This window comes from Urocampus carinirostris, chromosome 9, assembly GCF_059441175.1.
Source record: "Urocampus carinirostris isolate Australia breed hairy pipefish chromosome 9, RoL_Ucar_1.0, whole genome shotgun sequence".
NCBI lineage: Eukaryota > Metazoa > Chordata > Actinopteri > Syngnathiformes > Syngnathidae > Urocampus > Urocampus carinirostris.
The window spans coordinates 41,071,110-41,310,600 of record NC_142357.1 but is presented as its reverse complement, the minus strand read 5'-3'; the positions used below and the strand labels follow the sequence as shown (position 1 = coordinate 41,310,600).

At 41.2% G+C, this 239,491-nt stretch overlaps 6 protein-coding genes and 1 pseudogene across 8 annotated transcripts in view; 4 read left to right on the top strand and 3 right to left on the bottom strand.

Moving 5' to 3' along the window:
- Positions 1-11,529: 11,529 nt before the first annotated feature.
- On the bottom strand, positions 11,530-41,618 carry LOC148360316 (soluble guanylate cyclase 88E-like). Of its 2 annotated transcripts, none has more exons than XM_088344297.1 (19): positions 41,503-41,618; positions 41,286-41,438; positions 38,007-38,147; positions 36,601-36,740; positions 34,336-34,470; positions 33,236-33,359; positions 33,056-33,175; positions 32,813-32,930; positions 30,090-30,176; positions 29,316-29,433; positions 25,690-25,819; positions 25,472-25,618; positions 22,129-22,275; positions 21,901-22,057; positions 20,323-20,432; positions 18,711-18,800; positions 16,105-16,263; positions 13,109-13,246; positions 11,530-11,819 (listed from the first exon to the last, which is right to left on the bottom strand). In XM_088344297.1, the coding sequence occupies exons 2-19, from the start codon at positions 41,403-41,405 to the stop codon at positions 11,667-11,669; spliced, it is 2,334 nt and encodes a 777-aa protein (XP_088200423.1). In that variant the 5' UTR covers positions 41,406-41,438; positions 41,503-41,618; the 3' UTR covers positions 11,530-11,666. The 2 variants fall into 2 exon arrangements, with proteins under 2 accessions (XP_088200423.1, XP_088200424.1); XM_088344298.1 differs by having other exon boundaries at positions 32,846-32,930.
- Positions 41,619-48,047: 6,429 nt separating this feature from the next.
- Positions 48,048-65,139, top strand: LOC148360315 (myozenin-2-like). The gene is made up of 6 exons (XM_088343895.1): positions 48,048-48,131; positions 51,984-52,083; positions 54,120-54,286; positions 55,430-55,511; positions 58,324-58,504; positions 62,870-65,139. Exons 2-6 carry the CDS (start codon positions 52,002-52,004, stop codon positions 63,051-63,053), a joined length of 696 nt encoding a protein of 231 aa, XP_088200021.1. The 5' UTR covers positions 48,048-48,131; positions 51,984-52,001; the 3' UTR covers positions 63,054-65,139.
- On the bottom strand, positions 65,030-77,163 carry rbm22 (RNA binding motif protein 22). The gene is made up of 11 exons (XM_088343893.1): positions 77,038-77,163; positions 74,153-74,206; positions 74,055-74,084; positions 73,820-73,952; positions 73,634-73,734; positions 71,830-72,002; positions 70,835-71,035; positions 67,910-68,074; positions 67,755-67,837; positions 67,546-67,677; positions 65,030-65,491 (listed from the first exon to the last, which is right to left on the bottom strand). The coding sequence occupies exons 1-11, from the start codon at positions 77,089-77,091 to the stop codon at positions 65,334-65,336; spliced, it is 1,284 nt and encodes a 427-aa protein (XP_088200019.1). The 5' UTR covers positions 77,092-77,163; the 3' UTR covers positions 65,030-65,333.
- LOC148360314 (large ribosomal subunit protein eL42-like) lies at positions 75,660-76,608 on the bottom strand (annotated as a pseudogene).
- Positions 77,164-86,796: 9,633 nt separating the features above from the next.
- Positions 86,797-213,994, top strand: LOC148360312 (bifunctional heparan sulfate N-deacetylase/N-sulfotransferase 1-like). Of its 2 annotated transcripts, XR_015851308.1 has the most exons (17): positions 86,797-86,944; positions 132,349-132,403; positions 161,359-162,261; positions 170,965-171,447; positions 173,972-174,059; positions 178,855-179,009; positions 180,394-180,579; positions 185,038-185,166; positions 192,703-192,885; positions 194,874-194,970; positions 195,262-195,385; positions 204,236-204,410; positions 204,517-204,687; positions 207,253-207,362; positions 207,524-207,626; positions 208,456-212,074; positions 212,263-213,994. XR_015851308.1 is itself a non-coding variant. In XM_088343892.1 (16 exons), the coding sequence occupies exons 3-16, from the start codon at positions 161,716-161,718 to the stop codon at positions 208,573-208,575; spliced, it is 2,670 nt and encodes an 889-aa protein (XP_088200018.1). In that variant the 5' UTR covers positions 86,797-86,944; positions 132,349-132,403; positions 161,359-161,715; the 3' UTR covers positions 208,576-212,293. The 2 variants fall into 2 exon arrangements, 1 of the variants encoding a protein (XP_088200018.1); XM_088343892.1 differs by having other exon boundaries at positions 208,456-212,293.
- Positions 213,995-219,528: 5,534 nt separating this feature from the next.
- Positions 219,529-229,836, top strand: cd74a (CD74 molecule, major histocompatibility complex, class II invariant chain a). The gene is made up of 7 exons (XM_088344296.1): positions 219,529-219,748; positions 224,048-224,214; positions 226,475-226,569; positions 226,682-226,738; positions 226,802-226,888; positions 228,628-228,698; positions 229,369-229,836. The coding sequence occupies exons 1-6, from the start codon at positions 219,672-219,674 to the stop codon at positions 228,694-228,696; spliced, it is 552 nt and encodes a 183-aa protein (XP_088200422.1). The 5' UTR covers positions 219,529-219,671; the 3' UTR covers positions 228,697-228,698; positions 229,369-229,836.
- Positions 229,837-237,738: 7,902 nt separating this feature from the next.
- LOC148360310 (kinesin-like protein KIF13A) overlaps positions 237,739-239,491 on the top strand; it is a 25,819-nt gene continuing 24,066 nt past the window's right edge. The window contains exons 1-2 of the mRNA XM_088343868.1: positions 237,739-237,753; positions 237,846-237,903. Of these exons, the coding sequence (XP_088199994.1) occupies positions 237,739-237,753; positions 237,846-237,903 (73 nt within the window). The remainder of the gene's footprint in view (positions 237,754-237,845; positions 237,904-239,491) is intronic.

The following is a 239,491-nucleotide window of genomic DNA, read 5'->3' as shown; positions in this document are numbered from 1 at the left end:
TCCCTGTATCCTGTTTCAGACTGAACTCGATGTTTCTGTGATAAGCGGTGCAGATAATGGATGGAATATCTATTTTAAAATTCAACTCAATTCCAAGTGTTTATTGTCATATGCACAGTAAAGTTGCGAGCGAAAAAGAAAATAGAAACTAAGGAATGGTTGGCATTTCTTGAATCCCAAGACTTTAACCTTCCGAAAGATGGAACGATGCATTTGAGTGACATCGTACGGACACCGCATCCGCACGTGTTCTTGACACGTATTTGCAAGCTTTGGGAATGTTAAGGGGGTAATAAGTTGGACTGAACCATCTGACTGTTTTGTCCACGTTCCCATTGTAGCGCCTTATAATCCGGTGCGTCTCATGTGTGTCAAATATAGGACCAAAAACTATTTTTTCAGGGTGCGCCCTATAACCCGGTGCGCCTTATAGTGCGGAAAATACGGTACAAGTTATTTAAAGTGTTTTAGAGTGAATTTACAGTAAATGCAGCTATTGGCTGAATTACTTCCCACACTGCCTTTCTCTCGCTTCATTCAGTTCAGAATGCTGTGTGCCTCATAAAGACCTCGCGAGTTGACTATAGAATACTGATTTTTGCCCTCTATTAATTCACTATGGGTCCGAAACGATGCAAAAATGCTTTTAGGCGGATTTTTTTTTTTAAATGTGTCGGCATTATCATGTGCTTTGGAGTAAATATTTTACCCGTTTGGATTCTCTAGATTTTCGTAAATGTCACCACACCATACTTGCTGGGAATCGTATCATGAGTAGAACAGCTCAAAAAGGGAAAATAAAACGGATTAGAAATACACACCTTGAGAAAATACGTTTAAGCCTACTTTACACATTTGTTAATCTAAACAAACGATGCAGAAATGCTTTTAGACAGATTTTCTTTTAATCTGTCGGCATTACCGTGTGCTTTGGAGTTAATATTTTACCCGGTTGGATTCTCTGGATTTTCGTTAATGTAACGACGCCATACTTGCTGGGAATAGAAAACTGATTTTTGCCCTCTATTCATTCGCTATGGGTCCAGAAATGCTATAGTCAGAAGCTAAAACACAACAACCATGGAAGCGAAGCTTGCAATTATCAAGAAAGATGAAGGCGGTACACAAATAGCTTCTCTCGCAAGGTTCCATGGCCGTAACCAATTGACAATCGATAAAATTAAGGATGAGTAGATGATTTAAGAAGCAAATATTCAAAGGGCATGACTATCCTAACAATTGAAAGTTTGAAAATCCGTTTCATTTTTAAGCCGTCGTTGCTGTCCCAACACCCACTGTGCATCCACCTGCTGCTCTACTGCACCAGCTCACGTTACACCTTAAAACAGGGGTGTCAAACTCATTTAAGCTCGGGGGCCACACGAAAGAACAAACACATTCACTCGGGGCCGGTTTAGTAGACTAGAGAGAAGGAAAAAAATGAAAGAAATAAGAAAGATGGGGAGAGAAAGGTAGAGGGTGGGACAAAAAAGAGAAAGACAGAGAGAGAGAGAGAGACAGAGAGCGTGAAAAATAAGAGATAAAAACAGAAATAGTGAGGGAGGGGGAAGAGAAAGAATGAAATCCAAGGAGAAATAGAAAAAGAAAAAGAGGAGAGAAGAGAAAAGGGAAAGCAAGAGAGAGAGAGTAAAGGAAATTATGAAGAGAGAGCAAAAGAAGGTAAAAAGACAGAAATGGACAAAAAGGAACAAAGAAAGAAAAAGAGACAGAGACAATGAAAGAGAGATAGAGAGAGTGAGAGAAAAATGGAGGGAGAGAAAGATGAGAGAAATACAAGTGCAGCGTTTGTGAGAGGCAGCATCAAGTAGACATATTTCAACCTACAGCTTTTTTTTTCTCTTGCGCTTCTCTGAGAGTTGTCTCGCGGGCCGGATCCAATCCCCTAGCGGGCCTAAACCGGCCCGCGGGCCGCCTGTGGGTTCAAATGTTTGCAACATAGTTGAGAGTTTTCAAATTTGAAATTTTGTTTGAGTACCTCATGAAAAATTAAATGGATACGAGGTTCAAAAGACTTCCAAATGTTGTGGTTTTCTTTGGACCCAAACGCATAAAGCAGAAACCATTGCGAGGTGCTCAAAAACAATGGTGTTTAAAAAACGAAATACGCAACAAAGTAAGAAAAGATTGGTCAAAAACAACAATAACACAAACCTTAGAATATAGGATGGGCTGGAAAGAGAAGACAAGAAGGTGGAAATGAAAATCAGCCAACACTGAATGCGGTCCCAAAATGTCCTTTTAAAGGGTGAGGCGAATTAGGGACAGATTTGGGCTGATTGGACACACCTGTCCCAATTACAAAATCATTAGGCGCCCTCTGGTGGACGGAGGGGCGCCAGACCCTGACAGAGCTTCCCCCTCAAGTGCCATGTACCAAACGGCCCAAAATTTGAAAAAATTAAAAAATCGCCCCCCCCCCCCCTGGCAGCCGGGGCAGAGAGCTGAGGCGGTAGGGGACTCATCGCAGTCAGGGCAGAGAGCCGAAGCGGTCGGGGACTCTCCTCACAGCTGGGGACTCTCCCCGCAGCCAGGGCAGGGAGCCGAAGCGGTCGGGCACCTCCTTGCAACCTGGGAAGGGAACTGAAGCGGTTGGGAACTCTCCTCGCAGCTGGGGACTCTCCTTTCAGCCAGGACAAGGAGCTGAAGCAGACAAGGACTCCTCGCAGTTGGGGCATAGAGCCGAAGCGGTCTGGCACCCCCTTGCAGCCTAGGCAGGGAGCTGAAGCGGTTGGAGACTCTCCTCGCAGCCGGGGCAGGGAGCCGAAGCGGCCGGGCACCTCCTTGCAGCCTCGGCAGGGAGTTGAAGCGGTTGGGGACTCTCCTCGCAGCTGGGGACTCTCTTTGCAGCCAGGGCAGGGAGCCGAAGCAGACAAGGACTCAACACAGTCGGGGCACTGAGCCGAAGCGGTCAGGGACTCTCCTCGCAGCTGGGAACTCTCATTGCAGCCAGGGACTTTCCTTTTAGCCAGGACAGGGAGCCGAAGCAGACAAGGACTCATCACAATCGGGGCACAGAGTCGAAGCGGCCGGGCATCTCCTTGCTGCCTGGGCAGGGAGCTGAAGCGGTTGGGGACTCTCCTCGCAGCTGGGGACTCTCCTTGCAACCAGGGACTCTCCTTGCAGCCAGGACAAGGAGCCGAACAGACAAGGACTCCTCGCAGTCAGGGCAGAGACCTGAAGCGGCCGGGCACCTGCTCGCAGCCTGGGCAGGGAACTGAAGCGGTTGGGGACTCTCCTCGCAGCTGGGGACTCTCCTTGCAACCAGGGACTCTCCTTGCAGCCAGGACAAGGAGCCGAACAGACAAGGACTCCTCGCAGTCAGGGCAGAGACCTGAAGCGGCCGGGCACCTGCTCGCAGCCTGGGCAGGGAACTGAAGCGGTTGGGGACTCTCATTGCAGCCAGGGACTATCCTCGCACCCAGATTAGGGAGCGGTCAATGATTTTCCGCAAAGCAGGGGCAGGGAGCCCAAGAGGCCCAGGACTCTCATGGCTTCCCGCTGGATCCTTTTATGGTCAGCTGATTATGTTGTAGTTTTCGATGGACCCAAACGCAGGAAGCACAAAACTCACAGTTCTTAAAAAGGATTGAATTTATTCACAAAAACGAGCAAACAGTCAAAAACACGGATAAAACTGTCTGAATCCAAAAACAAAACCTTAGAAAACAGGATGGACTGGAAAGTGTGATGGTGGCAAAACAAATTAATTAGGGGCGTGTGTAGGGGAATTAGACAAAACACAAATTAATCATGCGCCCTCTGGTGGACGGAAGTGTGCCTGGCCCCGACACAAAGGACAGATAAAAGCATTCAATCTAAATTAGAATTAAAATTTTTAAAATATATAAACATATTGGCAAGATCCTTTTTACAGTTTTGTGTGCTTGTTTAGGGTGGTGATGGCCTAGGGGAGGAAACTACCTCTGATCCTATTGGTCTTTGTTTTAAGGGCATCTGCTAGAGCAGGGGTGTCAAACTCATTTGAACTCGGGGGCCACACCATAGAACAAACCTTCTGTCGGGGGCCGGACTAGTAAATGAAAGAGAAAGAAAAAGAGAGATAAAGAAATAAGAGAAAGAGGGAGGGAAAAGGAGAGAGGGCGGGACAAAGAAAGAAAAAAGGGAGACAGGGAGAGAAACAAAAAAGATAAAAAGTCATGAGAGAGGGGGAAAAAAGGGAGAGGAAGAAAGAAATCCAAAGAGAAATAGAAAGAGAAAGGAGAGAAAAGGAAAAAAGGAAGTTAGAGCAAAAGAGGTTAAAAGACAAAGAGAGAGAGAAAGAGACAAAGAGCAACAAAGGAAGAGAAAAAGAGACACAGAGAGTGAAAGAGACAGAGACAGAGTGGGAGAAAAGGGCTGGAAAAAAAAGAGAGAGAGAGAGTGAGAGAGAGAGAGAGAGAGAGAGAGAGAGAGAGAGAGAGAGAGAGAGAGAGAGAGAGAGAGAGAGAGAGAGAGAGAGAGAGAGAGAGAGAGAGAGAGAGAGAGAGAGAGAGAGAGAGAGAGAGAGAAATACAAGTACATTGTCTTTGTTGGAGGCACCTGGCTTTGGCAATATCAAGTTGACCTATTTCAACCTGCAGCTTGTTTTTCTCTTGCGCTTCTCTGAGTGTCGTCCCGCGGGCCGGATTCAATCCCTTAGCGGGCCTGATCCGGCCCGCGGGCCGCCCGGTCGACACCTGTGTGAGATTGGTCCTTCATAATGCTCGGCTTGTCGCTGTCATGACCGGGTGGAGAGCAACCGATGATTTTTGACCCGGCTGTACCGTTCTCACGTCTGCTGCTCGTCTCTCCGTTCCGACTCTGTGTGATGTCACGTTGGTTTCCATGGCAACCCTCCTTGTTATTCCTCAATTCCCCCCCCCTTCTTCTACAGGAACCTCTCTCCTCGCCTTCTCACGTCCGTCACTTAAATCGAAGCCTTGAAAAACGGACGTTTCGACAGACTGGATCAAAAACGGTAAGAATAAGAACACCTCCTCTGCCTTTTTTTATTGTGGTTGGGTCAAATTCTAAAACCCAGGTGATTTGATTTCAAGGTGTCAAATGATGCCAGAAATCCGGCCCCCGACCACCCCGACGGAAACCCAAATGAGATTTCCCCCCCCCGTGATGACGCAATCCCCGTGGGAGGAATCCACGGGCATGCAAGCGCATACCGTCGTTACCTTGGTGATTTTTTGCGCAGTTTGCTTCCTTCTTTTGCTGGCGTTCCTCTACGCTTTTTGTTTCCACTGCTCCATCGAGACCGTACCCACGGATTCCAGAGGCAGGATCAGGAGCGCCCAAGATCGGGAGGACGAGACCTTTACGTGTACATCCACGGAAGGCCTTTCCTTGGGGAATCGTGTCTGACTGACCTGGTGATGTTTTGTCCATCCAACCATTAGCTGCACCGCTTATCAACAGTAGGGTCGCGGGGGTGCTGGAGCCCATCCCGGTTATCCTCGGGCAGTGGGCAGGGGACACCCTCAACTGCTTGCCAGCCAATCAGAGGGCACACAGGGACGGACAACTGACTCGCTCGTTCCCACCTAAGGACAATTTGGACCGGCCAATTCACCTGAAAGCCACGCAAGCACGGGGAGAACATGCAAACTCCACACAGGAGGTTCGAACTCATGACCTCATATGCGCTTACCACTGCGCCGCCGTGCTGCTACTTTTGAAACTTCCATCCATCATTATCTGCAGCGCTTATCCTCAGTCGGGTCGCGGGGGTGCTGGAGCCCAGTTATCTTCGGGCAGTGGGCAGGGGACACCCTCAACTGCTTGCCAGCCAATCAGAGGGCACACAGGGACGGACAACTGACTCGCTCGTTCCCACCTAAGGACAATTTGGACCGGCCAATTCACCTGAAAGCCACGTAGGCACGGGGAGAACATGCAAACTCCACACAGGAGGTTCGAACTCATGACCTCATATGCGCTTACCACTGCGCCACCGTGCTGCTAGTCTTGAAACATCCATCTCATCTCATTATGTGCACCGCTTATCAACAGTAGGGTCGCGGGGGTGCTGGAGCCCAACCCAGCTATCTTCAGGCAGGGAACACCCTCAACTGGTTGCCAGCCAATCGCAGGGCACACAGGGACAGACAACTCACTCGCTCATTCCCACCTAGGGACAATTTGGACGGGCCAATCAACCTGAAACCTACGCAAGCACGGGGAGAACATGCAAATTCCACACAGGAGGTTCGAACTCATGACCTCAGAGCTGTGCCGCATACGCGCTAACCACTGCGCCGCCGTGCTGCTATATTATATCAAAGTGTTTTCAAAAGTGTCCAGTTTACAGCTCTAAAACATATGCGATGTATTTTACTTAGGCAAATGTTTAGACATTGTGTAAGAGTTGTAAATGTTTGACTTTCCAGAAGTCAACCCGTGATGATGCAAAAAAATGGATCATCTCTGATTTGAATACGCTCCTTAAAATTGCATAGTTACATTGGGATTTTCATTTGCTAATCAATGTGTCAATCAACATTTAACTCGCTCACTATTGGCTAAATATTTTGCAAGCCAAAATAGATCATGCCCACTTCCTTCTAGATGATCACAGGCTCAGGACTGTGAAAATGTAACATTTGTACAATAGTGTATTGTTGCCACTACGAGGCACTGAATATTACACACTGTCCTTTGAAATTTGTTTTAAAGGGACAGTGTGTGGTATTTGATCACTTGATCTAGCTGTAACAGAAAACGAGTGCTAAAACACCCAAGGAAGAATACAAACCACGGGGATTCAAAGTGACAAAAAACACACACGATTCTCTCTCATTTTTCGCAAGGTTTTTGGGTACCCGTAGCAGCAAGAAGTCTGACAATTGTTTCAACTCCCTCAACAGTTTTCTCCTATATATATTTTGTACCACTAGGGGACGCTAAATAACACACACCATCCCTTTAAGATTGCATTTGTTTGATATCAATTTACCATAGCCGTAACACCGATACCAGGTAATGGTTCTTGACCGTCTGTGGTATATTAGAAATGTTACATCATGCAATAGTAGACCTTTTATCACAGCCACTTTCAAGGAAAACTTTTCAATTTTTCAAGTACCTTCAAAGGAAGAAATCCAGCGGCGATCAAATGAACATTTTTTGTTGTTTTTGCCTTCGATGACTTAAATAAAGTCCCTATCTTGCTGCTAGCACCTGCTTTGTACTATTTTGTGCTGTTTCTATCTGTGATCTACAGTCTTTTTGTGTCAATGGGTTTCCATAAACTGACATGAATTCTGCCAGGATAATAAAGAACTGCTGATCCTTTACTTTTTTGTTTTGCTTATTTTATTTGAATTTTTGGTGTGATTTTTGTCTAAATTAGTTAAAATTGAATTGTAAATAGTTTATTTTTGTATGTTATCGATGATGTATGACACTGAAGAGTTAATATTTGTAGTTTATATTTGATTGTTTTGCATTTTCAGGGAAGCGCAAGAGAAAAACAAGCTGCAGGTTGAAATATGTCCACTTGATGTTGCCAAAGCCAGCTGCCTCCAACAAAGACACTGTACCTTGTTCTCTTTCTTTTTTCTTTCTTCTCTCTCACTCTCTCTCTCTCTCTCTCTCTCTCTCTCTCTCTCTCTCTCTCTCTCTCTCTCTCTCTCTCTTTCTTTCTTTCTTTTTCTCTTTCTTTTTCTCTTTCTTTTTCTCTTTCTTTCTTTTTTTCTTTTTCTCTTTCTTTCTTATTCTCTTTATTTTTTCTTTCTATTTTCTTTCTTTTTTCTTTCTTTTTTTCTTTCTTTCTTTTTTTCTTTCTTTTTCTTTCTTTTTCGCTTTCTTTTTCTTTTTTTCTTTCTTTTTTTCTTTCTTTCTTTCTTTTTTTCTTTCTTTCTTTCTTTTTTTCTTTCTTTTTCTTTCTTTTTCGCTTTCTTTTTCTCTTTCTCTTTCAATTTCTCTTTCTTTCTTTTTTTCTTTCTTTTTTCTTTCTTTTTTCTTTCTTTTTTTCTTTCTTCTCTTTTTTTCTCTTTCCTTTTTTCTTTCTTTTTTCCTTTCTTTCTTTTTTCTCTTTCTTTTTCTTTCTTTCTTTTTCTCTTTCTTTCTTTTTCTCTTTTTTTCTTTCTTTCTTTTTCTCTTTCTTTCTTTCCTTTTCTCTTTCTTTCTTTCTTTTTCTCTTTCTTTTTCTTTCTTTCTTTTTCTCTTTCGTTCTTTCTTTTTCTTTCTTGAATCTACTAGTCCGGCCCCCGACAGAATGTTGTATCGTGTGGCCCCCGAGTTCAAATGAGTTTGACACCCCTTGTCTATAGAGTCAGACCGCCAAGAAACATAGCAATGGCAAAATTCAAGCTTTTTCCGAATCTGGCAAACACAATATGAAGCATTTTTTTCTAACACGAATCTTGAATCAAGGAAATTGTCTGCGACGACAAGAAACAGTGCATGAGTGCGAATGGCAAAATTCGTCGAAGCAAGAAATAACAAGAAACAGGTCAACTTCATTTATTTCTATTCACACGACAAATTCCCGCTCGGAGAAAATTTTCCATTCAAGTGTTTACGGAGTGCAACACAGCAAGAAAGAAAATACAAAGTGAAAACAGTTTGGTCGCAAATAATAAATAAAAATCCCTTGTAAAATGGTAGTTTCTGAACAAACAGATTTACTTCTGGTCCATCTTCAGGGTTCGTACACCGTCTTATGGGCAAATTCAAGCACTTTTTAAGGACTTTCGACGCCAGTTTTCCAATTTTTCCATCACAATTCAAAGAAAAAAAATCCAGGGCTGATCAAAAAGAACAGGAGCCCAAACCTTAGTTTCGTACCCTAACTCTAGCCCCAACAGAACCCTAAAATCAGTTGAAAACCCTAACTTACAGCCCAAATGCTAGCTCCTAACCCTAGCCCTACACCTAACCCTAGCAGTAACCCTAGCTGTAACCCGAGCCCTAACCCTGTTTCAAACCGTAACCCAAGCCCTAACCCTGTTTCAAATCGTAACCCTAGCTGTAACCTTAGCCCTAACCCTGTTTCAAACCTTAACCAAAGCTGTAACCCTGTTTCAAACCATAACCCTAGCAGTAACCCTAGCTGTAACCCGAGCCCTAACCCTGTTTCAAACCGTAACCCAAACCCTAACCCTGTTTCAAACCGTAACCCTAGCTGTAACCCTTGCTGTAACCCGAGCCCTAACCCTGTTTCAAACTGTAACCCTTGCAGTAACCCTAGCCCTAACCCTGTTTCAAGCCGTAACCCTAGCAGTAGCCCTAGCTGTAACCCTAGCCTTTACCCTATTTCAAACCGTAACCCAAGTTCCAAATTTTGGAAGCCAACATTTAGTTGAGAACCCAAATAAGGAGCGCAAACTCTAGCACATAACCCTAGCCCTACACCTAACCCTAGCAGTAACCCTAGCTGTAACCCTAGCCCTAACCCTGTTTCAAACCTTAACCCTAGCTCCAATTTTTTGCACCTTACACTACTTGAGAACCCAAATATGGAGCTCAAACTTCAGTTCCTAAACCTACGCCTAACTTTAACTGAAACACTAACTCCTACCCTATTTCAGACCCTTAATTCAGTTTAATACCCTAATAAAGAGCCTAAACCTTATTTTATAACTCTAGTCCCAATCCTTTTTTGGAATCATTAAATAAGTTTAAAACCCTTGTTTGAACCCCTGGCCTAAGAAACATGGCATCCATTTCAAGCATTTACAAGTATTTCATCTAAACCGCAAGCGCTTTTAAACCTTGAAAACACAACATTAAAGTTGAAGCATTTTCAAGGATTTCGAGCACCCGTACGAACCCTGGATTTTTGTCCTATTATGAAAGTATTAGGACACAATGAGCTATCATTGTTTTGCCCTCACCGTTAATACGTTATCCCTGTATTAGGACAATGAAATCCATTACATGTTTTCTAATGCCACGCAAATAAACTGCTGTGTCTTAGGTCCAGTAGACCCCCGGTTTACGGCGTCCCTGGTTTTTCGGGTTACGGTAGGTGGAGAGAGTTTGGATTAAATGAGGATGAGGATTTTATGAGCTGAACTCCCTCCCATAATGCCTTGCTCACTATTCGTTCAGTTCAGGATCGCGAAACTTTAATTTGTCAAGCTACGGGTCCCAAGACCTGTTGTGATGCTCAAGGGAGGCGCTTAGGATGTGAAGAATTTTATACATTTGACTATAAAGGGTATTCTAAAATTAACTACAAGTAAGTACATGTACTCAGTTTGATGCAGTAGAGAGATTCACTGACTGTTTTTCTTCTAGGTACATTAGAAGGTTAGGCTGTCTGGAATGCATCAGACGTATTTTGATAACAGAATTCCTGCGAGTGCTGACGGGAGAAGGCCAGACGCACAAGGACAGACATCGCGACGCCCTTCGGCGAGGCGGTGGTGAAGCCCAGGGGAGGAGGAGTCGGGGAGAAGATGGTCAATGAGAAAAAAGCTAAAGCTAGTTGCAGACAAATAGCAAATTGGAAAAGGGTGGGAGGTTTTTTGATATGTTTCTTGAAATGTGTCATGCAAAAATCGGGGTGGGAGAGTCGTCTCCGCAAGGCACATTTACATCTCCTGTTGTAAATAAACCCGACCCCCTGCGGAATTGAAGGCTGTTTGATTATTTTCTTTTATTTTCTCTCAGAAAACGAGCACGCATGATTGTTGGGTAAATTTAGAAATCCAACAGATGATAACCATGGAAATGAAGCTTGATATAATGAAGAAATACAAGGAAGCCATATCGACTGATATTATTGACAAGGAATACGGCTGCAACCAGGACAGTTATTAAGAATAAGGAGGCGACAAAGTCTTCAAAGGGCATGACAATCCTCACACGTGAGAGATGGCAGAAATCCCTCCCATAATGCTCTCTTTCTCTACGTTTAGGTTCAGAATCCTTTATTTTGTTACGGGTCCCAAGGCTTGCAGTGATGCTAAAAGGAACAGCAAGACCATGATTACATCAACTAAAACATCATCTCTATCCCCCATCCTCTCCTACTCTTCATCCACCCGGTACTCCATTCAACCAGCTCAAGTCGCATCCGCCCAAGGAAAATAAAATTCTACTTTACATGTCTATTTATTTACAATGTTATCTCATCATTTATCCTACAGTGCTCATGGTTTGGTGCCTGCAATCCCTGTTTTCTCCAAAAGATGGCAGCTTGACCCTATTATCGAGTCCACTTCACTTTTCCTCCCTAGGTGTTTTCTATTAGCCAATCAGCCACCTTTTAAAGCAGGTTAGAATTATTTGAAGGCTTCTCTCCCTGTTCTAAATCCATTGGTGTCTTCTCTCCTTATTTTGAAAATCTACTAAAGTTAAAAGTAAAAATTTGTATTTCAAATAAAATAAGTTGTGTAAATATGTCTTCCTGTACTACCCCATGAGCATTTGATTAGTGTGTAAAAGGAATGAAAAAAAGAATAGCAATCTGCTGCCACCTACTGATATGGATAAGCGTTACAGTTACTCGGCTGATGACTGGAAGAAATCCTAGGTAATGAACCATGGCGTGCTCCTTGGCAAAGACAAAACTGGGCAATTTCTCGTACTGGTTGACAAACACTGGTCTACTGTACACAACAGGGATCGGTTAACCGGGCATTAAGGTTCAAAAAGTGTTCTGTTCCGGATTAGCGGCTAGTTTTTCTATTTTAGCGCAAGCTAGCTCAGGACACGGTGCACATGGCGCTCTTGGAGCAGCGCGAGTCACAAGAGCTGGCGTCGGACTCCATGGTGGAATCTCGTCCGTCGCATTCGGGCGATTCCAGCTCCAAGTGAGCGTCATCGAGACAATCCTGCAGGGCGTCTTTGTAATGAGACTGCGGAGACAACGGGAAAATGGTGATGTGGGATCAAACGACAAAGAGGGAAGAAGTTTCGTTTCGGAGGTAAGATCTTAAGCCCGACCCAAATTCAGGGTTCCTATACTTCAAGAACTTTTCAAGCACTTTCAAGACCAAAATTTCAATTTTTCCAGTACCTTGAACAAAGGAACTATCGTGCAGGTCTGGGTCAGGCTGGATCGATTATTGATTTATTTATATATTCCAACCGCAAGGATTTGAGTTTTAAAACTAGTTTCATATTTAGTCCACTGTCTCTTCCTCTCCTCAATATCCACCTCATCCACCGTCTCCTCCTTACCCTCTGCATCAACCCGCTACTCCACTTTGCCAGCTCAAGTCTCGTCACACCAAATGTCCTTTCATTTTTCCAATACATGTATATTTATTTATAGTTTTATTGATTTATTTATCTATTCTAACTGCAAGGATTTGAGTTTTAATCCACTGTCTCCTCCTCCCCCTCTGCATCCACCTGCTACTCTACTTTACCAGCTCAAGTCACGTCACACCAAATGTCCTTTAATTTTTCCTATACATGTATTTGTAGTGGTATTGATTTATTTATCTATTCTAATTGCATAGATTTGAATTTTAAAACCAGTTTCATTTTTAGTCTACTGCATCTACCTCATCCATTGTCTCCTCCTCCCCTCTGCATCCGCCTGCTACTCTACTTTACCAGCTCAAGTCACGTCACACCAAATGTCCTTTATTTTTTCCTATACATGTATTTGTAGTGGTATTGATTTATTTATCTATTCTAATTGCATAGATTTGAATTTTAAAACCAGTTTCATTTTTAGTCCACTGTCTCTTCCTCCCCAATGTATCTACCTCATCCATTGTCTCCTCCTCCCCTCTGCATCCACCTGCTACTCCACTTCACCAGCTCAAGTCACGTCACACCAAATGTCATTTAATTTTCTTTTAGATGTGAAAATATTTAGTTTTATTGATTATAAGTATTTGTTTTTTTTCTAACCTCAAAGCCTGATCTTACATTGTCGTGGATTGGGAGTCGGCTTGACATAAGGAAAGCAATAGGATATAAAAAGGGAAATTCCCGGCTTGTTTATCCCAAGTGTAAATGTCAGCGAATGAAGGGAACATGCGGTTGAGCCGACCCCAACAACAGTTCCTGGAAATTCGAAAGGGAACAAAACATTCTGTCCGGTAGCGTGCATTTTGAGATAAACACGTATTTTGGGGCATATTTGCTCGGGCTGCTCCACCATAACCTCTGAGACGGTTTTCAGTTCTACCTTGTGGACGGACATCTCCTCGACACGGCACTCTTCTACAGACTCTTCCAGGGAGTGTCCGGAATTCTCGATCTTGGTACGGTGGGAGTGGATGGATTTGACATCGTCTTCGTCCTCGCCCGGCACCAGCGGGAAAACCTGATGACGACAAAGAGCCAAACAGTTGCTGATGAAAATACTGTAAACTCCGTACCCCGGTTATTTTAATCGTTGAGCGTTAATATGAAGTCATATCAATAAAGTTATATGTGCGTTCGAAAAATTGGAACGTTGAATTAGAGTACCGTATTTATTGGACTATAAGGCGCGTCAAAAAACGCAAATTGGTCAGGAATTTGAAAATGGATTAAATTGGAAATGCGCAGTTACAATGAAATGATACGGTAACTGTTCGGCCTTTGACAAACAGAGTGGTCTTCAAGTGCCCTCCAGTGGTTAACATGTTGTTGCAAAGAATACATTTAGTGGTGAAACCCGATGATAATGATTGATGTTCCATGAAAAATGTATTAATTATTTTTTATGGAACCCTCGCTTTTACTGCAGTTTTGATTCCATGCGTGTCCCGGTTGCCATGGCGTCCAACTTGGCCCCGCCCTTTTGGCGCCAGCTGCAGCTCGTTGCCGGATTGGCCTCCCTCTTATTTAGAGTCAGTGCTCTCACTCACCCCTTGTCAGTCTGTCAGCGAACCTCTGCACCCGCAAGACCTGTGTTTTGACACTGTCTGGTATCCTGCTTGTGAATCCTCTTCGTTATCGATCCCAACTATCTCGCCCTGTGTTGATATCTGACTCCAGTCTCCAGTGTCTGGTATCGATCCCGTCTATCTTGTCTGCTTTGATGTCTGACTCCAGTCTCCAGTATCCGGTATCGATCCCGTCCATCTCGTCCTGTCTGATATCCGACTCCAGTCTCCAGTATCGGGGATTGATCCCGTCTATATTGTCTGGTTTGATATCTGACTCCAGTCTCCAGTGTCTGGTATCGATCCCGTCTGTCTCATCCTGTCCGATATCCTGCGCAAGTCTTCAGTATCCGGTATCGATCCTGTCTGTCTCGTCCTTTCTGATATCTGACTCCAGTCTCCAGTATCCGGTATCGATCCCGTCTGTCTCGTCCTTTCTGATATCTGATTCCAGTCTCCTGTGTCTGGTATCGATCCCGTCTATCTCGTCCTGTCTGATATCCGACTCCAGTCTCCAGTATCGGGGATTGATCCCGTCTATATTGTTTGGTTTGATATCTGACTCCAGTCTCCAGTGTCTGGTATCAATCCCGTCTGTCTCATCCTGTCCGATATCCTGCGCAAGTCTTCAGTATCCGGTATCGATCCTGTCTGTCTCGTCCTTTCTGATATCTGACTCCAGTCTCCAGTATCCGGTATCGATCCCGTCTGTCTCGTCCTTTCTGATATCTGACTCCAGTCTCCAGTATCGGGTATCGATCCCGTCTATATTGTCCGGTTTGATATCTGACTCCAGTCTCCAGTGTCTGGTATCGATCCCGTCTGTCTCATCCTGTCCGATATCCTGCGCCAGTCTTCAGTATCCGGTATCAATCCCGTCTGTCTCGTCCTGTCTGATATCTGACTCCAGTCTCCAGTATCGGGTATCTATCCCATCTATCTTGTCTTGTTTGATGTCTGACTCCAGTCTCCAGTATCCGGTATCGATCCCGTCCATCTCGCCCTGTCTGATATCCGACTCCAGTCTCCAGTCTCCAGTATCGGGTATCGATCCCGTCTATATTGTCCGTTTTGATATCTGACTCCAGTCTCCAGTGTCTGGCATCGATCCCGTCTGTCTCATCCTGTCCGATATCCTGCGCAAGTCTTCAGTATCCGGTATCGATCCTGTCTGTCTCGTCCAGTCTGATATCTGACTCGTCTCCAGTATCCGGTATTGATCCCGCCTGTCTCGTCCTTTCTGATATCTGACTCCAGTCTCCGGTATCGATCCCGTCTGTCCCGTCCTGTCTGATATCCGACTCCAGTCTCCAGTATCCGGTATCAATCCCGTCTATATTGTCCGTTTTGATATCTGACTCTAGTCTCCAGTGTCTGGTATCGATCCCGTCTGTCTCATCCTGTCCGATATCCTGCGCCAGTCTTCAGTATTCGGTATCGATCCCGTCTGTCTCGTCCAGTCTGGTATCTGACTCCAGTCTCCAGTATCCGGTATTGATCCCGCCTGTCTCGTCCTTTCTGAAATCTGACTCCAGTCTCCTGTATCTGGTATCGATCATGTCTGTCCCACCCTGTCCAGTAACGACCCCGTCTGTCCGGTAACCTGCTCCTGTATCTAGTATCGATCCTGTCTGTCCAGTCCTGTCCGGTAACGACCCAGTCCGTCTGGTATCTGCTCCTGTATCTAGTATCGATCATGTCTGTCCCGTCCTGTCCGGTATCGACCCCGTCTGTCCAGTATCTGCTCCTGTATCTAGTATTGATCATGTCTGTCCCGTCCTGTCCGGTATAGACTCCGTCTGTCTGGTATCTGCTCGTGCATCTGGTATCAATCCTGTCTGTCCCGTCCTGTCCGGTATCAACCCCGTCTGTCTGGTATCTGCTCGTGCATCTGGTATCAATCCTGTCTGTCCCTTCCTGTCCGGTATCGACCCCGTCTGTCCGGTATCTGCTCGTGTATCTAGTATCGATCTCGTCGACCTCTAGCTTCCTGTTTTTCCACGCCGGACTTCTGCCTTTCTTCTTCCGCCCAGCGATCGCCGAATCACTGCGCATGACCGCCCCATTCCCGTAAAATAAAACTTGTGTGAAAACGTTACGCATCTGGGTCCTCCTCCTCTTCTGGATCCGACAGTCAGACTTTCAAGAAACATGACAATTTCAAGAATTTTCAAGCGCATCACCCAAAATGTAATATATTTCCTGATCTCGAAAACACAACATTCAAATCCTAGCGTTTTCAAGGATTTCGAGCACCCGTACGAACCCTGCACATGTATTCTATTCAATTCCAGGTTTTTCGCGTTCTTACCAGTCCTTCTTCGTCCCCCTCTGTGATGACTTCGGTGATGGTGGTCTTGCTGATGGCCTTACTGATAGTTTGGGTCTCAAATTGAGGACACGCCGCCTGGGCGTTTCCGTCCTTGTCCCGTTTACCTTTCAGCCAGTAGGTTTCGATCTCCACGTTGCCCTAAAGCACAGGTGTGAAACAGGCGGCCCGCGGGCCAGATCAGGCCCGCCAGACAACACTCAGAGAAGCGCAAGAGGAAAACGAGCTGCAGGTTGCAATATGTCAACTTGATGTTGCCAAAGCCAGGTGCCTCTCACAGAGACACTGTACTTGTATTTCTTTCTCTCTCTCTCTCTGTCTCTCTCTCTCTTTCTCTCTCTCTCTCTCTCTCTCTCTCTCTCACCCCTTTTCTCCCACTCTTTCTCTGTCTCTTTCACTCTCTGTGTCTCTCTTTTTCTCTTCCTTTGTTGCTCTTTGTCTCTTTCTCTGTGTCTTTTAACCTCTTTTGCTCTAACTTGTATGTAACATGTATTTGTAGTTTTATTGATTTATTTATCTATTCTAACGAAACCAGTTTAATTTTTAATCCACTGTCTGCTCCTCCCCCTCTGCAACCACCTGCGACTCTACTGTACCAGCTCATGTCACGTCACACCAAATTTAATTTCATTTTTCCTTTGAATGTGAATTTATTTAGTTTTATTGATTTAAGTATTTATTTTTTCTAACTGCATTATCTTTTACATGTAGATGTATTTATAGTTTTATTTACTTACTCATCTATCATTACTGCATGAATTCGAGTTTTAAAACCAGTTTCATTTTTAATCCACAGTCTCCTCCTCACCTTCGCATCCACCTGCTACTCCATTTCACCAGCTCAAGTCCCGTCACACCAAATGTCGTTTCATTTTTCCTATACATTTATTTATAGTTTTATTGATTTGTGTATCTATTCTAACTGCGATGATTTGATATTTAAAACCAGTTTCATTTTTAATCCACTGCCTCCATTCTATATCCAGCTCATCCACTGTCTTTTCCTCCCCCTCTGCATCCACCTGTTACTCTACTTTACCAGCTCGTCACGTCACACCAAATGTCGTTTCATTTTTCCTATACATGTACATGTATTTGTAGTTTTATTGATTTATTTATTCATTATAACGGCATGGATTTGAGTTTTAAAAACAGTTTCATTTTTATTCCACTGTCTTCTCCTCCCCCTCTGCATCCACCCGCTACTCCACTTCACCAACTCAAGTCACGTCACACCAAATGTCATTTAATTTTCCTTTAAATGTGAAAATATTTAGTTTTATTGATTTAAGTATTTGTTTTTTTTCTAACCTCGTGTATTTGAGTTTTAAAACCAGTTTCATTTTTAATCCACTGTCTCCTCCTCCCCCTCTGCATCCACCTGCTACTCTACTTTACCGGCTCAAGTCCCGTCACACCAAATGTAATATAATTTTCCTTTACATCGTTTTATATATGTATTTATTTATTTATATACCAAGAAGTCTCTATATTCTTGACAACAGAACTTTGTGTCTTTTGTTTTATTTATTTTCTTGCATATATGTAGACGTATGTATAATTTATCAATTACTTCTCTCATAAAAGAATCCAAAAATCGAATAAAAAATGCTCCTCCTTTTTATAGATTCTTGCAGACGGCAGCTTCGGGAGAAAATCTGCTGGCATGGTCGCGTTTCTACTTCACATGAAGTCCGACTTGCGGATAAAAAGGAAAGCGAGCAGGGCCACGCTAGAAAATGCTCAATTTGTTCCCTGCCCACAGCCAGGGTTGGGTAGGGTTACTTTAACTGGATTACTTTCAATGACTTTTGGATTACTCCGATACCAAATATGCTAATTACCAGGGTGGGAAGGGTTATTTTAACTTGATTACTTTCAATGACTTTTGGATGACTCCAATTGCAAATATGCTACTAAAAGACAAAATAAACTCAATATGAATACAATGATTACTCACAACACGTGGTAAGCTTTCTCTCCTGGCTTTGATCTCTTTGATCTCCAGCAAAACGAACATCAAATGCCACAGAAACATAATGAAAATCAATCCAAACAGCTTTTTGCCGTTCCATGTAATCTGTTACTCCCCAAGCCTGCACAAAATTGAGTCATTTTATTCCTATTTAGTTTCTTTTGTCTTTTATTAGCATATTTGGTATTGGAGTAATCCAAAAGTCGTTGAAAGTAATCCAGTTAAAGTAACTTACTTTACTTTTATTTTATTTTCATTTTGTTTCTGTGGCTTTTGATGTTAGTTTTGCCGGAGATCCCAAAGAGATCAAAGCCAGGAGAGAAAGCTTACCACGTGTTGTGAGTCATCATTTGATTCCTATTGAGTTTCTTTTGTCTTTTATGAGCATATTTGGTATTGGACTAATCCAAAAGTAATTAAAAGTAATCCAGTTAAAGTAATCCTACCCAACCCTGCCCACAGCTAAAAACTGCATTGGTTTATTTTGGTTCCGCACATCTTCCATTTGTAGCAGTTATCCCCTCGGGGAAGATTTTTTTCTTTAGCGCCCACGCATTCTCCACCGTGTCCTCCAAAAACGGAGAAATCGATCCATTCCCATATCAATGCCGACCTTGATGGTGATGGTGCCCCTCCTTTCGAAAATAAAGTGGCTTCCTTTCAGGTGCTCGTAGGTGGCGCTGCTGAGCTGGATATGCATCTCCTGGTGGGAGGGAGAAAAAGTGGTCAGGATATGGCATATTTCTCTAGAGCACAGGTGTCAAAGAGGTGGCCCGCGGGCCAGATCAGGCCCGCTAAGGGATTGAATCCGGCCCGCCAGACAACACTCAGAGAAGCACAAGAGAAAAACAAGCTGCAGGTTGAAAGATGTTAACTTGATGTTGCCAAAGAAAGGTGCCTCCAACAAAGACACTGTACTTGTTTTTCTTTTTCTCACATTCTCTCTCTCTTTCTTTTCCACCCCTTTTCTCCCAGTCTGTCTCTGTCTCTTTCACTCTCTGTGTCTCTCTTTTTCTCTTCCTTTGTTGCTCTTTGTCTCTGTGTGTATTTTAACCTTTTTTGCTTTTTTGCTCTAACTTTTTTTCCTTTCCTCTCTCTTTCTCTCTCTCTCTCTTTCTTGCTTTCTCCATCTCTCTTTTTCTCCTATTTTCTCTCCTTCTTTCTTTCTCTCTATTTCATTTTGGATTTTGTTCATTCTCTCTCTTTCTTTCCCCGTCTCTCACTAATTCTCTTTTTATCGCTTTTGTTTCTCACGCTCTCTCTCTCTCGCTCCCTCTTTTCCACCCCTTTCCTCCCACTCTCTGTCTCTTTCACTCTCTCTGTCTCTCTTGTTCTCTTCTTTTGTTGCTCTTTTTTGCTCCCGTCTGTCCCCTGGCTTCGACCCGTTTTTGATCCTGACCACGTCTATTCTCCCGTCCCAGCTTTCCACCTCTTTTGTCCCTGACCACGTCTACTCTCCTTTCCTGGCTTACGACTCACTTCCGACCACGTTTTTGCTCTCCTGTCCCGGCTACTGACCTGTTTTCCGCTCCCGGCACCGCCAACGCTCGCCACGGAAGATTCACTTCAGAGCGACCTGCTTTCAACCCTTTCTCTTTCTTCCAATAAAACTTGTGAGAAACGCAACGCAAGTGGGTCCTGTCTCCGTTCTGGTCTTGACAATTTGATTGTTTTGCATTTTCAGACCTTTTGTGTTGTAGTCTGACTTTAAATTTGTGTGTGAAAAGCAATTTTTTAAATTTAAAGCTATTTAAATTTTAGCTTTTTTTTTTAATATGTTTTTTAAAATATTTTTAATATTTTCTAATATTTTTAATAATTTAATATTTTTATAATAATTTTATAATAAAATTTTAAAATTATAACATTTTATAATAATTTTGATAATTAATTATTTAAAAAAAAATAATAATAATAAAGCTATTTAAATTTTAGATATTTTTTTTGTCGATATGTGACTATTTTAATGTATGTTTCATGTGTTTAGCTGCAAAACAAAACAAAAAAAATCTGAGGGGCCGTTGGGAGCCAAAAGAGCCTGTTTTCTAAATAGAGCTGTTCTTCTGGGTGCGACCAGTAGGGGGCAGTAACGCTTCACTTGACAACGCCCTCACGACTAGCGTGTCGGCGTCATTTTCTTCATTTTTTGCATGGTCTATCGAGTCAGACTGCTCAGAAACTCGGCAATGGCAACAATTTCAAGCATCCTCAAGCGTCGTCCTCACCTTCCCGTTGCTTTCCATGGCAGACGCCGTGTGCACCGTATCGCCGTGGAGACCGTACCGGGGCATCTTGTGTCCCACCACCCCGGCGACCACCATGCCAGAGTGTATTCCTGCAGCCACAAAGACTTTTGTGTAAGATCCATTTTCATCACAAACCATAGGGTCGCCCCCTGGTGGCCTGGTTATTAACTGCAACCGCGACTAAAAAAAAAAAAAAAAATTCCATCAATTATTGTGTGAACACAAAGAAGCTTCAACGACTTTATAAAATGAAACACCGACTGTTCAATTTATTCTTATTTTTTAAAAAAAAAGAGCGTTCCCTTTTTGCCATGTATTCTCTCTGCATATTTTTTGGGGCGACGCCCAACGATGTTCTCTCCAGAAATTGCCACATGAATTCAATGCAAATAAGAATGGAGTCGAGGGGACGTGCTTGTAGTAGCACTTTAATCCAGCAGAGGGCGTTTCAAGTTTTGTTTTTTCTCTTTTGTCAATTATCTATTTGCAGGTGTAAATTATACATACTTTTGTTTATTGTTTAGCTATTTGGCAGACAATTGGATTTGTTATTGTTCAATGTTAAAAACCATTCTGTTGTTTTGTGCACTATTTCTCTAGCCGTCCAAAACTTTTCATTCATTATCATTCCTGTCTTTTTTTACAGACAGGAATGATAATGAAACAGGATATCGAAATAAAACAGAACCAACAAGACGGGAACGAAAACTGGAGAGAATGTTAAACAGGACAAAAATAGACGGGGACAAAACTGGAAACCGATATTAAACAGGACAAGAATAAACGGGAACAATACCAGACAGAGAATACCAACAGGAAAACAGGACTGAGACAAGACCCACGTCTTGCGGGCAGGGTTGGGTAGGGTTACTTTAACTAGATTACTTTCAATGACTTTTGGATTACTCCAATATCAAATATGCTAATAAAAGACAAAAGAAACTAAATCTGGATAAAATGATGACTCACAACACGTGATAAGCTTTCTCTCCTGGCTTTGATCTCTTTGATCTCCGGCAAAACGAACATCAAATGCCACAGAAACAAAATGAAAATCAATCCAAACAGCTTGCCAACATCATTTTTGCCGTTCCATGTATTTCAAGCCTGCACAAAGTTTAGTAATTTTATTTATATTTAGTTTCTTTTGACTTTTATTAGCATATTTGGTATTGGAGTCATCCAAAAGTAATCGAAAGTAATCCAGTTAAAATATCCCTACTCAACCCTGCTTGCGGGGCAGAGGTTCGTTGACGGGCTGACAAAGGGTGAGTGAGAACACTGAGCTTAAAGTAGACAAAAAGCCAATCTGTTAATGAGCCGCAGCTGGTGCCACACGGGTGGAGCCAACGACATCAAATGGACTGAACCATTTCGAGGCAGGGGAGTATTTTGGACATTTTTCACGCTTTTTAAATATTTCGAGCTAACGTTTTTCATGATATTTACGCCAAATTTGAGGAAAAGATGCTATCGTTTTTGGAGGTGCTTGGGTGGAATTTGGTGGTGTTCCAGCCCCCCTGAAAACAGACTTGTTACGCCCGTGGTCCAACCTACCCACACGAATCTGAATATTGTTGCCATTGGAGGGGTCCTTCAAGTGATCGATGGAGCGCACCATGTCCAAGGCCATGTCGCAGATGTTATGAGCGTGGTACTTGGTCTTCTCCGGAGCTCCCGCCACCACCATGTAGGCGTCCCCGATGGTCTCCACCTTGGAAGGCCACAGGATTCCGTGGAGCACGTCGGCAAGAAGTATAAAAAACGAGGAGCCGGGGGACGTACCTTGAAGACCCGGTGCTTTTCGCTGAGGGTGTCGAATAAGGTGTACATGGTGTTGAGCATGGAGACCACCTGCAATGGAGTGATGTGGCTGCAGATGCGAGTGAAGCCCACCACGTCGCTGAAGAGGATGGTCACGTCCGGGAACACCTGGAACCGGTCGGGGACAAGGCCTTGTGTGAGGTAGCATCGCGATGATCAGACTATGAGTTGCAGTTTTTTTTCATTATTTCATGACGACCTATACTCCGGTGCGATTTCTATATGCTTTTTCTTCTTAGTTACCGTATTTTCCGGACTATGAGTCACATTTTTGGTCAAAATTTGGCCAGGGGTGCGACTTATACTTGGGTGCAATTTATATGTGCTTTTTCTTCTTGGTTACCGTATTTTCCAGACTATAAGTCGCAGTTTTTGTCAACATTTTGCCGGGGGTGCGACTTATACCCCGGTGCGATTTATATATGCTTTTTCTTCTTACTCACCGTATTTTCCAGACTATAAGTCACATTTTTTGTCAAAGTTTGGCCGAGGGTGCGACTTATACTCCGGTGCGATTTGTATATGCTTTTTCTTCTTAGTTACTGTATTTTCCAGACTATAAGTCACATTTTTCGTCAAAATTTGGCCGGGGGTGCGACTTATACTTGGGTGCAATTTATAGATGCTTTTTTCCTTCCCAGTTACCGTATTTTCCAGACTATGAGTCACAGGTTTTTTTCATTATTCTACCAGGGGGTACAACCCATACTCCGGTGCAATTTATATATGCTTTTCCTTCTGAGTTACCGTATTTTCTGGACTATAAGTCACAGTTTTTGTCAAATTTGGCCAGGGGCTGCGACTTATGTATGATTTTTCCTTTTTGGTTACCGTATTTTCTGGAGTATAAGTCTCACTTTTTGTCAAATTTGGCCAGGGGCTGCGACTTATACTTTGGTGCAACTTATGTATGCTTTTTCCATTTTGGTTACCGTATTTTCTGGACTATAAGTCACAGTTTTTGTCAAATTTGGCCAGGGGCTGCGACTTATGTATGCTTTTTCCTTTTTGGTTACCGTATTTTCTGGACTATAAGTCACAGTTTTTGTCAAATTTGGCCAGGGGCTGCGACTTATGTATATTTTTTCCTTTTTGGTCACCGTATTTTCTGGACTATAAGTCACCGTTTTTGTCAAATTTGGCCAGGGGCTGCGACTTATACTTTGGTGCGACTTATGTATGCTTTTTCCTTCTGAGTTACCGTATTTTCTGGACTATAACTCACCGTTTTTGCCAAATTTGGCCAGGGGCTGCGACTTGTGTATGATTTTTCCTTTTTGGTTACCGTATTTTCTGGACTATAAGTCACAGTTTTTGTCAAATTTGGCCAGGGGCTGCGACTTATGTATGATTTTTCCTTTTTGGTTACCGTATTTTCTGGACTATAAGTCACAGTTTTTGTCAAATTTGTCCAGGGGCTGCGACTTATGAATGATTTTTCCTTTCTGGTTACCGTATTTTCTGGACTATAAGTCACAGTTTTTGTCAAACTTGGCCAGGGGCTGCGACTTATGTATGATTTTTCCTTTTTGGTTAATGTATTTTCTGGAGTATAAGTCCCGCTTTTTGTCAAATTTGGCCAGGGGCTACGACTTATACTTTGGTGCGACTTATATATGTTTTTTTCCCTTTTTAATTAGTGTATTTTACGCACTACTTTTAACAGTTTTGTTGGGGGGGAGGGGCGACTTATACTCTGGTGCGACTTATATATGTTTTTTCTTCTTAGTTAGCATATTTTCCGGAATACAGGACACATTTTAGTCATACAAAACCACTTGTGAAGAGAAAAAGAAATGTCTAGGGAAAGATTGTGCAATTTACTATTAAGTCGAGTAGTATTGGGTATTTAGAACAAGTAAATGTATATATTTTTTCAAGGCTTGTATTAATTATAGTTCGTATAAAAACCGGTAAAAACAGTTATGGCCTGTGATCTTCATAGAAAACGTGTAACCATAGCGACAGGATCTAGATTTGCATCTTTATCTGTATTTAGAATCGCGGCTAAAAATATAAAAACGCTTTTACGGATGAAAGTGAGTAAAAGAGGGCCAATGGATTCTCGTGATGAACCGTTTCTTCTTCTACTGTGATCCGCTCTTGTTACCGTTCGGATTAGCATTGTTTATTTCACCTCTAGGGGGCAGGGGCAGGCAACCTTTTGGACCCATCCATTATCTGCACTGTTTATCTTCAGTAGGGTCTCGGGGGTGCAGGAGCCTATCTCGGCCATTGTCAGGCATTGGGCAGGGAACATCCTGAACTGCTTGCAAGCCAGTCGCAGGGCACATAGAAACACACCTTATTCCCACCTAGGGACAATTTGGACCGGCCAATCAACATGACATGCATGTTTTTGGAATGTGGGAGGAGAACATGCAAACTCCACACAGGAGGTTCAAACTCATGACCTCAGAACTGTGACGCATGCGCTAACCACTGCGCCACCGTGCTGCTAGTCTTGAAACATCCATCCATCCATTATCTGCACTGTTTATCCTCAGTAGGGTCTCGGGTCTGGTGGAGCCCATCTCGGCCATTGTCAGGCATTGGGCAGGGAACATCCTGAACTCCTTGCCAGCCAGTTGCAGGGCACACAGGGACAGACAATTCACTCGCTCATTCACACCTAGGGACATTTTGGTTGAGCCAATCAAAATGACATGCATGTTTTTGGAATGTGGGAGGAAACCAGTGCGTTGGGGGAGAACATGCAAACTCCACACAGGAGGTTCAAACTCATGACATCAGAACTGTGACACATGCGCTAACCACTGCGTCACCGTGCTGCTAGTCTTGAAACATCCATCCATCCATGATCTGCACTGTTTATCCTCAGTAGGGTCTCGGGGGTGCTGGAGCCCATCTTGGCCGTTGTCAGGCATTGGGCAGGGAACATCCTGAACTGCTTGCAAGCTAGTTGCAGGGCACACAGGGACGGACAATGTCTGGATGAAAACAAACAACGTATCCCCTTTCATTTCAACTCTCTCTGCTCTCTTGAAAATGTTTTGGGTTGGGGACCGATAGACGTCCTGCTCTGAAATATTTGGCGCCCCACTCAACCAAATATTCGGTCGTGTTCCAAAGTTGTCCGGGCGACAGTGGCATTTATACTGTGTTCGGTCAGCGATGTTGTTTTTCTCTAGCCGGGCGCTCTATTGGAGTTGTCCTGACCCAGCCAAATTCTTATCAGTTCAGCAAATAGTTGGAGTCGCCCTGACCCGGCCAAAGTCCTGTCAGATGTTTCTACTTTTTTTCCACAATACCTTCTCCGAGAAAGTGTTTTTGCTTTTCTGACCTCGCAAGTGTTCACAGCCGGCTCTCCTTTGCGCAGCCTCTTGGCCACCGGCTTGGGAATCATCCTGTAAAGGAGGTCGTCCGTCTTTTTCATCTCGTAGTCCAACATCTTCATGCTCTCCTCCAGCTTGCTGGATTTCTTTTGCTCCTGTTTTCAGACGAGATTTTCAAAGAAATGGATAAGATGAAATGTAGTGTTTTTTAAAAAAAATGGAGAACCTGTATGAGAGCTCTTTTGAGCTCCTCCGACTGCTGCGTTCCTGCCAGCACCAAATCTCTGCTGGAATCGTGCATGCTCAGATCATTGATGTAAAGTCCGGTTTTGAACATAGCACTCAGGCTTTCCATTCTGTGGACAGACACAGAGAAAAGAAAAAAGTGAAAGACGGAAAAAGAAACGGGAAAAAAGGAAGCACTTCAGAAACTAAAATGATTGGAAATTGTTTTAGCCCAGGATTGGGGTCAATGCAGGGTCTGAACACCTTTTTCATGGACAAATTCAAGCACTTGGCAAGCTGTCCCGTTTTTGCTCCCGTCTGTCTTCGGCAACGACCCGTTATGATCCCGACCACGTCTGCTCTCCCGTCCCGACTTACGACCCGTTTTTTTGAGCATGCCTGCCTCGGGTTCTGCTTCCCTGCAATTGGGTCCAAGCCCCGATATAGTATAGAGTATCGGGTTAATACACAGGCTTATTTATGATTTTTAAATTTGAGGAATAAAAAATATACACAGAACTTTAATGTAACGGAAAAAAAATTGCATGAAAATCCTCTGAATGCACTTCAATCTTGGAAATGAATTCAGGAAGTATAAAGCGGATATCTGGTCATATATTAAAGTATTGGTACTCTCAATGGCGATTGGTTGTTAGCCACCCTCAGCTTTGCATCCACCTGCTACTCCACTTCACCAGCTCAAGTCCCGTCACACCAAATGTCATTTCATTTCCCACCTGTTTTTTTTGCTCCCATCTGTCCCCCGGATTCGACCCGTTTTTGATCCTGACCACGTCTACTCTCTTCTCCTGGCTTACGACCACGTTTTTGCTCTCCTGACCCGGCTACTGACCCGTTTTTCCGTTCCCGACACCGCCATCGCCCGCCACGGAAGTGCCACTTCCGCGTTAAGGGCAACCTGCTTCCCACGACCACTCTGATTGGCTCCCTGTCCCTATTTAAGACCCACTCCTATCAGTCCCCTTGTGGTCAGTCCGTCTGTGAACCTCAGTTAACACTAGCCTTTTTCGACCCTGACTCCCACCTGTTTTTTGCTCCCGTCCGTCCCCCGGCTTCGACCCGTTTTTGATCCTGACCACGTCTACTCTCCCGTCCCGGCTTTCCACCTCTTTTGTCCCCGACCACGTCTACTATCCTTTCCTGGCTTAGGACTCGCTTCCGACCAAGTTTTTGCTCTCCTGTCCCGGCTACTGACCTGTTTTCCGCTCGCCACGGAAGATTCACTTCAGAACGACCTGCTTTCAACCCTTTCTCTTTCTTCCAATAAAACTTGTGAGAATCGCAACGCAAGTGGGTCCTGTCTCCGTTCTGGTCCTGACACCATGGGGTTTCTTCACAATCTCCACTTCAATATGTCCTATCCCAGGGGTCCACTGCATACAGACTTATATTCCGTGTCGTTTTGCAGGTCGTTGGGAACATAAATACCGAACGGTTTTATGAACGGTTTCATGCTTGTCACAGTCAATCCGATCCCAACATTTAACACGTAACGTCCATTTTTATTCAACCCTAACGCCGCGTTTTCCCCCCGTAAAGATCGGAAAACGGCCGAAAACCCATTACAGCACAGAATCCCGCATTTTATGGAACGAGGCGGATGTTTGGGTAATGTTCACGGCAGAAAAACACTCTCGGCAGCGAATGGGTTCCCATTAGGCCCACGAGAGCCGCACAGTCTGATTACAAGCTAATTAGCAGTTCATTTCATGCATGGCGAGAGAGGCTGTCCTGTTTTTTCTCCCGTTTGTCTCCGGCTACGGCCTGTTTTGGATCCTGACCACGTCTTCTCTCCCGTCCCGACTTACGACCCCTTTTTGTTCCCTACTACGTCTACTTTCACGTTCTGGCTTACGACTCGTTTCCGGCCCTGACCACGCTTTGCTCTCCCAGTCCCGGCTACCGACCAGTTTTTCCGTCCCTGACAAATTTGGACTTGTTTTAATGATATTGAAACACTACTGGCTCCGAGGTAGAGTGGATTCAATCTTTTTTGACCCTGACTCTCGCCTTTCCCGTTTCGTCTCCCATCTGTCTCCAGCTACTATCTGTTTTGCTCCTGACCACGTCCGCCCTCCCGTCCCGGTTTACCACCCCTTTTTGTTCCCTACTGCGTCTACTCTCCCGTTCTGGCTTACGACTCGTTTCCGGCCCTGATCACGTCTTCTCTCCCGTCCCGGCTTACGACCCCTTTCGGTTCCCTACTATGTCTACTCTCCCGTTCTGGCTTACGACTCGTTTCCGGCCCTGATCACGTCTTCTCTCCCGTCCTGGCTTACCACCCCTTTTTGTTCCCTACTAAGTCTACTCCCGTTCTGGCTTACGACTCGTTTACGGCCCCGATCAAGTCTTCTCTCCCGTCCCGGCTTACCACCCCTTTTTGTTCGCTACTACGTCTACTCTCCCGTTCTGGCTTACGACTCGTTTCCTGCCCCGATCACGTCTTTTCTCCGGTCCCGGCTTACCACCCCTTTTTGTTCCCTACTACGTCTACTCTCGTTCTGGCTTACGACTCGTTTCCTGCCCCGATCACGTCTTTTCTCCGGTCCCGGCTTACCACCCCTTTTTGTTCCCTACTACGTCTACTCTCGTTCTGGCTTACGACTCGTTTCCGGCCCTGATCACGTCTTCTCTGCCGTCCCGGCTTACGACCCCTTTTTGTTCCCTACTACGTCTACTCTCCCGTTCTGGCTTACGACTCGTTTACGGCCCCGATCACGTCTCGCTCTCCCAGTCCCGGCAACCGACCCGTTTTTCCATCCCTGACACCGCCATCGCTTGTACGGAAGATCCACTTCCGTGTTCGGATCACAATCCGAGTACGAGAGCGATTTGCTTCCCGTGTCCAGCGAACACCAGATCGTGGGAGCAGCCCTTCCTCTCTCTTTCAATAAAACTTGTGGTAAAAGTCATGCAAGTGGGTCTTGTTTCCGTTCTGGTCCTGACCCTGACTCTCGCCTTTCCTGTTTTTTCTCCCCTTTGTCTCCGGCTGCGACCTGTTTGGATCCTGACCACGTCTTCTCTCCCGTCCCGGCTTACCACCCCTTTTTGTTCCCTACTACGTCTACTCTCGTTCTGGCTTACGACTCATTTCCGGCCCTGATCACGTCTTCTCTCCCGTCCCGGCTTACCACCCCTTTTTGTTCCCTACTACGTCTACTCTACTGTTCTGGCTTACGACTCGTTTCCGGCCCCGATCACGTCTTCTCTCCCGTCCCGACTTACGACCCCTTTTTGTTCCCTATTACGTCTACTCTCCCGTCCTGGCTTAAGACTCGTTTCCGACCCCGACCACGCTTTGCTCTCCCAGTCCCAGGTACCGACCAGTTTTTCCGTCCCTGACACCGCCATCGCTCGCTACAGAAGATCCACTTCCGAGTACGAGGTGGATGTTTCGGTAATGTTCACGGCAGAAAAACACTCTCGGCAGCAAATGGGTTCCCGAGAGCCGCACAGTCTGATTACAAGCTAATTATCAGTTCATTTCATGCATGGCGAGAGACGCTCCAAGAGGGGCCCCGAATTGGTTTTTATTTGCTTCACTCCATGTTTTGCTTCAGGAATAAAAACGTATGCGATGCGGGTTTGTGTCGGTGTCATTCTTACACGGGCGTCCCCAGAAAGATGATAGACTCCCACTCGGGCATGTATCGCATCTGTCCTTTCAGTTTCAGGCATCGGCTCCCGTCGCCCCAGCTTTCCATGGCGTTGGCGCTGTTACCGTCTAGAAGAAGGACAAAATCTAAGGAAACTGGAGATCCAAATTTGAGAACGATTTACAAACGAACTGTTCTGAAAAATCTTCGCTGCTCAATAGTTTAAGGACATTTTGTTGTGTCCATACCATGATAAGGCATTTTAACAGAAAACCAGTATTTTGCCAAACATGCACTGATCATTTTTAGGTAGCTCCCACTTGGTGGTGCTAATCTAGGTGCTAATTTCCCTGATTATCTGTTAACTAACGTCAAACTGATTAGAAATACACACCTTGAGCAAATATGTTTAAGCCTACTTTGCACACAGCAAAACGGGTAAAGAATTTCCTCTTCGGGCTTTCCCAGTGTCCTGATCTCAACTCAATAGAGTACTTATGGAAAATCCTTGGTGATAAAGTGATGGTCAATGAAGCCACTACGATCAACAAACTGTGGTAGAGGCTGGAAGAAGAATGGACCAAAGCAGTTTGAGAGAACAGTGCTATCCAGTTGCTGCTATTTTTTTTTCGCCAATGCCAAAGTTTTGGTTGTTCTCTCATTTTGAAAGATATATTTTTTGTAATATTTTGTAGTACCATGATATAGACACAATAAAATGTCATTTAAGTGTGTATTTTTGTGTGTTCACTCTAGTTTTTCTGGAAAACAGAAAGCTGAAAACCTTTGTAATCGTCTCCGATGATGGACTGGAAAGCCATGAGCTCCACGTCCACATCAGCGGAACGATTGGCATTCTCATAGTCGGAATCTGTCGAGTACAAAAAGGAGTTTCAAAGAAAAAACAAACCAAAAGCGTTGAAAAATCTCTGTAATTATGCTTGGTTAAATCACCACCAGTGAAACGCTTGGACACTCCTTGCAACGGAAGAAGAAACATTGTCCAAACCTTTGGCTGGTATTCTAGTAAGCAAAGATTTATTTTAGTGCATTTTTTTTCTCAATTTTAACCAAAAAGAAAATTAAGTTGAGATGCTTGAATGTGAAAAAAACGTGATTTGACCCAATGTACCTTGGTGTCATGATCAGTATTTGAACCCAGTCCTGTCAGTCCCCTGCTGTCAGTACGTCAGCAAACCTCAGTGTGTAGTAGGCAAGCCTTTCTTGACCCTGACTCCCACCTGTCCCGGCTACGACCTGTTTTGATCCTGACCACGTCTGCTCTCCCGTTCCGACTTATGACCCGTTTTTGGTCCCGACCACGTCTGCTCTCCCGTCCCAGCTTACAACCTGTTTCTGACCCCGACCACGTTTTGCTCTCCTGTCCTGGCTATCAACCTGTTTTTCCGTCTTTGACACCGCCATTGCTCTCTACGGAAGATCCACTTCCGTGTTCGGATCACAATCCGAGTACGAGAGCAACCGGATTGTCTATCTCCCGTGATCCTGACCACGTCTGCTCTCCCGTCCCGGCTTACGACCTCTAATTGAAAAATTTGTCAATTTAGAAAAATTCACAATACAAAAATAATATTCGATGTGCCGGCTAATTTGGCGCCAACTGCCAGGGTTACTGATTGGCTCCCGAACAGTTCTTGTACCCAGTCCTATCTGTCCCCTTTTGTCAGTCCATCTGCGAACCTCAGTGTATACTAGGCAAGCTTTTTTCGACCCTGACTCCCACCTGTCCCGTTTTTGCTCCCGTCTAACTCCGGCTACGACCTGTTTTGATCCTGACCACGTCTGCTCTCCCGTCCCGGCTTACGACCTCTAATTAAAAAATTAGTAAATTTAGAAAAATTCACAATACAAAAATAATATTAGATGTGCCAGCTAATTTGGCGCCAACTGCCAGGGTTTCTGATTGGCTCCCGATCAGTTCTTGTACACAGTCCTATCCGTCCCCTTTTGTCAGTCCGTCTGCAAACCTCAGTGTGTACTAGGCAAGCCTTTCTCGACCCTGACTCCCACCTGTCCCGTTTTTGCTCCCGTCTAACTCCGGCTACGACCTGTTTTGATCCTGACCACGTCTGCTCTCCCGTCCCGGCTTACGACCTCTAATTGAAAAATTTGTCCATTTTGAAAAATTTACAATACAAAAATAATATTAGATGTGCCGGCTAATTTGGCGCCAACTGCCAGGGTTTCTGATTGGCTTCCTGTCACTATTTGAACTCAGTCCTGTCAGTCCCCTCAGTGAATACTAGGCAAGCGTTTTTCAACCCTGATTTCCCCCTGTCCTGTTTTTGCTCCCGTCTGTACCCCGTGATCCTGACCACGTCTGCTCTACCGTCCCGGCTTACGAACTCTTTATGTCCCCGACTACGTCTACTCTCACGTCCTGGCTTACGACTCGTTTCCGACCCCGACCACGCTTTGCTCTCCCGGTCCCAGCAACCGACCAGTTTTTCCGTCCCTGATACCGCCATCGGTCGCTACGGAAGATCCACTTCCGTGTTTGGATCACAATCAGAGTACGAGAGCAGCCCTTTCTCTTTCCTTTAATAAAACTTGTTTTAGAAACTTTTTCTTTTTGCCTTTTGGAATATTTCTGAAGCTTTTTTACGATCATGAAATCTGTTTATCCACATTTGCTGATTAAACTTCGATTATCCGTAAAAAAATTGTTTTCATTATTTACAACAATTTGTGTCACGCAATAACACCCCAAATCTGTTAGACAGTTGGCAAACCTATGCTCCCAGCTAGGCAAGCTCCATACCTTCTGACATTCTCCTGCACTGTTTTCTCCTACCTGATACCTGTTGCCGACCTGTTTCCGGACCATCGACCTGTTTTGCTCCGTTTCCTGCCTGATACTTGTCGCCGACCTTTTTTCGGGACTCGTTACCGCCGTTGCTCTTCCGCCCCGGCTATCGACCAGTACCCCCGCTGCCTCCGATTATCCTCGCTCGACGAGGAAGTGCCACTTCCGCGTTCCCGCCATCAGCTACCCGTGTCCTTCAATCATCGGATCGTGGAAGCAAGCACTGCTGTCTCTCTCTTTATCAATAAAACTGAGTAACCGAACACTACTGGGTCCTGTCTCCGTATCTGGCTTGTGACAGATGGATTCAAGAAGAGTACCTCATTCCAAAGTTTATTCTACTGAGAGACGCCAAAAGGAACATCAAACTGATTAGAAACACACACCTTGAGCAAATATGTTTAAGCCCACTTTACACACAGCAAAACTGGTCAAGAATTTCCTCGAATTCGCAGCACGGCCTTCTCAGTGTCCCGATCTCAGCCCAACAGAAACCCTGTAAGTGAGGCCTGGGCCACTTTAAATTGATACTGTCGTGTGGTACCCTGGGTAATCTGGGACTCGTAAACCAAAAATGACAAAATCCCTCTTATTCGTTTACGCTACTTTATACGTTTCTGCGATGACATACGAGTAGGAAAAAAAGCACATGAATGAGCCCTTGCCCAGCAGACACACACCCCTGCGACTGTTTACATGGCTTCCACTCTTACTCTGGACTCGGTTGTGGAGGTTCCTCTCTCTTTTCACGGGTTCCTTGGACATGATCTCGAACAAGTTGTTGGGATGGGAGATGATCTAGGAGCAGAAATCACAAACACGGCCGACGGTCACGGCACCGGTTAGAGTTGACCCAGCGGGGGGCGGGCGACTCCGAATTTGGCACTTTGCCGACTACGTGGACGTGGGAAGAGCTACGTCACCATGTTCCACGTGAACTCCACCAGAGGGCGAGCCAGCAAGAAGGCGTCGTTGATCTTCTTTCCGTCTAAATCGGGGAAGACCGTAGAAAGCCCCGAACCGACGTTGTGCACCACCATGTCCTGGAGATTCAAAGGTTTTTTTAACGGCCTTTTTCCGACTTATTTCGGAGTCGGTTTTACCTGTCTGAAGACGATGTTGAAGGGAAAGACCTCGAAGAAGAAATCGGAGGTGATAGGTAGAATCTCCTGCTCTTCCTCATCCTCCTTCATGATGTAGCGATACGCCGAGTTGTCGAAGTTCAACCTGAAAATTGACCAAATACTTGAGTTTTCCCTTGCCCTCGTGTCGGTTTTAGATCAGGGGATGCTGTCATAATAGTCTGTGGTTTGCAATAGTCTGTGCAGCCCTTTAAGACTCCTTGGGATTAAGGGTGTCACAAATAAACAGGACTTGACTTGATTTGACATGTTTTTGAGTTTTCCCTTGCCCTCATGTAGGTTTTAGATCAGGGGATGCTGACATAATAGTCTGTGGTTTGCAATAGTACCGAAGACTTATAACGCCGCTAGCCGCTTAGCTAGCTCCGGCGCTGCATCCACAATAGGGCCCCCTCATTACGCCGGCATGAGAATTCTTCAGGGCAAGGAGTTCATTCCTCGAATAAACGCAGTTTTGTGCGTTAAAACCCATAACGATAGAAAGTAATCCAAAGTGTCGTTGTCAAACGGGACAAAAAACACCAAAGATAGAAGCAGACCCTTAAAACAATAAATCCCAAAAAGTGCGAAATAACGCGGAGCTGCTGGAAAGGCTGCCGCTCGCGGCGGCGCCGCTTTGATCCAGACGGGAACGAAAACTGGAGAGAACAATGATCAGGATGAAAATAGACGGGAACAAAACTGGAAACCAATATTAAACAGGACAAAAATAAACGGCAACAATACCCGACAGGAAATGCCAGCAGGAAACAGGACAGAGTCAAAACCCACGTCTTGCTGGGCAGAGGTTTGTTGACAAACGCCAAAGGAAGAGTGAGAGCACTGAGCTTAAATAGACAGAAAGCCAATCTGTCAATGAGCCGCAGCTGGCGCCACACGGGCGGGGCCGATTGGGCGCCATGGCAACCGTGACATGCTCTTCAATTTCATTGGTCAATCAATTATTTATTAAAATAATGTATCTAAAGTGAAAATGTCATAAGGTGGGGGCACTGTATGGCGGGGTCTACTCTAGGGTGTTGACCCACACAAGAATCAACTAAAGAACGAGTGGGACTCACCTCATGGTGACATGGGAGTAGTCCCCCACCATCTGCTCGGACAAGACCTCAACGTGGATGTCGGTGTCGTAGAACTGCTTCCCCATCTGCCTCAGCTGACCCATAGCGTAGTGCAAGTAGCCTTTACGCTTACTCCTGAAGAACCAAATTCCGTACGTTATTATGCGGGAGGACAAATTTGATGTGCCGTTATTGAAGCGAGAAAAAATATGAGGGTGCACGAAGGGCACCAATTTACCATCAATTTTAAAACTAGAAACTACGTCATGATAGCCTCGATTCAGAGCACCTACGACTGCTCGATTGGCGCTAAAAGCCCGAACAGCTGATTGGCTGTCACTCTCTTTTCAAACCCCCGGCTTCCAAGAGGAAGCCGTCAGATCGTTATGCGAACCGTTGCCTCCGGCTCAGTAAGCCCTTACGTCCGACTCTGTTCCCGCCCTGCTTTTCTCTGCCCGATCCTCGTTGCCAACCTGTTTCCGTACCCGACTCTGCCCCGTTCTGTCTGCCCGTTTTTTTTGACCTGTTTTGCCCCGCTACCTGCCTGCCTCTTGTTACCGACCTCGCTTCCGAACTTGACACTCTCCAGAAGTGCCACTTCCGCGTCTCCAACTCCATTTGTCCGTCAACCATCGGATCGTGGGAGCAAGCCCTGCTCTCCCTCTTTATTGATAAAAACTGAAAAAACGAGCGCTATTAGGTCCTGTGTCCGTTTCTGGTCTGTGACAAACTAAGCTAGAAGGGTCTGATCCACTTTGTGTCTACACTAGATACTCAATTCGTATACTAGCGTTGAGGTAAAATGTAAAGGGAACACTGCCAATGTGAGCAATACTGCTCCCCCTGGTGTAGTGGAGGTGCCATTGCACTTGAGTCTTTGAAAATTAGAAAGAAAAAAAAAACAGTTCAGGGTCCTCCCTTCCCCGAGCCTCCAGAGAGGCCCGCCCCCACTGTTGTGAACTATGTTGAAATCAATGACAATAAAGACGATCATCTTTTGGGATGCTCCAATTAAATCATGGCCATTCGTTTCTTTTGAACACCCCCTGATTTTGAACAGTAAAAAATTTCATACATTTGACCATAAAGGGTTTTATACGATTGAATATAAGTTACATTTATGGAGTTTAATGCAAGATATGAAATGACTTTTCTTCAAGGTACATTAGAAGGTTAGGCTGTCTGGAATCAGATGTCTTTTGAAAACAGAATTTCTGTGAGTGCTGACGGGAGAAGGCCAGACGCACAAGGACATCAGGCATTGTTTTGATAAGCGCTCTGCTGATATGAGTTTTTTTAGACATCGCGACGCCCTTCGGCGAGGAGGTGGTGAAGCTGGTATCTGGCCCGCCCGTGGGAGGAGTCAGCACGCCCATGGGAGGAGTCAGCACCCCCATGGGAGGAGCCGACACCCCAGCGTGTGGCAAGGCGTGGGCAGAAGAACTTCAGGAGATCGATCGCGAGGGACAATCGAGAGAGAGGCTCGACGAAGAGCGACACTAATTCGGTTAATTCGATGGGATTCACTTAGTTTATTATTTAAGAAATTAAATTTGCCCCCGTGTGGAAATGCCAGTCTATTTTCCCGAAAAGAAACGAGTATGCAGGTATCAGCCGAAAGAAAATTTATAAATTCCGGACAGCACCCTAAAACAATTTTTTTCGCCATTGCACTTTTCTCCGAAATACATACAATTTAGGCTTGTCTGTTAACTATCTATACAAATATTGTTATTTTCATGTTTTAAGTTTTCATGTTTCTTCTGGAGTGCCACATTTAATGTCATTGTAACCAGTACTAATGAATTATTTTCTGTCGCGCCCCCTCGGAAGAAAAAATCCTCTAGGAGCCGACACCCCAGCTTGTGAAAAGACGTGGGCAGAAGAACTTCAGGAGATCGATCGCGAGGGACAATCGAGAGAGAGGCGCGACGAAGAGCGACACTAATTCGGCTAATTTGATGGAATTCACTAAGTTAAATACTTTAAGAAAATAAATCTGCCCCCGTGTGAAAATGTCGACTATTCTTGTCCATCTTTTCCCAGAAGAAACGAGCATGCATTGTTAGGAGAATGAAGTTTGGAGTCAGATAACTAATTAGAACAATTTGGTAAACGCTACATTTTAATGTATTTATTTCCTAACAACAGTTTTAACAAAAAATTATTTTAAAAAAATCCTAAGTCGACCCACGTCACCGCCAACCGACTCCTCGCCGTTATCCTTTTTCATAATTGAAGACATGTTCGTGGACCCCGACAGACCTGTAGTGAAGGGTGACTCCGGTGGCAGATTCCTCCTGGCAGAAGAAGGTCGGGGGCTGCACCTTTGGGTAGCTGAAACGGAGATACTCGTGCAGGTTGTCAAGGCCGTTGACAAAGTCACGGACGTGGCGGCCCAACACCTATGAAAAGGAAGAGAAGAAGAAAAAGGGGAAACCCTTTAGTAAGCGTTTAAGTAGTGGATATATAGAATTTTTCTAAGGTTCCAGCTGGGTTTTGTATGTTTCTCTTTGGAGAGATAACAGTGGTTGCACACTTTTCAATGTTTGCAGTACTTTCTGAGGAACAATTCCAGATGACTAATTTGGGAGAGACCGTTGTTGGGCGTCGCCCCAAAATATATGCAGAGAGGAGATATGACAAAAAGGGAACGCTCTTTATTGTATTCGGGACACGTTATCACCTTCGCCTCTCTTGTTTTGGAGAGAACGTCGTTGGGCGTCGCCCCAAAATATACGCAGAGAGGAGATATGACAAAAAGGGATTATTTATTATCCATAATAAATAATAAAAAACAAGCTGCAGGTTGAAATATGTCAACTTGATGTTGCCAAATCCAGGTGCCTCTCACAAAGATACTGTACTTGTATTTATTTCTCTCTCTCTCTCTCTCCTTTCTCCCACTCTCTGTGTCTTTCACTCTCTCTGCCTCTCTTTTTCTCTTCCTTTGTTGCTTTTTGTCTCTTTCTCTCTGTGTTTTTTAACCTCTTTTGCCCTAACTTCCTTTTTTCCTTTTCTCTCTTTCTTTCTTCCTACCCTTCGCAGTTTCCTTTCTCTTTTCTCTCCTTCTGTCTTTCTTTTTCTCTTGGGATTTCTTTCTTCCTCTCCCTTTCTTTTCCCCCTCTCTCACGACTTTTTATCTTTTGTTTCTCACGCTCTCCCTCTCTCTCTTTCTTTCTTTCTTTCTTTCTTTCTTTCTTTCTTTCTTTCTTTTCCACCCCTTTTCTCCCACTCTGTCTTTGTCTCTTTCACTCTCTGTGTCTCTCTTTTTCTCTTCCTTTGTTGCTCTTTGTCTCTTTCTCTCTTTGTGTCTTTTAACCTCTTTTGCTCTAACTTCCTTTTTTCCTTTTCTCTCTCTCTCTTCCTACCCTCTGCACTTTCTTTTCTCTTTTCTCTCCTTCTGTCTTTTTTATTTCTCTTTGGATTTCTTTTTTCCTCTCCCTTTCTTTTCCCCCTCTCTCAGGACTTTTTATCTTTTGTTTCTCTCTCCTCTTTCTCTTATTTCTTTATCTCTTTTTCTCTTTCATCTACTCGTCCGGCCCCCCGACAGAACGTTTGTTCTACGGTGGCCCAAAATCGACCGTAAGTAGAAGATATTATGGATTTTTCTCCGGTTCCCGCCGTGTTTCGGACGTTCCCGAGACGAAACGGGAAGGAGCGAGGGTCACCTTGAGGATCCTGTCGTAACCGTATTTTCCCACGAATCCCAGGAAGTAAACGCCCCAGGAGTTCATCAACTCATTGTAGGGCGTTCCCGTCACCCCGCTGGCCGCCTTTGCGATGCGAGGGATGACGCTCTCGCTGTAAACCTGCCGAAACAGAAATACATCGATGAGTTTTCATTTCTTGTCTTCTTTTTATTGCGCGTTCTTTCCGTGCATGCGTAGATACTTCGGAAGGATAGGATGGTTAGCTGGTACGGATGTTTCGATGAAGTAAGAAAGGATAATAAATAAGAAAAATCATCCCAAAATCGTAAAAAAAGAACCAAGAATTAGTCATAAATATGAATGCATGAATCATATATAAGACAATTGTTCACAAAATAATAATAAAGAATGAAAAATGAATCATAAATATGAATACATGAATTATAAGAAAAATAATCACAAAATAATAATAAATAATCCAGAATGAATCATGAATGAGAATACAAAAATAATAAATAAGATAAATCATGAAAAAAAATGATTAAGAATGCAAAATTGATCATAGATATGAATACATAAATGATCAATAAGAAAAATAATAAAAAAATAATAAAAAAAGAACCAAGAATTATTCATCAATATGAATACATAAATTATGAGACAAATAATCACAAAATAATAATAAAGAATCCAGAAAGAGTCATGAATGAAAATACAAAAATAATAAATAAGAGAAATCATTACAATATAATAATAAAAAATTCACAATTAATTATAAATATGAATACATAAATGATCAATAACAAAAATAATCAAAAAAATAATAAAAAAGAACCAATAATTATTCATAAATATGAATGTATAAATTATAAGAAAAGAAAATCACAAAATAATAATAAAGAATCCAGAATGAATCACAAATGAGAATACAAAAATAATCAATGAGATAAATGATGACAAAATAATGATAAAGAATGTAAAATTGATCATAGATATGAATACATAAATAATAAATAAGAAAAATAATCACAAATCAATCAAAATAATAGATAAAATAAATAGTTACAACATAATAATAAAGAATCCAAAATGAATCATGAATGAGAATACAAAAATAATAAATAAAAATAAATAAAAAAGGAATAATCACGAAATAGTAATAAAGAATCCAGAATGAATCATAAATATGATACATAAATCATAAATAAGAAAATTAATTACAAAATAATAATAAAGAATCCAAAAAGAATAATGAATGAGAATAAAAAAATTATAAATAAGAGAAATAATTACAAAATGATGATTAAGAATGCAAAATCAATCACAAATATGAATAGATAAATAAAAAAATAAAAGAATAATCACAAAATAATAACAAAAAATCCAGAATGAATCATAAATATGATTACATAAATAATAGAAAAAATAAATCATTACAAAATAATAATAAAGAATCCAGAACGAATTATAAATATGAATACATAAATAAAAAAATAAAAGAATAATCACATAATAATAATAATAAAGAATCCAGAATGAATCAAAAATACGAATACATAAGTAATAAATACATAAATTAATTATAAAATAGCAATAAAGAATCCAAAAAGAAGAATAGAAAAATAATAAACAAGAAAAATAATTACAAAATTATGATTAAGAATGCAAAATTAATCAGAATTATGAATACATGAATAATAAATAAGAAAAATAATCACAAAATATTAATAAAGAATCCAGAATGAATCATGGATATGAATACATAAATAATAAATAAGAGAGATAATTACAAAATTATGATTAAGAATGCAAAAAGAACCATAAATATGAAAACATAAATAGAAAAATAAAAGAATAATCACAAAATAATAATAAAGGATCCAGAATCAATCATGAATAAGAATAAAAAAATAATAAATAAGAAAAATAATTACAAAAAAATGATAAAGAATCCAAAATTAATCATGGATATGAATACATAAATAATAAATAAGAGAGATAATTACAAAATTATGATTAAGAATGCAAAAAGAACCATAAATATGAAAACATAAATAGAAAAATAAAAGAATAATCACAAAATAATAATAAAGGATCCAGAATCAATCATGAATAAGAATATAAAAAATAAATAAGAGAAATAATATCAAAAAATGATAAAGAATCCAAAATTAATCATAAATATGAATACATAAATGATAAATAAGAGAAATAATTGCAATATTTTGATTAAGAAAGCAAAAAGAACCATAAATATGAAAACATAAATAGAAAAATAAAAGAATAATCACAAAATAATAATAAAGAATCCAGAATGAATCATAAATACGAATACATAAATAATAAATAAGAAAATTAATTACGAAATGATAATAAAGAATCCAAAAAGAAGAATGAAATAATAATAAATAAGAGAAATAATCACAAAATTATGATTAAGAATACAAAAAGAAGAATAAAAAATAATAAATAACAAAATTAATTAAAAAATAATCATAAAGAATCCAAAAAGAAGAATAAAAAAATAATAAATAAGGAAAATAATTACAAAATTATGATTAAGAATACAAAATGAATCACAAATACGAATACATAAATAATAAATAAGAAAATTAATTACGAAATGATAATAAAGAATCCAAAAAGAAGAATGAAATAATAATAAATAAGAGAAATAATCACAAAATTATGATTAAGAATCCAAAAAGAAGAATAAAAAAAAGAATAAATAAGGAAAATAATTACAAAATGATGATTAAGAATGCAAAATAGATCATAAATACGAATACATATATAATAAATAAGAAAATGAATTACCAAATAATAATAAAGAATCCAAAAAGAAGAATAAAATAATAATAAATAAGAGAAATAATCACAAATTATGATTAAGAATCCAAAAAGAAGAATAAAAAATAATAAATAAGAAAATTAATTACAAAATAATAATAAAGAATCCAAAAAGAAGAATAAAAAAATAATAAATAAGGAAAATAATTACAAAATGATGATTAAGAATGCAAAATAGATCATAAATACGAATACATAAATAATAAATAAAAAAATTAATTACGAAATAATAATAAAGAATCCAAAAAGAAGAATAAAATAATAATAAATAAGAGAAATAATCACAAAATTATGATTAAAAATCCAAAAAGAAGAATAAAAAAATAATAAATAAGAAAAATAATCACAAAATAATGATTAAGAATGCAAAACCAAGCAAGGGGAAAGGGGCAGGACGTCGAGCACCACCTAGTGTCTCCTCGCGCACGCCGCGGTCCCGGGCCCTACCTGATGCGTGACGAAGGAGTGCAGGCGAACGTCGGCCCTCTCCCTGACCAGCTTCCAGACGTCGTCCCCGTAGGACTCCTTGATGAAGTCGTGAAGACTCTCGCACAGCAGACCGTACATTCTGAAACCCGAGACTCAAAACCCCCAAGTCACCTGCAAACAAGTCCAGGTTTAGAGTCAGGACCGACCCGGGTTTTTGCACCATTAACGCCGCTACCTGCGGAGTCCTTGATCACGTTTCATCTGAGGGACATCGGCCCCGACGGTTTTAAAGGGGCCCCCCCGAGCACTTTGAGCACTTTGCTCATTGTTCCGGTGTCAGCTGTCGGTACCTGGTGGCTGGGACGGCTCTTCGTGTCACCGACACACCGCGGGACCCGTCGCTCAAAAGCAGATGACACTGGTAGGAGGAAGTCGACCATGACGGGGCCCTGCTGTTATTTATGTACTTTTTTGTCCTGTTTATTATTCTCTCCAGTTCTCGTTCCCATCCTGTTTCAATTTCTATCCTGTCTGTCTTGTCTTGTCCGTGAACATTCACGAATTTGAGCTCCATTCGCCTGTGGAGTGTCCTTTTGTTCCTTCCCTTAAAAAGGGGAGTTGTTGAAGTTTTGGGCAGATGAAAATCAGGCCCAGAACTGACTACATCTCCTCATGAGCTAAATTAACGTTTTTGTGGTTTATTGGAGTTGGGCTTGACAGAAGGGGCGGCAGTAGCTCAGGAGGTAGAGCGCTCGTCTTGGGATCAAGGGACCCCAGTTCGAATCCCGGCTCGTCCGTGTTACATGTCGAAGTGTCCTTGGGTAAGACACTGAACCCCTAATACCCCCAATAAGCAGGTTAGCGCCTTACATGGCTGCAAGGCCGCTATTGGGAAATGTGGAGCACATTGTAAAGCGCTTTGGGAAGTCATTTCACAGAAGGAGAACACATTCGTTTAAAACAAGAAATTCCAGGCTTGTTTCTAACGAGTTTAAATGTCAGAGTATTATGAATAAAAACACTCGTTTGGTCTGGATTCGCTCGCGAAATAACAACATTCCCCTGGCTTTTCTGTTTTTCAAGTACCGTCGAAGGAAGTAAATCCAGCGTCGATGGTTGACTTTGACGACTAAAATTAAGTGTCTGTCTTGCTGCTAGCACCTACTTTGTGCTATTTTTGCGCTCTTCCTATCTATGACCTTCAATCTTTTTGCTGCTATGAGGGCAGCACGGCGGCTCAGTGGTTAGCGCGTGTGCGGCACAGTTCTGAGGTCATGGGATCGAACCTTCCTTTGTGGAGTTTGCACGTTCTCCCCGTGCATGCATGGATTTACTCCAGTTTTCTCGCACATTCCAAAGGCAGGTTTATTGCCCGGTCGAAATTGTCCCTAGGTGTGAATTACCGCCAAAGGAAGAAAATCCAGCGTCGATGGTTGACTTTGACGACTAAAATTAAGTGGCTGTCTTGCTGCTAGCAACTACTTTGTGCTATTTTTTCACTGTTTCCTTTTTGCCATATCTCCTCTCTGCGTATATTTTGGGGCGACGCCCAATTACGTTCTCTCCAAAATTAGTCATCTGGACCATTGATGACCTTCAATCTTTTTGCGTACATGGGCTGCTATGAGGGCAGCACGGCGGGGCAGTGGTTAGCGCGTGTGCAGCACAGTTCTCAGGTGATGGGATCGAACCTTCCTTTGTGGAGTTTGCACGTTCTCCACAAAGGTGCTATTTTTTCACTGTTCCTATCAATGACTTTCAATCTTTTTGTGTCAGTGGGCTGCTATGAGGGCAGCAGTTCTTCACAGTTTTTTAAGATCGGCCCCTTGACCCAAAATTTCGGACCCGATGCATCCCCCATATAGTTTCCCATTCTTGGATTAGAACATGGAATGAGTTCTAGTAAGTATGCAAATGATCAAGTAATAAGGGGCCCAAAATCGAATTTTGCTCAGGGCCCTGTGAAAGCTCAAGTCGGTCCTCACTAAAAAAGGCGTGTTGGCGTCATTTTCTCACACTTTTTTTTCTTTTCTGCATTAAATGCCAGTTTATAGATTTTAAACATGATACTGGCAACAATTTCAAGCACCTCACCCAAAATTCACGCATTTCCCCGACCTTGAACACACATCATTCAAATTCACGGCTTTTCGAGGGTTTCAAGCGCCCGTCCGAACCCCGATTGATGTCCCTCGACAAACTGAAATAGACACCTCGGGAGTTAAAGGGCAGGAATCCTTCTTCTTTAACGGCCGGTCCGCTGATGGATTTCTTTTTTTTTTCTTTTTTTTGGTGGCTTGAGGAACCCGATCGATATCTAATCTCAACAGAGATAAAAAGAAAAATATGCTTTCCTCCCAGACGTCCGCTGTCCTCCGTGAATCGATAGGCGCAGTCCGTAAAATCCTCTTTAAAGAACTAGCCGAGTGCACAAAGTGGGAAGGATGTTTGGGGATCCCAATAATGCGGCTTACCATAAATACACATTTATAAAATCCCCAAAACACAGGGATCCTAGATCCATTATCCCTTGTTATGAATATGATTTAGATTTAAGTTTAATATGTAGTTGTCCCGGTTGCCGTGGCGCCCAATTGGCCCCGCCCGCGTGGCACCGGCTGCAGCTTGTTGACAGATCGGCTTCCCTACTATTTAAACCCTGTCCTGTCAATCTCCTTTTGTCGGTCTGTCTGCGAATCTCCGTGTGTTTAAGGCAAGCCTTTTTCGACCCTGACAGCCGCCTGTACTGCTTTGCTCCCGTTTGTCTTTGGCTACAACCCGTTTTGATCCCGATCACGGCTGCTCTCTCGTCTTGGCTTACAACTTGCTTCCGACCACATTTTTGCTCTCCTGTCCCGGCAATCAACCAGTTCTTCCGTCCCTGACACCGCCATTGCTCGCGACAGAAGATCCACTTAGGTGTTCGGATCACAATTCGAGTACGAGAGCGACTTGCTTCCTGCAGCTAGCGAACACCGGATCAGCTTTGCCGCGGGTTCTGATTGGCTCCCGATCAGTATTTGTACCCAGTCCTGTCCGTCCCCTTTTGTCAGTCCGTCTGCGAACGTCAGTAAACATTAGGCAAGCCTCTTTCGACCCTGACTCCCACCTCTCCCGTTTTTGCTCCCGTCTGTTCCCCGGCTTCAACCCGTTTTTTGATCCTGACCACATCTGCTCTCCTGTCACGGTTTTCGACCTGTTTTTGTCCCGGACTACGTCTTCTCTCCTATGCTGGCTTACGACTCGCTTCCGACCCCGACCACGATTTTGCTCTCCTGTCCCGGCTACCGACTCGAGCGATTTTCTTCCCGCCTCCGGTGAACACATTTCATTTTCTTGGAAATTGTGTAACTTTGGAGAATCGAAAGAGGACGAAAACATTCTGAAAAAACATTTTCAATTCCCGGAAAGCATACACATAGAGGAAAAAACAAGTGCGTCATCGCGAGGGGACGTAACACGAGATGTTGTCTGAGGGTATAAAAAAGCTGATTGTCTCTTAGACGAATGAGAACTCTGTTTCGGACTCTGACGAACGAAACAAACGGCTTCTCCCTCTCCCGCCAGAACTTTTGTGCATATTTTGGGGCATATTTCTCGGGCAGCTCCGAAGGTTCGTTGATGGACCGACAAAGGAAAAATGAGAGCACTGAGCTTTAAGTAGACGAAAAAGGCAATCTGTCAATGAGCCGCAGCTGGCGCCACATCGGCGGGGCCAATTGGGCGCCGTGACAACCCTGACACACATGGGCGGGGCCAATTGAGCACCACGGCAACCGCGACACGGAACGTCTACGTCCATAAGACCGCGAAGGAAACATATTTCCTCGGAAACACGATCCGAACTTTTCAACTCTTGAGAAACGCTTCCGTCCGTTTTCCGTCCCGCTTATCCTATTTGGCGAAACGAAGAACCGAGGCCTAGAACTGACCAGCTTCCCGCTCGGGCGCGTGCTCGTCATATTGAGAAGCCTTAAACAAATTCCTTTCGATTTCACACCCGCTCGAAAATAAACTCCTGGCCGACTTCATAAAAAGGGACGATGCGAAAAAAATATTCGAATGAAATATGACGAGCAAATGAAATTGTATGAATCGCGTTGTATAACAATACCAGGACTACTTTTTTTCTACTTATTAATGCAAAAGGACTCCCGCTCTTATCTTGTACTACTCGCTATGTCGTTACTATGTTATTAACAGGTTAATTATTACAAGAGGAAAGAAAAAAGGGAGAGAAAAAGGCGGTAAGAACGAAAGCCGGAGAAAGAATAAGAGATAGAAAGAGAGAGGGGGGAGAGAGAAAGAGAGAGAAAGAAAAAGACAGAGTAAAAGAAAGAGAGAAGGAGAAAGAGAGAGAGAGAGAGAGAGAGAGACAGACAGAAAAGGAAGAGAGAGAAACAAAAGGCAGAAAAAGAGAAAGACAAAGAAAGAGAGGATGAGAAAGAAAAGGAGAATGAAAGAAAGCAAGAAAGCAAAAAAGAAAGAAAGAAAGCAAAAAAGATAGAAAGAGAGAGGGGGGAAAAGAAAAAGAGAGAAAGAGAGAGAACAAAAAAGACAGAGTAAAAGAAAGAGAGAAGGAGAACGAAAGAGAGAGAGAGAGAGAAGGAAGAGAGAGAAAAAAAGGCAGAAAAAGAGAAAGACAAAGAAAGAGAGGATGAGAAAGAAAAGGAGAAAAAAAGAAAGCAAGAAAGCAAAAACGAAAGAAAGAAAGCAAAAGAGATAGAAAGAGAGATGGGGGAGAAAGAAAAGGAGAGAAAGAGAGAGAAAGAAAAAAACAGAGTAAAAGAAAGAGAGAAGGAGAAAGAGAAAGAGAGAGAGAGAGAGAAGGAAGAGAGAGAAACAAAAGGCAGAAAAAGAGAAAGACAAAGAAAGAGAGGATGAGAAAGAAAAGGAGAAAAAAAGAAAGCAAGAAAGCAAAAACGAAAGAAAGAAAGCAAAAGAGATAGAAAGAGAGATGGGGAGGAAAGAAAAGGAGAGAAAGAGAGAGAAAGAAAAAGACAGAGTAAAAGAAAGAGAGAAGGAGAAAGAGAGAGAGAGAGAAGGAAGAGAGAGAAAAAAAGGCAGAGAAAGAGAGAGACAAAGAAAGAGAGGATGAGAAAGAAAAGGAGAATAAAAGAAAGCAAGAAAGCAAAAACGAAAGAAAGAAAGCAAAAGAGGTAGAAAGAGAGATGGGGGGGGAAGAAAAGGAGAGAAAGAGAGAGAAAGAAAAAGACAGAGTAAAAGAAAGAGAGAAGGAGAAAGAGAAAGAGAGAGAGAGAGAAGGAAGAGAGAGAAACAAAAGGCAGAAAAAGAGAAAGACAAAGAAAGAGAGGATGAGAAAGAAAAGGAGAATGAAAGAAAGCAAGAATGCGAAAAAGAAAGAAAGAAAGAAAGCAAAGATAGAAAGCAAGAGAGCATGTCAGAACCAGAACAGGATCAGGACCCAATCGCGTGAAGTTGTCACAGAGGCCTTTTATTTCACGGAAAATGGGGAGTCATGCACTTTAGAAAGCCGGTCCGGCGCGGAAGGACAGGAAACCAAAGACCGACGAGAAAGATAACGAAAATAAACAGGAGAAACCGGATGGGAACAAAAACTGGAGAAACTAACAAACAGGACAAAAACAGACGGAAACAAAACTGGAACCCGAAATTAAACAGGACAAAAATAAACAGGAACAATAATGGACTGAAGATATCAACAGGAAAAACAGGATTGGGACAGAACCCACGTCTTGTGGGGGAGTAGTTCGTTTGACGGGCCGACCACCAAAGCAAGAGAGCGCTGAGCTTTATTGGGCACCAGGGCAACCGTGACACACACGGGCGGGGCCAATTGGGCGCCATGGCAACCATGACAGAGCAAGCAAGAGAGAAAGAGAGGAAGTGAGGTAGGGAGTTTTTGGTTGTTCACAGTTTGTTCTGTGGGTTTTCATTAAACTACAAATATAGACCCTTTTTTTTTATCACCCTTTGTGAGCTTGTGGAGCGTCCTATTGTTCCTTCCCCCAACAATTCTGTGAATTAAAAGGGGTTGTTGTTGAAGTTTTGGGCAAATGAAAATCAGGCCTAGAACTGACTACATCTCCTCATGAGCTAAATTAACGTTTTTGTGGTTTACTCAGATATGTAAAGTGATAGACCTAAAACTATTCATTTGATCCTATTTTCTGGGCTGTAAAGCGCACTGGATTGTAAGCGGCACCTGTAACTTTCTAGGAAATTTTGGGTTATCAGGGGCGCCTTATACATTGGAAAATAGGTCAGAATGAGAATCTTGATAGCCTCCCCACACTCCTCATCACTCCATTTATCCATCTTGGCTCATGTTAAAATAACCCGGTGAGCTAAGAGCCAGATTATAATTATAATTGTGTATTTCCAATTTCATAGGATTTAGGTAAATGTAGAAAGTATTACCGTAACTGCTTTTTTATCACCCTTTGTGAGCTTGTGGAGTGTCCTTTTGTTCCTTCCAACAATTCTGTGAATTAAAAGGGTTGACGTTTTGGGCAAATGAAAATCAGGCCTAGAACTGACTACATCTCCTCATGAGCTAAATCAACGTCTCTGTGTTTTACTCAGATATGTAGTGACAGACCTCCAAAAAATCTGAATCTGTTTTCATGCTGACTGTTTCCAGAATGAGAATCTTGATAGCCTCCCCGGACCCCTCATCACTCCATTCATCCATCTTGGCTGGTGTTAAAATAACCCGGTGAGCTAAGAGCCAGAAGCGTTCCTTCGTGCCTTCTTTACGGGATCTTCCTTCTCTGTTTGGGGAGCGTCACGTTGCTGCCGGGAGGCCTCCGACAAAAAGCCGGCAGCCTTTCATTTCGGTGGTGACACCCCGCGAGGAGAGGCGGACCACCAGGCGCTCCGGTAAGGCTTCCATTTCTCACGGTCTCATCCAGGGGGGCCCCGATCTTCTCCCGGCTGAGAACCACTTTTTTGCTACTTCTTGGCACAAAAAGCACCCTTTCTAGAAAAGGGACTAGAAAAGGATAGAATAGACCTTTATTGTCGTTGTTACAAAATGGGTTGAACGAAATTGGACGTGGCACTCCAGGTTCACATTTAACAGTTAGGTTAAAAGCATGTAGGATGTTACACTTACTATTTCCGTGTGTCTGTGTATTCCTTAAGCACTCAGGTGGTAAGGGGCAGCATTTGCTATGGTGTGTCTTGGGCAAGTACAGCCTGGTGGCGCCCATGCCTCCCCAGGCCAACATATGTTTCCACCCGGTCAGGTTAACTATTGTATGTAGAAGGTAGAGAGAAAGACTGACAGAGAAGGACAGAGAGAGAAAGAAAAAGAGAGAATGAAAGAAAAAGATAAAGGAAAAGAGAGAGACAGAGAAAGAAAGAAAGAAAGAAAGAAAGAAAGAAAGAAAGAAAGAAAAAAAGTAAGAAAGAAAGAAAGAAAGAGAGAAAGAAAGAATGAAAGAATAAAAGAAAGAAAGAAAGAAAGAAAGAGAGAAAGAAAGAAAGAAAGAGAGAAAGAAAGAAAGAAAGAAAGAAAGAAAGAAAGAAAGAAAGAAAGAAAGAAAGAAAGAAAGAGAGGATGGTGTCATAATAGTCTGTAGTTTGCAATAGTCTTTGATCCGTGCAGCCCTTTGAGACTCTTTGTGATTAAGAGCATTGCAAATAAACATCACTTGACTTGACTTAAAGAAAGAAAGAAAGAAATAAAAAAGAAAGAAATAAAAAAGAAAGAAAGAACGAAAGAAAGAATGAAAGAAAGAACGAAAGAAAGAATGAAAGAAAGAACGAAAGAAAGAAAGAAAGAAAGAAAGAAAGAAAGAAAGAAAGAAAGAAAGAAAGAAAGAAAGAAAGAAAGAAAGAAAGAATGAATGAATGAATGAAAGAAAGAAAGTAAGAGAGAGATAGGGAAAGAAACAAAGAGGGAGAGAGAGAGGGAGAGAGAGAACGAGCAATACAGAATAAGAGATGGGGTAAGAAAGAAGAGAAAAAGAAAGAGTGGCAAAAAAGAGAGAGACAGATAGGAAGAAAAGTTAGAATGAGAGATAAAAGAAGAACAAAGAGAAGCGCAAGAGAAAAAACAAGCTGCAGGTTGAAATATGTCAACTTGATGTTGCCAAAGCCAAGTACCTCGAACAAAGGCACTGTACTTGTATTTATTTCTCTCTCTCTCTCTCTCTCTCTCTCTCTCTCTCTTTCTTCTCCATCCCTTTTATCCCACTCTGTCTCTGTCTCTTTCTCTCTCTCTGTGTCTTATAACCTCTTTTGTTGTAACTTCCTTTTTTCCTTCTCTCTCTTTTCTCTTTCTCTCTTCATACCCTGCTAGCTTTCTTTTCTCTTTTCTGTCTTTCCATTTCTCCTTGGATTTCTTTCTTCCTCTCCCTTTCTTTCCCCCACTCTCACGACTTCTCTTTTTATCTCTTTTGTTTCTCACTCTCTCTCTCTCTCTCTCTCTCTCTCTTTCTCTCTCTCTCTTTCTCTCTCTCTCTCTCTCTCTCTCTCCCTCCCTCTTTTCCACCCCTTTTCTCCCACTCTCTGTGTCTCTCTTTTTCTCGTTCTTTTGTTGCTCTTTGTCTCTTTCTTTCTCTGTCTTTTTAACTTTTTTTGCTCTAACTTCCTTGTTTCCTTTTCTCTCTTTTCTCTTTTTCTCTTTCTACCCTTGGCGCTTTCTTTTCTCTTTTCTCTCCTTCTGTCTTTCTATTTCTCTTTGGATTTCTTTCTTCCTTTCCCTTTCTTTTCCCCCTCTCTCACGACTTCTCTTTTTATCTCTTTTGTTTCTCACTCTCTCTCTCTCTCTTTCTCTCTCTCTCTTTCTCTCTCTCTCTCTCTCCCTCTTTTCCACCCCTTTTCTCCCACTCTCTGTCTCTTTCACTCTCTGTGTCTCTCTTTTTCTCGTTCTTTTGTTGCTCTTTGTCTCTTTCTCTCTCTGTCTTTTTAACTTCTTTTGTTCTAACTTCCTTTTTTATTTTCTCTCTTTTTCTCTTCCTCTCTTCCTACCCTTTGCGCTTTCTTTTCTCTTTTCTCTCCTTCCGTCTTTCTATTTCTCTTTGGATTTCTTTCTTCCTCTCCCTTTCTTTTCCCCCTCTCTCACAACTTTTTATCTTTTTTGTTTCTCACGCTCTCTCTCTCTCTCTTTCCCTCCCTCTTTCTCTTATTTCTTGATCTCTCTTTTCTTTCTCTTGAATCTTCTCCTTTCCTGTTTAGAAACGCGGCATAACGCACCAAATTTCCCCTCCCGGCGATTCACCCAAAATAAATATTCAAACAAACTCGTCGCTAAAAATAAAACCTGTGCCGTTTTTAGCATTTCCTGTACTCTAAACGTTCCCTGAACGCCTCGAGGCATTCATTGAATAAAATTCAAAAAATGTCCATGCGGGTGCGTGCGGTGTTTTAAATGAAACTACATAGAATGAAATGCTGTTTTATTGGAGGAATAGAAAAACTCAAATTCCTCCACTTCACATTCTTTGAAGAGTATACGGGAATTGGACTGATACCAGGTAGAAGTATCGAGGACAATATCTGTGTTTTGAGGTAACAATATCAATTGAGGTTGGAATATTAGAGCGGGATTGATCAATAGTCCATGTGGTAGACGACCCCCAAACTCTATATTCAAAACCTCAGTACTTTGTGAAGACTGTGAAGCATGGTGGTGCGAGTATCACGATCTGGGCTTTTTTCTCTTACTCTGGTGTTGGACTCATGTGAGACAACTCCCAAATTCAAACCTCAGTAAACATTGAAGACCGTGAAGCATGGTGTTGCAAGTATCATGGTCTGGGCATGTTTCTCCTACTCTGGTGTTGGGCCCGTTCATCGCATACCAGGGATAATGGATCAGTTTGTGTATGTCAAGCTACTTGTAAAGGTTACGTTCCCCTATCCCCTTGAGGGAGGAACATTTTGGGGACTAAAGAAAATCAAATTTGGGTCCAAGGGCCAGAGACCGAGTGTGAGACAACCCCCAAATTCAAACCTCAGTAAACATTGAAGACCGTGAAGCATAATGTTGCAAGTGTCATGGTCTGGGCATGTTTCTCCTACTCTGGTGTTGGGCCCGTTTATCGCATACCAGGGATAATGGATTTTGGAAACAAAACCTTTGAAACAAATCCTGTTTTTTGGCGAACACATGAGCCGCTTTAAAACAATCCGAAGAGCCGTTTAGGACCGGAAAGAGCCGGTTCCTTTTAGTGAGCCGAGCCGAAGAAGCCGGTTCTCGAAAAACTCTACTGACTTTACTCAACTTTGTTCTACTTCGACCTTGACTTCAAAATACCGCATTTAGAACACAGCGTCAGAGGAACCTGTGTATTTTGACCTTCATGCACTGTAACTTTGACTTAATTGGCTTCTTAATTAGCAATTTGGAGCCCTGATTTTTGTGAGCCGACTTGATTTTCTTAGAGGGAACATTAATGGTCAGTCCTCGAAGTTTTTAAATACTATCGCAAAACATAAGGCGTTAATTTGAAATGTTAAAGTTTTATGGGATTTAAAAACGTGCTTTCTGTCTTGTCAAGTGGTTCTCCGAAACCTCCGCCTGTTTCCAAACTTTTGTTTCCGAAGACGTAAACGTGTCTTGAACCTCTCGACCGGCGTCCTCTACTGTACCAGCGACCAGTTGGGGATCGGTATCACGCTACGGTATAAAATTTGATGGGTGGAAATGTCTTTGGAACCGTCAGACCTATAAAAAAAGGGAACCGATACGCGTGACATTTGATTCCCTCCATCTTTGTCCAGCATCCGACAGACAAGACCATGTTCACGCAACCGGGCCTGGACGACGTCACCAAGCAGAGAATGCTGCAGGCTCGTATGCTGTCCAAAGAAGCCAAAGGAGGTGAGTCACCAACATGACGCGCTTGCCGACGACCCGCACTGACACGTACTGCGCTCGTCGGTACAATCGCCGGGGGACGCGGCGGACCCGAAAACCGTAGAAGAACCCCGTCCTGATCTCCCAGCAGGAAGCGTCTCAGTTACTGTATTTGTTCTCCGGTGTGGTCTCCTAGCTAAGCTTGAAAAGAACATTTCCCCCCACCTCAGCAAAACGCGACTCCCGCTAGTGGTTTTCATGCCGAAGCTTCTCCGAACACTTTCACTTGGGAGCGCCTTTCATCTCCGGATTCCTATTTATATTCCCGGTTACCCTTGCGACTACGGACGACAACAAACATGAGAGCGAGACCCTCTGACATCATCCTGGGGCTATTTGAGTGTCTCTGCACGGCAACGATAGCATAGGAGGGAGGTTCTGTTCATGATGCTCGGAATTATTTGAAGGAAAGCGCTTTGATGTTTCGCTTATAGTGGCTTATAGTCGAAAATTCGATTGTGTTTTATAAGCATATTCTCTTCATTTCGCACGAAACTATGAAAAAAAATACGTCTACACTCGTCGGATCGTCTGCGATCCTATGCTGCCCGCTAGGCAAGCTTTTGTGACTCTCCGACTCTATCCTGTCAACCTATTTTCTGGACCCTTTTATCCGACTCTATCCTGCACCGTGTTCTGTCTGATTCCCATTGCCGACCTCTTTTCTGGACCCATTTATCCGACTCTAACCTGCCCCGTGTTCTGTCTGATTCCTGTTGCCGATCTCTTTTCTAGACCTGTTTATCTGACTCTATCCTGCTCCGTGTTCTGTCCGATTCCCGTTGCCGACCTCTTTTCTGGACCCGTTTGTCCGACTCGATCCTGCCCCGTGTTCTGTCCGATTCCTGTTGCAGATCTCTTTTCTAGACCTGTTTATGCGACTCAAACCTGCCCTGTGTTCTGTCTGATTCCCGTTGCCGACCTCTTTTCTGGACCCGTTTATCTGACTCTATCCTGCTCCGTGTTCTGTCTGATTCCCGTTGCCGACCTCTTTTCTAGACCCGTTTATGTTTTGCTCCTCCACGGGGCCTTAAAGATTGCCCTCCATGACATAGTTATTTTTCCTGACCTCTGATTGGCTGGTCAGTGTACAGTTAGTTAAAGCTGACTTTGATTAGCATGAAGTGTTCTGTAGCAATCCATACGGGTAAATTATTTTGGTACCTTGTCTTAATTTTTATTTGTGTCATGGTTTGGTGCCTGCAGTCCCTCTATTCTCCAAAAGATGGCAGCATTACCCAATTTTTTACCCCCCCTCATTTTTCCTTTCCCCGCGTGTTTTATTTTCACATGAATTCTTGAAATCGAGTTTCAGACCCCTGACTTACACTATATATGGATGGAAACAACAGTGGCATTCCCGATATATAGACGAATGAAAATAAAATGGAAATATTTCGTAACAATCAATCAATTCGATTCGTATATGGTTTCTACTTGGCGGAAATTCACTTATACAGGTGATTATGGGATCGATTGACTGTGAAAATTGAGGGAATACTGCCAAAAACTGTCAGGACCAGAACGGAAACAGGACCCAATTTAGTTACGCTCAGTCCGGTGTTCGCTAGGCGCAGGAAGCAAGTCGCTCATGTACTCGGTTTGTGATCCGAACACAGAAGTGGATCTTCCGTAGCGAGCCATGGCGGTGTCAAGGACGGAAAAACAGGTCGATAGCCGGGACAGGAGAGCAGAAACGTGGTCGGGATCAAAAACGGGTCGTAAGTCGGGAAGAGCAGACGTAGTCAGGATTAAAACAGGCAGACGGGAGCAAAAACGGGACAGGCGGGAGTCAGGGTCGAAAAAGGCTTGCCTAGTATACGCTGAGGTTCGCAGACGGACTGACACCAGGGGATTGACAGGATTGGGTTCAAATAGTGACACAGAGCCGATCGGAACCCGCGACGGTTGCCGCCAAATGAGCGGGACAGCCGAGTCACATCGGTAATCGTGACGAGAACCACACGGACACTAACCCCTTTGTCTCTATTTGACGTCAGGGGGTCTTTATCTGGGAAAGAAGGTCAGCGCTCCAAAAGACGTCATGGTAGAAGAACTGGCCCTCCCGTCCAATCGAGGCTCCCGCATGTTTCAGGAGAGACAGAAGAGAGCCGAGAAGTTCACGGTGGAGAACGTGGTCAACGCTGCTCACAATGCCATCGTGAATGTAAGGCCCGAACGGGGTCGGGGTCTGTTGGGGGCTCCACACGCTAGGGTCCCCATATGAAATTTTTACTTGAAGGTCCAGGCAGTGTTCCCTCTAGGTCAAAATACGCGGGTTCCCCTGACGTTGTGTCCTAAATGCGGTATTTTGAAGTCAAGGTCAAAGTAGAACGAAGTTGAGTAAAGTCAGTAGAGTTTTTCGAGAACCGGCTCCTTCGGCTCGGCTCACTAAAAGGAACCGGCTCTTTCGGGTCCTAAACGGCTCTTCGGGTGGTTTTTGCTTCTTTCATCCCTACCCGACCAAATATTATGTAAAATGATGCACCCAATGACTTAAAGGAAGGGAGGGAAATACAACAAAAAAAGAAAAAAATACCTAAATGAAAAAGGACTAAAACGCTGAGAAAAAAAGAAACAAAAGGAAGAGAAAAAAGAAGGAAAATTTCAGAAAAAAGAAACGCAAGAAACAAAAGGAAACGAGTAAATAGAGAACAAAAAGAAAAAAGGTAACAGTTAGGAAAAAATAAACACAATGAGATTTTTTTTAAAGGAATTAAACAAGAAAATCTAGCCGGCTCACAAAAATCAGGGCTCCAAATTGCTCATTAAGAAGCCAATTAAGTCGAAGTTACAGTGCATGAAGGTCAAAATACTCGGGTTCCCCTGACGTTGTGTCCTAAATGCGGTATTTTGAAGTCGAGTCCAAGTAGAACGAAGTTGAGTAAAGTTAGTAGAGTTTTTGGAGAACCGGCTCCTTCGGCTCGGCTCACTAAAACGAACCGGAATTTCAAGCACTTCACCAAAAATCCTAGCATTTTGCTGAAAACATTCAATTCAACGCATTTTCAAGGATTTCAAGCACCTGTACCAACCCTGTGTCAGACATAGATACTAGAAGAATGCAGGCCACTGGTCTAAGGCACAAAATCAAGATGATACCGCCCTCGATTGGGGATAATGGATTTGTCTTTCAGGAGAATACGTTTTTAAGTGAAGTCACTTAATACTGCTTGAATTTTTCACTACGATTGACTTTAGCTTCTCAGGTTGTTCAAAAAGAGTCCCCGGAGAGGGCTTAGATAACCACTGGCCTTTTGTACTATGATGATTTGAGTTCTGAGAGTAATGGAAACGGTCCCTCTTTCAGGTCCATCCGGCGCCTGTCCCTCCCCCGCAAATCATCCAAGAGCCCCGGGGGGGAAAAGCCAACCCGGCTTCCTCCGTCCATGGTAAGCGTTGGCCCGGTCGTGAAGCTTCGCTAGTCTCTCTCTCCCTCTCTCTCTCTCTCTTTCTCTTGCTCTCTCTCTTCCTTTTTCTCTATTTCTCCCTCCATCTCTTTTCTTTTATCTCTATTTTTCCTCTTTCTCTTTCCTTTTTCTCTTTTTTACTCCCTCTCTTTTTCTCTCTGACTCGCTCTCTTTCTAGTGTCTCTTTTTTGCTCTCTCTCTCTCCTTCTCTCTCTCTAACTCTCTCTAATTTACATGTCTTTCTTTTTCCTTTTTTTCTCATTCTCTCTCTCTCTTACGCTCTCTTTTTTCTTTCTCCTTCACTCTTTCCTTCTTTTTTCTCCTTTTCTCTCTTACTCCTTTTCTTTTTCTCTCTATTTCTCATTTTCACTCTTTTTCTCTCGAGTTCACCCAGTGTTTTTTTCTCTTCTCTGATTCTCTTGATCTTTCTATTTTTCTCACTTTTTTCTCTCTTTATTTTGATATCTTTCTTTTTCTGTCTCTTTGTTTCTCTTTCTTTTTTTTCTTTCTCTTTCTCTATAATTTTTTTCCCTTTCTCTCTTTTGTGTTCTCTCTATTTCTCTCATTATTTATCCCTTTTCTGTCTCTCTCACCTCCTCTTTTTCTCTTTTTCATAAAAATAATCGGTATCAGCACTGAAAAAAATCAGTCGATCCTCAGCCCTAGCACGGAACCAAAACGGCCCATTACTATTCCAAATCCTTTCCAAATTTCTAAATTGATGAAGAAACCCTTTCACAGAAAACTGGGAAGAAATAGAAGGAACCGAGTCAGCATTCGTATTTATCGCACCGCTGTGCTTCAGGGCAGCCACAATCGAATGATTTTATCCGCCGTACTAAAACTTCACATTGCCTTTTGATACCGGCCACCTCAGGCACAACTGTGTAACCATTATCCTGTTTTAAAAGCGTCTTCAAAAATATACGGTCATCGACAGGAATTATGGACAATATCTTGGACGACAACGACTACTTTTCGAGTTCAAGTTTTCTACATTTTATGGGCGAACCGCAACCCAATTCTAGGCGCCCATTTTGGAACCCAATCAGGTCTATAACGGACTTGAATTAGCCTAAAATCGAACATCGAAAAGACAAGCTGGGTTGAATTTGCCTTTCAGAACATTTGAAGAAATACAGTTCTGTTCAAAATAATACCGGTGCAATGTGACTGAGCAAAATATCCCTGGTTTATAGTATATTTTCCATGGTTCCGTGCTAGACAAGGTAGTTCTACTTCCCCTGTACTTCATAGTATTAGTGTGCTTTTGTTTTTGTAGTATTCTACAAGAGTATTTCCATAGTATACTTTTTGCAGTATATCTGTAGTATTACTGTCGTTTTTTGCAGTATTTCTGCAGACAGATTTTTGTAGTATTTTCTTAGTATTTTAAAGTATGACTGTGCTTTTATTTTGAAGAATTTTGTAGTATTTCTACAGTGGTATTTCCATAGTAATTTTTTTTGTAATATAACTGTAGTTTTTTGTAGTATTTTCGTAGTATTTCATAGTATTAGAGTACTTTTGTTTGGAAGTATTCTGTAGTTTTCCTACAGGAGTATTTCCATTGTATAATTTTGTAGTAAATCTAAAGTATTACTGTAGTTGTATTTTTTGCAGTATTTCTGCAGTCAGATTTTTGTAGTATTTCCTGAGTATTTTATAGTATTAATGTGCCTTTATTTTGAAGTGTTTTGTAGTATTTCTACAGCAGTATTTCCATAGCACAATTTTCGTAATATAACTAGTTTTTTTGTAGTATTTTCGTAGTATTTCATAGTATTAGAGTACTTTTGTTTGGAAGTATTCTGTAGTATCGCTACAAGAGTATTTCCATTGTATAATTTTGTAGTAAATCTAAAGTATTACTGTAGTTGTATTTTTGCAGTATTTCTGCAGTCAGATTTTTGTAGTATTTCCTGAGTATTTTATAGTATTACTGTGCTTTTATTTTGAAAAAATTTGTAGTATTCCTACAGCGGTATTTCCATAGCATTTTTTTGGTGATATAACTGTAGTTTTTTTGTAGTATTTTCGTAGTATTTCATAGTATTAGAGTACTTTTGTTTGGAAGTATTCTGTAGTATTCCTACATGAGTATTTCCATTGTATAATTTTGTAGCAAATCTAAAGTATTACTGTAGTTGTATTTTTTGCAGTATTTTTGCAGTCAGATTTTTGTAGTATTTCCTGAGTATTTTACAGTATTACTGTGCTTTTATTTTGATCTATTTCGGAGTATTTCTACAGTGGTATTTCCATAGTACAATTTTTGTCGTTATAATGTGTTTTTTGGTAGTATTTCTCTCATAATATTTCTGAAGTATTTTTAAAGTATTTCTCTCTTTCAATAATTATGTAGCCGTATTTTCGTATCATAATATTAATGTAGTTGTGTCGTAGTATTTCTATAGTAGAATAAAGACAAAATGATATATTCGGTCCCTGTTTTATTCATATGTAATGGTTGTTAGTTGAATTTCTTTGGCAGGAAAAAAAAAGATGAATAAATTCAACAAAAACATACAGTACTCAATAAAACACATAATTAGCATTTAGCTAACGCTAAGCTAATCGGTGAAGTCGACACATTTCATAAGTGATGTAAGTTTAAATAATAAGTCATTGATAAAAATTGAAAAATCTTAAAGTATTTTGTTGTCGCTTTTGCTGTGGGGTTAGACCACACCCCTTGTGTTCCGCGTTTGGGTCCGCCCGACACATTTTTCATAGAAACTTTCTCTTCCCTTGAAAATCCCGACAATTTTTAATCTGGATTTTCATCCGTCAGGATACTCGGCCCCTCTGAAGGAGATCCCCCCTGAGAAGTTCAACGCCACGGTGATTGCTAGGTCTTACTGGTCTCCATGGATGGAGGCCTTGCGCCATAACAAGGAACTTCTAGAAGATTTCAATGTCCAAATGGCTTCACCACAAAGACAACAGATTGCCCACTATAGATCCTTCAACAGGTAAAAACTTGGGATTTTTATTGGTTTAATTCATGGGCGTAACCAATATGGATATGGAGGTGCTCACGCACCCAGACATTCATCTCAAGCACCCCCAAAAACGATAGTATTTTAAAAACGATATTTTCTTTAATAAAAGACAGGATGGATTTAAATAGGATGAAAAACACTAGTCCATTCGATTCTCAGCACCACATTGTAGTATTTCTGCAGTAGTACTTTTGTACTACATAAAACAAGTACAAGAATACTACTATGTAGTGCAGAAGTGGTGGGAAATAGTATAAGAGGAAGACCCAAATATGGTTGGATGGATGAACGGGGTAAAACATGCTGTGGATGTTGATGTGAATGGTGAAGTACAGTTTCAAATGACTGATATGGACTCATATGATGCAGAGGGGGTAAACCAGTGTATGCTGTCGGGCCTCTCTGCTGATTGCTGGTTGTTCGGTGTCAGGTTGGGAAGAGCGAAATGGAATGAATGCTTGGTCAGTGAGTGTTCTTGGCTAGTATTTTGTAGTATTTCTATAGTAAAACGTTTGTAATATTTCTGAAGTATTACTGAAGTTGTTTTTTGTATGATTTTTTGGGGCATAATTTTGTAATATGGCTGTATTGTTAATGTAGTTTTATTTTTGTAGCATTTTTTGTAGTATTTTTGCAGTTTTTTGTGATATTTCCATAGTAGACTCTTTTGGGTGTTTTTTTAGTATTTCCTTAGTATTATAAAGTATTTTTTGAAGTATTTTGTAGTATTTTACAGTAGTATTTCCATAGTACATTTTTGTAGTATATCTGTAGTATTTCTGCAATCAGATTTTTGTAGTATTTCTCTTGTATTTTATAGTATTCTGTGCTTTTGAGTTTTTTGTATTTCATAGTATTAGTGTGCTTTTGTTTTGAAGTATTCTGTAGTATTCCTACAAGAGTATTTCCATAGTATAATTTTGTAGTATGTCTTTAGTAATTCTGCAGTCACATTTTTGTAGTATTTCCTGAGTATTTTACAGTATTAGTGTGCTTTTATTTGAAGTATTTTGTAGTATGTCTACAGTGGTATTTCTAAAGTACAACTTTTCTAGTATACCTGTAGGGTTTTTGAAGCATTTCTACAGTCAGATTTGTGTAGTATTTCCCTAGTATTTTATAATATTAGTGGCATTTTGTTTTGTAGTATTTTGAATTAATTCTACAATAGTATTTCCATAGTATCATTTTTTAATATATCTGTAGTATTATTGTACTGTAGTTGTATTTTTGCAGTATTTCTACAGTTACATTTATTTTACAGTATTACTGTGCTTTTATTTGGAAGTATTTTGTAGTATTTCTACAGTAGTATTTCCATTGTACAATTTTTGAAGTATATCTGTAGTATGTTTGTAGCATTTTTGCATTTAGATTTTTGTAGTATTTCCCTAGTATTTCATAATATTAATGTGCTTTTATTTTGAAGTGTTTTGTAGTATTCCTACAAGAGTATTTCCATAGTATAATTTTGTAGGATTACTGTAGTTGTGTTTTTGCAGTATTTATGCAGTCACATTTTTGTAGTATTTCTTGAGTATTATATAGTACTATTGTGCTTTTATTTCGATGTATTTTGTAGTATTTCTACAGCGGTATTTCCATCGTATAATTTTTGTAGTATATCTGTAGTGTTATTGTACTATAGTTGTATTTTCACAGTATTTCTGCAGTCAGATTTTTGTAGTATTCCGAGTATTTTGTAGTATCATTGTGCTTTTATTTTGATGTATTTTGCAGTATTTCTACTGTGTTATTTCTATAGTACAATTTTTGCAGTATTTTTGTCGTACTTATGTGTTTTTTTGGTAGTATTTCTGTCGTAATATTTCTGAAAAAGTATTCTTAAAGTGTTTCTGTGGTAATATTTCTGTAGCCTTATTTTCGCATCATAGTATTAATGTAGTCGTGTTGTTGTATTTTCTATAGTAGAATGAAAATGAAAAGATATATTCGGTCCCTAAATTTGGATTAAAGGCGCAATGCGGAGGTTGGCAATGGATTGCATGAGCAGAAGATAAAGCCACCTTTCCGTCTTCGAAATATTTCGAAAATTTCTCCCGCGTATTTTCTTGGAAGGACGTCTTCGGATGGCTATTTTCAATCCGGACACTGGAGACATCTGCCCGGGGCTCGGTTTTCACAGCCGGAGCGATGTGAAATGCATCCGCGCCGCCAGGAAAGATAAATATTTCCTTTCGGCGGACGGCCAACATCTACAGAAAATGAATGTGAGCCCAAATCTTTCTGATGCTAAAGAGAGAAGTAAAAAGCGGATAACCATGGAAACAAAGCTCGCGGTCATGAAAAGAAAAACGAAGAACGCGTGTCAATGGCTACTGTCATGGAATTGCATGGCTGTAAACAGTAACATCGTTCTATACATTGTCTGTATGACTAAGAGTGTCAGGTACCAGAACAGGATCAGGACCCAAACGCGTGACGTTCTCACACAAGCCTTTTATTTTACGGGAATTGGGGGAGTCATGCACGTGAGGTAGGTCTGGCGTGGAAAGACAGGAAGCCAGAGACCGACGAGATCGATTCCAATTGCCTGAGTTGATATCGGACGGGACAGGACAGATAATGAAACAGGATATCGAAAATGAACAAGACGGGAACGAAAACTGAAGAGAATAATAAACAGGACAAAAATAGACAGAAGAAACTGGAAACCGATATTAAACAGGATAAAAATAAACGGGAACAATACCGGACTGGAAATACCAACAGGAAAAAGGGACCGAGTCAGAACCCACGTCTTGCGGGGCAGAGGTTCGTTGAGGGACTGATAAAGGAAGAGTGAGAGCACGGAGCTTAAATTGAGGGAAAGCCAGTCTGTTAAGGAGCCGCAGCTGGCGCCACATGGGCGGGGCCGATTGGGCGCCATGGCAACCGTGACAAACCTTTTCGTGCTGCCTTCATCTTACTCCCAAGTCCATTGTTACCCCACAACATGCTGTCTCTAGAAATGGACGTTACCTTTAATTTCCCCAGGCAACTCCTCACACAGGCACATTAGTTCCGCCTTTTGGTTCCTACCAATATTCCCTCATCAACAATTGACGATCGGAACCTTTGGTGTAACAGGTTTTGAGTTGGTATAGTGGAGTAAGCGGGTGGATGAATAGGTGGAAAGGTACAGGAAACGGCAAATTCATATTTCCACTTGGAAGCAGTACCCTTAGAAGATTTTCATACTTTATTTACCTCTTCTTTATTACATATGGTCGAATGTGTCAAACAGGCGGCCCGCGGGCCGGATCAGGCTCGCCAAGGGATTGAATCCAGCCCGCGAGACAACACTCAGAGAAGCGTAAGAGAAAAACAAGCTGCAGGTTGAAATATGTCCACTTGATGTTGCCAAAGCCAGGTGCCTCAAACAAAGACACTGTACTTGTATTTATTTCTTTCTCTCTCTCTATCCCTCCCTTTTTCTCTCACTCTCTGTCTTTCTCTCTCTTTCACTTTCTGTGTTGCTCTTTTTCTCTTTCTTTGTTTTGTCTCTTTTGCGCTCTATGTCATTTTACTTTCTTTTGCCTTCTCTTCCATTTTTTTATTTTCTCTTTTTCTCTCCCTCTTGCTTTTCCATTCTCTCCTTCTCCCATTCTCTCCCTTTCTCTTTCTCTACTTCTATTTCTCTTAGTTTTCTTTCCCTCTCTTTCCTCCTCTCTCATTATTTGTCTTTATCTCTTGTTTCTCACATTTCATGTTTTCTCTCTCTCAGTCTTTCTGTCTCTCTCCCTCTCTTTCCCTTCCTTTTTCTCTAACTCTCTTGTCTTTCTCTCTCTTTCACTTTGTGTCTCTCTTTTTCCCTTTCTTTGTCTCTGTTTTTTTCCGCTCTCTCTGTGACTTCTTTTGCTCTCTCTTCCATTTTTTCCTTCTCTCTCTTCTTTCTTTCTCTCTTGCTTTTCCCATTCTCTCCTTTGTTCTCTCCTTTTCTCTTTCTCTACTTCTATTTCTCTTTGGATATTTTTCTTTCTCTCTCTTTCTTTGCCCCTCTCATTATTTGTCTTTATCTCTTGTTTCTCATGTTCACTCTCTCTTCTCTCTCTTTTTCTCTCCTTCGCTTTGTCTCATTTCTTTCTCCTTTCCTTTCTCTCTAATCTACTACTCCGGCCCCCGAGAGAATGTTTGTTCTATCGTGTGGCCCCCGAGGTAAAATGAGATTAACACCCCTGGATTAGAGGATAGAATAAACCACGTGTGAATTGTTGTGAAAAGGCGACAATTTCAAGCATTAACAAGCATTTCAAGCACCCGTACGAACCCTGGTCACGGATCACATCCCATGGCTTCCGGCAAAATGAATCTGGTTTTTCTTTGGACTCGCAGGTCTCCTATGCCTTTTGGGGGCGCACTATTCAGCAAAAGAGCGATCCCCGTCCCGAGCTCGGAGCCCCAGGAATCGGAAAATCTGCCCGGCAACACTTCGGAGCGTCTCTGCTATCGGCCTAATTTCAACAGAGCGCCCAGGGGATGGGCGGGTCAACACTGCCCCGAATCCAACGAACTATGAAAAAGGACTCTGATAGATCAGTTACATTAGACCCCCGGGATACAGTAAGAATCTGCAATAAAGTTAGGGTTTGCAAAGGAAAATGGTCTCATAATGCATGGTTAATGGATTCCGAACCTCTGCTACCCCAGTTAAAAACAACAAAAAAGGTATATAGTATTACTAACTGGTAATATAAGTGCATATGATTGAAAAAACAATGTTCAAAAGAAATATAACATTTGATCTACCTGAGTTGAGACTTCAACTGGTAGAGTGGAGTAGCGGGTGGATGCAGAGGGCGAGAAGACACTGATGACTGATTGAATATTAAACTGATTATTAAACATTCATTTTGGAGGAATGTCATGCCCTCTGATTTCCTTACTTTAATCGCCTCTTCATCTTTAATAATAGTTCCTATCATTGATTTGCTACAACCATAACCAACCAATCTTAGTGAGATTAGCCAATTGTGTACCCTTGTCATATTTGTTATCCAAAAACTTTATTTCCAAGGTTTTGCTTTTGCTTATGACCCATAATAAAGTACGAAAAATCCAGTATTGTATCACCGATTTGCAAAGTCTTTGCACACACTCAGCATAGCCATAGTGAGAAGTAGTTCAGCCAATAGACTATTAGCAGTTTCATGATGCAGAGAAGCAAACCAATAGCATCCCAGCATTTCATCGGACGCCGACGAATTGCAGAAAGGCATCTCAAGAGATGTAAATCTTCATTAGGTAATTTGATGTTGATCTTGTATAGTGGGGGAAAACGCCATAAAGAGGGCAATAAATATACGATTGCACGGTATAACTATATCTTTTATCACTCTGTTTTAATCCAGGATGCTGGAAAGAGTCTAAAAAAACATCTGATTTGAAATGTTGGGAGGCGGTGACACTCTATCCCGGGGGTCTACTGTAATTAGCTTAAGGCTGTTATCTGTGTGTTAGCCAAAAGTGAGAACGGGGAAAAAAAACCGCTTGCATAAGAGATAATGTGGTTAGCAGCTGCACGAAGTAATGGCAGCAGACGAAGCAAAGAAAGGATTTTAAAACGTAATTTTCACAGTCAATGTACGATTATCTGGATTCATAAATGAGATTAGGCAGTCAACATCTTTTGTTGGGCTGCAGAATTTCAAACCTGGAGAGGAATATAAAAAGAGGAACTGACTGTTTCTATACAGGATTTTTCCCCACAAACATCCCCACCAGTCGCTATCTTGCTTCTAGCTCACAGGTGTCAAACAGGCGGCCCGCGGGCCAGATCAAGGAATTGAATCCGGCGCGCGAGACAATACTCAGAGAAGCGCAAGAGAAAAACGAACTGCGGGTTGAAATATGTCAACTTGATGTTGCCAAAGCCAGGTACCTCGAACAAAGACACTACTTGTATCTCCCACTCTGTCCCTGTATCTCTTTTTCTCTTCCTTTGTTCCTCTTTGTCTCTTTCTCTCTCTGTGTCTTTTTAACTTCTTTTGCTCTAACTTCCTTTTTTCCTTTTATCTCTCTCTTCCTACCCTTTGCGCTTTCTTTTCTCTCCTTCTGTCTTTCTATTTCTCTTTGAATTTCTTTCTTCCTCTCCCTTTCTTTTCCGTCTCTCTCATGACTTTTTATGTTGTTTCTCACGCTCTCTCCCTCTCTTTTTCTTTCTTTGTCCCGCCCTCTCTCCTTTTCCCTCCCTCCCTCCCTCTTTCTTTTATTTCTTTATCTCTCTTTCTTTCTCTCGAATCTACTAGTCCGGCCCCCGACAGAATGATTGTTCTATCGTGTGGCCCCAGAGTTGAAATGAGTTTGACACCCCTGTTCTAGCTCATTCTTTGAGCAATTTTGAGCTGTTCCCATCTTTTTGTGTCAATGGGCTGCTGTAAACTGACACAAATTCTGCCGTTCTGCCTCAACAATGCACGCAACTTTGTTACAGCTCTATGATAAATAGACCTGTTTTTCTCTTTCACAATGAGTGAATATCAATAAAGCTACAGATTTTCAAGGTGAGAATGAATATTTTTTATTCGGTAAATACAAAAAAAAAAGACATTTGAATTAACTCATCGGGCATGGAAAATGGACACGGTTTAAAATAAAATGAACCTAACAAAAAATGTTGACATGACTGCACCGATTTGGGTATTTTTCTGCACGACAGGTGTAAAAAAAACAATAATTACCTGTATGTTTATTTTTGGGATTATTCCATTCAGTCCAAAGCAGGTACCTGCATGAGACGGGACAAAATGGGGCGTGGCTCGGGGAAGCGACCAATCACGGTAAAGTGTGAGGCTAGCGGCTAATCGCCTTGTCGAGCTCCGTGTGCAGCGTGGGCTCCCATCCTCTGCGGGTCCTGTGAGGGATAATGGATTTGACCCGGAGGTCTCATGGTCATGGGTGGAGGAGGCATCGGTGGAGCCATGGCACCCATGGGATGAAACATTGGCGGCCCGAAACCTTTGGAGAAATAGTCACAGGGTTTATCTTAGAGTATGAAAAATGGACACAGTAGACCACAGTACGGTGTCGGATGTTTTTTTTCGTCCCCTCGTTAATGCATTTTCCCCACAATTCGACAACAAATACTGCATTAAGTTGCTGATATGCAGTTGGCTGAATTACCACCCACAATGCCCTTCCTTTCATTCACTTCAGAATCTCGTACTTCGTAAAGACGAGTCAATGAAACAACAAACATGTGCTTTATTCATTTGCTCTAGGTCCCAAGGCTTGCAGTGATGCTAAATGAAGAAGCAAAAACATGATAACCATGGAACCGTGGCTTGCAATTATGAAAAAAATCGTAAGAAGGCACAGGAATAACTATCCTTGCCAAAAGTACATAGCCCTAAGCAGTTGACCATTAACAAGTTCCCGTGACTGTAACAAATCGACGAACGGGACAATTATTAAGAATAAGGAGATGTTCAAGTTTTCTATTGGAAAGACAATCCTTGCAAGTAGAACGATGAACTTTAATTTTTCTTACGCCACATCAAGACAAAAAAATAAATAAAGGTAATTTATCGTTTTCATGCCTATTGAAATACACTGTTTTATCTTACATAAAGTCAAATATTCTTGTTCTAAAATGTGACTTCAGTGTTTGAGAGCAAACTCTGAGAGAAGGCTGTCGTAAAATTGCCTGTGCTTGGGAATGTGTCTTTGGTTTCTGTTTGTGTAGATAACAATGACTTATCAACTCGCCTGGGGTGGGGGGCAAGGGCGATGACCTATCACCCTTATCCCAATGCTTCGAAGGACGATTGGAATAATTGCATCAACGCGGCGCGGACCAATCAGCCAGAGGCTTGGTCACGGGGCGTAAATATTCCATCGGCATGAATTATAACAGAGGAGCCCCGGGAGTCCCGTCGCCCTGTCTCCTGCACACGATTGTAATTGGCACAGGCAGAGACCTGATTTGATCAACTATGTGATTCGGCTAAATATATTAATATGTGGACTATATGCGGCGATCGGCTGAATAATTTCCCTGACTTTAGAACATGCTCCATCTGTAAGGGTTTGGACAAGACACGTGAAGTGTCTTGGAGTCAGATTGCAGTTTAGGAAATGTTAAAACCTTACACTATTCAATTATATTATTATTTTCTATACACGTGTATATTACACATTAGTAATGGTTATGTACAAAAGTATTATTTTAATGTTTGGGGTACAGAGCACATGACTGTAGGTTTCTATCTCCCGCTGTACAGCGAATTTACTTTGCCATCCCCACTTCAGAATGGATTCGTATTGTATGCCAGAGATCTACTGTAACTTTGCTCAGATTAGCATTTTCAGGGTTCCTACAGGTAAATTCAAGACTTTTAAAGTCTTTTTAATGACGAATGAAAGCAAAATTGAAGACCATCCTTGATCATCTTCCTCCCTCCATCTTAATATACCCCCTGCCCGCCTCAGTTCCATGGGGAGCAGAGCTTTCAGCCGCTCTGCCCCCCAGCTCTGGAACTCATTGCTGCCTGACCTCTAAAATTCGGAGAGCCCGTCCACCTTCAAATGCGGACTCAAAACTCACCTCTTCAGACCTTTCTTGACTACCTGCCTCACATACTGTGTTTTATTTGCCATTTATGACTTGCTCGTTTTATTCTTGCTTTATTTTTGTGTTCTACTATATGTATAGAAACCTTGGGTTTCCTGAAAAGCGCTTCGAAATACAACACGTTATCATTAATATTTTCCCCACAGTGGAAAGTAAACATCTCTGTCCGAAGTTGCTATGTGCATTGTGGGTAGAGCTAAGACCCAAGTCTGACCTGAAAGGCCCGACTGAAACCACATCACCGTTTTGATAGTTCCATTCTTAAGGTCACACAATGTAAATCGGTGAATTATTAAAAAGACAATTGATAAATGTGACTCAATCTTTTTAGTTCAAACAAATACAAAGTGCCAATGAAGGCCTTTTTTACACATTCATAAATAACTTTTCAAGGATCCGCGGGAACCCGGATTTTCAAAGCTACCGTCGGTGGTCTTACCTGGAGGAGGTGGGTTGAGACCTGGCGGCGGCGGTGGCAGAGTAAGGTTCATGACAGCGGGAGTTGTGTTGGGGTCCAGGTTGAAATAATTAGCCGGAGCTTCCTCATCAAGAGGTGGTGGCGGAGGTAAGGCTGAAAGGTGGTCAAGGAATGTTTCAAAGACTGGTGTGCTGATGTTTCCAATAAATACTAAAGGCGGTTGTACTGACCTCCTGGTAGTCCTGGCACTGGATCCAGTCTGGTGCCCATCTCAGACACTCCTTCACCCTCTTTTCCCCTTGCTGCCTGTGATCTGTAATAGTTAAGATATGAGAATTTTAAGAGTATTTATCGTTTTTTTTCTCATCTATTATCTCCTCCTTACCTTCCCCACTTGACGGTGAGCCTCTGCCCATTGACGATAAGCTTGTTGAAGGACTTTTCGGCCGCCATCTCGGCCGCTTGCCGGGTGGCAAACTGGATGAAGGCGCACTGCTGCCTTTGGACGATTGTGATGGTACGGATCTCACCAAACTGGTAAAAGTAACCCCTTGAAAAATATACCGTGAAAAAGTCAACAATCAGAGACACTTACAGATCGTGACTAGAAGATGACAGGGTTCTAACTAAGATTTTTTTTTAAATCAGTTCGAAGGTGGATATTGTTTGAGTGACAAAATTTTATCTACTTAAATAATTGAACGACCTGATTTGTTTCAACAACTCAATTGAAGTACTAATTCACGATTGGACACATTAATTGGAATAACATAGAATGGGTGTCTTCATGAATACACAGCCAAAGCCAGGATAAAGTACCATAACCTTCGGACTAAAAGCCGCACCAGATACGTTTTAAAAATTAAAGAACATTTTGTACATATACAAGCCGCACCCGACTATAAGCCGCAGGTGCCCACAATGAAACGTGAGACATTTACAAAGAAAGACAGTACATAGAGTAGTATTTCATTAACACATAAATTACAGACATGTTAAGAATATGACTAGAACAGTTTTCTTCCATCTTCGCAACATTGCTAAAATTCGCCCTATGCTGTCTCAGTCTTATGCGGAGATTATAATTCACGCGTTTGTTACCTCCTGTCTCGATGACTATAATGCCCTACTCTCCGGTCTCCCCAAGTCCAAAATCAAGAGCCTTCAGCTGGTACAATATGCTGCAGCCAGGCTTTTAACTAAGACAAGAAAGTTTGATCACATAACCCCGATTTGAGCTAACCTGCCATGGCTCCCTGTGAGCTTAAGATGTGATTTTAAGGTAGTATACAAAATCATGCATGGACTTGCACCCTCATATCTTTCAGATTGTAATTTCCTCCTATGTTCCGGTCCGGAGCCTTTGCTCTGAAAATGCTGGTCCCAAGAGCCAAGAAGAAATCCGCAGGTTGGAGAGCGTTCTCCATTGGGGGCCCCGGTGCTGTGAAATGCTCTTCCCCCTGAGATTCGATCCGCAATCTCTGTGGAACTGTTTGAATCTAGGCTTAAAACACACTTCGATTCTATAGCATATGAATAACCTAGAATTTATGTTGACAATATCTGTGTATGACTTGCCCTCATGTAGGTTTTAGATCAGGGGATGGTGCTATAATAGTCTGTAGTTTGCAATAGTATCTGCAGCCCTTTGAGACTCTTTGTGATTAAGGGCCAAACAAATAAACATGACTTGACTTGGAAAAGGCAATGCGAAATTTCCATGCAGCAGCTTTTCCATCTTTATTGGCCATCTTGACTATTTTTATTTGAAAGTTGCGTCATCGTCATATGCTTTTCTCTTTGCAATATGCATGACAAGGGTCAATTTATGCTAGTTGTGTTCATGTATAATGCACGTTACCGTATGCTTAACTTCTATGTTGTTTTACTGGCAGTTGTGAGTTGCATCTTCCCCGACACTATCTGAAAAATGCACACGGTAGCCGCATCTCTTCACAAGCCGCAGGGTTTCAATTTGTTTGACCAAAGTTGCAGCTTACAATCCAGAAAATACAGTGCGCACTTCAATGAAATGTTATTGGCTTGTACTTAATTCATTTCTGAGTCAGCAGACAGTGAGAAATTGTATTTTGTAAGCGATTTTCTCCAAATTACCTCAATGTAGCGTCTGTAAACATGGTAAATGTAAACTCTCTACCAAATAAAAGCGGCGAACTGGCTGTGCTGGTGAAAAACATCAAAGCGTACAGGGAGTGCAGTTTGCTGTCTTTTATGGAAACGTGGCTCACGTCTAGCATCCCGAACGCTAGCGTGGAGCTACCAGGCTTCATCGCTGTTAGACAGAGACACAAAAGCCTGCGGGAAGCGGAGAGGATGCGGACTCGCTATCTACGTGAACACGAGGCGGTGTAACCCTGGGCACAAAGATTTCCATCTGCTGCAGGGAAGTCCAACTTTTGGCCTAGGGTGTGACCTCATCCACTCCGCTGTTGTTAAACTACAAACACAGCACCCCGACGCCATCCTGTTAATCTCTGGGGACTTCACTCATGTGACTCTGGATACAACACCGCCTGCTTTCTTTATTATTTTATTTTTCAACACAAAGATACTGCTGGAAGTGTGAATTTCCCTACGGGAATGAATGAAGTATCTATCTATTGAAGGATTTTATTTATTTGACTATAAAGGATTTTATACAATTGAATACAAGTTACATTAATTGAGTTTAATGGTATAGTTATTTACTGACTGCGCCTTTATTCAATGAGCAGTGAAAGTTCAGGGCAGGCATAAGTGGTGGAAGAGGTTGTTTACAGGAACGAGACGTACTGCTCATAACACAATCAGCACACCCAGACGCAGTTGACGCAGAAAGGTCCGATGTCGTTTTGAGGAAGCCAGACATCAAGGCGCTCGTCTATGAGATTGTGAAGCACAGTGGGCTTCCTTGGCACGCCCATGGGAGGAGCCGGCACACCAATATGTGGGGAGAAGATGGCCGATAAGAAAAAGCTAAAGGACTTGAGAAGAAGGCTTCCCACAGACCCCAACGTCACTTCGGCCGTCTTCGATGGAGTACACTTAATTAAATTGTTAGGAAAATAAATCTTCCTTCATGTGGAAATGTCGGCTTCCTGGTAATTTTTCCCTCAAGAAAGCAGCGCACATAAATTGTTGGGTGAATGTAGGATGTGTTTGGTTGGTTGTTCATTCGAACAATTTGATAAACAATATATTTTGATAATTAATACCCAACACTATCTATCTTTCTATCTAATGTTAGTTATAACTCTGTGATTCTCCGTTTGCAAGATGTCTATACGTGAAGGGGAAATGAAAAGCTCACTTGAGATCTCCATCGGTGACGCTTTCGCCAAGACCCCCAATGTAGAGGGTGGTGATGGACTTGTCGTCTGGGGGGTCCAGCCTGGGCATGGTGGAGGCTCGCTTCAGTAGTTTGTCAGCAACCGGATCGTTGATGCCGTAGTAACGATCCTTGATGTTCTGGTCGGCCAACGGGTCATCGGGATCGGTCGGTTTCTCGTGCCTGGGGAAAACAACGAGGCATCAGGCTGGCACGTATTAAACTTATACGGTATCCTATATTATTTTCCAAAGCAATTACAGACACTGGGTTTTACTGATACTTATTCATTTAAATTATGAATCAAAATTCTAATACACTGACCACTACTACTTGTCATCATTTCAAGTTTACATACTGAAGGATTTTATACATTTGACTATAAAGGATTTTGTACGATCAAATACAAATGACATTTAAATGCAAAAAATATTCACTGGCTGAGCTGTGGGGCGAGGTCAATGCAACCTAGGAAAGAATGATGTTTACAGGAACAGCGGGGAACTGGGACAAAGGGCTGAAAAGATATTTAGCACTTCGACGCAGACGGCCCTGGTGACGTAGTAACGCTCGGGGATGTTTTGACCATTTTAGACATTGAGGCGTGGGGGCTTTCCTGGCACGCCCATGGGAGGAGCCGGCACACCAACTTGCGGAAAAAGACGTGGGTCGAGGGAAAAAAGGCAGAAGATCAAGGAACATCGAGAGAGGAGGCTTGACGGAGACTCGAATGACACTAATCTGGCCATATATTCGATGGAGTTTACTTAGCTAAATTGTTTGAGAAATTAAATCTGCCCCCATGTGAAAATGTCAGCTATTGTTGTCCATCTTTTCCCATCAAGAAACGAGCGCGCATTGTGAGGTGGTGTTTGGTGAACGGAGTCAGATAATTAATTCGAACAATTTGGTAAACGCTACATTGTAATATTTGATTTCCTTACAATACCAATGTAAAAACAATTGGAGGTACTCACCTATAAGGACACTCTTCCCCTCTTCTACACTCTCCCTTCACCCAAAAGGAGCAGATGTGAGGGCGGTTCCTCTTGTAGTACGGTGTCGTGCGAGCCAGTTTCAGCAACATGTCACTGGAGCTGGTCACTTTGCCGACCTGACCGCCCGGCCGAAAGTCGTCCGTATTGGCTAACTGGAAACAAAAACGGACACCCGAGACACGTCGAGAGACACAAAATTGGCTGGGAAGTCCATTGAATACAAATGTGACGTCCCAAAATCAAAAACCCTCCCAACTCATAAACAAAAAAGCCTTTCTACTTAGACAGTAAACACCCAGGATACGAATATTTTACTTAACAATGTGGAATAAGATGTTTTTTGGCCCCTCTTTGGTATTTGATAAGTGCCAAAACTGTTCATGCATATGACAACTTTATTCTCTAAGTTAAATATCTTCTATTGTCAGCTTCATATTAAATGCTGGTGTGCTGTTGGACGCGTCAGGACACCATGTAAAGCCAGATATTCTATTGGCTGAACTCCCTCCCACGATGCCTTTTTCTTTCTTCATTTAGTTTAGAATCTCATGTGGTTTGTAACAACTGCACTTCTGAGATACAACACAGTATTTTATGTACTGTCCCAAGGCATGCAGTGATAATAAAGGGAGAACCAAAAACTTAATAGACCACTGAAAAAAACCTTGTGATTAACAAGAAATAGGACACAGGCACAGGAACGCTACCTTTGCTAAATGACATGGCTGTAACCAATTGGGACTACTATTAAACATAAAGAGGTGATTAAAAGCAAGGATATCTTGCACATGGAACTTTTAATACCAAGTTAATTTTTTTAAATCTGAATTTTCTTCACCCTTCTGCAACCACCCGCTACTCCACCTGACCAGCTCAATTTAGATCACACCAAAGGCAGATAAAATGTAACATTTCCTAATAATGTTATATAATCACATTGCACTTAAGCAGTATTTAATATATAATACTTTTATTCTATTGTTTTATCTGTGGTAACAGGGTTTCGGAAGGCATTCGCTGTACATCATAGGTTTCTATACCCCTCCATATGGCAAATTCACTATGCGATCCCCACCTCAAGACGGATTAATGTTGTTTCCTGGGGGTCTACTTTAGTAAATGGTCTGCATTTATAGAGCGCTTTTCGAGTCTGAAGGATTTTTTACATTTGACTATAAAGGATATTTTAAAATGAACTACAATTGTAAGTACATGTACTCAGTTGGATGCAGTAGAGATTCACTGACTGTTTTTCTTCAAGGTATATTAGAAGGTTAGGTTGTCTGGAATGCATCAGACATATGTTGATAACAGAATTCCTGTGAATGCTGACGGGAGAAGGCCAGACGCATAAGGACAAACATCTGCGACGCCCTTCGGTGGGTGAGGTGGCGGCGCGCCCATGGGAGGAGTCGGCACGCCATGGTGCGGGGAGAAGATGGCCAATGAGAAAAAAGCTTAAGCTAGTTGCAGAAACATGGCAAAATGGGAAAGGGTGGAATGTTTTTTGAGATGTTACTTCTGCTGTTGTGAATAAACCCGCCTCCGTGCGGAATTGAAGGCTGTTTGATTTTTATTGTACTCTCTCAAAAATCGAGCACGCGTGATTGTTGGTTAGAAACCTAACAAGTCACTGAAGACCCCCCCCAAAGCGTTTCACAATGAACACTTACCCATTCAAACAGTTGTCTTTAGATATATTTTTTAATTTAAATTACCAGGATATTATATTGTAGTTTTAAAGATAAAATAACACAAAGTAAAAGCCTAACAAATCAAATACCTCTCTCTCCATGTTCTGTGTAAAGTACTCTTTGTTGACGTCTGAGCGAGGAATGTCATCTTTAATGGAAAGACCAGTGTCTCGAACCTGGATGGGTAAACCTGAGACAAAAAAACAAAACCCAATAAGAGATACTACTCCTAAGTCAAAAATCCCGCAAACATAAAACATAAAAAAAACGCTCACCGTACTCCAGATCCAGCAAACATGTCTGACAAACATTTTTCATTTTACTGCAAGTTTGGCAGACTTCGGTCTTCTTGAAACGCATACGGGTCCCGGGACACCAGCGGAAGACGGTAAAAGGCCGAGCGCAGATCTGTTGGAGAAACATTCGACCGTTAAAATTTAAAGATGGCGTGACTTTGTCCAAACATTGACTATGTTTTCCCCTGGACGCCTTTAAAATATACAGACATACCTTGCATTCTTTTCCATATTTCTCTTTGGTCTGGCGGAGAAAAACGCAGTTAGTACATAACAGAACGCAGACTAATAAAACAAAAGACGATCTCTCACCATTCGAATGTAAGGGTTTTCTCCTAAACATGTCTGACAGAGAATGGGGAAGTCCTGTCGAAGGAATGTCATTTAATACATGATGCAAATCAAAAGCGATATGAAATATAGTACACAAACATTGTTGCATTTTTTTAGGTAATTGTGTAGGAATTTTAATTTATCAAGTCCGAGGCTCTGCAGCCGATGGCTCGAAAGCTGCATGGAACTTCTACAGAATTTTTTGAATATAGAAAAATATTGGGGAGGGAATTATATAGGACCGTCTCAGAAAAAGAGAATATTGTCATTATATAATTATCAATTGTGATCCCATTAAAATTGTAATACATTCCGAATGAATTACAAGTCAATTCATATATTGCTATCTTTTTATTAATTTGATGTTGATGATTTTGGAATACAGCCTTCTAGTATTGTTTGTTATGATATGCGAATATTCTGATATGGGATATTTGAGTTTTCGCCTTTATCAGAAATAAAAAAATAATTAAAGAATCGCAGTATTTCAATTGATTTTCAAACAATCCGTAATAAAGGCCTTTTTTAAAATCCATTAGAAAACAATGAATCTCATCTCAATATTCAAATTTTCTTAAGACAGTGCGGTTTATATGTATTGTTGACGTTTTTCTGCAAAAATGGATTCCCGATCTAACCTGAAACATTTGTTAATAGAGGCGCTTTTTCAATGAAAATTTGCTAATCCGTTCCGAGAAATGCAAAAGTATGATTTTTTTTAAGACATCATAAAAAAGCATGAGAACATGAAACACGATATCCCCCAAAATTACATACCACAAAAAAAAAACTTAAAACGAGAGGCATAATGCTTAAAAACATTCAGAATACTAAACGAAAAACTTATTATTTTCACTATAATTTGTTCATACAAGGCTTTTTTTGCAGCCACAGAAATTTCAATAGTTAAGGTTTCTAACTTCTGGTCTAGCCAATGCTTGCATTCCTTGTATCAATAAATTATTCGTTTGATGGCTTTATATCACAAAAAAGCCATTTTTTAGTTTAAAATGGTTAAATAATAATTGCGATTGAGCAAATTAGCTTGAAGGGGAATTTTATGAGAGTTATTTAGTTATCATTTAAACCGCAGGGGCAGCTCAGTTGTTAGAGCGTGTGGGGCACAGTTCTGAGGTCAAACCTCCTGTGTGGAGTTTGCATGTTCTCCCCTGTGCTTGCGTGGGTTTCCTCCGGTTTCCGCCCGCATTCCAAAAACATGCACGTCAGGTTAATTGGCCGGTCCATATTGTCCCTAGTTAGAAATGAGCGAGTGGCAACCAGTTCAGGGTGTCCCCTTCCCACTAAAGCCTGAAGATAGCTGGGATGGGCTCCGGCACCCCCGCGACCCTACTGAGGATAAGCGGTGCTGATAATGGATGGATGGATTCAAGCGCAGGTTCGAAAACGTTCTCCATTCAGGCCCCGGTGCTCTTCCCCCTGAGATTGGATCTGCAACCTCAGTGGAACTGTTTAAATCTCGGCTTAAAACACACTTCTATTCTATTGCTTATGATTAACCTATATTTCCCGTTGATGATATCTGGGTATTAATTGTTATTACAACATTCCTGGTCAGCCTAGAAGGGGGATGACCCCATGTGCTGTCCCTTCTCAAGGTTTCTTCGTTTTCCTCATTGAAAACTGTGACAACTGGAACAAGAAGAGCAGCCCACATCTTAGAACTGGATGATCTGGCCCTTTCTCTCCTTGTCACTGCTTAACTCAAAGTGCTTGCATCGCCTCATGGCCAGCATTCTCTTGGATCGGCAATTGGCCTCCATGCGCTCGAGCCTCAGCACAATTTTCTTGGTTTGTCTTAGCCTTTTTACGGAAGATGGGCTTGGTTTGACCACCATAGCCGCTCTGCTTCCTGTCGTATCTCATCTTACCCCGAGCATAGAGGGAATCTTTGCCCTTCTTGTACTGGGTGACATCATGGGGTTGATGCTTCTTGCACTTTTTGCAGTAGGTTCCTGCGGGTCTTCGGGACGTTCACCGTGTTTGCGTCTCAATGCAGCGTAAAAGAGTCATGTTGAGGTTTTTGAGTTTTTCCTTGCCCTCATGTAGGTTTTAGATCAGGGGGTACTGTCATAATAGTCTGTGGTTTGCAATAATCTCTGGTCTGTACAGCCCTTTGATACTGTCCCTTCTCGAGGGTTCTTTGTTTTCTTCATGTTGAGGTTTTTGAGTTTTTCCCTTGCCCTCGTGTAGGTTTGAGATCAGGTGATGGTGTCATAATAATCTGTGGTTTGCAATAATCTGTAGTTTTGTGCAGCCCTTTGAGACTCTTTGTGATTAAGGGTGTCACAAATAAACAAGACTTGACTTGTTGCTGTCTGTGCATTTCAGCGTTAGCACATGGACGGAGTTTTGTCAATACTTAATAAAAACACAACTACACTTTAACCTTCGTACAGGCTGAGGATTTTTACCATTTATGCAAGGACAGTTAAACAATATTGGATCAACCCAGTTGGAACTCTTTGTATTCTTAACCTGCATCCAATGCTAGCATGCTAACGCTAGCGCTTCGTTTGATCATCATTACATCCAACTCAAGCCAAGACATCTTAAACTAATGTTTACACCATTCAAGCATTTAAAAATCATATCAGGTGTTTTTTAAAGTAATTGACTTAAAATAAAGTCTACTTCATATATCACGTGATACAAGGTAGGATTAGCATCGCTAGCCAAGCACACCGGTTAGCTTGCTCATGCTAACTAGCAGGCCGAAGAACGAATAATTGAGTCGTAAAAGAGGAAATGTTTGAGTTATCTTTTCCCCCCCAGGTTAGAAATGAGAAATTATTCTTTAAACAGTAGTGCAGGTTAGTAGTTAAATAGTTATCGTTGAAACGTACCGCGTCTTCCCAGTTCTGTCTATTATAAGTGTTGGAGCCGAGGGACGTCGCCATTTTGCGAAGAGTGATGTCAGACCGCGGAGCATCGCCGTAGTGCCACTTTTCGCCTGAGGGGGGCGCTCTTTCCGGGAGTGCTGGAATATAACATTATTATTTTATCATTTCTATTTATTCTTAATTGTCAGATATATTAAAAAATAACTAAAACTTACACTAAAGGCTAATTTAATGTTATTTTTACAGCCTCTAGGGCAGGGGTGGGCAACTGGGTTCAAAGATTGGAGACATATCTCCATTTTTTCCCCCCCCGGTTTATGAATAAATACAGTAATCCCTCGGTTATCGCGGTTAATGGGCACCAAAACCACCCGTGAAAAGTGAAAATCCGCGAAGTAGCGACGCCCCTTCAAAAATGCTTATTTTTTTTGTTTTAATTATTTTATTTAATTATTATTTTTTTTTGACCTGCGAAGCTCTGAACCCGCGAACGTGGAACCACGAAGTAGCGAGGTCCCACTGTATACATACAGAAATTCAAATATTATATTTGTTTATATATCTTCAAACATATTAGTTTAATTAAAGTTGTTTTGAAACACTCCCAATTAAAGAAAAATATAATACGAGGTCATTGTTATAAGCACTAATTTTGAAATCTAGTTTTGCAGCGTTACCGCAGTCGTATTTTTTTAAAGTACAATTTTTGTAGTATGTCTGGCGTATTTTTGTAGCATTTTGTGGATTTTAGGAGTATTTTTCTAGTATTTCTGTAATATTTCTGTAGTATTTTTAAACGTTTCCATATATGAATCTTTGTAATGTATCTTTAGTGTTTTAGAGGAATTACTGTAGTTTTATCTTTGTTGTATTTCTGACACAATATTTTTTTAGTAGTATTTTTGTAGTTTTTCTGTTGGAATATATCTTCAGTAGTATTTTTTAGTATTACTGTATTGGTAGTTTTGTCTTATAATATTAATGTAATGGTATATTTTTATTATTTACGAAGAATTATTTTTCGTATTTCCATAGTAGTATTTTTGTAGTATTTCTTTAGTATTTTTGTAATATTACTTTTGTTGTAATTTTTGTAGTAGTATTTTTGTAGTTTTCCTGTTGGAATATTTTTGTAGTAGTATTTTTCTATGATAGTATTACTGCATTGGCATTTTTGTCTTATAGTCTTACTGTACAGAGACAACTCTCAGAGAAGCGCAAGAGAAAAACAAACTGCAGGTTGAAATATGTCAACCTGTTGTGGCCAAAGCCAGGTGCCTCTCACGAAAACACTGTACTTGGATTTCTCTCTCTCTCTCTCTCTCTCTCTCTCTCTGTCTCTCTCTCTCTCTCTCTCTCTCTTTTCCACCCTTTTCTCCCACTCTTTGTCTGTCTCTTTCACTCTCTGTGTCTCTCTTTTTCTCTCCCTTGGTTGCTCTTTGTCTCTTTCTGTGTCGTTTGACCTTCTTTAGCTCTCTTTTTTTTTCCTTTTCTCTCTTTTCTCCCTTTCTCTCTCTCCCTCTCTCTCTCTTTCTTTCTTCATCTCTTTCCCTCCTTCTATTTCTCTCCTTCTCTCTTTCTCTCTATTTCTCTTTAGATTTTGTTCATTCTCTCTCTTTCTTTCCCCGTCTGTCACTAACTCTCTTTTTATCTCTTTTGTTTCTCACGCTCTCTCTCTCTCACCCTCTTTTCCACCCCTTTTTCCCACTCTCTGTCTCTTTCACTCTCTGTGTCTCTCTTTTTCTCTTCCTTTGTTGCTCTTTCTCTCTCTGTGTCTTTTTAACCTCTTTTGCTCTAACTTCCTTTTTCCTTTTCTCTCTTTTCTCTTTCTCTCTTTTCATACCCTTTGCGCTTTCTTTTCTGTTTTCTCTCCTTCTGTTTTTCTATTTCTCTTTGGATTTCTTTCTTCCTCTCCCTTTTTTCCCCCCTCTCTCACGACTTTTTATCTTTTGTTTCTCACGCTCTCTCCCTCTCTCCTGTTTTTCTTTCTTTGTCCCACCTTCTCTCCTTTTCCGTCCCTCTTTCTCGTATTTCTTGATCTCTCTTTTTCTTTCTCTTTCATCTACTAGTCCGCCCCCCGAGAGAATGTTTGTTCTATGGTGTGGCCCCCGAGTTCAAATGAGTTGGACACCCCTGGTCTGAAATGAAGTAATGTTGCAAGCCAGAGGGACTTTTGTCGGAAGGCCTACAATTAAATGTACGATTGTGGCCGTGATCCATTATCCCTAATTGCCTCTTGGTGATGCTGGAAAAAAGTAGAGCAGATTTTCTTTCCATTCCGGTCTGCTGAAGCATGTCAATTTGACCTGCCTAACATATTACTGCACTGTTATGGCCGCAACCCATTATCCCTGATTGACTCCCTGATAATAGGAAAAAGTGGAGCAGATTTCTTTTTCCTTTTCAGGCCGGTAAAGCATGTCAATGTGGCCCGCCTCACATATTATTGCACTGTTTTGGCCGCAACCATTATCCCTGATTGACCTTTGCTCATAATAGGAAAAAGTAGAGCAGATTTTTTTCCCTTTCAGGCCGGTAAAGCATGTCAATGTGGCCCGCCTCACATATCATTGCACTGTTTTGGCCGCAACCCATTATCCCTGATTGACTCCCTGATAATAGGAAAAAGTGGAGCAGATTTCTTTTTCCTTTTCAGGCCGGTAAAGCATGTCGATGTGGCCCGCCTCACATTTTTTGCACTGTTTTGGCCGCAACCATTTATCCCTGATTGACTCTTGCTGATAATAGGAAAAAGTAGAGCAGATTTTTTTTCCTTTTCAGGCCGGTGAAGCATGCCGATGTGGCCTGCCTCACATATTATTGCACTGTTTTGGCCGCAACCCATTATCCCTGATTGACTCTTGCTGATAATAGGAAAAAGTAGAGCAGATTTTTTTTTTCCTTTTCGGGCCTTTTCTTTCTTTTTAATTTACTAGTCCGGCCCCCGACAGAATGTTTGTTCTATGGTGCGGCCCCCGAGTTGAAACGAGTATGACACCCCTGGGTTAAGATAAAAAAAAGGAGAAGTATATACTATGCTAAGCTAATTCATCCAGTTTATCCCCCTACCTGTGGATCGGAGCGGAGGGCGTCTCGTTGCCTGAAAGGGCAATTAGCGGGCCCCTGGGATGTTTTTGCCATACGGGATTGACAATAATCCCCTGATGTTTAGTTAAGTTGAAGTAAGGTTGTCGAGTCAAAAGGATGAGGATTAGTCGCATCTCTTACTCTCCGGGCGTCTTCCGCTTCCTCGTTAGGAATATTTAGGGCGTTTTTGTTGACGGGCCGTCCTTCTGATTTTTGTTTTGAACTGGAAAACAGACTTTTTCTGTTGCTATTCCGTTACCCCCATGACATAGCAGGTTAATGAGGAAATCAAAGAAATAAAGAAAGAAATAAAAAAATATATAGAAATAAAGAAATTAGGAAATAAAGAAATAAAGAAACAAAGAAATGAAGTAATTTAAAGAAAGAAAAAAAGAAATAAAGAAATAAAGTAATGTAAAGAAAGAAAAAAGAAATAAAGAAACAAAGAAAATTTAAAAAAAGAAAAAGATAATGAAATCAAGAAAAGAAGCAATGAAGAAAAAAGTAATGAAAAAATAAAGAAATAAAGAAATACAGAAATAAAGGAAAAATAAAAAATACATAAAAATTAAGTAATAAAAATCAAAGTAATAAAAAATAAAAAATAAAAAATGAAAAATAAAAAAATACACACTACAAATTAAAAAACAAAGAAATAAACAAATAAATAGATAAATAAATAAATAGATAAAAAGATAATTGGACATTTAAATGAAATATTAAAATTTGAGAGGAAAGACACTTTAGTAAATACACTGTATCCATCTATCTATCTATCTATCTATGTAGACATCTATCTATCTATCTATCTATCTATCTATCTATCTATCTAGACATCTATCTATCTATCTATCTATCTATCTATCTATCTATCTATCTATCTATCTATCTATCTATCTATCTATCTATCTATCTATCTAGACATCTATCTATCTATCTATCTATCTATCTATCTATCTATCTATCTAGACATCTATCTAGACATCTATCTAGACATCTATCTATCTATCTGTCTAGACATCTATCTAGACATCTATATCTAGATATCTATCTAGACATCTATATCTAGATATCTATCTATCTAGACATCTACACATCTATACACCTATCTAGACATCTATACATCTATCTACCTAGACGTCTATCTAGACATCTATCTATCTATCTCACTCTTTCTCTCTCTCTTTCTCTCTCTCTGCCTATTTTAGGCAAAAAAAAGTGACCCTCGTGCACACAGTAGGCCACATATCTTTGCTAAATGGAAAATTGTATGTGAATTTATGCATCATACAAGACTATAAAAAGCGCCTGTTTAGCTCATAAAGTGGATTCCTACAAATGGGATAAGGACTAAGTCACTAGAGTCATGCACGGTTCCCCAATTTCTGCCGTCGTCGGAAATGAAACGCGAGGACGGACGGATGGCAATCGGGAATTCCGAGGGATCCTCGAATCTTTGGTTTTGGAGCGGCTGCCAGGCGCTTCACCTCGCCGTCCTCTGACCTTGTGACTCATGAGGTCGGGGTGACTCCCGTTGGGGAAGCGGCCCAATCGGAAACAAAGCCCTTCCTCGAAGACGGCTCGTCTTGTCTCGTCGGCATCGCGTGACACCCGGAAAGGCTCGGGCCCTTCCATAAGAGCCGGACCAGTAGAATAAAGAGAAAGAGTGACGGAGGGACAGGGATAGAGAGAGAGAAAGAGAGATCAGGAAAGAGAAAAAGAGAGAAAGAAAGAAAGAAAGAAAGAGAGAGAAAAGATAGAGAGAGAAAAAAGAGAGGGAGAGAGAGAGACAGACATAGGGAAAGAAAGGGAGAAAGAGAGAAAAGGGAGAATAGAGGAAAGAAAGAAAAGAAAGGGGGGAAAGGAGAGAGAAATGAGTCAAAGAAAAAAGAGATAAAGAGAGACAGAATGAGAAGAAAAGAAAGAAAGAGAATATACATCTCTTGGCTGGCCTGGCAACGCCTCGGGATCCTGTGGGATGAGCAGGATGGAGTGTCTGGGGATGGCCCTGCGACAGGACTCTGGATAAAAGGTAGATGATGGATGGATGAAAGGATGGATGGATAGATAGAGAGAGATAGAGAGAGAGAGAGAGAGACAGAGACATAGAGAGAGACAGAGACAAAGAGAGAGACAAACAGGTGGACAGATGGATAGATGTCTAGATAGATTGATAGAAGTCTAAATGTCTAGATGTCTAGATAGATGGATTGGTAGATGTATATATATATATATATATAGAGAGAGAGAGAGAGAGAGAGAGAAGAGAGAGACAGAGAGAGAGACAGAGAGAGAGACAGAGAGAGAGAGAGGGGGGGGGGGAAAGAGAGACAGACGGGTGGACAGATGGATAGATGTCTAGATAGATTGATAGAAGTCTAGATGTCTCGATAGATAGATAGATGGATTGATAGATGGGTAGATAGATAGAGAGAGAGACAAGAGAGAGAGACATAGAGAGTGAGAGATGTCTAGATGTCTAGATAGAAAGATAGATAGATGTCTAGATAGATGTCTAGATAGATGTCTAGATAGATAGATAGATAGATCGATGTCTAGATAGATGTCTAGATAGATGTCTAGATAGATAGATAGATAGATAGATAGATAGATAGATAGATAGATAGATAGATAGATAGATAGATAGATAGATAGATAGATAGATAGATAGATAGATAGATAGACAGATAGATCGATCGATGTCTAGAGAGATGTCTAGATATATGTCTAGATAGATGTCTAGATAGATAGATAGATGTCTAGATAGATGTCTAGATGTCTAGATAGATGTCTAGATGTCTAGATAGATGTCTAGATAGATGTCTAGATAGATGTCTAGATAGATAGATAGATAGATAGATAGATAGATAGATAGATAGATAGATAGATAGATAGATAGATAGATAGATAGATAGATAGATAGATAGATAGATAGATAGATAGATAGATGTCTAGATAGATGTCTAGATAGATAAAAAGATGGATTGATAGATGGATAGATAGATAGAGAAAGAGAGAGAGAAGAGAGAGAGAGACAGAGACATAAAGAGCGAGAGATGTCTAGATAGATAAATAGATAGATGTCTAGATAAATAGATAGATAGATGTCTAGATAGATAGATAGATAGATAGATGGATAGATAGATGTCTAGACAGACAGATAGATAGATGTCTAGATAGATAGATGTCTAGATAGATAGACAGATAGATAGAGACAGACAGACAGGTGGACAGATGGATAGATGTCTAGATAGATTGATAGAAGTCTAAATGTCTAGATAGATAGATACATAGATGGATTGGTAGATGGATAGATAGAGAGAGAGAGATCGAGAGAGGGGGGTAGACACAGAGAGAGAGTGAGAGAGGGATGTCTAGATAGATAGATAGATAGATAGAGAGAGAGAGAGAGAGAGAGAGAGAGGGAGAGAGAGAGAAAGAGAGAGAGAGACAGACAGGTGGACAGATGGATAGATGTCTAGATAGATAGATAGAAGTCTAAATGTCTAGATAGATAGATACATAGATGGATTGGTAGATGGATAGATAGAGAGAGAGAGAGAAAGAGAAGAGAGAGAGAGACAGAGAGACACAGAGAGAGAAAGAGAGATGTCTAGATAGATAGAGAGATAGATAGAGAGAGAAAGAGAGAGAAAGAGAGACAGACGGGTGGACAGATGGATAGATGTCTAGATAGATTGGTAGATGGATAGAGAGAGAGAGAAGAGAGAGAGAGAGAGAGAGACAGAGAGAGAAAGAGAAATGTCTAGATAGATAGATAGATGGATAGAGAGAGAGAGAAGAGCGAGACATAGAGAGCGAGAGATGTCTAGATAGATAGATAGATAGATGGATAGAGAGAGAGAGAAGAGCGAGACATAGAGAGCGAGAGATGTCTAGATAGATAGATAGATAGATGGATAGAGAGAGAGAGAAGAGCGAGACATAGAGAGCGAGAGATGTCTAGATAGATAGATAGATGGATAGAGAGAGAGAGAAGAGCGAGACATAGAGAGCGAGAGATGTCTAGATAGATAGATAGAGAGATGTGAGCGAAGGAGTAAGCGATTCTTTGCTAAAAGAGCATTTAGCCGACACACACAGGAAAACAATCAAATAGGCTTATCTCGGTAATACTGTCCGCTTATTCCCGGTGTAGGCACGCACTCAAGCACAGTTCACGCACTGGAATCTAATCTCAGGAGCGCAAAGAGCGCACATTCATTTAAGCCCCGTCGGGAATTTCAACACATATCGACGCAGCGCACTCAGCCATCTTTTTTTTTGGATGTATTTATTGCAGACTTGGGCAAAGAGCATGTGTGGGACTGATGTGTTATTCGCGGATGAAGTGGCTCCATGAACCGGCTCTCGGAACTGATCGAAGGGAGCCGTCTCCCTTCAAAACACGTTGACTCTCTTCCTTTCTTTTACTCTTCTTCACTCAATCTATTTTTCTATCTTTATTTCTCGCTTCCTGTTTTTTTCTCTCTCTCTTTCTTCCTTTCTTTTTGCATGCTTCTCATTTTTCTCTCCCTTTCCTTCTATTCCTTTCTTTCGCCATTTCTCTTTCCCTTCCACTCTTCTTTCTTTCTCTCTTCTTCACTTTATTTCTCTATCTTTGTTTCTCTCTTTCTCTCTTTTTCTCTCCCTTTCTCTCTTTCTCTCGTTCTCTCTCTTTTTCCCATTACATCTCTCATTCTACCTCTTTTATTTATCCCTCTCTCTAATTCATTTTTCTGAGTTTCTCTCCCTACTCTTCACTCTATTTCTCTCCCCCTGTTTTTCTATCCCTCTCCCTTTCTTACTCTCTTTCTCTTCCTCCCTGACTTTATCTCTCTCTTTATATTGTTCTTCTTTGTCTTTCTCTGTGTCTCTCTTTTTTCTCTCTCTCTCATTGTCTCTTTCCTACTTTGTCTTTAACTCTCTTTCTCTTTGTCAATCGCCTCCTTCTTTCTCTCTCTTTCTCTTTCTCTTTCTCCAACTGTCTTTCCCTCTCCATGTTTCTCCTTTTCCTTTTTCAACTCCCTTTATTTTTCTCTCTTTCTTTCTCTCTCTCTCTCTCCTCTCTATTTCCCTGTCACCTTCTCCCTGTCTTTCTTTTTCCACATATCTACCCTACTCTTTTCAACTCTCCTTATTTTTCCTCTCTTTCTCCCCTTCCTTCTCTTTCTTTCTCTCCTTCTACCTCTTTTAGTTATTTATCTCTCCAATTCATTTTCTCCATTTCTCTCCCTCCTCTTCACTCTATTTCTCTCCCCTGTCTTTCTATCTCTCCCCCTTACTTACTCTCTTTCTCTCCCTCCCTACTTTATCCCTCTCTTTTTCTTGTTCTTCTCTGTCTTTCTTTGTGTCTCTCTTTTTTTTCTCACTCACATTGTCTCTTTGCTACTTTGTCTTTAACTCTCTTTCTCTTTATTTATCTCCTTCTTCTTTCTCACTCTTTCTCTTTCTCATTCTCCTACTGTCATACTCTCTCTGTGTCTCTCCTTTCCCCCTTTCAACTGCTTTTATTTCTCTCTCTTTCTTTATCTCTTTTACTTTGCCTCATTTTTCTCTCTTTTTCCCCCTTTTCTTTTCTTTCTCCATGTATCTCCCCTTCCCTTTTCAACTCTCCTTATTTTCTCTCCCCCCTCCCTCTCTTTCTTTCTCTCATTCTACCTCAGTGTTTATCTCTCTCTCTCTAATTCATTTTTCTGAGTTTCTCTCCCTACTCTTCACTCTATTTCTCTCCCCCTGTTTTTCTATCTCTCTCCCTTTCTTACTCTTTCTCTCCCTCCCTACTTTATCCCTCTCTTTTTCTTGTTCTTCTCTGTCTTTCTTTGTGTCTCTCTTTTTTTTCTCTCTCTCATTGTCTCTTTCCTACTTTGTCTTTAACTCTCTTTCTCTTTGTCAATCCCCTTCTTCTTTCTCTCTCTTTCTCTTTCTCCTACTGTCTTTCTCTCTCTATGTTTCTTTTTCCCCTTTCAACTCCCTTTATTTCTTTCCCTTTCTTTCTCTCTTTCTCCTCTCTATTACCCTAACTTTCTCTCTTTCTTTCTCTGTATCACTTTCTCTCCTCCCTCTCCCTTTTCCTTTTCAACTCTCCTTATTTTTCTCTCTTTCTCTCCTCCTTCTCTTTCTTTCTCTCCTTCTACCTTTTTCTCTCTCTAACTTTTTCCATTTCTCACCCCTGTCTTTCTATCTCTCTCCCTTTCTTATTCTCTTTCTCTTCCTCCATACTTTACCTCTCTCTTTATATTGTTCTTCTCTATCTTTCTCTGTGTCTCTCTTTTTTTTCTCGCTCACTGTCTCTTTTCTATTCTCTTTTCCCTTTTCAATCTAATTCTCCTTCTTTCTCTCTCCCCGTTTCCTTTTTCTCTGGATAGGTGCAAAGGAAAACAAAACATAAGGGCTCTTTAAACTCAGCTGGGCATTGTGAACACATAGGTAATAGGGAAAATGTGGCATTTTCCACCTCAAACGACTCAAGCTACAAAAGAACCGTTAAGGAGCCGATAGAATCGACTCTTTTCAATGAGCCGAGCCGAAAACGCCGCTTCTCCAAAAATACCCGGGATTGTCACGACTAGGAGTAGAGCACGGGGGGGGAGAGGGAGCGTTATTGTTGAACAAAAGCGCCCCCTACGGGCAGTCACCGCGCACTGCAGGCTGCAGAAAGAGAGGGGGCATTCTCCGATTTCCCGACTTCTCCCAAGCGCTCCGCCGCTTCCACATCACCGCTACGCGTCGAGGACGACACGCGCCCCATATCGCCTCCAAATCCCGCGTCCCTTCCCTCCAAACAAGCGTCTCGATCGTCTCGATCTCGCTCCGGGAGAAGGTAAGCGTTTCTCCGCTGGCTTTTCCGCACATGTTCGCCTGCAGAACGCCCGCTTCCCTCGCTCGCCCTCCCGAAGCTAAGCTAACACTCGCGCGGAGGACCGTCCAGGCCAGCCGACGGCCTCTCCGTGCAACCCCGGGGTGGAGAACACCAAACCCCCGGTGCTCTATCGCCTCCCACCGCCGCTCGGATCATAGCCGCTATGCGTGCTCGCCTAGCGGGATTTCGACCCCGGTTCGATACCGCAACGGCACCGCCGATCGTCTTACGGAGAACTTCTTTTTCCAAGTTTTTGCTGCGGTTTTCCGACGAGACCGCTGCGGAGGGGCGATAAAGAGCTCGCGATCGACCTTACAAATGTCACCGTGTAACTGTGTGTTTTGCTATCGAGGGTTGAAAAAGGCCAAAGCGGTTGGTGGGCGAATGATATCGGAAAGGTCGATACGGATCCGTGACAAAGGTGGATCAACATGGGGGACGTTTTGTGTCCTTCTGCGGGGTTTTATGGACTGATCTTTTGTCGGGGTGGATGGATCTACCTGTAGGATTTTCCTTCCTTTTCGAGAAATTCGAGATACGTTTTTGCACAGAATGCATTCCTCACTCGTCTCCGGAGGTGTTGTGTAATGTTCCGTCCTTGTTTATTTGGAATTGGCTTAACCGAGGGGGTCACCAACTCAATTTACTTTCCAAAGGAAAGCTCTGATAAAAACAAGTCCTGTTTATTTGTGACGCCCTTAATCACAAAGAGTCTCAAAGGGCTGCAAAGACTATAACAGACTACATTATGACAAGATCCCCAGATCTAAGACCCCCACGAGGGCAAGGAAAAACTCAAACTTCAAGTCAAGTCCTGTTTATCTGTATAGCCATTAATCACAAAGAGTCTCAAAGGGCTGCACAGCCCACAGATTATTGCAAACCACAGACTATTATGACACCATCCCCTCATCTAAAACCAACATGAGGGCAAGGAAAAACTCAAAAACCTCAGCATGAGTCAAGTCAAGTCACGTTTATTTGTTTGGCCCTTAATCACAAAGAGTCTCAAAGTGCTGCACAGACTATAACCAACTACATTATGACAAGATCCCCAGATCTAAGACCCCCATGAGGGCAAGGAAAAACTCAAAAACCTCAAGTCAAGTCCTGTTTATCTGTATAGCCATTAATCACAAAGAGTCTCAAAGGGCTGCACAGGCTACAAATTATAACAGACTACATTATGAGAGGATCCCCAGATCTAAGACCCCCACGAGGGCAAGGAAAAACTCAAACCTCAAGTCAAGTTCTGTTTATCTGTATAGCCATTAATCACAAGGAGTCTCAAAGGGCTGCACAGACAACAAATGATTGCAAACCACAGCTATTATGACACCATCCCCTGATCTAAAACCGACATGAGGGCAAGGGAAAACTCAAAACCTCAGCATTAGTCAAGTCAGGTTTATTTGTGACGCCCTTAATCACAAAGAGTCTCAAAGGGCTGCACAGACCACAGACTATTATGACACCATCAATAATATTTATCACACCAAAAAAGAAAAAAAATACTATAAAAATAATACAAAAACACTAGTACAGTGATACTATAATACAAAAATACGACTATAGAAATATTACAAAACTACTAAATTAATACTACCAACACACTCTGATGAAAATACAACAACAAAAACTACAGAAATACTACAAAAAATAACACTACAGCAATACCATAATACAAACATACTACTACAGAAATATTATCAAATACAACAAAAATACCACTACAGTAATACTGTAATACTAAAATACTACAACAGAAATATGACAGAAATACTACTAAAACACTACTGTGGAAATACTACGAAAATACTAATATGGAAATATTTCAAAAATACTTCTACAGAAATTTCACTACAGCCATACTCTGATGCAAAAATACTTCTACAGAAATTTCACTACAGCCATACTCTGATGCAAAAATACTACTACAGAAATGTTATTTGTTTCTTTGTTTGGCCCTTAATCACAAAGAGTCTCAAAGGGCTGTACAGACTACAGACTACAGACTATTACCAACTACAGACTATTATGACACCATCCCCTGATCTAGAACCGACATGAGGGCAAGGAAAAACTCAAAAACCTCAAGTCATGTTAATTTGTGACGCCCTTAATCCCAAAGAGTCTCAAAGGGCTGACCAGACCAAAGACTATTGCAAACTACAGACTATTATGACAAGATCCCCAGATCTAAGACCCACACGAGGGCAAGGAAAAACTCAAAAACCTCAAGTCAAGTCCTGTTTATCTGTATAGCCATTAATCACAAAGAGTCTCAAAGGGCTGCACAGATCTACGACTATTGCAAACTACAGACTATTATGACAGCATCCCCTGATCAAAAACCGACATGAGGGCAAGGGAAAACTCAAACCTCAAGTCAAGTCCTGTATATTTGTGACGCTCTTAATCACAGGAAGTCTCAAAGGGCTGCAGAGACCAAAGACTATTGCAAACTACAGACTACTAAAACACCATCCCCTGATCTAAAACCTACATGAGGGCAAGGGAAAACTCAAAAACCTTAGCATGAGTCGAGTCAAGTCGTGTTTATTTGTTTGGCCCTTAATCACAGAGTCTCAAAGGGCTGCACAGACTATAACAGACTACAGACTATGATGACAGCATCCCCTGATCTAGAGCCGACATGAGGGCAAGGAAAAACTCAAAAACCTCAACATGAGTCGAGTCAAGTCCTGTTTATTTGTTTGGCCCTTAATCACAAAGAGTCTCAAAGAGCTGCACAGACCACAGATTATTGCAAAGTACAGACTATTATGACAGGAAGCACAGGAAGGTTCGACCTCATGACCTAACTGCCGCACACGCGCTAACCACCGCACCGCCGCGCTGCCTGTTTCTTAGAACTATATTTGGCCAAAATCGATGTACTAACGCACAAGCTAAACAACCAAATTATCAACCACATTAGATGAGATCTAAGGAACAGAGACTATAATTTGACTGGATCAAGACATCATTGGAACAGGTTGAAAACAACAGTAACTCTATCCGAACTACCGTACTTTCACAGACAAAAGGCGTACCCGATCGTGCGGTGCGCCCTGTGTGTCATGTAATGTGGCGGTGGCCTTGGGGGAGGTCACAGGTTGTATGAACTTGTATGCCATCTCCTGTGACGTCTGAGTCTCCTATGTGAACTCAACCACGTCCCGCTTCCGTCACACACAATGCATTGTTTGCGGAAGTACTCATGGATGCTAAAGTTGTAGCCCATCGAGCAATCTGAAAAGGTATCGTTATCGTCTTAGTGCTTTTGTTTTGTAAAACGGAGTCATTTTATCCATCTGGACCAGGACTATGGTGGCGCAAAAACTACAATGAAAATAATGGATTGTCGACGGTTAGGTTAATGTGTACGGGACTTTTGTTCGAGCTTTCGGAAAGTGACTCTGAAAGTGAAGCTTTTAATAGAGATTTAGCGAAGGATTTTGAGGGTTTTGTTTGATATGGATTACAAAATCCAAGTACCAAACACTTTTTTTGCAGCAAATCTTTTTGGTTTAAATGTTGTTTTATCGGTTTTACCTTGGTAATACTTAAATAAACAACCAGAAAACTCAAATTTGCCCCTGTTGCATTTCAAAATACGCACACTTAAATACTTTCCTATGTTGTACTAAGGTGGCTAAAGCAGAGGGAACCCGTGCCCTATCATGGTATGCGCCCTGTGTAGTGTTAAATACAGAAATAGAAGCAGCTACGGAGACTGCGCAATATGCTCGTGAAAATGCAGTAATTATCTTCAACACGGACCAATTTCAGATGACCATTTTTGGAGAAAATCTAAAACTATAAAGGCCAAATTCCCACGTTTTAAAGATGTCCATTGATAAGGGGTTAGACCTTTATTTTCTTCCAAGTATTTCATAAAATCCTCCAGGAAAATGATATATTTTGAGGGAAATGCAATCTATTAGCTCCATCTTAAGGCGTTTCAGTCGCTCAGGTATAATAAACAGGAATAAGTGACTGTGACAGTCTTAATAGACAGACGGGCAGAATCGAAACAAGCCTGTCAGCCGCCAAAAGCGGTCGGACTGAACAGTAGAAGAAACAAAAACATTTGGCAAAGATAAAGAAACGCAAGGAAAAGATTAAGTCCGACATTATAAACACATGACAGGCTTTGTGAAAACAATGGAATCGTCTGAGAAATACAAACATCTGGTTGGAGGAATGGGTTATAAAAAAAAAAGCATGAATGAATGAAAACTTTATTCGAACATCAAAATAAAAACAGAACAGAAACAATAAGTCAACAACAAAATAAAGTTACATAATATGTTCGAAAGGGGTAGTCAAAAGCAAATGCTTACCGTAAATTCCGGACTATAGAGTGCACCTGATTACAAGCCGCACCCACCACATTTTAAGAGGAAAACCGACTTTGTACTTACACAAGCCGCACCTGTATATAAGCCGCATGCGCCCACATTAAAAAAATGTAACACAAAATTAACCCACCCCGACTTTAAGTCTCGCGATTGTAACTAAATATCCTTCATTAAAGTACACAGTCCAAAAATCAAAGCCGGCTAAATGAACGTAAAATGATACCGGTACTTATGGTTTGATGCGGACCGGCAGAGTCTGGTTCCCGTTGAAAGTAATCAAAAAAAAAAGTGTATATTTCTAAAGGTAAGGGTGGGAAAAATATATATCCCCTATTGTCCGCCGTGTCCACAAACACTCACCTTTACCGGTCCCCACTTCCTGTCAGCCTGTGTTTGTTACGCCCCTTCTTTTGAATTCGCCTGTCCAAAACAAATTTAGAATAAGTGTCCAAAATAACTACATTACAAAAATATACAGTTGCAAATACATATTATACATGGTTACACATATTTACAAAGAAAGACGATACACCGGGAGAGTTTTCAAAGCTTTAATAATAATAATATAACTTTCATCCGGGCAGTTAATGGTAGCAACACGCTCGCAACACAGTAAACGGGTCTGTTAAAAAAAAACATACCGTACTTGTATATTTATATTTGAAGACGTGAATAGTTGGAGATTGTTTGATCTGGTCTTGTAAATTGTTCCAAAGTTTGACTCCACACACAGAGACACACATACTTTTCCTGGTGGTTCTCACCTTTGGGATTATCGATTTACGACAATCCCTTAAGTCACAGGTGTCAAACAGGAGGCCCACGGGCCAGATCAGGCCCACCAATGGTTTAAATTGGGCCCGCAAGACAACAGTGAGAGAAGCGCAAGAGGAAAATGAGCTGTCGTTTTAAATATTTCCACCGGATGTCACCAAAGCCAGGTAACACTCTCAAAACAATTGTGGTCGTATTTCTCCATTTCTCTCTGACTCACTTCTTTTTGATTTATTTCTCTTTTTCTTTCTCCTGTTCACTCTCTCTTTCCCTCTCTTTTTCTCTCTCACTCTATAACTCTTTTTTTTCTCCGTCTTGCTCTCTTTCTATTTTCTCTCTCTAATTTGCACTTTAATTCTCTTTCTTTCTATTTCTCTCTTTCTCTCTCTCACCTCACTTCGTCTCTTTCTCCCGCTGACTCTTTTTCTTTCTGTCGTTTCAAATCTCTTATTCTTTTTATCTTTCTCTTTTTTCACTTTTTTTCTCTATATATTCATTCCCCACTTCTTCTCCATTCATATCTCTATTCTGTTCCCTCTTTTTCTCTCACTGTTACTCTGTCTCCCTTGTTCTCCCTATCTGTTTATCGCTCTCTCTTTCCCTCCCTCTCTTTCGCTCGGTTTTTCTCTTTTCTCTCTCACTCTCTAACTCTCTTTTTCTCTGTCTTGCTCTCTTTCTATTTTCTCTCTCTGATTTACACCTTAATTCATTCTCACCCTCTTTCTTTCCCTTTTTCGACCTCTCTCTCTCTCTCTAAGTCTTTTTCTCTCACCTCACTTTGTCTCTTTTTCTCCTGCTGACTCTTTTTCTTTGTGTCGTTTCACTTCTCTTATTCTTTTTATCTTTCTTTTTTTCACTTTCTGTTTCTCTCTATTCATTTCCCTTCTTCTCCATTCATATCTCTATTCTGCTCTCTCTTTTTCTCTCACTGTTACTCTGTCTCCCTTGTTCTCCCTATCTGTTTATCGCTTTCTCTTTCCTTCCCCCTCTTTCTCTCTTTTTCTCCCTCTCTATTTCTCTTCAACTTACTAGTCCGGCCCCCGTGGGATTTTTTTATAGCATTTGGATCTTTTCTGGCACTATGTTATTGTTGAGCTTAAATCGCAGTTGTGCAGTGAAAATTTTGACTAAATCATCTCATTTTAATCATTTGGAGTGCAGGAATAAAATGGGAGTATTGTTTCTAGTTGTTTATGGGAGAAAATGCGGGGAAAGTCCTTTCCGAGTGAGGCGTGTGAGTCATTCCTCTTGAGCGAAGCTATAGCTTCAAGCATGCAGACCCCGAGGGCCCGAGATTTTTAGGGCAGGTCTCAACTGTCCCTTTCTGTCAAGTCAGGTTTATAATCGCCGATTAGGAAGATTCGGCGAGTCGAAGGTTTGCTTGAACCTCACCAATTGCATGATGGGATTGCTCAGGGGTCTCAAACTCGGATAGTTTTAGGCCCTGCAACAATACGAAAGCTTCGTGCTAATACGGCCCAGGAGCTTTATATCATTTCTCCCTCATGCCATGAGGCTCTTGAATTCCACCCGGGGGAGGAAAAGCCCACATTTGCATATGACCCTATTTTTATGACAGTGTGTATTTTCTGTAGCACTATTTAAATACTCTATAGCAACATGTTATATTGGGTATTTTTGTATTCTATATCTTTTATTTTATTATTGTATTTTTCAACACAAGGATACTGCTGGAAGTGTTCATTTCCCTCCGGGGATGAATCAAGTATCTAGATAGCTATCTAGCTACTCTATCTAGCTCACAGGCGGCCCGCGGGCCAGATCAGGGCCGCTAAGGGATTGCATCCAGCCCGCGAGACAACACTCAGAGAAGCGCAAGAGAAAAACAAGCAGCAGGTTGAAATATGTCAACTTGATGTTGCCAAAGCTAGGTGCCTCCAACAAAGACACTGTACTTGTATTCCTTTTTCTCTTTTTCTCTCTATCTCTTCCTCCCTTTCTCTCTCACTCTCTCTCTCTCTCTCTCTCTCTCTCTCTTTCACTCTCTCTGTCTCTTTTTCTCTTTCTTTGTTCCTTTTGGTCTTTTTCTGTCTTTACCTTCTATTGCTCTCTTCCTTTTTTCCTTTTCTCTCTTTCTCTCTTCCATTTTCCTTCTGTCTTTCTTTCCTTCTCCTTTCTCTCCTTCTCTCTTTTGCTCTATTTCTTTTTCCCCCTCTCTTACTATTTCTCTTTTTATCTCTTGTATTTCATGCTTTCTCTCTCTCTCTCATCCTCTTGCGCGCGCTTTTTTCCTCTCTCTCGTGCGTGCGTTTTTTCCTCTCTCTCTCTCTCTCTCTCACGCTTGTTTTTTTTCTCTCTCTGTCTCTCTTTTTCTCTTTCTTTGTTCCTTTTGGTCTTTTTCTGTCTTTACCTTCTTTTGCTCTCTTCCTTTTTTCCTTTTCTCTCTTTCTCTCTCTCTTCCATTTTCCTTCTGTCTTCCTTTCCTTCTCCTTTCTCTACTTCTGCTCTATTTCTTTTTTCCCCTCTCTCACTATTTCTCTTTTTATCTCTTGTATTTCATGCTTTCTCTCTCTCTCTCTCTCTCTCGCGTGCTTTTTTCTCTTTCTCTCTCTCGCTCTCTCTCTTTCGCGTGTGCTTTTTTCTCTTTCTCTCTCTCTCGCACGCGCTTTTTTCTCTCCCTCTATCTCTTTTTTCTCTCTCTCTCTCTTTTCTGTCTCTCTCTCTCTCTCTCTCGCGCACGCGTGCGCTTTTTTCTCTTATTTCTTTCTCTTTTCTTCTTTCTCTCTAATCTACCCTTCCGCCCCCTCGAGGCAATATTAGTTCCAATGTGTCGCCCCCAAGTTAAAATGAGTTTGACACCCCTGATCCAGCTCCTCTAGCTACTCTATCTATCTACTTCCACACTTATAAGTTAAGCAAGGCTCAAAATTCACACGCGAATGCTTGAGATCGATGCTGGCAGCGGAGAGGAAAAACATACAGTCATCAACACAGCCAGAAAGATCATGGGCTGCTCCGTAGCGGACATTGTATCAGAGCCATTACATTGTAAGAGACAATTCCCGCCTAAAAAAACTCTCGGGGGCCATCACAACCCTAAACGGACACACAAACGGAACGATTTTGGGATGATTTCTCTTTGATGTTGAGAAATGAAACTGTGGAAAAACGGATGATGTCTATATGCACCTTGGGAATTCTTGTTTGCTATTTGAAAATTGCTGTTGCTTAAAGTGATTGCACTGGTTTTGAATTGCATGATTGCTACAATACACTATTCTTCTTCATTGCATTAGAACTCGGGCAAGGTTTTTTCTCTATTCATCCCGATGATCTTTTATCCATTATCCCTTCAAAGTCTCTAGATCACCTGGAGTGCAGTGTCTAATCTCATCGCATACGAAGTTAATATCGATAAAGACGATTCTGATTCTATTTCTGCAAAATGATTCAAGGGCCAGTGCGTAAACATCGAACACTATAAGATTCCGAGGATTATCTGCTTGGATTAAATCCACCACAATATTTTTCTGCAATAATCACATCATCGTCGATTTATATTGACAGGTGATTGTCATTGCTGTTGAACTGAAGCTTAAAGGGCATCAGCAATGTCTGAAACAAATGCGCAAAAGTTAGTGGACACCCAGTCATTGACGTTGCCAGCCTCATTTTTCACAACTTGAAACGCAATAAGACGACGAAACGCAGCATTAAGGATTGATATACCTGTGCGGAGTTTGTATGTTCTCCCCGTGCTTGCGTGGGTTTCCTCCCACGTTCCAAAAATATGCATTTCAGGTGAATTGGTCGGTCCAAATTGTCCCTAGGTGTGAATGAGCGAATGAGTTGTCTGTCCCCGTGTGCCCTGCGACTGGCTGGCAACCAGTTCAGGATGTCCCCTGCCCACTGCCTGGATATGGCTGGGATGGGCTCCAGCCCCCCCGTGACCCTAATGAGGAGAAGCGGTACGGCTAATGAGATGAGAGATGAATCAGAATATATAGCAGAACAACACTTAAAATTAAGGTTCTTCTAAATCTACTTAGAACATTGATTGCATATTTTCCATCTGCCATCTGTATGTACCTGTATTGACTCAGCTTCATTTATGCAATGTTTGCGTTGCGTCGTCTGCTACAAGCCACGTGAACTCCTCTTTCCACCATGCTCTCAATACATGTTTACGTTTTGTAGCGTCATCCATTTTGTTTGCTTCTTTTGAATCTTTCTTCTGGGGCTGCGGTTTGGGCTTGATTCCTAACCACTTATCCGTTTTTCTTGTGTTTTTTGTGCGTCTGCTACAAGCCACGTGAACTCCTCTCGTCATAATGCTTTTAATGTACGTTTATGTTTTGTAGCGTCATCCATTTTGTGAGCTTCTTTTGAATCTTTCTTCTGGGGCTGAGGTTTTGGCTTGATTCCTAACCACTTATCCCCAGGGTTGGGCAGGGTTACTTTAACTTGATTACTTTCAATGACTTTTGGAGGACTCCAATAGCAAATATGCAAATAAAAGACAAGATAAACTAAATAGGAATAAAATGATGACTCACAATACGTGGTAAGCTTTCTCTCCTGGCTTTGATCTCGTTGATCTCCGGAAAACTAACATCAAATGCGACAGAAAGAAAATGAAAATCAATCCAAACAGCTTTTTGCCGTTCCATGTATTCCGTTACTCCCCACGCCTGCACAAAATGGAGTCATTTGATTCCTATTTACTTTCTTTTGTCTTTTATGAGCATATTTGCTATCGGAGTTATCCAAAAGTCATTGAAAGTAATCCAGTTCAAGTAACCCTACCCAACCCTGCTTATCCATTTTTCTTATGTTTTCTGTGCGTCTGCTACAAGCCACGTGAACTCCACTTTCCACGATGCTTTTAATGTACGTTTACGTTTTGTAACGTCATCAATTTTGTTAGCTTCTTTTGAATCTTCTGGTTTTGGCCTGATTCCTAACCACTTCTCGATTTTTTTTTTTTGTGTTCTCTCTGCGTCTACTTTGGAAAAACACGACCTAATAACGCTCTGGAAAGTCCGTAAGCAGGAAGTTGTTCGATGCAGGCTTCTGATTGGCTAACGAGTATGCCAATTGCAAAATGAACCGAAATTCCGAAATTTCCAAACCGGATGAAGATTTCGAAATCAGAATAAAGCAAACGTTTGATTTGATTTTGTAAGTTGTACGCCCGACGTATAAGATGTACGGTGCGGGCGTCCGGCCAGACGTTATTTCAAACACCGGCATCAGATGCACCTTGCACACAATTTTCGGCCAGTTTCGGCCTTTGAGCCGTATGTGGAACATGCTTTATCTGCTTTAGCGTGGTCATAAAACACAAGTTGGCTGTATTGGTCCTGTCGTAAATCACAGGAATCCGACTTGTGTGTCAGCTGCTCCCTTCAACCACGAAAATGCAGATCAAATTTGATATCATGGTCAATTGACCATGACATCAAATTTGAGAAGAAGCTTACAAAATTGATGACGCTCCAAAACGTAAACGTACATTAAAAGCATTATGGAAAGAGGAGTTCACGTGGCTTGTAGCAGACGCACAGAAAACAAAAGAAAAAAGGATAAGTGGTTAGAAATCAAGCCGAAACCTCGCCCCAGAAGAAAGATTCAAAAGAAGCGAACAACATTTATGATGCTACAAAACGTACATTAAAAGCATCGCGGAAAGAGGAGTTCACGTGGCTTGTAGCAGACGCACAGAAAACACAAGAAAAACAGAAAAGTGGTTAGGAATCAAGCAAAACCTCAGCCCCAGAAGATTCAAAAGAAGCAAACAAAATGGATGGCGCTACAAAACGTAAACGTACACTAAAAGCATCTTGGAAAAAGGAGTTCACAAGGGTTTTTAGCAGACGCACAGAAAACACAAGCAAAATGGAGAAATGGTTAGGAATCAAGCCGAAACCTCCGCCCCAGAAGAAAGATTCAAAAGAAGCAAACAAAACGGATGACGCTACAAAAGGTAAATGTACATTAAAAGCATTTTGGAAAGAAGAGTTCACATGGCTTGTAGCAGACAATGCAACTCAAACACTGCATGAATGAAGATGAGTAAATCTAGATACATCTAGACATCTAGACATCTATCTATCTACCTACCTAGACATCTAGACATATAGACATATAGACATCTATCTATCTATCTAGACATCTATCTATCTATCTATCTAGACGTCTATCTAGACATCTATCTATCTAGACATCTATTTAGACATCTATCTATCTATCTAGACATCTATCCAGACATCTATCCATCTATCTAGACATCTAGACATCTATCTAGACATCTATCTATCTACCTAGACATCTATTTAGACATCTATCTATCTAGACATCTAGACTTCTAGACATCTATCTATCTACCTAGACATCTAGACATCTAGACATCTATCTAGACATCTATCTATCTAGACGTCTATCTATCGAGACGTCTATCTATCGAGACATCTATCATGGCTGCTTTCATCAGGATACCTATCAGTCGTACAAGATCTAAGAGTTTTCATGTTTCTGCTCGTAAATTCATATCGCAACGTCTAGAAATAATCACCGAAGTAAACCAGGTTAACTGTTTAGCTAGTCGTTTACACGGGAACAATACACTGATGATAACGTGAGAATGGATTTTGAGCTCGCCAGAAGGACAAGGAGGACTTTGTTTCGATGAGGAATCTCCAAGTTGTGTAAAAAAAATGTGGCGAAATCCAGGAACACCGTGTCATGGTGGCTGGAGATTAGAACAATGACGAAAAAAAAGAACAACCTTTTATTACGAGTGACGATTTCACAACAGTTTGGATGAAGGCCTAAAATCAGGGGTGTCCAACTGGTTTTAGCCGGGGGCCACAATTGCTATAAAAAAAATCTCACGGGGGCCGGACTAGTAAGTTTAAGAGAAAGAGAGAGGGAAAAAAGAGAAAGAGAGGGAAGGAAAGAGAGAGCGATAAACAGATAGGGAGAACAAGGGAGAAAGAGTAACAGAGAGAGAAAAAGAGCAGAATTGAGATATGGATGGAGAATGGGTAAATGAATATAGAGAAAAAAAGAAAGTAAAAAAAGAGAAAGATAAAAAGAATAAGAGAAGTCAAACAACAGAAAGTAAGGGTCAGCAGGAGAAAAAGAGACAAAGTGAGGTGAGTGAGAGAGGTTGAAAAAGGGAAAGAAAGAGGGTGAGAAAGAAAGAGAAAAATAGAAAGAAAGAGAATTAAAGTGTACATTAAAGAGAGAAAATACAAAGAGAGCAAGACAAAGAAAAAGAAAGTTGGAGAGTTAGAGAGAAATAAAGAAAAGAGAAAGAGAGGGAAGGAAAGAGAGAGCGATAAACGGATAGGGAGAACAAGGGAGACAGAGTAACAGTGAGAGAAAAAGAGAGAGCAGAATAGAGATATGAATGGAGAAGAAGGGGGAAATGAATTGAAAGAGAAAAAGAAAGTGAAAAAAGAAAGATAAAAAGAATAAGAGAAGTGAAACGACAAAGAAAAAGAGACAGCAGGAGAAAAAGAGACAAAGTGAGAGAGAAAGTGAGAGAGAGAGGTCGAAAAAAGGAAAGAAAGAGGGTGAGAAAGAAAGAGAAAAATAGAAAGAAAGAGAATTAAAGTGTAAATAAACAACTCTTGCGGCTGCGATCCATTATCCCCAGTCGATTTTTTTCTGAGAGCAGCAGCCAAGAGAGCAAATTTGCGTCATACGTGGTGGCTTGTTTTCTGTTCTTTCCGCCTAGAATAAACAACACTCTTGCGGCTGCGATCCATTATCCCCAGTAGATTTTTTTTCTGAGAGCAGCAGCCAAGAGAGCAAATTTGCATCATACGTGGTGGCTTGTTTTCTGTTCTTTCCGCCTAGAATAAACAACACTCTTGCGGCTGCGATCCATTATCCCCAGTCGATTTTTTTTCCTGAGAGCAGCAGCCAAGAGAGCAAATTTGCATCATACGTGGTGGCTTGTTTTCTGTTCTTTCCGCCTACAATAAACAACTCTCTTGCGGCTGCAATCCATTATCCCCAGTCGATTTTTGCTGGGAGCAGCCGCCAAGAGAGCAAAATTGCGTCATACTTGGTGGCTTGTTTTCTGTTCCTTCCGCCTAGAATAAACAACACACTTGCGGCTACGATCCATTATCCCCAGTCGATTTTTCCTGAAAGCAGCCGCCTAGAGAGCAAATTTGCGTCATACGTGGTGGCTTGTTTTCTTTTCTTTTCGCCTAGAATAAACAAGACTCTTGCGGCTGCGATCCATTATCCCCAGTCGATTTTTGCTGGGAGCAGCAGCCAAGAGAGCAAATTTGCATCATACGTGGTGGCTTGTTTTCTGTTCTTTCCGCCTGGAATAAACAACACTCTTGCGGCTGCGATCCATTATCCCCGGTTGATTATTTATGCGTGTGAGCCCGGCTGTATGTCTGTTAGCAATGGGCGGGGGTTATTTTGTAGATTTTTATGAATCAGATTGTAGTCATTTCAGAAAACGCTGGTCTTCAAATATTTCAGCAAAAATCTGTAAAAAAAAAACCCCGAACCGGTTCTTCTAACGTTCCACCGGACTGCTGCCGAACTTGCGATAATCTCGCCCCCTCCGTTCCACAAAAACTGGCACAGTCGTTCATCGGATTGTTTTTCCACGTATTCCTGGTAAAGGGACAGCGTGTGTGCGTCGAGCACACAAAGCACGTCTGGTCAAATGTTGACAGTCAAAATCAGATGCGATTACGTAATGTGCAGGAAAGAAAATGGCTCTTCTTGTCAACTGCGGCTGTCGTTGGTTCAGTTGTCACGGATTTTTTTTCCGGGAAAAGAGAAACGAGTGACATACCTCTATTTATTTCTCTTTCTCTTTCTCTTTCTCTTTCTCTCTCTCTCTCTCTCAACCTCTTTTGCTCTAACTTCCTTTTTTCCTTTTCTCTCTTTACTCTTTCTCCGTTCCTACCCTTTGCGCTCTTTTCTCTCCTTCTGTCTTTCTACTTTTCTTTGGATTTCTGTCTTTCTCTTCCTTTCTTTTCCCCCCTCTCTCACGACTTTTGATCTCTTTTGTTTCTCACGCTCTCTCTTTTTTTGTCCCACCCTCTTTCCTTTTCCCTCCCTCCCTCTTTTTCTTATTTCTTTATCTCTTTTTTCCTGGAAAAGAGAAACGAGTGAAATACCAACTCAATGTATTGCGTTTCAGAGTTCGTACGGGTGCTTGAAATCCTTGAAAATGCTTGAATTGCACTGTTGTGTTTACAAGGTTGGGAAAATGCTTGATTTTTTTGGGATATGTGCTTGAAATTGTTGCCATGTTTCTCGGTCGTCTGACTCTAAAGACCATGCAATAGATGAATAGAAATAAAAAGTGCGTGAAAGTGACACAGACACACCTGCATGTCAGTTTACAGCAGCCCAGCGACACGAAAATAATCTAGATCACAGGTGTCAAACGGGCGGCCCGCGGGCCAGATCAGGCCTGCTAAGGGATTGAATCCGGCCCGCGAGCCAATGCTCAGAGAAGCGCAAGAGAAAAACAAGCTGCAGGTTGTATTTCTTTCTCTCTCTTTCTCTCTCTCCTTCTCCCTTTCCCTCTCTCTCTCTTTTTTTTGCTTTTTCTTTCTCTTATTTCTTTCTCTTCTTTCTCTTTAATCTGTCTCTCTCTCTCTCTCTCTCTCTCTCTCTCTCTCTCTCTCTCTCTCTCTCTCTCTCTCTCTCTCTCTCTCTCTCTCTCTCTCTCTCTGTCTTTCTCGACATCTCTTTCTCTCTCTCTCTTGACATGTCTCTCTCACTCTCTCTCTCTCTCTCTCTCTCACCCTCTCTCGGCATCTCTCTCTCTCGACATCTCTTTTTTCGCTTTTTCTTTCTCTTATTTCTTTTTCTCTTTTCTTTCTCTTTAATCTCTCTCTCTGTCTCTCTCTCTCTCTCTCTCTCTCTCTCTCTGTCTTTCTCGACATGTCTCTCTCTCTCTCTCTCTCTCTCTCTCCCTCTTTTTCTCGACATCTTTCTCTCTCTCCCTCTCTCGACATCTCTCTCTCTCTCTGTCTTTCTACATCTCTCTTTTTCTTTTTCTTGAATCTACTCGTCCGGCCCCCGACAGAATGTTTGTTCTGTCGTGTGGCCCCCGAGTTCAAATGAGTTGGACACCCCTGTTCTAGCTCATAGATGGGAACAGCGCGAAATAGCATAAAGTATGTGATAGCAGCAAGATGGCACCCTTTATTTCAGTCATCAAAGCCAAAACTATCATTGCTGGACTCCTCGCAACGAAGGTACTGGAAAAATGGGCCCGGAGTGCTTGAATTTGTCCCAACTGGACGCACGGCTTGAAACTTCCTCCCGTATTTTTCCATGTCAGGGTTTCTTGCTGCTGCACCGTGTGTGTTTTAGGGTAATCCTCATTAAAAGAGGCGGGGGAGGGGAAAAAAAGGGGGGGGGGGGGCTAGGTATTTTTCCAATACTCATTGGGACACCCTCCAGGTTTTGTACCTCTTTCGAGCAGAGACCCCGACCCCCAATGGAAAATCCCTACATTCTGAGTTTTACACAGAACACTGCATGAAATTGTAAGTTGCTCCCTTCCCGGTAGCAGCGATTTTTGAATGTCAGCGGTGGGATTGCAAAATAATACCTCCGCGCACGTGTTATCGTCAGTCACTGTTCTGTCAGTGGGAATTCGCTACGTCAAATTTGCGTTCCTGTCTAGCGCTGTTGATACAAGTAGGCGAAAAAAAACAAGTATGCGGGATATGTACGCGGGACTTTCATGTTTTCCTGGCTCTCCGACCTTTTTCAAGCTAAAAGTTATTTTTTGTTTCTAATTAGCGCAAATAGAACCTGGTTTTGAAAGAAATGTCGAAAATAGCAACTCTGGTAGGTGGCTAGCTAAATAGCTAAAACGGTAGCTTAATAGTTAGAAAGGTAAACAATAAAAAAAACTACTAAAAAACTAAAAGGGAGTAAGACATCTCAATAGCCAGAGAGGAAGCTAAAAACAAAGTGTGATAGCTAGCTAGAAAGGCCAAAATTTAGCTTGGTAACTAGCAAAAAATCTCAAAAGTTAGCTAAAAAACATGCAGAAAAAAAACGTTTAAACGCGCTGGATAGCTTGCTAAATAGATTAGATAAGTAAATAGGTATAAAAACTAAAAAGCTAGCTAGATGAAAGAGTAAGAATTCAACTAAATAGCCAGATTAAGCTAAAAAAGCAAGCTAGCTAGCTAGGAAGGAGGCCGAAACTTACCCTGATAACTAGCAAAAAAGGAAAATGTTAGCCACAAAGATTGCAACAAATGCTAAAAGCTAGCTTGATAGCTTGATAAATAAATTAAACGTAGCTTGATAGTTGGCTTGAAAGGTAAATAGGTATAAAACTAAATGGGAACTAGATAGATAAACGAATAAAATAAATAGCTAGATGGAAAATCACAAATAAATTAATATTTAGAAAGGCAAACGGTAAAAAACTAAATGGGAATTGGATAGCTAGCTAAAAGAGTAAGCCATCTAAATAGCCAGAGTGGAAGCTAAAAACAAAGTTTGATAGCTAGCTAGAAAGGAGGCCGAAATTTAGCCTGGTAACTAGCAAAAAAGCTCAAATGTTAGCTAGCAAAAAAATGTGAAGTGTGCTGGATAGCTTGCTAAATAGATTAGATAGGTAAATAGGTATAAAAACTAAAAAGCTAGCTAGATGAAAGAGTAAAAATTCAACTAAATAGCCAGATAAACCTAAAAAAAGCGAGCGAGCGAGCTAGCTAGCTAGCTGGGAAGGAGGCCAAAACTTACCCTGATAACTAGCGAAAAAAAGGAAAATGTTAGCCAGATAGATTGCAAAAAATGCTAAAAGCTAGCTTGATAGCTCGCTAGATAAATTAAACGTAGCTTGATAGTTGGCTTGAAAGGTAAATAGGTATAAATCTCAAAGGGAGTTAGATAGATAAACAAGTAAAAATCCAATAAATAGCCAGAGAGGAAGCTAAAAACAAAGTTCGATAGCTAGCTAGAAAGGAGGTCAAAATTTAGCTCGGGAACTAGCAAAAAAGCTCAAATCTTAGCTAGAAAACATGCAAAAAAATGTAAAATGCGCTGACTAGCCTGCTAAATAGCTTAAACGTAGCTTGATAGTTGGTTAGAAAGGTAAATAGGTATAAAACTAAAAGGGAGTTAGATGGATAAACAAGTAAAAATCCAATAAATAGCCAGAGAGAAAGCTAAAAACAAAGTTCGATAGCTAGCTAGAAAGGAGGTCAAAATTTAGCTTGACAACTAGCAAAAAAGCTTAAATGTTAGCTAGAAAACATGCAAAACAATGTAAAATGCGCTGACTAGCCGGCTAAATAGCTTAAACGTAGCTTGATAGTTGGCTAGAAAGGGAAATAGGTATAAAACTCAAAGGGAGCTAGCTAGCTAGATGAACGAGTAAATATTCAACTCAATAGCCGTAAATAAAAGCTAGATAGTGTCCCACTAGTAGGAAATAGATATGACACACTGTCCTTTTAAAAATATTCTTTTTAATACGATCAAAAAACAATTCAAATATATATGAAAAACACAATAAATAAAGACTATTTATCTATTTATCTCTTTATCTATCTATCTCTATCTATCTACCTATCTAGACATCTCTCTATCGAGACATCTATCTATCTATCTATCTATCTAGACATCTATCTATCCAGACATCTATCTCTATCTATCTCTATCTATCTAGACAGCTATACATCTATCTAGACATCTATCTATCCAGACATCTACCTAGACATCTATCTATCCATCTAGACATCTACCTAGACATCTATCTATCTAGACATCTACCTAGACATCTATCTATCTCTATCCATCTATCTAGACATCTACCTAGACATCTATCTATCTATCTATCTAGACATCTATCTCTATCTATCTTGACATCTATCTATCTAGACATCTATCTATCTATCTAGACATCTATCTATCTATCTAGACATCTACCTAGACATCTGTCTCTATCTATTTATCTAGACATCTATCCATCTAGACATCCACCTAGACATCTATCTATCTCTATCCATCTATCTAGACATCTACCTAGACATCTATCTATCTAGACATCTACCTAGACATCTATCTATCTAGACATCTATCTCTATCTATCTAGACATCTATCTCTATCTATCTTGACATCTATCTATCTAGAGATCTATCTATCTATCTAGACATCTATAACTATCTAGACATCTATCTCTATCTATCTAGACATCTATCTATCTAGAGATCTATCTATCTATCTATCTAGACATCTACATCTATCTCTATCCATCTTGACATCTATCTAGAGATCTATCTATCTATCTAGACATCTATCTCTATGTATCTATCTCTATCCAAGTATTAGCTAATGATCGGTCAGTTATGGTAATCCTCCGGAAAAACCTGGACAGCGGCATCCGAAGCCCTCCGTCAGATTATTGGCAGGTGCGCGTGCAAACCGTGCGGCCCTCCGCTACAGTATGCGGGCAGCTCAGATTACCCAACGATTAGCCGCGAGCGCCCGTCCTGGGGAAATGATTTTCCACTCTGCTAATTCCCAAGACGGAATTACGCAGGAGATACTTAAAACTGCGACTGTTTGAGTAGTTTACCACCGTTAAGGCAGAGAGCTCGCCGAACGGGAGAGCAGAGTGCTTTTGCGAAAAATGACGGCGGCGGGTCGATGGTGGCTCTGGGAGTTCTCCTTTTTTTATAAATGTGTCAGCAGCCGGTGAGAAACAGGAAGCTGGTCTGGCATGTGTCGGTGTGACGAACGGAATTTAAGAGCAAGGGTCTTCGGTCGGAATTCGTTCGAACTGAAGCTTTAAAGCAAGGGTGTCAAACTCATTTGAACTCGGGGGGCCACACGATGGAACAAACGTTCTCTCGGGGGCCGGACTAGTCGATTAGAGAGAAAGAAATAAGAGAGGGACAGAAAAAGAAAGTGGGTGGGACAAAGAAAGAGAGAGAGAGGGAAAGCGAGAGAGACAGAAAGAGAGAATGTGAGAAACAAAACAGATACAAAGAGAAATAGTGAGAGAGGGGAAGAGAAAGAAAGATATCCAAAGAAAAATAGAAAGAGAGAAAAGAGAAGAAGAGAAAAGGGGAGAAAGAGAGGAGGGTAAAGCAAGATAGAAAGAGAGAAAAAGAATAAAAGAGAGAAGGTAAAAAGACACAGAAAGAGCAACAAAGGGAGGGAGAGAGAGAGAGAAAAGGGGTGGGAGAGAGAGAGAGAGAAGGGGTGGGAGAGAGAGAGAGACAGAGAAAGAGACATAGAGAAAGAAAGGGAGAGAGAGAGAGAGAGACAGACAGAGAAAGAGACATAGAGAAAGAAAGGGAGAGAGAGAGAGAGAGAGAGAGAGAGACCAAGGTTAAGAGAGAGAAAGAGAGTAACAGAAAGTGAGAGAGAGAGAGACATAGAGAAAGAGATAGAGACGGAGAAAGAGACATAGAGAAAGAGATAGAGACAGAGAAAGAGACATAGAGAGAGACAGAGAGAGACAGAGAAAGAGACATAGAGAAAGAAAGGGAGAGAGAAGAGAGAGAGAGAGAGGTATCAAAGTACATCATCTTTGTTGGAGGCTCGTGGCTTTGGCAACATCAAGTGGACATATTTCAAACTTCAGCTTGTTTTTCTCCTGCACTTCTCTGAGTGTTATCCCCCGTTTGACACCCCTGCTTTTAATTAAGGATCGAGTTTTTCAGGGCCATTTCTGAATGTTAGCATTAAGAGGAGGCCCATAACCAATATTTGGAGCTGCCAAAGCTTACGAATATTTCTTATAAATTCAAATAAATATTTAATGGCTTTCTGAAATCTTTTCCTGTAACTAAATTAGACTCGTCTTTCACTTAAACCAAAAAAATAACGGTGCAGGGAACAAAAATTCGGCTGAGCAGCAGTTCTTGGAAAGGTACGTCAAAATTGATTTTATTTTCCAATGAATAAAAAACAAAATGTGAATACGACCATCGAGAGACGGGTTGATAAACGAATGTTATGATAACAGCTAATCACTCAGTCTTCCACTTTAACATGCTTCTGATGCTCTCAATCACACACGCTTGATTGACGGACTAATGTTACGATAAGAGCCAATTTATCGGTCCTCACTTAAACGGGCCTCTGTAAAACAAGTTAGCTACACTTTTTACAATGAATAAAAAAAATGTCAATACAACCCGCAAGATCCAGGTTGATAAACTAATGTTATGATGACAGCTAATCACTCAGTCTTCCACTTTAACATGCTTCTGTTGCTATCAATCGCAAACACAGGCTTGGTTGACGAACTAATGTTATGATAAGAGCCAATTTATCGGTCCTCACTTTACAATGAATTAAAAACAAAATGTCAATACAACCAACAAGACTTAACTCAAAACAAAAATTGAATCGACATTTCAAAGGAGCTTGCTGATTTCAGAGCCAGGTTGATAAACTAATGTTATGGTAACAGCTAATCACTCTGCCTTCCGCTTTAACATGCTTTTCATGCTGTCAATCACACACGCTTGATTGACGGACTAATGTTACGATAAGAGCCAATTTATCAGTCCTCACTTAAACAAGCTTCTGTAAATCAAGTTAGCCACACTTTTTACAACAAATTAAAAACAAAATGTCAATACAACCAACAAGACTTAACCCAAAACAAAAATTGAATCGACATTTCTAAGGAGCTAGCTGATTTCAGAGCCAGGTTGATAAACGAATGTTATGACAACAGCTAATCACTCAGCCTTCCACTTAAACATGCTTTTCATGCTCTCAATCACACACACTTGATTGATGAACTAACGTTATGATAAGAGCCAATTTATCAGTCGCCACTTAAACGTGCTTCTGTAAAACGAGTTAGCTACACTTTTTACAACGAATTAAAAACAAAATGTCAATACAACCAACAAGACTTAACTCAAAACAAAAATTGAATCGACATTTCAAAGGAGCTTGCTGATTTCGGAGCCAGCTTGATAAACTAATGTTATGGTAACAGCTAATCACTCAGTCTTCCACTTCAACATGCTTTTCATGCTCTCAATCACACGCGCTTGATTGACGGATGAATGTTACGATAAGAGCCAATTTATCAGTCCTCACTTAAACGGGCTTCTGTAAAACAAGTTAGCTACACTTTTTACACTTTCTTAATTACACACACGGGCTTTTCGACCACCGACGTTTTTAAATTCTCAATATTAGCGGTCTTGATACACAGGCGTATCGAGACTCAAGAGTTAGCAGAGTTAGCTGTTTACTCCGCTCTGTTTTTCTTCCTGTTCCATGGCTCCGCCCCCAGTCACTTATCTAATCAAGGGGTGGTTAGCAGGAGATAGAGAGGCTCTGCTGCATCTGAACCTAAAGAATTAGCCCATTAAATAAATAAAAATGTCAATACCGATATCCATCAAATCCCCAGATAACAGATAATCGGTCGACGTAATGGAGTTGGACTTTGCGAGAGGATAACTCCGGCTTTCTTTTCAAGGTGCGTATACCCCCGAGGCTGTAATCGGATACATTCCAGAGGTTCCTTTATCCAGATGGACAATAGTGACTAAGGTGTCGTGTTTTTTCAGTGGTCTCACGATCGGAGAGTATATGTTGGGAAAATTATGAATTCTGTCCAAGTTGTGGAGCAATGTCTTCCGGTTTTTAGAATTAAAAATGGAATTGTCGCTCCAAGACAAACATATCACAAAAGAGTCATCCATCTAGCCAGATGAAAAGCTAAAAACATCTAGCTAGCTAGCTAGTTAGCTAGATAGATGTTTTTAGCTTTTTATCTACAGGGATCAGAATTTTCCGCGGATCCGCGGATTTCCGCTGTTTTTGAACCCCAAGGGCATTCCGACTTTTTCACTTTTTCTCTTGCGTAGCAAACAAATTCAAAATCCGACTGTCTCACTCTTTCCTTTATTGCTCTGGCGCACCCTGGCGGCCGTTAGAAAAATTGGCCGCATTGTCGCACAAGCTGCAGGGACTGAACTGCATTTGAACTTATCTTGCAGTATTTACAAAAAAATCAGTTATGTGGGCAAATTATTTTAATCTTCTAAAAATGTTACTTAAATGATAAATATAAGCATGGTTTTGGACAAGTAAATTGCCTAAAACCCAGGTTTGGGGGGGGGGGGGGGGGGTGTCGGTGGGGGGGCTCCGCCCTGGTTTATTCCTGGACGCTGGCTATTTCAGCTGAAAATGAAAATCTCCATTCTGATCCCTGTATCTAGTTTGCTAGCGAGATAGACATTTATCCATCCAGCTAGCTAGCTAGATAGACATTTATCTATCCAGCTAGCTAGACATTTATCTATCTAGCTAGCTAGACATTTATCTATCTAGCTAGCTAGACATTTATCTTTCTAGCTAGCTAGACATTTATCTATCTAGCTAGCTCGACATTTATCTATCTAGCTAGCTCGACATTTATCTATCTAGCTAGCTCGACATCTATCCATCTATCTAGCTAGCTCGACATCTATCCATCTATCTAGCTAGCTCGACATCTATCCATCTATCTAGCTAGCTCGACATCCATCTATCTAGCTAGCTCGACATCCATCTATCTATCTAGCTAGCTCGACATTTATCTATCTATCTAGCTAGCTCGACATTTATCTATCTATCTAGCTAGCTCGACATTTATCTATCTATCTAGCTAGCTCGACATTTATCTATCTATCTAGCTAGCTAGCTCGACATTTATCTATCTATCTAGCTAGCTAGCTCGACATTTATCTAGCTAGCTAGCTAGCTAGATAGATGTTTTTAGCTTTTTATCTAGTTTGCTAGCGAGATAGACATTTATCCATCCAGCTAGCTAGCTAGATAGACATTTATCTATCTAGCTAGCTCGACATTTATCCATCTAGCTAGCTAGCTCGACATTTATCTAGCTAGCTAGCTCGACATTTATCTAGCTAGCTAGCTAGACATTTATCTAGCTAGCTAGCTAGACATTTATCTATCTAGCTAGCTCGACATTTATCCATCTAGCGAGCTAGCTCGACATTTATCTAGCTAGCGAGCTAGCTCGACATTTATCTAGCTAGCGAGCTAGCTCGACATTTATCTAACTAGCGAGCTAGCTCGACATTTATCTAACTAGCGAGCTAGCTCGACATTTATCTAGCTAGCGAGCTAGCTCGACATTTATCTACCTAGCGAGCTAGCTCGACATTTATCTATCTCGCTCTGGAGGTATAGAGATATAGTGATATAGAGTTAGATGTAGATACTCGGGGAGAGAGATGGATTTAAATAGAGAAAGGGAGAGAAATAGAGGAAGAGAAATGGAAAGAAAGAAAAATATATAAAGGTTGGATTTGAAGGTTTGCACACTAGCGAACAATCAGTTATTCCCCTAGATTTTCAAAATAGAGTTTATATTTATTTATTCGATTAAAGAACTCGATATGCTTTATTTTATTGATAGAAATCAAACTGACCAGAATCTTCGGTATTCTTGGCAGCCCATGAAAGCTAGCCACACCTTCTCCTTAATCGTAGCTTAACATTGATTTGAATGGAAAAATGAGCAACATCGTTGAAAATACTAGCGTGTTTTCGATCAGGCGTGTTTTTGTCGTTCACAGGCATTGTGGGAAATGTAGTTATTGGTCCAAGTACTGCTTTTGACCTGTTTATTCTTACACACTCAGACATTTTTAAGCTTTTACGGTCCACATAAAAGAGATGGTTCCGTTTCAGGATTGGGGAACATTATACCACATAATATTGCTGAAATAATTATATGAATCTATATTTTCATTCAGTTTTGATCATTACAGTAAATTGGTAACCAGCTCAGTAGCCTAGATGGTAAGGCGCCCGCTTTGAGACTGGGAGGTCGGTGGTTCGCGCCCCGGCCGAGTCATTCCTAAGACTTAAAAAGTGGTCGGCGGCGCCCTCTGTTGGCTGCGGCTGCATCGGCTCGCTACAACGGGTCAGGTGCAATCGACATTTCGTTCTGTGTACATTGTTACACAGAATGACAATACAAGGAAATTATTATTATTATTATTATTAATACAAAGCAAGTTATCACTTCAGATTTTTCAGTTCATATATTTTACGTGGTTCGCTGTCCCACCACAGTTGTAGCGCCTTTTCAAGGTCCAAGCCATTATCATCCTCCTCGTAGCGTCACCAGGAATATCATTGAGTCCATTTTGGCAGAAAAGCCCTTTTCTTGCTAAGAGTATTCTTTTGTTTATTTTCTTTTGTCGAATCGTTCGCTTCAACACACGTGTTTTCCTGTCTCTCTCTCTTTCTCTTTCCCTTTCTCTTTCTCTTTCTTTCTCTCTCTTTCTCTCTCTCTTTTTCTTTCTCTCTCTCCCCATTCTCTCTCTCTCCCCTTCTCTCTCTCTTTCTCTCTCTTTTTCTTTTTCTCTTTCTCTCTCTCGCTCTCTCTCTTTCTCTCTCTCTCTTTCTCTCTGTCTCTTTCTCTCTCTCTCTTTTTGTCTCTTTCTCCCTCTTTCTCTTTCTCTTTCTCTTTCTCTTTCTTTTTCTCTTTTATTCTTTTTCTTGTTTTTTTTTCTCTCCCTCTCTTTTTCTCTCTTCTCTCTCTCTTTCTCTCTTTCTCTTTTTCTCTCTCTCTTTCTCTTTCTTTCTTTCTTTTGTTCTTTTTTTCGTTCTTTTTCTCTTTCTTTTTTTCTCTCACACTCTTTCTCTCTCTCTCTCTTTCTCTCTCTCTTGCACTCTCTCTCTTTCTTTTTCTCTCCCGCTCTCTCTCCTCACTTTGTCTTTTTCTCCTGCTGACTTTTTTCTTCTGTCGTTTCACTTCTCTTATTCTTTTCCCCTTTTTCGCTTTCCTTTTTCTATATATTCATTTCCCTCTTTGCTATTCTGCTCTCTCTTTCTCTCACTGTTACTTTGTCTTCCTTGTTTTCCCTATCTGTTTATTGCTCTCTCTTTCCCTCCCTCTCTCTCTTTTTCTCCCTCTTCTCTTAAACTTACTAGTCTGTTTTTTTTTTTATAGCATTTGTGGCCCCCAGCTAAAACCAGGTTGACACCCCGGTTATAGAGCATTCTTTTGATATGTCCCACAGAACTACATTTCCTTGGAAAATGAATCAAAATGGATACCTTTGCGTGGCAACGTTTGACATTGAATAAGTTATAAACAGAGTCAATTTATCACCAGCGGTTTAGCCCATTTTCAAATTGTCGCTTTAAAAAAAAAAAAAAAAAGCAATTCATTGGATTTATTGCTTAACCCTATTTTTATCTCATGGTCTTAGGACAGACGGGAACGGTGGCGCGGGCGGGGTCCGCATGTTTATCCAGTTGTCCGACGGGGTCCGGCCGGCCGAGACCACACATATTCTTTCACCCGGTGCCGTCGGTAATAATGCTTGGCATTTCTCGCTTCTACCGCCGTTTAAAAATATATCACTTTTCTCAACGGAGCCCAGTAGGAAAGCGGAAAATGTCATTGCGTATATTTCATTATTTATACACGGTTTAACAGCGGTCTCGGGGCTACTTTACAATATACATATATATATTTTACTGCGTCCGTTTCATTACTTACCTCGACTTTGTCTGAAAACGTGATTTTTATCTACCGGATTATTCTGATAGAGGTGATTCTTTTTCTTTTTTTTTCTTTTCGTTTTTGAAAACAAATATCCTATTTTTTTTATGATATTATCTCAACACGAATATGTTCAACTCTAAGAAATATATAGCGGTCAAGCTCATACAACTTTCATTTCATTTCATACAACTAGAATATACCAAAAATTGACCCCAAAAAAATCTCATTTTCAAAACAATGTTTTGTTCATAAACCTATACATCTATACTCTATGAAGTTAATATTATTTTTATTACGATAATAATATAGAAGACGATAATTATTAACGTTTTTAGACCTAATTTCTTCCCCTGATAGGCCTCAACCCCACCTAATTAGGGTCCAATATTTTTAAAATAATCTAGCTTATCAACTTTTAGCTAACTTTCAGCAGATTAACACTATAATAACTAAATCTACTGGTGAAAAGTAAATAAATGGAGATACAATCACATAGATCACTTTTAATAAGAACACAAAACGGACCAGTCTGCAGTTCTCGTAGTTAGGGCAGACAAGTGGGAGTTTTGATGCTGGAGGTATCTGGCTCTAGCTCGCGTACTTTGTCTTTTTAATGCAAAGATGGGGACACTCATGAATCGAGGTCCAAAGATACTCGTATAATGGAAATTGAGCGCAAATACTATTGGGGTGTCTTGATTTGAACAAAAAAGGTAAAAAAAAAATACAAATTCATTCCATGTCATTGGATCATGAAATTCAGTTTAATGTACTTTATAAAAGTATCAAAGAAAGTAAGTTTTTATACACTTATGGCCTTTGAAGAGGTGGGATGTCTTCCATTATCTTAATTTAGTCTTTTTGGGTCAAATTTTCAGGGTTTTTGGGGTAGGGTTTATTTGGTTGGTTTTGGGACATATTTTTCCGTTTTAATTCTATTGGTCGTGTTTTAAAGTCATTTTTTTTAATTATTTTGTCATTTTTAGTTGTTGTTTGCTTTTGTCTTTTTTGTTTGTTTTTTGGTTGATTTTGGGTTGGTTTTTTTTTGGGTTGCCTCTCAGTTTTTTTCTTTTTTTGTGTGATTTTTTTTTGGGTCAAGTCTCATTTATTTCTATGCCCTCTATACAGATTTTTAATGTTTTAAGGGTCATTTTTGTGTTTGATAAGGGTATTTTTCTTAAGGTGTTTTTGGTCAATTTTTTCATTTTTCATGGGTTTTGGTGGTAGATTTTGGGTTGTTTTTTGGGTTGCCTCTCAGTTTTTTTTTCTTTTTTTATGTGATTGTTTGGGTCAAGTCTCATTTATTTGTATGCCCTCTAAACAGATTTTTAATGTTTTTTGGGTCGTTTTGGGGTTTGATAAGGGTATTTTTCTTAAGGTGATTTTGGTCCATTTTTTCATTTTTCATGTTTTTTATTTTGAGGTTTTTTTTAAATCAGCCGTGTTTTGGGTCAATTATTCTGTCATTTTTCGATCATTTTTTGGTTCGCTTTTTTGTCATTTTTCGATTCTTTTTCTGTTGATTTTTCTGGTTGTTTTTTTGTTGTTTCTCAGGTTGCTTTTCAGTCGTTTTTCATTTTTCGGATAATTGTTCAAACATAATTGTTCACCAAAAAGTGATCTAAAATGGAATATTAAAATGCATTTTATTTAGGTTTAAATGATTGAACACACCTAATAATAATAATAATAATAATAATAAATCATATATATATATATATATCTATATAATTAGTGTGCTCTTTGCGGTTCCCTATGTGATTACAAGTTGTGCTCGTGCATGGACTTACACTATACATGGGCGGATACAACCTTGACATCCAATATATATATACATCCATTATCTGGACCGCTTATCATCAGTGGGGTCACGGGGGGTGCTGGAGCCCATCCCAACAACTTACTCACTCATTCACACATAGGAACAGTTTGGACTAGCCAATTAAGCTAACATGTTTTTGGACTGTGGGAGGAAACTGGAGTGCCTGGAAGAAACCCACGGACAAGGAGAACATGCAAACTCCACACAGGAAGGCTGGTAGCTGGGTTTGAACCCATGACTTCCAGAACTGTGCTGCAGACGCGCTAACCACTCCACTGAGTACTCAATTTGAAGCTAAGCTTCAGTACGCCTTGGATTGGGACTTCAGGCAAATTTTAAGGGAACAAAAAAACGAGTATTATGCCTGTGGGTAATACTCATTTTTTATAAACCATTTCTTAGGTAGTCTGTGCAAAACAATATTTCATTTCAGTTTTTGTCACGTTTTCGATTCCGGACCCAGATTTTTATCTCAATGCATCCTAGTCCAAATCCAATCCAGAAACAAAAACTGGACTTTGGTGTGTCGGGTAGCCGCAACAGAAACAAACAAACCTCAATGCATATACAGCCCACCCCAGACACCTGTGTTCCATTCACTCGACATATCCAGCCAATTACACACTTAACAGTGGGGGCGGGCTTGTGTTTTTCGCCTGTTTTTGGGGTTGTGCAGTCCACCATGTCACCATGCCCTGGTTTTACTCCCGCTCTGAAATACATTCCAAGCCCTTTTGTTCCGCTTTCAGTCCTTGCGCATCCCCGCTGCGAGCCACCAGCCGTAACCCCGACAAATGTTCCTGGCAAAACACGGTTCGCCCGTTTGTGATCCGGAGTCGCCCTACGGTCCGTGTCCCACGAGGGTGTCCGTCCCCGAGGGACCGAGAAAATCCAACGTAAACATCACTCGTAAAGGAAAAAGGGACAGTGGGATCGGTAGACGGGATCAGTCAGGGGTTCGGCAGCCAATAGTTAAATCTCCCACTGGCAACGTTGCAAATGTTTCCACCCCCCCGGCGACTGGAAATGGGGAGGAGAGGTATGCCGTGGACAGTGTTTAGGTTGTTGTGAACTGACCCCGACGTTATAGTTTCCATGGTGCAATCCGGATCAATTCAGCTGTTCCCAAAAACAGCGTGGGACCTCACCGGCTGGGAACGACTGTTGCGCGGCCTTCCGAAATACTTTGAGATGTATCGGTGTGACAGTTTATTCCGATAAACGGGAACAGCAGTTTTTCAATGAAATAAAACAGGGGAGTGGGGGGTGATGTGTTTTAAGAGTCAGGGTTTTTTGCACATTGGGCTTTTGGGTTCATAAACCGTCAATTTTCATCTTATGATAAGGATCGATATAGCCTTCTCATAAAATGTAATTGTAGCTACTGTTTGAGGAGACAATAGGGTGGTTGTTTCATAGTTCATGACCCTGCCAGGCTGAATTAGATAGATGTCTAGATAGATAAATAGATGTCTAGATAGATAGATAGATGTCTTGATAGATAGATAGATGGCTAGATGTCTACATGTCTAGATAGATAAATGTCAAGATGTCTAAATCTCTACATGTCTAGATAGAGGTCTAGATAGATGTCTAGAAAGAGATAGATAGATGTCTTGATAGATGGATGTCTACATGTCTAGATATAGATGTCAAGATGTCTACATGTCTAGATAGAGATAGATAGATGTCTTGATAGATAGATGGATGGATAGATGTCTAGATAGATAAATAGATAGATGTCTAGATAGATAGATAGATAGATGGCTAGATGTCTACTTGTCTAGATGTCTAGATAGATAAATTTCAAGATGTCTAAATGTCTACATGTCTAGATATATATCTAGATAGATAGATGTGTAGATAGAGATAGATGTCTTGATAGATAGATGCATAGATAGATGTCTAGATATATCGATAGATAGATGTCTAGATAGATGGATAGATAGACAAATGTCAAGATGTCTAAATGTCTACATGTCTAGATATATATCTAGATAGATGTCTAGATAGATAGATGTGTAGATAGAGATAGATGTCTTGATAGATAGATGCATAGATAGATGTCTAGATATATCGATAGATAGATGTCTAGATAGATGTCTAGATAGATGGATAGATAGACAAATGTCAAGATGTCTAAATGTCTACATGTCTAGATATATATCTAGATAGATGTCTAGATAGATGGATGTGTAGATAGAGATAGATGTCTTGATAGATAGATGGATAGATAGATGTCTAGATATATCGATAGATGGATAGATGTCTAGATAGATGTCTAGATAGATGGATAGATAGACAAATGTCAAGATGTCTAAATGTCTACATGTCTAGATATATATCTAGATAGATGTCTAGATAGATGGATGTGTAGATAGAGATAGATGTCTAGATAGATGTCTAGATATATCAATAGATGGATAGATGTCTAGATAGATGTCTAGATAGATGGATGTCTACATGTCTAGATATAGATGTTTAAATGTCTACATGTCTAGATAGATGTCTAGATAGTCAGCCTATTCCTCCTATTCTTTCAAAAAACAAAAAGAATCCCAATCAATTTCTTTTAGCCAAAGGCGCGAGGGGCGACGGCAGCAAATGAAAAGCGCTCTCCTTTGTTTTCTCCCTTTGGGATATTGTGGCAGAGCGAGAGAAAGAGCGCAGCAGCAAGATCCTGGGGGAAAAAAAGCCCATTTCCTATGCATTGTCTTTTTCCTCAGGATGTCGGGGTTTTTTTGGGGCGCAAACCTCTTTATTTCTGGGTTTTTTTTTCCTCTCCACGTGGATATGTCCTCCAAAGTGGAAGGGCCCCTCCGCTTCATGGAGCATGCGCGCTGACCTAGTTTATGAGTTGGTGTGAATCATGAATTGAGATGATCTCTAACTCTCCCTTTAATGATGAAGCGATGGACTCCAGTGGCAGAGACCAAGTTTACTTGCTGGATTGTTTCTCTTTTTTTCTCCTTTTCTCTCTCTTTTGCTCTCTCTCTTTCTTTTTGTCACCTATGCTCTTTTTTTCTCCTTTGTCTCTCTCTCTCTCTCTCTCATTTGCTCTTTCACTCTTTCTCTGTCTCTTTCCCCTTTTGATTTCTCTTTCTTTCTCTCCCTCTCCTTCTCTTGCTTTCGCGTTCTGTCTTTTTCTCTTGCGTTCTTTCTTTGTGTCTTTCTGTCTCTCTCTGTCTCCTTTCTCTTTTCTTGTCTTTCTCGACCTTGCTCTCGCTCTCTGGCCTTCGCTCTCTGGCTCTCGCTCTCTCACTCTCGCATTCTTTTTCTCTCTCACTTTCTCTTTCTTTTTTCTTTTTCTCTCTTGCTCTCTTTCTTTCTGTCTCTTTCTGTCTCCTTTCTCTCTCTTGCTCTTTCTTTCTGTCTCTTTCTGTCTCCTTTCTCTTTCTTTCTCTTACTTTTCCCTTCTTTCTCAATCTTTCTTTCTGTCTCTCTCTTTGTAGCTCTCTCTATAGCTCTCTCGCTCTCTATATCTCTCTCTCTCTCTATAGCTCTCAATCTGTAGCTCTCTCTCTTTAGCTTTATAGCTCGCTCTATAGCTTGCTCTCTCTCTCTCTCTCTATAGCTCGCTCGCTCTCTCTCTCTCTTTATACTATCTCTCTCTCTCTTTCTCGACACTATTTGGCAGATTTTCACTTTTCACAGGCGGTTCCGGTCTCCAGTAACTGCAAAAACCGATGGATCTCTGTACCTGCCGACCGTACCCCAGATTACCTTTCACGTTTGCACGGCCTAACGCAATCAGAGTACTGGAAAAAGTCCGATTACAGCGATCCCTGGCTTTTCGCGGTTAATAGTCTCTCACCTTCATAAAAGCTCCTATAAGTCTACACTTTTACTTCGAGATGCAACATTACTGACTCTTAACATTTTTTAAAAAATCTAAAAATCATTATACACGGCATATCAAAGCCCTTCCCTAATCTGTCCCCCGCTGAACGCAATACACGATTCAATATCAATGACAATAAAGACGAAATCATTCCAAAATCTACGAAGGAGTCTGGAGGGGTCTCCGTATTGCCCGCCTGTAAACGTCTCCGCCGACCATGCGTGTTTAACACTCGAGCCCCCGTGCCGCAATCTGTCATGGTACCCGAGTACAATACCGGGACCGAGTGCCCGGAATGCAAATGAATCTCGTGCGACGGCGAGCGTTCGAATGGTGGCGGGTCGTGGGCGAGGGAGTGAGGTCTAAATTGTGGCGGCGGAAAGAAAAGAAAAGCGGGAGGGAGGTTGGCAGGGAGGGAGAGCGACACGGGCGCTCCCATTCATCATGCGAGGCCTGCTGGGATGAGCGAGGTTTGCACCCGCACAACACAATTACAGGCTGTTGTGGTGTCTACTGAAGGTCCCATTGTTGTTTTTGCGCTTTCCTCTGCTCTATACATCATATGTCTGCTTTTTTAACTGCTCCACCGACATTTTTATCTCTCTTCCGTTGCTGTTACTTCTGGTATACGTCTTTCATGGTGTGGCCAAAATGATTTGTTTCCAGTGTGAAGGATTTTATACGATTAAATACAAGTTATGTTTATCGAGTGCAATGAAGATTTTCACCAGGTCGGCTCAAGTTCAATGACGGGTCACGCTGATCCGAACGCGGAATGTTTTGGCTGTTTCGTGTTATGTTCCGATACCGATAGTCTATCATTTATTATTTTTCTATCGTGTTTTGTTCCGATACCAATGTCATCGATTCCTCAAAAAAAACAAATGACCAGAAAAACAACCAAAAGAACATTATGATACATGCATGTACATATTAGTCAAAATTACGAAAACAAATGAAAAACGACTGCTAAATGACAAAAAAATGAAAAAGATCTGGAAAAAACGACCTGTAACAAAAACTGATCAAAAAAACAAAAACAAAAACAACCAAATACACATAAAATAATATGTTCATACATATTACTCATAATTACGAAAATAAATGAAAAATGACTGCTAAATGACAAAAAACGAACTTGAAAATGAAAACAATCCAAAGAAAATGATCAAAAAAATTACTTCTGGTATACGTCTTTCATGGTGTGGCCAAAATGAGTTGTTTCCAGTGTGAAGGATTTTATACATTTGACTATAAAGGATTTTATACGATTAAATACAAGTTATGTTTATCGAGTGCAATGAAGATTTTCACCGGGTAGGCTGAAGTTCAATGATGATCCCCCCCCAAAAAAGATAGAAAAAAGACTAAATAAACGTGAAATAATATGTTCATACATATTACTCAAAATTAGGAAATGAACTGAAAAACGACTGCTAAATGACAAAAAAAGAAACTTGAAAATGAAAACAATCTAGAAAAAAAAGATCCAAAAAATGACCAGAAAAACAACCAAAAAACACATGATTGTACGTACATTTTCTTCAAAATTACGAAAATAATAGAAAAACGACTGCTAAATGACAAAAAATGAAAAAGATCCGGAAAAAAACGACCTGGAACAAAAACTGATTGAAAAAAAAAAAGAACATAAAAGCAACCAAATACACATGAAATAATACATTTATACATATTACTCATAATTACGAAAATAATTGAAAAAAACAACTGCTTAATAACCCAAAAAAAAACAAACGATCCAGAAAAACAACCATAAACACATCAAAAATATGTATATACACACATGACTCAAAACTACAAAAAAAAATGGAAAAACGACTGAAAAAAACGGCTACAAAAAAGAATTCATTTCCAAAATACGAACTTAAAAGCTTAAATGGATCGGAAAAAATAAAAATCAGTTATATATATATATATATATATATATATTTCTTTCTTTCGTTTTTTTATTAGCTGGAAACTCTGAACCACAGGTGTCAAACAGGCGGCCGACTTTTTATCTTTTGTTTCTCACGCTCTCTCCCTCTGTTTTTTTCTTTGTCCCGCCCTCTCTCCTTTTCCCTCCTTCTCTTTCTCTTATTTCTTTCTCTCTTTTTTCTTTCTCTCTTCCTACGCTTTGCGCTTTCTTTTCTCTTTTCCTCTCCTTCTGTCTTTCTATTTCTCTTTGGATTTCTTTCTTCCTCTCCCTTTCTATTGCCCCTCTTTCACGACTTTTTCTCTTTTGTTCTTCACGCTCTCCCTCTCTTTTTTTTTCTTTGTCCCGCCCTCTCTCCTTTTCCCTCCCTCTTTCTCTTATTTCTTTATCTCTTTTTTCTTTCTCTTTATTCTACTTGTCCGGCCCCCGACAGAATGTTTGTTCTATGGTGTGGCCCCCCGACTTCAAATGAGTTGGACACCCCTGCTCTAAACGATGGTTGTGTCGGAGAGCCCCCGAAGTAAGCGGCGCGGAATAAGGCTCAAGCTACGCTAACGCAATCCGACCGCTCGGCTCCCAGGCACGGGGATCAAACGCTATATTAGCTCGACGTCGCTCGCCGTCAGCCCGGCCTAGAAGCGACGCATCGGCAGAAATAGAATCCGGCATCGTGCCCGGAGCACCCGTCGGACCTCTGCCGACGTCCACCGACGCGTACGAGAGCTTTCCGTGCCGCGTCTTGTTCGCCATGGGGCGGGGATGATCACGCTTGCTACTTACAATACGAGTTTGTCGGATCGAACTACCGACCGCAAAAGTGACGAAAGGACTCCCATTGGTGTATTTATTCATGTAGTACATGCATAACGTTTACATACTAAATTTTTACATAAACGGGGGTGCGCGGGAATCGAACCCAGATCTGTAAGGCATATCCATCCATTGTACGATATTTACATTTAGATTTTTGTATTACTCTTTTTATGAAAAGCTTATTACATCACGAGTAACGTTAAGTTGATTTAAAATCATAGATAATTGTAATATCAAATACCTTCATTGACCAAATTTGGAGCTTTCCAATTTGCTACTGCTATGCTTGAGCAATATTGATGATTATGCTGCATTTGACCACTAGATGGCCAAACCACAACTTAATAATAAATTTAGTATGATCGTTTTGTAAAAATAATCCAAGAACGACGAAATAAACAAAAATCGGCCAAAAAATGACCCCAAAACCACAAAAAAGGTCCCCCAAAAAATGACCTATATTATGACTGAAACGACCAAAAAAGACTAGCTAAGCAGTCAAAAAACGACAAACTACATTGAAAAATATGAAAATGACCAAAACCAAACCCAAAAAGACAAATCAACCAAAGGAATGAGCCCCAAAACAAAAAAACGGACAACCAAAACCTCATTTAAAAAAATTGTTAACCAAAGGTAAAAAAAAATGAGCGAAATTTGACAGAAAAATGACCGCAAAAACGACTGCTAAATGACAAAAAAACAAACTTAAAAATAAAAAGGACCTGGAATGAAAAACGATCCCAAAAAAGAGCAGATAAACAACCCAAAACCGATTATAATAAATGTATATACATAAAAAAATTACCCCAAAAAAATGAAAAATGACTGCTAAATGTGAAAAAAAATTAAAAAAAATCTGGATAAAACGACCAGAAAAACAAGAAAAAAACACATCAAAAATACGTATATACATATGATTCAAATTTTGAAAATAAATGTAAAACGACTGCTAAATGAGAAAAAAAACAATCCGGAAATAAACAACCTGGGAAAAGAACAAACGATCCAAAAATGTCCAGAAAAACGACCAAAAACATTTGACCACTAGATGGCAAAACCACAACTTAATAATAAATTTAGCATAATAATTTCGTAAAAATAATCCAAGAACGACGAAATAAACCAAACCTAAAAACAAAAATCGGCCAAAAAATGACCCCAAAATCACAAAAAAAGGTCCCCAAAAATTGACCTATATTATGACTGAAACGACCAAAAAAGACTAGCTAAGCAGTCAAAAAAACGACAAACTACATTAAAAAATATGAAAATGACCAAAACCAAACCCAAAAACACAAATCAACCGAAGGAATGAGCCCAAAAACGACAAAACGGACAACCAAAACCTCATTTAAATTTTTTTTAACCAAAGGTAAAAAAACAAGCAAAAATTGACAGAAAAATGACCACAAAAACGACTTCTAAATGACAAAAAACAAAATGAAAAAGGACCCGGAATGAAAAACGATCCCAAAAAAGAGCTGATAAACAACCCAAAACCGATTAAAATATATGTATATACATATTATTAAAAAAAATTACGAAAATAAATGAAAAACGACTGCTAAATGTAAACAAAAAAAACAAACTTGAAAAAAAAAAAACAATCTGGAAAAAACGACCAGAAAAACAAGAAAAAAACACATCAAAAATACGTATATACATATGTTCAAATTTTGAAAATAAATGTAAAACGACTGCTAAATGACAAAAAAAAAACAATCCGGAAATAAACAACCAGGGAAAAAAAAACAAACGATCCAAAAACGACCAAAAACATTTGACCACTAGATGGCAGTGTGTTCTAACAATTACACATCACCGACTATATTTTACCGTGATCCACGAGTACTACTTCTGTGAGCAACCAGTAGATGGCGATCTATGAATTCAGCAACCCTATTTTAGAAGCTTTCCTGGGTTTAGAATGTCAATTTCTAGTTTAGGGTTTGTACGGGTGCTTGAAATCCTTGAAAATGCTTGAATTTAATGTTGGCTGGAATTTAATGAGGACTAGGGTTTGGCCTGCAAGTTAGGGTTTTAAACCTATTTTATGGTTCCAAAATAAGGTTGGGGGTAGAGTTAGGATACTAAGGTTTAATCTCCCGTTCTTTTGATCAGTAATGGATTTCTCATTTTAATGATACTGGAAAAAGTAAACAATTGGCTTTGAAAGTCCTTGAAAAGTGCTTGAATTTGCCCATCAATGTGTACGAACCCTGTAGTTTAATTCTGAGAGTGTCAAAAATAGAAACAATTCAAATTCACATTTTCCCATGATCCACTAGTAGATCGCGAGCTACCGGTAGATTGCAAGCTACCTCTGGCCTGTACCATGTCAAAGTAATGCGTACATCTGTATATTTAATGTACATTCGTGCGAGACGTCCATTTCTGTGTTTTTCCAGCCGAGGGATAAATAATACGGAGAAATTTATCCTGTGAAGTCTAAGAGGCGACTATGGACTCGGAGCTCAGCTTTCCCTCTATGAAGATGAGAGAAAGCAGAATGACTAATAATTTGTTTACAAACTCGTAAATGCTGGATCGGAATCCTTTGGGTATTTTTTTTTTTTTTAAACGTAATAGTACAAAGTATGTGCTAGCATAGGCGTAAGTTACGTGTGAAAGTTGGGATGAGTAAGGTGATGAAATGTTCACGTGGTGGAGTGGGCATGGCGTTGGATATAAGTGTGCTGGAAGAAGTTGAAAGCTGCACACGAAAGAACATTAGATTAGACAGTAGATTAGAAAGAAAGGAAAAAAGAAAAGAAAGAAATAAGAGAAGGAGAGGGGGGGAAATAAAGAGGACAAAAAAAGAAAAAAAGAGCAAGAGAGAGAGTGTGAGGAAAAAAGAGGTAAAAAGAGAAATAGTGAGAGAGGGGAAAGAAAGAGAGAAAACAGACAAAAGAAAAGGAGAGAAAGGGAGAAAGAGAAAAAAGATTGAGCAAAAGACGGTAAAAATACACAGAGAGAGAGAGAGAGAAAGAGAGAAAGAGGGGGTAAGGTAGAAAGAGAGAGAGACTAAGAGAAAGAGACAGAGTGGGAGAAAAGGGGTGGAAAAGAAAAAGAGAGTGAGAAAGAAAAGAGAGAGAGAGAGCGAGAGGGTGAGAGAGAGGGGGTGGGGGAAGGTAGAAAGAAAAAAAGAGAGAAAGAGGGGGAAAGGTAGAAAGAGAGAGAGAGAGAGAGACAAAGAGAGAGAGAAAGAGGGGTGGAAAAGAAAAAAAAAGAGACGGAGAAAGATTAAGAAAGATAAAGAAAGAAAGAGAGAAAAAAAACAAAGACAGGAAACAGAGAGAGAAAGAAATACAAGTACAGTGTCTTTGTGCGAGGCACCTGGCAACATCAATTGGACATATCCCAACATGCAGCTCATTTTTCTCTTGCGCTTTTCTAAGCATTGTCACGCGGGCCGGATCCAATCCCTTAGCGGGCCTGCGGGCCGCCCTTTGGACACCACTGACCCGGAGGGACGAAAGCATGACGACTTAGGTCTTAAACTTCTTTGGGTGTTTTGGGCATTTGGGTTGGCCTTGGCCCAAAATTTTTGTGTGAGTGAGTGTTTTTTTTTTTTTTTTTTTGCGACTTCTTCCCTTTTGTATTGTTTTGATTTTCTTTTATTTCTTTTTAGTTATTGTATGTGTTTGTCTTACTGTCCGTCACCCCTCTCGAGGGATATCACCAGGCTAGATAGATGTGCTAGCAGCAAGACAGCGTCTTTATTTTAGTCATCAAAGTCAAACCAAAAGTTTGTTTTTTTTGATTGGCGTTCGATTTCTCCCTTTGAAGGTACTGGGAAAAAATGAAAAATTGGCCTGGAAAGTGCTTGAATTTGGCCATGAAAAACACCTTCTAGCCCTATAGATCAAGGGGTGCTAAACGGGCGGCCCGCTAAGGGATTGAATCCGGCCCGTGAGAAGCACAAGAGAAGAACGGGCTGCAGGTTGAAATATGTTTGCTTGATGTTGCCAAAGAAAAGTACGTCTCACTGTGCTTGTATTTCTCTCTCTCTCTCTCTCTCTCTCTCTCTTTCACTCTTTCACTCTTTCACTCTTTCACTCTTTCACTCTTTCACTCTTTCACTCTTTGCATCTCTTTCACTCTTTCACTCTTTCACTCTTTCACTCTTTCACTCTTTCACTCTTTGCATCTCTTTGTCTCTTTCTGTGTCTTTTACCTTCTTTTGCTCTCTCTACCTTTTTTCCTTTTCCCCCCTCTTTTCTCTTTCTATCGCCCTCTCTTGCTTACCTTTTCTCTCTTTCTCTCCTTTTCTCCTTCTCTTTGGATGTCTTTTTTTCTCTCTGTCTTTCCCCCTCTCACGATTTGTTTTTTTAACTTTTATTTATCTCTCTCTCTTTCTCTCTTTCTTTCTGTTCCTCACTCTTTCTCTTTTTTTCTCTTTTCTTTTTCCTTCTCTTTTTTTCTTTCTTTCCCTTTTTCTACTTCTCTAACCTACTAGCCCAGCCTCCAAGAGAATGTTTGTTCTATCTTGTGGCTGCCTTTTTCTCTCACTCTGTCTCTCTCTTTCACTCTTTGTCTCTCGCTCTCTTTCACTCTGTGTCTCTCTTTGTCTCTTTCTGTGTCTTTTTACCTTCTTTTGCTCTCTTCCTTTTTTTCCCTTTGTTCTCTCTATCTCCCTCTCTTGCCTACCCCTTCTCCCTTTCTCTCCTCCTCTCTTTCTCTTTCTCTTTGGATTTATTTATTTCTCTCTCCGTCTTTTCCCCTCCCACTATTTGTCTATTTTGTCTTTTATTTCTCATGTGCTGTCTCTGTCTCTCTGTTTCTCTGTCTCTCTCCTTCTCTCTTTCTCTCTCTATTTCTCTCCTTTTTTCTTTTTCTTCTTCTCTCTTTCTGTCTTTTCCCCTCTCACTATTTGTCTTTTTGTCTTTTAATTCTCATGTTCATTCTCTGTCTCTCTGTTTGTCTGTTTCTCTGTCTGTTTCTCTCTCTCTCTCTCTCTCTCTCTCTCTCTCTCTCTCTCATTCTCTCCCTTTTTCTTTCTCTCCTTCTCTTTCTCTTTGGATGTATTTCTTTCCCTCTCTGTCTTCCCCCTCTCACTATTTGTCTTTTTGTCTTTTATTTTTCATGTTCATTCTCTGTCTCTCTGTTTTTCTGTTTCTCTGTCTGTCTGTCTGTCTCTCTCTCTCTCTCTCTCTCTCTCTCTCTCTCTCATTCTCTCCTTTTTTCTTTCTCTCCTTCTCTTCCTCTTTGGATGTATTTCTTTCCCTCTCTGTCTTCCCCCTCTCACTATTTGTCTTTTTTGTCTTTTATTTTTCATGTTCATTCTCTGTCTCTCTGTTTTTCTGTTTCTCTGTCTCTCTCTCTCTCTCTCTCTTTCTCATTCTCTCCTTTTTTATTTCTCTACTTCTCTTTCTCTTTGGATGTATTTCTTTCCCTCTCTGTCTTCCTCCCTCTCACTATTTGTCTTTTTGTCTTTTATTTCTCATGTTCATTCTCTGTCCGTCTCTCTCTCTTTCTCTCTCCCTCTCATTTTCTTTCTCTTTTTCTCTTTCTCTTTTTTTCTCTCTGTCTTTTTCTTGGTCCCACCCTCTTTTTTTTCTCTCCCTCTCTCTCTTTTTTCTTTCTTTCTCTTTCTTCCCTCCTCTCTAACCCAGTAGTCCCGCCCCCAAGAGAACGTTTGTTCTATCTAAAGGGACAGGCACAGAAAAACATGACGACAGACGGTATCGGTGTCCGAGACTCAGCGAGCGGGCTCCTTTGTTCAAGAATTGATTGCTCTCCCCTGCCGGGCCTCACTAACTAGCTTAGCGCCGATCCACCAGGAAGAAAAAAATAATAATGATGGATAGAAAAAGAAAGATGGCGCAGTGTTAATATAAGTAATGGAGTGAGTAGAGGGGGAACATTTATTGAGCGCGCCCTCATCTCATTAGAACAAGAAGCCGATGAGACGGACGGGAGAGAAGGTTGACTTTTATTGTGAAAGGGTGACGTCATTGCTGAAGGGCAAAGATGGAGGGATGAGCAAAATTCAGGTCCTTGGAACCATCCTACCGAGGTTATTCATTTATTTTTTTCGCAAGCTGGTGTGCCGGCTCCTCCCATGGATGGTGATCATTTTCCTATGACGCTTCTGTTTTAAAATGGGGATTGACACCCTGTCACAAAATATAATTCCAAAGAGAGAGAGGACAAAACAAGATTTACAATAGATAGTTTATTCATCCCCGTAGGGAAATTCACACTTCCAGCAGTATCCTTTTGTTGTTGATTAACAGATGAACAGGATGGCCTCGGGGTGCTGTGCTGTAGTTTAGCCACAGCGGAGTGGATGACGTCACACGCTAGGCCAACAGTTCGACGTCCCTGCGGCAGATGGAATTCTTTGTGTTTACATGCCAAGGGTTACACCACCTCGTGTTCACGTAGATCAGGGGTGTCAAACTCATTTGAACTCGGGGGGCCACACGATAGAACAAATATTCTGTCGGGGGCCGGACGAGTAGATTAAAGAGAAAGAAAAACAGAGATAAAGAAATAAGAGAAAGAGGGAAGGAAAAGGAGAGAAGGCGGGACAAAGAAAGAAAACGAGAGAGGGAGAGAGCGTGAGAAACAAAAGATAAAAAGTCGTGAGAGAGGGGGGAAAAGAAAGGGAGAGGAAGAAAGAAATCCAAAAAGAAAAAGAAAGACAGAAGGAAAAAAAAAAGAAAGCGCAAAGGGTATGAAGAGAGAAAGAGAAAAGGAAAAAAGGAAGTTAGAGCAAATGAAGTTCAAAAGACGCAGAGAGAGAAAGAGACAAAGAGCAACAAAGGAAGAGAAAGAGAGACGCAGAGAGTGAAAGAGACAGAGACAGACTGGGAGAAAAGGGGTGGAAAAGAAAAGAGAGGGAGAGAAAAATAAATACAACCGATACTTTTTAATGCTTAAAAAATGTCGTACGGAATTTTTAATAGTGCAAAGAGAAAAAATATTAGTTATTAATTCAAATAAAACCTTTTTTTCAGTCAATAAGTGAATCACTTCAAGCAAAAACTGACTGTGCAGGAAATGAAATTTGGCTTAGCAGCAACATGAACACTTTAATAGCTCCCTGATTTCAAAAAATTAAATAAAAGTTACAACCGACATGACTTGAAATTTCGATGCACTTTTTTGCTTTAAGTTATCACAACAAAGCTCGCGTTTTGAAAAGTGTGGACACTCCTGTTTTAGAGCCACATTGATTAGTGATTAGCTGTTACCATAACATTTGTTATGGTAACAGCTAATCACTTATCCTTCCAAATTTACATTGCTTTACGTTACGATAACCAGTTATGATTTTAAACAGGGTTAGACCTTGGGTTACAGCTAGGGTAGGTGTAGGGCTAGGGTTAGAAGCTAGGGTTCGGGCTTCAAATAATGGTTTTGAACATAGTTTATGGTTCCAAAATGGGATTGGGGCTAGGGTAGGTGTAGGGGCTAGGGTTAGAAGCTAGGATTCAGGCTTAAAATAAGGATCGTCGATCTATTTCATGGTTCTAAAATAGGTTAGGGGCTAGGGTTAGAAAGTAAGGTTTAGGCTTCTTATTTGGGTATTAAACTGAATTTAGGGTTCTGAGATAGATTTGGCGATAGGGTTAGGTGTAAGTTTGGGGTTAGGAACTAGGGTTTGAGTCTATACTGGGGTTCTAAACTAATTGTAAACCAAAGTAGGTTTACAGATAGTGTTACGGTTTGAAACAGTACTAGAGATAGGGTTACAGCTAGGGTTAGGTGTAGGTTTGTGGTTAGGAACTAGGGTTTGAGCTCTATACCTGGCATTGGGGCTAGGATAGGTGTAGGGCTTGGGTTAGTAGCTCGGATTCAGGTTTTAAATTAGGATGGTAAATTGATTTCATGGTTCCAAAATGGGTTTGGGGCTAGGGTTAGAAAGTAAGGTTTAGGCTCCTTATGTATTAAACTGAAATTAGGGTTCTGAAATAGATTTGGCAATTGGGTTACAGCTAGAGTTGGGTGTAGGTTTGGGGTTAGGCACTAGGTTTTGAGCGCTATATTGGGGTTCTAAACAGACTGTAGGGTTCCAAAATAGGTTTAGAGCTAGTGTTGCGGTTTGAAACAGGACTAGAGTCAGGGTTTCAGCTTGTGTAGGGCTAGGGTTAGAAGCTTGGGTTGGGGCTTCAATTAATGGTTTTGAACATAGTTTATGGTTCCAAAATGGGTTTGGGGCTAGGGTAGGTGTAGTGCTAGGGTTAGAAGCTAGGATTCAGGCTTTAAATCAGGATGGTCGATTTATTTCATGGTTCCAAAATAGGTTTGGGGTCTAGGGTTAGAAACTAAGGGTATTAAACTGATGTTTGGGTTTTTAAATAGGATTAGGGGTTGGGTTACAGCTAGAGTTGGGTGTAGGTTTGGGGTTAGGAACTAGGTTTTGAGTGCTATATTGGGGTTCTAAAGGGACTGTAGGGTTCCAAAATAGGTTTAGAGCTTGTGTTACGGTTTGAAACAGAACTAGAGTTAGGGTTTCAGCTTGGATAGGCTTAGGGCTAGGGTTAGAAACTAAGGTGTAAGCTCCTTATTTGGGTATTAAACTGATTTTGGGGTTTTGAAATGGGATTGGGGATAGGGTTACATGAGTTGGGTGTAGGTTTGGGGTTAGGAACTAGGTTTTGAGCGCTATATTGGGGTTCTAAACGGACTGTAGGGTTCCAAAATAGGTTTAGAGCTTGTGTTACCGTTCGAAACAGGATTAGAGTCAGGGTTTCAGCTTGGGTAGGTGTAGGGTTAGGGTTAGGGTAGGGCTTCAAATGGTTTTGAACCTAGGTTATGGTTCTAAAATGTGATTTGGGCTAGGTTTAGAGACTAAGGTTTAGGCTCCTTACTAGAGAATTCAATTGATTTGAGGGTTCTGAAATAGATTATGGATATGGTTCCAGCTTGAGTATAGTGTAGGTACTAGGGTTTGAGCTCCATATTAGGGTTCTAAAATGAATGTTGGGTTCCAAAATAGGTTAAAAGGTAACATTTTTTAATTTCAATACTAAAAACTACAAAATCAAAAAAATTGCGCTGAATGTTTATTAAAAAAAGGCTGTGTGGAACAAAATGAATCATATTTAGTGATTCGTCTGAGTCGGCAGCGAGCAATCCTCCACAGAATCCGTCCTGTTGTTTGCGTCTCGCCCACCTGTGCCGTCTTTCGTCACGTTTTCATCCCCGCCTTTGCTTCAATACGTCTTTTCATCCCATTGAGGCTCCCGCTTTTTTTTTTTTCCTCGCCCGCACGTCAGCGTTTTTTTTTCCTCTTTTCCCTCCGGTCCGGCCCACATTCTATTATCTCCTGTGCAGCCGCTCCCCCCGTCGTCCCCCTTTTTCTTAATCCGTCCTCGTGCTTTCCATCTCTCCATCCTCGTTGGAGATCAGGGAGTGGTGCTGTTGTAACAAGCTGTTGAATAATGGAAGTGGAGTTAGCTCTTAACCCTTTTTGATCTCGGCCCAGAGGCTTATTTCATCTATTTATTTATTCGTTTTTTGTGCTTCCGTCAACAAAAACATCTTAACCTCGTCCGGTTTTTGTCCGTCGTGCCGTTTGAGATCACCGACTTTGTTATTCCTTTAGGGTTTGTACAGGTGCTTGAAATCAAATTGTTTTTTTAAAATCGGGGAGAATGGTTTGATTTTGGGCGAAGTGCTTGAAATTCTTGGTGAAGGATTTTATACATTTGACTCTCAAGGATTTCGTACGATCAAATACAAATGACATTTAAATGCAAAAGATATTCACTGGCTGAGCTGTGGGGCCAGGTCAATGCAACCTAGTGAAGGAACAGAGGGGAACTGGGACAAAGGGCTGATAAGATAATCGGCACTTCTCGACGTAGAAACGCTCGGGGATGTTTTGACTATTTCAGACATCGAGGCGAGGGGGCTTTCCCGGCACGCCCATGGGAGGAGCCGGCACACCAGCGTGCGGGAAAAAAAACGTGGGCCGGGAGAAGGAAGCGAGAAGATCGAGAGAGGAGGCTTCACTTAGCTAAATTATTTAAGAAATTAAATCTGCCCCCGTGTGGAAATGCCGGTCTCTTGTCCATATTTTCCCATCAAGAAATGAGCGCGCATTGTTAGGTGAATATAGTTTGTGTTTGGTTGTTGGAGTCAGGTTACTAATTCAAAAAATTTGGTAAACGGTACATTTTAATATTAATTCCGAACGGTGGTCTACCTTTATAGACCACACAATAAGTAAGGATTTTTTTTTTTTAAAGATGCTTGAAAATCACGCCGACAAGCTTGCTCTGGTGGCTTGACATGATGGCGTTGTCATTTAAAGCGAATATTGGTCGCACCCAAAAGTGTATAGTAGGCTTAAATGTATTTACTCAAGGTGTTGTTAGGAATTAAATGTTAAAATGTAGCGTTTACCAAATTGTTCGAATGAGTTATCTGACTCCATTAACCAAACACAACCTACGTTCACCTAACAATGCACGCTCGTTTTTTGATGGAAAAGATGGACAAAAGACCGGCAATTCCACACGGGGGCAGATTTCATTTCTGACCTAATTTAACTAAGTGAACTCCATCGAAAATGGCCGAATTAGTGTCGCTTGAGTGTCTGTCAAGCCTCCTCTCTGGTTCTCTCGTTTTCTTCTCTCGGCCCACGTTTTTCCGCAAGTTGTTGTGCCGGCTCCTCCCAGGGGCTTGCCAGGGAAGCCCCCCCCTGGGCTTCACCACCTCCTCGCCGAAGGGCGTCGCAATGTCTGTCCTCGTGCATCTGGACTTCTCGGTCAGCACTCACAGGAATTCTGTTATCAGAAATACGTCTGATGCATTCCACACAGCCTAACCTTCTAATCTACCTTGAAGAAAAACAGTCAGTGAATATCTTGCATTCAACTCAATAAATGTAACTTGTATTCAATCGTATAAAATCCTTTATAGTCAAATGTATAAAATCCTTCAGTGTGTATTTCTAATCAGTTTGATGTTCCTTTCGGCTGTCTCCTAGCCCTCCTGTCTTTGTTTGAAGGTGTCTTTTGTCTTTTGTCTCAACATACCAGTACTTTTTGATGTCTTCCGATTTCAATAAAACACAAAGGCAGACAGGGAAAGAGCCAGAAGGAGCGTGACCATCGAGACGTGATCGAGTAAATTATCCGTTCCTCTCTAAAAAAACAAAACAAGTCTTTGCCTGAATTTCCTTCTAGAGTTAGCTCATTTTCATAGCTCTCCCACACATCACCCAACAGAGGACCTCCCTATTTAGAAAACGGGCTCTTTCGGCTCGGCTCACTTTTGGTTTTTAATGATGTATTATCAATGATGATAAAACATAACGAAGTAATTAATCATTTCGTTTGTTTTGCAGGGGATCCCTGAAAAAAAACCTTCCCTTGATCGGCGTTGGACTTCTTCCTTTGAAGGTACTGGAAACATTTTAAATTTAGCCTTGAAAAATGTATAATCCTTGTTTTTATTTATGTAGTGATTTTGTTTCCATCAACAAAATCATTTGACAAAAACGTTACTCTTATCTGGGTATCCCATAAGGACAGTTGAGGTGCCCATGGAAAAAAGCTACAAAAAGCTAAAGGGAAACGAATGCTGTGTAAAGGTGAAGCAACTGGAAGCTGTTTTACCGGCATTTGAACCTGAGAGTCGAATGAAAATGCTACAAAGGCGAGCCACGATGTCCGGCAGGCACTGCAAACCTTTAATGGAGGTTGAATTTATTGAAGACTGTTTAAAGCACCGGTGTCAAAGAGGCGGCCCGCGGGCCAGATCAGGCCCACCAATGGTTTGAATCCGGCCCGCAAGACAACAGTGAGAGAAGCGCAAGAGGAAAATGAGATGTCGTTTTAAATATTTCCACAGGATGTCACCAAAGCCAGTTAACACTTTTAAAACAATTGTGGTAGTATTTCTCCATTTCTCTCGGACTCACTTCTTTTTTTATTTTTATCTTCCTCTTTTTCTTTCTCCTGTTCACTCTCTCTTTCTCTCTCTTTTTCTCTTTTCTCTCTCACTCTCTAACTCTTTCTTTTTCTCTGTCTTGCTCTCTTTCTATTTTTTCTTTATAATTTACACTTTAATTCTCTTTCTATTTTTCTCTTTCTTTCTCGCCCTCTTTCTTTCCTTTTTTCGACCTCTCTCTCTTTCTCTCACCTCACTTTGTCTTTCTTATGCTGACTCTTTTTCTTTCTGTCGTTTCACTTCTCTTATTCTTTTTATCTTTCTCTTTTTTCACTTTCTTTTTCTCTCTATATTTATTTCCCACTTCTCCATTCATATCTCAATTCTGCTCTCTTTTTCTCTCACTGTTACTCTGTCTGCCTTGTTATCCCTATCCGCTTATCTCTCTCTTTCCTTCCCTCGCTTTCACTCTCTTTTTCTCCCTCTCTTTCTATTTTCTCCCTCTAATTTACACTTACAATCTTTCTTTCTATATGTCTCTTTCTTTCTCACCCTCTTTCTTTCCCTTTTTCAACCTTTCTCTCTCTCTCTCTCTCTTTCACCTCACTTTATCTCTTTTCTCTTTATCTCTCACGCTCTAACTCTTTCTTTTTTCTGTCTTGCTCTCTTTCTATTTTTTCTGTGATTTACACTTTAATTCTCTTTCTTTCTATTTGTCTCATTCTTTCTCACCCTCTTTTTTTCTCTTTTTCGATCTTTCTCTCTCTCACTCACTTTGTCTCTTTTTCTCCTGCTGACTTTCTTTTGTCGTTTCACTTCTTATTCTTTTTATCTTTCTCTTTTTTCATTTTCTTTTTCTCTCTATTCATTTCCCCCTTCTTCTCCATTCATATCTCTATTCTGTTCTCTTTTTCTCTCACTGTTACTCTGTCTTCCTTGTTCTCCCTATCCGTTTATCCCTCTCTTTCCCTCCCTCTCTTTCACTCTTTTTCTCCCTCTCTTTCTCTTTTTCTCTTTTCTCTATTTCTTTCTCACTCTCTAACTCTTTTCTCCCTCTCTTTCTATTTTCTCTCTCCAATTTACATTTTAATTCTCTTTCTTTCTATTTGTCTCTTTCTTTCTCACCCTCTTTCTTTCCCTTTTTTGACCTTTCTCTCTCTCTCTCACTCTGTCTCTTTCTCCTGTTGACTTTTTTTTTCTGTCGTTTCACTTCTCTTATTCTTTTTATCTTTCTCTTTTTTCACTTTCTTTTTCTTTCTATTCATTCCCCCCTTCGACTCCATTCATATCTCTTTCTCTCGCACTGTTACTTTGTCTCTTTTGTTCTCCCTATCCGTTTATCGCTCTCTCTTTCCCTCCCTCTCTTTCTCTCTCTTTTCCTCCCTCTCTCTTTCTCTTAAATTTTTTTTATTTGTGGCCCCCGAGTCGTTTTTTTAACGTCTTTTCCACCAGTTCTAGCCCAAGGCCGGGCAGTATCGATCCGCAAGACTTTCCTTCCGGTCAGCCAGAAGGAATAATGGAAAAGTAGCATGTGTCGAGGGCCGGATCAGTTTACGGCTCACTACCCCCGCTTCCGCAACCACACCTGTTACGGCCCTGGGGTGGGGGGCAACCACTTCAACTGTGTATTGTGAGAAAGCCTAAAAAAAACGCTTGCTTGCTCAGCAGCAGCAAATGTCAAGTGACAAACGCTAGCAAACGTTAGCTAGTGTTTACGACTTAGCTTAGCACGTGTCGGCAGCTGTCGAGGTCGGGAGGCAAAAGGCCCATTCCGGCTAACAGTTTTTGGATCCTGTTCGGACTTGTAGCCCGCTTCTGAAATGGAAACGGGGCGTGGAGCCGAAGGGGTACGCAGAAGTCTGTTTTGAAAAAAAAAATGCTGGTGTCGTTCGTCTTAGACTTGTACAGTAGTATACAGTGTCTGAAACGCCGCCATTTTTCACAACTTGAGACACGATAAGACGACTCATCGCAAAAAAAATCCATTGTTGCAAAGTATTAAGGATTTAAAATTAAATTAAAAGTTTTGTAGCGTCATCCATTTTGTTAGCTTCTTTTGAATCTTTCTTCTGGGGCTGAGGTTTTGGCTTGATTCCTAACCACTTCTCCATTTTTCTTGTGTTCTCTGTGCGTATCATTAAAATGAGTCCAAATTTGGGCTCAATTTTCCCTTTTTACCCAAACAAGTGTGACGTATTGAAGCAGAATGGCAGAATTCATGTCAGTTTACAGCAGCCCATTGACTCAAAATCAAAGTAGATCGGAACAGCTCAAAATGGGACAAAGTATTTGCTTGTAACAAGATGGAAACCTTTAGTCATCCAAAAATAAACAATCGGCGCTGCTACAAGCCACGTGAACTCCTCTTTCCATCATGCTTTTAATATACGTTTAAGTTTTGTAGCGTCATCAATTTGGCTAGCTTCTTTTGAATCTTTCTTCTGGGGCGGAGGTTTTGGCTTGATTCCTAACCACTTCTCCATTTTTCTCGTGTTCTCTGTGGTCTGCTACAAGCCACGTGAACTCCTCTTTCCACCATGCTCTTAATACATGTTTACGTTTTGTAGCGTCATAAATGTTGTTAACTTCTTTTGAATCTTTCTTCTGGGGCTGAGGTTTTAGCTTGATTCCTCACCACTTCCCCATTTTTCTTGTGTTCTCTGTGCGTCTACTTTGGAAAATGCACAACCATATAAGGCTCGGTAATGTCCGGAAGCACGAAGTTATTGGATGCAGGCTTCTGATTGGCTGACGAGTATGCAAATTGCCAAAAGAACCGAAATTCCCAAACCGAACGAAGATTTTGAAATCAGAATAAAGCAAACGTTTGATTGAGTTAGCTCAAACCCAATTTTCTTCCCTAACTTATTACATCCGGGTGCTTGAAATCCTTAAATGCTTGAATTTTAATGTTGTGTTTTCGAGGGTTGAAAAGAGCTCGAATTTTTGGTGTACTCCTTGTAAATGCTTGAAATTGTGGCCCTGTTTCTGAACAAGTCTGCTTAAAAATGACGCTGACACAGTTCTCTGGGGGCTTCAACACTGGATTTCTTCTTTCCCCATGACTAACTGTATTAGTTTGTACTGCATTATCCAACATATGCACGATTTACGTCCAGGTGCTTGAAATCCTTAAATGCTTGAATTTTAATGTTGTGTTATCGAGGACTGAAAAGAGCTCGAATTTTTGGTGTACTCAGATTCAGAGATGTCGATAGATCTGACCCGCACAGTTTCCTCGAATGTACAGATATAAATAAATTGTTGTATTGAGTTGGAGTATTGAAGTACTAATAATATACTAAATAATTATAGTTGTGTATAGTATTATACAGTAGTGCAAAGAGTGCAAGAGGAGCAGCTAACCAGATGTGCAAAATGGGCAGTCAGGTCACTATACAATAACAATAACACTGGAGTACGATAGTGCAGAGGACAACAGATGTGTCCTTGTAAATGCTTGAAATTGTGGCCCTGTTTCCCAACAAGTCTGCTTAAAAATGACGCCAACTCGGTTCTCTGGTGCCTTCCGCTAGATTTTTGACAAAATTTAAGAATCACACGCGGCGCAGTGGTTAGCGCATGTGCGGCACAGTTCATGTCTTGGGAACCTCCTGCGTGGGTTCGAATCCAGCTCCAGGCTTCCTGTGCGGAGTTTGTATGTTCTCCCCGTGCTTGCGTGGGTTTCCTCCCACATTCCAAAAACATGCATTTCAGGTGAATTGGCCGGTCCAAATTGTCCCTAGGTGTGAATGAGCGAGCGAGTTGTCTGTCCCCGTGTGCCCTGCGATTGGCTGGCAAGCAGTTCAGGGTGTCCCCTGCCCACTGCCCGATGATTGCTGGGATGGGCTCCAGCACCCCCGCGACCCTACTGAGGATAAGCTAATGAGATGAGAGACATGTAAATCGTGGATATATTTGTGGCTCAGTGAAATTTATTATTCACAGTGGATTTTTTTTCTTTTAATGGTACTGGAAAAATTCTAAATTTGGCTTTGAAAGTCCTTCAAAAAGTGCTTGAATTGGGACATGATAAAGGTGTATGAAGTCTGTACAATTCTCTATTTGTGTTTGACTGTTGAGGTGAAAAGAAGACGTAGGTGGACGGAGAGGAAATTGGAATCACGGGAGACGGAGCGCGGATAGAACTGTCGGCTCTCTGACGTCCACACTCGCTTCAATTGGGGGGGTTGGCGCTGCAACCGTGCATGTTCAAGACGCCTCCGATTGCGTCTTCGGGGAAAAGTGTTTGCCCCCTTCCTGATTTCTGTGTTTTTTTGCCTATTTATCACTCACAAAGCTTTCAGATAGATATAGATAGATAGATACTTTATTCATCCCTGTAGGGTTAGGGGTGTCAAAGTCATTTTAACTCCGGGGGAAACACGATAGAACAAACATTCTCTCGGGGGCCGGACGAGAAGATAAGAGAGAAAGAGAGAAGAGGAAAGCAAGAGAGAGAGAGAAGGGGAAAGAGAGAAAGAGAGAGAGAGAGAGAAAGTGAGATGGGAAAAGCGAGGGGAAAGCGAGAGAGAGAGATCGAGAGAGAGAGATCGAGAGAGAGATCGAGAGAGGGATCGAGAGAGAGAGAGAGAGGGACAGAGTGGGAAAGAGAGAGTAGGAGAGAGAAAGTAGGAGAGAGAGAGAGAGTGGGAGAGAGAGAAAAAGAGAGAGAGTGGGAGAGAGAGAGATAAAGAAAGAGCGAGGGAGAAAGAGAAAGAGTGAGGGAGAAAGAGAAAGAGAGAGGGAGAAAGAGAAAGAGACAGAGAAAGAGACAGAGTGGGGGAGAGAGAGAGAGAGAGAGGGAGACAGGGAAAAAGAGAGAAAAAGAAAGCGAAAGAGAAAGAGATAAAGAAAGAGCGAGGGAGAAAGAGAAAGAGTGAGGGAGAAAGAGAGAGGGAGAGACAGACAGAGAGAGAGGGTGGGATAGAGTGGGAGAGAGAGAAAAAGAGAGAAAGAGAAAGAGCGAGAGAGAAAGATAAAGAAAGAGCGAGGGAGAAAGAGTGAGGGAGAGAGACAGAGAGAGAGAGAGAGGGACAGAGTGGGAGAGAGAGAGAGATCGAGAGTTAGAGAAAGAGAAAAGGAGTGAAAGAGAGAGAGAAGGACAGACAGACAGACAGAGATTTTTCAGCTTAGCAAATCTGTCCCCTGAGGATAATCAAGATGCTTTTTGGCAAATGTGAGACGATTCTGTGTTCTTTTGTAACTGGAGACCTTCCCATAGACGCCATTTTGACCAGTGTCTTTCTAATAGTAGAGTCATGAACCCAGACTTTAACTGAGACCATCAAGTCCTGCAGTTCCTTGGATGTTTGTTTTTCACTGTTTCTACATTTGTGGATAATGGCTCTGACAGTGGTTCACTGAAACCATAATCGTCTTTTCGCAGCGTGATAAAATACGGATTCCGATAACGACTCGCGATATATTCCGGACAGGAGACGAAAGATGGGAGCTGTTGCGAAACGCGACGCTCTACAAAATCTTAACGAAGGTAACGAAGCCCCGCCAATGAGACCCATGAAGGATGAAATCTGCCGTATGGACAAAAGTCATCAAACGCGTCTTCTTTCAATTACTGGTGATTACGCCATCAGGGTCCTGACCCAACTTCATGAATTCCCAGTCGGATTCACATTTTATTAGGAGTATGATCCCATTTTTCTGTTGTATTTTAGTGTTCACGAAACTGAATTTTACTTTGGTGTGAGCTGGTTTGGTGGGTCAGCAGGTGGATGCAGAGTGGGTCGGAAACGGCAGATTATATTTAGAAATGCTTTTTTTAAAAACGGGTGAAGATTTGAATGCGTTAGACAACTTCCCTGCTTGAATTACTTCATTTTTCACGTTTTTGTTTTTCACCATCACCTCTTTGCTTCCAACCGCTAACTCCACCGTACCAGCTCAAGTCATTTCACACCAAAGGTCAATGGAATATTATATTTTGATAATCCCAAAAGCTGATTTCTAGTGGCTGTTTAACTTGGCATTATATTTGCATGCTTTTTTTTGTATTTTTTGATAACTTTAGGCTTTGTTTTGATTTTTTTTTTAATAATTTGGCTCATTTTTCTGCTTTTTATACATTTAGTGATTTCTATTATTAGCCCGTGTTTGTGAATAAGTGTGATGTCATTAAGATGCATGTGCATCGTTGAAGCAGACTGGCAGAATTCATGTCAGTTTACAGCAGCTCATTGACACAAACAGATCAGCTTCAAATAGCACAAAGTATGTTGTAGTAGCAAGATGGCGACCATATTTTTGTCATCAGTCTACAAAAAGCTGTTCTTTGGCTCGGTGCTGGATATCTTATTTTGAAGGTTTTGATTGTAAAATCGGCCTTGATAGTGCTTGAAAAGTGCTTAAATTTCTCATGAAATAACTGTTTGTTGATCCGGTATAGTGACTTTTTTGTTAATGTGCTAGCAGCAAGACGGCAACTTTATGCAGTGTATTCCTAACCCAACAAAGGACTTACTGGAAAGATATTCTCCAGTCTGGTGAGACAAAGATGAAAGGTTTAGATGGTGTGACGCACGTGTGGCGGCAACCGGGTGAGAAGTACATGTTTGTGTCGTGCATGGTGTTGGGAATGTCATGGTTTGGGACTGCATGAATGGAACTGGAGTTGGGGAGTTGCATTATATTCATGGAAACACAAACTGTGATATTCTGCAAGGAATGATCCTCTCCCTCCGAAAACTGGGTTGAAAGGCAATGGTCCAGCCTGACAATGAATGAATGAATGAATGAAAACTTTATTCGAACATCAAAATAAAAACAGAACCAAAACGATAACTCATTAACAAAATATTGTTACATGACAATGACTCCAAATACGATGAGCAAAGCTTTTCTTAGAGTAAAGGGGGATGTCTCCAGTCCAGATCGAAACCCAATAGAACATCTTTGGGGCATAAAGTCTAAGGTGGAGAAGCACAAGATCTCAAATACCCCCCAGCTGTGTCATAGAGGAGTGGGACGGCATTCCCGTGGCAATTTGTCAGGCTCTGGTGAAACCCATGGCCAGGAGGATTAGGGTGGCCCCACCAAAGCTTGAACTTCAGGAACTTTTACTTAAGGATGCACTCACTTTTGTAACCACTGTTTTTTTGGGGAGTTTTTTGAGGAGAAAAATAAGTTGACACTGCTATATAAGCGTTACACAGACTACCTTTTATTGTGTCAACAATTTTTTTAGTGTTAATCGATAAAATACTATAACTCCACTAAACAAGTTCATATTTCCTACGTTCGTCGACACGCCAGCTGTTTTCTTCGCATATGTTGACACAAGAGCCGCATATTGAAAACGCGTGGCGCGCGCATTGTTTACATAAACCCGCTTACATCCATTTTCTCCCGGAGCGCTTTGAAAACCGGCCGATAATTACCAGCCAATTTTAACGCGAGAGGAGGGAGAAAAAAACGCAATCTTTTTGATCTGGCCGGCATAATGCCGGGCGGGCACAACAGAATCTCATCTCCTGTGTCAGCTCTCGCGGCGCAACGTGATATTCTCACGGGAATTTTTTTTTCCTACGGCGCAAATCAGTCAGATCAGTGCGGGCCCTTTCTTATCTGGACAGGGGAGAAGGGAGGGAGGTGGAGGAATAATGGCAAAAAATCTCCCGGGCGGTCTTGAAATCTGTCGTTTTTGCGACGAGGTTACTTTACGTGGTGCGTTTACGGTCCAAAAATCCTTCAGGAAATGTCTTATTCCATTTTGATTGAGTAGATTAGTAATTGGTGTGCTCCAGTATGCCTCAGAACTCCATTACATTGGTAGCCACCGTAATCCATTGAGGACTGTTGTCCAAACATTGACTTGTTCCAGTTCTGAATCATTTTTTCCCATAGGGATTCATGTTATTTCTTCTAATACGTTCCTACGCATTCAGAAAACACTCAAAATATAAATGAAACGTGTACCCAAACAACTGGGAATACCCAAAATGATCATAAAATGTGTACTTAAACAATAATAATTATTTAAAGTGACTGTGTGTATTATTTAGCCCGTCTTATGGGCAAAACAACAATTGATTCACGGAAAAAAACACGAACTATCATAGAATTGCTCCCTGAAAAAACAAAAATAAATTAAAAAGGTTTTGAGAAAAAAAACGGTGCGTTTTGGTCACTATGTGTTTCCGTAGTTTGGATTCTCCCTTGGGCCTTTTAGCAATCGTGTTTAGTTGCTTTACAAAATACAGCGATGTCTACTGGTCAGGTACACTGTCCCTTTAAATGTGTGGATAATTAGCTTTAAAAATAATATGTTAAGATTAAAATATAACTGGGCAGCACGGCGACACAGTGGTTAGCGCGTGTGCGGGACAGTTCTGAGGTCATGAGATCGAACTTCCTGTGTGGAGTTTGCATGTTCTCCCTGTGCTTGCGTGGGTTTCCTCCGGGCACTCCGGTTTCCTCCCACATTTTAAAAACATGCATGTCAGGTTGATTGGCTTAACCAAAATCTCCCTAGGTGTAAATGAGCGAGTGAGTTGTTCTCTGTGTGCCCTGGGACTGGCTGGCAACCAGTTCAGGATGGGATGGGCTCCAGCACCCCCGTGACCCTACTGAGGATAAGCGGTGCAGATAATGGATGGATGGATAAATTATAACATACCATTTGCGCAGCAATTTGATGGCATGTACAAACTGAGTGGACACGTGAAATCCATTCTGAAATTTGGCTATCCATCACTACTTGACGCTTCGTACTTGTATAGAAATATTATGCGATCCATTATCACATTTTGCTGCCAGCAGCAGCCAGAAAAGCACATTTCGTTTAAGGTCTGGTGGCGTTTTTTTAAAATTACGTTCTGTCCATTGTGATGCATTATCCCTGTTCACGTATTACCGCAATTGGGGACCATAAGAGCGCAGTTTTCAAGGCCTCACTGTTATTCTTTTTGCTATTTCCACTTGAAATGAACTGCACTCATGCGGCCACAAGCCATTATCCCCAGTCCCGTATTGCTGCAAGCAGAGACCAGCAGAAGGTCACTTTTGTCCGGAGTTGTGCCGACCTGGCCCGCCTCGTTTTAAAGGCACAGTTGTAGCTGAGATCCATTATCCCTAAGTTGACTATTGCTGAGAGTAGGCGCGCTGGGCAGAGTGCATATTTTTTCCGGTGGGGCTGCAGTTTTTACCGCTATTCTCTATCCCCAGTTTTTTTATTATTATTTACGGCCAATATAAATATATGCGATCCATTATCTCCATTTGACTATTGCTGGTGGAGGTTGGCAGAGCACATGCTTAAAGGAAGAAGGGAGACTTAGTAGTTTTTTGCATATCTTGGAGGGGGGGGTATCTGGCCACCTTTAACGATAATGGACGAGGGATAACAGTAATTGCCTTGTTCAGCTGGCCGCTGTTCTCACCGTTCCTTCTTTCCTCAATAACTTTTTTGGGACCCTTTTTTTGGGGCTAGCAATCTCTCAAAAAGAGTAGCTAAAATGTCCTCTCTTCTTTCAAGTGCGTAATAAAGATCTTCCTTTTTTTTCTATTTCTTTTACCTCTACTCCTTACTCTTCTTCTTCTTTGTCTCTTATGTCCTTTCCTCTGACTTCCTCTATGTCTTCTACCTTCACCACTTTTACTTTCACCTCTTGTACCTCTACTTCTTCTACGTTCTCTTCTTCTACTTTTGCCATGTCTTCTATGTCCTCTTCTTTGTTCTTTCCTTCAACTTCCTCTATGTCTTCTACCTTCACCTCTATTACTTTCTCACCTCTTGTACTTCTACTTCTTCTACATCCTTTTCTTCTACTTCTTCCATGTCCTCTTCTTCGTCCTATCCTTCGACTTCCTCTATGTTTTCTACCTTCACCTCCTTTACTTTCACTTCTTGTACTTCTACTTCTTCTTCTACGTCCTCTTCTTCTTCATTTTCCATGTCCTCTATGTCCTCTTCTTCATCCTCTCCTTCAACTTCCTCTGTCTTTACCTTCACCTCTATTACTTTCTCACCTCTTGTACTTCTACTTCTTCGATTTCCTCTATGTCCTCTATGTCTTCTTCCTCCTCTCCTTCGACTTCTCTTCTTCTACTTCTTCCATGTCTTCTATGTCCTCTTCTTCGTCCTCTCCTTCAACTTCCTCTATGTGTTTTACCTTCACCTCGTTTATTTTCACCTCTTGGACTTCTACTTCTTCTTCTACATTCTCTTATTCTACTTCTTCCATGTCTTTTATGTCCTCTCCTTTGACTTCCTCTATGTCTTCTACCTTCACCTCGTTTATTTTCACCACTTGGACTTTTACTTCTTCTTCTGCATCCTCTTCTTCTACCTCTTATGTCTTCTATGTCCTCTTATTCATCCTCTCCTTCGACTTCCTCTATGTCTTCTACCTTCACCTCTTTTACTTTTACCTCTTGTACTTCTACTTCTTCTTCTACGTCCTCTTCTTCTACTTTTGCTATGTCTTCTATGTCCTCTTCTTCATCCTCTCCTTCGACTTCCTCTGTCTTCTACCTTCACCTCTATTACTTTCACCTCTTGTACTTCTATGTGTACTTCTTCTTCTACATTCTCTTCTTCTACTTCTTCCATGTCTTCTATGTCCTCTTCTTTGTTCTTTCCTTCAACTTCCTCTGTCTTCTACCTTCACCTCTATTACTTTCTCCCCTCTTGTACTTCTACTTCTTCGATTTCCTCTATGTCCTCTGTCTTCTTCCTCCTCTCTTTTGACTTCTCTTCTTCTACTTCTTCCATGTCTTCTATGTCCTCTTCTTCGTCCTCTCCTTCGACTTCATCTATGTCTTCTACCTTCACCTCTTTTACTTTCACCTCTTCTACTTCTTCTATGTCTCCTTCAACTTCCTCTATGTCTTTTACCTTCACCTCTTTTACTTTCACCTTTTGTACTTCTACTTCTTCTTCTTCTTCGTCCTCTTCTTCTGTCTTCTTTTTCCACATCTTTTACTTCCATCACTTCTTTCTTCTACTTCGTTTTGTACTTTTAACCTTACCCTCCTTGTTTTATAACCTTATCTTCACTGTTCCTTATCTTCTTGGTTTCTTTACCTCACTGTGAATGTGTGAAACTGGAGTGTCGTGCCCAATTTCGTTGTCACAATTTGTTAATCCATTTTGAAACAATGACAATAAAGGTATACTCTATTCTATTCTATTTTACTACTTCTTTCTACTTCTTCCTTTACTTCTAATTCTTCTCCAGATTGTCGCTCTTCTTCTTCTACTCACTTGGCTCACTTTGTTCAAATATTGCTACAAAATATTTGAGTACCATTTTCTTAGTTTATTTTCGATTTATCTGAGTCCATCACGAGATCTTTGTCCCTTATTCCATGGCCGCTTCAAAAATCTGTTGTAGATGTTTGAATTTCTTCTAAAAGGCTTCCATCGGAGCTTGGGGAAAGGAAAAGGTTCGTGAGCTGAATTGACTTTTGATTGGATCGGCGAGACCCCGCAGGGCCGCACCGCACCGACCGTGACTGCAATCTCCGCTCGTTCTCTTCGCCTCTCCGGTCGTCCTCGTCCGCACGCTGAGAAGCATTAAAAGAAAAATCGGAAAGGAAAAAAAAAAACGGAAAAACGGCCGGCGGTGGAGATGTGTGCCGGGATCGAGAGTTGACGGCGGATAAACAATGAGAGCAAACAGTCACTCCCACCGGCATCGATTTCTTCCGACTCCTTCACTACCCCTTTATTTTTTTTAGTTTTTTTTAGAGCCAACCAACGCCACAAAATACAGTAGATGCTGAACCCTCAGTCACCTAGAGAAAAATCATTGAAATAAGAAAATCGTCTATAACAGGGGTCCTAAACTCAATTGACTTAGGGGCCACCAAATCTAGGGTCTGCGTTTGGGTCCACTGTTTTCAGATATTAAAAAAATAATCCTTAAGCAAAATAAGATTTAAAAAAATGCATGCTGAACCCTCAGTCACCGAGAGAAAAATCATCGAAATAAGAAAATCGTCTAAAACTTTAGGGGCCACCGAATCTAGGGTCTGCATTTGGGTCCACTGTTTTCTGATATTTAAAAAAAAAAAATCCTAAAGCCAAATAAGATTTTAAAAATGCATGCTGAACCCTCAGTAACCGAGGGAAAAATCATTAAAATAAGAAAATAGTCTATAACAGGGGTCCTAAACTCAATTGACTTAGGGGCCACCGAATCTAGGGTCTGCGTTTGGGTCCACTCTTTTCAGATATTAAAAGAAAAATCCTTACGCAAAATAAAATTTAAAAAATGCATGCTGAACCCTCAGTCACCTAGAGAAAAATCATCGAAATAAGAAAATCGTCCAAAACTTTAGGGGCCACTGAATCTAGGGTCTGCATTTGGGTCCACTGTTTTCAGATATTTAAAAAAAATCCTTAAGCAAAATAAGATTTTAAAAATGCATGCTGAACCCTCAGTAACCGAGAGAAAAATCATTAAAATAAGAAAATCAGCTATAACTCTAGGGGCCACCGGATCTAGGGTCTGCGTTTGGGTCCACTCTTTTCCGATATTTAAAAAAAAAATCTTTAAGCAAAATAAGATTTAAAAAATGCATGTTGAACCCTCAGTAACCTCAAAAAAAAAATCATTAAAATAAGAAAATCGTCTATAACTGGGGTCCTAAACTCAATTGACTTAGGGGCCACTGGATCTAGGGTCTGCGTTTGGGTCCACTGTTTTCAGATATTTATAAAAAGAATCCCTACGCAAAATAAGATTTGAAATAAAAATTGAGAATCAAAAAAAATCATCCATGTAGGGTAGGGTCGCGGGAGTACTGGAGCCCATCCAGCTATCTTCGGGCAGCTCGCGGCAAGCCATAGCCTGCAGCCAAGTGGCTAGAGAGGGAAACTGTGAGGAAAAAGCGTTCGATGCCTGAAGCACAGGCAATGTTTGCTTGCATGGCCAGTTGTGAAAAGCGGGTGACAGGCCCGCTAAGGGATTGAATCCGGCCCGCGAGTTGACGCTCAGAGAAGCGCAAGAGAAAAACGAGCTGCAGGTTGAAATATGTCCACTAGATGTTGCCAAAGCCAGGTGCCTCTTACAAACGCTGTAGTTGTATTTCTCTCTCTCTCTTTCTCTTTCTCTCTCTTTCTCTCTCTCTCTCTCTTTTTCTTTCTCTCTTTCTCTCTCTCTCTCTCTCTAAACATATATATATATATTTATATGAAAAGCATTTTTTTTTTTTGCAGCACTCCTCCTGCCAAAAATGATAAATGAGCCCCTATATTCCCCCTCCACGCGTGGCTTTTCCCAAGCACTCCGAGCTTATTCCTTCCTCCAGAAAATCCAATCGCTTTCTTCAAAGAACATTTTTGTGACTTTAATTTCCAATTGGTCATCGCCAGAGCATCCATATGCATGACTCCGAACTTTGGAGCCGACCGGAAAAATAAACGATATTTTCAAACATGGAAATGTTTGCGGTGCCACTCAAAAGATGAAATCCGTCTTTGATGATTCCCCCTTCCCCCGTCTGTTCTATTGTTTTGCATTCGTTTGTCCTCGGTGCGATCCGACGGATAAGAGGACATGACAGTGAGCCGATCTTCAGTTTCCGCCTGTAAGAAAGTGACTCATTTTGATGTCATGATTTAGAACACGGGTGTCAAACAGGCGACCCGCGGGCCGGAACAGGCCTGCTAAGGGATTGAAGCCGGCCCGCGAGACAACAATTAGAGAAGCGCAAGAGAAAAACAAGCTGCAGGTTGAAATAGGTCAACTTGATGTTGCCAAAGAAAGGTGCTTTTCACAAAGACACTGTACTCTCTCTCTTCTTCTCTTTCTCTCTTTCTCCTCCTCTTTCTCTCTTTTGCTCTTTCTATTTCTCTTTCTCTTTTTGTATTTTTGTCTCTTTCTCTCTCTTTCTCTTTCTCTCTCTCTCTTTCTTTCTCTCTCTTTCTCTCTTTTTTATCTTTCTCTTTTTCTCTTTTTCTCGTATTTATCTTTCTATTTCTCTTTCTCTTTTTGTATTTTTGTGTTTTTGTCTTTCTCTTTTTGTCTCTTTCTCTCTTTCTTTCTCTCTCTTTCTTTTTTTCCTCTTTCTTTCTCTTTCTATTTTTCTCTTTCTCTCTTTTTCTTTCTCTCTTTTTCTCTTATTTTCTCTTTCTATTTCTCTTTCTCTTTTTGTATTTTTGTGTTTTTGTCTTTCTCTCTCTTTCTCTCTCTTTCTTTCTCTCTCTTTCTCTTTTTTCTCTTTCTCTTTCTCTTCTCGTTTACTCGTTTTTTCTTATTTTCTCTTTCTATTTCTCTCTTTGTATTTTTGTGTTTTTGTCTTTCTCTTTTTGTCTCTCTTTCTTTCTCTCTTTCTTTCTTTCTCTGTCTTTCTCTGTCTTTCTCTTTTTCGTTTTCTCTTATTTTCTCTTTCTATTTCTCTTGTATTTTTGTGTTTTTGTCTTTCTCTTTTTGTCTTTCTTTCTCTGTCTTTCTTTCTCTCTCTTTCTTTCTTTCTCTGTCTTTCTCCGTCTTTCTATTTTTCTCTTTCTCTCTTTCTCTTCCTCTTTCTCTCTTTTTCTCTTATTTTCTCTTTCTCTTTTTGTATTTTTGTGTTTTTGTCTTTCTCTTTTTGTCTCTTTCTCTTTCTCTCTTTCTTTCTTTCTCTCTCTCTCTCTCCTCTCTCTTTCTCTCTCTCTCCTCTCTTTTTCTTTCTCTCTTTTCCACCCCTTTTCTCCCACTCTCTGTCTCTGTCCCTTTCACTCTCTGTGTCTGTGAAACAGAAACGTGATACCATCTGGTTTAGAGATACACACTTTTTGTGGAACGGGTTCAGTAGTAGAATTCTCGCCGGCCACGCGGGAGGCCCGGGTTCGATTCCCGGCCAATGCAACGTGCCTTTAGGGGGCGGCATTAGCTCAGGAGGTAGAGCGCTCGTCTTGGGATCAAGAGATCGCAGTTGGAATCCCGGCTCCTCCGTGTTACATGTCGAAGTGTCCTTGGGTAAGACACTGAACCCCTAATACCCCTAATAAGCAGGTTAGCCCCTTACATGGCTGCACGGTCGCTATTGGGAAATGTGAAGCACACCGTAAAGCGCTATATAAATGCAGATCTTTTCATTTCACTAGTTGAAGGCCACTGTACACATAGGACTAGGGTTTCGCAAACAAAAGCCTTGGCTTGACGGTTTGATTTCTTTCAACTTTAATATGTCGATCACGAAGCAATACATGGTGGTCAAGCTCAGGGATGGATACAATTCAAGTTACCAGTTTGTTTTCTTGAACAGCGTCTCTGATTGCATTCTATTTATTGTTGAATACATACTATATACATTTTGCAGATTTCTGGGTAAGAAACGGATGCAGGCATGAAATGTTGCTCCGGAAAATCACCCACTTATCGCAGAAACATCCTCCTCCTTTCTTTAATTCGTGCCATTTTGTTTTTCTGTTTACATCCAATCTCATTATGCTTGTAAATGGAGCACATCTCGTCTATAAATAGCTTTGCTTTTTCAGCAAACTCATGGCTGCCATGTATGGAAGCCCACGAGTGCCAAAATGAAAAACATAAAAACTATTAAAATAAAACCAATAACAGGTCATCTTATATGGTTATTCCGTTTGAAAATTGTCATTATCCTAAAAGAAGTATTTACCATTCTCTCAGAAGCAATAATTAGAAATGTTATCTTCATTAAATGTCTTAAATTTATATGTAATAATGTCATACTTTTGATAAAGATCTAAATTAATTTTCCAAGATTTAATTTAAAAATAAAACCACGGAAAAATAACTGTTGTCAATCAAACCAAATGAGGCGGGGCTAGTGATCCGATTGGCCGATTCCTTGAAACAGACATGAGTAACAGATCTCTCGATACATGACATTTGACCCATTTTGAAACGGTATTCTAGCTAAAGTTAGCGAGCCTGCCACCTATAGGACAGACATGACTAATCGATCTTAAGGATCAAGGTACCGGGCTAGTGACTAAATCCTAGATTGCAATATCATCTTTTGGTTTTTAAACAAAATGATATTTATAATGAGATCATTTTAATTGTGATTGTTGGTCTTATGTTATGAGGAGGTGGACAGACATGACTAATCGATCTTAAGGATCTAGCATCGGCACAACCGATCAATAAAACGCTATTGTGGTCAACGATTTTTAGTAATAGATGCTTGAAATTTAATTTTGTGTTTTCAAGGACTGAAAAGTACCTGAATACAACACTATTGAAATACTATATAGTAAAATGTGATGTAGTGTATTCTGTATTCTATATTTTTTTATTTTATTTTGCAACACAAGGATACTGCTGGAAGTGTGAATTTCCCTACAGGGATGAATAAAATATCTATCTATCTAGACATATCTATCCATCTATCTCTCTATCCATCTATCTCTATCCATCTATCTCTCTCTCTATATCTATCTATCCATCTATCTATCTCTTTTTTTCTCTCTCTATATCTCAATCTCATCTCTCTATCTATCTCTATATGTATATCTATCTATCTCTATCTATCTATCTCTATGTCTTTATCTATCTCTATCTATCTAGACATCTAGACATTTCTCTCTATCTATCTCTATATATCTATCTATTTATCTATCGCTATATCTCTCTCTCTCTATCCATCTACCTATGTCTTTATCTATCTCTCTGTACCTATCTAGACATTTATCTCTATCTATCTAGACATTTATCTCTATCTATCTAGACATCTATCTTTCTATCTATCTATCACTATCTCTCTCTCTATCTGTCTAGCTATCTATCTCTGTATCTCTATCTCTCTCTATTTCTATCTATCTCTATTTGTCTAGCTATCTATCTCTGTATCTCTCTCTATCTATCTAGACATTTATCTCTATCAATCTAAACATCTATCTCTCTCTCCATCTTTCTCTATCTATTTATCTATCGCTATATCTCTTTATCTCTATCTCTCTCTATCTATCTATTGCTATCTCTCTCTCTCTATCTATCCATCTATCTCTATCTATCTAGACATCTATCTCTCTCTTTCTCTCTATCTCTCTATCTATGGTACTTTATATTAAAACTGCATAGCTCTAATGATCTGTTATTTAGTAAAACGTTTTTATTTCAAAAGTTGTTTTCATGTCAAGCATTTTGGCCCTCCGGGGCTTCCATACAATGCATGTACGGTATGTTTTTTTAATCATATAGGGCCGATTGAGGATATCCACGATGTTGTTTTGAGCTTCTCGTATACTGCGCTACCCTCGGGAGTCACGCCTTTGAGAAACGTCTTCATTTCACCTCTCGGCTAATGACCCTCCGCTATCGCTAGCTCATCCGCTCGGCTTTTCCCACCGCGAGCTAATCCGTTTTACGCGATCACGCTAGCGGCGGATCTTCCCTCTCTTCGGCTTTCCTAGCTAACGTAGCATGGACGATAGCGAGACGAGAGCCTTTGTTTTTCACCTCGCCGCTAATTAGCCTCGCAAAGTGTAAATTAGGAATTTGTAATCCGTTTTTTGGGTTGTTTTTTTACGGTTGTTTTGTGTTTTGGAAGATTTTTACGTTGATGGGATCGGACAGGATTGGATGCAATTTGCATTTGGGTTCTCTTTTTTTCTTTTTATATATATATATATATATATATATATATATATATATATACAAATTATGAATTTGTAATCAGTTTTTTGGGTTGTTTTTTTACGGTTGTTTTGTGTTTTGGAGGAATTTTACGGTGATGGGATTGGATGTCTTTTGCATTTGGGTTTGCTTTTTTCCTAAGCAGTAAATATTGTCCTTTTATATATATAAATTATGAATTTATAATAAGTTTGTTGGGTTGTTTTTTTTATGGTTGTTTTGTTTTGGTTGTTTTGGTTTTTTTTGGAGGATTTTTACGTTGATGGGATCGGACATGATTGGATGTCATTTGCATTTGGGTTCGCTTTTTTACTTTATTTATATAGATATATATATATATATATATATATATATATATATATATAAATTATGAATTTGTATTTAGTATTTTTGTTTGTTTTTTTACAGTTTTGTGTTTTGGAGGAATTTTACGGTGATAGGATCGGACAGGATTGGATCTCATTTGCATTTGGGTTCGCTTTTTTCTTATATTTTTATATATATATATATATATACACATTTGTTATCATTTTTTTGGTTGTTTTTTTACGGTTGTTTTGTGTTTTGGAGGATTTTTACGTTGATGGGATCGGACAGGATTGGATGTCATTTGCATCTGGGTTGGCTTTTTTTCTTTATATATATGTATATAAATTATGAAATTATAATAAGTTTTTTGGGGTTGTTTTTTTCCAGTTGTTTTGTGTTTTGGAGGATTTTTACAGTGATGGGATTGGATGTCATTTGCATTTGGGTTGGCTTTTTTTTCTTAGCGGGAAATATTGTCCTGTCTTGCCTACTTGTTCTATAATCACTCAGAGTAAATTATTATGAGTAGCAAAGATGCGTCTTTGTTTTCAAGGGCGAAATGGACTGATAATCCAGTTGTTTGTTTCCTGCTTTGGCGTAAAATGAATTGCTGCAAACGAAGTTAGGGTAGCGTAAACCACGGGTGTCAAAGAGGCGGCCCGCGGGCCGGATCAGGCCCGCTCAGGGATTGAAATGCAATATTTCCGTTATGTAGGTTTTACCTGAAATGCCCTCGACTGCAGAAAGCTTTTTGAGTTTTTTTACTGTTAAAGGTTTTACTATCTATCTGTCTCTGTCTCTGTCTGTGTGTCTGTCTCTGCCTGTCTGTCTCCGTCTCTCTCTCACTCGACATCTCTCTCTCCCTCTCGACGTCTCTCGACATCTCTCTCTCTCTCTCTCGACATCTCTCCCTCGACATCTCTCTCTCTCTCTCTCTCGACATCTCTCTCTCTCCCGACATCTCTCTCTCTCTCCCTCGACATCTCTCTCTCTCTCTCTCAACATCTCTCTCTCTCTCTCGACATCTCTCTCTCGACTTCTCTCTCTCTCGACATCTCTCTCTCTCTCTCTCTCTCGACATCTCTCTCTCTCTCTCGACATCTCTCTCTCAACATCTCTCTCTCGACATTTCTCGACATCTCTCTCCCTCTCGACATCTCTCTCTCTGGACACCTCTCGACATCTCTCTCTCTCGACATCTCTCTCTCTCTCGACATCTCTCTCGACATCTCTCTCTCTCTCTCGACATCTCTCTCTCTCGACATCTCTCTCTCAACATCTCTCTCGACATTTCTCGACATCTCTCTCCCTCTCGACATCTCTCTCTCTGGACACCTCTCGACATCTCTCTCCCTCTCGACATCTCTCTCTCTGGACACCTCTCGACATCTCTCTCTCTCGACATCTCTCTCGACATCTCTCTCTCGAAATCTCTCGACATCTCTCGAAAACTCTCTCTCTCGACATCTCTTGACATCTCTCAACATCTCTCTCCCTCTCTAGACATCTTTCTCTCGACATCTCTCGACATCTCTCTCTCGACATCTCTCTCTCTCCCGACATCTCTCTCTCTCTCCCTCGACATCTCTCTCTCTCTCTCTCAACATCTCTCTCTCTCTCTCGACATCTCTCTCTCGACTTCTCTCTCTCTCGACATCTCTCTCTCTCTCTCTCTCTCGACATCTCTCTCTCTCTCTCGACATCTCTCTCTCAACATCTCTCTCTCGACATTTCTCGACATCTCTCTCCCTCTCGACATCTCTCTCTCTGGACACCTCTCGACATCTCTCTCTCTCGACATCTCTCTCTCTCTCGACATCTCTCTCGACATCTCTCTCTCTCTCTCGACATCTCTCTCTCTCGACATCTCTCTCTCAACATCTCTCTCGACATTTCTCGACATCTCTCTCCCTCTCGACATCTCTCTCTCTGGACACCTCTCGACATCTCTCTCCCTCTCGACATCTCTCTCTCTGGACACCTCTCGACATCTCTCTCTCTCGACATCTCTCTCGACATCTCTCTCTCGAAATCTCTCGACATCTCTCGAAAACTCTCTCTCTCGACATCTCTTGACATCTCTCAACATCTCTCTCTCTCTCTAGACATCTTTCTCTCGACATCTCTCGACATCTCTCTCTCTCTGGACACCTCTCGACATCTCTCTCGACATCTCTCTCCCCCCCTGCCTAGATCATATCCCTCAAGAGGGGTAACTGACAGCAAGACAAACACATACAATAACAAAGAAAATAAAAAAGGGAAAAAAATAGCAAAAAACACACACAAATGACTGAAAGGTCTTGCAAACCCTCGTTATAGGGTCACTAAATGTGAGAGGATGTGGAAGTAAAGCGACTGAGTGGAAGAAAGAGGAGATCGGGAGGATGATGTTTTACAATCTACTGTTTACTTATTTACACAATGTCAGATTTTTCAGATTGACTGTTACAGTTTTGAGTGCAATAACCTGGTTCAAGAGCAATATTGGAGTTGTGTATAGTTCTCATTTCAGATGTTAATATTTTATATGGAGGTGAACACATTGTTTTCTATTCATGAGTCTTTATATCGTATCTTTTCTGCTGACTGGAGCGCAACCGTAATCTCGTTGTCGAATTACAATAGCCATAAAGGTGATTCTGACTTCAAGCACCCGTACGAACCCTGTCTGTTTTGCACAAAATGGCAGCTCCTTCTTAATAGGAGCCCTGTTGTTGTGCACATGGACTGACAGTCACCAGAAATAGAGGCATCGTACGGAGATCTGAACAGAGGAGAGAAGATGGGGGTGGGGGGCAATGTGGTGCACATGCCCTCGAGGTTTTTTAGAGGTGACAGAAAAAAACCTTGGCACAAAAAAAAAGCAGGTGATGGCACAGAGGACGGACAAATGACTCAAACCCGCTCCCCTCTAATTCACAAGAAATAGGCCGGGGCGACAACGTTTGGATTAATGAGGAACAGGGAAGTGGAATCTGCTCCAGACAATTCAGAGTAAACATGGGCCATTGAAGGATTTTATACATTTGACTATAAAGGATTTTATACGATTGAATACAAGTTACATTTATTGAGTTACATGTAAGATATTCACTGACTGGGCTGTAGTTCGATGACAGGTCACTCTGTTCCAAATGCAGAATATTTTGACAGACAGGTGGTGGAGCCCACGTTGGGCTTTCTTGGCACGCCCATGGGAGGAGCCGGCACGCCGTCTTGCAGGGAGACGTGGGCCAATAAGGAGAGAGCTAAAGGACTTGAGAAATAGGCTCCACAGAGACTCCTGCGTCACTCATTCGGCCGTTTTCGATGGAGTAGACTGAGTTCAATTGTTATGAAAATAAATCGTGTGAAAATGTCGGCTTTCTCGTTTCTTTTCCATCAAGAAATGAGCGCGCATTGTTAGGTGAATACTTTTTGATATTTAATTCCCAACACCATATAGAGCACAGGTGTCAAAGAGGCGGCCCGCGGGCCAAATCAGGCCCGCTAAGGGATTGCATCCGGCCCGCGAGACAACACTCAGAGAAGTGCAAGAGAAAAACAAGCTGCAGGTTGAAATATGTCCACTTGATGTTGCCAAAGCCAGGTGCCTCCAACAAAGACACTGTACTTGTATTTCTTTCTCTCTCTCTCTCTGTTTCCTGTCTTTGTCTTTGTCTTTTTTTCTCTCTTTTTCTCTCTTTCTTTCTTTATCTTTCTCTTTCTTTTTTTTCTTTCTCTTTCTCTTTCTCTCTCTCTTTCTCTCTCTCTCTTTTTCTTTTTCTTTCTCTCTCTCTTTCTTTTTCTTTCTCTCTCTCTTTCTTTCTTTTCTTTTCCACCCCTTTTCTCCCACACTGTCTCTTTCTCTCTCTCTCTTTTTAACTCCATTTACTCTAATTTCCTTTTTTCCTTCTCTCTTTTCTGTTTCTCTCCTCATACCCTTCGCACTTTCTTTTTTCTTTTCCCTCCTTCTGTATTTCTATTTCTCTTTGGATTTCTTTCTTCCTCTCCCTTTCTTTTCTCCCTCTCTCATGACTTTTTATCTTTTGTTTCTCACGCTCTCTCCTTCTCTCTCTTTTTCTTTCTTTGTCCCGCCCTCTCTCCTTTTCCCTTCCTCTTTCTCTTATTTCTTTCTCTCTTTTTCCTTCTCTTTCATCTACTAGTCCCCCCCCGACAGATTGTTTGTTCTATGGTATGACTTAAACACCCCTGCCTGGTCTATATTATTTCAGTCCTTCTATCTTCTTTTTCTCTCTCTCTCTTTTTCTTACCTTCTCTTTCACTTTCTCGCTTTCCCTTTCTTTTTCACACTCACTATTTTTCTCTATCTCTCTTGGACTGTCTCCCTTTCACTTCTAATTTTTCTTTGTTTCTTTTCCCCCTCTTTTTTATTTATTATGCACTCTCTCTATACCTCTCCCCTTTTCTTTCTCTCTCTCTCTTTTTCTCCGTTTCTCTCTCTCTATCATTTCAGTCCTTCTATCTTCTTTTTTCTCTCTCTCTTTTTCTTACCTTCTCTTTCACTCTCTTGCTTTCCCTTTCTTTTTCACACTCACTATTTTTCTTTATCTCTTGGACTGTCTCCCTTTCACTTCTAATTTTTCTTTGTTTCTTTTCCCCCTCTTTCTTTATATATTATTCTCTCTCTCTCTATACCTCTCCCCTTTTCTTTCTCTCTCTCTCTTTTTCTGCTTCTCTCTTATTATTTCAGTCCTTCTATCTTCTTTTTTCTCCCTCTCTTTTTCATACCTTCACTTTCACTCTCTCACTTTCCTTTTCTTTTTCACACTCACTCTTTTTCTCTATCTCCTGGAATAGCTCCATTTCACTTCTAATTTTTTCCTTGTTTCTTTTCTCCCTCTTTTTATTTTATTATTCTCTCTCTTTACCTCTCCCCTTTTCTTTCTCTCTGTCTCTCTTTTTCTCTGTTTCTCTCTTTTATCTTCTTTTTTCTTTCTCTCTCTTTTTCTCTTTTTTTCTTACCTTCTCTTTCACTCTCTCGCTTTCCCTTTCTTTTTCACACTCACTATTTTTCTCTATCTCTCTTGGACTGTCTCCCTTTCACTTCTAATTTTTCTTTGTTTCTTTTCCCCCTCTTTCTTTATATATTATTCTCTCTCTCTATACCTCTCCCCTTTTCTTTCTCTCTCTCTCTTTTTCTGCTTCTCTCTTATTATTTCAGTCCTTCTATCTTCTTTTTTCTCCCTCTCTTTTTCTTACCTTCACTTTCACTCTCTCACTTTCCTTTTCTTTTTCACACTCACTCTTTTTCTCTATCTCCTGGAATAGCTCCATTTCACTTCTAATTTTTTCCTTGTTTCTTTTCTCCCTCTTTTTATTTTATTATTCTCTCTCTTTACCTCTCCCCTTTTCTTTCTCTCTGTCTGTCTTTTTCTCTGTTTCTCTCTCTTTTATCTTCTTTTTTCTTTCTCTCTCTTTTTCTCTTTTTTTCTTACCTTCTCTTTCACTCTCTCGTTTTCCCTTTCTCTTTCACACTCACTATTTTTCTCTATCTCTTGGAATGTCTCCCTTTCACTTCAATTTTTTTTTGTTTCTTTTCCCCCTCTTTTTTATTTATTATTCTCTCTCTCTATGCCTCTCCCCTTTCTTTTCCTCTCTTTTTCTTTTTCTCTTATTATTTCAGTCCTTCTCTCTTCTTTTTTCCTTTCTCTTTCTTTCTTACCTTCTCTTTCACTCTCTCGCTTTCCCTTTCTTTTTCACACTCACTCTTTCTCTCTATCTCTCTTTGACTCTCCCTTTCACTTCTAATTTTTCTTGGTTTCTTTCCCCCTTCTTTTTTCTATATTATGCACTCTCTATTTCCCCTTTTTTTTCTCTTTCCTTCTTTCTCTCTCTCTCTCTCTCTTACTCCTTGCTCAGTCTCCCTTGTTGTCTTTCTCTTTCTCTCTTTTTCTTGGTCTTCCTCTCTCTTTCTCTTAAATCTACCAGGGTGGCCCCCGCGACATTTATTTTCTCAGTTCAAATGAGTCTGATTGACTCTAAAGCGCAAAGTGGAATTTGTTGTGCATCAAACTCCGCTTACTTTTGAATGCTACTCGCACATTCTTCTTCATAAATATTTCAAGCTCATGATTCCGCTAATGTATTAGCCGCTGATGCTAAAACAGCCGAGATGCCTTTCCTATGCTAAATCAAATCAGGAACCGAAGATTCTGGCCATGTCCTTAAATTTCAATCCGTCTCTTTGTGACTGAGAGGAGCAAGTCATGGATTGAGACTCAATCCCATTTTCTCTTATTTTACTCGTTATGTTTACTGCGTAAAAACCTTGGTCTGAAATTGCGAGGGAGAGAGCGTGAGGAACACAAGATAAAAAGTCGTGAGAGAGGGGGAAAAGAAAGGGAGAGGAAGGAAGAAATCCAAAGAGAAATAGAAAGACAGAAGGAGAGAAACGTGAAAAGAAAGCGCAAAGGGTATGAAGAGAGAAAGAGAAAAGAGAGAAAAGGAAAAGAGGAAGTTAGAGCAAAATAGGTTTAAAAGACACAGTGAGTGAAAGAGACAGAGACTGGGAGAGAGACTGGGAGAGAGACTGGGAGAGAGACTGGGAGAGAGACTGGGAGAGAGACTGGGAGAGAGACTGGGAGAGAGACTGGGAGAGAGACTGGGAGAGAGACTGGAAGAGAGACTGGGAGTGGGACTGGGAGAGACTGAGACTGGGAGAGACTGGGAGAGACTGAGACTGGGAGAGGGAGAGAGACTGGGAGAGGGAGAGAGACTGGGAGAGGGAGAGAGACTGGGAGAGACTAGGAGAGGGAGAGAGACTGGGAGAGGGAGAGAGACTGGGAGAGGGAGAGAGACTGGGAGAGGGAGAGAGACTGGGAGAGGGAGAGAGACTGGGAGAGGGAGAGAGACTGGGAGAGACTAGGAGACTGGGAGAGACTAGGAGACTGGGAGAGACTAGGAGACTGGGAGAGACCAGGAGACTGGGAGAGACTAGGAGAGGGAGAAAGACTGGGAGAGGGAGAGAGACTGGGAGAGACTAAGAGAGGGAGAGAGACTGGGAGAGACTAGGAGTGGGAAAGAGACTGGGAGAGTAGGAGAGAGAGAGAGACTGGGAGAGGGAGAGAGACTGGGAGAGACTAGGAGAGGGAGAGAGAGGGAGACTGGGAGAGACTAGAAGAGAGAGAGAGACTGGGAGAGGGAGAAAGACTGGGAGAGACTAGGAAAAGGTGAGAGACTGGGAGAGACTAGGAGTGGGAGAGACTGGGAGAGACTAGGAGAAGGAGAGAGACTGGGAGAAACGAGGAGAGGGGGAGAGACTGGGAGAGGAGAGAGAGAGAGACTAGGAGAGGGAGAGAGAGAGAGTGGGAGAGGGAGAGAGAGACTGGGATAGAGAGAGAGACTGGGAGAGAGAAAAAAATAGTGTTCACTACTGAGAAGTATGGAAGAGCACTGAAAAGTACAAAAAAGTGCTACAAGGTACTGAAATTTATGCAAAAGTATTTAAAAAGATTGAATGAGTACTGAGAAGTATCCATCCATGGATCCATTATCTACACCGCCTATCCTCAGTAGGGTCGCGGGGGGCGCTGGAGCCCATCCCAGCTATCTTCAGCCAGTGGGCAAGGGACACCCTGAACTGGTTGCCACCCAGTTGCAAGGCTACTGAGAAGTATATATTGTATAATGGAAATACTGGCTAAAGTCTGATTTTCATATAAATGTACTTTTAAAATTTGCTTTGAAATTGTTACAAAGTCCTGACACTCATTTTTTTCTGGTACCATTATTCTGAAATGGCTGCCCTCTATGTCGCCATCACACTCTGCATATTTATCCGGCAATGCTGCACTTTGGTGCTCCGTGGATTGTTGGAGTTTTTTTTTGCGTAGGAGATATTGGCACCTATTTACTTTTGCGTAGGTGAGTCACAAGAGGACTGTGGAATAAATATTTAGAGATCGGCAACGGCGGTTTAAGCTTTAAACCCACCCACACACACAAAAAAAACAAAAAAACAATGCCGACTCATTATTTTTTTTATACAGGGATATATTGCTTCCACACTTATGCTAGCTGGTCACTGGAGTTAGCTCGAGGCTTCTCCATTATTTTCTGTCGCGCCCCCTCCTCGGAAGAAGAAATCCTCTACCTCCCATACCAAGTGCTCGATGTGCTAATTGCGGTCAGTGAACAAAAACAATCCACTAATTAACCAAAAGTGAGTGAGAGTACATTTTTTTTTATATCTATATACAAGTTCGAGACCCTGGTGGGGGCCAATTAAACTCTGGCGGAGTTTTTATGGTATGGCAGGGGTGTCCAAACTTTTCAGAAAGCGGGCCGGTTTGGGTTAGCTTAAAATGTAAGCTAGCATTCTTTGAACAGTCTTATGAATTAACTCTCTGTGAGAAGTTCGCCGTGCTCGAATATTAGCGTCGCGACCTCGTAGCTCGCCTTCCTCTCTTGGCAGAATAGGCAGACACAATTGTTTTAGATTTTGTAAAACTCCAATTTCCACTTGTCCTAAAAGCGGCTGCCCTCACAGTCAACTTTCCTTTTTTGGTTACAGTCGGAAATGGGGTGGGCCAAAGGCTAGGTAGCCAAAAGGCTTCTGCCATAATCTGGTGGATTGGTCAAGTCCTGTTTATTTGTGAGGCCCTTAATCACAAAGAGTCTCAAAGTGCTGCAAAGACCACAGATTATTGAAAACTACAGACTATTATGACACCATCACCTGATCTAAAACCCACATGAGGGCAAGGGAAAACTCAAAACCTCAGCACCTCTCTAATTATCTATCTATCTATCTATGTATCTATGTATCTAGACATCTATCCATCTAGACATATCTATCTATCTATCTCTCTATTTCTATCTATCTCTATACATCTATCTAGACATCTATCTATCGATTCCTATCCATCTATATCTATACATCTATATCTATCTATCTAGACATATATCTTGACATCTATATCTATGTAGACATATATCTTGACATCTATATTTATATACATCTATCTATATCTATCTATCTAGACATCTATCTATCAATATCTATCTCTAAACATCTATCTAGACAACAATCTTGACATCTATATACCACTATCTATATCTATCTATCTATCTATCTATATCTATACATCTATCTATACCTATCTATCTCTATACATTTATATAGACATATATTTCGACATCTATATCTATATACATCTATATCTATCTAGACATCGGACTATATCTAGACATCTATCTATTTACCTATCTATATCTATACATCTATCTAAAACCTCAGCATGAGTCAAGTCAAGTCTTGTTTATTTGTGACACCCTTAATCACAAAGAGTCTCAAAGGGCTGCACAGACCACAGATTATTGCAAACTACAGACTATTATGAACGCATCCCCTGATCTAAAACCGACATGAGGGCAAGGGAAAACTCAAAAAAACCTCAACATGAGGAAAATGAAGAAACCTTGAGAAGGGACAGTCTCAAAAGGCTGCACAGACCACAGATTATTGCAAACTACAGACTATTATGACACCATCCCCTGATCTAAAACTTACATGAAGGGCAAGGAAAAACTCCAAAACCTCAGCATAAGTCAAGTCCTGTTTATTTGTGACACCCTTAATCACAAAGTCTCAAAGGGCTGCACAGACCACAGATTATGGCAAACCCCAGACTATTATGACAGCATCCCCTGATCTAAAACCTACATGAGGGCAAATAATTCATATTGTCAACATAAAATATAGGTTACTGATATGCTATAGAATAGAAGTGTGTTTTAAGTTTAGATTTAAACATTTCCTCTGAGGTTGCAGATCCAATCTCAGGGGGAGAGCAGATAGAATAGAATAGAATCTACCTTCATTGTCATTGCTACAAAATGGGTTGAACATATTGTGACAACGAATTGGACGTGGCACTCCAGGTTCACATTAAACAGTGAGGATGAAAGAAAACAAAGAAGATAAAGGTTATAATTGACACAATATTTACATTGGCGAATATTAGCATGTAAGATGTTACATACAGTTTTGGGATTGAATTGGTGCAATATGCAAAAATAGTCAACATTGTGCAAAGTAAGCATAGGCATGAATACAATTTTACATCTGTGTGAGGGAGTGTGTTTGCAAGAGTTTCAGTTTTTTGTGCGGTATGTGTTAAGGGTGAGTTGAGTCCAGTGTCATCTGCGTAGCAATGAAAACTGATATTATACTTGCGAAGAATATCACTTAAATGCTGAAAAGAAGGGGGCCAAGTACTGAACCCTGCGGAACACCACAGGTAACCCTAAAGGGCTCAGATGTCATTTCACCCTATTTAACACAGTGCGTCCTATCTGAGAGGTAGGATCTCAACCATAAGAGGACGGTTCCTGAGAGACTAATCTATTTTCCCAACCATTCTAGTCAGATATTATGGTCCAGCAGCAGCAAGAGTGATGAAGCAGCGAAGTCCATTGCCAGTAGAAGATCATTGGTTACTTTAATCAGGGCTGTCTCAGTAGAGTGGTTAGCCCTGAATCCTGATTGCATAGATTCAAAAAGATACCGGATGTATGGTGAACATGCTAGTTCAGTTTCACTTCTGTAGTTTAATAGTTTTTTTGGTCTCGTTTTGCAGATATTCCACCACCAGGATGACGTGATCTTTTAGGTCTCAGAGGTCTTCCTACAATCAAGATTCTCAATCGAAACCTTCAGGAGACGTGGTCTGGGAAATGGGCCGGTGATGGCGTCTTCAATCATTTTTTGAGTCCTTCTGTCCAATTCCCGTCGGAGGCAAAAGTGTGTACCGGCGATCTAAGGCCTTGGAATTCTCTGCCATGGTGACATAAGAAGGATTGCAGTATGAGGGAGAACAAACAGGAAGCTATCTCAAGTTCTCCAGTCGCCGCCGCCTGGGTTTCTATCGCGGCCCGTCCCAGAAAAGACTGATTCGTTTCCCGTTTTTCCTCAAGTCCCAGCTGGCCGAGAGACCATGCTGGGATGCGTGACTCGCCTCCGTCGGCTGGTCCGTCTCCTCCCGTTGCAGACCTCCCTGCTGTTGCTGTTCCTGTTCTGCACCGTCAGCGTCTTCATCTCCGCCTACTTCCTCTACGGCGTCAAACGGGAGCTAGAACCCTCCGCCGCCGGCCTTTCGGGGGCCGAGGGGGCCTCGGCCGACTCGGACGACCCCAGGGTTACCCCGTCTCGGATTTTGCCCCTCAGGAGCGTTTCGGGAGGCCCCGGGGCGGACCCCGCCGGGGCCAGGACGGACCCTGTGGTTTTAGTCTTTGTGGAAAGTCAGTATTCGCAACTGGGTCAGGAGATCGTGGCCATTTTGGAGTCGGGGCGCTTTCAATACCGGACGGAGATATCGCCTGGGAAAGGGGACATGCCCACCTTGACGGACAAGGAACGGGGACGTTTCACACTGGTGATTTATGAGAATATACTCAAGTATGTGAACTTGGACGCGTGGAACCGAGAGCTGCTGGATAAATACTGCGTGGAGTACGGAGTGGGGATCATTGGCTTCTTCAAGGTAAGGACGGGACACTGCAGTCCAGTAATTCCTCCAGTTTTTTTTTTGCGTTTCCAAAAATGACCTGCGATAGCCAAAACCTGCAAAGTTTAAAGTATAAGATCCGGGAATGAGACTAATATGTGAAATTATTAACCCATTATTATATCATCAAGTAATACATTTTCTTACCGGTGTTAGGAATTGAAATATTAAAATTTATCGCAATTGAACTAAGTGAACTCCATCGAATTAGCCGAATTAGTGTCACTCGAGTCTCTGTGTAGCCTTCTCTGAAGTCCTCTAGCCTTCTCCTCTCGGCCCACGTCCCCCCGCAAGATGGCGTCTCGATTCCTCCCATGGGCGTGCCAAGGAAGCCCCCCCCCTGGGCGTCGCGGTGTCTGGAAAACTCAAAAACAACACAGAGAGTTTCTACGTCATCAGGGCCTTGTTCTCAAAACATCGCCTGCTGTCCTCTGTCAGAGTCCCGTTATCAAAATTCCCTAGTCAAAATATTCTGCATTTGGAACAACGTGACCTGTCATTGAACTCTAGCCTACTCGGTGAATATCTTGCATTAAACTCAATAAATGTAACTTGTATTCAATCGTATAAAATCCTTTAGAGTCGAATGTATAGAATCCTTTACCGGTGCTGTATATAATTTCACATGTTGTTTCCACACTCAACCTCAAGAGGGCGATCTAGGCCTGTATCGATAGTTTCAACATTGCCATCTTGTGGAGGGGAGCGGTAGGAGGCTTACCGGTAAAAATGATACGGAGGATAAAAATTGAATTGAATTGGATTTTGTGATAGGAGTGAAGCTGATAGTTTGGTAAACGTGTTATTTATGCTTTGTCGTTAACGTTAGCATACCATACTCTTACTCAGCTTGTTATTTATTTTATTTTTATTCTTAATTGCCTTTCTAGACGTCATGTATGTTTTGGTGTTGGGTTTTATCAAATACATTTCCCCCAAATATGTGACTTATAGTCCCGGTGTGACTTATATATGTATTGTCCTTAATAATTTTGCATTTTGGGGTCGGTATGACATACTCTGGAGCGAATTGTAGTCTGGAAAATATGGTGTATTCATCAAATAGGCTATAATACATTAAAACCAAAGAACAAACCCTATTAACTGGTTCAAACATCCGTACAACAAATAAAACTACTGCCACCATTCTTTTACAAAATATTTCGGTACTGTCTTATGATTTGAAGACTAATGTTGCCGTTTTACTGTATTGCAATATCGTGTTTCCATCGGAATATGCAATACCCTGGTACTTTTGGAGAGACCGTCTTTGGGCATCGCCCCAAAAAATACGCAGAGAGGAGATGTGGCGAAAAGGGAACCTGCTTTATTGCATTCAGGACATGTTCAAAGTTCCAGACGTTCCACCTTGGCTTTTATAGTGTTCTTAAATAAAGTTAAGATATCTTGTGAAGGTCGTCTGCCCCCGGCAACAATGTCATCCCACCACCTTCACCAGATGCCGACATACTTATCCTTAGATATTATCCACATTCCACAACACGACAAACCCATGTAGATTTAAAATTCAAATGCAACGATCTGGTGCATTTTCAGAGCAAAATCAAGAAGTCTGATCCATGATGAATGTCTTTCCTCTTAAATTATTAAATCCTAAATGCACTCGTTATGAAAGGCAATGACCCACAAAGCATGGTTACCGTATTTTCCGCACAATAAGGCGCACCTAAAAGTCTTAATTTTTTTCAAAAGCTGGCCATGCGCCTTATAATACAGTGCGCCTTATATATGGATCAATATTAATTCTTGCAATTAACTTGCAGCCGCCGACTCGATTTTCCCCCGAACGCCAAGTAGTCCGCGGTGTATGCTGGGATTTATTTACCGGCGTTTCATTGGCTAACCAATGTGTCAATCATCATTTGAATCGATCGCTATTGGCTAAAGTTATTCGGAGGTCAAGGGGCGGATCTTTTTTATCATTTACAGGCTGGCATTGGCCGAAGCGGCAAAACAAAGCCTGCAATTGGCCGAAAAAGATGAATGTGTATAGCACGTGGCTGACGGCATAGAGAAAGCATTTTTTTTCTATTCTGTATTTGTAAATATTTTATTCTCCTGAATTTACTAAACTCACGGATATAAGAGGACCATGGCTGCACATTATTATTGAACACAACGACTTCGGTGAGCTACTCCGGCTATATATTTTCCCGGTATCTTGTTTCAGACTGAACTCGATGTTTCTGTGATAAGCGGTGCTGATAATGGATGGAATATCTATTTTTAAATTAAACTCAATTCCAAGTGTTTATTGTCATATGCAAAGTAAAGTTGCTAGAAAATAGAAACTAAGGAATGGTTGGCATTTCTTGAATCCCAAGACTTTAACCTTCCGAATTATGGAACGATGCATTTGAGTGACATCTTACGGACACCGCATCCGCACGTGTTCTCGACACGTATTTGCGTCTTTGCAAGCTTTGGGAATGTTAAGGGGGTAATAAGTTGGACTGAACCATCTGACTGTTTTGTCCACGTTCCCATTGTAGCGCCTTATAATCCGGTGCGTCTTATGTATGTCAAATATAGGACCAAAAACTTTTTTTTGGGGGTGCGCCCTATAACCCGGTGCGCCCTATAGTGTGGAAAATACGGTAATAAGAAAGAAGTTTAATGCAAACCAAAAAAATCAAGTCTTTTAATCAGAATAAAAATAACTAGTATCGCTCCGATGTTTGCTTATTATCGGGTATCATATTAGCGAGAAAAATCATTGATAATTGTTTTCAATTTTAATTAAATATGATACTCATATGTGTACCGCAGCTACAACAGGATGCCGTTTCTTCTTCAATGGTTCACAGGAGGTTATTGCAAACCTGAATTTATGAGCTACAGTTAAAGCGTGTGTCCACCAAAGTTTTCCTGCTCCGAGCGGAGTTTGCAATTGCTAGCGATGGCAGCGCTACATTTTTTGCGCTTTGTTGAAAACGGCGCGAGCGGAATGCAAGGCGCATGACCTTTTCTTTGGTCGCTAAGAGTTGAAAAAATGTTCAACTTGGGGCAAACACGACATTCGTCAATGTCACATTTGACCCAGCCATCTAATCACAGTGCAGGTGGGGCGGGACAAACAGTGTGCGCTTTTTGGCACGGGGCGAGGGCCTAACCGACCAAAATCCTCCTTCTGACTGTTAGGAATTTAATATTAAAATGTAGCGTTGACCAAATGATTCGAATGAGTTATCGGACTCCATTAACCAAACGCAACTTGCATTCACCCTTCCTTGAAGTCATTTTGTGCATAGTTGTACATAATATGTGGTCATGTTGGGATCAAAGAAGCGAAAACAACCCGAAGAGCCGTTTGGGACCCGAAAGAGCCGGTTCCTTTTAGTGAGCCGGGCCGAAGAAGCCGGTTCTCAAAAAACTGTACTGACTTTACTCAACTTGGTTCTACTTCGACATTGACTTCCAAATACCGCATTTAGAACACAGCGTTAGGGGAACCCGTGTATCACTTTGACTTATTTTGCTTTTTAATTAGCAATCTGGAACCCTGATTTTTGTGAGCCGACTCGATTTTCTTGTGAGCGGAAAAGCTCTGGGTGGTGCGCAATTGCCCACACACGCAGCTTAGAGGGAACATTGCATGGAACTTTAAATTCTTCCCCAAAAAAATGGCAGAGTCTTGCGATTGCACAAACCACTGAGTCGCATCGCAATATATCAGATTTCAGTCACTAGTGCAGCCCTTTTAGAAGGCAATGTTATTGACACGAAGCTGAGAGAATAGAATAGAACACAACAAAATGGGTTGGACATATTGTGATAACGAAATTGGACGTAGCACTCCAGGTTCACATTTAACAGAGAGGATAAGAGAAACTAAAGAAGATAAAGGAACAAAGAAGATAAGGGTTATCATTTGCACAAGAACTGTAGGCATGAAGGATGTTAGAATAGACCTTTATTGGCAACATTGTGACAACAAAATTGGACATGGCACTCCAGTTTCACATATTCCCAGTGGATGTTATATACAGTTTTGGGATGGTATTAGTGCAATATGCAAAAATAGTCAACATTGTGCAAAGTGAGCATAGGCATGCATACAATTTGACATCTGTATGAGGTCGTGTGTTTGCAAGAGTTTCCGTTTTTTGTGCGGTGTGTGTTAAGGGTGCTAATTGCTCTAAGAAAGAACCTGTACACGATGAAAATTCCTAAAATACAATATTTAAACAGCAATACTGTGAGGGATCACTGTACCGGCTCGTCCCCCCCCTTTTTAGCATGAAGCAGTTAGCATTAATCCGTTAGCATCACTTTTTAGCATGTATATATTAGCATAACTCATTAACATGAGTCCATTTGCACAATTTATAAATATGAAGTCGTTAAAATATTGCCATTACCAAAAATCTTTAGCATGAAGAAGTTAGCATTTAGCCGTTAGCATCACTTTTAATCATGTACCCATTAGCATAACTCATCAACATGAGGCCATTAGCATAATTTGTAAATATGAAATCGTTAAAATAGCTATTACCAACATTTTTTAGCATGAAGAAGTTAGCATTTAGCCGTTAGCATCACTTTTAATCATGTATCTATTAGCATAACTCATCAACATGAGGTCATTAGCATAATTTGTAAATATGAAATCGTTAAAATATAGCTATTACCAACATTTTTTAGCATGAAGAAGTTAGCATTTAGCCGTTAGCATCACTTTTAATCATGTATCTATTAGCATAACTCATCAACATGAGGTCATTAGCATAATTTGTAAATATGAAATCGTTAAAATATAGCTATTACCAACATTTTTTAGCATGAAGAAGTTAGCATTTAGCCGTTAGCATCACTTTTAATCATGTATCTATTAGCATAACTCATCAACATGAGGTCATTAGCATAATTTGTAAATATGAAATCGTTAAAATATAGCTATTACCAACATTTTTTAGCATGAAGAAGTTAGTGTGTTTGCAAGAGTTTCCGTTTTTTGTGCGGTGTGTGTTAAGGGTGCTAATGGCTCTGGGGAAGAAACTGCACACGATGAAAATTCCTAAAATACAATATGTAAACGGCGATACAGCGAGGGATCGCTGTACCGGCTCCTCCCGCCCTCTACCCCTGGAGCGCTCCTAACTCACACCTCCCTTGTCCATCTGTCCGTGCCATCTTAAAGCAGATGGGATTCACGGGCCTGGAAAAATCCGCCCGGTTCGATATCACTTAGTCTCCCCCTTCACGCCTTCTCATATTTTGTTTATCACTCTTTATTTTGAAAGTCTGGTCCTCCTCCTCTCTCCCGGCTCCTCTTTCTCCCTTCTTTTGTTTTACATTGTCCCGAAATGATTTTTTTTTTTCCCTCCTGTTTCTTTTTTTCCTGGTAATCCTCAAAATCCATTAGCCCAAGGGTAGTTTTCACATCTCAGTTTCTTTTTCGAACCACTTCTGAGGTGAAGAAAGAACATAGACTTATAGCTGGCGTGTCATGATTTTAAGGATCTTCAGCGAGGTGTGCATGTCAATGATCAACATTGCTATTCTACCTGGGTAGAGTAGCCAAATCATTACTGGAGTAAAAGTACTGTTATTTCAGAATAATACGACTCATGATGACTTGAGTATAAGTACAAAAAAATGACGCAAATACTGAGTCACTGTAGCAAGGTATTGTGACAACGAAATTGGACGTGGCACTCCAGGTTCACTTTTAACAGTGATGATGAAAGAAAACAAAGAAGATAAAGGTTATCATTTACACAATATTTACATTGGCATATATATATATATTTATATATATATTTATATATATATTTATATATATATATTTATATATATATATATTTATATATATAAATATATAAATTGGATGTAGCACTCCAGTTTCACTTTTTACAGTGAGGATGAAAGAAAACAAAGAAGATAAAGGTTATAATTTACACAATATATACATTGGCATATATATATTTATATATATATATATATATATATATATATATATATATATAAAAATGCAAATACTGAGTCACTGAAGCAAGGTATTGTGACAACGAAATTGGACGTGGCACTCCAGGTTCACTTTTAACAGTGAGGATGAAAGAAAACAAAGAAGATAAAGGTTATCATTGACACAATATTTACATTGGCATATATATATATATTTATTTATATATATATATATTTATATATATATATATATATATATATATATATATATAAATATATATATATTTATTTATATATTTATATATATATATAAATATATAAATTGGACGTGGCACTCCAGTTTCACTTTTAACAGTGAGGATGAAAGAAAACAAAGAAGATAAAGGAACAAAGAAGATAAAGGTTATAATTTACACAATATTTACATTGGCATATATATATATATATAATATTTCTATCCACTCAGCAATAAATTCTATCTAATTTTAAAAAAGAAAGGTAAAAACAATGGAGGTAAATTCAAGAACTTTAATAAACAATAAAATAATAATGGTTCCACAGACAGACTCCGTAAATCATGTCTTCCTCATGCCATGTGGCTCTTTAACTCCACCCGGGGGAGTAAAAGCCCACATGAAACCCCACCCCCACATTTGTATATGACCCTATTTTTATGACAGTGCGTATTTTCCGTAGCACTATGGAAATACTCTATAGCAACACTTTATATTGGCTATTTTTCTATTCTATATCTTTTATTATTATATAATTTTTGGGGGAAAAATCAAATAATAGTTTGGGGTTTGGGGCACAGACTAACCATGTGAGAAAATTGACACGAAGAGAGGCTTATGAAGTTGAAATCAGCTAAAAATATTCAACTCAATGGCACCGTTTTTCCCTTCAAGTTACTCACATTCTTAAAGTCAGGGGTGTCAAAATCATTTGAACTCGGGGGCCACACCATAGAACAAACATTCTCTCGGGGGGCCAGACTGGTAGATTAGAGAGAAAGAAAGGGAGAGAAAAAGAGAGAGGGAGAGAGAGAGACAAAAAGATAGAAAGAGAAATAGTGAGAGAGAGAGAGAGAGAGAAAGAAAAATCCAAAAAGAAATCGAAAGAGAGAAGGAGAGAAAGACGGAAAGGGAAAGCAAGACAGAGAGAGGGAGAGAAATAGAGAAAAGGATGAGAGAGCAAAAGGAGGTAAAAAAAGAGAGAGAGACGAAAGAGGAACAAAGAAAGAGAAAAGAGTGTGAAAAAGGGAGGGAGAGAGAGAGAGAGAAAAAGGGGAGGAGCGAGAGAGAGAGGGAGAAAGCGAAAAGAGCGAGGGGAAAGGAGAAAAAGAAAGAGAAAAGAGAGAGAGAGAAAGAGAGAAGGAAGAGAGAGAGAGAGAGAGAGAGAGAGAGAGCAAAATAAGGTAAAACGGAACAGAGAGAGATAGAGACAGAGGGACAAAGAAAGAGAAAAGACGGAGAGAGTGAAAGAGAGAGAGAGAGAGAGAGAAATACAAGTACAGCGTTTATGAGAGGCACTTGGCTTTGGCAACATCTAGTGGACATATTGCAACCTGCAGCTGGTTTTTGTCTTGTGCTTCTCTGAGCGTCGTCTCACGGGCCGGATTCAATCCCTTTGCGGGCCTGATCTGGCCCGCGGGCCGCCTGTTCGACACCCCTGCTTTAAGTCGTAGAATTAGCATTAATTCAAGAAATACGAATTTCTCCACATATGATTTTCTTGTCATGAAAATTAACATTGGTATGATGTGGTTAGAGTGTGTGCGGCACAGTTCTGAGGTTGTGAGATCCAACCTTCCTGTGTGGAGTTTGCATGTTCTCCCCGTGCTAGCGTGGGCTTCCTCCAGGCACTCTCCCACATTCCAAAAACATGCATGTCAGGTTGATTGGCTTAACTGAAATCTCCCTAAGTGTGAATGAGCGAGTGAGTTGTCTGTCCCCTGTGTGCCCTGTGATTGGCTGGCAACCAGTTCAGGATGTCCCCTGCCCACTGCCCGAAGATGGCTGGGATGGGCTCCAGCACCCCCGCGACCCTACTGAGGATAAGCGGTCCAAATAATGGATGGATGGATGATTCTTCATATTCAAATCAACATTTCTTTTTTTACCAAAAGTTTTTCGTATCACTAGAAGGCACTTAATATGACACACTGTCCCTTTAAGTTTCGCATTAGTCAGGATTTTCATGCATTTTCTTGTCAAAATGCTGCCAATGGATAGCAAAGATGTAGAGTGCAAAAGCATCCCCTCTTGTCACCAACAGCCATCGTTAAAGGACGCAGCAGGACTCATTTGGCTCCTTCCTTCCCACAAGAGTAGGCCTGACATGCTCACTTTCACGCATGACGGGAGAAATGCAAGAATCAATCGGGGATCGACCGATATGGGTTTTTCCGGGGCCGATACCATAGCTGTGGCGCTCCAGGGCTCCATGCCCTTACAAAATGTTGTACCGTAAATTCCGGACTATAGAGCGCACCTGATTATAAGCCGCACCCACCACATTTTAAGAGGATAACCGCTTTTGTACTTACACAAGCCGCACCTGTATATAAGCCGCATGCGCCCACATTAAAACATGTAACACAATCACAAAATTATTATTATTTCTTGCTCTCCTCCATGTTTTGTGCAGTTAATCATCTGATTTTAAAACCTGACATGGTACAGTAGTGTAACGGGTGGCTGCAGCGGAGGGGATAACACAGTGACGGTCTGATTTTCTTTCTCCGATCAGGCCAACGAGAACAGTCTTCTGAGCGCCCAACTGAAAGGCTTCCCCCTCTTCCTGCACTCCAACCTGGGTCTGAAGGACTGCACGGTCAACCCCAAGTCCCCCTTGCTCTTCATCACCCGATCCGGGCAACCCTTACCCGGACCGCTTCCCGGAGACGACTGGACCGTCTTCCAATCCAACCACTCCACCTACGAACCGGTCCTGCTGGCCAAGACCCAGACGGCAGAGAGTATCCCGCCCTTGGGTCAGAGCGCCGCTCTGCTCCCGTCGGTGGTGCAGGACCTGGGTCTCCATGACGGGATTCAGAGGGTCCTGTTTGGGAATAATTTGCTTTTCTGGCTTCACAAGCTGGTGTTTGTGGACGCCGTGGCTTTCCTGACCGGGAAGAGGCTCTCGCTCTCTTTGGAGCGCTACGTCCTGGTGGATGTGGATGACATCTTTGTGGGAAAGGAGGGAACCCGCATGAAGGTGCCGGATGTTAAGGTGAGTTACTCTTTCCCCCCGTTCCACTACTGGATCATGTAACCAGCCTGTTTTTGTTCCCGTTTTTTTAACAACTCATCTTCCGTAAAGAAGGACTTAAATATCAGGAAAAACTCTAGCTAAAAAAAGGAAAACAAAAGAAAAATGTCAACGACACGGCGTCGAAAATACCTCGCTGCCTTGAAATGGTTCAGTCCATTTGATTCCTTGTAACGCACTCACCGGTTACCCCAGCTTCTCTTTTGCTCAGCTAGTGTGACTAGGTTGACTTCTATCTATCTAGACATCTATCCATCTATCTAGACATCTATCCATCTATCTAGACATCTATACATCTATCTATCTAGTCATCTATTTAGACATCTATCTATCTAGACATCTAGACATCTTTCTATCTAGACATTTATCTAGAGATTTTTCTAGACATTTATCTAGACATCCATCTATCTATAGATTTATCGAGACATTTATCTAGACATCTATCTCTATCTCTCTCTCTATCTAAACATCTAGAAATCTAGACATCCATCTATCTAGTCATCTATCCATCTATCTAGACATCCATCTATCTATCTAGACATCTTTCTATCTATCTAGATATTTATCTATCTAGACATTTATCTAGAGATTTTTCTAGACATTCATCTAGACATCCATCTATCTGGAGATTTATCGAGACACTTATCTAGATATCCATCTATCTAGACATTTATCTAGACATTTATCTAGACATCTATCTCTGTCTCTCTCTCTCTATCTAAACATCTAGAAATCTAGACAACCATCTATCTAGTCATCTATCCATCTATCTAGACATCTATACATCTATCTATCTATCTAGACATCTTTCTATCTATATAGACATTTATCTATCCAGACATTTATCTAGAGATTTATCGAGACATTTATCTAGACATCTATCCATCTCTCCCTCTCTCTATCTATCTAGACATCTAGAAATCTAGACATCCATCTATCTAGACATTTATCGAGAGATTTTTCTAGACATTTATCTAGAGATTTATCTAGACACCTACCTATCTATTTATATATATCTCTCTCTCTATCTAGACATCTAGAAATCTAGACATCCATCTATCTAGACATCTATACATCTATCTATCTAGACATCTATTTAGCAGGGATCAGAATGGAGATTTTCATTTTCAGCTGAAATAGCCAGCGTCCAGGAATAAACCAGGGCGGAGACCCCCCCCCACCCCCCATCCCCCCCCCAAAAAAAACCTGGGTTTTAGGCAATTTACTTGTCCAAAACCATGCTTATATTTATCATTTAAGTAACATTTTTAGAAGATTAAAATAATTTGCCCACATAACTGATTCTTTTGTAAATACTGCAAGATAAGTTCAAATGCAGTTCAGTCCCTGCAGCTTGTGCGACAATGCGGCCAATTTTTCTAACGGCCGCCAGGGTGCGCCAGAGCAATAAAGGAAAGAGTGAGACAGTCGGATTTTGAATTTGTTTGCTACGCAAGAGAAAAAGTGAAAAAGTCGGAATGCCTTTGGGGTTCAAAAACAGCGGAAATCCGCGGATCCGCGGAAAATTCTGATCCCTGATTTAGACATCTATCTATCTAGACATATATCTATCTATCTAGACATTTATCTAGATATCTATCTATCTCTCCCTCTTCTCTATCTATCTAGACATCTATCTAGACATCTAGAAATCTAGACATCTATCTAGACATCTATCCATCCAGACATTTAGACATCTATCTATCTATCTAGACATCTATCTCGATCTCTAACTATAATTACTCTTTCAAAGATAAAAAAATGTTATTTACAGATAAATACTACAAACTTGGTAATCTTTTAATGTTGTTGAAACGGTATAGTGGGGGGAAAATGGCGTCATGAAAATCTTGTGTGGTGGTCACACCATAAAATTCCGTCCGGCCCCCCCTTCCTCACCCCATTTTCAAAATATCTTGAGTACAGGTTGACATATTTGAGTTTAAAAATTCAAATCTCACCATCGCCCAAAAAAAACCCACCTAAAGTTTTGTGTTTGCCTGAGAGCCACTCAAAGCAGAACAAGATAACAAAACAAAAATTCACTTTCAAATTGTATCACACGGTAGGTTGTCAAGCATGGGGGTGTTTTTCTCCTCAAAGTTACCTCTCCACGGCCCGACGCGACAGACGTATCGACAGCTTTTTTTTTTTCCGTGGGATCGGGTCCCCGTAGGCCGTTCAAAGCCGACAGGCCCCGTCACAAAAGCTCCATGAATATTTCAGGGGCCCGGGGACTTAGAAAGAACGTGGAAAAGCTCCTTAGTCTTGTAAAAAAAAGTTCCAGGGGAGGAGGCGGCATCAAGGCTTTCCTGGTGGGCGTCGCTGCCAGAAACTTTTAGGAAAACATCATGCAGCGGGCGAGGAGACGGGCGCTGGTTGAGAGGCGGATATCAAAGGGAATGAGGGGAGATCAAGGAGAGGACGCTCGATGTTTACTGAAAAATGCATGTTCTCACCGCTCGTCATTCGCTTGTGTGTTTAGGCCTTGCTGGAGACGCAGAGGGAGATGCGCAGCCATGTTCCCAACTTCACCTTCAATCTGGGATTCTCGGGGAAATTCTTTCACGCCGGTAAGGAGACGAGTGTGGCGGGGAATTAGAATTAGAAAGTTTTCTGCATTGTAGCTTGTTTATCCCGTTTCTAGGAATCGGTCACCTAACGACTCCCAACACATCAGTTGGGTTGAGCAAGGGGGCTGGGAACCCCCTCCTCTAAATCAATCTCCCAGATAGAGTCAGAAATGTGAATGTGTTCTTGACTCTAGCCACTCTAGGGGTGTCAAACTCATTTTACCTCGGGGGCCACACTATAGAACAAACATTCTGTCGGGGGCCGGGCTAGTAGATTCAAGAGAAAGAGAGAAGAGGAAAGAGAGAGAGAGAGAGAGAGAGAGAGAGAGAAAAAGAGAGCGAGAGAGAAAAAAAGAGAGAGAGGGAGAGGGGGGGGGAGAGAGAGAGAGAGAGGGAGAGGGGGGGGGAGAGAGCGTGAGAAACAAAAGATGAAAAGTTGTGAGAGAGGGGGAATAGAAAGGGAGAGGATGAAAGAACTCCAAAGAGAAATAGAAAGACGGAAGGAGAGAAAAGAGAAAAGAAAGCGCGAAGGGTAGGAAGAGAGACAGAAAAGAGAAAAAAGGAAGTTGGAGCAAAAGAGGTTAAAAGACACAGAGAGAGAAAGAGACAAAGAGCAACAAAGGAAGAGAAAAAGAGAGACAAAGAGAGAAAGAGACAGAGAGTGGGAGAAAAAGGGGTGGAATAATATAATGCATCAAAGCAAGTGAGCCGTTTGAGAGCCGGCTCTCTTGAATGAGTTGAGCCGAAAAAGCCGCTTCTCTAAAAAGAGACGGACTTCCTTTCACTACACAACTACCACATGAAAGCCGATGTTTGTATGTATTTCAAATTGACTCAATCAACCGCTTTGTTCACGTGTGATCGGAATGATGCATGATGGGAAATCCCCAGGCGGCAGACGCATGCGCACAGTAGCATCAAACCGCCCGCTTCGTTTGCAACGAGAAAAAAAACATACCGAGATAGAGGCTACCGCGGCCAACTCGTTTGACTCGATTGATTTGCCTTTTGGTGATGGGTGTATACTGGATGGTACCCATCATTAACATTTTTTTTTCCCGTTCGGATTTTTTCGTACGTGGTACACGTCTTAAAATGCATCATAAACTTACCTTGTACGGTAAAACTTTTTTTCTTAACTTCTTCATTCAACATCCATCCATTATCTACACCGCTTATCCTCAGTAGGGTCGCGGGGGTACTGGAGCCCGTCCCAGCTGTCTTCGGGCAGTGGGCAGGGGACACCCTCAACTTCTTGCCAGCCATGTATCAAAGCAAGTGAGCCTTCTCTTAAATGAGTTGAGCCGAAAAAGCCGCTTCTCTAAAAAGAGACGGACTTCCTTTCACTACACAACGACCACATGAAATCCGATGTTGAATGATGCATGATGGGAAATCCCCAGGCGGCAGACGTATGCGAACAGTAGCATCAAACCGCTCGCTTCGTTTGGAACGGAAAAAAACCATACCGAGATAGAGGCTACCGCGGCCAACTCGTTTGACTCGATTGATGCATCATAAATGTGGCATTAAAATCTCTTGAATCAAAAGAGACCAAAACCGTCCAGATTCTGCTAATGCTTCAAAAAGAGGATTCTTTTGATACTAGGCTAATTTTACTGGATTGTTAAGGGGTTGAAAAGTGCTCGAATTTGGCTATGAAAGAAATATATGAACCTCGCACCTTCTCTTGAGTTTCCTCCCCCGAGCGCTCTCAGGAAATGGAGTCGCTGCCAGGCCTTCCCTCATAAAGCAGCGCCCCAAGGTCGCTCATAATATTTTTATCCCCCGTCCTCGCCTTTACACTCTGAATTTAAAACACCCGTTCCGACGTCGCGCCCGGCTAATATTTGATCTCTTCCGATTCGTCGGCTTCTTCGATCGCTCACCCTGGTTCTATCTCAAAAATTCTCTCCTTATGCGGGGTCTAAGTCGACCTCTTACATGTGGGAGAGCTATTTACAAGTTGCTAACGCTAGAAAAGATACACCAAGTATTTGACTTTTTTACAAATGCCAGTTGGAGAAAAGTCCATCTCCTTGGTCATGCTCCTAAGTCTGGAGGGCCCTTCCCCCATCCAACTGCATTTATTTAGGCCAGGGGTGTCAAACTCATTTTAACTCGGGGGCCACACGATAGAACAGAAATTCTGTTGGGGGCCGGACTAGTAGATTAAAGAGAAGGGAAGAGAAAAGAAAGAAAGAGAGAGAATAAGAAAGAGAAAAAGAAATAAAAAAAAAGAGAAAAAGAAAAAGATAGAGAAAGAGAGGAAGAAAGAAGAGAAAGAAAGAAGAGAAAGAAAGAAGAGAAAGAAAGAAGAGAAAGAAAGAAGAGAAAGAAAGAAGAGAAAGAAAGAAAGAAAGAAGAGAATGAAAGAAGAGAAAGAAAGAAAAGAAAGAAAGAAGAGAAAGAAAAAGGAGAAAGAAAGAAGATAAAGAAGATAAAGAAAAGAAAAAAAGAGAAAGAAAAGAAAGAAGAGAAAGAAAGAAGAGAAAGAAAAGAAAAAACAAAGAGAAAGAAAGAAGAGAAAGAAAGAAGAGAAAGAAAGAAGAGAAAGAAAGTAGAGAAAGAAAGAAGAGAGAGAAGAGAAAGAGAGAAAGAAAGAGAAAGAAAAAGAAAAGAAGAGAAAGAAAGAAAGAAAAGAATGAAAGAAGAGAAATAAAGAAAGAAAAGAAAGAAAGAGGAGAAAGAAAAAGGAGAAAGAAAGAAGATAAAGAAGATAAACAAAAGAAAAAAGAGAAAGAAAAGAAATAAGAGAAAGAAAGAAGCGAAAGAAGAGAAAGAAAAGAAAAAACAAAGAGAAAGAAAGAAGCGAAAGAAGAGAAAGAAAAGAAAAAACAAAGAGAAAGAAAGAAGAGAAAGAAAGAAGAGAAAGAAGAGAAAGAGAGAAAGAAAGAAAGAGAAAGAAGAGAAAGAAAAGAAAGAAGAGAAAGACGAGAAAGAAAAGAAAGAAGAGAAAGAAAGAAGAGAAAGAAAGAGAGAGAGAAATAAATACAAGTACAGTGCCTTTGTGAGAGGCACCTGGCTTTGTCAACATCATGTTGACATATTTCAACCTGCAGCTTGTTTTTCTCTTGCGCTTCTCTGAGTCTTGTCTCGCGGGCCGGATTCAATCCCTTAGCGGGCTTGATCTGGCCCGCGGGCCGCCTGTTTGACACCAGTGATTTAGGCAGTACAAAGACGGAGAAAGAACGAAACGCCCCTTTGGGCGGTAGCAATATTTGAAACAGAAACGTGATACCATATGGTTTAGAGATGCACACTTTTTGGGGAATGTTAGGGGAAAAAAAACTATCTTATAAATTTAGCGTTTACCAAATTGTTCGGATTAGTTATCTGACTCCATGAACCAAACACAAACTTTATTCTCATAACAAATGCATGCTCGTTTTCTTAATTTACGGAAACATATTGATGAGAAATAGGCTTTTCCACACGGAAAAAAAAGTAAATTTCATAGAATTCAGGGGCCCGGGGACTTTTGTCGAGCCTCCCATCTCCCGTTCTTCGATCCTGTCTGTCTGTCTTGTCTCTTCTGTGTTCCGTCCTTTTGATACGTCGGGGCATCGGCCCCTCCCCCTCGGGCGGGCTGACTCCTCCCCTGGGCGTGCCAGGAACTCCTCCCTGCCGGAAGACGCCGCCACGTCTAGAGGGCTCACACCAAGAAAGCTTATCAGAAACCTCGTCTCCTTTTCCCGCGTCACCCCTTGTCCTCGTTTTCATGTAAACATAATTTGTATCCAGGCCACACTGACCCCAAGCTCTGAATCCCTGTGAAAAATCCCCACTGCATTCGGCAAAATTTCATTTGTATTACCGTAGATTCCGGACTATAAGCCGCTACTTTTTTCCCAAACGTTCAACCCTGCGGCTTATTCAGTGATGCGGCCAATTGATGTCATTTTTCTAACGGCCGCTAGCGTGTTTTGGAATAAGGGAGCGTGGGACGACGTCTATATGACAAAGTTTCTTTCCCATACTGAGGAGGATGACTTTGATGGCGTCAGTTACAAGGAGGAAGATGAGGACGCTTGACCGTGATTTTTACAAGTACGGTATATTTTTTTAACAGACCCGTTTACTGCTTTGCGAGCGTGTTGCTACCTGTCACAGTCACGGTTTAGGATGAAAGTTATATTATTATTAGTAAAGCTTTGAAAACTCTCTCAGTGTATCGTCTTTCTTTGTAAATATGTGTAACCATGTATAATATGTATTAGCAACTGTATATTTTTGTAATGTATTTATTTTAGAAACTTATTCTGATATGATTTACACGATCAAATGAGAAAGAAGGGGCGGGGCAAACACGGGCTGACGGGAAGTGGAGTAAAGGTGAGACGTGTTTGTGGACGCGGCCGACAATAGTGGATATATATTTTTCCCACCCCTACCTTTGGAAATATGCACTTTTTTCCTTGGATTACTTTCAATGGGACCCGGACTCTGCAGGTCTGCATCAAACCTTAATTACCGTCATTTTCCGCTCATTATGCCGGCTGTGATTTTTGGACTGTGTACTTTATATTCAGTTACTATCGCAGGACTTAAACTTACTTTTGTGATTGTGTTACATGTTTTAATGTGGGCGCATGCGGCTTATGTACAGGTGCGGCTTGTGTAAGTACCAAAGCGGTTATCCTCTTAAAATGTGCTGGGTGCGGCTTATAATCAGGTGCGCTCTATAGTCCGGAATTTACGGTATATGAAATCCCTTATAGTCAATTCAATCAAATAAATCCTTCAGGAAGTACCCTAAGCCCACCTCACACCTTTTTTGCCGTTCTCCCTTCAGGATCGGATGAGGAAGACCTGGGCGACGACCTGCTGCTATCCTATGTGAAGGAGTTCTGGTGGTTCCCTCACATGTGGAGTCACATGCAGCCCCATCTTTTCCACAATCAGTCCGTGCTGGCCGAGCAGATGCTCCTCAACAAAAAGTTTGCAGTGGTGAGCGGGAACCGGATGGTTTATCTTATCTCTACCGACACGATTGACATTTCGTTCTCCGCTATCTCCGTTCTCATCTTTCCTTTTCGAGCCGGCATAGTGGGAAAGTGTTTGCTCTTTGTTATTACGCCTTAAGTCAAGTCATTTTTATTTGTGACGCCCTTAATCACAAAGAGTCTCAAAGGGCTGCACAGGTTATTACACAGACTATTTTTCAGACTCTTATGACACCATCCCCTGATCTGGAACCAACATGAGGGCAAGGAATAACTCAAAAACCTCAAGTCAAGTCATGTTTATTTGCGACGCCCTTAATCACAAGGAGTCTCAAAGGGCTGCACAGACTATTATGACACCATCCCCCTGATCTAAAACTTACATGAGGGCAAGGGAAAACTCAAAACCTCAGCATGAGTCAAGTCATGTTTTTTTGTAAGGTCCTAAATCACAGGAAGTCTCAAAGAGCTGCACAGAACACAGATTATTGCAAACCACAGATTATTATGACACCATCCCCTGATCTAAAACCGACACGAGGGCAAGGAAAAACTCAAAAACCTCAACATGTGGAAAATGCAGAAACCTAGAGAAGTCAAGTCCTGTTTATTTGTTTGGTTCTGAATCATAAGGAGTCTCAAAGGGATGCACAGACTACAGACTATAACAGACTACAGACTATTATGACACCATCCCCTGATCTAAAACCTACACGAGGGCCTGGAAAAACTCATGACTTTTGCATCATTTCATAAATGTATGCAAGAATAGGTGCAGGATTAGTCTTACATTTCTTTGGACGTGGTCTTGAAAAAGTCTTACATTTGAATGGAAAAATCCTGGAGGAACCCCGTAATAGTAGCCTGCCTGGTGGTGATACGAAGGGGAAGGACGATTTAGAGATGAGTCAGCGGACCAGCGTTTGACCTGAAGCATGTGATCGCCTGCATGGACCAGCTGGCAGAGATGGGAAACTGCGTCGTGGCCGTCATAGACTTTCTGGACTAGTTTACAGGCTGGGGGCGTCGCTGCTGTCATGCACTTTCCGGACAAATTTTCAACTTCTTACCTAGTGTTTATTATGTCTGTCTACTGTAATGCTAAATGTCATTCACCCTGGTCATCCTGAAAGGGGGATACCACTTGTGAGGTCCCTTCTCAAGGTTTCTCTTTTTCCTCACGCTGAGGTTTTGAGTTGTTCCTTGCCCGCATGTTGGTTTTATATCAGGGCATGGTGTCATTGTAATCCTGTGCAGTCCTTTGAGACATTTTTGTGATTAAGGGCGTCATCAATAAATGGGACTTGACTTGTAATAGTCTAAGTGTGACACAAACCCTTAATCCAGAACCCATCATTTTCCTGACCTATCTGTTCTCTATGGTCCAGGAGCACGGCATCCCGATCAACATGGGCTACGCGGTGGCCCCGCACCATTCGGGGGTCTACCCGGTCCACTTGCAGCTTTACGACGCCTGGAAAAAGGTCTGGAGCATCAAAGTGACCAGCACCGAGGAGTACCCGCACCTCAAGCCGGCCCGTTTCAGACGGGGCTTCATCCACAGCGCCATCAGCGTAAGAAGGCTTCTTTAACTCGACGGCGCCCTCTGTCCACCTTCTGCGCTAACGCGGGCCGTCCGTAATTCATTAATAAACTCCGTTCCTAACACCTCCGGTTATTTTGCGTTCCATTCCTCATTGGCCGGCTATAAATCTTCATCTTATATCTATGCAAGAGTACAGCTGTCCTGTAAATCGGAAACTGTTATCCCCACATCCTCGGCTGCTCCTAGAAAGCTACGATAAATCTCTGAGTGACCCCCTATTTGCTGATTAATGGGGACCTTACCTGGTTTTAAAATGGCCGCCTAATGAAAGACACGTCAGTATGTAGAATGGCTAATTACGAAAAATTGCAAGTAGGGCTCGGCGATGCAACAATAAAAGAACCTGTATGTCTGATTGGTTCAAAAACATGAAAAGATCCTTAGATTTTCTCTGGGTTCTATTCTCTTCTGTATCGGTAAAGCCTGGCCTGGATTTGGCACATATTTTCCATTTATTTGTCAGCTGCAATAGTCAACTGGGGATAATGGAGCTCGACCTCACATGTGCTGTACATTTTGGACAGAAATAATCAAAAATAAAGCAGCCACGCACGACACAACTTTGCTCTCCCGGCCCTGCTCTTAGCAATTGTTGATGAGGGATAATGGTTTGCAGCTGCCCAGGTGCTGTTCATTTTAGGCACAAAAAAACAGAAAGAAGGCCCGCTGGCATGACACATATTTAGCCCCTCTTCTCAGCAATAGTCAACCAGGGATAATGGATCACAACCAAAGCAGCGCGGTTCCTTCTTGGCAGGCTACAATAGCACGCTTTAGCAGCTAAAAAAAAAGCGCTCTACAGGCTTACGCTCTCTCAATAGTTGGTCATGGATAATGGATTTCGGCCGTAACCCTGCATTTTAGTTCATTTGGGCCAGAAGAGCACACAAATTGCCCACATTTAGTGCTGTCTGCTGGTCCAGGTGTGCAGCAATATGGGATTGGGGATAATGGATCATTTGTCAGGGTTATTAATAAGCACAGAACTCCTTGCAAAAATCCTCAAAAAGGCACCCCCCATTTTCACATGCACTATATCAGCCCCGGTGCAATAGTCAACTGGGGATAATAGAGCACGACCTCACATGTGCTGTACATTTCAGACAGAAATAACCAAAAATAGAGCAGCCCCGCACGACACAACTTTGCTCTCCCGGCCCTGCTCTTAGCAATTGTTGATGAGGGATAATGGTTTGCGGCTGCCCGGTTTTGTTCATTTTAGGCACAACACCTGCTCTCTTAGCCCTTATATCAGCAATAGTCAACTAGGGATAATGGATCACGACCAAAGCAGCGCAGTTCCTTCTTGGCAGGCCACAATAGCACGCTTTAGCAGCTCAACTAGGGAAAAATGTGCTCTACAGGCTTATGCTCTCATCAATAGTTGGTCATGGATAATGGATTTCGGCCATAACCCTGCATTTCAGTTCAGGTGGGGGCCAGAAGAGCATGCATAATGCCCACATCAAGTGCTGTCTGCTAGTCCAAGTGTGCAGCAATATGGGATTGGGGATAATGGATCACAGCCACTTGAGTGCGCTTCATTTTAAGGCAAAGAAAGGGCTGCCAATAAAGTGCGTTCTGCCAGTCTCTGCTTGCAGCCATTCTCCATCGGGGATAATGGATTGTTACAGCTTGAGAACAGTTCATTTTTTGACGGAACGGTAAAAAGAGACCCCAAGCCCGACTAAAACGCGCTCCTCTCACGGCAATATAAGATCGGGGATAATGGATTTGTGGAATACCTGTATCTTATACCCACAATGCATTACAGTAGTGTCACTTTGTTGAATAGATTGGCTTTAACCGTTAGCATCACTCTAGAAATGAATGCTAAATAGTTTAGCAGCTAATGCCAGTTTAAATAACCTTAACTAGTCATGCTAATCCTAGAAGTGCGGACCTGGCTGCTACTGTAGCTACTAATGCTAAAATCTCCGAGAACATCATGCTTGCCTCCTGGTTGGAACGTGAGTATGCTTTTCTTTTACGGAGTTCAAGGAGCACCGGAGCCGAATAAATTACACTAAAAACGTTGAAAGGGAACAGAAAAATAATCTTATCTCCCTTTCTCCTCCGGGTGACCTTCACCGCCGACGGGGAAGGATTGGGTTTCTTTGTAGTTCTTGGCATTCTCTGCGCCGTCCTCCCTCGTCCTTGAGATAGTCTGATTGGACTATTCTGTCCCCCGCTTGGCCACCGTTGATATTCAGTCCCCTCGACGCTTCACACTGGAACTTGTTAGGAATTGAATATTCAAATGTAGCGTTTAGCAAATTGTTCGAATGAGTTATCTGACTCCATTATCCAAACACAACCCGCATTCACCTAACAATGCGTGCTCATTTCTTGAAGGAAAAGATGGACAAGAGACCGGCATTTCCACACGGGGGCAGATTTAATTTCCTAAATAATTTGACTAAGTGAACTCCATCGAATTAGCCGAATTAGTGTCGCTTGAGTCTCTGTCAACCCTCTCGGTGTGCCGGCTCCTCTCATGGGCGTGCCAGGAAAGCCCCCTCGCCTCGATGTTTAGACCCCGAGCGTCTCTGCGTCACCAGGGCCCCTCTTGAGCCGGGAAGTGCTGATTATCATATCAACCCTTGTCCCAGTTGCCCGTTGTTTCTGTAAACATCATTCTTCACAAGGTTGCATTGACCTCGCCCCACAGCTCAGCCAGTGAATATCTTTTGCATTTAAATGTCATTTGTATTTGATCGTACAAAATCCTTTAGAGTCAAATGTATGAAATCCTTCAAACTCGAGAAATTTTGTCTCAAAGTTGACCAGTTTGGGTCATAGAGGAGTGACATCACCAAAAACTTACGATAATATGATAATGAAAAATAACCGTCAATTGTAGAACAGAGATTTCAAAGAGGAGACATTGAAACTTTGTTGCATGCTTTGATCATCAAAGACTGCTTGAGGTCACTTTATCTGCCGCCGTCTACAGCGTGTGTTCCTTTTTTACATCCGCCGCCTTTTTAGGTAGGTGATTGTGACTGTTCCTTCGTTTTTTTTCGCCCCGTGTCTTGCAATCCGTGTAATTTTGTCCAGCTCCAAAAGACTTCCAGTTTTTTTTTTGTTTTTTTTTTGGTCCAGGTTAGCCCGGTTAGTAGCCGGCTAGCCTGCCGTGATCATTTAGTACAGGGGTGGCAAACAAGTTTGACACAAAGCCGAAATTTTTAACTGTGAGAGTCAAAGAGCCACACCACGCACTGACCTGCCATGACAGACAAGATACACAATTAAAAAGATATTATTTCCCATAACACACTCCTCTCCTTTTAATTAAAGTTTTGTTCTTGGGTTGATTTCAAGGAAAGTGTCCACCCTCAATACACACACAAAAAAGTAAACCTGAAACAAGGCAAAGAGCCACAGTATATAGAAAATATGATGAGGCAAAGAGTCGCATTCTTATTGGCCAAGAGCCCCATGCGGCTCTAGAGCCAAGTGTTCGCCACCCTTGATTTAGTATATGTAATGCTGGTTTTGTTTTTGTTGCCGGGTTGTTGTTGTTGGCTCCCGGTTATCCTGGCTGCTTACTGCCTGCTTTTGGTCAGCAAGCCTCAGGTTTTTTTTACCGATCGGACCCGGTTAGCCCTCTTTAGCATCTGGCTAGCCTGCCGTGATCATTTGTTGTATTAACGACTGGGTTGTTTGTTGCGGTAGTTGTTTTTTTCGTTGTTGGCTCCCGGTTATCCTGGCTGCTTACTGCCTGCTTTTGGTCAGCAAGCCTCACGTTTTTTTGTACCGATCGGTCCCGATTAGCCCTCTTTAGCATCTGGCTAGCCTGCCGTGATCATTTCTTATATTAACGGCTGGGTTATTGTTTGTTGCGGTGGTTGTTACTTCGTTGTTGGCTCCCTGTTATCCTGGCTGCTCACTGCCTGCTTTTGGTCAGCAACACTCCCGTTTTTTTTACCGATCGGTCCCAGTTAGCCCTCTTTAGCATCTGGCTAGCCTGCTGTAATCATTTCTTATATTAACGGCTGGGTTATTGTTTGTTGCGGTGGTTGTTACTTTGTTGTTGGCTCCCTGTTATTCTGGCTGCATACTGCATGCTTTTTGGTGGTCCAGAACCTCGTTTTTTTCCCCGGATCAGTCCCGGTTAGTACTTTTTAGCAGCCGGCTACCCTGGTTTAGCTCCTGTTAGCTCTGTGTATTATTTTTGCCCCATTTTTGCTGATGGCCATGTGTTCCTTTGCTGCACCCACCTCCGACACAAGCCATACTCCACAAAAACAAATCTTTGCTTGGTGTTGAATTTTGGGTAAAGTCATTGAAAAAGGCTTTGAAAATGTTTTAAAGGGCCTGAAATTGAACTTGCCTATAGCAGTAGGTACCCCGTGAAAGCAAAGGTTTGGGTGAGGGCGCTTTTCTATTCCATATTATTGACTCTGGGTCGGTGTCCCCACAGGTGCTGCCCAGGCAGACGTGCGGCCTTTTCACTCATACCATCTTCTACAAAGATTATCCGGGAAGTCCCAACGAGCTGGACAAGCTGATCAACGGCGGAGAACTCTTCCTCACCGTCCTTCTCAACCCGGTGAGTCCAAAAGAAGCCTTTGTCCGACTCGCTGATATTTAAACAAGAGGCGAGGCGGTGACTCGGCGGTGACTCGGCGGTGACTCACCCGGCCTTTGTTGCCAGATTTATTTTTCTGGCTTTTGTGTCCATTCTAAAGGTTACCTGTGTTTTACCCTTTTCTCTCGAAACATTTTCTTAAACAACTGGGAATAATGGTAGGATAACATTGCATCCTAGGGCCACAAATGCGCTCTACAGGCTCATGCTCTCATCAATAGTTGGTCATGGATAATGGATTTCGGCCACAAACCTGCATTTCAGTTTAGGTGGGCCAGAAGAACACACATAATGCCCACACCAAGTGCTATCTGCTGGTCCAAGTGCGCAGCAATATGGGATTGGGGATAATGGATCACAGCCTCTTGAGTGTGCTTCGTTTTAAGGCAGGAATGCTTTTTAGGCAAAGAAATAGTGCGCCAATATAGTGCGCTCTGCCAGTCTCTGCTCGCAGCCATTCTCCATCGGGGATAATGGAGTGTTACCGCTTGAGTGCAGCTCACTTTTTGATGGAACGGTAAAAAGAGACCCCAAGCCTGACTAAAATGCACTCTGCCGGTCCCCTCTCACGGTAATATAAGATCAGGGATAATGGATCGTGGAATACCTGAATCTTTAACCAAGTAGTAACACTTTGGTGGATAGATTTTAATGGATCATTTGTCGGGGTTATTAATAAGCACAGAACCCCTTGCAAAAATCCTCAAAGAGGCACCCCCCATTTTCACCTGCACCATATCAGCCCCGGCTGCAATAGTCAACTAGGGATAACGGAGCACGGCCTCACATGTGCTGTATATTTTAAACAGAAATAATCAAAAATAGAGCAGCCACGCACGACACAACTTTGCATTCCCGGCCCTGCTCTTAGCGATTATTGATGAGGGATAATGGTTTGCGGCTGCCCGGGTGTTGTTCATTTTAGGCACAAAAAAATGGAAAGAAGGTCTGCTGGCATGACACATATTTGCTCTCTTAGCCCTTATTCTCAGCAATAGTCAACCAGGGATAATGGATCGCCACCAAAGCAGCGCAATTCCTTCTTGGCAGGCCACAATAGCACGCTTTAGCAGCTCAACTAGGGAAAAATGCGCTCTACAGGCTTATGCTCTCAATACTTGGTCATGGATAATGGATTTCGGCCACGACACTGCATTTCAGTTCAGGTGGGCCAGAAGAGCACACATAATGCCCACAACAAGTGTTATCTGTGTCAGGTTCAACCCAACACTTGTAACAAAAACCTGCATACAAAAAGACACAGAGAATTGTTATTTGAAATGTGACTGATTAACTCTCTTCACGCTATCTTCAGGAAAGATCCTTGGCCTGCGGTCAAATCTGTAACTGATTCATACCGTTAGTTCTCTCTAGGGTGCAGTGGAAAACTTTAGTGAGAACATCCTATTTCCTAAGCACAATATTTCAAGCAAACATATAATACACATAAATTATAGTAAAGTTGAATAATTTATGTACATTATTCCAACAATCTGCTGGTCCCAGTGTGCAGCAATATGGGATTGGGGATAACATTGCATCCTAGGGCCACCAAGTTTTATGTGAATATAGTTTGTATCGTTTTTAAGGTTTACGAATAATGATACGCTTTGTAAATGTAAAATGTAACAGTCTAATTAGTTGCCAACGTTTTTAATGACCGGTTTTATCGATGAGTTGTTGTAGCCATTATAACCCAATTTCAGGTGTCATTCAACATTTTGGTATGGTAAGCAGTCTGCATTTCTCTAGCGCTTTTCAAGTTAATGAAGACCTCCCAAAGCGCTTTACAATGTGCTTCACACTTACCTATTCACACATACTCGCACACCGATAGCGGCGTCAGCCATGCAAGGCAACTACCTGCTTACCGGGGGCATTAGGGATTTAGTGTCTTGCCCAAAGACACTTTGACATATAACACGGAGGATCCAGGGAATCGAACCCGCGACCTCTTGATCCCAAGACGAGCGTTTTACCCCCTGAGCTTTTTATCGATTTATAAAATCGAATCCCTTATCGCAACACTGATTTCATTTTTTCCGCCATACATTTGGTAACTTTGTGTTATTCTCAAGTTCCCCCGGATCCTTGAAAAGTCTTAAAAACCCTTGAATTCGTTATTCTTATTCTTATATAAAGGAAAGGACGCAACTACTCCTGAAAGAAGATCAGAGAGCTCTGAAACTATGCCAATGCAAATATTGCGTCTGCTGAATCCTTTAGTTTTTTTAATACAACATTTACCTCAAATGTAACTAAATAATGATCGGAAATAACGGTAGTACACGGTAACACCATTTGAGGTTGAAAATCCTCGAGTCAAAACCAAGTCTAGTGTGTTTCCATCTTTAGGAGTCGGCGAATCAATTAGTTGACTGATTGAATCTCAACCTCAGTGGAAATGTTTCAATCAGGGGTGTCAAACTTATTTAAGCTCGGGGGCCACACGATAAAACAAACATTCTCTCGGGGGCCGGACTAGTTGATTAGAGAGAAAGAAAAAAATGATAGAAAGAAATAATAGAAAGATAGGGAGAGAATGGTAGAGAGGGTGGGACAAAAACGAGAGAGAGAGAGAGAGAGAGAGAGAGAGAGAGAGAGAGAGAGAGAGAGAGAGAGAGAGAGAGAGAGAGAGAGAGAGAGAGAGAGAGAGAGAGAGAGAGAGAGAGAGAGAGAGAGAGAGAGAGAGAGAGAGAGAGAGAGAGAGAGAGAGAGAGAGAGAGAGAGAGAGGGGGGGGGGGGGAGAGGGGGGGGAGAGAGACAGAGGGAGAGCGAGAGATAAAAACAGAAATAGTGAGAGAAAAAGAATGAAATCCAAAGAGAAATAGAAAGAGAGAAAAAGAGGAGAGAAAGGGGAAAGACAGAGGGGGAAACCAAGAGAGAGAGAGCAAGAAAAGGAAAAAATGAAGAGAGAGCAAAAGACAGAGAGTGAAAGAGAGAGTTAGAGAGAGTGAGAGGAAAATGGAGGAAGAGAGAGAGAGAAAGAGAGATTAGAGAGAGAGAGAGAGAGAGAGAGAGCGTGAGAAACAAGAGATAAAAACAGAAATAGTGAGAGAAAAAGAATGAAATCCAAAGAGAAATAGAAAGAGAGAAAAAGAGGAAAGAAGGAGAGAAAGGGGAAAGACAGAGGGGGAAACCAAGAGAGAGAGAGCAAGAAAAGGAAAAAATGAAGAGAGAGCAAAAGACGGTAATAAGACAGAGAGAAAGAGACAAAAAGGAACAAAGAAGGAGAAAAAAAGACAGAGAGTGAAAGAGAGAGTTAGAGAGAGTGAGAGGAAAATGGAGGAAGAGAGAGAGAGAAAGAGAGATTAGAGAGAGAGAAATACAAGTGCATGGTTTGTTAGAGGCACCAGGCTTCAAGTGGACCTATTTCAACCTACAGCTCTCTTTCTCTTGCGCTTCTCTGACCGTTGTCTCGCGGGCCGGATCCAATCCCCTAGCAAGCCTGATCCGGCCCGCGGGCCGCCTCTTTGACGCCTGTGGTTTAAATCTATGCTTAAAACACATTTCTACTCTATAGCATATGAATGACCTAGATTTTATGTTGACAGTATCAGGTGATGGTGTCATAATAGTCTGTAGTTTGCAATAGTCTCTGCAGCCCTTCGAGACTCTTTGTGATTAAGGGCCAAACAAATGAACATGACTTGACTTGATTGTACTTGTTTCCTGCGTGAGAGGTAAAGAAGCGCAACAGCGCTCCCGGCCTTAGTGGTAGAAAGACGGCATTGCGCTCCCGGCCTAAACACTGGAAAAAGAAGGGGAGTCCAGCCAAAAATCCGCCTGACATTTAGCTTCTTAAATCTGACTCCCAAATGCCACCTTAATCCAAATGCCATGTTTCGACAAATGGTGGCGCGTAGAATTTTTGCGGGTTGGGTTGCCACCCGTTCCGCTAACGTAATAAAACGTTGTAGTTGCATATTTGCTGCCTGACTATTTTTACGAGTTCCCAGCTGTTTGGCGCTCCCCCTTCCATACCTCATTTTTAAATGAATCCCATTCCGTGTCCTTGTAATGTCTCGTCCAGGAGTGGGAGTGACCGCAATTGATTTGATCTCCAAGGAAACTGTTATGGCGTGACGGTGTTTGAAAAAAAAAACCCGTCAAATTTTATTTAGCCGTTCGCTCCGATGTAGAATTGCGTTTAAACGTACATTGTACTTTTTTTTTATCGTCGCCGGCGACTTTAATCGGGCATGTTTAAGGACTGTACTTCCCAAATCTATTCAATACGTGGACTGAGCAATTAGGGAAAAAACACTGGACCGTGTGTACAGTAAGATCAAACATCTAGTTGGATCCGGCCATCTCTGTCTGTCCCTCACCCCCTCGTACACCCCCCTCCGGAGGAAAACAAAGCCTATGCAACAAGGACAGTACAAACATCTTCTTTGTTCCTTTATCTCTTTGTTTTCTTTATCCTCACTGTAAAATGTGGACCTGGAGTGCCACGTCCAATTTCGTTGTCACAATATATTCAACCCCTGTTGTAACAATGACAATAAAGGTAGATTCGATTCTATTCTATTCTATATAAACAATTGGACCTCACAGATTGTCAAATCACAGCATAGTATTTCCCATACCATTGAAAGACTCTCACGACATTTCTCACAAATTATTGTTGGTAATATACTGATTAAAAGGATAACCACAAACCTGTCTTTTTCATTTTCTTCTTTTATACTTCCTTTTCTTCTTCATTTCTTTATACAACATCATTCGTAATATCAATCATCAAAGCAAGTGAGCCGTTTAAGAGCCGGCTCTTTTAAATGAGTTGAGCCAGAAAAGCCGGTTCTCTAAAAAAAGACTGACTTACTTTCACTACACAACGAGATCTCGTTGGGCGTGCGGACGAAAACTCGAACCGCGAGACCAAAACAACGATGGCGGATCTGCCTGACGAAAGGTTTGGAGTGCGGTAAATCTTTGTTAAAAAAAAGTAATCGGGTAATCATGACAATTTTGTGGCAAAAAGGTTGCTTTGAGATTATGCGTCCCCAGCAAAAATGATGCATCTAGGACGCAGGCAAACCAGAACACCGCAACAGAGCTGCCATTTTACACCAATCCGAATATACAACATGGATATACATTGAAATGGTATAACTGACCAATTTATCTTCCAATATTCCTGTTCATCAATAAACTAAAAAATAAATGTGAGCAAGCATGTGTAGGCAGACTTGAGTCAAATGTATAAAATCCTTCAATCATCAAAGACTGCATGAGGTCACTTTATCTGCCGTCGTCTACAGCGTGTGTTCCTTTTTTACATTCGCCACTTTTAGGTAGGCGATTGTAACTGTTCCTTCGTTTTTTTCGCCCCGTGTCTTGCAATCCGTGTAATATTGTCCAGCTCCCGAAGGCTTCCAGTTTTGTTTGGTCCAGGTTGCCGGGTGGTTTTTGTTGGCTCCTGGTTATCCTGGCTGCTTACTGCCTGCTTTTGGTCAGCAAGACTCACGTTTTTTTACCAATCGGTCCCGGTTAGCCCTCTTTAGCATCTGGCTAGCCTCCCGTGATCATTTATTATATTAGCGGCTGGGTTATTGTTTGTTGCGGGGGTTGTTTGGGGCGGCAGTAGCTCAGGAGGTAAAGCGCTCGTCTTGGGATCAAGGGATCCCAGTTCGAATCCCGGCTCGTCCGTGTTACATGTCGAAGTGTCCTTGGGTAAGACACTGAACCCTTAATACCCCCAATAAGCAGGTTAGCACCTTACATGGCTGCAAGGCCGCTATTCGGAAATGTGGAGCACATTGTAAAGCACTTTGGGAAGTCATTGACTTGAAAAGCACTATAGAAATGCAGATCGTTTCATTTCATTGTTACTTCGTTGTTGGCTCCCTGTTATCCTGGCTGCATACTGCATGCTTTTTGGTCGGCCAGCCAGCCTCTCGATTTGCCCCCGATCAGTCATACTTTTTAGCAGCCGGCTAGCCTGGTTCAGCTCCTGTTAGCTCTGTGTGTTATATTTGGCCCATTTTGGCTGATGGCCATGTGTTTTTCCATTGCTGCACCCAACTTTGGAAAGGCCTGTAGACATCCACGACTTCATTTTTGTTTACCGCAAGAATCAACCAGAATCAAACATTCTTCATCAACAATGAACTACAATAAAAAAAAACAAGTAACACGGACAGCTATCATACTATTCATCAATTAAATCTTAATGCAGAAAATATCAAAACTTCAAACGCACACACGCTTTTTCAATACATTCGCCATCAGTAAATGTTTTTCTGTGCTTTGCCATGCAGTGAGCAATGTGATAGCTTGCTTCAGTGGTGGCGTTTGTAGCAGTTACAAATATTTTCAGGGTCTGTGTTTGTTTGCCGTACCTGGACACAACACGTTTTAATGTCTCCGCCTTGTCAGACACACTATTTATTTAAATAAGTGCCTTAAAATTTGAGGTTTTATAAAATTTTATATTAAAAAAAACAAAACATTGGTAAAATATTGTGAATAGCAACCTAGTCATAAACAAGATATATTCAAAAAGAATAAACACATGACAGAAAATAAATAAAGTATATTTTTTTCTTGTTAAAGGAACAGTAGTGCCTGTAAATGCTTGAAATTGTTGTTATATTCCTCAGTAGTCTGACTCTATAAACAACACATCAAATGAAGGGGGAAAACAATGAGGTCTGCTTAAAAATGACGCCGACTCACCTGCTCCAATGGCGTCACTTTGCCATTGCATTTGACTAACGGCAGCTGGTATAAGTTTGTATGGCGTTGTCATGTGACGCGTCATCGCCTTTAAAAGGACAGGTGAAGAGACTAGGATACTGGGCATGGAGAAATTGTAAATTTGGCTTTGAAAAGGTGCTTGAATTTGGTCATGTTCAAACCCTTTGAATCCTGTGCTGAATTTAAGACAGGATTAGTCACAGCCTGACACAATCGGACAGATTTTCTCTCTAGGTGAAGAGACCTGGATGCGGGGTACTGGAGAATTTGTAAAATTGGCTTTGAAAGTGCTTGAAAAGTGCTTGAATTTGGTCATGTACAAACCCTGTGCTGAACTTAAGACAGGAATAGTCCCATCCTGACACAATCGGTCTTAGATTTATTCTAGGAACTACTTTTCTGACCGATTTTCTCTCTAGGTGAAGAGACCTGAATGCTGGGTCCTGGAGAAATTGTAAAATTGGTTTTGAAAGTGCTTAAAAAGTGCTTGAATTTGGTCATGTACAAATCCTGTGAACCCTGTGCTGAATTTAAGACAGGATTAGTCCCAACCTGACACAACCGGTCGTAGATTGTATTCTAGGAACTACTTTTCTGACGGATTTTCTCTCTAGGCGAAGAGACCTGGATGCGGGGTACTGGAGAATTTGTAAAATTGGCTTTGAAAGTGCTTGAAAAGTGCTTGAATTTGGTCATGTACAAACCCTGTGCTGAACTTAAGACAGGATTAGCCCCAGCCCGACACAATCGGCGGTAGATTGCACTTTCCTGACTGATTTTCTCTCTTAACAGATCAGCATCTTCATGACCCATCTGTCCAACTACGGGAACGACCGTCTGGGCCTGTACACCTTCAAGAGCTTAATGATGTTCGTGAAGACCTGGACCAATCTGAAGATGCAGACCCTGCCTCCGGTCCAGCTGGCCCAGAAATACTTCAGCCTCTTCCCGTCTGAGAGGAATCCACTCTGGCAGGTGAGAACAGCGTGCTAACTCCGAATTGTCATGTTCAGGAGGCCATATTTTACTTTCACTTGGTTAGATGTTACTTATAGGGGAATAAGAGCTAGTTTTGTCTCAAATCTTTAGTTTGGTCTGGACAAATTGGATGTTGATTGTTGCAAGACATTCATTCAAACTTTCCCCTCTTTTTCTAGACATTTTTATTCCTCAGTCACTGTTTTTGTTTATCTCTATATCTTTTGATCTAGTTTCTCTCTCATTCCATCACTCCAGCCCTCTCCATTATCTCTCTGTTATTATCACTCTCTCTCTATAACCATCACTATCTATTCATATCCATTTCCAACTCCATCTCTATCTATTGCTATTTCCAACTCTATCTTTCCATCCCTATCTTTTGGTCTATTTCTCTAAGTCTGTCTATGCTTCTCTGTCTCTTTCTCTCTCTCTCTCTCTCTCTCTCTCTCTCTCTCTCTCTGTCTCTGTGTATGTCTCTGTCCGTCTGTCTGTCTATGTCTGTCCCTGTCTGTCTCTCTGTCTGTCTCTCTGTCTGTCTCTGCCTGTCTCTCTCTCTCTTTGTCTCTGTGTCTCTGTCTGTCTGTCTTTCTTGCTCTCTAGCTCTGTCACTCTCTCCCTCTCTCTGTCTGACTGTCTCTCGCTCTCTAGCTTTATAGCTCTCTAGCTCTGTCACTCTCTCCCTCTCTCTGTCCGACTGTCTCTCGCTCTCTAGCTTTATAGCTCTCTAGCTCTGTCACTCACTCTCATGCTCTAGCTCTCTCTCTGTCTCTCTGTCTGTCTCTCTGTGTCTCTCTGTGTCTCTGTCTTTCTCGCTCTCTAGCTTTATAGCTCTAGCTTTATAGCTCTCTAGCTTTAAAGCGCTCTCTCTCTGTCTGTCTCTCTCTCTGTCTCTCTCTCTGTCTGTCTGTCTGACTGTCTCTCGCTCTCTAGCTCTATAGCTTTATAGCTCTCTAGCTCTGGCACTCACTCTCTCGCTCTAGCTCTCTCTCTCTCTGTCTCTCTGTCTGACTCTGTCTGACTCTGTCTGACTGTATCTCTCGCTCTCTAGCTTTATAGTTTTCTAGCTCTCGCTCTCTTCCTATCTTTGCTTGATCTCAATCTATATCTCCTGTCCATCTTTTCATCTTTTTCTATCTCCATTCACTCTCCGCCTTTTTGAGTCTCTTTCTATTTCCTCAATGCATAACTCTTTCTTTGTCTTGATAGCGTTCTCTCTCTCTCTCTCAATCTTTTTTCTATCTCCTCCCTTTTCATCTTTCTATCTCTCTCCATATTTATCTCTTTCGCACTCTTTCTTCATTTATTTCTATCTCCGCTCTCACCCACTCTATTAGCTCTATTTCTAGCTTTAAATCATTGTATAATTCTTTCTCTTTGTAGCTTATGTCTCTCTCTCCCCCTGTTCGTCTTTCTATTCCTCCCATTGTAGCTTTTTTCTATTGCTCTTTTATCTCTGCATTACTCTTTCTCCCTCTCTTTCTATCTTACCTCACCACCTTGCTCTCGCTCTCTCTTTCTCTCTCCCTCTCTCTCTCTCTTTTTCTCTCTCTGTTTCTCTGTCTCTCTGTGTCTGTGTCTCTCTGTGTCTATGTCTATGTCTCTGTTTCTCTGTCTCTTTTTTTCTCTTGCTGTCTCTCTGTGTCTATGTCTATGTCTCTATGTCTCTGTCTCTTTTTCTCTCTAGCTGTCTCTCTATCTATCTCTTTCTTTGTCTCTAGGCTTCTCTATTACTCTATAGTAATATCCATATCCATTTCTTTCAACCTTTATCCATATTTATATCCATCTGTCTCCATTTGTCTCTCTCTCTCTTTGTACTTCTCTATGTCCTATCAAATCTACCTCCATCCATGTCTGCCTTGATTCATCTACTGCATGTATATGTTCAGCCATCGTGTTATTTTCTTTAGATTCATATTTTATATTTACAGTCCATATTTCTATTTCTGTGTTTGTATTTAACTTCTGTGTATCTATTCCAGGATCCATGCGAGGACAAAAGACACAAAGACATCTGGTCCAAAGAAAAAACCTGCGACCGCTTCCCCAAGCTCCTGGTCATCGGCCCTCAAAAGACCGGTGAGATACTCAACTCCGTCCCCCCCTACAGGCCGTCGCGAAAAGCACGCGTCTCCGTTATCCCTATAAGCATCCCGTGGGCTCTCGGGAAATCAGATAGGGCTTCTTCCGCCGGCGCCGCTTTGTTATTGAGGTGTTACTGTTGCGCTCTGCCGTTTCCATTACTCGAGTGTCGGTCTTGACTGTACGAGGTACAAAGTAATAGGATTTGGGCCGGCTTAATCCTCTTCCCTCGCTCTTGATTTCCTCCCCGCTGTCGAATCCACTCCGTGTCTTATTTTGTTCCTTCAGGTACGACGGCGCTCTACCTGTTCCTCAGCATGCACCCGGACCTCACCAGTAACTATCCCAGTAAAGAGACCTTCGAGGAGATCCAGTTCTTCAACGGACACAACTATCACAGAGGCATCGATTGGTAAGAGAGTTTAACCCTTTTGGGGGATTAAATACAATATTTTAGAATTCCAAGGGGTGTTTATTTTGGGGAGACCGTCGTTGGGCGTCGCCCCAAAATATACACAGAGAGCAGATATAGATAGATAGATAGATAGATAGATAGATACTTTATTCATCCCCGAAGGGAAATTCACTTTTCCAGCAGCATCCCTAAGCTGAGAACAATCGAAAATAACTGAGAACAATCGAAAATAACACGGGAGCTGCTGGAGTGGCTGCCATTCGTGACGGCGCCGGAGAAACGATTCAATTTGAATCATGTACAAACAAACAATTGAATCATGTACAAGAAACGATTCAATCTGAATCATGTACAAACAAACAAACAATTGAATCATGTACAACAAACAAACAAAATATTTATGTTTCAATAAGTGGAGTGTTAATAAAATGGGGGGAAAATAATTTCTGATACTGATATAACCAGGTAAAACTAATTTTAAGTTACCTGTCCAAATGAATGTTGTGCCATCTCACCTTTCCCACTCTCTCTGCTCGCTCCTGAAACTTTATCAAATAGTCCAAAATTTTACCTCATCTTCTCCGCTCACCTCGTCGTCCTCTTCTCCTTCCACTTCGCACTACAGAGACTTTTTAGCTGAGCCGTCTCTTATGACACCATCCCCTGATCTAGACCAAACTGTGTGATTGGAGAATGGCAAAAAGGGAACGTTCTTAGTTGCATTTGGGACACGTTCAAAGTTCCAGATGTTCAACATTGGCCTTTAGAGTGTTTTCAAATAAAGTTAAGATCTCGTGAAGGTCGTCCACCCCGGCATTCCACACATTCCACAACCTTCCTTCCCTTTGGGAGTTAACCTCCCACACAGATGCTTTAAAAAAAATAAAAATAAATAAACGAAAAATGAAATTAAAAAATAATACCGAATGAAGGTGAAGTAAACTGAATCATAGCTGTACTTCTAGTACACGGACATAGTGACCTGAATTGTACTCTTAGCTTCTGGCGCGTCAGCCTTCTGAAATTAATTGGTTTAACTTTGATTGTTAACGCTAATGCTTCAAAAAATATTCTGAACTTTTAAACACTTACTTAAACATTTTAAACCATGTGTATGCTGTAGTCTCCGAAAATCTCCAACAGTTCAAACCCTGTGTAACAAACCATGCAGTAGTAATTTCATTAACAATTTAGCTAAGTGTACTCCATCGAAAATGGCCGAATTAGTGACGTTTGAGTCTCTGGGAAGCCTTTTTCTCAGGTCCTTTCGCTTTCTCTTATTGGCCATCTTCTCCTCGTGTGATGGTGTGCCGGCTCCTCCCATGGGCGTGCCAAGGAAGCCCAACGTGGGCTCCACGACCTAGCCGCAATGTCTGGAAAACTCAAAAAAACACCGAGCGTTTTTATGTCATCAGGGCCTTGTTCTCAAAACAATGCCTGCTGTCCTGCGTCAGAGTCCTGTTATCAACAGAACTAGACAAAACCGCATTCGGAACAGCTTGACCAGTCATTGAACTACAGCCCAGTCAGTGAATATCTTGCATTGTAGCTCAGGAGGTAGAGTGCTCGTCTTGGGATCAAGGGATCCCAGTTCGAATCCCGGCTCATCCGTGTTACATGTGGAAGTGTCCTTGGGTAAGACACTGAACCCCCAATTCCCCCAATAAGCAGGTTAGCGCCTTACATGGCTGCACAGATCACAGCCGCTATTGGGAAATGTGAAGCACACTGTAAAGCGCTTTGGGAAGTCATTGACTTGAAAAGCGCTATAGAAATGCAGATTATTTCATTTCTATCTATAGATAGATAGATAGATGTCTAGAAAAATAGATAGACGTCTAGATAGATAGACGTCTAGATAGATGGGGCGGCAGTGGCTCAGGAGGTAGAGCGCTCGTCTTGGGATCAAGGGATCCCAGTTCGAATCCCTGCTCGTCCGTGTTACATGTCGAAGTGTCCTTGGGTAAGACACTGAACCCCTAATACCCCCAATAAGCAGGTTAGCGCCTTACATGGCTGCAAGGCCGCTATTGGGAAATGTGAAGCACACTGTAAAGCGCTTTGGAAAGTCATTGACTTGAAAAGCGCTATACAAATGCAGATCATTTCATTTCATAAATGTAACTTGTATTCAATCGTATAAAATCCTTTATAGTCGCATGTATACAATCCTTCAGCACCTAAATTACTCCATTTCAAACAAACACCATAACAGGTCATTTTAAAATATTATTTTATGCAACATTTATTTATTTGCTGAATTAAACCCAATTTTTAGTATATTCAACCCAAATAGTGGATTGTTTACCCAAATTGGGTTATTTTAAAGAATGCAGGGGGGAAAACGAATAGTTCTTCGAAAGGTTCTTTTGAAATATTTTAATACCGGACGTAACCTTCAGAATCTGCTCCGTCACAAATGAGATTTTGATTGCGACCCGCTGTTTAAAAACATATCCAGTCGGAATTAATTGCAAAGACAGCAGGATGGCCGTTCTGTGAGAATGGATCATCTCCACTGCGTGGAAATATATATATATGCAAAACAAGGGATTAATGCCTCAGAAGGCATTTCCATGCAAACGGCGCATTAGAAATGTAAATTTCTACCGGGGAGAATGGCAAAAAAAATCACACTCATTAAGGAACGACACCCCCGAGCTAATTGCTATTTACGTCCGTCCACTCGATTTGAAAGGATAAGACGCAGCATTTCATTTTCCGCATCAAGGAGAGATTTGCAGAGAGATTCTTGATCTGGAGCGCTCCAGTCAGCCCAAGAGTATCGTTTTTATTGTCATTGAGTACAACGTAGTGTACTTCAGGGAAAGCGGAGAGGGAAAGAATGCCACAGGGAAAGAAAGAGAGAGGGAAAGAATGAAAGAGGGAATGTATATCAGAGGGAAGGAAGGAGAGAGGGAAAGAAGTACAGAAGGAAAGAATACACGAGAGGGAGAAAGAGAGGGAATGTATATGAGAGAGAAAGGAGAGAGGGAAAGAAGGAGAGAGGGAAAGAGCTACAGAAGGAAAGAATGAGGGAGAGAGGGGGTAGAAAAAGGACGATTGGGAAAGGAAAGGAGAGAAAGAAAGGAGGAAAGTGAGAAGGCATGAAGGGGAGAGGGAAAGAGAGGAACAGAAAGAAAGAATGAGGGAGAGGGGGGGAAGAAAAAGGACGATTGGGGAAGGAAAGGAAAGAGGGAAAGGGGGAAAGGGAGAGGGAAAGAATGAGAAAGGGAAAGAATGAGAGAGGGAATGTATATGGGAGGTAAAGAAGGAGAGAGGGAAAGAGGTACAGAAGGAAAGAACACGCGAGAGGGAGAGATGGGGAAGAATGAGAGAGGGAATGTATATGAGAGGGAAAGAATGAGAGAGGGAATGTATATGAGAGGGAAAGAGGTACAGAAGGAAAGAATGAGGGAGAGAGGGGGAAGAAAAAGGACAATTGGGGAAGGGAAGGGGGAGAAAGAAAGGAGGAAAGGGAGAGGGAAAGAATGAGAGAGGGAAAGAATGAGAGAGGGAATGTATATGGGAGGTAAAGAAGGAGAGAGGGAAAGAGGTACAGAAGGAAAGAATACACGAGAGGGAGAGATGGGGAAGAATGAGAGAGGGAATGTATATGAGAGGGAAAGAATGAGAGAGGGAATATATGAGAGGGAAAGAGGTACAGAAGGAAAGAATGAGGGAGAGAGGGGGAAGAAAAAGGACAATTGGGGAAGGGAAGGGGGAGAAGGAAAGGAGGAAAGGGAGAGGGAAAGAATGAGAGAGGGAAAGAATGAGAGAGGGAATGTATATGGGAGGTAAAGAAGGAGAGAGGGAAAGAGGTACAGAAGGAAAGAATACGCGAGAGGGAGAGATGGGGAAGAATGAGAGAGGGAATGTATATGAGAGGGAAAGAATGAGAGAGGGAATGTATATGAGAGGGAAAGAGGTACAGAAGGAAAGAATGAGGGAGAGAGGGGGAAGAAAAAGGACAATTGGGGAAGGGAAGGGGGAGAAGGAAAGGAGGAAAGGGAGAGGGAAAGAATGAGAGAGGGAAAGAATGAGAGAGGGAATGTATATGGGAGGTAAAGAAGGAGAGAGGGAAAGAGGTACAGAAGGAAAGAATACGCGAGAGGGAGAGATGGGGAAGAATGAGAGAGGGAATGTATATGAGAGGGAAAGAATGAGAAAGGGAATGTATATCAGAGGGAAAGAGGTACAGAAGGAAAGAATGAAGGAGAGAGGGGGAAGAAAAAGGACAATTGGGGAAGGGAAGGGGGAGAAGGAAAGGAGGAAAGGGAGAAGGCATAAAGGAGAGAGGGAAAGAGGTACAGAAAGAAAGAATGGGGGAGAGAGGGGGAAGAAAAAGGACGATTGGGGAAGAAAAGGAGAGAGGGAAAGGAGGAAAGGGAGATGGCATGAAGGCGAGAGGGAAAGAGAGGTACAGAAGGAAAGAATGAGAGAGGGAGAGATGGGGAAGAAAAAGGACCATTGGGGGAGGAAAGGGAGAAGGTATGAAGGAGAGAGACAGGGAGAGAAGAAAAGAAGGTGAGATAGGAGAGAAGAAAGGTAGGAAAGAGGGAAGAAAAGAGTGAGAATGAGAGGGAGAGAGGGAAAGAGAGCTACAGAAGGAAAGAATGAGGGAGAGGGAGAGAGGGGGAAGAAAAAGGACAATTGGGGAAGGAAATGAAAGAGGGAAAGGAGGAAAGGGAGAAGGCATGAAGGCGAGAGGTACAGAAGGAAAGAATAAGAGAGAGGGAGAGAGGGGGAAGAAAAAGGACTATTGGGGAAGGAAAGGAGGAAAGGGAGAAGGCATGAAGGAGAGAGGGAGAGAGAGAGAGAGAGAGGGAGAGAAGAAAAGAAGGTGAGATAGGAAAGAAGGAAGGTAGGAGAGAGGGAAGAAAAGAGTGAGAATGAGAGGGAGCGGGGGAAAGAGAGCTACAGAAGGAAAGAATGAGGGAGGAGAGAGGGGGAAGAAAAAGGACGATTGGGGAAGGAAAGGGAAAGGGAGAAGGCATAAAGGGGAGAGAGAAGGAAAGAAGGTGAGATAGGAGAGAAGGAAGGTAGGAAAGAGGGAAGAAAAGTGTGAGAATGAGAGGGAGAGAAGGAAAGAACAAGAGAAAAGGAAAAAAAGAGAATAAGAAAAAAAATTGAATCACAGTACTTTTTTAAAATTAATCAATGTTTTTGTTTTTTTGGGGCGCATTCTGATTGAAAAAAAATGCCTACTGAGAGAAAGTGAGAGAGAGAGGGAGTGAGAGAGAGCAAGAAAGAGAGAGGGAGGGAGGGGAAGAAAAAGGGGAGAAAAGAGTGAGAATGAGAGGGAGAGAAAGAAAGAACAAGAGAAAGGAAAAAAAAGGGAATGAGAGAAAAAAAATAATCCCAGTACTTTTTTTTAATTTAATTTTTTTAATTAATGGTTTTGTTTTACTTTTTGGGCGCACTTTGATTAAAAACCTTGCCTCCTGAGAGAAAGAGAGCGAGAGAGAGAGAGAGAGAGATATGCATGGTTTCAGCGGCATGACAAACAGAGCGAAACACACTCTTCTCAGCAAGATGTAGAAGAAATGCAGAGCGGGTGTCCAGTCACAGTACAGTGAAAGACGCTACAAAATCGGCATTGGAGATCTCAAGTCAAGGGGTTCTGGCCAATCGGCTGAATCTCGGCTGCTTGAAAGGTTCTGCTGGGGTGCGGAAAAAAATCCGTTGTTGTTGTTTTTTTATTCGACCTTTTTTTTTTAACCAGCGATAACTGAAGTTTATTCTTCTCAAACTCGTCTTTCCTTTTGGGAGCAACACATATATTTTTTGATAATTATATCTGAAGGATTGGCTACACTGCAATTTTAAGCGAATTTCTTTTCACCGTTTTCGATACTTCAACCTACTTTGATCAACACACGCACACTCTCGGCCTCCTTGGGGGTTGTCTAGGCAACCTGAGCTGTTCTTTTGTTTAGTGTGAACTATTGAATGAAAGCGTGATATTCGATCCGCACGTCCTGACATTGTTTCATCTTTTTTTTTTTTTTACATCGAAAAAAAAACTGAATTCTGACCTAACGTCGAATGTCCTGCTGTTGTCGAAGTTCTGCTCACGTGAAAAATCAAATTGTGGAGTCCATCTGGGAAAGAGAGGGAGAGGAAGGTGGAGGTTTTTGGGGGGGAAGCAGGGGCAGCATATAGAATAGAATATTTATTGTCATTGTTCCAAAATGGGTTGAACATATTGTGACAACGAAATTGGACGTGGCACTCCAGGTTCACATTCAACAGAGAGGATTAAAGAAGATTAAGGAACAAAGAAGATAAAGGTTATAATTTACACGATATAAAGGAACAAAGCAGATAAAGGTTATCATTTTATAATAATTTGGACTTTAGAAGAAGAACACAACATTCCAAGACAAACGCAGTAAGATACGGTGGTGGTTCCATCATGGCAGAGCAGCTACTGGCAATCTTGAAGTTGAAGGTTCCATGGATTCCATCATCAGATACTTCTGAACAATGTTCAAGAATCAATGAAGATGTGGAAGTTCTGCACGACAATGACCATAAACGTTGCTCATATACGTACGACCAGTGTCTGAAACTCGTGACTAATAGTTAGCAGCCACCAGGGGGCAGACAACTCTTAAAAGTTGCCTGCCCAGCCAGAAAGTTGCCTGCCCCATTTTTCACCACTTGAAACACAATAAGACAAGTACCGTATTTTCCGCACTATAAGGCGCACCAGGTTATAGGGCGCACCCCGAAAAAATAGGTTTTGGTCCTATTTTTGACATACATAAGACGCACCGGATTATAAGGCACTACAATGGGAACGTCGACAAAACAGTCAGATGGTTCAGTCCAACGTCTTACCCCCTTAACATTCCCAAAGCTTGCAAAGAAGCAAATACGTGTCGTAGACACGTACGGATGCGGTGTCTGTACCATGTCACTCAAATGCGTCGTTTCAAATATAATTCGGAAGGTTAAAGTCTTGGGATTCAAGAAATGGCAACCATTCCTTACTTTCTATTTTCTTTTTCGCTCGCAACTTTACTGTGCATATGACAATAAACACTTGGAATTGAGTTGAATTTAAAAATAGACACTCCATTCCATCCATTATCTGCACCGCTCATCACAGAAACATCGCGTTCAGTCTGAAACAAGATACAGGGAAAATATATAGCCAGAGTAGCTCAATAATAATGTGCAACCATGGTCCTCTTATATCCGTGAGTGTAGTAAATCCAGGAGAGTAAAATATTTACAAATACAGTACAGAATAGTAAAATACTGTTTCCTCCCCCGCCGTAGTTCGACCTAACATGCTATTCACATTCATCTTTTTCGGCCAATTGCAGGCTTTGTTTTGCCGCTTCAGCCAATGCCAGCCTGTAAATGATAAAAAGGATCCGCCCCCTTGACCTCCGAATAACTTTAGCCAATAGTGATGGATTCAAATGATGATTGACACATTGGTTAGCCAATGAAACGCCGGTATATAAATCCCAACATACACTGCGGACGACTTCGCCTTCGGGGGAAAATCTAGTCGGCGGCTGCTTGCCTTAGTTGCCATACTTTGCGACTCAATATTGATCCATATATAAGGCTCACCGTATTATAAGGCGCATGGTCAGCTTTTGAAAAAAATAAAGGCTTTTAGGTGCGCCTTATAGTGCGGAAAATACGGTAATCACACAAAAAAACATACAGAGGGTCAGAACTCAAACCACAACTTTGGTCGCGGGCCGAACACGATAAATATCTATTGAATACACTTTCCTTTTTAAAAAATGAATACCGTATTTTCCGCACTATAAAGCGCACCTAAAAGTCTTAATTTTTTTCAAAAGCTGACCATGCGCCTTATCATACAGTGCGCCTTATATACCTGTATGGCTCAATATTAAGTCGCAAGGTCTCGCAACTTACGCAACAGCCGCCGACTCGATTTTCCCCCGAACATGGAGTATTCCGCGGTGTATGCTGGGATTTATATACCGGCGTTTCATTGGCTAGCCAATGTGTCAATCATCAGTTGAATCGATCGCTATTGGCTAAAGTTATTCGGAGCCTCGGATTGGCTAGAGGGCCGAAACAAACCCTGCAATTGGCTGAAAAAGATGTGTCAATCATCTGTTACATCGATCGATATTGGCTGAAGTTATTCGGAGCCTCGGATTGGCTAGATGGCCAAAACAAACCCTGCAATTGGCCGAAAAAGATGACTGTGAATAGCAAGCTTGCTAAAGTACGCCATAATGAGACATGTTTCATTAGTCTGTATCTGTAAATATTTGACTCTCCTGGATTGACTACACTCACGGTTGTAAGAAGACCATGATTGCGTATCATTATTGAAGGTGAGAACTTAGGTGAGCTATGCGGCTTCATATTTTCCCGGTATCTTGTTTTAGAACGATCTTGAGTAAATTAAACTCGATTCCGTGTGTTTATTGTCATATGCACAGTAAAGTTGCGTGCGAAAAAGAAAATAGAAACTAAGGAATGGTTGGCATTTCTTGAATCCCAAGACTTTAACCTTCCGAATGATATTTGGAACGACGCATTTGAGTGACATGGTACGGAAACTGTTTCAGTACATGTCCGAGACACCTATTTGCGTATTTGCAAGCTTTGGGAATGTTAAGGGGGTAATCAGTTGGACTGAACCATCTGACTGTTTTGTCCACGTTCCCATTGTAGCGCCTTATAATCCGGTGCGCCTTATCTATGGAAGATATAGGACCAAAAACTATTTTTTGGGGGTGCGCCCTATAACCCGGTGCGCCCTATAGTGCGGAAAATATGGTATACGCGTAGATGCAAAAGAAACTGCCATGAACTGAGAGTATTTGTATGTTTCAGGTACATGGAGTACTTCCCCCTGCCCTCCAACGCCAGCTCCGACTACTACTTCGAAAAGAGCGCCAACTACTTCGACTCGGAAGTAGCCGCTCAGAGGGCGGCGGCGCTCCTGCCCAAAGCCAAGATCGTCACCATCCTCATCAACCCGGCCGACAGAGCCTACTCATGGTACCAGGTGGGTCCTCCTCCAAAATTCAGGCCTCGTAAGAGCTCGCAAACCTTTTGGGTTCTGCCGTGACGATTGGGGGGGTTGACAAAACGGTACCTCTGCCCCCCCGCAGCACCAAAGAGCCCACGATGATCCGGTGGCCTTGAAATACTCCTTCCATGATGTCATCACCGCCGGGCAGGAGAGTCCGGCCAAGCTGAGGGTTCTTCAGAATCGATGTCTGTTGCCGGGATGGTACGCCATGCATTTGGAGCGCTGGCTTAATTACTACCACTCCAGCCAGGTATGAATCGCTACACGCGACAGAGTTAGATCTGTTATCGCCATTTCTAGGTGACACGAATAAACGAGTACTTTGCAGTATTATGGTGTCACTCTACAAGCCCCAGTAAACCAAACCAAGAATGGAAAAAAAAACACTTTGCTCTTTCAGTCCCTGTTGTCAACAGTCAACTGGAGATAATGGATTGCTGCCAAAACAGTGCTGTTCATTTTAGTTAGTCTTCATTGAAACCCTTCAAGGGTCAGAAATAAATAAAATAGAGCTACACTAGTCCCTGATGTCAGTAATAGTCGACCAGGGATAATAGATTGCGGCCACATGCATTTCATTGTTAGTTCACCAGAATGGTAAATGGTCTGCATTTCTACAGCGCTTTTCAAGTCAGTGAAGACCTCCCAAAGCGCTTTACAATGTGCTTCACACTTACCCATTCACACACACAATCACATACCAATAGGGAATCAGCCTCCAAACGTTTTGAGGATAATCAAGATGCTGAATGGTAAATGGTATGCATTTCTATCGCGCTTTTCAAGTCAATGAAGACTTCCCAAAGCGCTTTACAATGTGCTTCACACTTATCCATTCACACACACTCACATACAGAAAGGGAGTCAGCCTCCAAACGTTTTGAGGATAATCAAGATGCTAAATGGTAAATGTTCTGCATTTGTATAGCACTTTTCAAGTCACTGAAGACCTCCCAAAGCGCTTTACAATGTGCTTCACACTTACCCATTAACATGCACACTCACATACCGATAGGGAGTCAGCCTCCAAACGTTTTGAGGATAATCAAGATGCTAAATGGTAAATGGTCTGCATTTCTATAGCGCTTTTCAAGTCACTGAAGACCTCCCAAAGCGCTTTACAATGTGCTTCACACTTTCCCATTTACACACACACTCACACACCAAGGCGCCGACCTGCCTATTGGGGGCATTAGGGATTCAGTGTCTTGCCCAAGGACACTTCGACGATGGATCTGGGAATCGAACCTACGATCTCTTGATCCCAAGACAAGCGCTCTACCTCCTGAGCTAATGCCAGCCCAGGATATCAGACTTCCTGAAAAAAGTGCCTTCCTACCAGTCCCCGCTCACAGCAATATGGGTTTTGGGATAATAGATCGCGACCGTGTGAGTGATGTTCATTTAGGCGGAAATAACAGCAAAACATGAGCAGCCAGGCCCAGGTAATGTGCACTCTGCTTTCCCCTGCTCACAGAAATATGGATTTGGGGATAATAGATTGGAAATAACAGCAAAACATGACAAGCCAGGCCCAGGTAATGTGCACTCTGCTGGTCCCCGCTCACAGAAATATAGATTTGGGGATAATAGATTGGAAATAACAGCAAAAAAAGAGCAACTGTGCCCTACTTGAGTTTGCTCCGATGGTTCCCAGCAATATGGGATTGGGATAATGGAATGCATGCACACGGTGCAGTTCACTTTTTAGTGGATCGCACAGTGAAACAATGAGCCGCCAGGCCCAACAAAAGTGCTTTCTACTGATCCCCACTTGCAGCTATATGGGATTGAGCATAATGGCTTGCAGCCGCACCAGTGCAGTTCTTTTTAAACTGAAATAAAGTGACGGTAAAAAACAAAACAAAAAAACGGCCCAACATAAATGCCCTCGAGCAGATCCCCGTTTGCAGTAATATGCTATCAGGGATAATGAATCACGGTCACAACTGTGCATTACATTGCAAGCTGGCCAGAATGGAATGCTTCTGGAACAAAAATGCCTTTTTACTGTCCGTGCTTACAGAAATATGAGATTGGGGATAGTGGATTCCAGCCGCACCAGTGCTGTTCATTTTAGGCGGAAATACAGTAATGCAAGAACAGCAAAAAAAAGCCACCACGCCTGACAAAAAAATTTGCTCTGACGGTCCCCGCTCGCTGCAATATGCAATCAGGAATAATGGATCGCTGTATATTTTTCGATGCTCTATCAGTGAGGCTGCTAAGTATAAAGTAATGATGGGTTACAGTACAAATGAAGATTTATTTTTGGGGGGCAAGTAAGCTGGACTTTGTGTGGATCACCCCTCTCTAGACTACAAATCCCACAGTGCTTTGCAGGGTAGAAATATCCCACGGGAGGGAAATTGTTCCTACTTCCTGTTGGGTCTAAAACGACCACTGACGTGTGGGAGAGCTAAAAATATTGGCTAACTGTAGAAGGAAATTCAGGCAAAGACTTGTTTCGATATTTTTTCACAACTGAAGCTGGAGAAGGACCGTCTCGCTGGCCATGCTCCTTCTGGCTTTCCCCCAGCCTGCCTTTGTGTTTTATTGAGATCACAAGACAAAAGATAAAAGATCACCCCCCCCCTATCGAATAATACCAACACCTTCAAACAAAGACATGAAGACTAAGAGACGCCAAAAGGGAACATCAAACTGATTAGAAATACACACCTTGAGCAATTACGTTTAAGCCTTCCATACATTTTAATACTGGGAGTTATGGAACGGATTAATCATGATGCTTTAGGGAACTCCGCATTGCACTTTGTAAAGAAAAGAAAATGTCCTGTGTCATCTTCCCCAGCTGCTGGTCTTGGATGGACAGATGCTGAAAACCGAGCCGGCCTCTGTAATGGATAAAATCCAGAAGTTTTTAGGCTTAACCAACACCATCAACTACCACAAGATCCTAGCGTGAGTATGCACCTGTTGCAGGAAGACTTAGAATCCATTCTGTGTCGCGATAGTTTGTACTGTGTCTCTTTGCTCTGCAAATATTTCAAAACGCCTGGTCAAAATCCATTCTTCCTAGATGTTTGAATATGTAACCTGTCACGTGGTTTTGCTGTGCCCAGGTTTGACCCCAAGAAGGGTTTCTGGTGCCAACTGTTGGAGGGGGGGAAGACAAAGTGCCTGGGGAAAAGTAAAGGGCGCAGGTATCCTGATATGGACCCTGAGGTGAGACCGCTTTAACCCAATTAACCGTATCTTCGTTACGATGTTTCGCAAACTATTTAAAAACGATTGTAAAGAAAAAGAACCTGCAGATGAATATTAATTCGCCAATCAAAACAAAATGTGATAGGGGTCGTTTACCAAATTGGTCAAATTAGTTATCTTACTCCATCACCCAACAATGCGCGCTTGTTTCTTGATGGAAAAGATGAACAAGAAAAGCTGACATTTTCACACGGGGGCCAGATTTAATTTCTTTAACAATTTAACTAAGTAAACTCCATCGAATATGGCCGAATTAGTGTCTCTGTCAAGCCTCCTCTGAAGTCCTCCAGCCTTTCTTCTCCCGGCCCACGTCTTTCCGCAAGATGGTGTCCTGGCTCCTCCCATGGGCGTGCCAGGGAAGCCCCCACGTGCGGTCCACCCCCTTGCCTCGATGTCTGGAAAACTCAAAACAGCAGAGCGTTTCTCAAAACATTGCCCGCCGTCCTCCGTCATCAGGGCCCCTCCGCGTCTGGATGCGCTGATTATCTTATCAGCCTCATGTCCCGTTCCCGCCGTTCCTGTAAACAATATTTCCTACCAGACCAGGGTGCCCTGAACTTTCACTGCTCTTGAACTTAACCCTACTCGGTGAAAATCTTCCTTGCACTTAATTAATGTAACTTGTATTCAATCGTATAAAATCCTTTATAGTCAAATGTATAAAATGTATAGGTCTCCAGGATCAGTACCTTGGCCACATTTTTAAACCCAGTGTGGCCCGCGACTCAAGATAGTTACCCACCCCTGATTAAGGCGACTCAACTGACCTTCTTTCTCCTCCTTCCAGTCTTTGGCGTTCCTCAGGGACTACTACCGGGACCACAACATTGAGCTGTCCAAGCTGCTGTACAGGATGGGACAGCCTTTGCCCAGCTGGCTCCGAGAAGAGCTGGTGCACACCAGGTAGCAGGGAGAGATAAGCGGTACCGTAGGGTCACCACAGAATCGGCGCCAGGGAGAATGGAACCAAAAGACCAGAAGAACACTCACTTCTGCGTTCTGGGTTCTTCCTCAAAACGAAGGACGCTAATAGGCCAGCGAGGAGACGTTTTCGGTCCGGCGGAATCGCAACCTTCGGCGAGACGAAGAGGATGAACTGATATTTTTTCCTCCGCCGTCGAAAGTTCTCCGAAAAGAGCAGTTTCGACTTTTCAGTCCAACCGAGCCGAGGAGCTTCTGGTTGAGGGACAAAAAGACATTTACTGTACTGAAAAATTAGGAATTTCGGACATGGGGCTGCATGTTGTAGCCTTTTATTTTGGATAGGCCTTGCTAGAGTCCTGGAAAGGAGATAATATCCATGGACAAATACCATTTGGGGTTTTTCTTTTCTTTTTTTTTTCAAATGTTTTGTTTTACTCGGACATTGTTCCGTAGAGAGAATGTACTAGGGCTGCACGATTAACTCAAATCTAATCAATATTGCCGTATGACATAGCAAGACACTGCGTTTTTTTTCCCCAAGGATTTAAAAACAGCAACCCTTAACGAAGCTCCCCAGAAGAGGGCGCTGTTTACTTCAGTTTAGCCCCTTAACAATCCTGTTAAATTCACCTCAAATCCAAATCCAAGACATACCCAAAGTAACCGAATATTGACTGTTTGGTACCGTATTTTCACGAGCATAGGGCAAAGGCGCAGTCTATATTTATTATTACACAGGGCGCACCCCACGACAGGGGGCGGGTGTCCTCTGTTGCGGCCGCAATCCAACAACCCCAGAAAAGCATATTTCAAAATACAATGGAACCAAGCTGATTTTCGTTCTGGTTTATTTAAGTATTGATTACTAAGTAAAACACACGGATAAAACATTTTTTTTAAAAAGAGCTGGTGCAAAACATATTTTTTTACCGGTAATCCGTCTAAAAGGAAACCATCAAAATTCTCTGTTTTTGACCACAACACCTTTGCTAAATCTCCATTAAAAGGTTCACTCTTTTCACTATCAGACTCACTGTGCTGTGCGGCTCCTCAGAAAGGATGCAGTCTTTTGCGGAAGCTCGAACAACAGTCCAGACATGTTAGCCCAAGCGTTGACAATTCATTCTTTTTATTATGTCCGGTTGGAAAAATGACCCCGTTTCATGAAACGAAAGCACCAAGACGAGAATAATAGCTTTATACACTACGGCCTTAGCATCCACGAGTACTTCCGCAAACAATGGTCGTATTGCCGTATAAGCGGGAGATGGTGGTGGTCACACAGGAGACATACAAGTGGCATTTAATTGGAAATGTGAACAAGCTCCCAAAAACATCAGATTTCCTCCAAAAATATAAGTCCACGACTCGGCCAAGACTCGAACCTGTGACCTCCCAGGCTCAGGGCGGGCCCCCTACCCTTAGCCCACCGAACTGGTCTACTGCGCATCTTATGATCGTGAAAATACAGTCATCTAAGTTGGAACACACCATTTTTATTCTCCCCTGAATTTAATTTTCGCAATCACCTGTTGCGTTTCGCCCGTGCATCTTGGCCGGAAAAGAGCTAGGACAATAGCATGAAGCCTTACCCGGTACCAGGTCCAATTTGATGAAAATCTGAAAAACTAAACATGAGTATTTTCCGAATGTTTCTAACGGTACGTCTAGGCCTTTTTGAAAGTGGCCAATCGGAGACTCCGAAAGGACCAGTGACATCATACATAGCTTCTCAACAGTGTGAAGGTCCTGGAACTAGTATTAACCCTTGGATGCATAGGTGGGATCTAAAATGGCCCCATGGGTTCTTCAAAATCTTTAATCAGGGGTTCCTACACCTTAAGACGAGATGAATTCAAGACTTTTTTAATGCCTTTTGAAATTAAATCCAAGACCAGGTCCACTCAGCTTTTAGCCACGGCAAAAACGTTTGTTGGACAGCCATTTCTCATGAAATGTAGACTTTCTGGGCATGAAGTAAAACTACTGTCTGAAGTTACTATGTGTACTGAGGGTAGACCTAAGACATGCGCCTACTCTGAATGACCCGACTGAAACTACATTACTGTTTTCAAAATACCATAATGGCGGTTACGGGATATTGCTACCAAAGTCAATTGGTGAATTCTTAAAAAAGACAATTGATCAATGTTGCTAAGACTTCTGACAGGGTTCCTACAGCTTAAGGGGAAGTTCAATTTAAGACTTTTGAAATCAAATTTAAGACCGATTCAACAAAAAATACGATTGGATCAACCGAAATCAAAAACACCATGTGAATTACAGGAAACTTTAGGAAAAGGTTTAATGTTTTAATATATATTTTAATCACATCTTTTCAAAGTTTTCAATTTGAAAAACAAGAAATAAGAAGGAAACGGGCAGATAACGGCTAATTCTAAAGAACTCTTCGGCTACATCCATAGAGCATGAAAAATACTTTTATTAAATCTTTTTAGTTCAAGCAAATCGCATGGCTTTCACATTTTTAAGGCGTTCAAAAATTGGATTTAAGACTTTTTAATGCCTTTTGAAATCAAATCTAAGACCCATTCGGCAAAAAAAACGATTGGAACAACCAAAATCAAAAACACCAAGTAAATTTAAAGGAAACTTTAAGAAAAGGTTTAATGTATAAATATATATTTTAATCACAACTCTCCAAAGTTTTCGACACGAAAAACAAGAAATAAAAAGGATGTTTGCAGTACTTTATGGATACTTGGTCAAAACTGGCACTCTGGAAATCTTATGCTACATTCATAGAGCATGAAAAACGACTTTTATTAAATCTTTTTGGTTCAAGTAAATATCAAGCTTATGGGTTTCACATTTTTAAGACTTTCAAAAATTGGATTTAAGACATTTTGATGCCAATGAAGGCCTTATTTGTAGAATAATGACATGAATGCCTTTTAAGACTTTTCAAGGATCCGCAGGAATCCCGATTTAGAAATCTTTTCAAGATTTTCGAAAACTGGATTCAAGACATTTTAATGCCAATGAAGGCCTTCTTTTTAGACTTTTAAGACTTTTCAATGATCTGCGGGAACCTTGTTTGAAAATTAAATATGTAAGACAGACATATTCCAGTATTCCTCCTAAAACATGTTTATGACACAATGCTTTTAGTATTTTTATGTTTTCCCCCTCTCGTTTTCGACCCCACTCATGATAGATAGATAGATGTCTCCATAGATGTCTAGATAGATGGATGTCTAGATATCCAGATGTCTAGATGTCAAGCTGTCTAGATGCCTAGATGTCTAGATAGATGGATGTTTAGATGTCAAGATGTCCAGATGTCTAAATAGATGTCTAGATGTCTGAATAGATATCTAGATGGACAGATGTCTAAATAGACAGATGTCTAGATAGATGGATAGATGTCTAGATAGATGTTTAGATAGATAGATGTCTAGATATATGTCTAGATAGATGTCTAGATAGATAGATGTCTAGATGTCTAAATAGATGTCTAGGTGTCTAGATAGACAGATGTCTAGATAGATGTCAAGATGTCTTGAACGATGTCTAGATAGATAGCTGTCTAGATAGATGTCTAGATAGATGTTTAGATAGATAGATGTCTAGATATATGTCTAGATAGATGTCTAGATGTCTAAATAGATGTCTAGGTGTCTAGATAGACAGATGTCTAGATAGACAGATGTCTAGATAGACAGATGTCTGGATAGATGTCTAGATAGATGTCTAGATAGATGTCTAGATATCTAGATAGATAGATGTCTAGGTGTCTAGATAGACAGATGGATAGATGTCTGGATAGATGTCTAGATAGATGCCTAGATAGATGTTTAGTTAGATGGATAGATACTTAATTCATCCCCGTAGGGAAATTCCCACTTCCAGCAGTATCCTTTTTTTGAATAATAAAATAAAAGAAATAGAATACAAAAATACGCAATATAACGTTTTCCTATGTAGTATTTAAATAGTGCTACGGAAAAATATACCCTATCATAAAAATAGTGTAATATGCAAATGTAGGGGTGGGGTTTCATGTGGGCTTTCACTCCCCCGGGTGGAGTTAAAGAGCCTCATGGCATGAGGAAGAAATGATCCCCTCACGGAAGAGTGTATGTACTTAGTAGGTCATGCATCCAAGGGTTGAGTACTCACCATAAAACCAAACTACCACAAAAGAATCGCATGGAAATCACAATACCGGTCTGAAAAATCGCCATGAGGTGTTTTCCTGTTCTAATCGTGCAGCCCTACGATATACACAAACCTCGGATTCCGCGGAGGACGTCAAACCTCCGCCCGCCGCCACTTGACCACCGATTTGGCCGAAGCGGAAAGCACAATATTTAACGGTACTTGGATATACAAAAAACTGGATAGCACAGACTAGCTGCTCTGTTGAAGACTCATAGTAAGGGATGTTTACATGCAGGCAATAATCCAATTGGAGAAGGAATATCAACGGCAGGGTCTAAATTCGACTACGAGTATTCCGATTGCAATAGTTTAAGTTAGTACTTTCATTTCTCTTAGTACTCAAGTGTCTATACCAAGGGTGGGCAAACTACGGCTTTTTCTTTCGGCCTGCTAAACGAAAATGGTCCAGATGTAATGATCTCAATTTCTCTCTCTTTTTTTTTCTCTTTCTCTCTTTTTTCTCCCTTTCTCCTTTTCTCTTTCTCTTTTTTTCTATTTCGTCTTTTTCTCCTCTTTCTCTTTTTCTCTTTCTCTTTCTCCTTTTTTTTTTCTTTTCCACTTTTTCTCTTTTTTATTTTTCTTTCTCTCTCTTTCTCTTTCTTTTGTTTTCTTTCTAACAAAGTACTACTAAGATGTCTTCAACGCCCCTCTGTGTGTTTACAACAAAAATGCTATTACAGAAATACTACAAAATGACTACAAAACTAATACTAGATTTAGTGCCTAATATATTTTTTTTGCTTTCATTCTGAAAAGAAAAAAACACGATAGCAATACTACAAAAATACTACTATAGGAATAATACACCATTCCTACAAAATACTGATTTGGAAGTACTTCAAACTTCTATTGAGATACTACAAAAAATACCACTACAGTAATACTATGATACTCGCCATGTATACGGGGTTATTTGTCTGGAGGCAGGGAAAAATCCACTCGGGCTACTCCAGAAATCTATTATCCCATTTCCTATCAGATGATTTGTCTCTCGACATCGATCTATCTCTCTCGACATCTATCTATCTCTCTCTCTCGAAATCTATCTATTTCTCTCTCTCTCTCTCTCTCTCTTGACATCTAAATCTATCTCTGTCTCTCTCTTGACATCTATCTATCTAGACATCTCTCTCTCTCTCTCACGACATCTCTCTCTCTCGACATCTCTCTCTCCCTCTCTCTTGACATCTCTCTCTCTCTCTTGACATCTCTCTCTCTCTCTCTCTCAACATCTCTCTCCCTCTCTTTCGACACCTATCTCTCTCGACATCTAGCTCTCTCTCTCTCGACATCTAGCTCTCTCTCTCTCTCGACATTTCTCTCTCTCTCGACATTTCTCTCTCTGTCTCGACATCTCTTTCTCTCTCTCTCTCTCTCTCGACATCTATCTATCTATCTAGGATAGGAATACTCGCCATGTATAAGGGGTTTTTTGTCTGAAGGCATGGAAAAAATCCACTCGGGCTGCTCCGGAAATCTATTATCCCATTTCCAATCCGATTATTGCCGGTCTGTAAACAACGTAGGGCTGCACGATGAACCGAAATCTTAACGATATCGCGATGTGTCATCGCAAGACACTGCGTTTTTACTTTGTTCTTTCAGGGATTTATAGACGGCAACCCCAGAAGAGGGCGCCGTTTACCTAAGTTTAAGTCAATTGAATGCTGTTGTTGAACCGTTTGGAGAAACTGGAAGGTTTTGGGTCTCTTTTGAAAGGGAACACTGCAGTTCTGTCTCAAATTGAGAGAAATACTACGAGTTTTACCAACATGAAGTATACTAAGTTGGAAGCCACAGTAATAAAGGGGTTTGATGGGTGTAGATAGGGGATCTTAAATGGAAAAGGGCTAGGACAGTAGCATGAAAGCCCTACCTGGTCGCAGGTCAAATTTGATTACAATCTGGAAAACTGAATATCTGTCTATCTCTCTCTCTCCCTCTCTATCTCTCTCTCTTGACATTTATCTCTCTCTATCTTTCTCTCTCTCGACATTTATCTCTATCTCACTCTCTCTCTCGACATTTATCTCTCTCTCGACATTTATCTCTATCTATCTCTCGCTCTCTCTCTCTCGACATTTATCTATCTCTATCTATCTCTCTCTCTCTCTCGACATTTATCTATCTCTCTCTCTCTCTCTCTCTCTCTCGACATTTATCTATCTCTTTCTCTCTCTTGACATTTATCTATCTCTCTCGACATTTATCTATTTCTATCTCCCTCTCGACATTTATCTATCTCTATCTCTCGACATTTATCTCACTCTCTCTCTCTCGACATTTATCTCTCTATCTGTCTCTCTCTCTCTTTTGACATTTATCTCTCTATCTCTCTCTCTCTCGACATTTATCTATCTCGATCTGTCTGTCTCTCGACATTTATCTATCTTGATCTGTCTCTCTCTCTCTCTCTCTCTCGACATTTATCTATCTTGATCTGTCTCTCTCTCTCTCTCTCTCTCTCGACATTTATCTATCTTGATCTGTCTCTCTCTCTCTCTCTCTCTCTCTCGACATTTATCTATCTTGATCTGTCTCTCTCTCTCTCTCTCTCTCTCTCTCTCTACATTTATCTATCTCGATCTGTCTCTCTCTCGAAATGTATCTATCTCTATCCGTCTCTCTCTCTTGACATTTATCTCTCTGACCCCATGGGTTGTTATTCTCCTTAAAAATTAAAAACAGTTGTCATCTTCCAGATGTTCCCTCATAAATCATGTTCCTGACATGATGCCATTAAATGCAGCCCTAGCGTATAGGACACGATTGACCCGTTTTTGTTTCATGTCACGAATTAGTCGACGATGTAAAAAAAAGCGAAAAAGTCTGTTCGGAAAATGTGTCGTCAAAGCTAACTTCTCCACCGTAGGCCCGGGCGACACGTCACCTGATACTTGTGTGCTCAACCAGATGTCAACAATAGAAAAGCTGCTCTTACTGCAATAGTTTTCTACAAGGTAAGAAAAAGAAAAACGCACACGGCAGTGGTTTCCCTTTCTCGACCGTCACTGTACATAAGCGGCTCCCTTTCGGTCCATTTTTTGGGAAGGCGTCGGGCAAAGGGTTTCCTCTCACTGCCGAACCTCGTCTCCATGATCCAGTATTAACGTGATGAGACATAACGGCGATGACGGTACTCGTGATATCCCGGACTGTACGATAAAGATTTGTAATTGTTGTGGATAATTTTTACGGTGTCACTAATATTGTCGGTGCTTTTTGATTTGCAAATAAAACACCACTGTATTTTTCACGACTGGCTGAACGCTTTCGCTTTGGTTTCGCTTTGGTTTCGAGTTGAGTCGGGCTGCTGGATTTTCCCTGACTTTTTACAACCGCAGACTCTGCCGACGCAACGAACATTCCTTTTTCCTAAATGGCACGCAAGAGCAGGCGCACCTTCATTCACAGGAAGTGACCAGAAGTTTTGAACCCCTAGAGCAGAGGTGTCAAACAGGCGGCCCGCGGGCCAGATCAGGCCCGCTAAAGGATTGAATCCGGCCCGCGAGACAACACTCAGAGAAGCGCGAGAGAAAAACAAGCTGCAGGTTGTAATATGTCAACTTGATGTTGCCAAAGCCAGGTGCCTCCAACAAAGACACTGTACTTGTATTTATTTCTCTCGCTCTCTCTCTTCCTTTCTCTCTCTCTTTTTCTCTCTCTCTCTCTCTTTCTCTTTTTTTCTCTTTTTGTCTCGTTCTCTTTTTCCCTCTCTCATTTTCTCTTGTTTTCTCTCTTTCTCTTTTTCTCTCTTTTTTTCTTTCTTTTTTCTCTCTCTCTTGCTCTCTTTTTCTCTCTCTTTTCTCTCTCTCTCTCTCTCTCTCTCTCTCTCTCTCCCCTTTTCTCCCCCACTCTGTCTCTGTCTCTTTCACTCTCTGTGTCTCTTTTTCTCTTCCTTTGTTGCTCTTTGTCTCTTTCTCTTTCTGTGTCTTTTAGATAGATAGATAGATAGATACTTTTTTCATCCCATCATTTTAACCTCTTTTGCTATAACTTTTTTTCCTTTTCTCTCTTTTGTCTTTCTCTCTTCATACCCTTCGCGCTTTCTTTTCTCTTTTCTCTCCTCCTGTCTTTCTTTTTATCTTTGGATTTCTTTCTTCCTCTCCCTTTCTTTTCCCCCTTTCTCAGGACTTTTTTCTTTTTTGTTTCTCACCCTCTCTCTCTCTTTTTTTTTTCTTTGTCCCACACTCTCTCTTTTTCCCTCCCTCTTTCTCTTATTTCTTTATCTTTTTTTCTTTCTCTTTAATCTACTCGTCCGGCCCCCGACAGAATGTTTGTTCTACCTTGTGGCCCCCGAGTTCAAATGAGTTGGACACCCCTGCCCTAGAGTGTTCATTCTTAATCAAAAGATAAATGATTTGCATATGTATGTCATTTTTCAGGCCAGAGACTTTTTCCATTAGGGGTTCGAATGAAACTTTGCCTATTATCAATCAATTCATCCGATTGGAGATCTTTATTCTGAAAAGCATCAACAGGAACTCCAACTGACTGATGACATCATCTGCAACTGAAAGCTAGGTGTGAAGGCCTCTCTTCTTGTTTTTCCTTTACGCTTGCTGCCAGGACGGTGGCTCGAAAGAGGGCAGGCTAGCGTTTGCCCCCTGGCCCTATAGGGACAAAGAAGGGTGAGATACACTGCCTTGGCTCGTCAGCGAGGAGATGTGGCGCACTCCACCCACGAGGCCTAGATAGCCCGTGGTTCAGTCCCTCCCTGTCAGTCGGCTGAGAAGTCTGCAAAATCAGTCTCTAAAAGAGGAGGTGTGTTTGGATTAAAATCAGTGTAGTTTGTGTGGGCAGGAGTACTTTATATATTTCTGTTACCCACAGGTATAAAAACTAATAAAGACCTAGATAGCTAAAAGCAAAACGCCGTCTGAAAAGCCCAATAGATAGCTACCCAAGAAGAACCCAAACTTTAGCGTAATAACTAGCAAAAAAGGTCAAATGTCAGCTACATAGCATGTCATTTTTTTTAAAGCTAGCTAAATAGCTAAAAGGGAAGCTTGACAGTTTTGTTACCTGTTTAACTTGCTACCTAATAGGAAGCTAAAAAGATAGCGAAAAGAGTAAAAAAGCCATTTGAAAAGACGGATAGATAGCTAGATAGTTGGCTAAAAATTAGGCCAAACTTTTGCTTGATAACTAGCAAAAAGGATAAAATGATGGCTACATATCATGCAAAAGTTTTTAAAAAGCTAGCTAGATAGCTTGCTAAATAGCTAAAAGGGAAGCTTGATAATTAGCTAGAAAGGCAAACCGATAAAACAGACTAAACTAAAAGGAAGCTAGATGGCTAGCTAAAAGAGTAAAAAAAAAACATATGGAAAGCTAAAAACATAGCTAGATAGCTAACTAAAAAGGAGACCAAACCTTTTCATGATAGCTAGTAAAAAGGGTCAAATGTTATATTGCTAACATTCAAAAAAATGTAAAAATCTAACTAAATAGCTTTTAAAATAGCTAAAAATGTAGCTTGATAGTTAGGTAGAAAGTTGAACTGGTACATAATGAATAGGGTGCTAGATAGATAGCTAAAAGAGTAAAACGCCATTTAAATAGCCAGATAGCTAAAACCAATGCTATATGCCAAGCTAAAAGAGAGGCCAATATTTAGCTTGATAACTAGCAAAATGGGTCAAATGTCAGCTACATAGCATGTACTTTTTTTTAAAGCTAGCTTATTAGCTAAAAGGGAAGCTTGACAGTTAGTTTTGTTACCTGTTTATCTTGCTACCTAATAGGAAGCTAGAAAGACAGCTAAAATAGTAAAAAGCCATCTGAAAAGACAGATAGAAAGCTTAAAACAAAGCTAGTTAGCTAAAAATGAGGCCAAACTTTAGCTTAATAACCAGCTATAAAGCATGCAAAAGTTTATCAAAAGCTAGCTAGATAGATTGCAAAATAGCTAAAAGGGAAGCTTGATAGTTAGCTACAAAGGTAAACGGGTAAAACAGACTAAACTAAAACAAAGCTAGATAGCTATCTAAAAAGGAGACCAAATCTTTTCTTGATAGCTAGCAAAAAGGGTCAAATGTTATATTGTTAACATTCAAATAAATGTAAAAAGCTAACTAGATAGCTTTTAGAATAGCTAGAGTATAAAGCTGTCTAAAAAGCCAGATGAAAAGCTAAAAACAAAGCTAGACAGCTAGCTAAAAAGGAGGCCAAACTTTAGCTTGATAACTCAAAAAAGGGTCCAAAGTTAGCTAAATAGCACGCAAAAAATGTAAAAAATCTAGCGAGCTAGCTTGCCAAATAGCTAAAAAAATGCACATTTTGATGCTCTTCTTTTTAAATAACCGATACATTGGAATCTAGTTTCTTGTATCTCCTGTAAAACAAATCAGCAAAAAGATAAATAAATGTGTTTAATAAACTGTTCAATTTATATTCTACTCTCTTAATTAATTACTTTAAATTCCATAAGACCCATAAACTGGATTTTTAAAATTTAATTTGCTAAAATATCAATTATTCATGTTATTACCGAATGAATGATTAAAAATAGGGTTTAACTCGTTCAGTCAAACAATAAAACAAAAATTTGACTAGAAAATCACAATGACCCAGCGCAGCTATTTTCAGAGGTTCGCGGGCACCTCAACTCTCCTTGGGGGGGTCACCCTGGTGCCCGCGGGCACTGCTTTGGACACACCTGTCCTAAATGAGAAGAAGCCTATCGAAAGTTCACTTTGGGATTTTAATTGACCAATCACAGCTTTGCTCTCACTAAACCCCGCCTACTTGTAGCTTCCCCTTGAACTAACCTGTCTCCACCCTTTCGGTATTTATTAGATGATAACTTTCGTTATTAACACATTTTAAGTGCGGTACTTCGATCAAAAATATAAATATATATTCGTATTTTTTTAAAAAGAAACTATCTCAATGGAAAGAAGTGAAAAGGCTCATTTGGGGAGGGCAGGCAGCTGGGTACCGCTTGTTCCTGGGGGAAGATCCAAAACGTGAGTAAAACTTTTCATTCTGTCCATTTTTTCCTTCTAAATTGAATATTAATTTTAAAATATTCAGACTATTTAACTTATTTGTTTTGTACACCTTTAACTATTAAATGGAGAGCAAATACATTCCAGAAAGAAGTGTTATTTTGGTTTACGCTCCGCACTTTCGGGTTTGTATCATACTCTTAGTATAAAGTTTTTATTAAATTGAATATTAATTTTAAAATATTCAGACTATTTAACTTATTTGTTTTGTGTACCTTTAACTCTTCAATGGAAAGAAAAACATTCCAGAAAGAAGTGTTATTTTGGTATTTTGGTTTTATGCTCCACACTTTCGGGTTTGTATCATTCTCTTCGTATAAAGCTCGCATTAAATTGAATATTAAGTTTAAACTATTCAGACTATTTAATTTGTTTGTTTTGTACACCTTTAACTCTTCAATAGAAAGCAAAAACATTCCAGAAAGAAGTGTTATTTTGGTTTTACGCTCCACACTTTCGGGTTTGTATCATTCTCTTCGTATAAAGCTCGTATTAAATTGACTCAGTGATATGAAAATATTTGTTTGAAATGTTGTTTTGAATAAACTGGTAATAATGGAATAATATACCCGCAAAAAGGTTTTATTCTGAACCCAAATCTTCGTTTTTTTTCTTTTCTTTTTTACTGTAGACCCCCTGGATACGGCGACCCTACTTCCGGCTCGCTTTACGTCATTTCCCCCACTATACAACACAAACAACAAATTTCTTTGCATGCCCAACAACGTTCCACGTATATTACACATATAAAATGTTTATTATTATGTTAATTGTTTTCATATAGTCCACAGTGTCAAAGGCAGGCCTAAGGTGCTGCTGGACCTTAGGGCTGCCTTTGACACTGTGGACTATAATATCTTACTAGAACGGTTGGAATAATGGATTGATCTCTCAAGAACCGTCTTCTTATGGTTCAGATCCTACCTCTCAGATAGGACGCAATATCTATCAATCTCTATCTCTATCTATCTATGTGTTAAATATGGTGAAATTACATCTGAGCCCTTTAGTGTGTGTGGTGTTCCACAGGGTTCAGTCCTTGGCCCCATTCCTTTCAGCATTTGGAGGCCTGTATCTTTCTATCTATCTATCTAGACATTTATCTATCTATCTAGACATATATCTATACATCTATCTAGAAATCAATCCAGACATATATTCAACTATCTATCTAGACATGTATCTAGACATCTATCTATCTATCAATGTGTTAAATACGGTGAAATGACATCTGAGCCCTTTAGTGTTACCTGTGGTGTTTCGCAGGGTTCAGTACTTGGCCCCCTTCTATTCAGCATTTGGAGGCCTGTATCTATCTATCTATCTAGACATCTATCTAGACATCTATCTATCTAGACATCCATCTATCTAGACATCCATCTATCTATCAATGTTTTAAATAGGGTGGAATGACATCTGAGCCCTTTAGTGTTACCTGTGGTGTTCCACAGAGTTCAATACTTGGCCCCCTTCTTTTCATAATTTCGAGGCCTGCTTCATTATGATAAAAAATGGATGTCACTCAACTTCTTGCGCCTTAACTCTGAAAAGACCGAAATGTGAGTTATCGGTCCATCTAAATGCCGTGACTTGTTCTCAAAAACGGCTCTGAACCCTACTTTACCATCCACACAAAAGGGATGGATTCATGTCATATCCCAGGGTCTAATGGGATTGGATTTTGTAGTGAATATGACAAATTCTTTGTGTATGAATATTTTTTATTAAAACATATCCAGACTTACTAACTTGGAGCAAAATTTGGGAAGGGTGGGGCCCTTTAAGTGGGAGCATTTTCGGGAATCTCATAAATTTCCCGATGACTTCCACTCCCTAGTTTCACTTTTACTTACCGGTTTACTTTAATTGGAAGGTGTGGAGGCCTTCGGGGGATTTTTGGGAAACTCACAGATTTCCCAATGCCTTAAAGTCTTTCACTTTTACTTCAATATCACTTCACTGAAAACCAAACACATTTAGCAATAGTTAAATCAAATAAGTTGCTTTTAAAATTACTATATCGAAATTGTAATGAAAGCCATGTTAGTAAAGACAAAAAAATCAAATGTAGTTTTTCTTGTTTAGTGTTACAAACACTCTTACAGAGTCAAAAAATAACACAAAACGGGATAATGGAATGAAGTATTACTTGGATCAAGGTTTTGCTGAGGCCCTTTCTACAAAATACCGTTTTTGAAAAGAAACCTTCTGTCTTCTCGGAGGACGCTGACTCATCAGCAGGGCCTTGTCATGACCAGTACCGAATCAAGACCCAAATGCGTAGCGTTAACCATACAACCAGTACAATGTTAGCAACCTGATTGACTTGATATAATTGGAAATAATTTGAATGCAACGCAATTTTTTTTTTCTTTTCCCCTTTTTTTCTATTTTTTTAATTCCTTTTATTGTGTTTATTTTTCCCTAGCTGTTACTTTTTTCTTTTTGTTCTCTATTTACATTTTTGCTTTGTTTCTTTCTTTTCTTTTTTTCTGGCTTTTTTTTCTGAATATTTCCTTCTTTTTTCTCTGCCTTTTGTTTCTTTTTTTCCTCATCTTTTCACAACTTTTTCATTTTGGTATTTTTCTTTTTTGTTCTATTCCCCCCCTTCCTTTTAGTCATTTTTTTTGCGCAATTTTATATGATATTTGGTCATGTAAGGATTAAAAAAGCAAAAACAACCTGAAGAGACGTTTAGGACCCGAAAGAGCCGGTTCTTTTTAGTGAGTCGAGCTGAAAAAGCCGGTTCTCGAAAAACTACTGACTTGACTCAACTTCGTTCTACTTCGACCTTGACTTCGAAATACCGCATTTAGAACACAGCGTCAGGGGAACCCTTGTATTTTGACCTTCATGCACTGTAACTTCGACTTAATTCGCTTCTTAATTAGCAATTCGGAGCCCTAATTTTTGTGAGCCGGCTAGATTTTCTTGTGCGCGGAAAAGCTCTGGGCAGTGCGCAATTGCCCACACACGCAGCTTAGAGGGAACATTGCAGGAGAGCAAAAACGTGGTCGGAATCAAAAACAGGTCGGAGCCAGAGACAAACGGGAAAGATCGGCAACGGACGGGTGTAAAAACGGGTGCAAAAACAAGACAGGCGGGAGTCTGGGTCAAAATGCTTGCCTTGTAACAACAGAGGTTCGCTGACGGACTGACAACCGAAGTGTGAAAAACGGACTGGGCTTAAAAAGGGACAGGGAACCAATCAGGTAACCCGCAGTGGCTGGGGCCAAATGAGCGAGCCAATCAGTAATCAAAATATAAAAAGCTAACTAGATAGCTTTCAAAATAGCTAAAAATGTAGCTTGATAGTTAGGTAGAAAGTTGAACAGGTACATAATGAAAAGGATGCTAGATAGCTAGCTAAAAGAGTAAACAGCCATTTAAATAACCAGATAGCTAAAACCAATGCTATATACCAAGCTAAAAGGAGGGGGGCAATATTTAGCTTGTAAGTAGCAAAAAATGTAAATGTTAGCTAGCTAGCATGCCAAAAAATATTAGAAAGTCTAGCTAGATAGCGTGCAAAAACGAGACAAACGGGAGTCGGGGTCAAAAGGCTTGCCTTGTAACAACAGAGGTTCGCTGACGGACTGACAGCCAGAGAGTGAAAAGGACTGGGCTTAAAAAGGGACAGGGAACCAATCAGGTAGCCCGCAGTGGCTGGGGCCAAATGAGCGGGCCAATCAGTAATCATTATTCATGACAGGGCTGTTGTTTGGAAAGGTAATGGCAGAGGGGATCAGGCTTTTCCTGATCTGACGGGTTTATTTTAAATACTTTTTTTAAAAACATGTTACTTTTTCAATTGACCCAACAAGTAGATTGGGTTATTCTTTACCCAGCTATTTTCCTTAGTCTAACAAATGTGTTTTTTGTTAGGCAAAACAATCCAATTTAGGTGGGAGTTCTTCATAAGAAATTTACCCTTTTTTGTCTTTTTTTTTTTTTTTTTTTGCCGTCTATAAAAAAAATATTCTTCTTGGAATTATAGCTGTCACCTATAAAATATACCTCAGTAACAACCTAGGAAGCTGAGTTAAATTAACTCAACGGATTGGTACAGGCTTGACCCAAACTGTAGGTTTTAGATCAGGGGATGGTGTCATAATAGTCTGTAGTTTGCAATAAAACTGGTCGTAAGCCGGGACGGGAGAGCAAACGTGGTCGGAATCAAAAACAGGTCTGAGCCGGGGACAAACGGGAGGATCAAACCTAGAGTGTACTTGACCTTCTTCCCAACCCTCCCCACAGGAACTCTGCCGGCTACGCACTGAAGGTGTTCGGCCTGACAACACTGGCATGTCTGCTGCTGTCCAGCCAGGTTTTTGTATTCTACACGTTGTTCAACCATCAGCAGCAGATCCAAACCATGCAGAAAGACTCGAAAAACCTTGCCAAGCAGCTCCGTACAGTGCAAGGTAATTAAGAATCCAATATACTGGGAGAACATGTTTCATAGATAAATAGATAGATACTTTATTCATCCCCGTAGGGAAATTCACACTTCCAGCAGTATCCTTTTGTTGTTTATTAACATATTAATAGGATGGCCTCTGGGTGCTGTGTTGTAGTTTAGCAACAGCGGTGTGTATGACGTCACACGCTAGGCCAAAAGTCCGACGTCCCTGCAATAGATGGAAATCTTTGTGCCCAGGGTTACACCGCCTCGTGTTCACGTAGATAGCGAGTCCGCCTCCTCTCCGCTTCCCGCAGGCTTTTGTGTCTCTGTCTGCCCTAACAGCGCTGAAACCGGGTAGCTCAGGGTAGCTCCGCGTTAGCGTCCGGGATGCTAGACGTGAGCCACGTTTCGGTAAAACACAGCAAACTGCACTTTGATGTTTTTCACCAGCGCAGCCAGTTCCTCGGTCTTATTTGGTACCATGATTATGGACGGTACCGAAGGCTTGTATCGCCGCTAACCGCTTAGCCTTAGCTCCGGCTCTGCATCCACGATCGGGCCCCCTCATCACACCGGCACGAGAATTTTCCAGGGCAAGGAGTTGAATCCTCGAATAAACGCATAGAAGCAGACACTTAAAATAATAAATCACAAAAAGTGTGAGCTGCTGGAAAGGCTGCCGCTTGGGCGGCGCCTATGATGTTATGATGTCATGTAAGTAATCGTGTAGATAAATGTCTTATATGGTGAGGTGGTGTCTGTATCACCCTCAGACTGGGGTTCTCTACAAGAGGTCTGTGAGTTTGAGAAGTCTGTGCAGTACCTTAGCTGTTCCTGGACTGAAGTTCCAGATGTGGTTCCTGGGATCTGTTGGAGCCACTCTTCCAGTTTGGGGGTTACTGCCCCGATTGCCCCCACTACCATGGGGACCGCGCTGCCCTTGATCTTTCAGCTGCTCTTCCAAACCTTGGTTTTCCTCCAGTTTCTCCTGCTTCTTCTTCCTGATTTTGGCGTCAGCTGGAATCTCCACATCTGTTATCACCACCCTCTTCTGCTCTTTGTCCGCCACCACTATGTCCGGTTTGTTGGCCAGGAGCTGCTTGTCGTCCCATAGGATCTTAGCCCTGTTGTTCTCAGCAACCTTTTGTGCTTTGGCCCACCAGGATCTGGGTAGTTCTATGCCATACTGGTTGCAGATGTCCCTGTATACTATCCCGACGTGCTGGGCTGAATCAGGGGCGTCTTTGCATAGTCTGCATCCTGGGTGACTGTATCATGTTCGCCATAAGGGCAGAAAATAAAAAATGGAAATTTTCTGGAGGAAATTAACATATACAGATTTTTGGCGATCAAGGTTGACTCTGCATGTAAGAATTGTCTCTGTGCTTCAAGTCCCACAGTGCTTTGTGGCTATTGCTGCATAATTTGGCGTTTAGAGTAATTTGGGACAAATGGTAGTAGCACACCTAAAGACAATTTAATGTACAGTCCAGGTTTGTGCAACTATTTTGTATTGCTGTGTCTTATATTGCAGTTTTAGTATCACAGTTTTTCTACTTTTGGAGTAGTAGCTATCTATTTATCTATCTATCTACTATCTACCCTGGTCATATCCCTCGAGAGGGGTGATAGACAGCAAGACAAACATACAATAACAAAGAAGATAAAAAGGGAAAAAAACTGCAAAAAAACACACAAAAATGTTTGGACCATGGCCAACCCAAATGCCCAAACGCCCACACAAGTCAGGCTCTTCAGCACCTAAGTTGGTCAGGGACGCAAGAAAGCGGCCATGTCACTCGGGTCAGTGTGACACAACACACTCTTCTGTTCGACAGCTTTCGCTGGTTTACCCCTGCCGCATCATAGAACGCGTCCGAACATCCCACTACCCTTTTACAATCATTCCTATCACCAACAAGAGCTCTAGCTTCCACTAGATTTCGACCTCTTTCCTGCAGTGCACTCATAACACCACCCATCCACGTCCATCGTGGCCTCCCACTTGGTCTCCTTCCATTGACTTCTGCTCTGTAGATCCTCTTCAACATTGGCTCCTCATCCATCCTCTCCACGTGTCCAAACCAACCCAGTACTCTCTTATCCACACGCTTGCACAGTTCCACTACTAGTCCAGTTCTGTCTCTCACAATTTCATTTCTCGATCTATCCAATCTTATCACTCCTAACAAACCCCTTTAAACTCTTCATCTCAAAATCATTTAAGTGCAATACTGCTATCAAATAACTCACATTGTTATTTCACTGTGTCCCTACAGCGGCCCCTATAAAGATAAACGGGCTAATGGACGATATCCCTCTTCTGCACCAGCTCGCAAATTTCGAATCAGGGACGACCGAGGCTCCTGTAGAAGTAAGTTCCATAAAATTGCTGCAAAACTGGAACATTTAATGAGTGTTCTTAGCAACACGTACCGTCATGTTCACAAGTCTGATGCTAAAATGAATATTTTGTATCCTCACAGCCGAAAGAGGTGAAAAGACAGTCCGTAGGTTTGGAGGACATGGTTGAGCTCATGGAGGTATTTTTCATACACGCCAAAACCGAAATCACAATTTTTAATCGAATAACTTGACGATTCTAGGAAAACTTTGAGTTGCCCAAACTCAACGACACCGTGCTGGGCAACCTGAAGAACCTCAAGAAGCAGTTAAGCACTAGCCTTTGGAAGGTAGGACCGTTCAAAAAAGCAAAAACTGTATTCAACCCTCCTGTCGTCCTCATTTTCTGGATACACCACCAGTACTCTGGGTCAAAATGGCCCGTCGTCACTAAATCCTCGATATAAACATATCAATTGATATTAAAACACCAAATTTCATATTGCTTGAGGAAAGAACTTTTCTGTTTGCTTCCTCCGCAACTCTAATTGCCTCTCGGGTCATTTTGATCCAAATACTATCTTGACAACTTATTTTTTCCGGTACAGCTTTCATGGAAATGTGAATAAAAGCAACGTTTCATTTTCCAATCTAGGAAAAGTCAAATGAAGTATGTTTATTCGGGACGCCCTTAATCGCAAGAAGTCTCAAAGGAGTGTACGGACTAGAATGACAAAAGTCATAACATTTAAAGTGAAAAAATAGATAATTTGGGCCAGGGGTCTAGAGCAGGGTCTGGGTGAGGTTGGGCCAATTTAGGTTTTCTGCAAATAGTCAAGTCAAGTCCTGTTTATGTGTTTGGCTGTTAATCACAATGAGTCTTATAGGGCTACTACAGACTATTTTGACACCATCCCCTGATCTAAAACCGACATGAGGGCAAGGGAAAACTCAAAACCTCAGCATGAGTCAAGTCATGTTTATTTGCGACGTCCTTAATCACAGGAAGTCTCAAAGTGCTGCACAGACAACAAATTATTGCAAACTACAGACTATTATGACACTATCCCCTGATCTACAACCTACATGAGGGCAAGGGAAAACTCAAAACCTCAGCATGAGCGAAGTCATGTTTATTTCGATAGCCCTTAATCACAAAGAGTCTCATAGGGCTGCACAGACCACAGACTACTATGACAGCATCCCCTGATCTAAAACCGACATGAGGGCAAGGGAAAACTCAAAACCTCAGCATGAGTCAAGTCATGTTTATTTGTACAGCCCTTAATCACAGGAAGTCTCAAAGTGCTGCAGAGACCTCAAAATATTGCAAACTACAGACTAATATGACACCATCCCCTGATCTAAAACTGACATGAGGACAAGAGAAAACTCAAAACCTCAGCATGAGTCAAGTCAAGTTTATTTGTGACGCCCTTCATCAAAGGAAGTCTCAAAGGGCTGCACAGACCACCGATTATTGCAAACCACAGACTATTATGACAGCATCCCCTGATCTAAAGCCGACATGAGGGCAAGGAAAAACTCAAAACCTCAACATGAGTCAAGTCAAGTCATGTTTATTTGTTTGGCCCTTAATTGCAAGGAGTCTCAAAGGGCTGCACAGACCACAGATTATTGCAAACCACAGACTATTATGACAGCATCCCCTGATCTAAAACCGACATAAGGGCAAGGAAAAACTCAAAAACCTCAACATGAGGAAAATGAAGAAACCTTGAGAAGTTATTGTAGCAATAACAAATAATACACAGATATTGTCAACAGGAAATCTAACTCATTTATAAGTTATAGAATAGAAGTGTGTTTTGGGGGGTTTTTAAACGCAGCGGCGGGCCATTTTGACCCAATACCCTCCTGATACTATTTTTGTCCATCTTAAATGGGAATGTGAAGAAATACATTTGATTTTGTCATCAATTGCTATCAATCTGGGGAAAGTCATAAAATTTAGAGTTTAAAAAAACATCGTTGATGAGATTTTGGGGAGGGGTTAAACACAATGGCGGGTCATTTTGACCCGAAAAAAAAAAACTGTCGGGGTTAATAACAAAAAACTATTTTTCAGAGCTTTGAACCCTGGCTTCGCAACTGGATACTGTTTCACCTGTGCCAAAGGAATCCCGATACCCCTTAAAGGTGAGCAATGCTAATAATTGAGTTTCACTGTCGAGTGCAAAAGTGCGGTCTTTCCGAACATTTGTCCACGCACGCCGCATATTTACCAGTTGAGACATCTCACGCCACACCCCACACGAAAGCATCGCAAAAATTGTATACAGTCCTCAAAAACCCATTGACTTACTATGACTGAATTATTTATCCTCTGCAAAGAACCAATAAACAGGGCTGGGCAAAGTATGGCCTGTTGGCCACATACATTTTCATTTAGCCTGAGAGAGAGGAGAGAGAGAGAGTGAGAGGAGAGAGAGAGGAAAGAGAGGAGAGAGGGCGAGAGAGAGGACAAGAGAGGGAGAGAGAGGGCGAGAGAGGGACAGGGAGAGAGAGAGAAAAGAAAGAGAGAGAGATATCGAGAGAGAGACCTGTCGAGAGAGAGAGAGAAATAGATGTTGAGAGAGAGAGAGAGACATAGATGTCAAGAGAGATAGATTTCGAGAGAGATAGATCGGGGCAGAGGTTCGTTGACGGACTGATCAAAGGAGAGTGAGAGCACTGAGCTTAAACAGAAGGGAAGCCAATGGCAACCGTGACATTACTGAGCACTTAGCAGCATTTGAATACATTTTGGCTTTAGCCGTTGACCAGAAATTTCTCAACCTTGATTTATTTTTCTCCTTTTCTTTTACAGTTTGAAGAAATGAAGCCAAGTTTCGCTTATTTCATCAACATAATTCTTTTTACTTCATATGCACGAGCAACTGCTTTAGCGGGGGCCACATTTTTACATAATCCAAGCTTTTAGTAACAGGGTTCATCTTTGGGGTTCAAAAAATGCCTGATTTTTGGGCGAAATGCTAGTAGCTGCTTGAAATTGTTGCCGTGTTTCTCAACGAGTCTGCTTAAAAATGACGCCGACACGCCTGCTCTGGTGGCTTCGCTTTGCTATAGTATTGCTTCTTCCCTCGTGGTGAACTGCAGCTGGCACTAGTTTGTTTGGCATTTTTTTATGAAACATCGCCCTCTAGGGTTCACGCCCAAGAGGACAGGTGTTACACTGCAGTTCAATTGTGGTTAAATTTGATTGAAGATTGAAATATGATTAAAAAAAAAAACATCAACAATTAATACGAAAATAAACCAATCAATCAGTAATAAATGCATTCGGAATTTGAGTGGGTTGCACGAGCGTTAAAGGGACAGTGTGTAATATTGGAACACTAGATGTCACTACAGTATATTGATTAGTGCAATCAAAAACGAGTTCTTTTTTCCTTTTAACTGTTTCCCAGCTTTTTGTGAGGTTTATGTTTTTTGGGGTACTTCAAGCAGCAATATGATGTACAATTTGTCATTTAAAAAAAATCATGTATTTTGCTGGATTTAAAAAACTATTTTTTTTTCTACCACTTGGAGGCGCCAAAAACTATCATCCTTTGGGAAGCAATCGCCCCCCGGGCCGCGCGTTTGACACCCCTGCCTTAGGAGGCGTGGACATTTTATGGTCCAAATACCTCGAGCGTCGTTAAAATGATTTTTAACCCGAAGGGTGAACTGCAGCTGGTATTAGTTTGTATTGCTTTGTCCCGTGAAGCATCAATGCCCCCTACAGGTGGTGCCCAAAAGCACAGGTGCATGCTTCACCTAAACAAGGCACTATCAAATGAGTATTAGTGAGAGGATTGGGGTTGGGTAGGGTTACTTTAACTGGATTACTTTCAATGACTTTTGGATTACTCCATATATTTGGTATTGGAGTAATCCAAAAGTCATTGAAAGTAATCAAGTTAATCAAGAAAAGTAGGGTTACTTTAACTGGATTACTTTCAATTACTTTTGGACTATTCCATATATTTGGTATTGGAGTAATCCAAAAGTAATTGAAAGTAATCAAGTTCATCAAGAAAAGTAGGGTTACTTTAACTGGATTACTTTCAATGACTTTTGGATTACTCCATATATTTGGTATTGGAGTAATCCAAAAGTCATTGAAAGTAATCAAGTTAATCAAGAAAAGTAGGGTTACTTTAACTGGATTACTTTCAATTACTTTTGAATTATTCCATATATTTGGTATTGGAGTCATCCAAAAGTCATTGAAAGTAATCCAGTTAATCAAGAAAAGTAGGGTTACTTTAACTGGATTACTTTCAATGAGTTTTGGATTATTCCATATATTTGGTATTGGAGTAATCCAAAAGTCATTGAAAGTAATCAAGTTAATCAAGAAAAGTAGGGTTACTTTGACTGGATTACTTTCAATGACTTTTGGATTACTCCAAATATATGGAGTATTCCAAAGGATTATGGACATTTATTATAAGCCAAGCTAAAAATGAAGGTAGTGTTTCTCAGTGGTGAATTGCAATGGGAAGAACTTACTGCAACTGAAAATTTAAGCTACATGTTACTCACATTTTTACTCAACATTATTGGAAGACATTAGTCTCAAAAACAAATGTACACTATTGGCAATTTTCCTGCTCTAAAAATCATATTTGAATGGCTCTGCAAAAAACATTATTTACACTGGATTTTTTCTTGTTTTAATGGTACTGGAAACATTTGAAAATTGGCTTTGAAAGTCCTTAAAAAGTGCTTGAATTTGGCCATTGAAAAGGTGTAGGAACTCGGGGGTCGCCAAAAAGAAGCTTTTAGAAATTCGGGCTTTATTGGGTCCAAAGTGGCTTTTTTTATGCACATGAATAAAGAATTTATATAAAAAAATATATGTCAAAGTGTTTCATGATTATTATAGATCAGGGGTCATTAAAACCTGAAAAGAGTTCACTGGTGATGGGTAGTTGTGATTTTCTAGGAAAAACGATATCTACATTTCAGTAGATATCGGTAGTAGCTCAGGAGGTAGAGCGATCGTTTTAGGATTAAGGGATCCCAGTTCCAATCCCGGCTTGTCCGTGTTACATGTCGAAGTGTCCTTGGGTAAGACACTGAACCCCTAATACCCCCAATAAGCAGGTTAGCGCCTTACATGGCTGCAAGGCCGCTATTGGGAAATGTGGAGCACATTGTAAAGCGCTTTGGGAAGTCGTTGACTTGAAAAGCGCTATAGAAATGCAGATCATTGCATTTCAACATTTGGTCAGAATTCCGTTTTGCAGAAAATGATCAAACAATGTCAAAACACGTAAGGTGTGTTCGAAATTTAATATTAAAATGTAGTGTTTACCAAATTGTTCAAATATCTGACTCCATTAACCAAACACCCCCTAACAATGCGCGCTCGTTTCTTTTTGGGAAAAGATGGAAAAGAGACCGGCATTTCCACACGGGGGCAGATTTAATTTCTTAAACTATTTAACTAAGTGAACTCCATCGAATTAGCCGAATTACTGTCGCTCGAGTCTTCGTCGAGCCTTCTCTCGTTTCTCCCCCGATCTTCTCCGACCGTCCCTCTCTCTTCCTCTGCCCGCGCCTTCCCGCCAGCTGGTGTGCCGGCTCCTCCGACGGGCGGGCCAGGAACGCCCCCTCGCCTCGATGTCTGATATGGTCAAAACATCCCCAAGCGTTTCCACGTCATCAGATCTTTGCTCTCCAAACATCGCCTGCCGTCCCCCGTCATCTGGGCCCCTCTGCGTCATCAGATGTACTGATTATCTCAGCAACTATTGTCCCTGTTCCCGTTGTTTCTGTAAACATCATTCTTCACAAGGTTGCATTGACCTCGCTCCACAGCTCAGCCAGTGAATATCTTTAAATGTAATTTGTATTTGATCGTACAAAATCCCTTATAGTCAAATGTATAAAATCCTTCAGGTGAATACTGCGTTTTAAGTCAATCACATAGACATGTTATCTGACTGATACTGGTAGAATGTGAGGTTGGGGAGGGGGGATGTTAGCTCGCATTTGCGCATCAAAGGTTGCCGTGACAACTCCAGCACAGGGGGTCTGCCCTTCCCAGGTAACTGAAAACCAGAGCTGGTACACGTCTCACCTCGCGAGGGCGGTCTGAATTTGGCCAGCCAGAAGGCAACAGGGCATATCCTAACAAGAAGAACTGGACCACGGCCTGGCCTGTCCTGACCAAGTCTCAGCTCAACCACCAGCCTGAGAACCTTGTGAAACTGTCTGTGAGACAAATCCAGTGACCTCAGAGAAGCCTCAAGCCACCAGCAGTCCACCTCTGCTTCCACACTCTGCATCCTGTGGTCCTCAAGCCTACCAGGATTCCTCATTGATCTACAGCCAAGGACATAAAGACCAGGCCGTCATCTTCATTGAAGCAGATCTTCTCAGAACATCTCATTGATGCTGGGTATTGGTGTGACGTTAAAGGGGGAACTCTATCAAAATAAAATGGAATAATAAAACGGAATAATCAAGCCAACGTCTATCCAAATGGTGCCAGTTGAAGTTCTCAACTTCTAGATGTTTTTGGTTCTATTCAAGCTTCTTCAGTAGATGATTAGTAGAAGAAAAGTCCAAAGAATCCAAGAGTGTGTGTGTCTTGATGAATGTATATTGAACTCTCAAAAATTGCAAAAAAAAATTCAGCTCAAGTGTATGTGGCCACCCTTTAGAACACAGGAGGCAACCAGGCGGCCCGCGGGGCAGATCAGGTCCGCTAAGGGATGGAATCCGGCCTGCGAGACAATACTCAGAGAAGCGCAAGAGAAAAACAAGCTGCAGGTTGAAATATGTCCACTTGATGTTGCCAAAGCCAGGTGCCTCCATCAAAGACACTGTACTTGTATTTATTTCGCTCTCTCTTTTTCTCTTCCTTTGTTGCTCTTTGTCTCTTTTTCTCTCTGTGTCTTTTTAACTTCTTTTGCTCTATCTTTCTTTTTTCCTTTTCTCTCTTTTCTCTTTCTCCCTACCCTTTGCGCTTTCTTTTTTCTTTTCTCTCCTTCTGTCTTTCTATTTCTCTTTGGATTTCTTTCTTCCTCTCCCTTTCTTTCCCCCCCCTCTCATGACTTTTTATCGTTTGTTTCTCACGCTCTCTCCCTTCTCTCTCTTTTTCTTTCTTTGTCCCGCCCTCTCTCCTTTTCCCTCCCTCTTTCTCTTATTTCTTGATCTCTCTTTTTCTTTCTCTTGTTTGTTTGTGCTATGGTGTGGCCCCCGAGTTCAATTGAGTTTAACACCCCTGCTTTAGAAGATCTAAACAAGGTTTTTCCATCCGTTTCCTGACATCATGATCTAAAGACGTATGTGGTGCCCCAAAAAGACCAGCCGAGTTTTGAAAAGAATAAACTCGGCTCTTTGATTCAATTGGTCAAAAAAATTTTTTTTGTTAGAATAACTTAAGTATCAACCATATTTGCTACACTGCCATGATTTGTATCTTTAAATACATCATTCTTCTAAAATCATCATTTTCAAATTGGTCCCCGAATCATTCAGTACTCTTAAACAAGGCAAATGTTTAAGTGGTTGACTGAGCCTATTGCAACCCTACTTCTAATATTTACAACCTGGTAATAACACAATAATAACATAGTAACAACATAATTAGGTTTTGTTTTCAAAATGCATACTGTGCCCTTTGTACTAATCATTAACAAAAAGTAGCGTCCCCTTTTGGACAGTTCCTGAACGTACCAATTCACCATGTACCATAATTAAATCTGAAAACTTGAAATTTTGAATGTAAAACAAGGCAATATATTGATAAAATGATGTTTTCACTGTACGTAATGTCGATTGGAGGGACATTCTCAAGTACAGAACACTTCTTTGGCTTTCTAACAAGTTTAGCAATTTCAAACACCGTCACCCGATACTACGAGTATCAGATATACAAGACCACGCCAATAGAGGCATTATCTGGTTAAGCGTCCCCGGTCTATTTAAAAAGAGGAGCTGATCGATAGTTCTCTTTTATTTTTACTTACCTGAATGACTCATGACCCAATCTCTCCGCAAAAAGTAAGCAGACAGTTTCAGATTTAACACCATGTTTTCTGGTTCTTGGGTACGAGCGTTTGTTTTCTGTACAAGGAAATCTCCCCAAATCGACTAGCATTATAGCAAGAAACTTTCTTTTGATGCTAACAAAATTGACTAAAAGGAAACAAATGTTGTTTTCAACCCTACCCTCTCTGACTCCAAAATTTTGAGACATTGCAATTCAGTCATTCTTTATATCCTGAAATCAAAACCTGTGTGTATCAGCTCAAGGTTTACGATTTTTGTTTAAATATAACTTTAGAGAAATGTACTCATTCGATGCCAAAACGGAAAGTCCAGGGGCCAGCCAATTATTTCTCTTTGACTGTTTTGGTAAGGCCTACAGAAAATGTATTTCTGTAGCTGTATACACAAACGACATAGCAAATGAAAGCCCTCATCTTTTACTACCAAACAGTATTTTTCTAGCTCATACAATTATTTAGTAAACAACAGCTGAACATGGCTAAGTTTCTAGAAAATACTTGTTCCCAAGAACACTTCTGAGTAAAACAGATTTTTAGAAAAGGATGCATTGCAAACAGAACTTCCTTGTTTTGCATTTTGGGCCGACAACATCAAGGAATGGACTTGTCAGGACCAGAAAGGAAACGGGACCCACTCGCGTAACGTTTCTCACAAGTTTTATTAGAAGAAAGGGAAAGGGTTGCGCCCACGATCTGGGGATTGCTGGACGCGGGAAGCAGGTAGCTCTGAACGCGGAAGTGGGACTTCTGTGGCGGGCGAAAGCGGTGTTAGGAACGGAAAACGGGTCAGAACAAAAACGTGGTCAGGTCGGAAACGAGTCGTAAGCCCAAAAAGGAGAGTAGACGTGGTCGGGGACAAAAACGGATCGTTATTCGGGACGAGAGAACAGACGTGGTCTAGATCAAAACAGGTCGTAATTTGGGACAGGAGAGCAGACATGGTTGAGATCAAAGCAGATCGTAGCGGGAAACAAACGGGACAGGCGAAAAAGGGCTCGCCGTGTAAAAAGAGATTTACAGACGGACCGACAAAAAGGGACTGACAGGACAGAGTTTAAATACTGACAGGGAGCCAATCTGTCAGCAAGCTACAGCTGGCGCCACACGGGCGGGGCCAATTGGGCGCCATGGCAACCGTGACAAGACTGATGCCACGACCCCAAAACAGACCAAGAACCGTCAACAGAGAAAGCTGTCCAGAGTTGCGTCTTCATTGGTGCCCTGACGACCTTTGTGGATATGGGATCTGTGAACCATGATACCTCTAAAATCTAAACAATGCATTCCATAAACACAGGGGTACTTTGCTTGAAGAATAATATTTTATTGCAAGAACACTGAACTTTGAGAAGAATGCATGATCTACTGTGTCAAATGACCACACAATTTCGGTCACTGGAGGGCCGCCCACACACTCTCAATCGCTGGATATAGGAAGCAACACAAGGAAGTGATGTGTGGACAAATCCTTTCAAACTGCATAGTGGTGATTTATTATACTGAAGTAATTCCCAGAGGCTTGATACTTACTGACCAGCAGCACCAAAACCTTCAGATTTTGTTTTTTTAAATAAAACAAAACAAAAACAAATGTTTACATTTTGGCACTTGGGGACAATGGTTCTGAAAATGTCTTTATATGTAATGGCGTGTTCTGCACTACAGAAACATATGTTGCCAGGAGAGGGATAGGTGCCACCAGGCTGTATTTGCCCAAGACACACCACAGGAAATGTGTGTACTCAAGGGATACAACCAACCAATCAATAAACGATATGTTTCCGTAGTCCAATAATTAGCACAATCGCCTCACATGCGTAAGGTCCCCGGTTTGAGACTGGGTAAAAACACATGTTGGCCTGGAGAGGGATGGGTGCCACCAGGCTGTACTTGCCCAAGACACACCACAGGAAATGCTGCCCCTACTCCCCTAGTACTTAAGGGATCCAACCAACCAACTCACATGTAGTGCAGTGGTTAGCACATTTGCCTAACACGCAAAAGGTTTGCAGTTTGAGACCGGTTGGAAACCTATGTTGGTCTGGAGAGGCATGGGCACCACCAGGCTTTACTTGCCCAAGACACACCAGAGGAAATGGTGCCACTACTGACTTCGTGCCTAAGGGATCCAACCGACCAACTCACATGTTTCTGTAGTGCAGTGGTTAACACATGAACTCCTCTTTCCACGATGCTTTTAGTGTACCTTTACGTTTTGTAGCGTCATCCATTTTGTGAGCTTCTTTTGAATCTTTCTTCTAGAGCTGAGGTTTTGGCTTGATTCCTAACCGCTTCTCCATTTTTCAGGTGTTTTCTGTGTGTCTGCTAAAAGCCACGTGAACTCCTCTTTCCACCATGCTTTTAGTGTACGTTTACGTTTTGTAGCGTCATCCATTTTGTGAGCTTCTTTTGAATCTTTCTTCTAGGGCTGAGGTTTGGGCTTGATTCCTAACCACTTCTCCATTTTCAGGTGTTTTCTGTGCATCTGCTAAAAGCCACGTGAACTCCTCTTTCCACCATGCTTTTAGTGTACCTTTACGTTTTGTAGCCTCATCCATTTTTTGAGCTTCTTTTGAATCTTTCTTCTAGGGCGGAGGTTTTGGCTTGATTCCTATCCACTTCTCCATTTTTCAGGTGTTTTCTGTGTGTCTGCTAAAAGCCACGGGAACTCCTCTTTCCACCATACTTTTAGTGTACGTTTACGTTTTGTAGCGTCATCCATTTTGTGAGCTTCTTTTGAATCTTTCTTTTGGGGCTGAGGTTTCGGCTTGATTCCTAACCACTTATCCATTTTTCTTGTGTTCTCTGGGCGTCTACTTTGCAAAATGATATGCAAATGCGCGACCTTATAACGCTCGGGAAAGTCCGGAAGCACGGAGATATTCGATGCGGGCTTCTGATTGGCTGCCGAGTATGCAAATTAACCAAACGAACCGAAATTCGTTCTTTTAGACACTGATACAAGAGAAATGTGACAACAACCGTGTCATATATATTATATATGGAGTAGAAAGACATCATCAGTCCGAATATATTGTTTATTTTGTATTTCTGTGCAGATTTTCTACCCAGGTAACCCGAGTCCTCTCTTGAAAGTCCTCAATAATTGAGCATCGCGTAATCTCATCCGAGGCCGCTGCTGGAGTCGCTAATGAAAGCACGACATGACTTCCGCGGCTGTGAGTATTCTATCTTTTTTTGTTGCAAAATGTCACTTTTGCTTTTTTTCTTTCCCTGTCAAAACTCCGCTCGCCTTTATTTTGGTCTGCAGGATTTGACGAGCGAGGGGGACTCGGTGAAAGTGGGAATTGTGCTGAATGCAACACCAGGTAAGATTTTTTAAAAAATGAGATACATTTGGTAATTATGAGAATCATTTTTTAGAATTTTTTTTGTGGTATTAAAATAATATGTTTTGTTTTATTTTCTTTTATTATTATTCCCTTTTTCTTTTCACATTGTAGTAAAATATTTGTTAGTTTTTTTTTCTTTCATTTTCCTCAGAAGAATATTTTTTTCTTAGTTTATGGTCATTTAAAAATGTGATTTCATTAATTTTCTATCTAGACATCTATCTATCTAGACATCTATCCATCTAGACATCTATCCATCTAGACATCTATCTATCTCGACATCTATCTAGACATCTATCTATCTAGACATGTATCTATCTAGACATCTATCTATCTAGACATCTATCTATCTATCTAGACATTTATCTAGACATCTATCTAGACATCTATCTAGACATCTATCTATCTATCTAGACATCTATCTATCTAGACATCTATCTATTTAGACTACTAGACATCTATCTAGACATCTATCTATTTAGACTACTAGACATCTATCTAGACATCTATCTATTTAGACTACTAGACATCTATCTAGACATGTATCTATCTAGACATCTATCTATCTATCTAGACATCTATCTATCTACTAGACATCTATCTATCTAGACATCTATCTAGACATCTATCTAGACATCTATCTATCTAGACATCTATCTATCTATCTAGACATCGATCTATCTAGACATCTATCTAGACATGTATCTATCTAGACATCTATCTATCTATCTAGACATCTATCTATCTAGACATCTATCTATCTATCTAGACATTTATCTAGACATCTATCTAGACATCTATCTATCTAGACATCTATCTAGACATCTATCTATCTATCTATCTAGACATCTATCTATCTAGACATCTATCTATCTAGACATCTATCTATCTAGACATCTATCTAGACATGTATCTATCTAGACATCTATCTATCTATCTAGACATCTATCTATCTAGACATCTATCTATCTATCTAGACATTTATCTAGACATCTATCTAGACATCTATCTATCTAGACATCTATCTAGACATCTATCTATCTATCTATCTAGACATCTATCTATCTAGACATCTATCTATCTAGACATCTATCTATCTAGACATCTATCTAGACATCTATCTATCTAGACATCTATCTATCTAGACTACTAGACATCTATCTAGACATGTATCTATCTAGACATCTATCTATCTATCTAGACATCTATCTATCTACTAGACATCTATCTATCTAGACATCTATCTAGACATCTATCTAGACATCTATCTAGACATCTATTTATCTATCTAGACATCTATCAATCTAGACATCTATCTAGACATCTATCTAGACATCTATCTATATATATATATATATATATATATATATATATATATATCTAGACATCTTTCTATCTCTATCTATTTAGACATCTACCTATCATCTATCTATCTATTTCTATCTAGACATCTATCTACCTATCTATCTAGAAATCTACCTATCTATCTACCCGTTCATATCCTTCAAGAGGGGTGACAGACAGCAAGACAAACCCATACAAAACAAAGAATTTAAAAAAAAAA

Coding starts and splice junctions, on each gene's coding strand:
- LOC148360316 (XM_088344297.1), bottom strand. CDS start 41,405: ATGTACGGTCTGCTGTGCGAGAGTCTTCACGACTTCATCAAGGAGTCC. Junction 32,931..33,055: donor TGGAGTTCACGTGGAACATG/GTGACGTAGCTC, acceptor TTCTGCTCCTAG/ATCATCTCCCATCCCAACAA. Junction 25,820..29,315: donor ATCTTTCTGGGGACGCCCGT/GTAAGAATGACA, acceptor GTCTGTCCACAG/AATGGAAAGCCTGAGTGCTA.
- LOC148360315 (XM_088343895.1), top strand. CDS start 52,002: ATGTTCACGCAACCGGGCCTGGACGACGTCACCAAGCAGAGAATGCTG. Junction 52,084..54,119: donor GTCCAAAGAAGCCAAAGGAG/GTGAGTCACCAA, acceptor ATTTGACGTCAG/GGGGTCTTTATCTGGGAAAG. Junction 54,287..55,429: donor CTCACAATGCCATCGTGAAT/GTAAGGCCCGAA, acceptor TCCCTCTTTCAG/GTCCATCCGGCGCCTGTCCC.
- rbm22 (XM_088343893.1), bottom strand. CDS start 77,091: ATGGCGACGTCCCTCGGCTCCAACACTTATAATAGACAGAACTGGGAA. Junction 73,735..73,819: donor TTTGCTGGATCTGGAGTACG/GTGAGCGTTTTT, acceptor TTTTTGTCTCAG/GTTTACCCATCCAGGTTCGA. Junction 72,003..73,633: donor CACAGAACATGGAGAGAGAG/GTATTTGATTTG, acceptor TTTTGTTTCCAG/TTAGCCAATACGGACGACTT.
- LOC148360312 (XM_088343892.1), top strand. CDS start 161,716: ATGCTGGGATGCGTGACTCGCCTCCGTCGGCTGGTCCGTCTCCTCCCG. Junction 179,010..180,393: donor TCAACAAAAAGTTTGCAGTG/GTGAGCGGGAAC, acceptor TCTATGGTCCAG/GAGCACGGCATCCCGATCAA. Junction 192,886..194,873: donor AGAGGAATCCACTCTGGCAG/GTGAGAACAGCG, acceptor TATCTATTCCAG/GATCCATGCGAGGACAAAAG.
- cd74a (XM_088344296.1), top strand. CDS start 219,672: ATGGAAAGAAGTGAAAAGGCTCATTTGGGGAGGGCAGGCAGCTGGGTA. Junction 219,749..224,047: donor CCTGGGGGAAGATCCAAAAC/GTGAGTAAAACT, acceptor CCCTCCCCACAG/GAACTCTGCCGGCTACGCAC. Junction 226,889..228,627: donor TAAGCACTAGCCTTTGGAAG/GTAGGACCGTTC, acceptor ACTATTTTTCAG/AGCTTTGAACCCTGGCTTCG.